Genomic DNA, 288,358 nt, shown 5'->3' with positions numbered 1-288,358 from the left:
GTGACCCAGTCTGCTTCTGGCTTCTGCCTCTATCAATTGTGTGTGATCCCATTCCTGACCTTGAGTCTTGAGCTTCTGGTCCATATCTTGATTCCCCTTCAAAGACTCTGGCTTGCATTTATACTAACAGTTCTATTCACTTGGGGTTTTCTCAGTGGTAAAATCCACACCATTTGGGCATTCATTCACTCAATAAATCTTTTTTAAACAGCTAATATGTGTCAAGCATCCTGACTTGAAATGTAGTTCTTCAATTTGTTCCTTATACTCTAAAAGAGAGACTTAGACAACACTTTTCCCACCCCCTTCCATATGTAGTTCATATGATGACTTCTAACTGTCATTCAGTCACATCTGGCTCTTGAGCCAATACTGATCAGTAGGACATGCAGCACTAATGGTGGACTGAATCTGCCATTGGTCTTTCTGTTGTGGACCCAATATCCAGTGTACCTGAAATTAACCCACCACATTGCAGCCCTCTCTTACTTCCTGCTGTATTGCCCAGTCCACAAAATAAGGTCTATGTTTTAGTTCTCCAACTAGCATCCTAGTCTCCCTCCCAGGACTGGGATGTGCCTTAAGTCAGACTACTTTTGGGGGCCCTGACACACACAGCTCCTGCCTGTATATGTCCGTCGTCACTACCACAACCAACTGTTCTGTGCATAGTCACTCATATTCAGTCTTATCCTAAGCAGAACTAGATCACATGGCTGGTTTTGAGAATTGCCTGTTGATGGTCCCATCCATCATATTAGATCTTATGTAACACCCTCTAGAACAAAAATGCACCACTTTGGGACTTTTTAGTGTGTTACAGTTCCATGAGATCTTTCCACTCTCCCATCCATTCCCCATTCTGTTGAGGTTTCCTTCTTGATCCCCACTTCAGCCATATTGCTCAGTTACAGCATGCCCCAGGCCTGAGCTTGTCTGAGTTATGACACATGCCAATACTAAGATAATGATATAGCTTGTCATCCAAATCAGGGCAATTTTGAAAGTAAAATAGGATTCTATTAATAACTGAACCGAGGCAAGAAGTATCAGCATGAACTGTCCCAGGCTAACCAGGTGACACTAACCGTAACAAACATGATGGTAAAAATCCATATTCTGCTTGTATGAGCCTTTCTTTCAGTGCTAGAAATGGTCTTATGAGAAGCTCAAGATGTTTTAAACATCTAAATATTAATTATACCAACCTCCAGACTGTTGTTTTTGTTAAACATGCATGCTAATGAATGCTATCAAACAATTGTATTGAATAGATCAGCTCATTTACCCAGGGTCTATTTTGTAGCTAATATTATCTGGCACAGATACTAGCATAGAGTGGTTTTGAAAAAAAAATACTTATTGAATCTGCCAGGGTTGTGAGGTTACCTTTCTGCACAAAATAAATATGCAAGGGGAGCTATGTAAAGATTTAATGATGGTAAGTCATATGAGGATAAATGTGAGTGAGGGTATTTTAAAACTTCCATCTTCAAAATGGTTCAGCTACTCAGGATGCTGAGATGGGAAGATTCCTTGACACAGAACCTTCAGTTTAAATGGGTACACATTTGTGCCCTTCAACAGACATGGGATTTGGAGGTGTGGCCTGTTAACGAGATGTAGGCCCCACCTTATTGAGCTTTTTACTAAAGAAGCAACTACATTCAAAGCAAAAGCATTTATCAGATAATATCATGGCTAACGTCTTCACTGGAGAAAAAGGAAAGAAAAAGCAATGAACTCAATAATCCCACAGCCTCCCCAAACTTCCAGACTTATACCTTTTAAAGATGCATATGTTGGAGATATGCCATTTCAAGTCCATTGCCATATGCCATTTACAGAAAAGAAGCAGAGTCCCCCTGAGCACTGAAGTCAGTTTTTCCTTTTAAGAAAAGGCATGGCAGATGGCAGAGGACTTGAGATCCTTCATAGTGTCATAAATTGTTGTTGTTGTTGTTGTTGATGTTGCTATCAGAGAGAAACAAGATTCTTCATGGTGAATATATCTGGATTAGTATGTATAGCGTCAGGTGCACAGGCCCTGGAAAATGATGGCTTGTGTTTAAATGGTAGACCAGCTACTGTATAGACATACAAATAGCCTTGAACAAATTACTTAACATCTCTGAACATCCATTTCCTCAACTGTAAAATAGTGATTTTTGTACATATCTCAAAGGATTATTGAAAGGATCAAATGAACTAATGGTTGTAAAGTGCTTTGTAGGAGTTCCTGTCACAGTAAGTATTTAATAAATATTAGACGTCATTATTATCAAACCCATCAAACACACCCAACAAAGAGGACAAACCCTTGGCATGTGTACTGCCACATCCTGAACCAAGAACACTTGCTTCTATTGAACATAGACATTGGCTCAAAAAACTTCTGATGGAATTCTTTTAAACATAGTGCCCCAACCACTTGACCCAAATGAAATCTGTATCACAAGGAATGGACAGCCAGAAATGGTGCTTACTCAAGAGCACACCCAAAAATGCATTTAAAAATAGCATGTGCAGGCATTTGTGGTGGTTTTCATGTGGGAGGTGAGTTGCCTGACAAAAATAGGGAAGGCAGGCTCAATTTGGCAGACGCTGACATGCGTAACTCCCATTTCAGTGGGAGCTTCACATGCATACGTTTAAACTTTGAAAGTGATCTTATAAAATACCTCCCCTGAGTAAGAACGCTGCTGATATTCCAGAGGTTTTGTCTGTAAAATAATCGCTTATACCTTATATTCTCCATCTCACTTCCTTACACCAAGATTATTTTAAATCAGATGTGAAAAGAACAGGCACGAGGCTTTGTACCTGGGGTCTTAACTAGACTTTATGAGAATTAAGCAATAAGATCTTAGATGCAAAAACTGTTAAATGTATTCATCATCTGAAGTTCTTTTAGCACTTACTTTGTATCAGGAACAGAGCTGTGCATGACTGATGGAGAAATGTGTGTAATGTGATTCTTATACTTAAGGAAAATGTAGTTTTGATAGGTGAGAAAGATACATAGGCAAATAATTATAACACAATAGGTTTGGTGGTAGACTAACTTATGCAGTGATACAAGCACAGCAGAAAAGAATAATTAAATGCTGTTCCCAGAGTCATGTAAGTGGTTAGTGGCAGGGTTGAGTCTAGTAATAAGTGCTCCTGCCTGCCATTCTATTATCCTGGCTTCCACAACTCCTAAAAATAATTTAATACCTTGGATTTACATTTTTACTATGTTATTTTGCAATCGCAAATCCCTCTCACATAAATCATCTCACTTTTTGTAAAACGATCATGCCCCTCCTTTCTGGTGTGCTTTGCTGGGTAATGAGAGTGTGCATACCATCTCAGAGTAACTGCTTTCGTAAGGCAACAGCACTCTCCTCATCAGTGCTGAAAGGCAGCAGTAGAATAAGGCAGGAGAGGCTGGAATGAGAAATTGTAAATGTTTTTTTTTTTTTTTTTTTTTTTTTTTTTTCTTTTATTATTATTATTATTATTATTATACTTTAGGTTTTATGGTACATGTGCATGTTAAGAATGGCCAATCAATATACAATTTCTGCCACCTAATGGTTTTTCAAAGTTATTTGCATGCTTGATGCAAATTCTTTATACCAAAGTGTAGAGATTTGCCTGATAGTTCAACAATATAAGGGACTGTGACAAGAAAAATGTTTTAGTGTTTCATCATGTGACAAAAGCAATGTTTACATTTACAGCTTGATTTTTGAGATCTGATAACACACTTCCTAAATGTCAATATTAACTTAAACAGAAATAAGGAATAGTTACATAAAAAAGGCATTACACTGCTTGCTTGTGTTTACACCATTGTGAGTGTTAGTTCTAAAATCAATTTTTTTTTCCTTTAGAGGAGTTGTCAAGGAAAAAGTTAAAATTAGAATAGCTTTTGGGGACTAGGTAAGGGAAAGAAATGTCATGCAGGGAGATTCAAAATATTTGAAAGAAGTTCAAGGTAGGGAGCCTTCAGCCTTGCTTTTGATGGAAATCTGAAAATATTTTAACAAAATTCTTGAATCCTCTGTTAAAAGATGGGGAGTAAATCAATGAATTGAGTGAAATGAAAGAAACACTCAAGTATCTTCTTTCTTTAACTGAAGGAAGAGTCATCTTAGTCATTTTAGGAAGAGTCATCAAAGAGACACAAGCTCAAATAAAGGGAATAAGTTATTATTTGCTTGTCTCTGGTGAAGATGCATTCTATCTGTGAAAACTGATTTATACCCTAATAAAAACATTGCTTCTCTTCTCTAGGACCATAAAAAACTGTAGTTTTGTTTTATTCCTTTTCTCATAGCATTAATGATTTTGACATGGCATAGATTACATACTAAATGGAACATAATGCACCAAATGTCATCATCACTCAAGAGAAACAAATATTGTCTTCACATCAAGGTTTAGGAGAAACCACAAAACAGTATATTATTAAATATTCAGCATATTTCCTCTCTTCTTTTCATCAGAAAATGAGTACTGCATTGGAGTATACTCAAAGTGAAAAGTTGGTATGTTTTTCCCAATAACACACCTGCTCTCTAAATAGAGCTAGCTTCTATTTTGAGAGACCTAACTGAGATCACATCCTACAATAAATTTCTTGTTTCCTTGGGTTGTGTTACAGTGTACTGCCATGACAAGTGAGTTATATCAAGTCCAAGAAAGTCTGAGTTAATAAATTAACTCCTTTAGGTCAAATTGATCATTAATATTGCTCAAAATTTTGATTGATAAAACCATTAAGTCTACAAATATTTTCCCATTTCTCTTTGATGTCAACACTTTGTATATTCTATGGACTTAACTCTTAATTTATGGAGTCAGAAAAATTGTGTTCTAATCTCAGGTTTGCTGCTAATGAACTATGACACCTTGGTCAGGTCACTAAATTCACTGTCACTCAATTCCCTAATCTGTAAAATAAAGTGTTTTATGAGATGATTCCTAAGACATTTTTCACTTCAAAAATTTTCATTCAATTTGTGAAATTAGAATGCATTCTCTCAGCATTTTTGTGACTACAAAATCAATAGTAAAATATTATACAACATATATGTCATTTATATTACATAATTACATATAAATCAACAAGTGAATCATGATTTAGGATTGGGACTGGATCAAGACCATTTAGAGATCTGTCAGTTTCAGGAGAAAATTAATTTTGACTAGATTCAAGGACCTCAAAAGTGCTAAACATTAAGTTACTATTTGGTTTGTTGAATAGTTGAATTCCATTCAGTCATGTTAGATACTTCCTAGTTGAGTCCTAAAGGATAACAGTTTCTTAACAATAAAATCAGCAGAACTATTGTGCATATTATTATATCATTGCATTTCTAAAATTGTTCATGTATTTTTACCAAGTTCCTTTTGTTAGATCTAGGGGAGGAATAGACAGTGATACAAGTTTTAGAAGTTGGGACCTTGAAAATGGAGTGTGTAGGAGGAACTAGTAGCCATGACCGAGTCCTACTTCTCCCTAAATTGGTTATAACATGTAATTAAAACAATGTATTATTTTCTGTGCTTATTAAATACAGTTTTCTAGTCAGTTTTTTGTCAGTAAACTTCATTTTTTTCAAGAAGTTTTAGATTAACAGTAAAACTGAGCAAAAAGTGCAGGGAGTTCCCACATATCTCTGTCTACACACACACACACACACACACACACACCCTCTTCCTCTTTCATTATCAACATCCTCACTAGAGTAGGACATTTGTTACAATTGATAAACCTACACTGACATACCATTAGCACCCAAAGTCCATAGTATACCTTAGGGTTTATTCTTTTTTTTTTTTTTTTGAGACAAGATCTTACTCTGTTGCCTAGGCTGGTGTGCAGTGGCACAGTCATGGCTCACAGCAGCCTCGACCTCTCAGGCTCAGGTGATCCTCCCACTTAGCCTCCCAAGTAGCTGGGACTACAGGCATGTGCCACCATGTCCAGCTAATTTTTTGTATTTTTGTAGAGACAGGGTTTCACCATGTTGCCCAACCTGGTCTTAAAGTTTTGGCCTCCAAAAGTGCTAGGATTACAGGCAGGAGCCACTGTATCCAGCCTCATAACGGTTTATTCTTGATGTTGGGGCTTGGACAAATGTGTAATGACAGGTATTCACCACTATTGCATTATACAGCATAATTTCACTGCCCTAAAAATCCTCTGTGCTTCACCTGTTCTCTGCTCCCTCCCTCAAAACCTCTGGCAACAACTGATCTTTTTACCATCTCCCCAGTTTTACCCTATCCAGAATGTCAAATAGTTAGAGTCATAAATATGTTGTATTTTCAAATTGGCTTCTTTCACTTAGTTATATGCGTTTAAATTTCCTCCATGGCTTTTCATGTCTTGTTAGCTCTTTTTTTTTAATGCTGAATAATATTCCATTTTCCATATAGTCCAAGTTTATTTATCCATTCACCTACTGAAGGACATCTTTCGTTGCTTCCAAATCTTGGCAATTATAAATAAAGCTGCTATAAACATCCATGTGTAGGCTTTTCTGTGGATATAAGTTTTCAGTTCATTTGGGTAAATACCAAGGAGCCCAATTGCTGGATTGTATGTAAAGAGTATACTTAGTTTTGTAAGAAATTGCCAAATTATCATCCAAAGTGACTGTACCATTTTGCATTCCCACCAGCAATGTATGAGAGTTCATGTTGTTCCACGCCCTTGCCAGCTTTTGCTGTTATCACTGTTTTGAATTTTGATCATTCTCATTAGTAGGTAGTGGTATCTCACTGTTGTTTAAATTTATAATTCCCTAAGGACATATGATGTTGAATATATTTCGTATGTTTTTCATAAGCATCCATATGTCTTCTTTGTTGAGGTGTCTGTTCAGGTCTTTTGCCCATTTTTTAACCCAGTTGTTCATTTTCTTATTTTGAGTTCTAAGAGTTTTTTGTATATTTTGGATAACAGTCCACATCAGATGTGTCTTGCAAATATTTTCTTTCAGTTTGTGGCTTGTCTCCTCATTCTCTTGACATTGTCTTTCACGAAGCAACAATTTTTAATTTTAATGAAGTCCAGCTTATCAACTATTTCTTTGATGGATTATACATTTGGTATTGTATCCAAAAAGTCATTTCTGTACCCAAGGTCATTTAGGCCTTCTCTTATGTTATCTTCTAGGAACTTTATAGTTTTGCATTTTTACATTTAGTTCTGTGATCCATTTTGAGTTAATTTTTGTGAAGGGTGCAAGAGCTGTGTCTAGATTCACTTTTTTGCAAATGGAAGTCCAGTTGTTTCAGACTATTTGTTGAAAAGACTACTTTTACTCCACTGTATTGTCTTTGCTTCTTTATCAAAGATGGTGTGATGATTAACATTGAGTGTCAACTTGATTGGATTGAAGGATGCAAGCTATTGTTCCTGGGTATGTCTGTGAGGGTGTTGCCAAAGGAGATTAACATTTGAGTCAGTGGGCTGGCAGAGGCAGACCTACCCTCAATCTGGGTGGACACCATCTAATCAACTGCCTGTGCAGCTAGAATAAAGCAGGCAGAAATTGGAAGAACTTGACTTGCTGAGTCTTTCGATCTTCATCTTTCTCCCATACTGGATGCTTCCTTCCTCAAACATCAGACTTCAAGTTCTTCAGCTTTTGGACTCCTGGACTTAGACCAGTGAGGATCTCGGGCCTTCGGCCACAGACTGAAGGCTGTACTGTTGGCTTCCCTACATTTCAGATTTTGGGACTTGGACTAGCTTCTTTGCTCCTCAGCTTGCAGATGGCCTATTGTGAGACTTCACCTTGTCACTGTGAGTCAGTACTCGTTAATAAACTCCCCTGCATATATACATCTATCTTATTAGTTCTGTCCCCCTAGAAAACCCTGGCTAATACAGATGGTTTGGCTATATATTTGTGGGTATATTTCTGGGCTCTCTATTCTGTTCCATTGCTCTATTTGCCTGTTCTTTTGCCAATGTCATACTGCCTTCATTAGTGTAGCTTTAAAGTATGTCTTGAAGCTGAGTAATGCCAGTCCTTCAAACTTTATTCTTATTCAATAGTTAGCGATTCTGGCCTTTTGCTTCACTGTATAAACCTTTTTTCTTTGTGGCGGGCAGCGGAAGGGGGAGACACAGTTTCACGCTGTGGCTCAAGTTGGAGTGCATGGAGCAATCTCGGCTTGCTGCAACCTCTGCCTCCTGAGTTCAAGTGATTCTCATGCCTCAGCCTCCTGAGTAGCTGGGATTACATGTGCACGCCACCACACCTGGCTAATTTTTGTATTTTTAGTAGAGACAGAGTTTCACCATGTTGGCCAGGTTGGTCTTGAACTCCTGACCTCAAGTGATCCACCCACCTCAGCCTCCCAAAGTGCTGGGATTACAGGCATGCACCATTGCACCCAGCCATATTTCACTGTACAAACTTTAGAACCAGTTTGTTGATATCCACAAAATAACTTGCTAGGATCTTGGTTGCACTTGCATTGAACCTATTGATCAAGTTGAGAAGAATTGACATCTTGATAATATTGTCTTATTTTCAATAGACTGGAATATCTTTCTATTCAATTCTTCTTTGATATCTTTCATCGGACTTTTTTCATCAGATTTTTGTAGTTTTCCGCATATAGAACCTCATATAAGGTTTACATTTGTAATCAACAAAAAGTTTATATGAGAAGATAAGTCATAAAAACATATTTTGTAAGATTTATTCTTAAGTATTTTACTTTGTGGAGGGGTGCTAAATGTGTTTTTAATTTCAAATTCCACTTGTTCATTGATGGTATATAGAAAAGCAATAGACTTTTATATATTAACCTTGTAACCTGCAACATTGCTTGTTAGTTCCAGAAGATTTCTTTGTCAATTCTTTCAGAATTTCTACATGAAGTTGGCCCTCTATATCTGCAGGTTCCACCTCCACAGATTCAAATGACAGTGTATAAAAAATATTAAGAAAAAAATAATAAAATTAACAGTACAACAACAAAGATAATATGAATTAAAAAGCAATACAGTATAACAACTACTTAGAAAGCATTTACATGGTATTAGGCATTACAAGTAACCTAGAGATGATAAAGTATACAGGAAGATATGTGTAGGTTATATGCAAATACTATGTCATTTTATATAAGGGATTTGAGCATCTGTCAATTTTGGTTTGTGAGAGAGGTCCAGTACCCCATGGATACCAAGGGATGACTGTAGATGATCATGTCATCTACAGAAAAAGATAGTTCAATTTCTTCCCAATCTTTTTGCCTTTAATTTCCTTTTCTCATCTTGTTGCATTAGCTAGGACTTCCAACACAATGTTGAGGAGCAGTGGTGAGAGAGGACATTATTGCCTTGTTTCTGATCTTAGCAGGAAAGTTTTGTTTCTCACCGTTAAGTATGCTATTCACTGTAGGATTTGTATAAATATTCCCTCTTAAGTTCAGGATATTCTCCTCTATTCCTAGTTTGCTGGCTCTTTTTTTCCATGAATGGATGTTGGATTTTGTCAAATGCTTTTTCTGCATCTCTTGGTATAATCATGTGATTTTTCTTCCTTAGCCTGTTCATGTGGTAGATTAATTAATTTTTGAATGTTAAGCCAATCTTGTAATCCTGAAATAAACTCCCTTGATCATGATGTTTTAGCTTTCTAGCTGTAATTGGATTTGATTGCTATAATTCTATAAGTATTTTTACATCTATATTCATAAGAGATATTGGTGTATAGTTTTCTTTTCTTCTAATGTCTTTGATATTGGCAATAGAGTAATGCTGGCCTCATAGAATTAGTGAGAAAATATTTATTCTGCTTATATCTTCTGGAAGAGATTGCAGACAATCGGTATAGTTTTTCCCTTAAATATTTGGTAGAATTCACCAGCGAACCCATCTGGACCTGATGCTTTTTGCTTTGGAATGTTATTAATTATTGATTAAATTTCCTTAATAGATATAGGTCTATTCAGATTGTCTATTTCTTCTTGTATGAGTTTTGGCAGATTGTGTCTTTCAAGGAATTGGTCCATTTTATCTAGGTTATTGAAGTTGTGGGCATAGAATTGCTTGTAATATTCATTTCTGTGTTATCCTTTTACTGTCCATAGGATCTGTAGTGATGTCACCTTTCAGTATTTGGGTTTTAAATGGATGAGTTGAACATTTCTTATTTTTCGGAAAAAAAAGTTATTTTTCTTTTTATATGACCACAGTGGATTAACATTTAGAAACTGGTGGCCCTTATCTAATCAAACTAAAGAGCTTCTGCACAGCAAAAGAAACTATCATCAGAGTGAATAGGCAACCTGCAGAATGGGAGAATATTTTTGCAAGCTACCCATCTGACAAAGGTCTAATATCCAGAATCTACAAGGAATTCAAACAAATTTACAAGAAAAAACAAACAACCCCATCAAGAAGTGGGTGAATGATATGAACAGACACTTCTCAAAAGAAGACATTTATGCTGCCAACAAACATATGAAAAAAAGCTCATTATCACTGGTCATTAGAGAAATGCAAATCAAAACGACAATGCGATACCATCTCATGCCAGTTGAATGGCAATTATCAAAAAGTCAGAAAACAACAGACGCTTGCAAGGCTGTGGAGAAATAGGAATGCTTTTACAGTCTTGGTGGGAGTGTAAATTAGTTCAACCATTGTGGAAGACAGTGTGGCAATTCTTCAAGAATCTAGAACCAGAAATACCATTTGACCCAGCAGTCTCATTACTGGGTATATGCCCAAAGGATTATAAGTCATTCTACTGGATAAAGAAAATGTGGCACATATACACCATGGAATACTATGCAGCCATAAAAAAGAATGAGTTCATGTCCTTTGCAGGTACATGGATGAAAATGGAAGCCATCATTCTCAGCAAACTAACATAGGAACAGAAAATCAAACACCGCATGTTCTCACTCATAAGTGGGAGTTGAACAGTGAGAACACATGGACACAGGGAGGGAAGCATCACACACTGGGGCCTCTCGGGGAGTTGGGGGCAGGGGCAAGGGGAGGGAGAGCATTAGGACAAATACCTACTGCATGTGGGGCTTAAAATCTAGATGACAGGTTGATAGGTACAGCAAACCACCATGGCACACGTATACCTGTGTAACAAACCTGCACGTTCTGCACATGTATCCCAGAACTTAAGGTAAAATAAAAAATGAATAAATAAATAAAACAATTTAAAAAAGAAATTAGTGGCCCTTCATGAAAAAAAGGTTATGTACTTAAGCTTTCTAATTTATTCATAATTTGATTTTGTTAACATTAGCTATAGTGTTCTTAATAAAGAACAATACGACTAAAATGCTCCTGTGATAGGGCTACAGTAACCAAAACAGCATGGTACTGGTATAAAAACAGACACGTAGACTAATGGAACAGAATAGAGAGCCCAGAAATAAGGCTGCACACCTGCAACCATCTGATCTTCAACAAACCTCATAAAAATAAGCAATGGGGAAAGGGCTCTATAGTCAATAAATGGTGCTGGGATAACTGGCATATGTGGAATATTAAAACCAGACCCTTTCCTAATACCATATACAAAAATCAACTCATGATGGATTAAAGACTTAAATGTAAAACCCAAAACTATAAAAACTCTGGAGGACAATGAGGCAATACTATCCTGAACATAGGAACAGGCAAAGATTTCATGACGGAGACACCAAAAGGAATCACAACAAAGGCAAAAATTGACAAGTAGAATCTAATTAAACTTAAAAGCTTCTGCACAGAAAAAAAAAAGTATCAACAGAGTAAACAGACAACCTATAGAATGGGAGAAATATTCACAAACTATGCATCTGACAAAGGTCTAACAGCCAGCATCTATAAGGAAGTTAAACAAATTAACAAGAAATAACAACCCCATTAAAAGCGGTCAAGGAACATGAACATTTTCAATAGAAGACATACATGCAGCCAACAAGCATATGAAAAAAAAGCTCAATATCACTGATCATTAGAGAAGTGCAAATCAAAACCACAATGAGGTACCATTTCACACCGTTCCAAATGGCTATTGTTAAAAACTAAAAAAATAACAGAGGCTGGCAAGGTCGAGGAGAGAAGGGAACACTTATACACGTTGGTGGGAGTGTTAATTAGCATAACCATTGTGGAAAATGATATGATGATTCCTTAAAGAGCTAAAAACAGAACTACCATTCAACCTAGCAATCCCATTACTGGGTGTGTATCCAGAGGAATATAAATCATTCTACCATAAAGACACATGGATGAGAATGTTCATTGCAGCACTATTCACAATAGCAAAGACACAGAATCAACCTAAATGCCCATCAATGACGGACTGAATAAAGAAAATGTGGTACATATACACCATGGAATACTATCAAGCCAGAAAAAGAATGACATTGTATCTTCTGCAGGAACATGAATGGAGCTGGAGGCCATTATCCTTAGCAAACTAACACAGGAACAGAAAACCAAATACCTCATGTTCTCCCTTATAAGTGGGAGCTAAATGATGAGAACATACAGATGTAAAGAAGGAAACAAAAGACACTGGGGTCTACTTGAAGGTGGAGGTTGGGAGGAGGGAGAAAATCAGAAAAAAGAACTATTGGGTACTGGGTTTAATACTTGGGTGACAAAACAACCTGTACAATAAACCCCTGTGACATGAGTTTACCTATACAGCAAACCTACCCATGTACCTCCGAACCTAAAATAAAAGTTAAAAAAATAAATAAATAAAATGCTCCTGTAGAAAAGAACCCATTCTGTTAATGTGTTTCTTTAAAAAAATAAATTGCTTTAAAATATACGGAATTCCCCAAAGAGTTCATTAAATTTTATACTGCACATCTATCATTCTAGTTGACAGTTTTCTAACTTCTGCTTTTTATCAAGAAAGAATTCAAGAATTAAGTATAAACTCCTCTCATTTAACAAGTAAAAAAACCACCCTTCTTGGAAATTTTGGTCATTTCCATAACAATATGCTTTGAATAATTTTTTTTTTCCAAGAAAGTCTTTCCATGACAGCTATCACATAGAATTAATGAATTTGTGCCAGCATCTAACACTTTATCATACATTTTTAAATTATGATAAATGTATTAAATATCTAACAGGCAATTATGATAAATGCCTATAAATGTATTAAAATATTAGCCATGCTTCCAACTACAAGAAAAAATATTACTTCATTTTTTTCAATTTTTTGGCATCTCATCTAAGTGTATAAATTTTTGTTTACTAATAAGTAGCTCAAAATATTTTGAACTTCCTTATAAGACATTCTTTCAAGGTATTCCTTTTGAGAAATCGAAAAAAGAGCAAAACAGAGTTCTATTTCTTGGCATTATAAATCCTCATGTCCATTTTGCATAATAAATTATTAAGTTTCAACCAAACAATCAACCAATAAAACAATTGTTCGGATACATAACTAGAAACAAAATAATTTTTGTCTTTCATTTATTTTGCAACTTTTTTTGATAGCATTTATATTTAATTCATGCATATTTTTAAAAACACTTATTAATCAATTTCCTAAGGTCAAAAATATTTCTTTGACCGAACTCTTTTTTGTTACTGAAGTTTTGTTTTTGTGAACTGTGTTTGGGGTTCAATAAGATATTTAACATTTTTAACTTTCTTAATTAATTTCTTTATGTTAGCACCAGGGATTTATGGTGTTTCTTCAGACCTCTGTTTATTTGTGCATAATTCACAATGACAATGCTATGGAGCAGTGGGTGACCAAGGTGGGCCCATAGGCATGGAGAAATTATGGATGTCAAACCCTGGGCAGACTTCCTCCCTGGTCAGGGCTAGTGGAGAGGGAGTGGGTTTCCTTGTTTCTTTCTGGCGTGGAGTAAATCCCAAGCAAACAGAGAAGCCTAGGGGAAAAGGGAGGTTGGTGGTCTAGAACAATCCTTATTTGCTCTTTTCTTTCCCTCTTCTCTTCCTCTCTCCCTTTCTCTCTTCTCTTGCTATTTCAGTTTAGACTCCTTTACATACTCAGAACAGAAATTTGCTCATATTAATTCCCATAATGATTCAATGTTAAAATCCGGAGATTTTAGCTCAGCATGGTGGCATATGCCTGTGGTCTCAGCTACTCAGAAGGCTGAGGCTGGAGAATTGCTTAAGCCATGGAGTTGGAGGTTTCAGTGAGCTGAGATCAGGCCACTGCACTCCAGCCTGGGTGACAGAGTGAGACCCTGACTCAAAAAGAAGAAGAAGGAAAAAAAAAAAAAAAAGGCAAGGTGCAGTGGCTCAAATCTGTAATAGAAGCACTTTGAGAGGCTGAGGCAGGCAGATCCCTTGAGTCCAGGAGACCAGCCTGGGCAACATGGCAAAACTCCACCTCTACAAAAAATTCAAAACTTAGCTGGGTGTGGTGGCGTGTGCCTGTAGTCCCAGCTAGTTGGCAGGCGGAAGCAGGAGGATCACTCCAGCCTGTGGGGTCAAGGCTGCAGTGAGCCAAGATGGCTCACTGTGCTCCAGCCTGCATGACAAACTGAGACACTGACAAAAAAAAAAAAAAAAAAAAAGCACCCCCCAAAACAAAACAGATTTTGCAGGAACCCACCCAAGAAAATGTGTTAGGAACAGAAGATTCTCTCTCTCTCTCTCTCATATGACCTTTCTCTCATGACATCTCTGTTTTTCTGTGTGCATTTGCTCAATTCGCATCTATTAACTAACTTCTTCTTCCTATAATTTCCATTTCCACCATGCCTCTATATCCTGACTCTACATCATACCTTCAACTCCAGTTGCCTTTTCTAATTCACTCAGTTTCTCATTCCCCAATTCCAAAATACCAATAAATAAATCTGATTGGCTCAGCTGGTCTTTTCAAGCCAGGCCATTGATGGTCCTAATCCACTCAGGCTGAGGGATAGGATCATATGGATACAGAAAGGGCTATGAGCAGGGCAGGCAATGATCAATATCTCTAGTATAGTCTTCTATTTTTCTCTCATTTCTTTTTTAAAATAGCTACCGAATACCCACCATGTACCCATTACTATTTTAGCCTCTGTCTCTACTTTCAAGAAGCTAATCATCCAGGAGAGCAAAGGAAGATGGAGATTCCAGAGAGACTCCTCAGGTAAGATGATGCCTGAACAATGTCTAAAAGATGGGACATTTTTTAGACACCTCAGTGATGGGAGTAAGAGGTTGGCAAAGATGAAGAGGAAGAACACAGAGGATTCCTGGCAGATGGAGCCATTTGTAGAAAGGAACAGAGGTTAGAAATTCACTGTAAATCCCTGGGACTGCAGGTGGTTCAGCAATGCTAGGGGCCTGGCAAGAAATAGGCTGAAGAGGTAGGTGGGGGAAGATCATAAAATGTCTTGCAGTCCTCAAGTTTGGAGGACAATGGGACCACTAAATGATTTTCAGTAAGGATTTGTGTTTTATAAAGATCTCTCTGGTAGCAATGTTGGCAGTGGATTGGACAGGTACTACTGAAGTCTAAGAAATGAATTAGAAGATCACTCTAGCCTTCAAGGTAAGAAGTGATGTGAGGGTTGGAATTAAGGCATGCCATTGGAATGGAGAAGAGATGGACTTGAGAACTCCTAAGGAAAGAGAATCAATGCATACAAACTCAAGATCTGAAAGGAAGAGTGACTAGAGGTCTGGTGGCTTTACCCCCTTGAATACTTTCTAAGCCCACCCCCAACACAAGTACTAGTCAAATATCTACTTCTTCTTCCCTATGTCTTACCATTGGTGTGCACAAGCAGATGAGAAGAAGCTGGGAGAGGTTATGGCTTCATTTTTAGCATCTAGGGAGCACCGTTTTACAAACTCTGTAACCCTCCTTACAGAACCTTATCCATTTGTATTCCTCAAATCTCTTTACCGTTGGACCTGTCCTCCAGTCCATTCTTCCAAGCCCTATTTTTCTTCCTTGGCTGCTGTGCTCTTTCACATTCCCTTGACTGATATTGTCCAGAAACCCCTGACATTCACTCACTCGCACATTCAGTCAACATTTGTTAATTTCCTACTATAGACAAAGAGAAGAGAGTGATCAAAGAGCAACCCCTCCATGACACCCAAGCACTTTTTATAGCTTTGAGGCAGAAGAGCAGGGTAGAAAAATATAACTACAGTGGGATTAGCAAAAAATGAGCCCATCAGCAAGGCTTTGATGAACTCAGTTTGTGCCCAAACTGCAAGAATCAGAGGAGGCTCCATATAGATTTATAGATTTCACTATCTACGGTCAACAGCAAAGGTGGGGACACATGTAACTTGGGCTATTTTCTTTTGGAGGTCCCACTGGCCCATCTCACCTGCATGATCTCCTAGATGTGCTTTCACTTACCAGCATGCAAGCAATAAAACAATAATTTTATTTTAAAATAATTATATTTTAAACAGTAAATATTTAATATTAAATAGTAAATATATATGAAACAGTAAATATCTAAAATAATTAGTGTCTAGGGCTAGAAAAGTGGACTTTTGGAGGGTCATTAGCAGTTATCCTCCTGCCTAGAAGTGTAGCTTAATCTCCAGCCTTAATGACTCCCTGCCAACTGATTTGTCTCTAGTATAACTAACCACAAAGGATGAGAAGAGGGAAAGAATGGGAAAGGGATCCTTATTCTGAGTTTTAGCGTATACTGGCCTCAAGAGCCACATTCAACACTGGAATTAAGCTACATTCCTCTTTCTCATCAGGCACTTCATTCACACAAATAAGCAAAATATTTCTGGTTCATTTCTGGAAAGGAAGTGAAACTGTGAATTCAGGTTACCCAACAGGGAAGGCACAGTAGGAAGAAAAATAGCCGAGCGCATCGGCATCAACTTCATAGAGACCAGCAAGCAAGATGGGGTGGACGGGGATCAGTACATCTAATGGTCTGATATAATGCTTCATGGTTTCACAGCAGCGCAGTTGGGAACAATTTAACATGGTTCGTGACAGCCGAGAAACACTTATCTGACTGAAAATCCTAGACTGCTGACATCAGGGCCCAGGGGATTCCTATTGGGCTGAAGCAATGCAAAGATTGCAAAAAAAGGCAAAGCTATAAATCATGCCCTAGAGGTCAAAACACTTACACAAGGTTACACATGGAATTCTTGCAGCCAACCAAATTGGACTTTCTTTGAAGCTAGGTAAACAGTCTTTGTCTTGGCTGCTATGTCACAGCCATATAAGATGGCCAAATACAGCTGCAAAAAGGCTTTCAGCAGTTTCACCTAGTTTACCTTCTATGTCTAACACCCAGTAGACCAGAAGATTCCCCTGACGAGACTGTTTCCCTTGAAGCATGATCCTTTGTGTTCTCACACGGTCCTTTCCCCATTTCTTCAGTCAGCTGTATGGGATGCACAAACATTTTACTACCTGTAAAGCACGTAAGTTATAGCCTCATGAGTTTGGAGTGATACATTATTTTTGGCATAAGTTGACAAATGTGATGGCATTTTATGGCAGTTTCACAGGCCCTTTCATAATTTCCGTGTACTTGCATCTTCCTTGAAAATCAGAGCCAATTCTCCCAGCCTCCTTATTAATAGGAAAGCGAAATTTCTTCTCTTTGAGCTACAGGTTCACCCCCATTTCCAGGTAATATTCATTTCATTGCTTAAATCTACTTCAACTGTAACTTAATTTGTTCATAAAAGTATCACCAATTACATATCCCTGGTTCAGAGGCTGAAAGTTATTTATGTTGTAACTACTTCGTCATGTTTTGAAACCTTCTCTAAAAACTCTCAAGTTTGCTTTCAATTTTTCCAATGATTTTTTTCTAACTCCTAGGATCTCCTCAGTCCCCAGAGAGCTTACACTCCAAGGCCCACATCTAGTCTGTACCCTCTAAACAACCCCAAATGAAACGTGATAGCACCTTGCATTAGTCTGTTCTTACGCTGCTAATAAAGACATACCCTAAACTGGGTAATTTATAAAGAAAAAGAGGTTTAATGGACTCATAGTGTCACATGGCTGGGGAGGCCTCACAATCATGGCAGAAGTCGAAAGAGGAGAAAGGCACATCTTACATGGCCACAGGCAGGATTGCGTGTGCAGGGGAATTCCCCTTTATAAAACCATCAGATCTCTTATTCACTAACAGGAGAAGAGCATGGGAAAGACCTGCCCCCATGATTAAATTGCCTCCCACAGAGACAATTCCCATGACATGTAGGAATTATGGGAACTACAATTCAAGCTGAGATTTGGGTGGGGACACAGCCAAACCATATCACACCGCTCAGACAGACTTTATTGGTCTTATTTTCTGCCCGTTTGAATTATTTTACCATCTAGTTTTCATTTGAGTTTTTGTGTGGATTTTGTTGGGAGATGGGTGTTCTTCTGCATGTAGTTAAGCTGTGTTGGCAGGACTGTGGGAGTCAGGGAGGCCAAAGGAGCCGGAATGTAAGTATGGAAGGTCAAAGCTGGGTGGAGGGGAAAAGTGAGGGAGAGAGAGATTGAGTCTCCATAAAATTCCAACTTGCTGCAGTAGCTAATCCTTTCAAAGTCACTTCATATACTGCTAAGTTAATGGAGGCAGTCATTTTTCCCAGATAATGGTAACATTTGTTACCTGGACAACCTACTCATTTATTCTCTACTCCTCCCCGAAATAGGACTGCAGTCATTTCTGTGTGAAACAAAAGTCACAGTTCAACGAGCCATACCATGTAGTTTGTTTAATTACAATGCTTATTTTTATAAATACCCAGCAGCACATTTTTATAAATCTAACAAATAAGCAAATACATCCTTAGATCACAGACACAGCTCTCCTATTTTGTTTGGTACAAAAAGGAAAGAACACTTATCACACCTACACACTATTTTTTCCCCGTTTCCATCCACTTAAATGCACTTAAATCCACTTAAATCGAGAAATGACATGATTCCTAGTTTTCTAAACCATAACTAGAATTTACTCTGGGGAATTAGTGTGAATACTCTTGGAAAATCTTTGGTAATGATATTTAATTCCTCTTTTGTACTTTAAAACAACTTCATAACTGATCAAATAAGCAAAAAAAATTGTGGGGGTGGGGTGGGGGGCATACACAGGCTAGAGAATAACTAGAAGGCTATTCCAGAAACCCACCAAGACTTTGATTTTGGAAACTGATCAGATGGCTTCACTGGTGAATTTTTCTGAATGTTTAAAGAAGGAATAACACTACTCTTATATAAACTGTGAGTATGGAGAAACAGGAAACATTCCCAAACTTGTTTATGAGGCCAGTATAATCCAGATTGAAAAAAACTGGCAAAGACATTATAAGAACAGTGAATTATAACCCCATATATCTCATGAACTTAAATGCAAAAAATATTTTAATAAATGATTAGATAAGCATATGGAAAAATGAAACTTGAACCTTAATTTATGCTAATTCCAAATAGATTGTAGTTAGATCTAAATATAAATGCTTTGAGAATACTAAATTTGTGAGAAGAAAATATAGAATATTTAATGGCCATGGGGCAGGCAAATATTTCTTAAATAAGACACAAAAAAACATTAATCATTAACCACAACAAATTACATTTTATTAAATTAGACTTTATTAAAATAATAAATACTATCAAGAGATAGCATCAACTACATGAAAAATCACAGAGAGGGAAAATAATTTTTCAATAGATATGTTTAACAAAAAACTTGTATCTAAAATATATAAAGAATGACTACAGCTCAATAAAGAAAAGCAAACCAATTTTTAGAGGGCAAAAACTCTAAATAGGCGCTTCATAAAAAAGGTTACCTAAAGGTTCAATAAGAACTTTTAGAAAGTGCTCAAGATTGATAGCCAGTAGGAAAGTGCAAACTAAAACCACAATGAAATATCGTGACACATCTGCCAGAATGGTTGAAATTTTTTTAAATGATGATACCAAGGGTCATAAAGGATATGAAGCAACCAGAACTCATATGCTGCTGTTTGGCACAACCTCTTTGGAAAATTGATTGGCAATAGCTATTAAAGATAAATATACAAAGCCCTGTGATCCAGCAATTCTACTTCTAAGTACCTACCCTGAAGAAATGAGTATATATTTACACTATAAGGCAAGATGAGATACCTACCCCGAAGAAATGAGTATGTATTTATACTATAAGGCACAGATGAGAATTGTTATAGCAGTATTCTATCCATAGCCCCTAACTAGAAACAACCCAAATGACTACCAACAGGAGAATGGAGAAATTATGACATATTTATACAGTGAATGTTTTACAGCAATAATAAAGAATAAACTACTAGTATATGCAACAAGGAAAATTTCACAGAAATGATGTTAAACTTAAAAAGCTAGCATAAAAAAGTACATTTTATATTATCTTGTTTTATTAAGTTCAAAGAAGGCAAAACTAACCTATAATGACAGAATTTTTTTTTAAAAGCTCCCAAATGATTCTAGTGTGCATCTAGGTTTGAGAACCACTTATATACAGAGGAGGTAACTGAGGGCCCAGAAGGTGAGGCAATTTGGCCAAGGTCTCTTGATTCCTAGCTGCTGCTGCTGCCGCCGTTAGGGAAAAAAGATTCAAACCAGCACTTCATTATATGTATTACATGATGGAATCCCAAATCTTAAACTGTGTATATTTTCCCTAATAAGCCCACTCTATGTAGATTCCATGGGCTGTCCGAGAGATCTCTTTCACCTAAGAGTGAGTGAACATTTCTGTCTCTTTTCCCATGAAAACTTTCTTTGATAATTTCTACTATTTAAAAATGACAATGCATGAATATCTATAAATAAATATGAAAGAAGTGATGTATATTTCTCTCAGGTGTCTTTTTATATCTCTACCTGACATTAGTTAAACCAATGTTCTGATATCCTCAGTGTTAATCTTCTGATTTTTGGTGGTTTTCACTTTGTGTTTATTTAAAAAAGCATTTAGAAAGATTCTGAAAAGATTTGGGAAAAGAAGAGTTTCTCTCTTCATCAGGAAATTGAGAAACAGTGGTCCATTGCAAAATGCTTATTATGTTCATTCAGTGCCTTAATTCTACTTGACAAGATAATGAAGGCAGAAAAATGCTCACATTTTCTGCATTTGGGGTGAGCAATGTGGAATGCATTCAGATCAACAAAATTCAAGAATATCTCTGATGTAAACAAAAAAGATGCATTAGCACTTTGCACATCTAGTTAATAGCAATCATGACAAATAGCCCAACAAAGAAAAATCAAATGACACATTTATATGTGAAAAGAATTTGAATATTCACAGTTGAAATTCACAAATGTGGGTATTGATAATCCCTCAAAAACCACAAGGAAAGGTAGAAAAGTTAAAAAAAAAAAAAAAGCTAGTAAGAAGAGTGACCAAAAATAATCAGCTTTATTTCAACAAGTTACATTGGTGGGGAGAACCTTCACATTTTTTTGCTTTACTAAAATCTTTAATCCCTTCTCAACTATTTGTTTTTCTTTTCACTATTCCACAGAGTTATCACCTATACAGAATGTCCTATGGCCTAGAAATGTGTTTCCTTATTGGTTTATATGAATCCCAACTCATTTTCTATTGGTAGAAGCACAGTTTCTTCACCTATAGCTTTCCTTTATCTTCAAATTTATCAGTGATGCTAAACAATAGCTATCCAATGCCATTTTCTTTATATTTACTATTTCCTCATACTTCTCAACAAGGCTGATAAATCACATATGCTAGTGAATTCCTTTCCACCAGTATACCCTCCTAATTCACAGTCAATGCCAGGTGCACTGTGCTCCATCCACCACCATTATTGGAGTCCTTATTGCCCACTGGACAGCAAGTGATACAGCTCCAAAGCTCCATCTTATCACCTGCACTCTGGCACCACTCCTGGTCATATCTCAGACTAGCTGCTCAGGATTCAGAAATCAACTCATGTATAAGGGAGAGGCAGGGCCAGAATTGGGCAAAGGGATATGCCAAATTGTGATATAGGATGACAGCCTCATCCAATCCCCAAGGGAGCTGGAGCACATACGTTCATCAGAGGTGTACCACATTGGTCCTCTATACTCCACCACCATCAGTCACTGTATCTGCCATCAGTCATTGGATGTGGGCTTCTGGGAAGGCCTTTGCCCTTGAAAAATGGGGCTGTGCAGCTGAGGCAAACTCAGAAGATGCTGACACCGGAGGCATTAAGTTCTTTCTGGAAAAGGGATTGATTGTTTCTACCACAGAGATCCATGAGGACAAATGCAGATTATGTCAGGTCTGAAAATAATTCTAATCCTCCAAAATAACCCTAGATTTCACTTGAAAGACTATAGGCTTCTTTCAGGCCTGATCTTAATTTGCAGCCCAGAGTATGGGCCAAAATTTTCCCATTTGCTTTGGAAAATACTCCAAAATCTCACTGACCTAAATACTTCGTGCACTGTAAGGTCACTAAGAGAGTTTTGTTTTTTTTTTTTCTTTTTATTATTATTATTATTATTATACTTTAGGCTCTATGGTACATGTGTGCAATGTGCAGGTAAGTTACATATGTATACATGTGCCATGCTGGTGCGCTGCACCCACCAACTCGTCATCTAGCATTAGGTATATCTCCCAATGCTATCCCTCCCCCCTCCCCCACCCCACAACAGTCCCCGAAGTGTGATGTTCCCCTTCCTGTGTCCATGTGTTCTCATTGTTCAATTCCCACCTATCAGTGAGAATATGCGGTGTTTGGTTTTTTGTTCTTGCGATAGTTTACTGAGAATGATGATTTCCAATTTCATCCATGTCCCTACAAAGGACGTGAACTCATCATTTTTTATGGCTGCATAGTATTCCATGGTGTATATGTGCCACATTTTCTTAATCCAGTCTATCATTGTTGGACATTTGGGTTGGTTCCAAGTCTTTGCTATTGTGAATAATGCCGCAATAAACATACATGTGCATGTGTCTTTATAGCAGCATGATTTATAGTCCTTTGGGTATATACCCAGTAATGGGATGGCTGGGTCAAATGGAATTTCTAGTTCTAGATCCCTGAGGAATCGTCACACTGACTTCCACAAGGGTTGAACTAGTTTACAGTCCCACCAACAGTGTAAAAGTGTTCCTATTTCTCCACATCCTCTCCAGCACCTGTTGTTTCCTGACTTTTTAATGATCGCCATTCTAACTGGTGTGAGATGGTATCTCATTGTGGTTTTGATTTGCATTTCTCTGATGGCCAGTGATGATGAGCATTTTTTCATGCGTTTTTTGGCTGCATAAATGTCTTCTTTTGAGAAGTGTCTGTTCATGTCCTTCGCCCACTTTTTGATGGGATTGTTTGTTTTTTTCTTGTAAATTTGTTGGAGTTCATTGTAGATTCTGGATATTAGCCCTTTGTCAGATGAGTAGGTTGCGAAAATTTTCTCCCATTTTGTAGGTTGCCTGTTCACTCTGATGGTAGTTTCCTTTGCTGTGCAGAAGCTCTTTAGTTTAATGAGATCCCATTTGTCAATTTTGGCTTTTGTTGCCATTGCTTTTGGTGTTTTAGACATGAAGTCCTTGCCCATGCCTATGTCCTGAATGGTAGTGCCTAGGTTTTCTTCTAGGGTTTTTATGGTTTTAGGTCTAACATTTAAGTCTTTAATCCATCTTGAATTGATTTTTGTATAAGGTGTAAGGAAGGGATCCAGTTTCAGCTTTCTACATATGGCTAGCCAGTTTTCCCAGCACCATTTATTAAATAGGGAATCCTTTCCCCATTTCTTGTTTTTGTCAGGTTTGTCAAAGATCAGATACTTGTAGATATGTGGCATTATTTCTGACGGCTCTGTTCTGTTCCATTGATCTATATCTCTGTTTTGGTACCAGTACTATGCTGTTTTGGTTACTGTAGCCTTGTAGTATAGTTTGAAGTCAGGTAGCATGATGCCTCCAGCTTTGTTCTTTTGGCTTAGGATTGACTTGGCGATGCGGGCTCTTTTTTGGTTCCATATGAACTTTAAAGTAGTTTTTTCCAATTCTGTGAAGAAAGTCATTGGTAACTTGATGGGGATGGCATTGAATCTGTAAATTACCTTGGGAAGGATGGCCATTTTCATGATATTGATTCTTCCTACCCATGAGCATGGAATGTTCTTCCATTTGTTTGTATCCTCTTTTATTTCCTTGAGCAGTGGTTTGTAGTTCTCCTTGAAGAGGTCCTTCACATCCCTTGTAAGTTGGATTCCTAGGTATTTTATTCTCTTTGAAGCAATTGTGAATGGGAGTTCACTCATGATTTGGCTCTCTGTTTGTCTGTTATTGATGTATAAGAATGCTTGTGATTTTTGTACATTGATTTTGTATCCTGAGACTTTGCTGAAGTTGCATATCAGCTTAAGGAGATTTTGGGCTGAGACAATGGGGTTTTCTAGATATACTATCATGTCATCTGCAAACAGGGACAATTTGACTTCCTCTTTTCCTAATTGAATACCCTTGATTTCCTTCTCTTGCCTAATTGCCCTGGCCAGAACTTCCAACACTATGTTGAATAGAAGTGGTGAGAGAGGGCATCCCTGTCTTGTGCCAGTTTTCAAAGGGAATGCTTCCAGTTTTTGCCCATTCAGTATGATATTGGCTGTGGGTTTGTCATAAATAGCTTTTATTATTTTGAGATACGTCCCATCAATACCTAATTTATTGAGAGTTTTTAGCATGAAGGGTTGTTGAATTTTGTCAAAGGCCTTTTCTGCATCTATTGAGATAATCATGTGGTTTTTGACTTTGGCTCTGTTTATATGCTGGATTACATTTATTGATTTGCGTATATTGAACCAGCCTTGCATCCCAGGGATGAAGCCCACTTGATCATGGTGGATAAGCTTTTTGATGTGCTGCTGGATTCTGTTTGCCAGTATTTTATTGAGGATTTTTGCATCAATGTTCATCAAGGATATTGGTCTAAAATTCTCTTTTTTTGTTGTGTCTCTGCCAGGCTTTGGTATCAGGATGATGCTGGCCTCATAAAATGAGTTAGGGAGGATTCCCTCTTTTTCTATTGATTGGAATAGTTTCAGAAGGAATGGTACCAGCTCCTCCTTGTACTTCTGGTAGAATTCGGCTGTGAACCCATCTGGTCCTGGACTTTTTTTGGTTGGTAAGCTATTGATTATTGCCACAATTTCAGCTCCTGTTATTGGTCTATTCAGAGATTCAACTTCTTCCTGGTTTAGTCTTGGGAGGGTGTATGTGTTGAGGAATTTATCCATTTCTTCTAGATTTTCTAGTTTATTTGCGTAGAGGTGTTTGTAATATTCTCTGATGGTAGTTTGTATTTCTGTGGGATCGGTGGTGATATCCCCTTTATCATTTTTTATTGCATCTATTTGATTCTTCTCTCTTTTTTTCTTTATTAATCTTGCTAGCGGTCTATCAATTTTGTTGATCCTTTCAAAAAACCAGCTCCTGGATTCATTTATTTTTTGAAGGGTTTTTTGTGTCTCTATTTCCTTCAGTTCTGCTCTGATTTTAGTTATTTCTTGCCTTCTGCTAGCTTTTGAATGTGTTTGCTCTTGCTTTTCTAGTTCTTTTAATTGTGATGTTAGGGTGTCAATTTTGGATCTTTCCTGCTTTCTCTTGTGGGCATTTAGTGCTATAAATTTCCCTCTACACACTGCTTTGAATGCATCCCAGAGATTCTGGTATGTTGTGTCTTGGTTCTCGTTGGTGTCAAAGAACATCTTTATTTCTGCCTTCGTTTCATTATGTACCCAGTAGTCATTCAGGAGCAGGTTGTTCAGTTTCCACGTAGTTGAGCGGTTTTGAGTGAGATTCTTAATCCTGAGTTCTAGCTTGATTGCACTGTGATCTGAGAGATAGTTTGTTATAATTTCTATTCTTCTACATTTATTGAGGAGAGCTTTACTTCCAAGTATATGGTCAATTTTGGAATAGGTGTGGTGTGGTGCTGAAAAGAATGTATATTCTCTTGATTTGGGGTGGAGAGTTCTGTAGATGTCTATTAGGTCTGCTTGGTGCAGAGCTGAGTTCAATTCCTGGGTATCCTTGTTGACTTTCTGTTTCGTTGATCTGTCTAATGTTGACAGTGGGGTGTTAAAGTCTCCCATTATTAATGTGTGGGAGTCTAAGTCTCTTTGTAGGTCACTCAGGACTTGCTTTATGAATCTGGGTGCTCCTGCATTGGGTGCATATATATTTAGGATAGTTAGCTCTTCTTGTTGAATTAATCCGTTTACCATTATGTAATGGCCTTCTTTGTCTCTTTTGATCTTTGCTGGTTTAAAGTCTGTTTTATCAGAGACTAGGATTGCAACCCCTGCCTTTTTTTGTTTTCCATTTGCTTGGTAGATCTTCCTCCATCCTTTTATTTTGAGCCTATATGTGTCTCTGCACATGAGATGGGTTTCCTGAATACAGCACACTGATGGGTCTTGAGTCTTTATCCAATTTGCCAGTCTGTGTCTTTAATTGGAGCATTTAGTCCATTTACATTTAAAGTTAATATTGTTATGTGTGAATCTGATCCTGTCATTATGATGTTAGCTGGTTATTTTGCTCGTTAGTTGATGCAGTCTCTTCCTAGTCTCAAAGTCTTTACATTTCGGTATGATTTTGCAGTGGCTGGTACCGGTTGTGCCTTTCCATGTTTAGCGCTTCCTTCAGGAGCTCTTTTAGGGCAGGCCTGGTGGTGACAAAATCTCTCAGCATTTGCTTGTCTGTAAAGTATTTTATTTCTCCTTCACTTATGAAGCTTAGTTTGGCAGGATATGAAATTCTGGGTTGAAAATTTTTTTCTTTAAGAATGTTGAATATTGGCCCCCACTCTCTTCTGGCTTGTAGAGTTTCTGCCACGAGATCCGCTGTTAGTCTGATGGGCTTCCCTTTGATGGTAACCCGACCTTTCTCTCTGGCTGCCCTTAACATTTTTTCCTTCATTTCAACTTTGGTGAATCTGACAATTATGTGTCTTGGAGTTGCTCTTCTCGAGGAGCATCTTTGTGGCATTCTCTGTATTTCCTGAATCTGAATGTTGGCCTGCCTTGCTAGGTTGGGGAAGTTCTCCTGGATAACATCCTGCAGAGTGTTTTCCAACTTGTTTCCATTCTCCCCGTCACTTTCAGGTACACCAATCAGATGTAGATTTGGTCTTTTCACATAGTCCCACATTTCTTGGAGGCTTTGCTCGTTTCTTTTTATTCTTTTTTCTCTAAACTTCCCTTCTCGCTTCATTTCATTCATTTCATCTTCCAGGGCTGATACCCTTTCTTCCATTTGATCACATCGGCTCCTGAGGCTTCTGCATTCTTCACGTAGTTCTCGAGCCTTGGTTTTCAGCTCCATCAGCTCCTTTAAGCACTTCTCTGTATTGGTTATTCTAGTTATACATTCTTCTAAATTTTTTTCAAAGTTTTCAACTTCTTTGCCTTTGGTTTGAATATCCTCCCGTAGCTCAGAGTAATTTGATCATCTGAAGCCTTCTTCTCTCAGCTCATCAAAGTCATTCTCCGTCCAGCTTTGTTCCGTTGCTGGTGAGGAACTGCGTTCCTTCGGAGGAGGAGAGGTACTCTGCTTTTTAGAGTTTCCAGTTTTTCTGCTCTGTTTTTTCCCCATCTTTGTGGTTTTAACTACTTTTGGTCTTTGATGATGGTGACGTACAGATGGGTTTTTGGTGTGGATGTCCTTTCTGTTAGTTTTCCTTCTAACAGACAGGACACTCAGCTGCAGGTCTGTTGGAGTACCTGGCCGGCCGTGTGAGGTGTCAGTCTGCCCCTGCTGGGGGGTGCCTCCCAGTTAGGCTGCTCGGGGGTCAGGGGTCAGGGACCCACTTGAGGAGGCAGTCAGCCCGTTCTCAGATCTCCAGCTGCGTGCTGGGAGAACCACTGCTCTCCTCAAAGCTGTCAGACAGGGACATTTAAGTCTGCAGAGGTTACTGCTGTCTTTTTGTTTGTCTGTGCCCTGCCCCCAGAGGTGGAGCCTACAGAGGCAGGCAGGCCTCCTTGAGCTGTGGTGGGCTCCACCCAGTTCAAGCTTCCCGGCTGCTTTGTTTACCTAAGCGAGCCTGGGCAATGGCGGGCGCCCCTCCCCCAGCCTTGCTGCCGACTTGCTGTTTGATCTCAGACTGCTGTGCTAGCAATCAGCGAGACTCCGTGGGCGTAGGACCCTCTGAGCCAGGTGCGGGCTATACTCTCCTGGGGCACCGTTTCCTAAGCCCATCGGAAAAGCACAGTATTCGGGTGGGAGTGGCCCGATTTTCCAGGTGCCGTCTGTCACCCCTGGAAAGGGAACTCCCTGACCCCTTGCGCTTCCCGAGTGAGGCAATGCCTCACCCCTGCTTCGGCTGGCACACGGTGCACTCACCCACTGACCTGCGCCCACTGTCTGGCACTCCCTAGTGAGATGAACACGGTACCTCAGATGGAAATGCAGAAATCACCCGTCTTCTGCGTCGCTTGCGCTGGGAGACCGGAGCTGTTCCTATTCGGCCATCTTGGCTCCTCCCCACTAAGAGAGTTTTTAAAAATGTATTTTGGAAAGGGATTTCTAGTTTAGTTTGCTAAAAAAGATTACATATAAAAAAGGTTATTGGGGGAAATGATATAACTCTAACTAAAATTGATTTAATAGCATCTTATAAAGGTGTGTTTGACCTTAGGCTCTGCTTTAGATATTACTTTCTGACCTTATGAGATTCAGGCCGATCCTAGGGGTCTGGGGACCATTTTCAAAAAATCTTCTTAGTCTTTGCCTATCTTGCTGGATCCAGACCAGAATTCCATAATTCTGTAGTTTAAATTCCATCCTGGGCACTGAAAACTTTAGCCACTATAATTAAATCTAGGAGACACTTAAAAATTTCTAATTTGGAAGCATTAATCTTTTTCCCTCTTGAGAGTTTTCTTTCCTATCCTTACCATAAAACTGAGCACCATGTTACTACTAAGCTTTCCCTGCTTGATACAGCTACCATTAACCAGCAGAGCACCCTAAAGAAGAAAAAGGTCCATTGAGCAGGCATGATGTTATCCAAAGATGCCAGAGCTTTGCTGTGAATGAATTTTAAATAAATTTTCTATGCATTAGATTTCACAAGGTCACACTATACATTTCTGCTATCAGGCCAATAAAAGTACTTTCAATAACAGTTTCAACAACAGGAATGTGAAACCATTGTTTTTAATTGCCTTACCAAATGTCAAACCAACTTTCTTTGTTTCTGTGGAAGCCAATAATTTTATCAAATATATTTCTTGAAATAAAAACAAAAAAGTTCATTATTATAAATTTGGAACATATTTATTAATATTCCCAATATATGGTTGGATCCTACTAATAATGTAAAAATGGAATATCAACTTTATTGTAAGTGTTTACATTTTATTTCAGAAAGATATGGCGGGTTCCTTAGGGTGTATACCTTGCAATGAAAATCAATGTTCTCATTTAGTATTAAAGGTATTCCTGGAATGCTTCCCTTTGTTCAATTAACTTGATTGGGATCAATTCAGATGCAATGTTTTCTCTTATTAAATTCACACTACCTCAAAATTTCTTCAAACAAAGCAAGGTTAACTTGATGTCCTCAGTTTTTCAAAGTAATTAACAGTACTCCAATTTTTCTCACTTTCTCATTGCTTCTCCCAATTTCTTGTCTCCTCAAGTGGGGTGTCAGCTCCTCCAGAGAAAAAAATATCAAGCATCATTGTTTTTTATTGCCTTGAGTGTCTTGCATGAGTCTGCTGGGTAAAACAGTCCCTACAGCCTGGAAGAATGGGACAACTGAAAGTAATTTTACAGTTTGGTGGGGTTGAAGCTGTGTCACATCTCAGCCTGATGGGCCTATTTAATTAGTTCCAGTGAGAAGGCAGGAGAAGGATGAAGTGTCATAAAAATGGAAGTCAGTCAGCCAATGCAATTCATATCAGCACGTAATTCTGCTTCCTCCTCCCTCCACTGTCACCATTCAACCACCTCTTTGACACTGACAGTCACAATCTGGCAGATGTCACTTCCCACCTCTGCCTTCCAGCCAAAGGACTTAAGTTGATAAAATTGTTGGTAAAGAGACAATGAAGAAAAGGCCGTTTACAGCATAACTAGTCGTAAGTCCCACAGCAATCATCTTAATAGTAAGAAATGATATCATAGCCTTGAAGTTGTTTGGGGCCTCAGAGTTCTCTAAAATCCTGGTATTAGAAGTAATGGTTGGATAGAAATGCAGACTCTCAGGCACCCTCTCTAACTACTGTCCCAGAATCTGTAGTTTAACAAGATCCTCAAGTCATTCACATACACAGAAAAATGTGAAAGCCACACCTTTCATTAAATGTACCAGAAAACTGAGCCAGAGATCTAAAGTAGGTATCTAATAAATAGATCTCAAGCTAGGTATCTAAATAAAATGTGTTAGTAAAAATTTGCTGATCCATTAATTCATTGGTCCTGAAGAAATAGTAACATCAAAATATATAACAAACATTATTAAGAACAGGGTTTTAGTTACTAACAAAATACCAATAATTGAATGATAAGTTAAATTACATGACAATACATCGGAGTATAACTCCACAGTTCATAAATATTTCTAAGCTCCATCATAAGAACTACTTAGTAAGTACTTGCATTAAGTGAAATAAAAATATTACTTTTGTTTATATACTAGTTGCTTTATTTTGTTTCTGGCCTGGGTTAGGTGAATACAACCTCTAAAAAGCACACCAAAGTCTTGGTCACTAAGCAAGATTTCTAGGATTTCTAAGATTTCTAAAGTTGTTACTTCTTTCATCCTTGAAGTTTCTGACTGGCCTGTTATTCCCTCTCCAGCCTATCTTTGATTTTGTTTTATTATTTGTTTAAAAAAGATAATATATGTAGAATACAGGAGAGTATTTAAAAGCATAGAAATTATCCACAATTAAAGGAGAGTGATGTCACCAAGATGGCAGAATAGAAGATAACCTAATAATATTCCCCCACAACAAGAATTCTCCACCTATCCACATTCTCTCAGCAAGAGCCTCAGGATTCAGGTAAGAGTTTGTGAAACCCCAGTGGAGTCCAAGATCTTGGAGGGTCACTTTGAGAGTGAAAACCAACACCCAGGTGGCTAATCTGCCAAGATTGCTCCTGGGTTCAAGCCTGGAAATGGCCCAGTCCTCCAAGGGGCTTGGCTACAGCCCCATTTGGCCTTGAGCCTGCAAATAAAACCATCTGCCAAGGGGTCCAGAAGGAATTGCACACACTAGTGCTTGGCAGAAAGGTTCATCTACTTACTGACAGCAGTCACAGCAGTGAACCTGAAAGTTGTCCTGTGGCTCTGCTCCAGCCCACTTCAGCTGAGATCCTAGCTCAGAGCCGCTCACACAAGGACCCAGAGGGAGATTCACCCATGTCTCACAGCCCAGGAATCTGAGCTTCCCAGATGGTCTCATCAATCTCCCTCCCACAGATCCTGAAGGTACTCAGTCTCAGCTCCAGCTCCTCCTACTGCAGTCAGAGAACTATCCCATATGTGCAGGGACTTGTTGGGAGGTGTGTGCCACTTTGATCCAATGAGACCCAACTCTCCAGCCTCTCTCTCTCTGTCGTTCTTTTTTTTGGAGACAGAGTCTCACTCTGTTACCCAGGCTGGAGTGCAGTGGCACAATCTCAGCTCACTGCAACCTCTGCCACCCAGGATCAAGCGATCCTCTTGCCTCAGCCTCCTGAGTAGCTGGTACTACAGGTGTGTGCCACCATGCCTGGCTAATTTTTTATTTAGTAGAGATGAGGTTTCATCATGTTTCCCAGGGTGATCTCAAACTCCTGAGCTCAGGTAATCCACCTGCCTTGGCCTCCCAAAGTGTTAGGATTACAGGCATGAGGCACCGCACTCAGCTTCTCCAGCCTCTTTTTTACAGCAAATCTCAGATTCCAGTCTCAGTTCCAGCTCCTTCTGCTACAGTTGGAGAACTAGCCTGTCCATGTATGGACATGCTGGGAGATGCATACCCATCTGAGATAACATGATAAACATGCCAACCTTCATTCCACAGCAGATCCTAAGAAGAGCCCATCTCATCTCTGGACCCTCCTGTTGCAGTTGAGGTACTACTTGGCTTTTGCAGGGTCCTGCTTGAGCCAATGAGATGGGCCTACCAGCCTTGTTCCTACCAGTAAATCCTGAGGGGGTCCAGTCGCAACTCTAGCCCCTCTCAGTGCAGTCGGGGACCTATCTTGTATGTGCAGAGACCTGCTGGGAGGCACACCCATCTGGGCCACTGGGACAGTCTTCTGAACTCAGGTCCCTACCCAGTGTTGCCATATAAACCTCAGAGCCCTCATGAGACTTGCAGCAAGCCTGGACTTAGAGCATTCTCTACTGCTGAGACAGCTGCAGTGGTCACAGGCTCAGCAAACACAACAGTCAGTCTGCTTAGAATCTCTGGAAGGCCCTCTGAAAAAGGACAAGCACAAACAAAGCCAGACTGTGAAGACTAAAAAAATACTTAATCTCTCAATGTGCAGACATTGTTGCATGTTCATAAGCATCAAGAAGATTCAGGGAAATATGGCCTTACCAAATGTACAAAATAAGGTGTTAGAGAATGAACCTAAAGTGATAAAGATGTATGATCTGTTACAGAAAGAATTCAAAACATCTGTTTTAAGAAAGCTCAATGAACTGCAATAAAACACAAAAAAATTAATTCATAAATTTATCAGAAAATATTTAAGAGATTGAAATAATTTTTTAAAATTAAGCAGAAATCCTGGAGCTGAACAGCATAGTAAATAAAATGACAAATGCAACAGAACAGACAGCATCAACAGCAGAATTGATCAAACAGAAGAAAGAATCAGTGAGCTTGAAGACAGTCTGTTTTAAAATAGAGAAGACAAAAAAAGAATAAGAAAGAAGGAAGCCTTATGAGTTCTATGAGAAAACATCAAAAGAGCAAATAATTAAGTTGTTGGAGTTAAAGAAGAAACTGAGAAAAACAAAAGGGTAGAATGCTTATTAGAAGAAATAATCACAGAAAACTTTCCAAACCTGAAAAAAGATAGAAATATCTAGATAGAGGAAGGTCAAAAATCACCAATAAGATTTAAACCAAATAAGAATACCATAACACATATTATGATCAGACTCTCAAAGGCCAAAGTCAAAGAGAAGATCCTGAAAGCAGAGAGGGAAAATAAACAAATAACATATAAGGGAGATCCTATACACCTTGCAGCAGACTTCATAGCAGTAACCTTACAGTCCAGAAGAGAGCGAGACAATATATTCAGAGTGCTGAAGGAAAAATAAAAAAGCTGTCAACAAAGTATGCTATACCAAGCAAAGCTGTCCATCAAAAACTAAGGATCAATAAAGACTTTCCCAGACAAATGAAAGGTGAGGGAATTAATTGCTATCAGACCTGTTTTACAAAATATGCTAAAGGGAATTCTTCAAACCAAAAGAAAAGAATGCTAACATGATTGTTACACTAATATTGTAATCTTGGTGTATAAAGCACTTATATCTTTACAACAATACTAAAAGGAAAGCTATTAAAAATAATAACTACAAAACTTTTTAAAGAGATAGACAACATAAAAGTGTAAATTTTAATATCAAAAATTTTAAATGTGGAAGGAGAAGAGAATTAATTTATACTGATTTTTTTGCTGGTGGTCTTTTTATTTGTGATAAAAGTTAAATTGGTGTCGGTTTTAAATAACTTGTTAGAACTATAGCAAGCTTATCCAATTCATGGCCCAGTGGCCCAGGACAGGTTTCAATGTGGCCCAACACAAATTTGTAAACTTTCTTAAAACATTATGAGATTTTTTGTGTGATGTTTTCTAGCTCATCAGCTATCATTAGTGTTAGTATATTTTATGGGTGGCACAAGACAATTCTCCTTTTTCCAATGTGGCCCAGGGAAACCAAAAGATTGGAACACCCTGGAACTATAGGATGTTTTTGGTAAGCCTTATTGTAATCACTAAGCCAAAGCATATAATAGATACATTAAAAATAAAAAGTAACAAATTAAAATATACTACCAAAGAAAATCACTTAATCACAAAGGAAAACAGTTCGAAAAGAAGAAAGGAAGACAGGAGTTACAAAATAGCCGGAAAAAAAGCAACAAAATAGCAGTAGTTATTCATTGTTACTACCTCTCAATAATAACATTGAATGGAAATGGACTAAATTTTCCAATTGAAAGACATAGAGAGGCTGAATGAAGTAAAAAAATAAGGACCAACTATATGCCGCCTACAAAAACTCACTTCACCTGTAAACACAAACATAAACTGAAAGTGAAGGAATGCAAAAAGATGTTTCATGCGAATAGAAACCAAAAGAGTATAAGTAGCTATACCTCTATAAGATGAAATAGACTTTAGGTCAAAAACCAGAAAAAGAGACAAAGAAGACATTATATGATAATAAAGGTGTCAATTCAGCAAGAGGATATAACAATAGTAAATATATGTGCACCCATATATTTACTATATATGGGTATATATATTTATATATATTATATATATATAAATATATATTTACTATATATTTAGAGCTATATATAATAGCTCTAAAGGAAGAGATAGACTGCATTACAGTAATATTAGCAGACTTCTACACCCCTACTTTTGGCAATGAAAAGATCATCCAGGCAGAAAATCAAGAAAGAAACATGGAAGTTAAACTATTATCTGGACCAAATGAACCAAATAGACATTTACATATTCATCCAACTGCTGCAAAATACACATTCTTCTCATCAGCACATGGAACATTCTCCAGAATTGGCCATATGTTAGACCATAAAATAAGTCCCAACACATTCAAAAAAGTCAAAATTATATCAAGTATCTTTTCTGGCCACAATAAAATAAAACTAGAAATTAATACCAAGAGGAACTCTAGAAACTGTACAAATATATGAAAATTAAACAACATGCTCCTGAATCACCAATGGGTCAAAGAAGTAATTTAAAATGATTTGAAATAAATGAAAATGGAAACACAACATATCAGAACCCATGGGGTACAACAACAGAAGTACTAAGGGGGCAGCTTATAGCAATAAACATCTACATCAGAAAAGTAGAAAGACTTCAAATAAACAACCTAACCATGCAACCCAAGGAACTAGAAAAGCAATAACAAATAAAACCTAAAATTAGTAGAAAGAAACAAGTAATAAAGGTCAGAGCAGAAATAAATAAAATTGAGATTAAAAACAAATACAAAAGATCAAAGAAATAAAAGGTTTGTTATTTGAAAACATAAACAAAATTGACAAACCTTTAGCTAGACCAAGTAAGAAAAAAGAGAGAAAATGAAAAATATAAAATGAGATTAAAAAGAAAATATTACAACTGATACAACAGAAATACAATAGATCATTAGAGACTACTGTAAATGACTATATGCCAACACATCTGACAACTTGTGAGATATGGATAAATTTCTGGAAACATACAACCTATCAAGATTGAACATGAAGAAATAGAAAAATTGAACAAAGTAATAATGAGTAAAAAGAATAAATCAGTAATAAAAAGTCCCTCATCAAAGGAATGCCCAGGACCTGATGGATTCACTGTTAAATCCTGCTGGACATTTAAAGTAGAACTGATACCAATTCTCCTCAATCTATTTCAAAAAAATTGAAGATAAGGGAATACTTTCAAACTCATTCTGTCAGGCCAGCATTACCCTGATACTGAACTCAGACAAGGGCATTTTAAAAAAAGAAAACTATAGGCCAAAAACAAACAAGAACATAACATAAAAGAGAGAAAACTATAGGCCAATGACTCAATAAACACAGATCAACAAATACTCATCAAAAATCCTCAGAAAATACTAGCAAACAGAATTCAACAATACATTGAAAGTATCATTCACCATAATCAAGTGGGATTCATCCCAGGGATGCAAGGATGGTTCAATGTACACAAGTCAATAAATATGATACATCACGTCAACAGAATCAAGGACAAAAACACACGATCATTTCAATAGATGCTGAAAAGCATTCAATAAAACTCAACATCTTTTCATGATAAAAAACTCTCACTAAATTGGGTATAGAAGAAACATACCTCAATACAATAAAAGCCATATATGACAAACCCACAGCTAATAACGTACTAAATGGGGAAAAATTGAAAGAGTTTGCGCTAAGATGTGGAACATGACAAGGATGCCCACGTTCACCACTTCTGTTCAACATACTACTAATCAGAGCAATTAGGCAAGGGAAAGAAACAGAGAGGATCCATACTGGAAAGGGAGAAGTCAAATTTGCCTTGTTTACAGATAACATAATCTTATATTTAGAAAAATGTCATAATTACACCAAAAAACTCTTAGAACAGATAAACAAATTCAGTAAAGCTGCAGGATACAAAATCAACATACAAAAATCAGTAGCATTTCTATATGCTAACAGTAATCAATCTGAAAAAGAAATAAAAAAGCAATCCCATCTACAATAGCTACCAAAAATAAAATAAAATATCTAGAAATAAATTTAACCATAGAAGTGAAAGATCTCTACAAAGAAAACTTTAAAGCATTGATAAAAGAAATTGAAGACAACACACACACACAAAAAGATTGGAAGAATTAATATTGTTAAATTGTTAAAATGTCTATGCTATCCAAAGTGATTTACAGATTCAATACAATTCCTATAAACTGTTATGAAATTATTTACAGAAATAGAAAAACAATCCTAAAATTCATACGAAACAACAAAGGACCCCAAGTAGCTAAAGCAATTCTGAGCAAAAAGAACAAAGCTGGAGGCATCACACTGCCTGACTTAAAAACATATTATGAGACTATAGTAACCAAAACAGCATGGTACTGGCTTAAAAACAGTCACGTAGACAAATGAAACAGAATAGAGAGCCTACAAATAAATCCACATATTTACACTCATCTTATTTTCAACAAAGGCACTAATAGGAAAGGATGGTCTCTTTAATAAATGGTGCTGAAAAATCTGTATCTCCATATGCAGATAAATGAAACTAAATCCCTATTGTTCACCATATACAACAATCAACACAAAATGGATTAAAAATTTGCATGTAAGAACAGAAAATATGAAACTACTGAAGGAAAACATTAGGAAAACACTACAGGACATTGGTCTGGGCAAAGATCTTTTGGGTAAGACCTCAAAAGCACAGGCAACAAAAGCAGAAATGGACAAATAGGATGGCAAGCCAAAAAGCATCTATATAGCAAAGACAGCAATTAACAAAGTGAAGAGACAAACTACAGAATGGGGTTAAATACATGCAAACTACCCATCTGACAAGGGATTCATTACCAGAATATAATCAACTCAAACAACTCAAAACCAAAAAACAAAAAATCCCATTGACCCAGCCATCCCATTACTCGGTATATACCCAAAGGATTATAAATCATGCTGCTCTAAAGACACATGCACACGTATGTTTATTGCAGCACTATTCACAATAGCAAAGACTTGGAACCAACCCAAATGTCCAACAATGATAGACTGGATTAAGAAAATGTGGCACATATGCACCATGGAATACTATGCAGCCATAAAAAAGGATGAGTTCATGTCCTTTGTGGGGACATGGATGAAGCTGGAAACTATCATTCTCAGCAAACTATCGCAAGGACAGAAAACCAAACACCGCATGTTCTCACTCATAGGTGGGAATTGAACAATGAGAACACATGGACACAGGAAGGGGAACATCACACACTGGTGCCTGTTGTGGGGTGGGGGGAGGGGGGAGGGATAGCATTAGGAGATATATCTAATGTTAAATGATGAGTTAATGGGTGCAGCACACCAGCAGGGCACATGTGTATATATGTAACAAACCTGCACATTGTGCACATGTACCTAAAACTTAAAGTATAATTTAAAAAATGGGCAAAAAGACCTGAATAAATATTTCTCAAAAGAAGACATATGAATGGCATAAATGTATATAAAAAACTCTTTACAAGTGTTGGTATTCAGACCATCTCAACAGAGATTCACAGACCCTTAAAGCATTTACTAATTTCAATAGAGAAAATAAAATCCTATTGTTTAAATAGAAAATTCAAATTTTATATTGTATATTTTCTTCTGTGAATAATTCATTTTTTCCAATGCTCATTTATCTAAAGTTCATGGTGTTTTTCTCATTAATTTGTATGTAATATTTATATTTATAGATAGTCTTTATTTGAATTATGTTGCGATTTTTTTTTAATTGTACACATTTTAATATACAAAGATTTTTTTAGCAAACTTTTATGTAAACAAACCTATCTTCTGCTTACTGAATATTTTCTTTGCTTCTAGGCTTAAAAAATACTCTCTCACTCAGAGATAAAATATTTATTTCTATTTTTGTGTACTTATTTTCTGTCTTGACTTTGAGTCTCAACTGTTTAGTCTATCTGGAATTGATTTTTGTGTATAATACAAGGATGTTAAGGAATTTTTCCAAGTTGTGATATAATTGCTTTAATGCAATTTAATAAATCTTTTTATTTTCTACTTAATCATTATGCCACACACATATCTATGCACACGCACGCGCACACACACACACGTACATATAATTTTACGTATTCCATGGCCTTGTTCTGAGCTACCTATTCTTGAGTGTAAAACACACTCTTACGATTATTGTAGCTCTGTGGTATGTTCACATATATGATTGGCAACTCTTATCTCACTTTTTTCAAACTTTTCCTATATATTTTCATCTGTATATGTTTTGACTTTTTAACTTTTGAATTCTAATATTCTCTTATAATGGAGAATTTTATCAATATTGTACTTTTTTTGGAATTTACTGAAGCTCCTCTGGCCTAGTACAAGGTCAATTTTTGTAAATGTTGAGAGTGGACTTGAAAAAAAAGGTGTATTCTTTGATTAGAAGGTGCAGGGTTCTATATATATTCATTAAATAGGATTGTTGTTTCATTGTTAAGATCTTTTATATCCTACTTAATTTTGTATTTGATTCATGAATTTTTGAAAGCTCTGTTAAATCACTCACTATAATTGTAAACTTGTCAAGTTTGCTTATCGCTTTCTTAGTTTTTGCTTTAATCTCATCTCACCGCAACCTCCACCTCCTAGGTTCATGCGATTCTCTTTTCTGTCTCTCAAGTAGCTGGGATTACAGGCATGTGCCACCATGCCTGGCTAATTTTTGTATTCTTTTTTTTTTTTTTTTAGTAGAGGCAAGGTTTTGCCATGTTGGCCAGGCTGGTCTCAAATTCCTGGTCTCAAGTGATCCTCCTGCCTCAGCCTCCCAACATGCTGGGATTACAGGCATGAGCCACTATGCCCAGCCTAGTGTCTTTTTTAAAAAAAAAGTTTTCACATCTCACACTTCCTTCTTCTGCTGATTGAGAAGCTGTATATTGTATTTCTACTGTTTCGTTGACTACTCTTAAATTTTTAAAATATATATGTAAATGTTTCTAATAGTCTACTTTTTTCAGTACTTCTCTTTTTCTCTCAAATTATTGCTATTTACCTATTCAGCTACCCTACTTACAATCTTAATGTTATCTAGCATTTTTATTTTTATTTTAATGCAAAAATTATTATTGTTAAAGTCAATTATATTTAATGACTTTTTTATTAATCATTTTCTGAGCTTACAATTGTTTCCTGGATTACACACCTCCACTCTTGATTTAGTGTTCTTAATGCTTTTATAATTTATTTATTTATTTATTTATTTTTTCCATCAAATATTTATTTATGAATTAACACCTTTTTATTATAAAATATAACACATACATGGAAAACTGCTTGAAACAAATGTATAGGTTAATCACGAATTTATAAGATGTAACCACTACTCAGGTACAGAAAATAACATTGTTAGACAATCCAAAAGTGCTGCCTGTGCTCTACTCCAATTGAAATCGTTTTTCCTCCAAATGTAACCACTATCCTAACATTTATGGTAATGATTTTTTTGCTTTTCTTATAGTTTTATCACCTGTGTGCATTTCTAAACACCACATTTAAGTTTTTTTCTCCTTTGTCATTTAAGTCACTTAATCTACAAATTCCTCCTCAATATCTCCTTTTTCTTTGCCATTAATTTGTTAAAGAAACCAGGTTTTGACCTATTGAATTTCCCGCAGTCTGGATTTTGCCAGTTGAATCCCTATGGTGAGGCTATGTTCATTTATCTTTTGTATTTCTCATAAATTAGTACTTGGATCTAGAGCTGTGCTGTTCAATATGGTAGCTGTTGAGCACTCGAAATGTGGCTAGTACAAATTGAGATGTGCTGTGTCAAAATGCACACTAATTTTGAAGATTTATTACAAAAAATAATATGAAATACCTCATTAATCATTTTTTTTTCTCCCTAGGAGACAGTCTTGCTTTGTCACCCAGACTGGAGTGTAGTTATATAGTCATATCTCACTGTAACCTCAAACTTCTGGGCTCAAGTAATTTTCCTGCCTCAGCCTCCCAAGTAGCTAGGAGTAAGGGCACATGCCACCAATGCCCAGCTAATTTTTTTATTTTTCACAGAGGTGGGGTCTTACTGTATTGCCCAAGCTGGTCTTGAACTTCTGGCCTCAATCCCAAAGTGCCTGAGGCCAAAAGGATTATAGGCATGAACCACTGCACCCTGCCCTTAATAGTTTTTTTACTGATTACATTGAAATAATATTTTGGATATATTGGGTTACATTTATTAAAAATAATTTCCACCTTGTTATTTTTACTATTGATCATGCAGCTACTAGAAGATTTAAATATATGTGTGGCTGGCATTGTATTTCTATTGGACAGCACTGATCTAGAGACTTAACTCTGGTTTTATTTATTATTGGTTTTTGCAAGACTACTTCATAAGTGGTTGTGTGTTCTCATTAGGAGGCATGTCGTCTGGTTATCCTCCTTATATAATTTAGTAAAGGTCTAGAGGGAGCAAATTCTCCTTTTCTGAGTTTTTCTGACTTTCTTCCTTTAGTTTTACCCCCAGTTTTGTACAATGGTTTAGCCACCTATTATGTTAATTTGGCAGATAAGTTCCTTTGGCATGTTAAAGATATTGCCCCATTATGTTCTGACATTCTTGTGTTGCTGAGGAAAAGTTTGTTGCCAGTTTCAAAGTGTTTCCTCCCTATTTAATTTGTGTTTTCCCCATTCTCATCGCCAATACTTTTATTTTTCCTTTGATGTTCAGCAGTTTCATCATAATGTAACTTGGTTTGAATTTATTTATTCTGTTTAATACTCATAATGTACTTATGTTATAAAAATCATATATTTCTTCAGCTCAGTTATTATTTCTTCCAATATTATTTTTCTTCAATTCCCTTCTTATGGCACTTCTAACAGACATATAATAGAGCAGCAATACCTATTCTCTTTGTCTCAACTGATTTTTCCATATATCTTATCGTTTTGCCACTCTGAGCAAACTCTTTGGTACTGTCTTTCAAATTGCCAGTTCTCTTTTTTACTAAGACCAATCCAGAGTATATTCTCTTTTTAGAGTTTTTAATTTCGATGGCTTGTTTTTATTCTCACAACTTTTTTTCCTTCTACATATTTCTTTATTAATTATTATGTCAATAGTTTCAGGGGAACAGGCGGTGTTTAGTTACATAGAGAAGTTCTTTAGTGGTGATTTCTGAGATTTTGCTGTACCCATCACCTGAGCAGTGTACACTCTACCCAGTGTGTAGTCTTTTATCCCTCACCCCTCTTCCACCTTTCCCTCTGAGTCCCCAGCATCCATTATAATCATTCTTACACTTTGTGTCCTCACAGCTTAGCTCACACTTATAAGAGAGAACATACAATGTTTGATTTTCCATTCCTGAATTACTTCACTTAGAATAACGGTCTCCAACTTCATCCAAGTTGCTACAAATGCCATTATTTCATTCCTTTTTATGGCTAAGTGGTATTCTATGGCACACATATACCACATTTTCTTTTCTTTTCTTTTTTTTTGAGATGGAGTCTTGCTATGTTACCCAGGCTAGAGTGCAGTGGTGCAATCTCGGCTCACTGCAACCTCCGCCTCCCAGGTTCAAGCGATTCTCCTGCCTCAGCCTCCCGAGTAGCTGGGATTACAGGTGCCCACCACCGTGCCCGGCTAATTTTTGTATTTTTAGTAGAGATGGGGTTTTACCATCTTGGCCAGGCTGGTCTCAAACTCCTGACCTCATGATCCACCATTGGCTGATGGGCATTTAGGCTGGTTCCATATTTTTGCAGTTTCGAATTGTGCTGCTATAAACGTGAGTGTGCAAGTGTCTTTTTCACATAATGACTTCTTTTCCTCTAGGTAGATACCCAGTAGTGGAATTGTTGAATAGAATGATAGTTCTACTTTTAGTTCCTTAAGGAGTCTCCATACTGTTTTCCATAGGGGTTGTACTAGTTTACATTTCCACCAGCAGTGTACAAGTGTTCCCTTTTCACCACATCATACTAACATGTATTTTTTTTTATTTTTAAATTATGGCCATCCTTGCAGGAAGAAGGTGGTATCACATTTTGGTTTTGATTTGCATTTCCCTGATCATTAGTGATGCTGAGAATTTTTTCGTATGTTTGTTAGCCATTTGTTATCTTCTTTTGAGAACTGTGTATTCACATCCTTAGCTCACTTTTTGATGAAATTATTATTATTTTTTCTTGCTGATTTGTTTAAATTCCTTGCAGATTCTGGATATTAGTCCTTTTTCAGAGGCATAGTTTGTGAAAATTTTCTACCCACTCTGTGGGTTGTCTGTTTACTCTGCTGATTATTTCTTTTGCTGTGTAGAAGCTTTTAAGTTTAATTAAGCCTCATTTATTTTTTCTTTTTTTAAATTTTATTATTGTTATACTTTAAGTTTTAGGGTACATGTGCACAATGTGCAGATTTGTTACATATGTATACATGTGCCTCATTTATTTATCTTTGTTTTTGTTGCATTTGCTTTTGGGTTCTTGGTCATGAACTCTTTGCCTAAGCCAATGTCTGGAAGTTTTTCCAATGTTATTTTCTAGAATTTTTATGTTTTCAGGTCTTAGTTAAGTCTTTGATCCATCTTGAGTTGATTTTTGTATACGGTGAGAGATGAGGATCCAGTTTCATTCTTCTACATGTGGTTTGCCAATTATCCCAGCACCATTTGTTGAATAGGGTGTCCTTTCCCCAGTTTATGTTTTTGTTTGCTTTGTCAAAGATCAGTTGGCTATACATATTTGGATTTATTTCTTGGTTCTCTATTCTCTTCCATTGGTCTACATGCCCATCTTTATACCAGTAGCACACTATTTTGGTGACTATGGCTTTAGAGTATATTAATCATTTGAAGCTGGGTAATGTGATGCCTCCAGATTTGTCCTTTTTTCTTAGTCTTGCTTTGGATATGTGGGCTCTTTTTTTTTTTATTCCGTATGAATTTTAGGATAGCTTTTTCTAGTTATGTGAAAAATGATGATAGTATTTTGATGAGAATTTCATTGAATTTATAGATTGCTTTTGGCAGTATGGTCATTTTCACAATATTGATTCTACCCATCCATGAGCATGGGATGTGTTTCCATTTGTTTATGTCACCTATGATTTCTTTCAGCAGTGTTTTGTAGCTTTCCTTGTAGAGTTCTTTCACCTCCTTTGTTAGGTATATTCCTAAGTATTTTATTTTTTTGGCAGCTATTGTAAAAGAGGTTGAGTTCTCGATTTGATTCTCAGCTTGGTTGCTGTTGGTATATAGCAGTGCTACTGGTTTGTGATCATTTATTTTGTATCCTGGAACTTTACTGAATTCATTTATCAAATCTGGGAGTTTTTCTGATGAGTTTTTAGAGGTTTCTAAGTATGCGATCATATAATCAGTGAACCGGGGCAATTTGACTTCCTCTTTACTGATTTAGATGTCTTTTATTTATCTCTTGTCTGATTGCTCTGGCTAGGACTTCCAGTATTACGTTGAATAGAAGTGGTGAAAGTGGGCATCCTTGTCTTGTTCCAGTTCTCAGGGTGAATGCTTTCAACTTTTCCCCATTTAGTATAATGTTGGCTGTGGGTTTGTCATAGATGGCCTTTATTACCTTGAGGTATATTCCTTCTATGCCAATTTTGCTGAGGGTTTTAATCATAAAGGGATGCTGGATTTTGTCAAATGCTTTTTATGCATCTTTTGAGATGATCATATAATTTTTGTTTTTAATTCTGCTTATGTGGTGCATCACATTTATTGACCCCTATATGTTTTTTTCTTTCTCTTTTATTATTATTATTATTATTATTATACTTTAGGTTTTATGGTACATGTGCGCAATGTGCAGGTAAGTTACATATGTATACATGTGCCATGCTGGTTAGACCGTCCCTGAATCCCGTATGAAACACACTTGATCATGATGTATTATCTTTTTCATATGCTGCTGGAGTCAGTTAGTTGGTATTTTGTTGAGGATTTTTGCATCTATGTTCATCAGGGATGTTGGTCTGTAGTTTTCTTTTTTGGTTATGTCCTTTCTCGGTTTTGGAATTAGGGTAATACTGGCTTTATAGAATGAATTAAGGAGGATTCCCTCTTTTTCTATCTTTTGGAATAGTTTCAGTGGGATTGGTACAAACTCTCTTTTGAATGTTTTTCTTTTCCTAGGATTTTGGACTATTTAGAAAATTTAGTCCTACATATTCTTGGACCTATTTCCTACAGTCATCTGTTTCCTTTTTTAAGGTCAATGTCAAGGCCCAAGGCCAGAAACAGATGGCCATCTGCCAAGAACAGAATTAGTCTATAAGGTAGAGCAGCAGTTGTTGATGGAGGGCATGTGTGGGTGTGTGTTTGTGTATGTTTTTGCCTGCTAGCGATACCTGCTTATAAGTCTTTAAAGAAAGGAATCTTTTCTAGTAATTGTTAAGCTCTACTTCCCCTGCCTTACACTTTGTTGATTATAAAGTGTTTGTCCTGAATTTTAATTATTTGAGAGGAGGGAACTATAGAAATCTAATATAAATATGCCATTATGTTCATATTTAATCCATTAAAAGTGTTTTTTCATATGTAAGCTTTAACACTTAATATGATAAACATAGGAAGTTGTAAAACCATAACTTGGTTTTATTTGGCTGTGTGTTTATTCAGCAGTGGGAACTTTAAAATGTTTATGGATACCAGGATGTTATATGCTTGAACCTAATTAACTCTGTTCATTTTAATTTATTTATATCTGCTATATTTGCAATAAATATCACTTGGCCTGCTATTCACCAAGAAAAAATATATTAAAATATAAATACTTTCTTCTGAGATTTGACAAAAGAAAATGTTGCAAAGCAGAATAGTTTCTGAACTATTTTTGAGATGACATGTAATATCTACCTATGATATATATACACACACGTCATACATACATACATATTTTCTTTCAAAATAAGACCATAAAATTTAAACCGAATCAAAGTTTCAAGTTCAACAAAATTTCTGGTGATACAATAACAACAAACACCAAACAAAACAAAACAAAATCTCATCAGACAAGAAGGACATAGCCAAACTGTCTTGAAATAAAATGTATGCTACATAGGTCATCTCTTTTGGAGCCGCAAATCAATTTTCCACAAGATAAAATAGTTTCAATCAATCATCTTTAATCAAACTAGTTTACTACAGCATCCCATTACCCATATTAAAGAACTACACATAGTATTTATAGTTTGTAAGAACTTTAAAAATAGATACCAAAAGTTATCCTTAAATTTCCACATTAAAACAAAAACTTCAAGATCTAGTAGACTAAAGTGAGTTATAATAAGAAGGAACTTCTGAAAGATTAGCCATTCTTCAGTGATTACACTGTGCAACACTTCAAGGGTAGTGAGAAGACACCAAAAGAGATTCAGAACAATCCTCGGACTGAAGTATGTCCTTGTAGTTTGTCACAAATCATTCAATTAAAACAAAAAATCTTAAATTATTATAATATAATCTGAACCTCTGACTTTGTTTATGCTATTAACCCAAAGAAAATAATGCTGTTCTATGAAAATCGTTGAAGCAGAAAGCAATAAATATACTATCATATTGGAAACTTTGAGTAGACAGGTCTTTAATAGTTAATCACAGAAAATTTTTAGTTCAGAAATTAGCTTTCCATGAATAAAATGAATCCACTTCAAAATACATTTTAAGTACATCTTTTATCCTCATAGACCAGAAACTATGTGTGGCCATAGCTGTTTCTCTAAGGTTCTGCAATGTTTTTTCAACATTCTTTCTGAGAATTTAAATGGATTTAATTTTTACTGGAATTAAATTTTAATGAAACTATCCTTCATTTCAAAATGTCAGTGATTGGAATATTTACCATAACACAAGCTTTCTGTTACTCATCGAACTTTTGATTACAACAGGATTTAATAGGAGCACCTTCTTCAAGTCATGTCTTTCATCTTTAAATATCAATTTTCTTCATTTCAGCTGTCGTTCTCATATCTTATTCAGTCCTTTGTCATTACTAATCCTAAACTCAATCCAGAAGAGAAATAACAAGTAGGTTCTGCAGGTTTGGAAGAGCTTGCCAGTTGTGAGTTTCTTCAGAGGACATTACTTTGCGTTATTGAGTTCAGGACTGGGATACATGTTAAATGACATTTATTACAAACTCTCACCGCCTCTGCAATATCTTCTACAGGTTGTAGACAGCATCTGGCTAAACCAGTCCAACTCCAAGGAGTTTATTATTTTTCATAACAGACTTTTTTTAATTTTTGGGGGGTGTGGGGGACAGAGTGAGACTCAGGGTGGAGTGCAGTGGCGTCATCTCGGCTCAATGCAACCTCTGCCTCCTGGGTTCAAGCAATTCTTGTGCCTCAGCCTTCCGAGGAGCTGGGATTAATGGACATGCACCACCAAGCCCGGCTAATTTTTGTATTTCTTAGTAGAGACAAGGTTTTGTCATGTTGGCCAGGCTGGTCTCAAACTCCTGGCCTCATGTGGTCCACCTGCTTTGACTTCCCAAAGTGCTGGGATTATAGTTGTGAGCCACCACGCCTGGCCCATTTTGTTTTAAATAGTACTAAAGTATACTATTAATGATCTTAATTCTATAAACCTAGATCTGCCTTCATGTAATATCCACTAATTAAGACTCCTGGATTTACATAAAGTTCATTCTGTCTTCTCCAAGACAGCTCTTAAATCTTCTTCTTGTGCTTTTGCTCCTTAATATAAAATTTACTTTCTGGGGAAGTGATGTCAAGTTGTTGTTTCATTTTGAATTTACAGTTGATTAAGCTCGTGGGCCTTTTTATCTGATGTGTTATCACACTAGTGTCCTTAATTTAGTATTTATCTTTTTGGACCTATATGACAAAATATTCTTTATTTTCTCTTGTAATAAATTTAATTATCAAAAATAAAATCCATAAATACTCAGAATTCTAGCAATCTAAGCATGTCAAATCAATTACTTAAATTTTTCCCTTAAGTCTTTCCCATATACTTAACAGTAATCATACCACAGATACTATTTTAAATTTTTTCATTTCACATTATGTCATAAATGTGTTTCCACATTTTTACAGGGATCCCCAAATTTTCATCTTTTTAAAATCTTCTGCAAAATTTTCCATCAAGTTGATGTGCCAGTTTCATTAAGCTTTTTTTTTTGGTTACTTTGTTATTATATTTTTTGTTATTTTAAATAACCTTACTTATTGCCTTAGAATAAACTCTCAGAAATATAAAGTTAGGGAAGCCCTTTATGAATCCACAGTACCATTGCCAAGTTGCTTCCAAAATGAAAGGAGATGCTATCCTCTAAGCATTTAAGAGCATCAAGGGCTATCCTCTAAACATTTAAGAGCATCGTTATTTCTCTCAGATCGAGGCATGGACATTAAACATGTTGGGTTTAACTTCCTAATGTTAGAAAATGAAGAACAGTTAGGATCCTTTCCTATTTTGTGCCATGTTTCCTAGGAATGCTATGTAAGCATCTGTTATAGTCTGGCCTGCAATTACCTTTCCCAGATGCTTTCCTGTTACTTTCCTCTCTTCCTCTAAACCAAGTTAATAACTTCCGCTTCTCTGTTCCAATAACCGCTTATACATGTGCATGTATAAGGTATACAACTCATCACATTGTTTCATAATTGTCTACGTATTTGTCTCTCACCTAGACTGTGGGGTTTTCAAGGGAAGGATGAGGTCTTCATTTTTCTACTACCGGTACCTACAAGTGTACCTAACATAAAGATTAAAGGTTTTATGAACATATCCATTCAAACTTGTCTGCAGTGGTATTATCATTATAATGGTAACTTGTTGTTGGTTTAAGATACATTCCATCAATTAGTATTAAGGTTGAAAATCATCTATTGTGTGCACGCCTCTAATCCCAGCACTTTGGGAGGCCGAGGCGTGTGGATCACAAGGTCAGGAGATTCAGACCATCTTGGCTAACATGGTGAAACCCCGTCTCTACTAAAAATATAAAAAATTAGCCGGGTGTAGCAGCTGGCGCCTGTAGTCCCAGCTACTCGGGAGGCTGAGGCAGGAGAATGGCGTGAACCCGGGAGGCGGAGCTTGCAGTGAGCCAAGATCGCGCCACTGCACTCCAGCCTGGGCAACACAGCGAGATTCTGTCTCCAAAAAAAAAAAAAAATCATCTACTGTGTGATTGTTTATGTTCTTTTTGCCCATTTATATGTTGGGATAAGCCTTTATATTACTCCCGTCAACCTGAATGTTCATCGAATTTCTTTTTATTTAACAAATGCTTAAATAGCAGTTATCTACCATGTATTATTCTAAGCACATTAAAAATATTAACTCAATCCTTGCAAAGTCGCTTTGAGATAGGTGCTGTCATTGGTACCGGGGTATATAGAAACTAAGTAGTTTTTCTGAAGTCGCATAGTTTGCAAATGGTAGAGCCAAGATAGAAATCTAGGGACTTCAGAGTCCATGCTCCTAATTCCTATTTTATGCATTCCTATTTTATATTTTAATTAGCTTTTCATAATCTCTGCTATAATCAATCAACTCATCTTTTGCGGTTTTTATAGCTCTTTTATTGTTTTAATTTTATAGTTTAATATTAGTTGTATTGAATTTTTTTTTTTTTTTTTTTTTTTTTTTTTTTTTTGAGACGGAGTCTTTGCTCTGTCGCCCAGGCTGGAGTGCAGTGGCACAATCTCGGCTGACTGCAGACTCCACCTCCCGGGTTCACACCATTCTCCTGCCTTAGTCTCCCAAGCAGCTGAGTCTACAGGCGCCTGCCACCACACCCAGCTAATTTTTTTTGTATTTTTTTTAGTAGAGACGGAGTTTCTTATTAGCCAGGATGGTCTCGATCTCCTGACCTTGTGATGATCCGCCTGCCTTGGCCTCCCAAAGTGCTGGGATTACAGGCGTGAGCCACTGTGCCTGGCCAGTTGTATTGAAATTTTAAAATAATTTCAGTGTATAATAGGATCCAGACCAAAGCTGGATTATGGTCCTTGGAACCCCACTCCATCAAATAGGTTGGTTATTTTTAATGTTGATTTGCCCAGCCTGTCATCTGACATCTCAAAGTAGGCTCCGAGCATCTTATTTATTGACTCCCCATCTACCCACACAATCCTGATTGTGAAAATTTTACCTTTGTTTCCAGAAAGTAATTCCCTTTCGCTGCTAATACTGAGATTCATTTATCTAATCAGACTGATTCTCCATCACTTTTGCCAGCTTCCACTGCTGGAGACTGTGCTGTTCCTCCATCAGATCAGCCTACTCATCTCAGGCAGGCCACCTGGACACTACTAGGTAGACTGTACCTTTTCCTGATAAACTCCCACTACTTTGCTCCAACTATGAGAATTCTGAGTGATAATAAAAATGTTTCCTTTGAGTCTGAACCCACCTCATCTTTTGGACATCATGATTTTAAACTTCTTTTTACTCCTACAGACTATGGCATCCCTTAGAGTATTAATGCAGTGCCCCCCACTCTCCTAACCACAGTCCAGATACAAACAAGTATATGCTCCCAGCTTTAGCATCCTCTGACACTTCTTAGTTTTACACTGGCCACTGCCCCCTATAGAGATTCTAGCCTACCTCATTGCGTTGACAGAACCTGTTGGTCTTTTCCTTTACCATTTGTCCCTTATTTCAAAGCTCAGAAAGTGGACAGATTTTGAAAAATATTGGGACTGGCAGGGAAGTGTCATACTCTTCATTTAAGTCTTAATCTTGGTCTGCCGTGGTTGCTCATGTCTGTAATCCAACACTTTGAGAGGCTGAGGCAGGAGGACCAATTGAGGCTAGGAGTTCAAGATCAGCCTGGGCAACATAGTGAGACACCGTTTCTACAAAAAAAATTAAAAACTTAACTGGGCATAGTGGTGCATGCCTGTAGTCCTACCTATGCCAGAGGCTGAGGCAGGAGGATCACTTGAGCCCAGGAGTTGATGCTTTGGCAAGCCAGGATCATACCACCGCATTCCAGCTTGGGCAACAGAATGAGATTTTGTCTCAAAAACACACACACACACAAACACACACTCAAAAAAAAATCTTCATCTTTTTAATTTTGACCCATTAATATACCTTTCAGGGTCCTTCTGAATATAAATTCTGTTCCTCAATATATTCACATGAGCAAATTTATCATATAAAACTTGATAAGAGCCAGGATCTTGCCTGCAATCCCAGTGCTTTTGGAAGGCTGAGGCAGGAAGATCACACGAGGCCATGAGTTCAAGATCAGCCTGAGCAACATGGCAAAACCCTGTTTCTACAAAAAAAAAAAAAAAAAATTAAAAACTAGCCAGGCACAGTGGCATGTACCTGTAGCCCTAGCTACTCAGGAGGCTGAGGTGGGAGGATCGCTTGAGCCCAGGAGTTTGAGGCTGCAGTGAGCCATAATTGCACCAATGCACTCCAGCCTGGGCAATAGAGCAAGACTGTGTCTCTAAAAACAGAGACAAATAAACAAACAAAAACTTGATAAGGCAAATGTTTCTTATATCTTCACATAATTTACTGACTCAAAATTTGTGTCAAATATAGGATTGCTAACACGTGCTTAAGTTCTTCTCTCTTCTTTAAACATTTAGGGGTCCATGCAGCTGCACTGTAATCTAGTCCACATCTCTCTCTCTTGTCCACTATGTCACCATAAAAAACCTCGAGAAATGCCTTTCTGAAATCCAGGTAGATAATTAATACAGATTTGCCTAATAAAATAATCTGTTTCTGTGTTATGAGAGGAAACGATGTCCCTAGGGATTTTTTTAATATATCTGTTTTATTTTTATCTTAGTTGTATTTCTCTTCCACATTCAGAAGTTGCAAAGTTGATGTTGAATATTCCTAAATGGCTATTGATCTTCATCTCTCCCAAAAGCCCCTGTAGATTTCATAAGTAAGACTACTACCAAGGTCCCATGTTTTATAGTTTCTCAAAGTTCCTCTGAGTTAGTAAGTTTTCTTGGAAGAGTCATTAATATTTCAGAAGGTAGAATTGACTGTTACTTTATATAACTCATCAGATGTTTATTGATCACTAGATTTGCATGAAAATAGATTTCCAGGAGAGGTGGAGCAAGATGGCCTAATGGAAGCCTACTCGGACCCCACTGCAGGAACACCAAATTAACTAACTACACACAAAAATCACTATCACAAGAACCAAAAACCAGGTGAGCAATTACAGTACCTGGTTTTAACTTCATATTACTGAAAGAGACATTGAAGAGGTCAGGAAAGATTATCTTGAAGTGCTGATGCTCCCTCCCCAACCCCCCAGCAGTGCTGCACAGAGAGGGAGAGTGCAGCAAATGTGGGGCTTTGTAGTGAACTCTGTGCTGCTCTGTCACAGCAGAAAGCAGAACCAGGTTGAACTCAGCCAATGCTTGCCCATGGAGGGAGCATTTGGACCAGCCCTAGACAAAAGGGAATTTCCTGCTCTAGTAATTGGAGCTTGAGTTCCAGCAAGCCTTGCCACTGGGAGGTGAAGTGCTCTGGAGCCCTAAACGAACTTGAGGGGCAGTCTAGGCCACAATGACTGTGATTCCTAGGCAATTCCTAGTGCTGAGCTGGGCTCAGAGCCAGTGGATTTGGGGGGAACATGACTTACTGAGACACCAGATGGGGTGGCTAAGTGAGTGCTTGTGCCACTTCTCCCCCACCTCCTGGCAATGGGTAGGTGGCATGGAGAAATCTATGTTTTTGGGAGAGGGAGAAGGCAGCAAAGGGGGGCTTTACATTGAACTCTGCTGCCTTGTCATAGCAGACACCTAGCAGGATTCATCACCTGATGACTAAAGAGCTCCTGGACCCTGAATGACCAAAGCAATACCCAGGTAATATGCCATGGGCCTTGGAGTCTGAGACTTGCTGGTTTCAGGTGTGATCCAGCACATTCACAGCTGTGGTGGCTATGGTGGAAAGACTCCTTCTGTTTGAGAAAAGCAAGGGAAAAATAAAGGGGATTCTATCTGGGACCTTAGGCACTAGCTTAGTTACAGTGGGGTAGAGCACCAAGCAAGCCCTTGTGGTTCCCAAGTCTAGACCTAAGTTCTTGGTTAGCATTTATAAACCTGCCCTGGGGCCAGACGGGGTGCCCACTGCCCTGAACAGTGAGTCTCGGGCCTGACAGCATTAATCACAAGCTGACTGAAGAGCCCCTGGGCTTTAAGTGAACACCGGTGGTGGCCTGGCAGAACCCCCTGTGGGTCGATGATGGTGGTGGCCATATGCAGAGGCTCCTCAGCCTGTGGAAAGAGGAGAGATGAGTGGGAAAGGTGTAGTCTTGTGTGGTTTGAGTGCCAGCTTAGCCACAGTGGACTAGAACACTGAATAAATTTCCAAGATTTTTGACATCAATCTCTGGCTCCCAGACAGCATCTCTAGACCCACCCAGGGCCAGGGGGAAGTCACTGCCCTGAGGGGAGGGACAAAAATCTGGCTAGCTTTGCCACCTGCTGATTGTATAACCCTAGGGACTTGAGTGAACTTAGGTGGCAGCCAGATAGTGGTTACAGCAGGCCTTAGGCGAGTGCCAGTGATGTGCTGGCTTCAGGTCTGACCCAGTACAGCCCCAGTGGCTGTGGCCCCTGGGGTGCTTTGTCTCGCCACCCCTAGTTGTAGGATGCCAGCATAGAGAAAGACTCTATTTGTTCTGGAGAAAGCAAGGGAAAAGAACAAGAGTCTGAGCCTGGTAATTCAGAGAATTCTTCCAGATCTTATTCAAGATCACCAAGCGGTCACTCTGTGAATCTTCAAGAACCACAGCATTATTGAATTCAGGGCCCCAATCTTTTCAAATACCTGGAAAGCCTTCCCAAGAAGGGCAGGTACAAACAAGCCCAGACTGCAAATACTACAATAAATGCCTAACTCTTCAATGCCCAGACACCAATGAACAAGCATCAGGACCATACAGGAAAACATGACCTCACCATATGAACTAAATAAGGCAACAGGGACCAATGCTGGAGAAACAAGGATATGCAGCCTTTTAGACAGAAAATTCAAAAAAGCTGTGTTGAGGAAACTCAAAGAAATCCAAGATAACACATAGAAAGCATTCAGAATTCTATCAGATAAATGTAACAAAGAGATTGAAATAATTATAAAGAATTAAGCAAAAATTCTGGAGCTGAAAAATGCAACTGGCATACTGAAGAACATGTCAGAGTCCTTTAATAGCAGAACTGGTCAAGCAGAAGAATGAATTCATGAGATTGAAGACAGGATCTTTGAAAATACACAGTCAGAGGAGACAAAAGAAAAAATAAAAAAGAATTAAGCACACCTACAAGATCTAGAAAATAACCTTAAAAGGGCAAATCTAAGAGTTATTGACCTTAAAGAGGAGGTAGAGAAAGAGATGGGGTAGAAAGTTTATTTAAAAGGATAATAGCAGAGAACTTTCTAAACCTACAGAAAGATGCCCATATGCAAGTAGAAGGAGGTTATAGAACATGAAGCATATTGAACTCAAAGAAGACTAACTGAAGGCATTTAATAATAAAAGTCCCAAAGGTAAAAGATAAAGAAAGTATCCTAAAAGCAGCAAGAGAAAAGAAACAAATAACATACAATGGAGCTCCAATATGTCTGGCAGCAGACTTTTCAGTGGAAGCCTTACAGGCCACGGGAGAGTTGCATGACATGTTTAAAGTGCTTAAGGAAACGAACCTTTATTCTAGAATAGTATACAGACAGCATATCCTTCAGACATGAAGGAGAAAAAAAGACCTTCTCAGACAAGCAAAAGCTGAGGGATTTCATCAATGCCAGACCTGTTCTACAAGCAATGCTAAATGGTGTACATCAATCTAAAAGAAAAAGATGTTAATGAGCAGTAAGAATTCATAAAGAGGTACAAAACTCACTGGTAATAGCACACAGAAAAACAAATAATATTATAACACTGTAACTGTAATGTGTAAAATATTCTTAAGTAGAAAGACTAAACTATGAACCAATAAAAAATAATAACTACAGCAACTTTTCAAGACATAGGCAGTACAGTAAGACATAAATAGAAATAACAAAAAGTTAAAAAGGAGGGGGACAAAGTTAAAGTGCAGACTTTTTATTAGTTTTCTATTTGTTTACTTATTTGTCTGTTTATACAACCAGTGTTAAGTTGTCCTTAGTTTAAAATAATGGGTTATAAAATAGTATTTGCAAGTCTCATGGCAACCTAAAAGTGAAAATCACACAACAGATACACAAAATGTAAAAAACAAAAAATTAGTTCATACCACCAGAGAAAGTCATCTTCACTAAAAGAAAGACAGGGAGGAAGGAAGGAAAGAAGGAAGAGAAGACCACAAAACAACCAGAAAACAAATAACAAAATGTCAGGAGTAAGTCCCTACTTATCAATAATAACATTGAATGTAAATGGACCAAACTCTCTAGTCAAAAGACATAGAGTGGCTGCATAGATTAAAAAGGTAAGACTCAATAATCTCTTGCTTACAAGAAATAAACTTCATTTATAAAGACACACATAAGCTGAAAATAAAAGGATGGAGAAAAATATTCCATGCCAATGGAAATCAAAAAATACCAGGAGTAGCTACACTCATTCAGACAAAATAGACTTGAAGATAAAAACTCTAAAAGGGATGAAGCAGGTCATTATATAATGATAAAGGGGTCAATTCAGCAAGAAGGTATAACAATTAAAATAAATATATCTGCACCTAACACTGGAGCACCCAGATATATAAAACAAATATTATTAGAGCTAAAGACAAAGATAGACCTCAATACAGTAAGATCTGGAGACTTCAACACTCCACTTTCAGCACTGGACAGATCTTCCAGACAGAAAATCAACAAGGAAACATTGGAATTAATCTGCACTATAGAACAAATGGACCTAATAGATATTTACCAAACATCTCATCCAAAGGCTGCAGTATACACATTCTTCCCCTCGGCACATGGATTATCCTCAAGGATAGACCATACTTTAGGTCACAAAACAAATCTTAGAACATTCAAAAAATTGAAATAATATCAAGCATCTTCTCTGACCACAGTGGAATAAACTAGAAATCAATAACAAGAGGAATTTTGGAAACTATGCAAACACATGGAAATTAAACAATATGCTCCTGAATGACCAGCGGGGCAATGAAGAAATTAAGAGGGAAACTGAAAAATTTCTTGAAACAAATTATAGTGAAAACATAACATATCAAAACCTATGGGATACACCAAAAGCAGTAATAAGAAAAAATTTTTAAGTGTCTACATCACTAAAGGAGAAAAAATTCAAATAAATAACCTAACAATGCATCTTAAAGAACTAGAAAAGCAAAAGCAAAAACAAACCAAACCAAAAAGTTAGCACAAGAAAAGATATAATGAAGACCAGAGAACTAGACAAGAAAGAGCAAACCAAACCAAATCAAAAGTTAGCAGGAAAGATCCAAAATTGACACCCTAACATCACAATTAAAAGAACTAGAAAAGCAAGAGCAAACACATTCAAAAGCTAGCACAAGGCAAGAAATAACTAAAATCAGAGCAGAACTGAAGGAAATAGAGACACAAAAAACCCTTCAAAAAATAAATGAATCCAGGAGCTGGTTTTTTGAAAGGATCAACAAAATTGATAGACCGCTAGCAAGATTAATAAAGAAAAAAAGAGAGAAGAATCAAATAGATGCAATAAAAAATGATAAAGGGGATATCACCACCGATCCCACAGAAATACAAACTACCATCAGAGAATATTACAAACACCTCTATGCAAATAAACTAGAAAATCTAGAAGAAATGGATAAATTCCTCAACACATACACCCTCCCAAGACTAAACCAGGAAGAAGTTGAATCTCTGAATAGACCAATAACAGGAGCTGAAATTGTGGCAATAATCAATAGCTTACCAACCAAAAAAAGTCCAGGACCAGATGGGTTCACAGCCGAATTCTACCAGAGGTACAAGGATGAGCTGGTACCATTCCTTCTGAAACTATTCCAATCAATAGAAAAAGAGGGAATCCTCCCTAACTCATTTTATGAGGCCAGCATCATCCTGATACCAAAGCCTGGCAGAGACACAACAAAAAAAGAGAATTTTAGACCAATATCCTTGATGAACATTGATGCAAAAATCCTCAATAAAATACTGGCAAACAGAATCCAGCAGCACATCAAAAAGCTTATCCACCATGATCAAGTGGGCTTCATCCCTGGGATGCAAGGCTGGTTCAATATACGCAAATCAATAAATGTAATCCAGCATATAAACAGAACCAAAGACAAAAACCACATGATTTTCTCAATAGATGCAGAAAAGGCCTTTGACAAAATTCAACAACCCTTCATGCTAAAAACTCTCAATAAATTAGGAATTGATGGGACGTATCTCAAAATAATAAGAGCTATTTATGACAAACCCACAGCCAATATCATACTGAATGGGCAAAAACTGGAAGCATTCCCTTTGAAAAATGGCACAAGACAGGGATGCCCTCTCTCACCACTTCTATTCAACATAGTGTTGGAAGTTCTGGCCAGGGCAATTAGGCAGGAGAAGGAAATCAAGGGTATTCAATTAGGAAAAGAGGAAGTCAAATTGTCCCTGTTTGCAGATGACATGATAGTATATCCAGAAAACCCCATTGTCTCAGCCCAAAATCTCCTTAAGCTGATAAGCAACTTCAGCAAAGTCTCAGGATACAAAATCAATGTGCAAAAATCACAAGCATTCTTATACATCAATAACAGACAGACAGAAGGCCAAATCATGAGTGAACTCCCATTCACAATTGCTTCAAAGAGAATAAAATACCTAGGAATCCAACTTACAAGGGATGTGAAAGACCTCTTCAAGGAGAACTACAAACCACTGCTCAAGGAAATAAAAGAGGATACAAACAAATGGAAGAACATTCCATGCTCATGGGTAGGAAGAATCAATATCATGAAAATGGCCATCCTTCCCAAGGTAATTTACAGATTCAATGCCATCCCCATCAAGCTACCAATGACTTTCTTCACAGAATTGGAAAAAACTACTTTAAAGTTCATATGGAACCAAAAAAGAGCCCGCATCGCCAAGTCAATCCTAAGCCAAAAGAACAAAGCTGGAGGCATCACACTACCTGACTTCAAACTATACTACAAGGCTACAGTAACCAAAACAGCATGGTACTGGTACCAAAACAGAGATATAGATCAATGGAACAGAACAGAGCCGTCAGAAATAATGCCACATATCTACAACTATCTGATCTTTGACAAACCTGAGAAAAACAAGAAATGGGGAAAGGATTCCCTATTTAATAAATGGTGCTGGGAAAACTGGCTAGCCATATGGAGAAAGCTGAAACTGGATCCCTTCCTTACACCTTATACAAAAATCAATTCAAGATGGATTAAAGACTTAAATGTTAGACCTGAAACCATAAAAACCCTAGAAGAAAACCTAGGCATTACCATTCAGGACATAGGCATGGGCAAGAACTTCATGTCTAAAACACCAAAAGCAATGGCAACAAAAGCCAAAATTGACAAATGGGATCTAATTAAACTCAAGAGCTTCTGCACAGCAAAAGAAACTACCATCAGAGTGAACAGGCAACCTACAAAATTGGAGAAAATTTTCGCAACCTACTCATCTGACAAAGGGCTAATATCCAGAATCTACAATGAACTCCAACAAATTTACAAGAAAAAAACAAACAACCCCATCAAAAAGTGGGCGAAGGACGTGAACAGACACTTCTCAAAAGAAGACATTTATGCAGCCAAAAAACACATGAAAAAATGCTCACCATCACTGGCCATCAGAGAAATGCAAATCAAAACCACAATGAGATACCATCTCACACCAGTTAGAATGGCAATCATTAAAAAGTCAGGAAACAACAGGTGCTGGAGAGGATGTGGAGAAATAGGAACACTTTTACACTGTTGGTGGGATTGTAAACTAGTTCAACCCTTGTGGAAGTCAGTGTGGCGATTCCTCAGGGATCTAGAACTAGAAATTCCATTCGACCCAGCCATCCCATTACTGGGTATATACCCAAAGGACTATAAATCATGCTGCTATAAAGACACATGCACACGTATGTTTATTGCAGCATTATTCACAATAGCAAAGACTTGGAACCAACCCAAATGTCCAACAATGATAGACTGGATTAAGAAAATGTGGCACATATACACCATGGAATACTATGCAGCCATAAAAAATGATGAGTTCATGTCCTTTGTAGGGACATGGATGAAATTGGAAATCATCATTCTCAGTAAACTATCGCAAGAACAAAAAACCAAACACTGCATATTCTCACTGATAGGTGGGAATTGAACAATGAGAACACATGGACACAGGAAGGGGAACATCACACTTCGGGGACTGTTGTGGGGTGGGGGGAGGGGGGAGGGATAGCATTGAGAGATATACCTAATGCTAGATGACGAGTTGGTGGGTGCAGCGCACTAGCATGGCACATGTATACATATGTAACTTACCTGCACATTGCGCACATGTACCATAAAACCTAAAGTATAATAATAATAATAATAATAATAATAATAATAATAAAAAAAGAAAAAAAAAAAACTGAAGTCAAATTTCAATTCTTTTGAGATTTAACTGCAAAACTAATATGATAATGTCATCTTCATTATAAAGCTTTTTAATCTCTCCCAATATACGATTTTCTGTAGAATTCATTATGTCAGTCACCTTACCTAACAAGTGCATTGGAAAATGAGCTTTATGATGCAATATAAAATTCTAACTTCCTTTAAAAAAAAAAAAAAAAAACAAAAAAAAAAAAAACAAAAACCAGAGAACTAGAAAAGCAAGAGGAAACCAAACCATAAATTTAGTACAAGAAAAGAAAGACCAGAGCAGAAATTAATGAATTTAAAAAATTTTTTAAATTAACAAAATTGAGAAACAGTTAGCCAGGCTAACTAAGAAAAAAAGAGAGAGAAGACCCAAATAAATAAAAATCAAAGATGAAAAAGAAGACATTACAACTGACACTGCAGAAATTCAAAGGATCATTAGTGGCTACTATGAACAACTATATGAAAAAATTGCTAATCTAGAGGAAATGTATAATTTCCTAAATTCATACAATCTAAAAAAATTGAAAATCTAGAGGAAATGTATAATTTCTTAAACTCACACCATCTACCAAGATTGAACCATGAGGAAATCCAAAACCTAAACAGACCAATAACAAATAGTGAGATTAAAACTGTAATGAAAAATCTCCCAGTACAGAAAATCCCAGGATCCAATACCTTCACTGTTGAATTATACCAAACATTTAAAGAATTAATACCAATCCTACTCAAAATATTCTGAAAAACAGAGGAGAAGAGAATACTGCCAAACTCATTCTCTGAGGCCAGTATTACCCTGATACCAAAACGAGACAAAGATACATCAAAAAAAGAAAACTACAGGCCAATACATGAGATGGATATTAATGCAAAAATCCTCAACAAAATGCTATCAAACTGAATTCAACAATACATTAAAAAGATTATTCATCATGACCAAGTGGGATTTATCTCAGAGATGCCAAGCATGGTTCAGTCTACACAAATCAATCATTGTGATACATCATATCAACAGAATGAAGGATAAAAACCATATGATCATTTCAATTGATATTGAAAAAGCATTTGATAAAGCTCAACATCCCTTCATGATAAAAACCCTAACAAACTAGGCATAGAAGGAACATACCTCAACACAATAAAATCCATTTACGACAGACCCACAGCTAGTATCTTACCGAATGGGGAAAAACTAAGCTTTTCCTCTTAGATCTGGAATGAGAGAAGAATGCCTACTTTCACCACTGTTATTTAATACGGCACTGGAAGTTCTAGCTAGAGCAATCAGACAAGGCAAAGAAATAAAGGGCATCCAAGTTGGAAAGGAAGAAGTCAAATTACCCTTGTTTTCAGATAATATGATCTTATACATGGAAAAACCTGAAGATTCCACCAGAAACATATTCGAACTGATAAACAAATTCAGTAAAGCTGCAGGATACAAAATGAACACACAAAAACTAGTGGCAATGCTATATGCCAAGAGTGAACAATCTGAAAAAGAAATAAAAAAAGTAATTCCATGTGCAATAGCCACAAAATAAAATTAAGTACCTAAGAATTACCCAAAGAAGTGAAAGATCTCTACAATAAAAACTATAAAACACTGATGAAAAAAATTGAAGAGGACACACAAAAAATCTAAAGACAGTCCATGTTCATGAATCGGAAGAATCAATATTGTTAAAATGTACATACTATCCAAACCAATCTACAGATTTAATGCAATACTTATCAAAATACCAATAACATCCTTCACAGAAATAGAAAAATCAATCCTAAAATTTATACAGAACCACAAAAGACCCCGAATAGCCAAAGCTATACTAATCAAAAAGAACAAAACAGGAGAAATCACATTACCTGACTTCAAATTATACTACACACCTATAGTAACCAAAACAGCATGGGACTGGTATAAAAACAGACACATAGACCAATGGAACAGAATAGAGAACCCAGAAATAATTCCCTGCATCTACAGTTCACTTATTTTCAACAAAGATGCCAAGAATATACATTGGGAAAAGACAGTCTCTTCTATAAATGGTACTGGGAAAACTGGATATCCATATGCAGAAGAATGAAACTAGACCCCTGCTTATCACCATATACAAAATCAAACTCAAAATGAATTAAAGACTTAAATCTAAGACATCAAACTATGAAACATTGGCTTGGGCAAAAAATTCTTGAATAGTACCCCACAACACAGGAAACCATAGCAAAAATGGACAAATGGGATCACATCAAGTTAAAAAGCTTCTACACAGTGAAGGAAAAAATAAAGCAAAGAAACAGCTCACAGAATGAGGGAAAATATTGGCAAACTGACCATCTGACAAGATAACCAGAATACATTAGGAGCTTAAACAACTCCATAGGAAAAAAAAAATCTAATAATCAGATTTTAAATGGGCAAAATATTTGAATAGACATTTTTGAAAAAAAGACATACAAATGGCAAGCAGGCATATGAAAAGGTGCTCAACATCATTGATCATCAGTGAAATGCAAATCAAAACTACAATAAGACATCATCTCATCCCCGTTAAAATGGCTTTTATCCAAAAGACAGGCAATAACAAATGGTGGTGAGAACATGGAGAAAAGGAAACCCTTGTACACTGTTGGTAAACATGTACATCAGTACAACTACTATGGAGAAGTTTGGCGGTTCCTCACAAAACTAAAATAGAGCTACAATATGATCCATCAATCCCACTGCTGAGTATATACTCAAAAGAAAGGAAATCAGTTTATTGAAGAGATATCTGCCATGCTGTTTGTTGCAGCACTGTTCACAATAGCCAAGATTTGGAAGCAACCTAAATGTCCATCAGCAGATGATTGGATAAAACATGTGGTACATATACACAACGAAGTACTATTCATTCATAAAAAAGAATGAGATCCTGTCATTTGCAACAACATGGAGGGAACTGGAGGTCATTAGGTTAAGTAAGATAAGTCAGACACAAAGACAAACTTCATATGTTCTCATTTATTTGTGGGTGCTAAAAATGAAAATAATTGGCCCAGCACAGTGGCTCATGCCTGTAATCCCAACTCTTTGGGAGGCCAAGACACGTGGATCACTGGAGGCTAGGAGTTCGAGATCAGCCTGGCGAACATGGTGAAACCCCGCCTCTACTAAAAATACAAAAATCAGCAGGGTGTGGTGATACAGGCCTGTAACCCCAGCTAACTGGGAGGCTGAGACACAAGAATCACTTGAACCTGCGAGGCAGAGGTTGCAGTGAGCCAGGATCATGCTACTGCACTCCAGCCTGAGCGACATAAGCGAAAATATAATTGAACTCTTAGAGAGTTGAAGGATGGTTACCAGAGGCTGGGAAGAGTAGTAGGCAGGTGGGGAACAAGTGGAGATGATTAATGAGTACTAGAGAGAGAAAGAGAGAGAGAGAATGAATAAAACCTAGTGTTTGATAGCACAACAGGGTGACTATAGACAAACATACATATATATATATTTTTTTGAGACGGAATCTCGCTCTGTCACCCAGGTTAATGTGCAGTAGTGTGATCTCAGCTCACTGCAACCTCTGTCTCCTGGGTTTAAGTGATTCTCCTGCCTCAGCCCCCAGAGTAGTTAGGATTACAGTTGCCCACCACCACGCCTGGCTAATTTTTGTATTTTTAGTAGAGACCGGGTTTCACCATGTTAGCCAGGCTGGTCTTGAACTCGTGACCTCAAGTGATCTATCTGCCCCCCTCAGCCTCTCAAAGTGCTGGGATTACAGGCATGAGCCACCGCATCTGGCCATTATTCATTTAAAAATAACTAAAAGAGTATGATTGGATTGTTTTGGGAGTTTGTTTGTATTTGTTTGTTTGTTTATTTGTTTTTGAGATGGATTTTCACTCTTGTTCCCCAGGCTGGAATGCAATGGCACGATCTCGGCTCACTGCAACCTCCACCTCCCAGGTTCAAGCCATTCTCCTGCCTCAGCCTCCCAAGTAGCTGGGATTACAGGCGTCTGCCACCACACTTGGCTAATTTTTGTATTTTTAGTAGAGACAGGGTTTCACCATGTTGGCCAGTCTGGTCTCAAACTCCTGACCTCAGGTGATCTGCCCACTTCAACCTCCCAAAGTGCTGAGATTACAGGCATGAGCCACCACACCCTGCCATTATTCATTTAAAAATAACTAAAATAGTATGATTGGATTGTTTGCAACACAAAGAATAAATGCTTGAGGGGATGGGTACCCCATTTTCCATGATGTGATTATTGCTTATTTCATGACTGTATCAAAGTTCTAATGTACCCTGTAAATATATACACCTATGTACCTACAAAATTAAAAATAATAAAAAGATTTCCAGTAAGTGTTGTAATATAAGTAGTTAGATTTTTTTAATAGTCATTAAGAAATACTAGGAATTATTTTGAGAAGAATGCAGTGGAGACTTTTCTTCTTCATAACAAATAATTTTGTTGCTTTCAAAATTAATCTATTTCAGTTGTTTATAGAGACAGGTCTCTTTCCACTTTACCCCAGGGGATTTCTGTCTTCATATGAAGGACTCCAGACACTTCTCTTCAATTGTTTTGTTGACCCGTTTAAAGTTGATTTCGGGTGAAACTGGAAGCACAAAATTGTAGGCACATTTAACTAACAATTCAGTGACCTAATTATTTACAGAATTCAACTTCTGCCTCAGACATTATTTTGTATTACAAAATAAATTTTCAATAGTTTAGATTTAAGAAAACAGTTTCACAGCCATAATCTTAAAACTTGGAATAAAAGTCCTAAAGTGACTGCATGTAAAAAATTCCATCCTGTTCAACATTAACCCTAACAACAGGGAAGCATAATAGAAATGAAAACCTTTTACCTCCTCTATGAAATTCTCGACATTTTCTCATTGCTATGGGGATTTTCTTCACTGAATGCATACACATGACTTTCAGTTAGTGCCTCCCTATGGCAAGCTCTCATGATATTTTTCTCTGGTGTTCCAAGGCTAAAACTGTTAGTTTAACTCCTCACCATTAAATACAAAATCTAATACAGATTTCTGTTTTTAAGTTTATATGTTTCTAGGGCAACGTGTAATTTATTAGTTCAGTAATCTCTCATTTCTGTAAGCAAGACTGAAAAGAATGAGCATTTTGTAATTAGGAAATTCAGTAACTACCCCCACTGAATACTAGAAAGCACAAAATGAGAAAGCTTGCACTGTTTTTGGCTCCTTAAATCCAGTGTTTTTTCAATGATTCATTGGCAACACCCAGTGAACAACTGTTTTCTGGTATGAAAGGCATCCTTTTACTTTAACATGTTGTCAGGAATAACGTGGTCAAATCCTAAACTCTCTGTTTTAATTATCAAATACTATTTTGTTCATGTATTGTGTAGGACAATTTCTGGGCCATTTTCCTTCAAAATCTAATCATAAAAATAAACTAGCAACATATATGACTACCTCTGCAGTTTCACACACATTTGAGTTCAGTTCTGTTATGCTTATAAATGGGCAATTAACACTTCTGCATACTCAATTTAAGAAAGCCAGTTTAGACCAAGCGCGGTGGCTTACGCCTGTAATCCCAGCACTTTGGGAGTCCGAGGCGGGCAGATCACAAGGTCAGGAGGTTGAGACCATCCTGGCTAACACAGTGAAACCCTGTCTCTACTAAAAATACAAAAATTAGCCGGGCGTGGCAGCGTGTGCCTGTAGTCCCAGCTGCTGGGGAGGCTGAGGCAGAAGAATAGCGTGAACCCGGGAGGCGGAGCTTGCAGTGAGCCGAGATCGCGCCACTGCACTCCAGCCTGGGTGACAGAGCGAGACTCTGTCTCAAAAAAAAAAAAAAAAAAAAAAAAAAGGCCAGTTTAATGTGATGTTAGCTATTAATCTTTTGTCACAATTCATTTTATTTTAATGCAGGCATCAAGCAAAGACATCGAATGACAACATCTACTGAAAAAGATACTTGTGGCCACTTTAGGAAAGATTAATGGTTACACACACACACACACTCACACACACACACATAACAGAGTGATGAGTGTAATGAAAAATGTTAAATCCTCACATTGTAGTGATAAGTAAATTTTGCTCTGTCACAGTACAAATAATGGAATAAAACAAATTTGCCCTTGTCTGTGTGCTAACAGAGTTTCACATTCATACACCATAAACACGATAATTAGTGACACTTTACACTCTCAAGAATCTTAGAGTGTAGAAAACAAGTGGAATAAAAGAGTATTATCTAATGCACCAACGATTTAAATGCACATGTGATAAAATGGTTGCTTTTAGTATAGTATGCACGGAATGAGATCTTCAACATTTCTCAGTAGCAGGTGCTAGATATATAAACATACATCTAGAACTTTATATTTGGCTTCTCCCGATTTGTTTCCCTTTCTCTGTTACACTTCTTTTTTTTTTTTTTAAGACATTGACCTTATTGCTATTCAATAATAGGTTACCCGAAGTGATTTTCATGTTCTTCAGATTCACATAACACAGGTATAGTTATTTTGTGCTTTCATAAAATTCATCTATCCACCTAGAATACTTCGTTATGAAGGGGGAATTGTTTATTCTGAAAATAGATAGTTGTTTTTTTTTTTGACAAAAACAAGCAGTGGAGAAAGGACTCCCTATTTAATAAGTGGCACTGGGATAACAAGTTGGCCATATGCAGAAGATTAAAACTGGGCCCCTTCCTTACACCACATACAAAAATCAACTCAAGATGGATTAAAGAGAAATGTAAAACCCAAAACTATAAGAACCCTGGAAGACAACCTAGGCAACATCATTTGGGAACTAGGAACCTGGCAAAGATTTTATGATGAAGAATCCAAAAGCAATTGCAACAAAAGCAAAAATTGACAAATGAGATCCAATTAAACTTAAGAGCCTCTGCATAGCAAAATAAAGTATCAACAATAAGGGAAATGGTGAATAAATTGAATGTGGTATCTTAAACAGAGTATTAGGTAACAACCAAGGAAACCTAAATAAGTACGGACTTTAGTTAATAATAATGTATATTAATAAACCACTAATCTGCTTTCTGTCTTTAAGGATTTATGTATTCCGGGTATTTCATGTAAATGCAATTATATAATATGTGGCTTTTCATGTATAGCTTCTTTAACATAATGTTTTCAAAGTTCATCCAAATTGTAGCATGTGAGAGTACTTCATTTCTTTTTATGGCTGAATAATATTCCTTTGTATGGGTATGCCACATTTTGTTTTTCTGTTAATCAGTTGATGAATATTTAGGTTGTTTTAATGTTTTGACTTTTGTGAATATTGTTTCTATAAACATTCATGTAAAAGTAAAAACAAGAAGAAACTATCAACAAAGTAAACAGACAAACTACAGAATGGGAGAAAATATTTGCAAACTATGCATCTAACAAAGGTCTAATAGCCAACATCTTTAAGGAACTTAAACAAATTTACAAGAAAAAAACAAACAACTCCATTAAAAAGTGGGTAAAGGACATGAACAATTTTCAAAAGAAGACATACATGTTGCCAACAAGCATATGAAGAAAAGCTCAATATCACTGATCATTAGAGAAATGCAAATCAAAACCACAATGAGATACAATCTCATACCAGTCAGAATGGTTATTATTAAAAAGTCAAAAAATAACAGATGTTGGTGAGGTTGCAGAGCAAATGGAACACTTATACACTGTTGGTGGGAGAGTAAATTAGTTCAAACCTTGTGGAATGCTGTGGGTGATTCCTCAAAGAGCTAAAAACAGAACTATCATTTAACTCAGCAATCCCATTACTGGGTATATACCCAAAGGAATGGAAATTGTTCTACCAAAAAGACACTTACACTTCTATATTTATTGCTGCACTACTCACAATAGCAAAAACATGGAATCAACATAAATGCTCATAAATGGTAGACTGGATAAAGAGAAGGTGTTACATATACACCATGGAATACTATGCAGCCATAAAAAGAATGAGATCATGTACTTTGCAGGAACATGGATGGAGCTGGAGGCCATCATCCTTAGCAAACTAATGCAGGAACAGAAAATCAAATATCACATGTTCTCAGTTATAAGTGAAAGCTGAATGATGAGAACACATGGACACAAAGAGGGGACAACAGACACTGGGACCTGCTTGAGGGTGGAGAGTGGGAGGAGGAAGAGGAGCAGAAAAATAACTATTGGTAATAGGATTAGTACCTGAGTGTACAACAAACCCCCATGACATGAGTTTACCTATATAACAAACCTGCACAAGTAGCCCCGAACCTAAAATAAAAGTTTAAAAATATAAAATGGATAGCTTTTTTTGCTATAAGAAATACATCTATTTGATTATTTTGGATATAAAATTCATTGCCTAGTACACAATCTTCTGATTATAAGCTCTATGAAGGATACATTTTGTGCAGTATACTTTTGACAAATTACTTATTGACTCCTGAGACTCATGATCTGCTCTTAATAGGACAACTGCATATTTTTTCTTTCCCTAGACTATCTATAAATGGCATTTTTTATTTTGCAAGGTTTGAGAAATGAAATATACCAGATAATCAGATAGATGTTTCTTCATTTGTTTTATTTTGAAGGATCATAATATTGCTTTCTAATCTTTACCACTATCTTACATGCTTAATGATTAAGAAGACTTACTCCAATGATTTAGCGCTGCACAGAAACTTTCAAATAAATTTTAGTTAACAAGCTCCAGCCAGCTTGCTAGTGCTCTCAGGGCTGAGAACATGATACCCCAAAGTATGGCACATTGGCATGTTGAGTATTTTGAACTGAAGGAGATTGAAAGGCCTCAGAAGAAAATTTTCTATGACCTTCTCCTGCCCTCTTGTCTCTTTCCCCTTGTTTTCCCCAGAAACAGGTCATAGAAGCCAAAATTCCTCTTTCAAATTCAGTAATAGACTTGATTAGGACTTGAGTCATAGAAACTAGAACCTCTCTCCCTCAAAGCAAGCCATAAAGTCCAGAAAGGTCTTTCCCCTCTCCCTTTTCCCTTGAAGATCTTCATTCCAGAGGGGTGTTGTCCATACCTCAGAGGAAGGAATGCTACACAGACAGACCAAGGAAATCTGTACAGAAAGGCCTTGCTATGTTTCTCCCACCAGTCTATTATCATTAGATCATATCCTTTATCCAATCACATTCGTACATGGCTCTCCATTCTTCATTGAACCTACAACAGTTTTCCCTGGGCCTTTAGGTCTTCATTTCTGAGGCTCCTGTGTCACATAAAACTTAGATTAAATAAATTTGCTATGCTTTTTTCTTGTTAACCTGTCTTTTGTTATAGGAGTGTTGACCATGACCCTTATGATGAATGAGGACAGGGAGCATATCTTTCACCCATGCCGTGCCACAAGGGCAGGGCCCACTCTAATTGTTTACTACTGTACAACATCTAGAAATAAGTCTGGTACATAATAGGAAATCAAAGAAGGCTTTTGGTATACATCCATTAGGGGAACTAGATAGCACAATCCAATGTAATTATGATTGACTCACTTAGCTCTCCCATCATTAGAGGCTGTTCTAGGACTAATGAGAATGTTCACTGGCCTATAAAAGCTTGAACCAAGGGTTCCACCTCAGTTTGGAGGCAAACCATGTGTTTTGCTCTGTGCTTTTAACTGGTTTCTGAAAAATCTAGTCTTCTGATAATGATATGATAAGTTAAATTGGAATGCAACAGAACTTCAATTCTGACAAAACTATTTGTTCTACATTGACCTGTACAAGCATGCCTTATAACTAATCTCAGGAATTAAAAAGGTCATCACAAGCCAAGGTTACTCTTTTCATCAAAATTATATTTGTAAATCATTTTTAATGCTATAGGAAAATTCTTTTATTTCAAATAACATGGGAAAATTAGGATAGCATATAATCACAACTATTTTTTAATTATTAGAAAAATACACCAAGGAAAGACAGCAAAGTAACAACTGATTATCTTTGGATGGTAGGATTATTGGTAAGTATTTTTCTTATTTATACCTTCCTATATCTCACAATTTTTGAAAACAATAAATAGGTACTATTTGTGTAAGTAAAAAACCTTCATACTTAAAATGTTATAAAATCACTATTAATTTTTCATATATTTCATTTCTAGCTAATTGCTGCAATCACTTCTGTAGTTGAAGATGTATATTTTCATAAATTATTTGAATTAGAACATAATTCTGTTTGAAGAAATGTGTGTCAATGCTGTTATGAAAATAGAAAGAGGGCCTACACTAGAACTTTTCTCCAGAAAAAAAAAAAGATAGACACTTGGAAATGCCAATGTATTTCTCTGAATTATATCTTTTAAAAATAAATGCATGTGAATATCTCATCTTTGTTCTATGTTTCCCCATATTAACCTGAATTCATTGTGAATATTAACTATAACTTCGTGTGGGTTTTTTGGGAAGAATTTAAGAATTACTTTTAAAAATTACTTTTAGAAAAGGAACTACCATTTGTGGTTGCTGAATGTTTCAGTTCCCAGAGTTGGAAATATCAATTAAGTTTTAGAACAAATTCCCTTTGTTTTGGGAAATTCACCAGGATGGAACTTTTAATTACATAAAAGTACCTATCATTTTTCCTGGAGAAAATTGTGAAGTCTCCACAAATTTGGATGTAGTAATATAAATGGCTGCATTTTTAGGCAGACTATGGACTTCTAGAGTTAGAGAACTGTTTTCCCAAAATATGGATACAAACAGAATGTCGGTGGCCTCCATATTAAGATTGAATTATCCAAAAACTTGGGAAGTACATTTTCACCCACTATGATTGCATTATCTAACCCTTGACAGTCAACCTATGCCTGTCTTCTTCTGCTAAAAGAACAGGTGTCTATTTTCAATATCAGTCTAGGTGGGGCAAGAATTAGTGGGCCTGGTCCTTGGGGCATTTCTGAAATATAGGACCAAAGAATAGGGGTCTTGAAGTGAAGGAACATGGAAATTTCTCCTTGGCTGGAGTAGTGTACTGGCGTCTAGACACCCAGGAATCTGCACAGAGCTAGGCCAAAACCCCAACACTAGATTCTAATGTCCATGGTAAATCACTGAGGTACCAGAGTTTATCTCCCAAACAGTAAAGCATCATTATCCCTCACTTTGCCGAGATTTGGAAAGTTTAAGAGAAAGGATATGTCTATACTGGGAACAAAGCAGTGTGTTGTGAACAGTGTCAGTTTTCACTTAGAAATGGCCAAAGGTGACTTGGAGAGTTCTGTAGGGCAGAGTGGCCACCAGGATGGGTTAGAAGGATGTGGTAGCATTCTCTAAGGATTCCCAGGAATACTTGAGGAGAGAAATCTTAGAAAGGAGATGTCAGATTTAAATAGTCTGGGCAAGTGGGAATTGCCAATCATTACAGCTTAAACAGTAAAAGTAATGTCACTCCAAGCTAGATAAGGGTCTGCTGTTTATGCATAGATAATCTAGTATTTATACTATATTAAAACATAGTTTTGAACTTTTAGTCAATCAGATGCCAATTTTGAGTTCTCAGTTTAAGTTGTTAAAATGTGTTTAGCAAACCCTTCACCAAAAATACCCTTCCACATTGTGTTTTCAACTCTACCTAATTTCTGATTTTTTTCTCTTGACCTAAGAAATTATCACTCAATTCTTATAAGTCTCATTGTTAATTCTTTTTAAAAATGTTTTTAAATTATTATACTTTAAGTTCTGGGGCACATGTGCAGAATGTGCATGTTTGTTACATAGGTATACATGTGCCGTGGTGGTTTGCTGCACCCATCAACCTGTCATCTACATTAGTTATTCCTCCTAATGCTATCCCTCCCCCAGCCCCCCACACCCTCAACAGGCTCTGGTGTGTGATATTCCCCTTCCTGTGTCCATGTGTTCTCATTGTTTCAACTCCCACTTATGAGTGAGAACATGTGGTGTTTTGTTTTCTCCTCTTGTGTTAGTTTGCTGAGAATGATGGTTTCCAGCTCCATCCATGTCCCTGCAAAGGACATGAACTCATCCTTTTTTATGGCTGCATAGTGTTCCATATTCCTCTCCTCCAAGCTAACATTCCTTTTTTATTTATAAGGAGAGAATTCAGAGAACACATCTGTTTCAAAGAACAGACCAAGTCACTCCAAATAATAAGACAGGATAAGTCAACTTTATATTCCTGTTGGGCTTCAAGAGGTGTGCATATGTTGTCAAAATCCTATGGACTCAGCACACTTCTGAGGAAAGTGGCCTGAATCACTGTCTCCTACATAAGCATCATCGCTCCCACCACATGGTTTCAGTGAAAACAACCCTGCAACCCTGGTCACCACCTCCAGGAGAGTCTAGCCCTCAGGTGGAGCCAGAGATAAATAGTGGCAAGTGTCCGAGAACCACTGAACCAGCAGAAGCATACAGATTCCCTGTTCATGTTGTTTGACCAGATTGGTTTCCCCTCTCAAAGAGTGAAGGAAGGGATCCTTCTTTATTCTCCCACCGACACCTGCAGTCCAGGTGGCATCACCAGTCAGGCAGGGGACCAGGAGCAGACTCCATTTCTCTGCCTTATTTCCAAACCAGGTAGTCTGGAAAGTCTGAAAAGTGCTGTTATTATTTTTATTTTGGAGGAAGAAGTGCATACAAGGGTTTTGTGGGTGGGGCAGGGGCAGTTCTGGGTCTGTAAGAACCCTGTATTTGCCTCTTTCCTTCTCTTCCCAGGGACTACAGCTGTCCTCTGTCCTTACCAGGGAATATCTAGTCCAGTCCCTTAAGGCTGAAAGCTGGGCTCCAAATTGTCAGAGTGCAGTTCACCGATGGGGGTTCCAGGGCTGTGCCCAGAGACACAGAGGTCAGGGGCCTCTTGGCAGTACTATATCAGGGGAAATCCAACTCCAATCTGAGCAACCGGGAATCAGAAGCCACGTTGAGTAGGATGGCCAGCTGGAAGGATGGAACAGGTGAGAGGGCAGAAGAGGATGGTGAGTGGCAAAAATGGACAGGCAGAGAGCAGCTCTTGGTGGGAGTGAATGTGGCAGTTAGTCCCCATGGCCTGGATCATTTCACTGGAGAATTTTTAATACTGCATGACTGCACCTGACATGAGTTATTCAAATGGTAGTGGTCCCTGGATCTGTGAGCTTTTCAGGTGGCAGCTTTTCAGCTTTCCCTTTCTCTCTCTCTCTTTCTTTCTCTCTTTCTTTCTTTCTTCTGAGATGCAGTTTCACTCTTGTTGCCCAGGCTGGAGTGCAGTGGTGCTATCTCAGCTCACTGCAACTTCTGCCTCTGGGCTCAAGTGATTCTCCTGCCTCCTCTCCCCTCCCCACCCCTCCCCCGCTCTCCCCTCCCCTCCTCTCCTGTCCTCTCCTCTCCTTCCTTTCTCTCTCTCTCTCTCTCTCTCTCTCTCTTTCTCTTTCTTTTTTTGGGAATCTCACTCTGTCGCCCAGGCTGGAGTGCAGTGGCGCGATCTCGGCACACTGCAACCTCCACCTCCTGGGTTCAAGCGATTCTCCTGCCTCAGCCTCCCAAGTAGCTGGGACTACAGGCATGCACCAGTGGCAGCTTTCTAAGGCTCCTCAGGCTCACCCTGCAGGAAGCTGGCACATTTCTCACAGAACACAAAGGTGGCTGCCGCACAAACATGTGGACCAAGCAGGTACCTCCTCCTGGGGTCAGTAACAAGCTGGCTTGCCTCACAGTTAGGGACTGTAACTGCTGCCCATCCTGTGAAGTGTGGAATTCCACTTCTTCAAATGTCAGGATCCTTCAGGTATGGAAAGAGCCTCGTATCTGTGTGTCACTCCAATACTGTCCAGTCTTGTCTTTTTGGGGGTCCCACTAAGTCACTTCACATTCATTTTCGTTTTCCTCCCGCCTCATTCTCACTTCCTAATAATTTTTTCTCTATCTTTATACTTTCCTTACTGATTTATTCATTTCTTCTGTCAAGACACACTTTATTCCTTCTAATGAACTGAAGGAGATCAGTCTGAATTTAGAGCACATAAAACACCAGGCCAAGAAACAAATCAGTGCACGCTTAGAATATCATTGCTACACTCACCTCAGTACCTCCATGCTTCCTGAATCCCAGGCTCTGTGGATGGGATCCAGGAATCTCCTATTGAAGCAAAACCACTAGGTGAGTCTTGTAAACACTACTGTTTGGACCTGCATCAACTCTGACTCCTTCCAGGGCAGGGTCTCTGTCCTTTTCACCTTTGTCATCCAGGGTTCGGGATAGTGTTTGGTTAAAAAGTAGGTGTTCATCAAATCAGTAGTGAATGAAAGACTAAACTAATGAAAAAATGACAAAATTGAATAAATATTGAAGCCCCAGCCTTAGGTAAAATTGTAGAAGAGCAGATGTAGTCAGCTTTTTAGCCTATCATGGCTACCAAATTTTGCCTGGCCTCCTAGTAGTTCCAATCCTTCCCTTATACTCTTGATGTCAGTAATCCTAATAGGAGGTTCTCTGAGTTCTCATCCCACAAACCAAACATTGTGTTTCTGTTCATTGCTTCTTTTTTTAAAAAAAAATTTACTAAAAGTTAATTACACATTACCTCATTCATTCACAGCCAGGGTCTCTGTGTCTTTTGTGTTGATAGCTCCTTAAAAAAATAAATATTTGGTAATAGGACAAGGGTAAATGAGTTTCTTCAGTGCATTCCCTCTCTTCTTCTGAGTTCTTGTGGATTCATCTGAATAGTGCCTTCAGAAGACAACACTATCCAATTTCTTTCCCCTAATTCCAAGGTGAAATTCAGATAATGAAAACTTCAGGCTCCCTGGCAAGTAACCTAAGCAAAAGAGCTTTGAAAAATTTATTGAATAAAATAAAATATTTTATTTGTTGCCCCTGATATAAATAGGAAAATGGCCTTTTCATCTTTTGTTGTTGTGGTGGTAGTTTTTAAAAGAAACTACAAGTATGTTATTCTCAACATTTTTCACATATTTAAAACTAAACATTCATTTAATATTAATATGTTTTAGTTTTTTTAATTAACAGGTTTTTTAATTGACAAAAATTTGCATACGTTTATCATGATGTTTTGAAATACGTATACATTATGGAATGGCTAAATTGAGCTAAATTAATATTATGTTTTCTAAAATAAATTTTAAGCTTAAAAGCTTAAAATAATCTTTTCCTTTTAAAAAATTACTATTAAACTCTTATTACTTACCAAGTAATTTTTTTTTTTTTTGAGACAGAGTCTTGCTCTGTTGCCCAGACGGGTGTGCAATGGTGCAATCTCAGCTCACTGCAACCTCCACCTCCTGGGTTCAAGCATTTCTCCTGCCTCAGCCTCCCAAATAGCTGGGATTACAGGCGCATGTCACTGTGCCCAGATAAATTTTGTATTTTTAGCAGAGACAGGGTTTCACCACGATGGCCAGGCTGGTCTTAAACTCCTGACCTTGTGATCTGCTTGCCTCAGCCTCCCAAAGTGCTAAGATTACAGGCGTGAGCCACCATGCCCAAAATCGTTTTTTTTTTTTAATCTTTAGTTTGAGCCACCAAATTTTTAAATGTGATTTGCAATTTTAAAATTAGGTAAACATATAACATTCTTATATATATGCCTAATTCTTACATCACTTTTTCCTGCAGAACAAAATATAAGCCCACCTAAATATATGTAAGCTAAAATTTACCCTTGACAAATGATAACTGTGATATAAAAATAATTGAGCCAAATTACCAAAATTAAATATTTTAAAGGCAGGCCAAATCAAAGATAATAAGGAAATTAAAAGGCAGTTAAAATGTTGAAACAGTTTGGGATCACCAAGGTATCCCAGTGGAATGAACAATCAAGAGAGCTTATGGAATTCATTTCTCACGTCTTCACAAAAAGAAGAGATTCTCCCTATTATAGGATGGCTTAAATGGATTGTTGCCAGAAGGCAAGAGGATGTACTGTACTAGATAAACACTCAACAGCCTTTGGCTTTACAGTCCTTTATTCTTACCCAATATTTCTATTCATGAGGTCCTGGTATTTCAAACTTGATCATTAACTTATTTCTCTATTTTTCTGTAGTGTAAAAATATGTAGTTTTAATGTAGTTTCTAAGCTTTGGTGATATTCAAGTACATTTAAGTCAATAATTTATTTTACTTGAATAGGACCACATGGAAATTTGGTCCCTCTGAGCATGGTTTGAGGGCCTTCAGTTTCTGACCCTATGACAGTGTTAGTTGACACTGGTTAATTTTCTCCTCCTGTTTTTTTTTTTTTTTTTTTTTTAAATAAACCCAATAGGACTTAAATGTAGTTAAGATACTTTGAATAGGATAGTCTATATTTAAATTTTTATTTTGTTTAGGCTCCCACAGTAATAAATCCTAAGCGGGAGACAACATCCAGTGATATAAAAAAATTAGGAAAAGGGACTTGTAATTAATATAGAGGACACATGCATATCAGAGATGAACACGTTTCAAGACTGAATATGTTCAATACAAATAAAAGATACAAATCTTTTATCTTAAGACAAAAAGGGGAAAAAGAAAATGAATCAGAGATCAGAAATGTATACCTGGTGATTTCAATAACAAGCATGTTTTATGGTCTCTTTTTACTTGCCTGGTTAGTTGTGAGTAAAAAAGATTTGCAGGGCTGAGGGGGTGCCACCATAGAGTGGCACTAAGATCCTTGCAGCCCAGTGTTCTGCTGCCACAGAGCTGACAGGGGTTGCTGTGAGATATTGTGAAAAGCACTAATATAGAAGTGTAAGATACGGGTTTATGGGGGATGGACATCCGACTAGCTTGTGATGGGACAGGGGCAGTGGCTGAGGGTCTCAAAAGTCCTGCTTGAATACATTCTGCTGAGGGTGTAGACTTATTCCAGAAGTTAATGAGAATTTCCTGGAGAGTTTTAAACAGAAGAAGAGTGTGATCAGAGCCTCTTTTAGAGAATCCACTTTGGCTACAATGCAGTAGATGTACCAGAGGGGAGTGAAAGTGAAAACAGGGACATAAGTTAAGAGGCTATCCAGGACAGAAATGGTAGAAGCCTGAGATAAGGCAGAGACAGGCGGAAAGCAAAACAGTGAAGAAGGGAACAGGGACCCACTAACAGACTAGCTACCACCTGAGGCATTGCCAGGTACTGTGGCAAAGAGAAAGGCACTAGTTGTGTAGTGACTCTTAAAGCTTCTTCCCAAAAGTGACATAACCTATATCCACTCACAGTTCATAATCCAAGGTCACATGACCATCCCCAACTTCAAGAGGGTAGGGAAGTGGATTTCTACCACATACCTTGTAGCAGAGAGAACCAAAATGTTTGGAGAAGCATCTAATAGCTACACTTCCTAGTCTATAATCATTACCTAAGGAGACTCATTGCCAGCTATATATGGATTCATGAAAAGAATACATCCTAAAAGAACTGCCTAAAGACCTCAAAGGTCTTTCAGTCTTGGCCATTTAATTTGTTGAAATATTAAGTTCAGTCAGGGAAAAAATAGTTTTCACTTTTATTTTCCCACCCTAACCTTGGGTACATTCTCTTTTCTTAGCCCAGCTACATGAATCTCACCCCTTTTGAAGCATGGTTTAGTCATTCAATAGATACTGAGCATCTACCATGTAGCAGGTATTGGAGACATAGTGATGAACAAGGCAGACATCTCACAATATCCCTATCATCAAGGAGCTTAAGATCAGAAAAACTGAAACTAAGCAAATGATTACATGTTATTTACTTATGATTGTAATAAGGGATGGGAAGGCAAACATATTGTGCAATGAGAATGTAAGAACAAGGCAAAGTAGAGTAGTCAGCTAGTTGGGAAGTTGGTCAGGTAAAAGTCTGGGGAATGATTACAAGCAGAGAGAAAGAAATGCTTGTGAGAAGGCCAAAAGGTAGGAAAGCCATTGGTACTCACGAGGTAACTGAAATAAATCCAGTATGGCTGAAGCAGAGTAATCAAGAGAAAAAGGCAAGGGACTAGAGACTGAGGCTGAGGTGACATCACGGAGGTAGTCATAGAACAAATTAAGGAGCTTACATATTATGCCAAATGCTGTAGGAGGTCATTGAAGAGTTTTTGGCAGGAGAATGACATCATCCATATAAAAAATGAGGGCTGTTGAGAAGGAAATTTACAAGAATAATTATTAATGTATTGTACACAAAAGTGACTTGTTCCTTCACCACCTTCTTTACTCAAATGTACCTCCTTCATGAGCACTCACTTTCAACCACCCCCTACCTAAGATCACATCTCCACTCCTCTCACACTAGCCCTCAGATCCTGCTTACTCTTTTATAAGAGCATTTGCCACTTTCTAATATTTTAGACAATTTTCTTATTTGTTTATTGTCTATATTCTCTTGCTAGAATTCTTTTTTCCCAGAAAGTGCCTGGCATATGGGTCTTCAACAAATATTTGTTAAATTTCTGTCTTATCACATTATGATTTAAAACTGGGTTGTAAGATGATTTATCTATCAGTGTTTATGGCTTAATATATTTAGTTTAAAATAACTACGTCCTAAATATATGGCTCTTAGGCAAAACATATACTGTGATTTAATTCTTATTCTTATTTATTATTATTATTTTTTTGAGATGGAGTTTCACTCTTGTGGCCCAGGCTGGAGTGCAATGGCATCATCTCGGTTCACTGCAACCTCCGCCTCCCGGGTTCAAGTGATTCTCCTGCCTCAGCCTCCGGAGTAGCTGGGATTATAGGTGCCTGCCACCATGCCTGGCTAATTTTTGTATTTTTAGTAGAGACAGGGTTTCACCACGTTGGCCAGGCTGGTCTCGAACTCCTTACCTCAGGTGATCCGCCTGCCTTGTCCTCCTAAAGTGCTGGGATTACAGGCATGAGCCACCGCACCTGGCCGATTTAATTCTTAAATACGAAAATTGCTCTTGCAGCAGAAATTCATCACAGGCTTATTAAGGCTTATGGAAGAGTGTTTTTAGTTGGTAGACTATCCAAGCTTTGAGCAAATTTTAGGAAGAAAGATTATGAAATGTGGTCAAGAATCATGAGTCACAGTGTGACAGATTAGCTATTTTACAATGTGGCTACATATACCTATCAAAATGTACTGCTGTGCTAACAAAATTATAGTATTTTCACAGCACAGCAGTGATTAACTCTATAAACCTACTTTTGAACAATTATTGTAGCCTCACTTGAAGGTATTTTAAGAACTTATATGTAGTTGGCAAATTACAGCTTGTGACAATGCCTAGAATTCCTTGGAGTAAAGCCATTTGATTTGCAAAAAAAAAAAAAAAAAAAATAAGTCAGGTAGTGTCCTTTTCATTTCTCTGTGTATCTGACCTCATATAATCAGAGGTTTCTGGTTTATTTCAGAAATTAAATTTTCCAAAAAATTAATTTCCATTGCCAATGTTGTTACTACCCATAATTTCACATTCATTCATTTATTAAATTCATTTATTAGGCATATACTAAGTTTTACAATTGTGCTAGATGTTGGTCCATTTATTCATTAGCTCACTCATCAAACATATCTGTACTGAGGAGAGGCACAAATTTTAAGAGGTAAAATGAGACAGTTGCATAGTCGGTAAATTCATTCATCTCTAAAAATTGAGAAGGCTTAGGTAAATAAAGGAAGACATTTGCTTTTTATAAAAAGAACACATCCAATTAGCACCAATTTCAAAAGTTATTTTTGCGGTAGTTAATGCTGAAAGATGAGATTATGATTTAAATTATTTGTGTTAAACATATATATATATATTAAACCAAATATAAACACCAAAAAGTAATTATATTATTTGAATTTTATGTTTACTATAAGGAAATATGTTTGCATATTATTAACACTCTACTTTCTAGACCACTTGAAGACAGCTTAAACATGAAACTATAGTGCAAGATAATAAGACTAAAATGGCAGAATTCTTGCTATCTTCATTTCCCGCCTCTGCACCCTTTCTTAGAAATGGGACTACCTTATTCATACTTGCAGGATCTATGCTATTCCAAGTCAAAACTAAGCCTGATACAAGCCAGGTAGTATTTAAGAATGACCTTTAAGTGTTGTTCTAGATTTTTTTTTACCAGCACTCCTCCCACTCAAGTTGGAGTCCTGCCCCTGCCCCTAGTTTGCTGACTGGGCTGTGCTTCCTCGTGGCAGATTTGCCTGGATAACCAACTACTGCCTTTTGGCTCTCTGCTTGCTATGGCTAACAAACACCAATTATTTTCTGGAATGTTGAATGTTATCTTCGTACATGCAATTTGGGCTTGGGCACCTGCACCTTGAACCCCGGAGGTAGGCTGAGGTCTGCATCTCATTTTTTTCATTTTTCCATAGCTGGGCCCCCCTAAATGAAGCATCAGAGTACATGCTTTCAGCAAGTTAAAGCAATCTATTCTACATATGCTTGTTCATAGTTATAAAAATTAGACATAGATTGTGTTCGAATATTTTTCCACACATGTAACAAGATTCATTACCCCAAGATATCATCCACATTATGATGGTAGCTAAAGTTATTTAATTTCTCAAATGATTCTGTGAATTGCTGTTCTTCCGGAAGTTTCCATGTAGGAAGAAACTTGCTAACTGTGGAATGAGTACTTATCTACAGACCAGATTTCAGACAAGCCTCTGTCAGTTAGCCCTACCCACAATCATGACATTTCATCTACTCTGTGGAGCTAAAATACATAGTGCATTATTTGATGATAGGTACTTTGGTTTCCTGAATCAAGGAGGCCAAGATTAAACTGACAAACTGATAAAGTTTAATCTTGAGTCAGTGAAGTATCAAGCTCCAGAGGTATGTGTTCAGCTTTCCAGATGATAGTGACACTTAAAGCTATCATAAATGTCATATCCAGCTTTTGAAATGGTCACTATGGGGAGCCAATGGCAAAAGACTATCTGGCAATGAGTTCTGTGACTGTTGCCAGTTCCCTGTCATGAAAACGATTCCCTGTACATACAGCTGTATGGGATGAAGCAAATGAGAATAAGGATATGGAAATACCTCCAGGATGGCCAGCTGAAGCTCAGACAACTGCTGCTAGAAAAAACATGAGATATAGGAGAACTTAACTGATGCCTAGTAAGTGGCAAGGCTGCTAGGGGATTATAAACCCTGAAAGATGAAGTACTTAAGCAGACATAATTACTTTAAGGGCTTATAAGCAAGAAATTGTGTATCTAAGGTGGGCTGCAGAGGCAGCCATATAATCCATTACTATAGTTGGAAATCAATCAACAATATTTATATACACAGTTCAGAATGGACTATGGCTTCCTAACAGAGATCATGTGATAATGGCAATCAATAACATTTCCAAATGCAACCAGCAATAAATCACGCAGCTGCTAAATAATGTCCCTCACTGGATAGCATCAGGCTAAGGGCTAAAACCCCCAACAAAACTTCAAAGAAACAAAAATCAGTATTTGTTACTTCAGCTATAGGTATGTCTTGAAAATTTTGTGGAGTATTAATAAGAAATACTTTGATATCCCTAATAAACATTGTTGCATAAATAATACATTTATCTACTTGTTTGGTCTGTATTTTACTACTTTTGCCCATGAAATGGAAATTTCAGAATTTTATTGTAATGCCAATGTCTGTTTTTTTTTTTTTTTGGTTTTGTTTTGTTTTGAGATGGAGTCTTGCTCTGTTGCCCACACAGGAGTGCAATGGCACGATCTCAGCTCACTGCAACCTCTGCCTCCTGGGTTCAAGTGATTCTCCTGCCTCAGCCTCAAGAGTAGCTGGGATTACAGGCACACACCACCATGCCTGGCTAATTTCTGTACTTTGGTAGAGATGGGATTTCACCATGTTGTCCAGGCTGGTCTCGAACTCCTGGCCTCAAGTGATCCACTCTCTTCAGCCTCCCAAATTGCTGGGATTACAGGCACAACGTCTGTTCTTTTTTATCAGCAAAATACTGAGCGAACTTGACAGGGGCTGTAGAATAAAGTGAGTAACAATGGAAACAAATTGTCTCTCTATATCTACCAGATATAAGAAATGCACCATTAACACTGACATGGGTGTCATAAACCAAATGTGCATCTGTGATAATGCTCACCTAAAAGCATCTGATACAGGGATAAAACAAGGATCCAAGCCCATGAGAGACGATGCCAGAGAATTTCCTGAGTTTTGTTTTTATGAATATGTTTAAAATCATTCACAATGAAAACAGAATTAACCCAGTTTTAGGCTGAATGAGACAAAATTTTAAGGTGAAGACATCTGTTAATCAAATCAATAACAGCCATAAATTCGGAGAAATACAACAATTAACTCACTCTTAAGTTTCTCCATGGGAAATCGTTGGCATTATTCTAGCATTATCCTAATTTATTTTCCAACTTAAAAGTGAAAAGTGATTCTCAGCTGAAAACTTTCTCCAAACTAACGTTTTACAAGAAAGAATATTATATATTTTGTTTTATTATGCTTTATTTGGGGGTTTATTTGGGAACTTTCTGATGTGTGGCTAGCATAATTCAAGTGCAGTATTTGAACAAACTGTAAATGTAGACTCTACTAATTATCTGAACCTCCCACAACAATGTTCTGTGCTATGTATGACTCCTGACTGTCTGAAGCATAAGTCCTTGGACAAAAGAAAGTACTTGAGGTAAATTAAAAAAGAAATTCAATATCGTTAAATGCATTATGCCCTAGAAAGAGTAAGGCTTTACTTGTTCTAGCCAAAATTAGTTTAAACAGTAACACAGCAGTTCATTCTCATCTGGTTATACTGAATATCAAATAGCCTAAACTTTCCATTTCTCTTTCATATTCTTGTAACTAGAGAAACAGAAATTGTTGACTATAAATACCTATATATATGTGTGTGTATATATGTGTATATATGTACACACACGTATATATGTGTATATATGTACATATATGTATATATGTGTGCATATATGTACATATATGTGTGTCTATATCTGTATATATGTACATACATGTATATATGTACATACGTATATATGTGTATATATGTACATACATGTATATATGTACACACATATTTACATACATGTGTATATGTACACACATATTTACATACATGTAAGCATATAGCTGGGCATGGTGGCTCACGTTTGTAACCCCAGCACTTTGGGAGGCTGAGGCGGGCATATCATGAGGTCAAGAGATTGAGACCATCCTGGCAAACATGGCAAAACCCCATCTCTACTAAAAATACAAAAATTAGCTGGGTGTGGTGGCACGTGCCTGAAATCCCAAATACTTGGGAGGCTGAGGCAGGAGAATCGCTTGAACCTGGGAGGCGGAGGTTGCAGTGAGCTGAGATCATGCCACTTTACTCCAGCCTGGCAACAGGGCAAGACTCTGTCTAAATCAAAAACAAAAACAAAAACAAACCACTATATATCTATATAGATCTCATTTATTTTTTGCATGAGAATTTTTGAAGTGATCAGTAACGTGTATGTTTTAGATACACAATTTGAAGGAGTATGAGAAATACCAGCTCTTCTTACAGTCCTCTGCTGTGTTCCTGGAGCTGCACAAAGACAAATACATGTGGCTTCTGTGATACTCGTGCAATGAAGTATCAAGTAAAGTCAGTGTCATTTTTCCTAAGCAACTTCAAATATAAATTGAGCTGTAGACAAACACAAACAGCAACCTAAAATACAGGAGCAAGTTAAAGAATGAGAGGAAAACCTGGAGATACACAGTTGAAGGTGAGGCACACTGCTTCGGCCCTCCTATGCCCTTGAGTTAGAAGTTTCCTCGGGAAACTTCCTTCTTCAGATAGACTTTCCTGATTAACATTCTCCTTTCTCACAGCAAAATCTTCTCACTCCAAAGAATTCTCTTGCAATCATCCTTCTCAATTAAAAAAAAGGAAATAACAAAATGCTGTTCATAACAGTATTGCTGTACAATGTCTATTTGCATATGTATATATGTTTTATTTTATTTTATTTTATTATTTTTGAGATGGAGTCTTGCTCTGTTGCCCAGGCTGGAGTGCAATGGCATGATCTTGGCTCACTGCAACTTCCATCTCCCGGGTTCAAGAGATTGTCCTGCCTCAGCCTCCCGAGTAGCTGGGATTACAGGCGCCCACCACCACACCCAGCTAATTTTTTTTTGTATTTTTAGTACAGATGGGGTTTTGCCATGTTGGCCAGCTTGGTGTCGAACTCCTGACCTCAGGTGATCTGCCCGCCTTGGCCTCCCAAAGTGCTAGAATTACAGACATGAGCCACCACGCCCAGCCATATATATGTTTTCTACTCTAGTTTCCTGAAAATAATAGAAGCTTGATCCTCCGCATGATAATATTGAAGTAACCTGATTTCACATCTCAGGAGCTACGTAAATTATTAATTTATTTTCTCACTTTAAAGATGATACTAGTAAAATAATATTTCAATCAGAGAACTATATACACTTGAGTTGTAGTTCCAAACAATAAAATAAAAATGAAAATATAGTAATATATTAATAAAATCAGTCTACCAACAATTACAGAGTATTATCAGTCACATTTATTGGGCTTTTATTGCATGCCAAACACTGTGCTATTGGCTTTATTTGCATTACCTCATTTGATAGTAACAGCAACCCTTTGAGGTGGATATTACGGATCAAGCACATTTTACAGATGAGGAAACTCATCCTTAAAGGCTACAAACCTTGCCCAAAGTCACACAGCTAGTAAGGACCAATGCTAGGGAATCAAACCAGGGCTTGTTTACTTCTATAACCTAAGATATTAGCCACCATCCTTCCAGCCCATAAATTTTAAAAAGAAGGATTTTTTTTTTACTGAAGAATTAATTAGTATGAAATAAGAGTCTAACATCATACTGTTATACCTTTATCAGAAGCAATGAATGCAGTGGAAAGAACACTGGATTGGATGTTCAACAACGAAGTTTAGGATTGGTTATGCTGTTATCTCACTGTGTGTGATGATGAGAAAGTCACTTAAACTCTCTAGTCTTAAATTTTCTCATATATAAAAAGAAGGGACTAAAATAGAGGCTTTGGGAAAGATTTGCAGATCATGTACAGCTTGACCACAATCTTGTAGGAATTCACTTGTGATATGGTTTGGCTGTGTCCCCACTTAAACCTCATCTTGAATTGTAGTTCCCATAATCCCCACGTATTGTGGGAGGGACCGGGTGGGAGGTAACTGAATCATGGAGATGGTTGTCCCCATGCTGTTCTCGTGATACTGAGTAAGTTCTCATGAGATCTGATGGTTTTATAAGGGGCTTCCCCCTTCGATCTGCTCTCATACTTCTTTTCCTGACGCTGTGTGGAGAATGACGTATTTGCTTCCCCTTCTGCCATGATTGTAAGTTTTCTGAGACCTCCCAGTCATGCTGAACTGTGAGTCAATTAGACCTCTTTCCTTTATAAATTACCCAGTCTTGGGTATGTCTTTATTAGTAGCGTGAGAACAGACTAATATGACTTGCTACATAATAAAGAATATTTCAACGGAGGAAATAATTCAATGTGTTATTTTAATTTATGTTAAAATAATTTTCCACTCCTACACACAAATGTGACATCTTCACCCAAACTCAAAAGCAATTCACAACAAAAAGCAAATTTTGATATCCTGAATGCACTTGAGCAGAGACAAAAAGCTTGCTTCTCTTTTGTAAGACAACAAATGAAAAAGACCATAAAACTGATGAACACCCTAGTGTAGCAAGAAAAATTATAGCTTGCACAAAATATCGGTAAGATTGAGATTCAAACAACTTGATTATCTTAGGGAAGTATAACATTCATCCATGAAACCATTCAAGTGTCTTAAGAATTACAGTTAATGAAGTATATTCTAAGCCAGAACAAACATATTTACTAAGTTTTGTTTTGCCTAAAATTCAGGTTAGAAATGAATTCATCATGACAACTGGCATGATAAAAGGAACATGTACATTTTACATGCCTAATGGCACAAAAACAATTTAAGTATGTTATTTTCATTTGCTTCCCAGTTTCAAATCTATTGTCTATTGTTGTATAACAAACTTTGTGGCATACAACAGCAAATTTTTATTCTTTCTCACAATTTTGTGGTGAATAGGACTCTGCTGGGTAGTTCTCCTTTGAAGTCTTTTATGTAGTTGCAGTCAGGTGACAGCTGGTCTGTAGTCACTGGAATTCTCCTCTGGGCTACCCGAGATGGCTTATGCACTTTGACATCTGGCAGATGAAACTGGCTGTTTAAATGAGAGCTGGGCTGGGGTTTTGACCAGAGCACCTACGCAGGGCATCTCTGTGTGTTTGGGCTACTCATGTAGAGTGGTTCAGGGGAAACACATTTCTTACACAGTGGCTGGCTTCCAAGAGGGAACATCCCAAGTTGGAATGTTCTAAGAAACACAGGTGGAGGCTATAAGGTTTCTTGTGACCTAACTGCCAAGCATCAGTCTGTTGTATTTTATTGATCAAAAGCAAGTTACAGAGACAGCTCAGATGCAAGGGGAGGAGATTTATTGGGGGACTAACTACCACAGTGACACACAAAAGTAAACCTTTGTGACAAATCCACAGAAACCTCTGAGAGGTATAAAGTTAAGTCTTTCATATAAGATTCATTGAATAAGAATCAGGGTGGTTATTCTTGTACCAATGTATTTTTTTCTACTTTGACAGAAAAGCATTCCTGGAATGAAATTCACCCTATAGTTTTACCTTGAGAATATTATAGATTTAGGAGAAAGGTATAAATTTTCTAATTTCACCTCAGGTTGTTATCTGAGCCAATCAAATTATCTTCAGCTTTATTTCTCTCTGTTTCTTGTACACGTGTTGTATCTTACAAATAAATTGAAATCAAGAACTTGAAGACACTTGCCCTCGTGCTGAAATAAATTGTTGGTCTACGTGTAATTATTGTTGGCTTGACTTTTCTGTATTAAATCTGATACTCAGAAGAAAACATGTGTAATACATCAGAGACTTAGCTGGGTATGGTGGCTCACACCTGTAATCCCAGTGCTTTGGGAGGTCAAGGCAGGAGTATCACTTAAGGCCAGGAGTTCAAGACCAGCCTGGGCAATAAAATGAGACCCTGTCTATACAAAAAGTAAATAAATAAATAAATCAGAGACTTAGAAAAAATCTGTTTAGTAGCATATATGCATTTATGTATATTGGCCCAGAAGAAAAATTCAATTTTTTTTTTTTTTTTGAGATGGAGTGTCAGGATGGTGTGCAGTGGCATGATCTCAGCTCACTGCAACTTCTTGAAGCGATTATTGGGCCTCAGCTTCCCCAGTAGCTGGGACTACAGGCACACACCACCATGCCCGGCTAATTTTTTGTATTTTTAGTAGAAACGGGGTTTCACCATGTTGGCCATGCTGGTCTCATACTCCTGACCTCAAGTGATCTGCTGGCCTCGGCCTCTTAAAGTGCTGGGATTACAGGAATGAGCTACTGCGCCAGCCTCAATATGTATTTTTAAAAAGCAGTTTGGGGTGTTTATTATAATTACCCTATTTTCTGACCACTGAGAGCAAAGATATTTCAACTTGTAAAATATTAAATGTCAATTCTTATTCTTGCCTAAGATTTATTGAATATCATTTATTACGTGCCTGTGCCTTCAAAGAGAACATGTCAACAAGTAATTTTTTATCTCAGTATATTTCTTTCTTTTAGTCTATTTTCTTTCTTTCACTTTAGTATATAACATTCATGGATGCAACTCTAGATTTTCACGGCTGTAAGAAGCCAGCATCTCCAAATCTTTGCCACTGAAAATATGCTACTATTTTCAATGCTCATTAAGATCTTCCAAAACAACCCACATTTCATATATTGGTTCCATCCTTGACATTATTTATTGATTATTTATTATAAGAATATGATACTTCTATAGTTGAGGGATTTTCAAACATTCTGCTAACACTATGTCAGGATGTTTATGTGTGGGATATTCTCCCATGTATAGTACCAGAGACATGGGTAGCATACCAAGAATAAGCTCTGGCTTCAAATACTTCCCAGTGTATTGTATGTAACTGCACACTATTATAGGATTGACTTTGAACCCATTCCAATCTATTTTAAAAAATAAATCATTCACAGATTGTATTATTTTAATTATTATTGGAAACATGTTATTTGCTCAAAACCTCTTAACTAATAGCAACATATGTGACATGACATCATTATTGGACTGTTGGAGAACCATTATTTTATACTACTTCCTCATTTTATGTAAATTGTCCAACTTATTGCACAATGTTGTTTATAACATTCTCTTATTTTTTAATGTCCATAGAATTGATTTCTCCTTTCACTCCTAAAATTGGAAATTTGTGCCATTTTATTTTTTCCTTGCTCAGTCTGGCTAGTGGGGTTATCCATTTTGTGATCTTTTCCAAAAAATGGCTTTTGGTTTAATTGATTTTATCTATTATTTGTCATTTTCTCTTTCATTGATTTGTACTCTTTATTACTTCTTTCTTTCTGCTCATGTTGAATTCAATTTGTTCTTTTTCTAGTGCCTTAAGGTTCAAACTTAAATAAATATTTTTAACTCTTTCTTCATTCCTAAGCATTTTAATGCTATAAAATTGCCTCTAATCACCGCTTTGCCTGCAACCCACAAATTTTGATATGTTGGATTTTCATTATTATTTAGTTCAAATAAATTTCCAAATTTTTCTTATGAGAAAATTAGACCCATCGGTTATTTGGAATGTGTTAATTACCAAATATTTAGAGATTTCCATATACCTATCTGTTACCGATTTTTAGTTAAATTCCACTGTGATAAGAGAACATAATGTGTATGATTATAATCCTTTTAAATTTATTGAGACTAGCTTCATGGCTTAGTATCAGTCAGCATGGTCAATCCTGGTGAATGTTCCATGCACACTTGAAGAAAGTATTCCACTACTGTTAGGTGGACTATTTTATAAATGTCAATTAGGTCAAGTTGGTCTGCAGGGCTATTTTTTTTTTTTTTTTTTGTGAGACAGAGTCTCGCTCTGTCGCCCAGGCTGAAGTGCAGTGGCGTGATGTCCGCTCACTGCAAGCTCCGCCTCCCGGGTTCATGCCATTCTCCTGCCTCAGCCTCCTGAGTAGCTGGGGCCACAGGCACCCACCACCACGCCCAGCTAATTTTTTTTTTTTGTATTTTTTGTAGAGACGGGGTTTCACCGTGTTAGCCAGGATGGTCTCAATCTCCTAACCTCATGATCTGCCCGGCTTGGCCTCCCAAAGTGCTGGGATTACAAGCATGAGCCACTGTGCCCGGCCTACAGGGCTATTTCAAGTCATCTATACCCTTACAGGTTTCCTGCCTACTTGTCCTATTTATTACATAGAGAAAAGTGCTGAAATCCTCAAGTATAATTGTGGATTTGCCTGTTTCTCCTTTTAATGCTATTAGGTTTTGCTTCGTCCTATTTTGAAGCTCTGTTCTTAGATATATAAACACGTAGAATTGTTCCATGCTCTTAATGAATTTTTCATTATGAAATGTGCCTGTTTATTGCTATTAATATTCCTTATTGTAAAACCTACTTTGATATTAATATTGCCACTCCCAACTGTTTCTATCAGATTATATTGAGGTATAATTAACAAACAACAAAATTCACCAATTTTAAGTGTACAAATTGATGAGTTTTGAGAAATACATGCAGTTGTATAATCATCATCACCGTCATGATATAAAACATTTCCATCTCTCCAAAAAGTTTCATTCTGCCCCTTTGCAGCCCCCTCCCCCAATGCCACTGTCACCTGACTCGGCACCTGATATGTTTTCTGTTTCTATAGTTTTGACTTTTCCAGAATGTTACATAAATGAAATCAAAATAATAAGTAGAATTTTTGATAGAGCTTCTTTCCCTTCGTCTAATGAATTTGAGATTCATGAATGGTATTAGTTTGTTTCTTGTTATTGCTAAGTAGTATTCCATTATATGGATATACCATATTTTGTTTATTCATTTACTAGTAGAATAACATTTGGCTTTCCTCCAGTTTGGGGCCATTATATTAAGCTGCTATAAAACTGGAGTACAAGTTTTTTTTAATAGAATCGAGTTTTTATTTCCCTTGTAAATATGGTAAGACTAGCATTTGAGACAATGGTGCTCTTCAGCTGTCTCTCTTTAGTCATTAAGCTTCCAATTAGTCCTAGAATCAGGCTCAATAGTTAGGAAATCATGACTGCATACTGAACACTGTACCAGGTGAAAGAGAGGAATATATAACAAAACCTTGAGATCGATAGGTATCGATATATGGCTTCAAGGCCGAGCAGAAGCCACCACAAGCAAGGGGAAAAAATGTCAAGAAAGTTCACAAATATAGTTTTGATCTTCATGCTACTGTGAGAATTAAAAAAAAAAGGTGAACATAAATAGCAACCTTTGAAAATGTCAACAAGTGAAGCTATTAACCAACTCCACATCCCTGTTTAGAAATTCCTGCTTACTATTCGAATATACACTTGACATACAATTGACGGACGTTCCAACACTATATTTAATTGGCAGAAATTACTTCTTAAGGGTACAAAGGGTTTTCTTTATGCACTCAAATGATTACTGTCGAAGATAATCTGGGACTCGATTAATGGCTGTGTTAATTACTCTCCCTTCAGCAGACCTCAGTATCCGTTTAAGACTAAAGTGGCTAGAATTACCTGCCCACCCGGGCTCCCGGTTGTAACTGAGACAAGCGGAGGAGCCTGAGGAGCTGAAGACGCACAGGTGACGGTCGCGGATGGCCGGCAGGATCTGACATTTAAAATCGCCCTGCTCATCTGGGCCTCAGAGCCTTTGACAGGCGGGCGTGTCAGCGACAGTGTGGGGGAGAAGGGGCTGAGCTCCGCCAGGCAGCGCGCGACGACGCCCTTGCCTTGGCCTTCACAGAGTAGAACCCGAGAAGCCCACTCGCCCGACTTGGCCAACGCCCCCACCGCCCAGGGCTCCCCCCGCAGTCGGCGGGCAGGTGTGCGTGGTGCGCGCGCCCAGTACGTGCCGGGTGCGGAGCCAGCAGCGGAGGGGCGGCCCGGTGCCCCGCGGAGAGCCGCTGGCTGGGTGGGTGTCGGCCTCCCCGCCTCCCTCGTCTCCCCGCCCGCTTGCCGGGGATGCTTGCGCGAGGCGCCCCCTCGCCTTTAAGCTCCCGGCCCCTGGGGGCGGTGTGTGTGAGTAGCTGGGAGGGGGCCGCGAGGCGCTCCGCCGAGGGCTCGTCCGGGTTTGTCCGCCGCCGTCACCTGACTCGTCGGAGGAGCCACAGCTGAGGTGGGGGCGGGGATGGGGACGCAGCTTGGAGCGCTAGAGAGACGCGGCGGCGCTGGCAGAAGAGGCGGCGGCGGGCGGGTACTGGCTTCTGGGGCCAGGGGCCAAGGGTGGTGGGCGCCGGGACCGCGGAGCTGAGGAGCGGGCCCCGGCCAGGGCTGGAGACTTTGCGCCCGGGGGCACCGGGTCTGCGCGCGGTCGCACACACCCACCGGCGCGGCTTCCCTCAGCGGCTCGGGCTCCGCTCATCCTGCGGCGGGCGGCGCCGCTCAGGGGCGGGGTGGGTACCCGCGGCCGTACTCTGCTCCCTCCTCGCGCCAGGGTCGCGCGGGGATCCGCAGAGGATAATCCCAGGCTGCGGAGAAGGGCAGCGGCTGGGTGACAGCTCCGCGGAGCGCTCCAGGGCGGGCGGGGGGCTGGGCTTCGCTGTCAGCCCGGCTCCGCTCCAAAGCCAGGAAGGGTGAGGCGCCCCAAGACTCCGGCGCCTCCGCAGAGCTCCCGGGCGGCCCCTGCGGCAGGGATTTGGAACCGGGGGGAAGGGGCCTGGGCGATGGGCCTCGGCGAGGCTTTGGGGCCGGCGGCGAGGAAGGAAGGGGAGGCGAGGGCATAACATGGCGCAACGCTAAGATAATCTCCTTCGCGACTGAGGGAGGACGAGCCCTTTGCTGCAGCAGCGCGAGGAGGAGGAGGGAGGCAGCCAGGGCTTGGGTATCCGATGCATTCCCCGAAGCCTGCGGGCTGCTAGGAGGAAAGTCTGCTGAGGTGGGAGGTGGGCACCGGCGGGTGCGGCGCCCAGGGAATAACCCCGACGCACGTCGTGGCTAGTCCAGCACCCGCGGGTCAGGTTGCGAGGAAAGTGCTGATGGACAGGGAGGTCCCCAGGGGGGTGAGTCTGGCCCTGTGTGGGGGCCGGGGGAGAATGGGGACGGTGTCACGATGCTGCGACTGGAGCCCACGCTGGGGTTCTGTGACGGCCCTACTCACGGCCAAGACTCCCTGGACCGCATCGCAGGAGCGGGGCTTGGCGCGTTGCTGGCTCGGAGAGGTGGTGCTAGGGTGGGGATGGAGGAGGAGAGAGCCGCCACGCGGCTGGAGGAGGCAAGGCCTGGGTGCTTGGAGAGTAGGGTCTGCGGATTAAAGCCGGACCGTCTCCCCTTGTTTCCTGCAGAAGAGGAGGCGGTAGACGCGACCAGAGAAGATGTCGGGCCAAACGCTCACGGATCGGATCGCCGCCGCTCAGTACAGCGTGACAGGCTCTGCTGTAGCGAGAGCGGTCTGCAAAGCCACTACTCATGAAGTGATGGGCCCCAAGAAAAAGCACCTGGACTGTAAGCATCTCTTTATATAAGAGGGACATGCGCACGGCAGAGGCGCCTGGGATGCTGGTGGTGCGGCCTGCGCTCTTGGTCGATAATGCTGCGGCCTCTAATACTCCCAGCCAGTTTGCCCCTGAGCTGAAATTCTCCAGCTGTGAAGGTGTTCCCTTGGGTTAGCCATGAAACCTTGTCTTGTGAGCCATTTTTTCCTCTTACTGACCTCCAAGGTCTTGGTGGAGGGGGAAAAATACACACACACACACGCATATATATATACACACACAGAGAGATTGTACACTCTGAATTAGATGTTTTTCACCTTTTTTTCTTTCTCCACCCACCCTCCCTTCTCCAAATTAGAGGAAATTAGAGGTTGCACAGTCAAAAAAAAAAAAAGATGAATTTATGGAAGGTCAAACTTGTCACCCTAGTTCTTTCCTAAATACCTTTCAGATAGTTCTAAGGTAGTACAATCTTCTTCAGTGTTGCTCCTGAGGATTGTTTTTGTGAGTATGGGTGTGTGTGTGTGTGTGTGTGTGTGTGTGTGTGTGATATGTTACCATACCAAACTGAAATAAATTCAAGGTACTGAATGAGGAAATTGGACTTCATAGCTATGGCAATTTCATTTTACACGTCCTAGCACACTTTGTCCCATTCTCAGAAAATGCTGGGTGAGATGACTATGCTATGGTCACAAAATGGATGTACTTCCCCAGCATCTGAGATGGTGCAATTTTAGATGAAACCATTTAATTCTTAATATTGTTTTTGTAACTCGTTATTTGATGGAAAAGGCTTTATTCTACTCTGGAATCTATATATTTCTGAAATACCTTAATTAACAGTAAATCTTTTGTCATTGAAGGATAAACAGAGGCACTTAGAAAATAAAAAGGCTTTCACCTGCTTTGGGTGGTGAGGCTTCTCATAAGTCAGGCTATATGAGTGTATGTTCAGCAGTTGCTATTTAGTTCTCTTGACCTGCTTAGGATCTTCTGTTCTATTGTGATGTTTTTGGTAAAGGTGAGTGTTGACATGAGAGACACAGGTATGGCCACAGCCATTCCTCAGCTGGCTTCCTTTGCCCATCTTCTGGGTTTTTTTGGTCTTGGGTCTTTTCCCTGCTATTTCCTTTGTGCAGCTAAGAAAATGGCACCAGTGTCAGAATTCACTCTAGCCCTATTATCTGCAAAAGCGAAGCTTGATGAAGCTTACAACTGGACATTGTAAGAGTTGTCCAGCCTTGTGAACCTGTTGTCTCATAGAATTGAATAATTTTGTTTCTAGAAGCTCATTGGAGGGGAAAGTACCATTATGCCTTTCCCAAGGGAATGTTTAATTAAATTTATTGATTACAGCATTGTATGTTATATATGCAGTACAAGATGAAAGAGGCCACCAGGGCCAGGGCACTTAAGAGAAGTGGAAATTGTAAATTTGTGACCAGCTCACTTTGCTGCAGCATGCTGAATCATTTAGCCATTTTCCCATCAGTTTTCCCAACTCTGGAAAGATGATTCATGTCTTAAAGGTATATATCAGTCTAGAAAATCCTCATAATAAGAAAGATATAGGTTATAAATTTGCTACATGCTGATCTATAATTAAAATGATAAATCAGTATACTGATATATTTCAGAGAACATTCACAGGTTTGAACATTTCATTAAAACATCATTCAGATAAAGACTGACTTCTCCAGATCTAAATATTTAGTCACATTAGTATTTTAGTGGAAAAGTCTTTTGAAAATTTGAAGGTAGGAGGTTTGCCAATATGATTTCTAAAATGTGGAAAATAGGGGGAAGATTCCATGTTATAAAAGAAAGCAGCTGAAATAGGAACTGGTGTTGAATTATTAATATGAATGGTCATAAGAGCTGAACATTTATTGAGCAGTTACTATATAGCACGAACTGAACTTTATATTATTAATCTTTCATCACTTAATGGGTTCAGGGAAGGTAATTAACTTTCATGGCTTTTTTTTTTTCTCTTTGTGAGATGGAGTCTCGCTCTGTCACCCAGGCTGGAGTGCAGTGGTGCATTGTCGGCCCACTGCAGCCTCCCGGGTTTGAGTGATTCTCCTGCCCCAGCCTCCTGAGTAGCTGGGACTTACAGGCATGCACCACCACGCCTGGCTCATTTTTGTGTATTTTTTTAGTAGAGATGGGGTTTCTTCATGTTGGCCAGGCTGGTCTTGAACTCCATCCCTCAGGTTATCTGCCCACCTTGGCCTCCCAAAGTGCTGGGATTACAGGAGTGAGCTGCCACTTCCCCTGGCCAAACGTTCATAGCTTTTAACCAGTGCACTTAACTGCCATCTGTAGTTTAGTAATATACTCTATTGAGAGAAGAGAGAAAATGAACCATATTAACCTAAATGGTCTAATCTCTAAAACTCCCACCTTGCTTGCATAGCTTTCTGTGGAATTGAGCATCAAAGTCCGCATACATATTGCAGTCTTTATAATATGCATGAAAAAATTTTAATTCTGTCATGAAAAAATTGAATGAAAATATTTTAATTCTGTTGCATAAAAAAATGACCAAAAACCAAGCACTAAGGAGTATTGGTTAGTGGTTTTTCTTTTTAATGTTTTACTTTTCTAGTAAGTCATAAAATAAAACATCTTCTACTTAAAACCAACTTTTGGATGGAATTTGGAGACATAGGTATCACATTACTAATATGTACTATTCTAAGAAAAGATGATATGGAAAACCTGAATGTATATGTTATATGCATTATTAAGAGGACATCTTTGCTCAGAATTCTTTATGAAGTTCCTTTAAAGAAACAGTAAACTACCTCAGTAATTTATTCACAGGTTTTCAGTAAACACCAGTTATAAAAGTGAATTGTTATTAAAACATGCAAACACATAATTAAGTTTCTTTATAAGCATTGAAGCATTCTCAAGTAGTTGGTGTTTTAGTTTTGAAAATATTAAATACTGGTTGGGAGAAAAAGCACAAAATGTAGAGTTTGGGGGTTTGAAACAAAAACAATTTCAATTTATTACTAGTTTGATTTGTGTATAACTTTTTAGTTTGGAGTTTAGATTGGAAGATTATAAAAACAGATTTATGGTCCTGTCATTTTTTTTTAAAGGTATTGGATTAATTGGGCTCAAAATCCTTATGAAATATGTATTTAATATTAAGGTACTGGTTTAAATGATAAATTCTTTTCTCTTTGGGTTGATAGGCCAAGAAAATTATTGTTGTTAGTCATGGTGACTTATAAAATGATTCTTAAAGATATATGATTTATACACTTGAAGAAATGATTTGTTAACATCTGGGGGCAGAATTATATCTGGTGAAAAGGTCGAGATGAAGAAACTATATACATTTATTCCCAGATTTTTTTCTTTTTTCAGTGACAGCACCTAATAATCTAAGTAAGGATTATATATTTTATGGCACTTTTGGATTATGTAAAACTTTCTTTCCATACTCGACTATAATAATGTTGCCCTTTGTATGTGAAAATTTAATACCTAACCAATATTGGTTTTACATTAACTTTCTGGGTCCACCTGTACATCCTCGCCTCCTTTCCCTTGTAACTTTTTGTACCTATTTGCTAGCATATAAAACATCCAGGACTTAATGAGTATTTACCTTCTTAGTTACAACTGTTTGACACTTCAATGTTGTTTGTTTTTTCTATTTTGTATGTGATGCCCTAAAGGATAGCCCAAGTCAAATAATAAAGTAAAAAGATCAGGTGGTAATAGGCACCCAGTACCTACCCAGTATTGGGTCAAGCTTGAACAATAAAATAGAGTTGGTCCAAAGTAACATCTGCAGGGGTAAATTTGGAAAGTTTTGCAGCCCTGCTATATGATTCATTTCAGTTAATAGTGCTTATGAATGATTTCTATATATGCTACATTGTTAAAGTATCCTATTTATGATAATCAGAATTCAAACCTAGACATTACTGTTAACATCAAAACAAACCTTATGAAAAGCCAATTTGGTTTTCAGTAATCCTATTTTTTCTGTATTAAACACTTGAAGCTATTTAGTAATGAGCTTATCCCACATGAAAAGCAAGTGCTTCAAGTTCTGAATCTGATGTTTGAGAGATACTAGAATTTTACTAATGATTCTGTTCCTCCAAAATTACGAAAAAGAAAAAGATTATGTTTCTCGTAAGACTATCTGGTAAAGGTAGTAGGAGACATGGACTGAGTTTTGATTCAACACAAATACTGGCACATCAACCCAAATTCCTGCTGCTTTAATTTTATTCATAAAATATCTGCAAAAAAAGTGAAAAATTTTGTGAGTAAAAATAGAATGAAAATTTAAGCCTAAAAGTGAGTTTGCTTTGCATCAATGTGCTTGGTAAATATGAAATATATTTTAATTCATAGAAGTTCTGTTAGCACACTAATTCAGTAGACACCATATATTTATATTTGTGATAATTCAGTAGGGCTTTCTATAAGTGCTGAAAGATCCAAAAAGTAAGCAAAGTTTACTGAATAAAATTAAGTAGAACAATGTGTAAAAGATTACTAAACCCTAGAGTAACTTTGAATTTGAGAAGTATACTAACTTGCTGTAAATATATTTTAATTTGATTTTTGTTCTCATTTAACTATTAGTTTTTTTAAAACAAAAACAAAAACAAAACAAAACACACCCTCTCACTTTTCTGTACCAGAACATAATCTGTTCCTTCCTCTTGATTTTACCAGAAGACCCAGCCCAAGGGTGAAGAGATGGGGGAGATGCACTTCTGAAAAGCATTTAATATGATTATAATTCATACCATATATGTGTAATGGGCCCAATGTGTGTGATTCTGTGACATTCTCGAAGATGCTCAGTGTCCTAGAAGGGGAGAGAAGAGACCATGTGATCAGGGTTGGCAGGAGCCGGGGAAGCAGAGTGATAAAGAGTCTTAGGTAATAAGAGGGACCATGCTTTAAAAATGACACAAAAATAATTAAACAGAATTTATAGCAGCTAGTGGAACAATAGGGTTTTTTTTTTTCCAGATATTTTTACTTTCTCATTTTCAAAAGAATCTTTTTTTAATGGTATAATGTTAAATATATTTGGGTCACTTTAGATTTTTTTTTTCACTTTTTGCAGTTGGTGTGGTTAGCAGATACTTTCTTAGAGTAAAATTGATAACTCAATTTGATTTTTAAAAAGTTGTTTTAGTGATTTAAAATGTTGATATGGAAAAGTATTAAAAATTATATAGATAGTAGGCAAATTCATATCCTAATTGCAATATTAGCTTGTAGCATTTTAAATTAAAATCTAAATTTCTTGATATATTGCCACATTAGTTGTAATGTTTAATAAATGGTGGCTAAAGATTTATTTGTAATTTAATCTGTGTACTTAGTTGCCATGGGCCTCTCTTTTAGCTTTTCATAAATAAATACCCTTTAAATACCTTACCTCCTCCCTTCAATTGACTGATGCTGGGATAGGGTGTTCTTCGGAGCTTATCTTGGTAAAGAAGGTCAGAAGTGACATATAAGCCTATTCCCTAGGGGCCGAGGGTGCTTTCCTTACAGAGTTGTATTTTAAGTGAGTCAACTCCTGAGCCAGCATCTACTAAGAGAACCTTCAAACATAATCATAGTGCATTTAAGTAATTTGAAAAATCAAATTCCTTGCCATTAAAAATATTTTTCCTTAGTTTCATTTCTTTTATAATGTTTTCTCTTTTTAGAAAAATGTATTGTTTATTTATGAAGGGGAATGTTGGCTGTGTTTTTTCTTAGGCATTTATGTAATGTGGGAGTTACCCTATTTTTTTCTTTCTCACCAAGGGAAGATTGGTTGAATGGCATACCCCTGTGTCAATTGCACAATGACTTGTGAGTAAGCAATTAGGACTCTTCCTTGAAACAATTGGGTAAAAGCACAAACCAGAGACAGTTGTACCCTGAAGCCCACAGTCTTTCTAGCTGTTTTCTGCCGTCTCTTCATTTGTCCCAGATGTGTGAGGATCCTCCTCTTCCTTGTGTACAGAAGCCTTCTTTATTATTCATTTTTAAGGAGTATCTAGCATTTTCTCAAGAATTTTCACCAGGCGCTGTGGCTCACACCTGTAATCCCAGCACTTTGGGAGGCCAAGGCGGTCAGATCACCTGAGGTCAGGAGTTCGAGACCAGCCTGGCCAACATGATGAACCCCATCTCTACTAAAAATACAAAAAAGTTAGCCAGGTATGGTGGCAGGCACCCGTAATCCCAGCTACTCAGGAGGCTGAGGCAGGAGAATTGCTTGAACCCGAGAGGCAAAGGTTGCAGTGAGCTGAGATCGTGCCATTGTACTCCAGCCTTGGGGGACAAGAGTGAGACTTTGTCTCAAAAAAAAAAAAAAAAAAAGAATTTTTGATGTGTCATTTCTGGCTACTCAGGAGAGAGAGAAGCTAGGTCTCTCCCTGCTTGGTGTCTCACCATTTGATTTTTCTCCTAGGCTTAGCATTTTTTATTTTAAATTACAACTGTCCTTTCTACATGAGTTATTCTCTCAGTCATCTCTATCTTTAACATCTTCTGTCTCTCTTATAAGTATTTTCAAGTATCTCCATTTAAAAGAAACAAACCACACACATGTCTCTTTGGCCTCTATTATCTTGATAATAGCTTTTCAACAACCAACCTGTCATTCTTTGCTTTTTCTTTTTTCCCACAACCAAGCTGCTTGAAACAGTGATTTACTCACCATTCCAAAGAAAACAGACACAACTGTACCCATCTTTAAATATTCTGTGTCTTTGAATAGCATAATTCATGCATGAAATCTTAGAATTGCTATTGGATGCCAGGCATTGCCTACTCAATTGCCCAGGCCACTAACTTGAGAGTTATCCCTCATCCCTCAAATCCAGTGAGTGATAATTATTTAAACACTCTCTGAGCTGGATGCAGTGGCTCTTGCTTGTAATACCAACACTCTGGGAGGCAAAGGCAGGAGGATCAGTTTAGCCCAGGAGTTTGAGACCAGCCTGGGCAACATAGGGAGACCCCATCCCTATAAAAAATAAAATAAATTAGGTGTGATCATGTGTACCCATGGTCCCAGCTACTTGGAAGGCTGCAGAGGATGTCAAGCCTGCAGTGAGCCATGATCATGCCACTGTACTCCAGCCTGAGTGACAGAGCAAGACCCTGTCCAAAACAAAGCAAAACAAAACAAAAAACTATCTGAAATCTCTTTCTTTAGTTGTCTTCTGCTTGATTTAGATCAGTAATAAGCCTCATCTGTAAAATGAAGATTAATTATAGTACCTACTTCACTTTTAGTGAGTAATGCATAAGATAATGCATGTAAAATACCCAGCTCAGAACTTGACACACAAATATGCAATAACAATCAGTTATTAATACCACTACTAATGATAAACATTACTAGTACTATTATTGCTGCTACCACCACTATAACAATTCCACATGTGTTGCCAGTGATTTGGCCCTTCTTCTCCATGCTTGTTTTTGCACCCTCATTTAATTGTATCAGTTTTTCCTTTAATTCCAACTTTCTCTTTCTGTAGTTTGGAACGTATATATACTATTTCTGTTCTTTTACTGATTAGTCTTAAAATTTTAATATGCATATGTAAAGTCTGAAGTTGATCAATATCTCTTTTTTCTTCCCATGAGAAGAAATTTAGGAACTTTTAACTTCAATCACCTACTTCTGTCTTATGTGCTATTATTATTTGGTGTTTTTAGTTCCACTGTAGTTTTAACCCCTAAAGCTGTACATTATTATTTGATGAAGGCAGTGTTTACTTAGATATGCCTACCTTGTAACTGACTTCTTTGCTCACCATTCCTTCATCATATATAAGATTTTCTTGAACTATATCCTTTTCTTGAACTATATTTTGAAGACAATGTATCTGTATATAAGATTCTAGAATGACAGTTATTTTCACTTTGATAATATTTCAGTCATTTGGCTTCTATTATTGCTCTTAGGAGAATTTATCTGTCTACCTGCCTTTAGGTAATTCCTTTGTTTGACGGGGGCTGCATTCAAATCTTCTGTTTGTCTTGTCCTTCTGTAGTGGATGTGTGTCTAGATGTGGCATTGTTTTTTGTTTATTCTATTTGGAATTTGTTGGTTTTTTTAAATCTGAGAATGTATGTCTCACATCAAGTCTGGAAAATTCTCAGCTTTTCAGTTGTCATTGATTATTGCTTATTCTCATTCTCTTTATGTCCTTCAAACATGATTAGAAATATGTTAGACTTTATTACATCCATATAAATCTAAATATACCTTTTGTATTTTCTAATGCTTTCTTTTCTGTTCAGCATGATTTGTTTTTCAGATACCTTCCAGTTCATTAATTCTCTGTTTAGCTGTGTCTTGTCTGCTTTTATGCATTCTTTGTTTTTTACTTTATTTGTTTATATTTTTTGTTTTTGAATTTTTTCAAATTTGCCCATTTTCTGGATAATGTATGTTTCTTGCTAACATTTTTGAGTTCCTCTTTTATTTCTTTACCATTTAAAACAAAACTAATTTTATATTCTGTATTTCATAGATCTATCACATGAAGTTCTGTTTCTATTGTTTTTGCCTGGTGTTCAATCATGATTCCTCATGTGTTTTGTAGTTTTAGACTCTGAGGTCATGTTGGCTAGTACTTCATTTGTGGGAACCCTAGGGAGACTGGGGTCACCTAGAAAGATTTTGCTTCAGAGAGGTCCCACAGGTGCTGCCATTCTGAGAGCACCTGAAGTTGAATTCTGCCCTTGGAGCTTCCCATCCAGTGCAGGTCCAGATCCATAATCCTTATCTGTAATTTGAAAATTCAGAATGCTCAGAAAACCAAAATTATTTTTGTAAATCATTTGGTAGGAAAAGTTGACCATATATAGTCTTTATATACTGCCTATCATGAAGAGTCATATGTTAAGCTATAAAAATATTGTCATATTATGGTATGCTGTTCAGATTATAGTGAGGTGTTACTTAATATATGATGTCTGTACCATAATACCTTTGTAGAATCTGCAAACTCATGAACTCTGAAACATATGTTGCCCTAAGGGTCTTAGATATTGGAGTGTGGATCTGTAGTATAAATTTGAATCACAAAGTTCATCAGGGGGAAAGCTATGGTTACAAATGCCCCAGATTTTTTTTTCCCTTATCTACCCAGAGCCTAGGAAGAGCGGAACACATTTTCCCTTGTCTCCTTTTGCTGAGAGGTATTCTTTTTTGTTTTTGTTTTTCTCTTAATTTTACTAAGGGAGTAACCGTTTGAGGATCCTAGCTTTATATGGTGGTCTTAGTTCCAACTAGTCACCTTGCTTAGTCTCAAAGGCCTTGTCCCCTGTTCCCCACAGGACTGCTAGAATCTAAGACTCTAAGCCACTTAGATTAACACATGACTTCAGGGCAGCCTCCTCTTCAGTATTACTTTACCATGTGGTTTTCTGCAATTTCTTTATTTTTTTTGGCCTTGGAGATTGCTTTTATTTTCTTGTGAGTTCAGCCAAATGAGTGGAAGGATGCCTGTAATATTTATCCAGGTTATCAGGTGTTTTTCCCTTGATAGTCCACCTGTATGCTGGATGTGGAACCAGCCTATTTTCCTATTCTTTGTTTTTGCCTACACACACACACACCCGCCACAGTTCATTGCTGAACTACTTTGAAGCATTCGATTCACTATATTCTGCATCACTTTTGGGTCTTTGCATGTGCTGTTTTTAAGTTTTAATATATTTTTAAAATCTAATTTCTAAAACTCCAGTTTTAGGCATTCTTTTCAGTGCCTACATGGCCCCCTGTGCATATATTTCTTTCATATCCCTCCCAGAGCTATAGTGGGATTCTCTTCAGTGGTTGTTTTCTTCCTCTAGTCTGTAGTTTCTTTGAGACTGTCTTGTTCCTCACACCAAACATAGCATGATAGCAGGTTTTGGTAAATATTTATTGAATGATTTTTATTATGCTTCATATTTCCCTAATTTTATACCTTTGTTTTCTCATAAACTTTCTACTTAAAAATTTTACTTTTACCCAATAAACTTCAGAAGAGCAAGGAGTTAAACTCAATTCTTTCTCTCAAAAGACTATAAAAGCAATAGAAGTGTAATATTGGAGGAATACAAACAAATAAACATTAAATTACTTAATGTATATAATTAATGTGTATTTCCTGACATCCTCTCAACACTTGCATGGCCATGATGTGACAACGATTTAATCTGGGGAAAATCAGAAAATTGATATTAAAAGTTAGAACAATGAGCAAATTGGTAAATTTGAAAAAAATGTTAGATTTTAAACAATTATATCCATAATTTTTGGGTTGTGGATTTAAAGCATGTGTGGACTTCTCTCAGTACATACCATTAACTGTTAGATATTAGATGGTTAAGTATTAGTATTAGAGAAAATCCTTTGCCAGCATTGTGTGTGTGTGTGTGTGTGTGTGTGTGTGTGTAGCTATTTTCTTTAGAGTTGGATACAGTTGGGGAGCATTGTTTTTCAATATTCATTTTATAATTCATAACTACATATATTATAGCTGGTTAAGATAATTACAAAAAAAACAATTTCAAAAGTGACTACACACTTTCAATATTCACTGAAATGATAGTATTCACTAAGTTATTGGTGATACTATTAATTAACGTGATAAAATTTCCATTAACAACTTGGGGGCTTTTGACAAGCAGTAAGGAAAGGGGGCAAGATTAACCTAAAGCTTAGGGTTTTTTTGCCTTTGTAAAGAAAGCAATAAATAACAACATATTTAATTTTATTTTTAATGACCTACTTGGAAAAATTAGAAATTGCTTTCAGTACTGAGTCTTTCACTAGCTTAGTTAGCACAATCCCATTATTTATTCATTTAACAAATATTTGGATAACTTCCAAATGCCAGGAATTGTTCCAGGAAATAGGGATACCATGGTGAGCAAGATATGCATGGCCTTTGGCATCAGAGAGCTTGTGACGTAGTAGGGGAGACAGAAAATTAAAGAAATAATTACAGGTGATTCAAAAAATTAAGTTTTAATAAGGAAGGTGAAGACTACAGTGGAGGCACTTTGCAGAGGAAGAGATGTTTAAGCCCAGACTTGAAGAATGAAGGGGACTTAAAGTAGGTGAGGTGTGAACAAGAACTGCTGCAGAATGCTATCTAGGAAGAGGCTCACAGAGAGCAAGGCACATTTTAGGAGTTTGAAAAAGTTGAAGGTTGCTGGACAAATCAATTTAGGAAGACAGAGAACGTTAAGAAATAACACCAAGGTTGTAGATGGCCTGAGATCTGCAGGGCTTTTTAGGCTCAGGAGAATCTTAGAAGTTGATCAGCCTTTTCATTTTTATAGATGAGTAAGCTGAGTCCCAAAGTGGCAAAAATTACACTTTCTGTATGTGTTAATACTGAATAATTCTTATCTACCTATCTTGAATAGGTGCCCTAATATGTAATTGCCTTATTCACCTAGTTCTGATTGTTACATCTAAACCAGTGGATTTCACTATAATATCGCTATGAGCCTGGTTAGTGTCAAAAGTGTAGAGCTTACAGCTGTTCCAACTTCTAGCTAAATAATTCAGTTAGACAGTGGCTTCATGTAGTTTTGTTGTTTTTTTCTCCCTGAAACATGTAGGTTGCAGTGTGTTCATGTTTTTCTGGCCTCTTCATTATGTATTTTAATGTAACATTCTGGTTTTGGCTACCCTTGAGTGAGCATGAGTGTACCCATGGAAGTTTCCATAGGAGGCTGATTGGAGACTGTGCTAATGAGTGGGCTGTGACCAACTGTTTAACATATGCATCTCCTCACTGCTTTGTGGTTCTTTCCCACCCCCCTCCCCACAATAATTCTCATTATTGTTCCAAAGGAGTTGCTTAATTTTTAGTTATATTTTATTGCATTTTGTGAAGGACTGTGTTCCTTGGTGACATAGCTGTGCCAGTGGTCTATTCTATATATATCTTAATGGAATAGAAATTTGACTTTGGCCCCTATTGTAGATTATACTAATCATTTCGTAGGATAGTGCTGTGGATTAAGAAACAAGTGTTTTTTCAGTTCAGCTCAGCATTACTTTCTCAGGTGGAAAAATAGTATGAATCGAGCACTCAATTGCTGCGAGTATAAATGGGTATAAATATTTGGGAGGGTGGGTTGGCAATATTAATCAAAACCCTTGAATATCCTTTGACAAGCAAGTTGAATTCTACAGCTTTATATCAGGTAAATAATTGGAAAAATGTTTTGTTTCCCCAAAATTTGTTGCATCAATGTATATAGGGGAATGCAAAATTGAATATACCCAAATACTTTTTTTAAAATGATAGTGTATTCAAACAATAAGATACTGGCCAACCTTGAAAAATGAGCTTGTTAAAGTATATTTGACATGGAAAGGAAAATTTATGAGGTATGATCATAAATCCATAAATCACAGTTTTCTTTCTTTCTTTTCTTTTTCTTTTCTCTTTTTTTTTTTTTTTGAGATGGAGCCTCACTCTGTCACCCAGGCTGGAGTGCAGAGTGCTCAATCTCGGTTCATTGCAACCTCTGCCTCCTGGGTTCAGGTGATTCTCCTGTCTCAGCCTCCCTAGTAGGTAGGATTAGAGGCTCATGCCAACACACCCAGCTAATTTTTTTATTTTATTTTTAGTAGAGATGGGGTTTCACCATGTTGGTCAGGCTGGTCTCAAACTCCTGGCCTCAAGTGATCCGCCCACCTCGGCCTCCCAAAGTATTGGGATTACAGGCATGAGCCGTTGCACCCGGCCCCACAGTTTTCATTTTTTTAAAGTATGTGTACGCCATAATTTTGTAAGAATGTGTGTCAAAATGTTGTCTGTCAGTTGAAAGATTTTTGTTTTCTAATTTATACCCGTATTAGTCATGACTGTCGTGTTGGCAGATTACAGGACTATAGATCAAAATAGTTTTGGCACAAAGAGAAGCATTTTGGCCCTTGTAACCAATATGAGGAAAAGGCAGGGGTGAAGCTTGACCTCTCTAGTGCTTGTTCAGGATTCTCCCTCCACCTCCTGTTTCTCTTGTTTCTGTTTCACACATTAGTAGTGAAGTACCTATTCCATTCTTGAAGACTTTTTCAATTATTCTGAACTGAATCTCCCAGGTTCACATTATCATAGCCTCACTGAGAGAAATGGGTTGTCTTCCTAGAGAGAGAGTTTTCCAAAATCATAGGGAAGAATTCTGATTTGCTTAGCACAGGTCATGGTTGACCCATGTATGTGGCATGATATTATGATTGTCAGCCTCAACCAGAACTACATTTTTGGGAATACCAAGAGCTAGTGGCATGCTACAAGTTTAATTTTTTGCTCGTATATAGTCTGCCATGGATGGCTCCTCCTTTCTAGAAATTCTGTCATCTAGAGCTTCAGAGTCCTCCACTGTCATCTATGCATCTGGCTGACAGAGGGAGACAGACAAAAAGGGGAGTATTGCAAGAGAAGATGTAGGTCCAGGCCTAAATATCATTTCTACCTGTATTCCATTGGCAAGAAATCTATTAATGGCCTCATCCAAATGCAGGAAACGCTGGAGATGAAGCCTAGTTGTGAGTCCAGAAGCAGAAGGAAATGGGGTGTGAATACACAGCATTCATTCTATCATGCCCATGGAAAAGGAAATTAAATTATAGTTTTTTCATCTGTAACTTAAAAATACTTCTTTTATGTCAGTGGACTCAGTGCATATTCCTCCATTCTTGGTTGACATTGCAGACTAATCCTGGCACTCTTTTCTGCAAAGCTTTGATTTTGCCTCAAAGTGCATCCATATACAGTGCTTTAGATTGTCACTGTCAATCACTGTTGACACTTAAGATGAAATAGACTTGCTATCCCTAGTCTAGGCAATTTATCCATGCTGGATACTAAAGCAAGCTGCTCACTAGATTTACATAGACCCAGAAATGGCATTCAGCATGGATGGTTCCAAGCTGGGATTCATCTGCCAGTGGCCCTGTCTTTATAAGCTAGTAATTCAGTGATTTGTATTGTTACGCCCTAGGGAGAAGTTCTTCCTCTCTTTGCTTGATAGCAAAAGGTAGTTGTTCTTGATTTTACATTTTGCATTAGTGGAGACAGTTATAGCTATTGTGAGACAGGGAAAAGACATTTTGAATTTTGCATTTAATATTTAAACTTTCTTCCAGCATCGAGTCTGGTATTAATCAGTTGCCTTAAAATATATCTAATGCAAAGCATATTAGTACCCAAGAAATTTTCTTTGAGTTGCTACTTAGGTACCTACATGATTATAGTTTCTTTTTCAATTTGAAATAATTTTTTATTCAATTGTTTGATGTATGATACATTAGCAGTCTCTCCTTCACTACAAGATTCAAGTGAAGAAAAAATAAAGGCGCTATTTAGAGTGAAGGAGAGGCCGATGTGTGGAGCACTTACTGTGCCTGGCCCATGTATGTGATTGATTGACTTCATCTTCACAAAGCCCATTAGTTAAATACTCTTATTCCCAGTTTACAGAGGAGGAAAATAATGCCCAAGGAGGTTAAGGAATTTATCCAAGGTCCCATGCCTAATGAGGGGAGGAGTCAGGATTTCTTCAGCAGTCCTAACTGCAAGACTTACGCTTTTTTCTTTTACATAGTGATATTTGTTTGTTCTCTGTCTCTAGTGTCACAAGTAGCAATAATAAAAAGCAAAAACAAAAACAGTTAAAACATCAGGCCCAATGTGGTGGTACACATTTGTAATCCCAGCTACAGGGAGCCTAGTAGTTTAAGACCCAGCATGGGCAACATAGTGAGACCCTGTCTCAAAAACAAAAAACAAAAACACACCACATGACCATATGATTGTTTTAGGAAGGAAAAATGGGGTGAGATCCAAAGATAGCTAATTAACTAGATAAGTAAAGCTCTGTGAAGGCCCATCTCTAGCTAATAGGGGAAAAAGTGGAAGGGGGTGGGTTCAAATGACTGTCGTTGAGCCAGTCTCACCCCTCATCGGTTATGTCTTTTGATGATTTGCCACTGAAGCATTTATTTTAACATGCTTGTTAGTTAAGCACCTTAGGGGTGGTGGAAGGTATAGCAGAAAGGGCACTGATTTGTGATCAGAGTGCTTAGTGTAATTCCAGGCTCTGCTGCTTTCTGCTTGTGATCTTAGCTACATTAATTTAATTTCTTTAGACCTCAGTCTTCTCTTTTGTAAGGCATCATGGGGTTATGGTAACATTTAAATAGGTAATTTTTTTTTTTTTGAGACAGAGTCTCGCCATCTTGCCCAGGCTGGAGTGCAAGGGTGCAAGGGTGAGATCTCGGCTCACTGTAACCTCTGCCTCCTAGATTCAAGGGATTCTTCTGCCTCAGCCTCCTGAGTACCTGGGATTACAGGTGCGCTCTACCACGCCCAGCTAATTTTTGTATTTTTAGTAGAGATGGGGTTTCGCCATGTTGGCCAGGCTGGTCTTGAACTCTTGACCTCAAGTGATCTACCCACCTTGGCCTCCCAAAGTCCTAGGATTACAGGCGAGTACATTTGTTAAAAATGGCAGTAACAGCAACAACAAACTTCAATCCTTAATTACTCTATAAATTATCGTTATTAGAGGAAAGAGCCTTTCAGAATCTAATAGTTCTTTTCGTAGGTATCTTTCAGGTACTGTAAGCAGAATAGATATGTACAAAGAGCTCAGCTTCAGCTGCTCTGGGCTTATCTCTGACATCTACTTGAGAGATGATAGTTTATTCTTGGAAGATAAGAGAATGGGGCAATTGTGCCTTCACTGTACTGTTTCATAATTTATTTGTTGATAAGTGTTGTAATTATCAAAATATAACTTATACTTTATTAAAGTCATCTCCTAAAATCAAATACAAATGACTTTGGAGTGTCTGTTATGGCTTTCCTTTATTAGTATAGGTTGTTGAGACTTGATAGGTTTGGACTTAGCATTTTTTAGATATTACTTTACACTTTTCAAATATTTAGGTTTTTGTTAAAGATTATTGCTTCTTTAAGAAAATAATGGTGGTTGTCCATTGAAGTGTTTCAGATACATGGAAAGCAATAAAGAAAAACATATATGGAGTGACTTTATTATTGGGCCTGGGTTCTTCGTGGTCAGCATCGTATACTATTCTTAGGTTGGAGCTGAAGACGTAAATGCCAACAGGGAGACACTAAATATATTTGCATTGAGCACTGATAAATTGCCATTGAGGAACAATTTGTAAAATATTTAGAAAAAGAGTTGATCTAGTAGGGAAGTTAATTAGAAAATGACGATCAGTAGTTGTGGTGAATCTCGATATACATTGTATATACTAATAGTGAAATATATTTGGACTTTGACCATTTTAGTACTAATGAAAAGGTAGACAAGACTGAGTAGAACCATATAACAAAATTTAGTTAGTAAATAAGGTTACTGATATTCATTGTTTGGATTGAAGATGTTTTGAAAAATTGTTAGTGGATAATTTAATCATTTTAAATTTTACATTTAAGAATTTAGTCCTTATAGCTAACAATAAGCTATGTAATTGTGGTTAAGAATTTATAACATTTAATAAACTAATTTACCAGGTACAATATAATTTTAGGGAGGTTATAATTCATAGAGCTTGTCAAAATCTTAAGTAGGTCATCATTAAGAGCTATCTTATTTTTAAACATTTCATATGTGTTGTTATGTATTTCCTAAAATTGCTACAATTAGCCAGGCTCTATTTAAGAGTGTGAAAAGGACAAATGTCTACCTTGACTTAGAGGCACCATTTTTGAGTTAAACTTCATCAGTAGCAGAGCATTAGACTTGAAATGCATAAGAAATTGAATATTAGCAATTTCTACATCACAGTGTGATTGATTATATATACCAAATTTTGCCTATCTTATCTAAAATGGTGTTATAGTGTAGTTTAAGTAATTTTCCTTATATTTTATGAAAGTCCTTAAAAATGTTTATGCCTTTCTTACACTAATTAAGTAATAATTTTTAGACTGCTAGTTAGTACAGGAACTAATCTAATACTGCCCATCTCATTTTTCTTATATGTGAAGAGTTAAAAATTGAAAGGTCCTAGACCATGAGATATACAAGCAGAAATTGCCCATTGTAAGACTTACCTGTCTCTTGTGAGCTAAAGATTCATTATTCCTGTTTCAAAATTTATTCCTATGGAAATGCATCCGATTTTAGTAGGCCTTCTCTTTCCTTAGAGGTACATTAGTCAAAATGGATATAACCAACCAAACAAAACACTTGTTCAATGTCTCTGTTGCTTTAGCAGATAATTGAGTATTTTCTTATTAATGTGTAACTGAGCTGCATTGTTTTCTTAGACCTACAAACCTTCTTTCAACGAATGCTTCCTAATTTTGAGATCTGAAAGTATGTTGCAGCATCTTTTGAGTCATACAACCAAAGTATGAGGAGATCACAAGTCTTTTAAAAAGTTGTGCTAAAGGAGAAATACTTCAGAAATGTGTTACATTTGTTTTGGATCACAGTATTATTATTTATTTCTCAAGAAGAGATTTGTTCATCATAGTAGTGTTAGTAAGTATTCCCTGAAAAAAATTCAAATATTCAAATTAAGTTATTGCTTTCGTAACCATAATCATTAGGAAAACTCTCAAATGTGATGCTCACTTTTATCCTGTGTTTATACAAATTTACTTGAGAGGATTTTTATATTCAACAAAAATGCAAACAAGATTTTAACTCATTGTTCAGCAAAAGGGTCGAATAGGAAAAAATCAAGATTAGTAAAAATGTTTTAATTTATAAAATGAGAAAAAGTAAATGATGAGAAATAGAAAGGAAATAAAAGGAAAAAATGAGACAATTATAGTAATATACTTAAGATGAAATTTTATATCTTGAGAAAAAGGTAAAGAGTTAAATGTCAAAATAGAATGTGTAAGATAGAAAAAAGAATGCAAGACTGCTAACATGAAGAAATAAAATCTTTGGAAACAAATTTTTGGCATGGATTAATAGAAAATTATAAGGATATTACCATATTCACAATCTTTGAAGAAGAGTGATGTCGAAAATTATTTAATGAATTGTTTTCTAAATGCATGTCCTCATTCTTTTCTTTACTGTCTTCTCTTTTGATTTTTGTACTTAGATTATGGAATGAAGGGAGCACCATCATACTGAATTTGAATTAATTTTTACTAGGTATTTTTATATTTATCTCAAAATTATTTGGAGGTTTTCATTTTTAGTGCTTATCTTGTGTTCATTTTTACTACTAGTCTACCACTTTTTACCATTTTTTGTATGAGTAAAATATATTAAAGTTCATTTGTCATAGCTATATTCAACGAATTTGTACTAGAGACCATAGTATATTCTCCTAGGTGTTAGTTTTCTTGATTTTATGATTTTATAATTTGTTGTGAAAGCAAAAACAGAATTTTTAATTTTGAGGGATTAATTGGATGACAGTTTGAAAACTGTGCTATGTAGTCTCATAGATATGTTATAAAGACCTCAGTATATTCAAGTATAAAGAGATAGCTGACAGTTCACGAATCATGATGGCTGCTCTGTTATCAAGCTGTTTTGGCCTGCCACCAGCCTCCCTTTCTTTGGGTGGTCCTAAATGTCTTTGTCCTTAATGTTGCAGATGGGATAGCAGAAGGTTTCCTAAGCCCCACTCTGAGTCATGATGGGTGGCACACCTGATGGTGAAAGATCTTAGAGCATAGACACCCTTGCTACTTCTAAGCAACACTTAATTTCATTGGGCGTTGGGGGTATAGGTAAACAGAGGGTCTTCCACGAACTTACCACTTAGTAAGATGCTGTAGGAAAACAGAAAAGACACAGCAGCCTCTACTGGGAGCCTTATAGCAGAGACAGGTAAGCAAACTAATAATAACATGCCATTATAAGTGCTATCGTGGTGGTATGACTGATATGTTTTAAAAGCACAGAGGTGGAAAGGGCAAATTTTGCCTGAAGATAGTCAGGAAAGGCTTTTTAGAAATGGTGATGTTCACTTTGGGAGGCCGAGGCGGGTGGATCACAAGGTCAAGAGATAAAGGCCATCCTGGCCAACATGGTGAAACCCCGTCTCTACCAAAAATAAAAAAACTTAGCTGGGTGTGGTAGCATGTGTCTGTAGTCCCAGCTCCTCAGGAGGCTGAGGCAGGAGAGTCGCTTGAACCTGGGATGTGGCGGCTGCAGTGAGCCGAGATTGTGCCACTGCACTCCAGCCTGGCGACAGAGCAAGACTCTGTCTCAAAAAAAAAAAAAAAAAAAAAAAAAAAAAAAGAAATGAAAGAAATGGTGATGTTTGGCTGAGTATTGAGGGACAAATAGGAGTTTTCCAGACAAAGAAGCATGACTAGACATGACTTATTTTGTATACAGTAAAAAGAGAGGAAGTTTGGGGCTTTGTAGAAAGAATCACTGATGTCAGCCCTAAGTTTTGTTTTATTAAGCAGTGAGAAGCCAATGCAGAGTTTCAAACAGGAGAGTTCCATTATTACTTTTATGTTTTACAAATACACATCTGGTTATGTAGAAGATGGCCTCATTAGAGCAAAAGGAGACTAGATAAAAAGGTATTAGGGTGAGTCAAGTGAGAATAAGAGTCTGAATAAGGAAATAACCAAGGGAATAAAATGGAGAGACTAGATTTGGAAGGAAATTCTGATGCAGAGGCTATGGGGTCATATATGAAATGTAAGGGGGAGAGATAAGAGACCAGAGAAACCTATATTTTAATCTTGGCCCATAACGGAGTCAGCCTCCATGGGTTTGAAAATATTTTTAGATATCTCACGCTCAACACATCCAGGATTGAACCCTTGTCTTCCACGTTCCTCAACCTATCTTATCTCAGACATCCACCTCTCAGTAGAAAACAACTGCATCTGTTCAGTTGCTCAAGCCAAAATTTTGAAGTTGCTTGACTCCTTTATTTCTCTCTTACCCCCATTTCCTTCAGTCAGTCAGGAAAATTAGTTGGCTCTACCTGTCTGCAAAATAAATATAAATCCTACAATCTCCACTGTCCCTGCTAGTCCCAGTTTTCATCGTCTCTTACCAGGACCACTGTGATGGCTGCCTGATTCTGCTTCTGTCCTTCTCCCGTTCCCAACAAAGTACTCTTAACACAGTAGTTGGAGTAATCCTTTCAAACATATTTCCAGCCATGGCACTGCTATGCTAGTAACCCCCATTTCACTCAGCCAAACTTTCAAAGGGTTTATAATGGCCTTTCCAAATATCTGGATAAGTGAATGAGTGAAGTGGCCTCTGCCCGAGATGAGCTTACACTGGAGAGGGAGAAAAAGGAATATATGTAAAAAGAAAATCATATTATTAATTATTTTTAAGTTCTTGGACACACCTTGATACAAGTATACTTTAGAAATTCTAAACCACTTATATTTTAGTTGAATTTCAGGTGAATTTCATCACAAACATATGGCCCATTTAGGATATTATTATTCTTATATCCTGAAGGACATGAAATAATTTGCTGCTGATTTTTTATTAAAACAATGTTTTCATTTTCGCCATATTAGGTAAGAATAACTAAAACCATACAGTAAGCATAAGTTCATTTGAAGTGACTGATATTTTACCACAAATCCTCCTGAACACCTCACTCTATCTACATTACAAGAACTCATCAAACCCAAGTATGAGATTATCAGCAGGCTAAAGGGTTAACAGCTAGGTTGCATGAAGCATAGGGTACCTGGCTAACTGTAATTAAATAATTCATGTTAAGTCCTGTATTATGTCCATTTCTCAGTACCAAAACTTAATAAACTTGAGCTTTATCAAGGCCTTACATTTTTATATAAAAATTATTATCCAAGAAAACCAAAACCTAAGTAGCATAACTTTCAGGCTCATCAACACAAAAAGGCATTATTGTTAATTAGCAAGAGTGTACAGTTAACACACTGGTAACATTGCCTCTCTTTTTTCCTAATAGGCTTTATAGAAGTTGGCATTCATCTTGTCCTTACTCTGTTGTACTCTCATGGGAAACAGCAGTAAAGAAAAGTTTGATTATGGTCTACTAATTGAAATTAGAATTGGTAAATTTAGTGTCATCCATTGAATCATTCTGTTAATCCAAATGGATATAATCATTGGCATAAAAGATGTTTAAGCTGCTGTGTATTACACTTGAAATTTAGCTGTGCCACCTAAAGCACTAGATAATATAAAAGTATGAAAGTGATTATTTTCCCATATAGTGGCCTGGGCCCAAATTGGGCCCTAAATTTCAGTAATTTATTAGCTGAATTAGTCACCAAAGACCTACTAGCCACAGTTTAAAGCACAAATCTTTATAAGTGCTTTGAACAAAAGAGACTCTTCCTTAATGTTTAAATTTGAATAAAACTCCTTACACTCTCCCCTTGATTTGTCGTTAAATACGTCTGTAGCCAGTAACTCTTAAAAAACTAAGTAGTGAATTTTATTGAGAGTTATATAAATATTATCAGCTTATTCAGATGAGCATTTCATGTCACCAAAATAGTGCTTAACTAAGTAACCAACTATTACCTGTGAGAGTTCATCTAATTTCATATGTTTTGCAGGCCTAGTGCAAGAAGAACTCAAGTAAAAGACAAGGAAAAAAAAAAAAACAGTGTTGACTGTGGGATATTAAGGAAGGCTAGAATTTAAGCAACTGAGGTAAGAGCAGAATATGTTCCAGGTTCACAACAAACATTTAGTCAGTGTCTACTCTACATCTACTGGTGTAGATGCTTGGGGTACCTTAATGAACCAAACAGCTGAAAATGCTTTCCTTGTAGAGCTTACATGTGAGGTTAGGACAAGAGAATCAAAAAGAAATAAACAAAAAGGTAAGTCAATTGGGTAATATGTTAAAGGCGAAAAAAAAAGACCTATTTTCTTAAAAAGATGGAAGCACAGATATGGGAATGCATTCGGTAGGGCCTTGAATGTGAGATAAAGATGACTGGATTTTCTTTGTAGGTGATTGGCTATTGAAATTATCTGGAGCAAAAGAATGATCAGCTCAAAGAGTTGTTTTGAGAACCTCAGTTTTGTTTAATGCAGGAAGGATTGGAGAGATGGGGAATCTACTTGATAGAACTGTCTTAGAAGTCCTGAAGCAGGTTCTGCAAGGTTGGTACGAGGTGATTATAGGGAAGAGGTTAGAGTTGAAGACATGAAGAAGTTCGTACCACTTAGTATGGTGTCAACATAGGAAAAGGCAAGGGTCAAAGATAAGAGGTTCATACCCTAGTTTTGCCCCATAGAATTATTAAAGAAGAAATTAAACAGTGTGTTATAGTCTTATAACCTGCTGAAATTAGCGATTATTCTTATGTTTTCCTAACTTTATTTTTAACGACAATGGGATGGATGTTTTGTGACAAGGAAAGCCAAAGTATTATTTCCTTATTTTTCTCTCTTAGTCTGTGCCAAACAACACAGCAGGCATTGTTCCTGCTACTTCTAGCTTTTTGCCAGAAGCAGGATTTTTTCCAATATGGAAGGAGGCCTGGACCCCTGAACTGTCAGGTGTTGCTATATTTATGGGTGGCACAGAGGGAGGGAGTTTTCCCCAGCCAGCAATTATGTTCTGAGGGTGTGACCTGGCAACTGTGTTAACGTGGGGTATATTCTGACCATTCCTTTAACTTTCTTAAAGCATAAATACTGGGACTGTGGTATACAATCATAATTCTTATCTTGTTTAGACACTGAGGGACAAGTTTTGCTTCTTTTTCTAACAGGAACTTAGATCAGTAAAGGAGTATGTTCTTTAAACTAAAGAGAATTTTAACAAGGTCTATGCCCATATTGAATATTCTCCTCCCTTTTTTGCTACTTGTTGGTTATCTTCTAGGAAAGAGGCACAGATCTTGGTATTGTAACTCATTTTAAGAATAATTGTCATGGCTTTCTCCCTCCATCTGTTCTTTTGAAAAAGTGGAGTCATTGCAGCATGGTTCTAGGGTTTCTTGTAACTGTGATTAATGTCAATGTGATATGAAATAGTTTCTGATTTTTTAAAAAATAACAGAGCTCCAAGACTTGGAGCAACTATTACAGGTTTTTAAGATAAGGAAAAAGGAGCATTTATTATGGTTCTCTCAAAGAAGACTTGTTACATATCCACTATATTTCAGGAATTTTGCTGGTGAAGCAAAGCTTGCATTCTAGTAAAGTGCACAGATATGTGAATAAATCTTCATGATATTGTGAGACGAGCTATAAAGATGTATACAGAGTATGACAAAAAGGACTTTGTTTGGTAAGGTCCAAGGAAGCTTGCAAAGGAGGTATTGTTTGAGCATCTAGGATGAATTGGAGCCCACTCATGGACAGGTGGAAGAAGAAAATGCCAGGCCAGGGGAATAGCATATGCAAACACATACAGTTGTGAAAGAGCATAGGGGCTTCTTGTTTGCAAGCAGGTTGTGTGTTGTGTGTGAAGAAGTAGCAGGAAGTAATGGAAGGTGGGTGGCAGGAGGTCTGTGTCAGCCTTCCCTACCCATGTTCCTCATCTGAACCATAGAATTCAGAGCATGATTTGAGTGAATATTTTCTTAATTTTTTCAATGATGGTATTTAATGCCAGTCCAGATGCATGAAAGAGAAGTTAACTTCTTACATATAATGACTGCTTTAGGGTATTGGGAAACCCAGGTTGAAGGGGACTAGATTTTATGAAAGTATTCATTTCATCAGACATAATCACATTTGTATTTAGAACTACACTTTTGAGAGCTGATTAAAAATAGAAGGAGAAAAATGGCAGGGAAACAAAGGTATGAGGCAATTGTGATAGTGATCCACACAGAAGATAGTTTGAAGATTATTAACACAGAGCAGGGAAACTGTTCCAGAGATTTGTAGGAGGTAGTATCTGTGTGATGTGGTGGTTGACTGAATGTGGAAAACAAGAAAGAAGACAAGAATGATGCTGAGCTAGAAAGCCGAGGGGCCTTTTTGGATGGTGGTACCGTTATCTGAGCTAGGCAAAGTCGGTTTGAAAGGAAGGTAATGATTTCCATTTTTGTCTTACTGATCCATCTTAGACTATCTACTAGAAGTATGGGCATGGAAGAGATTGATTGATGTGTTAGTCCATTTTGTGTTACTATCAAGGAATACCTGAGGCTGGATGATTTATAAAGAAAAGAAGTTTATTTGACTCATGGTTCTGCAGGTTGTACAAGAAGTGTGGCGCCAGCACCTGCTTCTGGTCAGGACCTCTGGAAGCATTTACTTGTGGTAGAAGGCAAAGGGGGAGCAGGCATGTCACATGGCAAGAGAGGGAGCAAGAGAGAGGAGGAGATGCCAGGCTCTTTTTAACAATCAGATCTCCTATGAACTAATAGAGAAAGAAGTCACTCATTACCGTGAAGACAGCACCAAGCCATTCACGAGTGATCCACCCCCAAGGCCCAAACACCTTCCATTAGGCCCGACCTCCAACATTGGAGATCAAATTTCAACATGATAGTTGGAGAGAAGAAATATCAAAACCATATCACTTACTAAGAGAGTCTTGACTAAGAACAGAAGAGGACTGAGGAAATCATCTTAGGCACACTCATTATTTAAGAGATTGGGGGAAGAAAGAAGGGCCAGTAATGGAGACTGAGAAGGAAAGACAGAGATAAGAAAAAGGCCAGAAAAGGGTGGTTTTCCCAAATCCCAGGAAATATGACTTTTAAAAACTAGGTCAGGATTGACACACAGAATAGGTGGAAACTGGAGAGTGCCCATTGGTTTTGGCATTTTAGAGGACACAGCTGACCATGGAGGAGATTAGGAAGCATGATGGGGATGATGGTCATGTGGTAGAGGCTTCCAGAGGCTAGCTGGTTATAATGAGGTCCCGAGTCTTGAGTGAAGAAATGGAGACAAAGAGAAGGTGTGAGATTAGGGAATCTAGAGTATAATACAGGCCTAAGAGAGGGATCTTATGTTTCCTTTTCCTCAAAAAAAAAAAAATGGCTAATTTAAAGATGTACTTAGAAGATACAGGGGAGAGGGTATAACAGAAAGAATAAAGAAATAAAGAAATAGGCCAGGTGCAGTGGCTCAAGCCTATAATCCCAGCACTTTGGGAGGCTGAGGTAGGCAGATTGCTTGAGCCCAGGAGTTCAAGACCAGCTTGGGCAAATGGCGAAACTCCATCTCTACAAACAAACAACAAACACACAAACGAAAACACAAAAATTAGCTGGGTGTGGTGGCATGTGTCTGTGGTCCCAGCTACTCAGTTGGAAGCTAAGGTCAGAGGATCTCTTGAGCCCAAGAGGTTGAGGCTTCAGTGAGCCATGATTGTACCACTGTACACCAGCCTGCACAATAGAGCGAGACCCTGTCTCAAGGAAAAAAAAAAAGAATTAAAGAATAATGACAGAGTAGACAGAAGAAAGCCTGCTGCAGGAATGAGAGCCCAGAATGTGGTGTGGCCTTAGGAAGGAGGAAGGACTCTTTTTTCTCCAGGATTGGGAAGAGGAAACAGTGGACCATCATGTCACCAAATGGAAGCGAGGTCCAGAGGGTATCAGGAGAATTCAAGGAAGCTTTCATTAACCTGTGACTTAAAGAAACATTGCTGTGTGCTTATTGCTTCCCATTCTGTTACTTGATAATGGGACCTCTGTGACCTATAGTTTCAAATTTAAACTCATATGGAGTTTAAACTGTTTTTCAGTCCAGGATTTTTGCTACCATTTGTCATTCTAGAACACTTGGGGGAATGGTAGACCAAGATTGGTCATCTTTTGTACAGCTTATTGTGTCCAGAGTTGATATTGATTGACAGATACCCCTCTCATCTCTCTTTCTCTCTCAACCCTTGCTCTCATAGAGCACTGCTGCTCAAAGTATACATCCCTTTAGTTACCTATATTTTATAGTATTCTGTGCTTCCAGTAAATACAGTTCTTTTCTTTTTCTTGCTTGTTTTTCCCTTGATGTTTTCTAACTTTTTTTTTCTGAACTGGCTAGTAATCTTTGTCATGTTGTAAACTATAGATGAATCTTCTGTGGATTTTTGTATATGTACCATTGGTCTTTATCTTGAGGATCTAAATAAATGAAGGAAAAGAGTTGAAGAGAAATGTAGGAAATAGACATCTCTCTCTTCGGACAGCAGGGCTTTAGAAAAGCTCTAAGGTTGTGTGTGTTGTTCCACAGGGCCTAGAGAGATAGAAAACCTCCTCAGAAGCAGTGACTGCTCCTGGTGAAAATCAAAGTTCAGGCCAATGCTAGCTGGGGACCTCGGGAGAAGAAGGAGGCAGCCAGGATGGGAAAGTTTGATAGGATTTTGTGGGAACCTACAATTGCTTCAGAAATTATTAGGTTGAGTTATATAAAATTGCTGATGGTGTTAACCATTTTTGACTGACAAAAATGGTAATTTCATATAATTCAACCTAGCGATTCTAAGATATAGTTTTGAATCATAACTCCTTCAAAAGCTAGGGACTGCTATGCTTGATTATGTGTGAGAGTCCCTTTTCTGTAAATCTTTTTTTGGTTATAATTGTAAGCACTATGCACACATACTAGGTTCTTACAGACTGTTACTCATGCAGCATGGTCATTTGGCCACAACCAAAACTAGGTAAGTATTGGTCACAAGCTGGGACAGCTTCCCCGGGGTAGCTGTCCTACTGCAGTCCAACTTCAATCCCTGAGATCTGCAAATTCTTACTCTAGGCAAACAGTTCTCAACAGTCTACAACAATGTCTGGACATGCTTTTGATTGTCTTGGAGGGAAGGAGGATTCTACTGGCATCTTGTGGGTGGAAGTTAGGGAAGCTGCTAAACATCCTCAATACACAAGACAGCCCCTCATAATGAAGAATTTTCTGGCCCAAAATATCAGTAGTGCCAAGGCTAAGAAACTTGTTCTAGACTGAGCACAAGAGAACTCAAGAAAATACCTGCAAACTTGTATATCATCCTTTTTAGTGGTATGCAAAATTTATAAAGAGAAGGGCAGAACTAAGAAGAATTAAGTTTGGAGAAGATATAATAGAATAAAACAGATGGCCTAAATATCCTACAGTTGTGAAGCTGCCTGTCTGGTGAACATGCTCAGAGCACTTAGACTTGGATAGTTTTAAAAAAGAGTTGGGTCATCAGAGAGTGAGTTTTCGATGGAATGTGACAGTGCCAAATTTTTTCTACTGCTTGAATGAAAGGAAATGAAAACAAGAACAGAAGTTATAGGATAGGATAAGAGGGACGTTGCCATACAGAAAGTAAAAATTTAAAACCTTACTTATTCCTTTTGAATGGAAGAGTTGATGTGTCTACTACTATGGTTACTAAGGTGGGTAACATTTTCGGGTACGAATAGTGGTGTAGGTATGAATGGGGGGGAAGTAATATGATAAACTCTTTAATCCTAAATTTTTAAACTTGATTGAGAGAGGTCTAGCCTTTTATTTGGCATAAATTACCTGGGTGACCCAGAAGGTTCTGTAAATATATTTGACCGAGTTTCTCTTAGCTCTGAGAGCTATAAAGAGATATTAAGAGGTGTCCTTATAAAGAGCTGTTAATAATTGAGTATATGAAGCATTATCTGTGCTATGGGAAAGATAGCTGTATTTTGATTTAGCTTAACTTTTTGAAAAAAAAATGTAAGTAGACATGAGTAGTATATAATTTTGTGTTGCTGATTGTGAACACTGAAGCTTTTTAAATCTTAGAAATCACTTTATTCTAGAACTATATTCTGATTAATATTTAAGTTCTCCAGGTAGCTCTCCAAGCCTGAAGTGCATTGAAGCCTAAGGCTGAACTACTTGAAGAAACTAATCGTTGTTACAGTGTTTTAAGGATTAAAAACATAAAGTTCTATTTGGGGGTGTCAGAAAGATGTTTCCTCCTGACTCCAAACTGTAGTGGAACTAGGAACTTCATTCATTTTTCTACCTGTTGGATAGAAGAGAATGGAACGGGTTGGCCTGGTCAACGATCTCAGCTGTGCAGGGCCTTGTAGAAAAAGAAGAGATAGGGATGGGGCCTGGGGCTTCAGGGGTTGACCTACTGAAAGATTTGCCTTTCTGCTGCTGTCGACTTTTATTTCTAAATTTCTGACCAGTCTTCATTTCTCCCCACAATTTACTTATCAGCAAATGTAGTCTTAGTAACTTCTCTTCAGTGTTTTTAAAGAAGTGTAAAAACCATTTTTTTAAAAACTAGTTTTCCCTTTTCTTTTTTTCCCCTAGGAATTAAGGATATTTGTGGAGGGGAAGCTTAAATTCAGGTGTACCTGAGTATCTATGGTGGATTGATTCCAGGACTCTCTGTGGATACCAAATTCCGTGGAAGCTCAAGTCCCTGATATAAAATGTAGTGTTTGCATATAACCTGTGAACATTCTCCTGTGTGCTTTAAGTCATCCCTGGATTACTTATAATACCTAACACAATGGAAATGCTATATAAATACTTGTTATCCTATATTGGTTTTCTATTTGTATTTAATTGTTGTATTTTGTGTGTGTGTGTGTGGTGGTTTTCTTTTCAAATATTTTCCATCCGAGTTTGGTTGAATCTGAGGATGTGGACCTTGTGGATACAGAAGGCCTGCTGTATTTTTTTTTTCATTTCACTTAGATATTCTTTCTTTTTACTTAAATCCTGCAGTAAAGTAAAACGATGTACTGAGAACTAAAGTTGTATTCCTTGGTACTTCCGAGAGAAAACAGACTTGGATTTTTATTGGATGATTCCTCCTAGAAAGTAAGATGAGGGCGATCAAGAATAATAACAGTAAGGCTTTGGTAAGGCCAAAGAGGTGGGATAATGCTGGGAGATGGTGCCAAGGATTCTCAATAGGGGAGGAGCAGGAGTGGAAGGTAGAAGGTTAGATCCAGTCCCGTGATAACCTTGGAATGAAAAATAGAAAAGAATTTGAGAGACATCTTAGAGATTAGGTTATAGATACAGCAAAGGAGAAAAGTCCCAAATGCCTGCAGCAGCAGTTGCCATTTCTGAACTATTTATTTTTAGGAAACATAAGTTTCACGTGTGTGGGTAGGCAGCTTGATTGGAACAGAAAACTGATGCCTTGTGTCTGCTTTTTGAGTCCCATTTATGAAACGCTGATTTTTTTTATGGCTCGAGAGCACTCTACCAGAAGTATTGAATATAAGGAGTTAAATAAGGATAAAATAGCTATTCTTTTCTGAGGATAGAGTAGGAAGTGATAGGTTGTGGTTAGAGCATGAGGGTTAGATATTTTTAAAAGATATTCAGGGCTGGTCAATCGGTGTTGGGAGATGGTAAATTAACCAATATGGTAAATTCTTCTCTAGAGACACCTAAAATACTGTTTTGGAGATAATTTGAATATAAACTCCTGAAGTTTATTTTTAGTTCAAGATTCTTTGAAAAAGAAAAAAACCTCCAGGCTGTCATGTAAATAGGACGTGTTAATTTACCTGACATACTTGAAGACTAGACATGGTAATTGATCATTGTGTGGCAGTAGCAGGAAATCAGTAACCCAAGCTGCTCATATCTTCTAAAATCTCCCTAGCAACAAAGTCAGCAAAGGCCATCCTTCCAGCAATTACTGCCAGCTTAGAGAACTGGCTTGAGATTCTTTGTGGATTGCCCAGAACACCAAGATCTTCTGTTTCAGTAGTCTGTTACAAATGGTCATCTTCCACCTCTATAGAATGATCTGTGTTTTTACTTATCCTTTTAAAGTTCTATTCCTATAAATTTCTGATTCTTAAAGCACAGAGTTCTTTTGAGAATCCCATGACAATTTAGAAGAAAACACTCAAAAGAGGATAAAATATAAAAGCAATATAGTATTACAGCTGGCATGCATGTGTTATTTCTACCTCACAGAAAACTGTAGGATAATGAAATTGAATTACTTGTTTAAGGTCACATTGTTAATGCCACAACAAGCTGTGCACAAACCCTAAAAGACAAAAATATAAATTTCCAATTTTTGTCTAAATAATTTTCTGCTACCCTAAGGATTGACAATATTTGGCACGTGGGAAGCTTCTCTCCACCATCCCCTTCTGAAGTAATAGTGGTGCATGGCCCTAGTTTCAGACTAATGCACATGGTTGGAAATTTTGCTGGCTCTTTGGAGCTCTGTGAGTTCATGGTGTTATATTCATGGTCATTATCTCCTGTACACTAACTGGTCAGAAGAATCATAATCAGTAATTTATAATGTTCATTTTGAAGTGTTGCTGATGCCTGTACCTCAGACTGGTCTACATTGAGAGCATTTTGGGGTATAGCTTGCCAGTGATTCTGAAATGACTGACATAATTCTGAGAGTACCCCCTTACCTGCTCTGTAGAAAGTAGACATCCCTTTGGATGTGTCTCAAACATTGCACAAGGCATGGGGTCTCCTGTGGTTGGGAATGAAGTCAAGGAAGAGAGTGACAACTAGGTGGGAGTGGGTGGAAAGAGAAACATGAACTAGATACAAGCACGGCTCACCTGTAGTGTTTTTCTTTCCTTTTTCCAGAGAGTGTACAAGAGGTATTTTGTCCAGTTGTTCAGGGGCTGCAAGCTTATCATTCTTTGTTCCTTTTGGTATCTTACATCCTCTTCCCCACATCAAATCTATCAGCTATTCCTCTTGGCTCTGCCTTTGGAATATCCAGAATCCTACCTTTTGTTTTCCCGCTTCTATCCTATTGCCACACTAATATAAGCTCATTAACACCACTCACCTGAACTATTAAAATAACCTCTTTTATTTGTCTCCCTGACTCCCCTTTCCTCACCCAGTCTTTGCTCTGTATAGCCACCATAGTAATTCTTCAAAATAAAACTTGACTCACAATACTCCCCTGACCAAAACCCTCTAGCAGCTTCCCATTACATTTTGAATGAAATATCAAGTCCCTTCTGTGACCTATAATGCACAGAGTTGTCTGGAACCTGGTCAGTTCTCTGTCCACCACTCTGTCCCTTGCTTGCTCTTCTCCAGTCACACTAGCTTTCTGATTCTTTCTTGAATCCATCAGGCATGCCCTTGCCTTAGGACCTTTGCTTTTGCTGCTTTCCTCTTCCTGGAATGTTCCTTCCCAAGATGACTGAATTGCTGGCTTTCTCACTACATTTAGACCACTTTAAATTTCATTTCCTTGGGGAGGCCTTTTCTGATCACCCTATCTGAATCAGTATCCTCTATCTATTTATCTTCTTACTTTTTATTTTTCATAACATTATCTGTGCTCGACATTGTATATCTAGTTGTCTGCGTGTTTCCTCCGTTAGAATGTGTGCTCCATGAAGGCAGACACTGTCTGTTTTGTTCACTGCTATTATACCTAGATAATAGAACAGTGCCTGGCACATAGTAGGCACTAAATAAAAATGTGTTAATGAATTAATATATTAATCAACAAAGTATGCCACATTCTTTTTTTTTTTTTGAGATAGGGTCTTGCTCTGTTGCCCAAGTTGGGTGCAGTGAGGCAATCATAGTTCATTGTAACCTTGAATTACTGGGCTCAAGTGATCTTCCCACCTTAGCCTCCCAGCAGCTAGGACTTTTTGTAGAGATGATGATGTCTAGCCATTTTGCCCAGTCTGGTCTCGAACTCCTGGCCTCAAGCAATCCTCCTGCCATGGCCAAATCTTTTTTGACATAGGCAGCCAAAGGGTGAATCTAATTATACGTGTGTGTATGTGTGTGTGTGTGTGCCTTCAAGTGTATCAGGCTCTGTGCTATATACTTTGCTTGCATTACCCAGTTTAGTAAAACAGCTGTCAGGTAGGTGCTATTATTATCTCCCTTACGGTAATAAAGAAATGGAGGTTAAGAGAGGCAACTTTGCTCAAGTTCACACAGTATTAAATAATATAAGGTAATTGAACTAGGTCTTCTCTGGCTCCGAAATCTTAACTCAATAACTGTGATATGCTGCATTTCCTAATTGTGAATCTGCCAAAATCCTATTGGGGAACAAATAGTGTAAGAGAATTTTTGTAGCATATATTTCCACAGAGGACTACAAAAAATTACAAAGTATATATATTTTCTTCAAAATGAAAGGAGTTACTGAAATGGTTTAGAAACTAGATTACATTAAAGTTCACATGTTAATGAAGAAATACAAGTATTTATTAAGCTATATCAACTAAAGTAAATAATGTTACATTAAAGTTCATATGTTGATATAAAAATACAAGTATTTATTCAGCTGTATCAACTAAAGTAAATAGTGTATTTTAAAGCTCACATTATCTTTCTATTTAAAGAAGAATTTATTTGAGGAAGGATATCTGTTGTTAAATTCTACAAATAAAATTTATCGTATTAGGCATATTTATAAGCTGCTCCCCTTTATCTCTATAAGCTTAGGGGGTGTCTATTCTTTTCTTACTTGCCCTATTCATCCATTATCTACAGTTAGCAATTAAAGGTTATCACTTCTTATTCTCGTTTTCCCCTCCTTTATTCTCATTTATGCAGTTCTCAGCACCTCCCCTTCAGGTATCCCTCCCACCTAAACCCTCAGTAGGTCGTTTCATTTGACAATGGAGAGCCCCTCTAGCTCAGTCTTGCCTAGACTTGCACAGTTCACCCAATACCTCTCCTTAGCCTCCCTTCTTCTAGGAAGTGCATGAAATGTCCAATATCCTCTTTAGATTCTTGTTCTGATGATTTCCCTGTCTTTCCCATGTTACCTCAGAACTTCTATATGCAGAATTTATATTTTATAAAATTGTTTCACATTGTTAGGTCTTCATTCCGCATGGGAAAAAGATAGCCCCTTTCTCCTTCCCAAAATATAACCCATTAAATATCTGTAACCAACTCACCTGAAACTGAACTTAGGCAAAGGGCTCTTATCCCACAGGAAGACACTACTAGAATTTTGAATATTCTTTGAAAGCATAGAAGCCTTGAGATTTTGAGGAGCAGTAAGATACTCAGAGAAACTTAGAGCTGGAAGATACTTGAGAGGCCATAGGTCTGGTTCCTTTTCTTTGGTGTTTTGTTGTAGCTTGTATTACTTAGCATGCATTTGGTTGCAAGTAACAGAATACCCCAACTAAGGACAAAACAATAAAATTATTCATTATCTTTTTTTTTTTTTTTTTTTTTTTTTGAGATGGAATCTCACTCTGTTCCCCGGGCTGGAGTGCAGTGGCACTATCTCCACTCACAGCAACCTCTGCCTCCCTAGTTCAAGCGATTCTGCTGCCTCAGCCTCCCAAGTAGCTGGGATTACAGGTGCCCACCACTATGCCTGGCTAACTTTTTTGTATTTTTAGTAGAGACAGGGTTTCACCAGGTTGGCCAGGCTGAGGTCAGGTTTCAAACTCCCGACCTCAAGTGATCCGCCCGCCTCAGCCTCCCAAAGTGCTGGGATTATAGGCGTGAGCCGCCACACCTGGCCTACTGTCTTTCTTAACAAGAAGTCCCCAGCAAGGGTACTTCCAGGGTTTGATTTTCAGTTAAAAAACAAAAACAAAAACAAAACAAACAAACAAAAACCATGATTCAGACCCAGGTGCTTTCTATAACTCCCATCTGTTATCTTCAACTTATAGTTGAAGTCTGTCCTCCTGTTGAGATGGCCATGACATCACATGCATACACAACTACATTCTTGAAGGAGAAGAGACATGTTTCCATTCTGTTTATTATGTTAATAACAACTCTGTTTATTGTGAAAGAAAAAGTTTTCCCAAGTGACTTCAGCAGACTGCTGTTTACATATCTAGCTACAAGGGAAGCCTGGATTGCACCTGTCTGGCATTTTGGCCTTTCTGATGGGCAGAGAAGGGATGGGGGCAGGATTCTGCTGGCAGAGAAGAAGAGGGAAGGAAATAGCTGTTGGTGAGGCAATGTTAATGTCTGTCATTTGTGCTGAACCCAAGAAGAAAAACGTCTGAATCATCTGTATCACTTTTTCGTATTGTCCAGATAGCAACAATTTATTTCTGTTTACAAATGTTTGCAAGTTTCAACTTTTGATTGTTGTTAACTATAAGGGAGGGATCAAGGAAGGGAGGGAGGTACAACAGATATTAGTTTGCAGGGTCTACCAAAACATCATAGACTAGATGCTTATAAACAACAGAAATTTGGTTCTCATAGTTCTGGAGATGGGAAGTCCAGCATAGTCAGGTTTTGGTGAGGGGTCTCTTCTGTACTGCACACTGCTGACTTCTCATTGTGCCCTTGCATGGTGGAAAGAACTAGTATGCTCTCTGGGGACTCTGTTATAAGATACTAATCCCATTCATGAGGCCTCTACTCTCATGACATAATCATCTCCCACAGTCTTCCTCTCCTAATACGATTACATTGGGGGTAGATTTCAACATATGAATTTGGCTGAGGGGACACAAATATTCAGTCCATAACAGAAAGGGAAGAAGGAAGGAATGAGATGTAAATTTAAAAGAATTACAATGAATAATCTTGCATATATATATATAAGCTTGTCCATGTGGCAGATATTCTGAGCTATTATTATGTGACAGGAATATTTTAAAACTGCATTTTAGTGTGACCTTGGACTTTGGTCTATAGTTTCTCATTTCTCTTTGTGGAAGCTCAAGTTTACATGATGGTTATAAAATAAAAGAATGACCAATTTTTGTTCCCCTTTCTGACATTTGTGCAAAGCAAAATTGCTGTACTAGTGGGGTTTTACAGAGTCATATAATTAAACTTAGGGAGAGATTTTAAAATGGAATAGAGGATACTTTCCTAAATTAGGCTGCTGGTAAAAGTATACATAACAATGAAATAGTAACTCTTTCTAATTTGTTGATTCACTTATGTCTAGTAAGAGTTATTGAAAGAATTGGCCTATAATATCTACTATTAATTTTAGTATGAAAGTATTTTAGATGCAGACATATGACAAGCCAGTTACAGCCATCTTTCATTTACTAAGTGTCTTTTATACATGAAGACCTGTGGTAGGTACTAGGGATTCATAAGTACAGATATGGCCCCCTTATTACCTGTTAGACCTTGAGCTCCAGTCGGGGAGAGACCTATGTAGACTAACAATGATAATTCTGTGTAATAAGGACTACAGTAGAGTCATATAGGGTGATAATTACCAGAAATGACAGTGTTCATCATGTAAAATAGTTAATATTATCCTTATTCCTAGGTGAAAAAAAATGGAGCTGCAGAGTGGTCAAATTAACTTGTCCATAAGTAGCAGAGTGAGATTGTGAACTAGGCCTCTTGCCCCCATTCCCATGTCCTTTGCCTTACTTGCATGGAAGAGAAAATCTTCTATTTGAAGATAATATCAGAAAAGACTTCATGGAGAATATTGTATTTGAGATTGATCTTGAGAGATGAGCTCTCTATAGGGTGAAAGCAGAGACATTCTAGGCAATAAGAATATCATGTAAAGGTATCATAATAATTTTGTTGGCACAATTTGTAGCAGAGAAAAGATTAGTAAGGTAGCTGAGTCTTCTGATGAGAGGCCGTATACTCAAAATATAAGGTATAAAGTACATACTTCAGACATTTATATTTTATTAAATGGACAGCAGGAGGCCCCAGGGGGTTTTGAGCAAGTGACAGCTATGATCAGAAGGACACACGTGGGTAATTAATTTTTCACAGAAGTATGTAGTTGTGCTGGAGATGACTCAGAGAAGAGTTCATAGAGCAGTCCAAGCAACAGATAACAAGGGCCCTGTCATACACAGCTGTCTTTTCCTAGGATTTAAGTGATTGACAATCTCATATAGTAGTGGGAAAAGAAGTAGGTGACCACAAATTTGAGAACTATTTAGATTTGTTGCTATTTTCTTGTTTTAGTGAACAATTACTTATAACTCCTGAAAGTTAAAGTTGTCTTTCTACTTATACCTATTTCCTTCATTCTCGTTTATGATATATCTCACCTTAGAGAGATTTTCTAAGATTAATTTTCAATTGCTTCAAACTACCAAAAAGAGAGACTGATACTTTGTGGCAAGATGGGGTAACAAGTAGCAGAGTGAGATTGTCTTTATTTTCACTCATGCCTGAGACAGCCAAAACACTGGACAAAAGCATATTAAATAAGTGTTGTCAGTATATTGAACACCAGGCAAAGTAAAACTGAATTTATCACAAGTAACATGATCATGCATGCAGAAAATGTGATGGACTCTACCAAAAAGAACTGATAAGCAAGTTTAGCAGAGTTTCAGAATACAAGATCAAGATACAGAAATCATTTATATTTCTCAATATTGGCAAGAACATTTGGATACTGAAATGAAAAATAAATATCCCCATATCTTGAAGAAGTATGAAACATTAGGAATGCATCTGGCAAAATATGTGTAAGACTAATATACTGAAAAGAACAAAACATTGCTGAGAGAAATTAAAGACCAAAATAAATAGACAGACCATGTACATGGATTGTAAAACTCAATATTGTGAAGATGCCAGTTTATCCCAAATTGATCTATAGAGTCAACATAATCCCATTCAAAATCCCAGAAGCCTTTTTTGTTGTTGTTAAAGTTGATAAGCTCAGTCTAAAACTCATACGGAAATACAAAGGACCTAAAAGAGCCAAAAACCATTTTGAAAAAAATAAACTTGGAGGGCTAACACTATCTGATTTTATGAATTATGATAAATTTATAGTAATCAAGATAGTGTGGTATTGGTATAAAGACAGACAAATAGGTCAACAGAACAGAGTAAAAGCGTCCTAAAATAGACTCAAAGATTTGTGGTCCATTTATTTTTGACAAAGATGCAAAGGTGATTCAGTGGAGAAAGAATAGTTTTTTTCAGCAAATGGTGTTGGAACAATTTGATATCCATATGCAGAAAAATGAAACATCCATACCTCATGCCATTTATAAAAACTAACAATGTATTATTGACCTAAGTGTGCGTACAACCCTAAAACTATAAAATGTGTAGAAGAAACATAGAAAATCTTTGTGACCTTGGATTAAGCAAAGATTTCTTAAAAGAAAACCTCCATAAATAGGACTTCATCATAATTAAAAATTTCTGTTCTTTCAAAGACACTGTTAAGAAAATGAAAAGGGAAGCCATAGACTTAGAGGAAATATTTGCAAGTCACATGTATGATAGAGGACTTGATCCAGAATAACTCAATAATAAAATAATCCAATAAAATAGGAAAAGAATGTATACCAATGGCAAATAAACAGATGAAAAGCTCATGACATAAATGTTTAACACCATTATAGTCATTAGGGAAATGCAAAGAAAAACCACCGAGAGATACCACAACATACCTGTCAGAATAGGAAAAAAAAAAAAAAAAAAAAGACCATATCAAGTCTTAGCAGAGATGTAGAGCAACTAGAATGCTCATACACTGCTTGTGGTAATGTAACATGGTAGAAATGCCATCAGGCAAGAAAGTAGTTTCCTAAAATTAAATATTTGAACTTGGGAAGATATATCTGGTATCTTTTTGGTAGTTTGAAAAACAGCTTTCTGAAAGCAGTTCCCTAAAATTAAATGTTTACTTAAAAATGACTCAACTATTCTACTTCTAGAAAATTACCCAAGAGAAATGAAGGCATATGTCCGTGTAAACAGATATATGTAAATGTTCATAGCAGCTTTATTTGTAATCGCCAAAATCTGGAATCACCCTTAATTGTTCATCAACAGGTGAATGAATAAATAATTTTTGTATGTTCATATAATGGAATACATCTCCACAATAAAAAGGAATGAATTATTGATACATTCAATAACATGGATAAATCTCAAAGTAATTAGCTAACTGAAAGAATCCAGACATTCCCTCTCAAGAAAAAAATTTTATTCCCTTCACATAAAATTTAGAATATGCAAACTAATTTATATTGACTGAAAGCAAATTGGTGGTTGCTAAGGGACAGCAGGAGAAGAGAAAGAGGAGTTTTTAAAGGATATGGGGAAACTGTTGGAGGTGATGGATATGTTCATTATCTTATTCTTGGTGATGGTTTTATGAGTGTATAGGTTTGTCAAAACTTATCAAATAGTACACTTTACATGTGTGCAATTCTAATGTCAACTATACTTCAATAAAGCTGTTTTATAAACTACCAAAAAGATACCAGATATATCTTCCCAAGTTCAAATAAAACTTAGAATTCTAAGAAACTGATACATGACCTATACATAGCATTTAGATCTCACAATTTTTAAGAATTTTTTTCTGTGTGTTTATACTTTATTTTTTAAATTCTTTAAATGAAAATTATCTTTTTGGTGAGAGAGTAGAGCAGTAGAAACTTATATAATAACTACTTATGAGAGCATTTGGAGCAATCACCATGGAAAAACACTTTAAAGTTAAATATGTGCATACCCTACAACCTGGCAATTCTCTTTCTAGGTATACAGATGGCCCTGACCTATGATGGTTCAACCTCAGAGTTTTCAGCTTTACAATGGTGTGAAACAATTCTGTTTTTCACGTTCAGTACAGTATTCAATAAATTACATGATATATTCAACACTTTATTATAAAATAGGCTTTGGGTTTGATGACTTTGCCCAACTATAGGCTAATGTCAGTGTTCTGAGCACATTTAAGGTAGGCTAAGCTAAGCTATGATGTCCAGTAGGATCGGTGTGTTAAGTGCATTTTCAACTTAATAATATTTTTAACTCACAATGGATGTATAAGATGTTATCCACAATAAGTCAAGGAGTGTCTGTAGATGAAGAATAGTTGCTCTCAAACTGGTCTCAAGACTCTTGTACTCTCAAATTGCTAAGGAACTGAAAAAGCTTGTGTATGTGGGATATTTACTATATTAAAAATTACTCGTCACTTACATTAGGTATATCTCCTAATGCTATCCCTCCCCCTTCCCCCCACCCCACAACAGGCTCCGGTGTGTGATGTTCCCCTTCCTGTGTCCAAGTGTTCTCATTGTTCAGTTCCCACCTATGAGTGAGAACATGTGGTGTTTGGTTTTTTGTTCTTGCGATAGTTTGCTGAGAATGATGGTTTCCAGCTTCATCCATGTCCCTACAAAGGACATGAACTCATCCTTTTTTATGGCTGCATAGTATTCCATGGTGTATATGTGCCACATTTTCTTAATCCAGTCTATCATTGATGGACATTTGGGTTGGTTCCAAGTCTTTGCTATTGTGAATAATGCTGCCATAAACATATGTGTGCATGTGTCTTTGTAGCAGCATGATTTATAATCCTTTGGGTATATACCCAGTAATGGGATGGCTGGGTCAAATGGTATTTCTAGTTCCAGATCCTTGAGAAATCGCCACACTGTCTTCCACAATGGTTGAACTAGTTTACAGTCCCACCAACAGTGTAAAAGTGTTCTTATTTCTCCACATCCTCTCCAGCACCTGTTGTTTCCTGAGTTTTTAAATGATTGCCATTCTAACTGGTGTGAGATGGTATCTCATTCGGTTTTGATTTGCACTTTTCTGATGGCCAGTGATGATGAGCATTTTTTCATGAGTCTGTTGGCTGCATAAATGTCTTCTTTTGAGAATTGTCTGTTCATATCCTTCGCCCACTTGTTGATGGGGTGGTTTGGTTTTTTCTTGTAAATTTGTTTGAGTTCTTTGTAGATTCTGGATATTACCCCTTTGTCAGATGTGTAGATTGCAAAAATTTTCTCCCATTCTGTAGGTTGCCTGTTTACTGTGATGGTAGTTTCTTTTGCTGTGCAGAAGCTCTTTAGTTTAATTAGATCCCATTTGTCAATTTTGACTTTTGTTGCCATTGCTTTTGGTGTTTTAGACATGAAGTCCTTGCCCATGCATATACCTAATGTAAATGACGAGTTAATGGGTGCAGCACACCAACATGGCACATGTATACATATGTAACAAACCTGCACGTTGTACACGTGTACCCTAGAACTTAAAGTATAATAAAAAAATATAAAAATAAAAATTACAACTGGGACAGTTTTTTAAAATTCACTTTTAAATAACAATAATAAATCTGTTAACATGTTACATATAAACATGTTAATACAAATAATACTTTTAGGGGAAATGATTGTTTTCAAAAAAAAGCAGTGAAAAGAGTATTATCATTTTACATTTTTATAAATCTTTTTAATTTCTTGCTGAATAAAAGACCAGCATTTATATCTGTTTCTGTAATCAACCTGTTTGCATATATTATTTTACTTAGAGTGTGTGAAGAAAATCTGGCCTTATAAAGATATTCAGTTAGAAAAATGAGAACTATTTTAATAACCTTCTCAGAAAATTGTGAATATTCTTTGATACTACACTACAATTCTCCAAGTTGTAGTTTCTTAAGTTTAAATTGCAACCTTGACTCTGAAACTGTATCATTGAACTTTTTATCTTCTGTTAGGTTTAAATGCATTGGTCTATATCGTACTTTGAATGCATTTTTTACCCACGCATTATTTTGTAATGTTATGCGCTAGTCATTTGGAAAATATTGGTTCACTGAGTTATTTACACCTTCCAAATGTTGACTCATTTGATTATTTTAGCTAAAGTATGTCTTTTATACATTTTGCTCAATAAATATTGTACACGGTGCTCTGCAAAGTGCTGCACGTGAAACAGACATTACTGCTTTTAAGGAGCTGTGATATGGTAGAAATTATAACAAATATACATCTATTCTGAACACCCAGCAGGAACAAAGTGCCTCACGTTTTAAAGCACAGGAAGGCCACATGGGACTGCATTTGAAAGGGACCAGGAAAGATTTCCTGAAGGATGAGTAAAAGTCCAATAAAGGAAAATATTGAGAGAAGGGTGCTGATGGGAAGGGGATGATGACAGAAATTTAAAATCAGTATAAATTAAGAAATAAGCCTGCCTTGATCCACTTATAATTCTGAACAGTTATTGATATCCTTTAGTCTAAGGAGTTTAGATATTTTTCAGTGATAGAATATCAATTTTTAAAAGCATTTATTGTGAAGAGAAATGCAATGCATAAAATATATAGTTTAATGATTACTGAGTGTGGATTTGGAGTAAGAAGAATACATGTGCATGTTTGTTGCAAGTGCATGTTTGTTGCATGGGATTGCCTAGGAACTGGGTATCACATGCAGGTCTCTGCAAGATAAGTGTGGACTGTAACAGAAGTCATGCAGTGTCTGCTGTCCTGAAGAGGTCATCCTGTACTGTTGGAAGTACTTAAGTCTGTACTGTCCCGCTGTGGCTTAGCTTCTGTTCCTTAGCACATGATCTTTGGTTGTCCTAGCTAACTCTTTGACATCATTAACTGCTTTTCTGAATGCTGGGCACTCCCTGTTGGCCAGTAGATAATTTTTTAAAAAAATACACGTGGACTCATACTAATAGATGTGAACAGTGAATGTATTATAAAGGTTTACTCTCTTACAAAGTCAGGTCAAATTATAGTAATTTAATGCATGCATGGTGTTCTACAAAAGCTTACATGTGTATAGAATTCTTTTCTCTTTTAATATTTGACCTCATCCTGCCACTCATGTGACAAGTGTGTTTACTAGCACCTTTCAAAGTTCAAATCCAAATGAGATATGCTTTTAGCTGTTAAGTTTGAAGAGTACATTTATGTTATTGCCTTCAAATGGCATATAGAATAAGTGCCCACATTTGAGACATTGTGCTTAGAGCAGTAACAAAAAAGATTAAATACATGAGGCTTAGCCTTCCTGGAGTTTATAATTTTAAAAATGGCATAAGTACCAGCAAACAGGTAAATTCAGAAGAGAGTACAGAAGAAAATTAAGTAGCAAAATATACTCAAGAATAAATAAATATATTGGGTAAATAATATATGTATGTGTCCATGGGTAAAATATTACAGTTTAATTTTTTAAATTTTGTTATCAGCTATTATCAAAGTACTTTTAAGGTCATATATTAGTAAACAGGTTTATATGTTCCAAGTTTGAAACGAATTTTTGTATGTAATTGTTAATATCATTGATTAATATCTTCTATTTTCATAGATTTGATCCAGGCTACCAACGAGACCAATGTTAATATTCCTCAGATGGCTGACACTCTCTTTGAGCGGGCAACAAACAGTAGCTGGGTGGTTGTGTTTAAGGCTTTAGTGACAACACATCATCTCATGGTGCATGGAAATGAGGTAAACTAAGTAAACTTTTCTTTTTTTGATGGAGGAAGGAGGCTTTTAGGAAGAGCATGATGATGATTTAAGGCTCTTTAAATTTTCACTAATTAGGAGAAAAAGAAAAGGAAATACACAGTTCCAGATAATCTAGAATACAAGTTTAATCTTCTTAGCTATTTAACAAAAAATAAACTTTAAGTTAGACATTGTCTTAGAGATATGAGGCACAGGTACACCTCAGAGATATTGCAGGTTTGATTCCAGACCACTGCAAAAAAAAGCTAATATTGCAATAAAGTGAGTCACACAAATGTTTTGGTTTCCCAATACATGTAAAAGTTACATTTACACTTATACTGTACTCTATTAAGTGTGCAATAGTATTATGTCTAAAAAAAGTACATATCTTAATTTTAAAATCCTTTATTGCTAAAAAATTATTATCAAATGATCATCTGAGTCTTCAGTGAGTTGTAATCTTTGCTGGTAGAAGGTCTTGCCCTGATATTGATGGCTGCTGACTGATTAGGATGGTGGTTGCTGAAGGTTGAAGTAACTGCAGAAGTCTCTTAAAATAAGACAACAGTGAAGTTTGCCACATCAATTGACTCTTCCTTTTACAAAAGATTTCTCTGTAGCATTCAATGCTCTTTGACAGCATTTTATCTACAGCAGAACTTCTTTCAAAATTGGAGTCAATCCTCTCAAACCTTGCTACTGCTTTATCAGCTGTTTATGTAATTTCTATATCCTTTGCTGTTATTTCAACAATGTTCACAGTATCTTTACCAGGAGTAGATTTTATCTCAAGAAACTACTTTCTTTCTCATCCATAAGAAGCAACTCCTCATCCATTCAAGTTTTATCATGAGATTATAGTAATTTAGTCCCATCTTCAGGCTCCATGTCCAATTCTAGTTCCCTTGCTATTTTCCCACACATCTGCAGTTACTTCCTCTACTGGTCTTGAATCCCTCAAAGTCATCCACAGGGGCTGAAATGCTCTTCTTCCAGATTCCTGCTAATGTTGGTATCTGTATGTCCTCCCATGAATCACAAATGTTTTTAATGGCATCTAGAATGGTCAATCTTTTCTAGAAGGTTTTCAATTTACTTTGCCCACATCCATCAGAGGAATCACTATCTATGGTAGCTATAGCCTTACAAAATGTATTTCTTAAATAACAAGACTTGAAAGTAAAAATCACTCCTTGATCCATGGGCTGCGCAATGAATGTTGTGTTAGCAGTCATGAAAACAATGTGCATCTCTTTGTGCATCTCCATCAGAGCTCTTATGGTGACAAGGTGCATGTCAATGAGCAGTAACATTTTGAAAGGAATCTTTTTTTCTGAGCAGTAAGTCTCAACAGTGGGCTTCAAATATTCAGTAAACCATACTATAAACAGATGTGCTGTCATCCAGGCTTTGTTGTTCCATTTATAGAGCACAGGCAGAGTAGGTTTAGTGTAATTCTTAAGGGCCCTAGATTTTCAGAATGGTAAATGAGCATTGACCTTCACTTCATGTCATCAGCTGCATTAGCCCCTAACAAGAGAGTCAGGCTGCCCTTTGAAGTTTTGAAGTCAGGTACTATATTCTCCTTTCTAGATAAGAAAGTTCTAGATGGCATCTTCTTCGAATTGAAGGCTGCTTTGTCTACATTGCAAATCTGTTTCGTGTAGCCACCTTCATGAATTATCCCAGCTAGATCTTCTGGATAACTTGCTGCAGCTTCTTCATCAGCACTTCCTGCTTCACCTTGTACTTTTATATTGTGGAGATGGCTTCTTTCCTTAAACCTCATGAACTAACCTCTGATAGCATCAAACTTTTATTCTGCAGTTTCCTCACCTCTCTCAGCCCTCCTAGAATTGAAAAAAAGTTGAGGCCTTGCTCTGAATTAGGCTTTGCCTTAAGGGAATGTTGTAGCTGGTTTGATCTTTTATCCAGACCACTCAAACATTCTCCATATCAGCAAGAAAGCTATTTCACTTTCTTGTCATTTGTGTGTTCACTAAAGTAGCACTTTCAATTTTCTTCAAGACTTTTCCTTTATATTTACAACTTGACTAACTGGTACAAGAGAGCTAGCTTTTGGCCTTTCTCAGCTTTCGACGTGCCACTCTCATTAAGCTTAATCACTTCTAGCTCTTGACTTAAAGTGAGAGATGTGTGACTTTTCCTTTCATTTGAATATCTAAAGGTCATTTTAGGATTATTAGTTGGCTTAATTGCAATATTTTTGTGTCTCGGAATAAGGAGGCCTGAGGAGAGGGAAAAAGTCAGGGGAACAACCAGTGGTGATGCAGTCAGAACATACGCAACATTTACTGATTAAGTTTGCCATCATTTATGGGCACAGTTCATGGCACCTCAAAACAATTACGTTAGTAACATCAAAGATCACTGATCACAGATCACCAAAACAGATATAATAATAATTAAAAAGTTTAAACTATTGTGAGAATTACCAAAATGTGACACAAAGTGAGCACTGATAGACTGGCTCATCCCTGAGTTGCCACAAATCTTCAATTTGCAAAAAGTGCAATAAAAAAGAAGCTCAATAAAATGAGATATGCCTGTGTTAAAATTATAGCTTCAAAAAATGGATATACCATGTAAACCTATTTTTAAGCAAAAATGTTAGGAGAAGGAACAATAAAATTATTTTTCCCATAGGAAAGATTCCTTTGAATCTTTGAGTGAAAATTGCATTCGTAAGATATTTATTTTGGAAAATACTGATAAAATTAAAGTTACCAATTTTATGTAGGATGCCTACTGAATCCTAATAAATTGTAGTATTTCCATTATGTGCAGAAATGAAAGATCATACAATTTAATTCTAATTCACAAAGCTTTTTTTCCCCTCAGAGAAATTCTAGGAAACTTTATAACTGACTAAAAGAGATCACAATGAGAATTTGTTAAAAAAAAAATCCCTTTAGTATCAAAAATTGTTTAAAAGTATGATTTAAGAATGTGTGTTTAATTCTAATTTTTGTTTTTCAGAGATTTATTCAATATTTGGCTTCTAGAAATACACTATTCAATCTCAGCAATTTTTTGGACAAAAGTGGATCCCATGGTGAGAATATTTGTATTTTATAATTTTTTGCCAATGCTTTGATTTTTGAAGTGAGGCTATTAATCCAAAATCATTGCAACTGATAGCTTCATTGAATATTTAAGAATGTAAAAATAATTATATTTAAATATAGCTTTAAAATATTTAATTATAGACAACTCAGCATACAAAATATATATTAAGTTTATTTTGGGCATTTTTACCACATGTTTACCTTAAAAAGTAACAGTGGGTGTGCTAGACCCACAGTTGTTTTTTATGAAGGTACAGGAGACAATGAAATAAAAGATGTCTTCTCAATTAAAAAAAATGATTCCAGTCTTAAAGAAATTTTTTGTGTGGATTAATAGGGTTTGAACTGCATTCATTTGTTCATTTATCATATTCACTGTTTATCTGTTGTGTGTAAAGCAAGCACATCAAGCAAATGGAACATTATCAGATGGCTGCATGAATTAAGTCTGAAACTGGCTGTTATTTGAAAAATGAACAAAAATTCAAGGAAAATTTAAAAACGTATTCTGTACTAGAATGGTGGAATAAATAATTGAAGAATCCTGGAATGCCTCATGTCAAAAGTATTTTTGCCTAGAAGCAGGATTTTAAATGAGATCTATCTGATACAGTTATTGACCCTATCCTAGGACTATCACCATTTAGAGAGTTAAAAAAAAATAGTACTATGCAAAGCACAGTTGAAGGTATTTTATTAATTAGTTTTATTTCTTCTTTCCACTCCCCCAGGTTATGATATGTCTACCTTCATAAGGCGCTATAGTAGATATTTGAATGAAAAGGCTTTTTCTTACAGACAGATGGCCTTTGATTTTGCCAGGGTGAAGAAAGGGTATGTTTTTGTCTTTCTTATATTTATTAGAGGAGAATAAGTCCTTGAGGCATACTTGCTTTATTTTAACTAAGCTTAAATGCCACCTAATTTGCTTGAAGGCCCAGTTTACAATAACCTAAAAAAAGAAACTCAATAGTATTGTAGAAGTTAGCCTTGAAGTTGCAATATGCATTATTTTGTTTATATCTTCATGCAGAAAAATCTGATTTGCTTCTCAGTTTATATGCTATAACATTTTTTTCTTCTCTGTAATCCCAGGACAAATTATATAACATTTTATTTGTTAAAAACTCAAAATTTTTAAACATGTATATACCTTTAAATAATTTAAGAAGGAGGGAATTAAGACAAGATTCACTTAAAAGTATAGTGGCTGTAGATGACAATAGCTATTTGGCCTGGCACAGTGATACCTGTAATCCCAGTACTTTGGGAGGCCAAACTGGGAGGATCATTTGAGTTCAGGAGTTAAAGAACAGCCTGGGCAATGTAGGAGTTAAAGACCAGCCTGGGCAATGTAGTGAGACTTTCTCTCTACTAAAAATCAAACAAATTAGTCAGGCGTGGTGGTGTGTGCCTGTAGTCCCAGCTGCTTGGGAGGCTAAGGCAGGAGGATTGCTTGATCCTGGGAGACTGAGGCTACAGTGAGCTATGTTCATGCCACTGCACTCCAGCCTGGGCAACCCTGTCTCTAAGACCCTGTGTCAAAAAAAAAAAAGATGGAAAATAGACAATAGCTATATAAATGTTTTTTTTTTGATTGAGGTGAATCTGAACTTTGATCTGTTTTTGAGAGATGTATCACCCTAGAAAACACGTACATAAACACACACCATAATCAAACTAATTGTTAGTACTACCAATTAAGAAAACCTCACTGAAACAGAAACACTTGAATTTTATCTGTAATTACCATTTATTTCCCTCTAAATAGATGTATAAATCTAGTCAGAGGCATTCAGCCACACATTTGTGCATATCTTATATCTGTTCCTCGTTTGAAATAATGGCAAGGTACTATAGCAGCTTTAATATTTTAGTCTCAAGAATCCACACAAAAAGATGCACCTTTATTTTTGCAATGGCTAACCTGACCTTAGTTTTGGGCTACTTTTTTACCATGGTGGTGAAAAACAACAACTTGCCTATTGAAAATAATTTATTGTAGATGGATACTTTATAAAAGTAGGTATTTTCCTTCACCCTCTTCTCACGAGAGATGATTCTAGTTCATATGCCTTCCTCTGACTTCTTACATGGCACCATGAAACCATTGCTGATGTTCCCAGCTGCATTGTGACCTCTGCAGTAGGTCCATGGCCTTCCTAGAAACTTCTGCAGCCCTGTATGAACACATATGGACACTTCAGATTGCTTTCTCCACTGTTGGTCTGGGAGAGACCCTGAAAGTTGCCATGATCAGCATGTATACATCATCTGGGTATTTTCTTCAGCTATTACAATACTGCTGTTCCTCAACCATCACCATCACTGGATACAAGGGCTTCCTAAGAGACCTGAAGGTGAAGACAGGGTGCAGTGCACCCTCCGACATCAGCATTAATCTTCAATCTCATCCTCTGTAGTTAAACTCTTACCTTTGTTTGGGAAAAGTGTTCTTATCAGCATGCATTTTTCTTCCCTTGATGATTAATAGCATAAACCCTGTACTCCAAGTCATACAGGTTTTATAAACTTCTAAGACATGTTTTCTCTTTCTCAAAAAAAAAAAAAGAAAAAAAACTGGCTTTTTTGAAAGCTTATATTTTGGTTGGGCGAAGTGGCTCGTGGCTATAGTCTCAGCACTTTGGTAGATCATGGAGGGAGGACTGTGTGAGGTCAGGAGTTTAAGACCAGCCTGGGCAACATAGTGAGACTCCCATCCCTACCAAAACAAATTTTTAAAAAATTAACCAGGTGTGGTGGCATGCACCTGTAGTTCCAGCTACTCATGAGGCTGAGGCAGGAGAATCACTTGTGCCCAGGAGTTCGAGATTACAGTGAGCTATGATCATGCCATTGCACTCCAGTTTGGGTGACAGAGTGAGACTGTCTGAAAAAAAAAAAAGAAGAAAACATACTTTTCAACACTATTACCTTTATTATAGATTTAGAAAAATCCATTCAGAAACTCAGCTTGCCTCTTTTATCCAGACTAGATTGCTTTCTTCCTAAGGGCAGCACACATAGAAAACAAACAAGCATTGCCTGTGCAGTGGAGGAATAAGAATAGATAATAGCTAGAGGGGGGAAATGACTACAACCTTGTAATACGTCAAATTGATCCCACAGGATTAATAAGGAAATGGGGTGGTGTGGGGGAACAGCTTAGAACAATGCATATGGTCTTGAATTGTCCATATCCAATGAAATTGTACCTTTTTTTTTTTTTTTTTTAAATTATAGGGCCGATGGTGTAATGAGGACAATGGCTCCCGAAAAGCTGCTAAAGAGTATGCCAATACTACAGGGACAAATTGATGCACTGCTTGAATTTGATGTATGTATCTCACTAGAAAATGTTTCTTACACAATCAATGTTGTCTTTCATTTGAAGATAGGCTACAGGTAAATCCAAAGATTTCCTCGGGAAGCAGCTGTAGATCTTCATTTAGATGAATACTTAGTTCAGGCTGTTAAGCTTGGTAAAGATTATTTAGGTTCCCCTGATTTTTCTAAGCAGTTTACCAGGTGTTTATATAAGTCATGGAAAAATATGAATGGTACGTTCTTGGAACTTCATGTTCTGAGTAGGATAGTGGCTTCCTATTGTACTTGACAGGATGAAGTATCTGCAAGATATGCCTTCAGGCAGCTAAATAACTTGACCTGCTGTTAGAAATCTTTTTTATTTTTTATTTTATGTTATTTATTTATTTTTTTGAGACGGAGTCTCGCTCTGTCACCCAGGCTGGAGTGCAGTGGCGCGATCTCCTTTCACTGCAAGCTCTGCCTCCCGGGTTCACGCCATTCTCCTGCCTCAGCCTCCTGAGCAGCTGGAACTGCCGGCGCCCGCCACCATGCCCAGCCAATTTTCTGCATTTTCAGTAGAGATCGCATCTCACCATGCTAGCCAGGATGGTCTTGATCTCCTTACCTCATGATCCGCCCACCTCAGCCTCCCGAAGTTCTGGGATTACAGGCGTGAGCCACCGCGCCTGGCCTAGAAACCATTTTATGCAGATTGCTTAAATGACACTATCCACCAAAGAACTGTGTTTCATCTTAGATAAATTAGTGAATTGTTTCATTGTCAATATCCTGGTTGTGATATTGTACTATACTTTTATAGGATGTTACCGTTAGGATAAACTGGGTAAATGGTATATGGGAGCTTTCTGTGTTCCTTCTTACACCTGCATGTAAATTTAGTTGTCTTAAAATAAAAAAATTAATTTTGAAGAATCTTGAGGCTGGGCATGGCTCACACCTGTAATCCCAAACTTTGGAGGCCAAAGCAGGCAGATCACTTGACAAGGTCAGGAGTTTGAGACCAGCATGGCCAACATGGTGAAACTCTGTCTCTACTAAAAATATATATAAAAAAAAAAGCAATGTGTGGTGGTACATGCCTGTAATCCTAGCTACGCGGGAGGCTGAGGTGGGAGGATCACTTGAACCTGGGAGGCAGAGGTAGCAGTGAGCTGAGATCATGCCACTTGCACTCTAGTCTAGATGACAGGGTGAGACTCTGTCTCAAAAAAAAAAAAAAATCTGAAATCTGATTCATGAAAGTAAAGTATTTTGACATGTAGAGACATTATTAACTCATATTGTTCAGCCTTTTTGTATTTTGGTAGTTGCCTACAACAAAGGTTTTCCTCAAATTTTAGTAACTTAGCATCTCTGTTAAGATTGTATGGTTTAGTCTATAATTGGGTGCTAATCACGGCACCTAACTCCTGTGAAATTTCATAAAAGCAGCAAACCATCTTATTTTTTAACAGATTTTACAATAAGGACTTCACTAAGTATCTGTCGAATTGCCTTTTAGCTTTTATTTTCTTTTTAATTCATTTACTTTTCTTTACTTTCCTTGCCCTTAGTAAGGGTTCTGTCTTAAAAGAGAAAGTCATAAAGGGAAAAAGAAAAGGATTGAGGAGTGGAGAGAAATTATGCACCTTTGTGTTGATGATTAGAGTAGTTTGGAATGGGTGAACAGTTATGAGTCTCTAGAGTTATTTTAGAGGTAGCTGACTAAGGTATTCCCCATGCTATTCTTCCACACTGAGTCATTGCAGGCCCCTGGAGCCTGAATCCTTTCACAGAAACTATTAGATAGGAGAAGTGGAAGAAATGTAACAACAGTAAAAGTAACAAAACACCAGATTTTCAAAAGTTAAATTTGAATAATCTATGGATTAATCTATATAAAGACATATATATATATATATAATGCACATATATCTGTCTTTTAATTGATAAGACTAACTTCATTGACTTAAATTGAAGCAAAAACATATGTAGTCCATCTTTTGATATTGATAGGGTTACTAAATGAATTACCAATGTTTGTAGAATATTCATGAATTTCTTAGTAGTCATTTGAGACATTTTAATGTGATTCAAGAAAAATTAAGACTTAATGATATGCAGTGCAGCTAATATTAAATTTTTCTGTTTTTCTAGGTGCATCCAAATGAACTAACAAATGGTGTCATAAATGCAGCATTTATGCTTCTTTTCAAAGATCTTATCAAACTTTTTGCTTGCTACAATGATGGTGTTATTAACTTACTCGGTAGGTGGAACAACTGAAACATGTCTGGGCTGATGGGATACACAGTAAGATTGATGAATTCTGTGGGGTGAGTCTGTTGTCTCACTTCTTGGTGGGCAATATTGTGTGGAATATCATGATAGTGAGTAAGTCCACAGATGGTGGTACTGGCAGAATGATATGGGCAGAGATGGTAAATCCATATCTAGGATAACTGGGTGCTAATCATACTGTAGACAGATTGCTGCTAACCACCCTAGTAAAAGGAATTAATCCTCAACCTGTTACTTGGTGGATGGCTGGTGTCCCTGGACTGTTGTGTTATGATGAAAGCTCAGTGTTGATCCAGGGTGTTGGCCAACTGAGGACTCAGCAGTGATGATAGGCATATAAGCCTTAGCGATGGGAAGCCTATGCTGTTTAGCCTATTCATAACATCCATTTCTGATATATGCCCACTTCCTATAGAGTTCTCTTAGCCCTCTGATTAGAAAGAGCCTTTTTGTGGGATATGCTCTTTGGTTTTTATTCAAATGGGATGAATATAGTCTCATGCTCTCTGTCCATTATGAGAGGTCCATCCATCACCTTTTCTCCAGACCTCCTTGTCACCAATCCTCCAGTTTTATTTTTTTCAAGTACCTTATCATCCAGGCCAACAGTTAGTTGCTACACATAATTTGGTGTCATTCAATGTGTCTTACCATTTTTCCTTTACCATAAAGTGGAAAATTAGATAGATATATTTCTGGAAATTTGACTCACTGTGAAGATTTCTTTCTTTGTCAAGGCCATCCCTTTGTGGGAATATTATTCAGCTTTTCACTTCCAGGTGGTGCCAACATGAGGAACCATCTCTAAACCAAATTTGAATGTTTTCTTCCTCAGTCAGCTGGTGATAGGGAACTCCCCCAGAGTCCGTGTGTATAATTTGAGGGAGAAATGGGAAAGAAAAAGAGTAGATGCACTGGGAATATGAACCATCTGTTCATACAATCTACCTGCTTATTCACAACCTGCTTGAGGCTTATCTCTTATAGACTGCTTCTTTTGATAATGGAGTATGATTGCACTTGTTCAACTTTATTGTTTGGTACATTAGATAACACCCACTTTAGGTCTGATGATCACTTGATGTTCTTTGGTCAAAATTTAAGTCTCTAAAAGTAAAAGGTAGGTAAAAATAAACCAAGGTAAACTGAGGTAAAAGTAAGCCAAGAGCATTTTTTCCAAAGGAGATTAGCTAATGTGTGAAGAAGACATAGCTCTACTCCAAAGCACTGGAGGCCTGTATTGGAGTGTACCAGAGGTACTCTACAGCATTTGAATCTGCTGTACACACTTTAAGTACCTTTAGATCTGCTGAAACAGAGCCCCACGTGACATCAGTTTGGAGAAGTTGCAGAGTCTTCCCTTAATCTGGGCCTGACTCATATGTGACACTATACCAGATGCTTTGCTTAGAGCAGCACATACACATGTCCTCTATGTTGCCACCAAAGCAGCTTAGCAGACTTCTGCCCCTTTTTAGTTACAAAGAGTGCAAGGTACAAAATTTCTCTTTTACATGGAAGGGATTTCTCTGAAAATGCACAGACTTTGGGGCCCTTAGAAACTTCATTGAGGTGACTGGTCTCTGAATTTTCATGGATTCTCCCATACTTTGACATGCATGTGACTTATCAAGGCAGCTAAGATACCATCAGTTCTTGCCCACTAAATACATTCAGCCTTATGTCATCAAAATGATATCCTATGGGAGTATGACAGCCAAAGAGGTTGATATCCCTGAAATAAGACAGTGAGGCTTTAATGGCATCTCTGCTAGATGACAGAAAACTACTTCTGATGATTTCTGTTTATTGAGGTAGAGATAAAAGCATTACCTAGTTCTGTAGCTGCCTATGAGGTACCAGGAGCTGCATTGACTTTCTTCTGGTAAATGAGATACATCTGGAAACCTGCATATTAGCAGTTATCATCTGATTAAGTTTGTAATCTACTGTTAACCTCTCAAATGCATACATCTTTTCATAAAACAAATATGCGAGTGTACTGAGGATGTGATGGAATTTCTACCCCCGTATCTTTGCAGAAATCAGAAAAACAGTGTGGATTCTGCTAGTTTTAAAGTATATCTACTCAAACTATGCATTCAGAAAACTGAGGATATAACCACAGATAGTCTTGTGCATTCACTGGATCTAATTTCCTTTTGTAACTTAATCCCCATAAAGCCTCCACTCAGATAGCTAAAACATATAGTGACATTTTGGGTCCCCAAGGAGTAGAATGAGCTTAGAGTCAGTGTCCTTGAAAAGTCTGGGTAGGTAAATCTGACTTCCGGTTTCCAGTTCCACGTGGAAGGAGCTTAGAAGTCACCAATCTGTCCTAAAAATAAGTACAAAGCTGAACAGACTGAAATATCAACAGCTCTTCTGGGATCCACAAGAGAGGGGAGGACATAGGGCAAACCTCTGCCCCCAAGATTGGAGAGACAGGCAAATACAAGGAGTCATGGATTACTGGAACAGAGACTCACAAGTGGAAACTGCCATAGGAACCAGTGTTGAAGTAGGAAGATCTGAACTGTTAATTGATGAATTGTTGGATGCTCAATGTGGCCAAGTCTGAGAATTAAAAACTCTGAGGGAACCCAGTCATAGGGAGCACCGCACTTTTGTTTTACCTCCAGGAGCTCAACTAGGCTCCCATAGTAAATATTAGGGAAAAATCTCCTTGTGCTTCCAGGACAGGGAGGAGAAAAGGAACCATTTTGAAATATGCCAGAGCACTCTTGTCCTTAAGAAGGAGCAACTACTTAACCAGAGCTTCACCTGATGTGTTGAGATTTTATCAGAGCCTAACTGGACTGGGGCAAGATAAATACCCAACTCTAGCCCACTACATCTATCTTGTCCAAGAGGAAAAACCAAGAAGCATTTGTGAAGTTTACAGTCCAGAGGCATAGACTCACTAAAAAGTGAGACGTAAGCACAGGACTATGGAACACTTCCCCTCTCCGCACCTTAACACTACATTAATAAAGACCTATTTACAGCATTTCCTTTTACCTGGTACATCATGTACAGCTATCAAGAAAAAATTACAAGTCATACTAAATGACAGAAAAACATTCAAAAAGACAGAGCAAGCATCAGAACCCGACGTGGCAGGGATGAAGGAATGATCAGACTGGGGATTTAAAGCAATTATGATTAATAGGCTAAGGGCTCCAATGGATAAAATAGGCAGCATGCAAGAACAGATAGGCAAAGTAAGTAGAGAGATGGAAATCCTAAAAAAGAACTAAAAAGAAGTACTAGAGGGCAAAACCACCGTGGGATTATTAGCAAACAGGATATGGCTGAGGAAACAATCTTTAAGCTTACAGATACATCAATAGAAACCTCTAAAACTACAAAGCAAAGAGAACAAAGACTAAAAACAAAACAAAAATGGCAGAACAGAATAAGACTGTGGGACAACACAAACAACTAAAAACAAAACAAACATCAGAACAGAATAAGACTGTGAGACAACAACAAAAGGTGTCATATATGTATAATGGAATACCAGAAGGAAAAGAGAGAAAGGAACGAAATATTTGAAATAATAACGACAGAGAATTTTCCCAAATTAATGTCAGACATCAAACCACATATCCAGGAAGCTCAGAGAACACCGAGTAGAATAAATGCCCCCGAAACTACCTTGAGGCATATAATTTTCAAACTATTGAAAATCAAAGATGAAGAAATAAATCATGAAAAAGCCAGAGGGAAAAAACACTTTGTCTATGGAGGAGCAAAAATAAGAATTATGTATGACTTCACCTCACAAACCATGCAAACAAGAAGGGAATTGAGTGAAATGTTTAGTGTTGAGACAACCCACTTAATCTAGAATTCTTTACCCTGTGAAATAGTCCTTTAAAAGTGAAAGAGAAGTAAAGAGTTTCTCAGTCAAACACAACTGGAAAGAATTTATTGCCAGTAGATCTGCATTTGCAAAAAATGCTAAAAGAAGTTCTGTAGGGAGAAGGAAAATTATATGGGTCAGAAACTTGGGTCTACATAAAGAAAGGAAGAATATCAAAAGAAGAGTGAGTGAAGGTAAAATAATAACTTTTATTTCCCTTATTCTTAGTTGATCTGACAGACAACAGTTTGTTCAAAATAATAATAGCAATAATATATGTTTATGTATTTATAAAGTATGTACATATATGCTTATATGTAGGTGAAATGAATGACAGCAATAATACAAGGGATAGTAGGGAGGAATTCAGATGTTTTGTTGTTATAAGATACTCACACTATCAATGAAGCATTATGGTGTTATTTGAAAGTGGCCTTGGATTAGTCGTAAATGTACATAGCAAACTCTATGGCAACCACTAAAAAAGTAAAAAAGAAGTGTAATTGATATGATAAGAAAGGAGAGAAAATGGAATCTTATAAAATGGTCATTTAAAACCACAAAGGGTAGAAAAAGAGTGGAAGACAAAAATAGGAACAAAGAACAAAGGCAATAAATAGAAAATAGTAACAAATATGGTAGATACTAATCCAGCTATACCAAAAATCACTTTAACCTCAATGGTCTAAATGCATCAATTAAGACAGAGATTACCAGAGTAGATCTAAAAACAAGACCCAACTATATGTTGTCTATAGGAAATCTACTTTAAATATAAAGACACACATAAATTAAGAGTAGAGAGATGGAGAAGAACACACCATGCTAACACTAATCAAAATAAAGCAAGAGTAGTTATATTAATTTCCAGACATGGCAGATGATAAAGGGGTCAATTTTTTCAAACAGATGCAACAGTCCTTAATGTATATGCACCTAACAGCAGATAATCAACAAATATGTGTGGCAAAAACTGCTAGAACTGCAAGGAGAAATAGATGAATCTACTGGTAGATTTGGATCTTCAACCCCCTCTATCAGTAATGGACAGAGTCAGCAGGCAGAAAATCAGTAGGGATGAAGTTGAACTCAACAACACCATCAACTAGATATAATGGACATATATCTATATAGACTACTTGATCTAAAAACAGCAGAATGCACATTCTTCTCAAGCTTGCATAGAACGTTCACCAGTAGAGACCACAATCTGAACCATAAAACACATCTTGACAAATTTAAAATAATAGGAATCATACAACCATCTGCTCTCAGACCACAATGGAATTAAACTAAAAATAATAACAAAAATAACTGGAAGATGTCAGAATAGATGGAGATTAAACACACTTCTAAATAACACATGGGTCAAAGAAGAAAGCTCAAGAGAAATGTAAGAATATTTTGAACTAAATGACACTGAAAATACACCTTATCAAAATGTGTAGGATGCATTGAAAGCAGTGCTTATAGGGAAATTTGTAGTATTGAGTGCATATACTAGAAAAGAAGAAAGATCTAAAATCAGTTACCTAAGCTTCCACCTTGGGAAACAAGAAAAAGAAAATTATTCAAAGTAAATGGAAGAATATAAATAATAAGAATTAGAGCGTAAATCAATGAAATTGAAAACAGGAACTCAATAGAAAAAAATGATGAAACCAGAAGCTTGTTCTTTGAAAAGATCAATAAAATCGATGTCTCTAGCCAGACTAAGAAAAAAAAGAGGACACAAATTACTGATAACAGAAATTAAAGAGGGGAGACCACTACAGATCTTATGGGTATTAAAAAGATAAGAGAATATTATGAACAGCTGTATGCCCACAAATTTGATAACCAAATGAAATGTACCAACTCCTTGAAAGATACAATCTATCTAAACTCACACGAGAAGACATAGACAACCTGGATAGGCCTCTATCTATTAAAGATACTTAGTCAATAATTAATAACCTTTGAAAACAAAAAACATCAGGCCCACATGGGTTTACTGGTGAATTCTACCAAGCATTTAAGTGAGAAATTGTACCAGTTCTTTACAATCTCTTCCAGAAGATAGAAATAGAGAAGATTCTTCTTAACTCCTTTTATGAGCCCAGCATTACCTTAACCTCAAAACCAAAGACATTACAAGAAAAGGAAAGTGGCCAGGCGCAATGGCTCATGCCTGTAATCCCAGCACTTTGGGATGCCAAGGGGGGGCGGATCACTTGAAGTCAGGGGTTCGAGACCAGCCTGGCCAAGATGGTGAAACCCCATCTCTACTAAAAATACAAAAATTAGCTGGGTGTGGTGGCGGGCACCTGTAATCCCAGCTACTCAGGAGGCTGAGGCAAGAGAATTGCTTGAACCAGGAGGTGGAGGTTGCAGTGAGCTGAGATTGTGCCACTGCACTCCAGCCTGGGCAACAGAGTGAGACTCCATCTCAAAAAAAATTAATTTGACTATTAGGTTACCAAGCCAGGCTATTAAATAGCTAATATTCTCAGATCTGCCTGTATCTTGTATTATGTCCTGAACCATTCATTTAGTCTCCTAACACTCTGCTTCAATATTCATAAAACAACTGAGGTAAATTAGCTAATGTCTTAGATGTCTTCCAACATTAATGTCCGAAGATTGTATTAACTATTGCAATTGCAAATTGAAAATGCAAGCTACAGAAAGTACATTATTAGAATTAATACCATGATTTGAATTTTTCATTTATGTATTTTTAATAACCTTTTGCTGTGGGCTTGACTTAAAAAATTCAGTTTGCTTTTGAAATATAACCATGAATAATATTCATCTGGAAAAGAAAGTAGAACTCATAATGCCAGCTATGGGGTAAAAAAAATCTTCAACAAATTATAGTAGAATAACTGGATATCCACATGGGAAAGAAATGAACTTTGAACTTTATCTCAATTAGTTGTTCAAAATATGCCTACAAATTCTTTGATACTCATCCCCTGAAAAGGTATGAATTGGCTGGGCGTGGTGGCTCATGCCTGTAATCCCAACACTTTGGGAGGCCAAGGTGGGCAGATCACTTGAGGTCAGGAATTCAAGACCAGCCTGGCCAACATGGTGAAACCCCATCTCTACTAAAAATACGAAAAAAAAAAAAAAAAAACCAGGCATGGTGGCGCATGCCTGTAGTCCCAGCTACTAGGGAGGCTAAGGCAAGAGAATCACTTGGGCTGGGAGGCAGAGGTTGCAGTGAACCAAGACTATACCGCTGCATATCCAGCCTGGGCAACAAAGGGAGATTTCACCTCAAAAACAAACAAACAAACAAAAAAAGGTATAAACTAACTCCTGTCACCTTCAATGTGAGATGGACTTAGAGACTCACTTCTAATGAATAGAATGAAGCTGAAGCAATGGTGTGAAGCTTTGACACTAAGTTATAAGAGACACCTTGATTTCTTCCTCACTAGTTCTTGCTTAGATCATTTGCTCTAGGGAAAGCCAGCAGTAAAGTTGTGAGGACACTCAGACAGCCTTGTAGAGAGTTCCATACAGCAAGAAACTGAGACCTTCTGTCAACAGGTATGTGAGTGAGCCACCCTGCAAGCTGAACCTTTGGCCCCAGACCACTGAGGGCTACAGGCATGGCCAGCAGTTTGACTATAACTTCATGAGGTCCTGAGCCAGAATCATCCAGCTAAGCCACTTCCAAATTCATGACTTATAAGCTGTGTGAGACCAGAAATTTATTTGTTGCTTTAACTGCTAAATTTTGGAGTAATTTGTTATTCAGTAGTAGATAATATGCCTCACAGCAGACCTAGAAGTGAAATCAAAAGAATTATTGGCCTAAATAAAAAGGTTAAAACTAAAAAGCTTCTAGAAGAAAACAAGGACTAGGCAAAGATTTCTTAATTAAAATACAGAAAACATAAACTATAAAAGAGAAAGTTAACAAGTTGGACTTCATCAAAATTACTCATGCTCCTCAAAAGACATGATTAAGAATGAAAATACAAGTCACAGAGGAGGAGAAAGTATATGTATTTGTGTTTTAGGAATGCCTATCAAGAACAAATAAAGAACTCAGTAATGAAGACAACTCAATTTTTATAATGTACAAAAAGATTTGAACAGACACTTTACAAAAGAAGATATAAAATGGCTAATAAGCATATAAAAATTATCAATGTCATCAGTTACTGAGGAAATGTAAACTAAAATCACAGTGAGATACCTCTTGGACCTACTAGACTCAACTAAAATTAAAACTACTTATGGTATCAAGTATTAGTGAAGATGTACAGTAACTGGAACTCCTATACACATCTGATAGAAATGTAAAATGGTAAAACGTCAAATGATTTTACCATTTTACATTTACTGTTTTACTTAAAAAGTTAAACATACACCTGACTTATGACCCACTAGGATCATATCCTGGATACTTACCCAAGAGAAATAAAAACCAGTATCCATACAAGGACTAGCATATGAATGTTCAAAAATGTTCATAATAGAAAAAAAACCATAAAGTAACTAAATATTCATTAATAGGTACATAGATAAACAAAATAAGATGTATACATATTATACAATGCTATTCAACAATAAAAAGGAATTAACTGTTACATTTGTAGTAACAGTATCATTATGTAGTAACATAAATGAATTTCAAAATCATTAGGTTCAAAGAAGCCAAAGAAAGGAGAGTGTATAATGTATGGCTATTTACATAAAATTTTAGAAAATGCAAACTAACTTACAGTGACAGAAAGGAGACTAGTGGTTACCCATGGTTCGGAGTGGAGGAAGGAATGAACTGCAAAGGGACACAAATTTTTTGAGAGTAATAAAAATGTTCTGTACTGCTGTGGGTTGAATGCTCCCTCCAAAACTCATATTGGAATTTAATTGGCATCGTGATGGTATTAAAAGGTGAAACTTCTAAGAGGTGACTTTTGTCAGGCATGCACTCTCTCACCACGTGATACCTTCTGACATGTTATGATGCAGCAAGAAGGCCCTTATTAGATACAGCCCCTTGATCTTGGACTTCCAGCCACAAGAACTGTGAGCCAAGTAAATCTTTCTTTACAAATTATCTAGTGTGTGGTATTCCATGATAGCAGCAGAAAATGGACTGACATGTACCTTGCTTGTGACAGTAATTGATGTTGCATATAACTGTCAAGACACATAAAATCTACACCTTAAATGAATGTAATATATTATATATAAATAACAACTCAGTAAATTTTATTTAAAATTAAAAAGAAAAGGAAATTACAGACCAATATCTCTCATGAACATGGTTGAAAAATCCTCGACAAAATATTAGCAAATTAAATCCAACAATGTGTAAAAAGAATTATAAACCATGACCAAGGGGATTTACTCAGGTGTGCAAAGCTGGTTCAACATTTGAAAATCAATTAATGTAATCTGCCACATCAATAAGCTAAAAGAGAAAAATCATATCATATCAGTAGATACAAGAAAAAAATTTGATGAAATCCAACACCCATTCATGATAAAAATTATCAGTGAACTAGGAATGGAGGGGGAACTTCATCAACTTGATAAAGAATATGTACAAAAAACTTAATAGCTAACATCATATTTAATGGTGAAAAAGCTAGAAGCTTTCCCAGTAAGATCAGGAGGAAGGCAAAGTGTCCCCTCTCACCACTGCTTTTCACCATCATACTGGAAGTTCTAGCTAATGCAGTAAGACAAGAAACGGAGATGAAAGGTATACAGATTTGGGATGGAGCAATAAGACTTCTTCGTTCCCAGATTATATGACCATCTATTGTAGAAAATCCAAAAGAATTGACAAAAAAAAAACTCCTGGAACTAATAAGCAATTTATAGCAAGGTTGCAAGAAAAAATGGTTAATGTACAAAAGTCAGTGGCTTTCTGATATACTAGCAATGAACAAGCAGAATTTGAAATTAAAAGCACAATGCCATTAACATCAGCACTCCCTAAAATGAAATACGTAGGTATAAACTTAACAAAATGTCTCTAAGATCTATATGAGGAAAACTATAAAACTCTTATGAAAGAAGTCAAACAACTAATAAATGGAGAGATGTTCCATGTTCATGGATAAGAAGGTTCAATATTGTGAATATGCCAGTTCTTTCCAACATGATCTATAGATTCATTGCAATAGTATTCAGTATTTCCAAGTAACTGTGGATATTGACAAACTGATTCTAATCAGGTAAAAGACTCAGAATAGCCAACACAATATTGTTGAAGAAGAACAAAGTTGAAGGACTGACCTATCCCACTTTAAAACCTACTATAATGCTACAGTAATCAAGATATTGTGATATTGGCAAAAGAATAGACAAATAGATCAGTGGAACAGAATAGAGAGCCCAGAAATCAACCTACATTAATATAACCTGATCTATAATAAAGGAGCAAAGACAATCTTTTGAACAAATGGTGCTGGAACAACTGGACATTCATACACCAAAAAAATTAATCTGGACACAGACCTTATACCCTTTACAAATATTAACTCAAAATGGATCACAGACCTAAATGTAAAATGCAAAACTATAAACATCCTAGAAGGTAACATAGGAGAAAACCTAAATGACCTTGGATGTGGTGGTGACTTTTTAGATACAACATCAGAGGCGTGATCCATGAAAGAAATAATTGAAGAGCTGGACTTTATTAAAATTAAAAACTTCTGCTCCATGAAAGACAGTGTCAAGAAAAGGGTAAGATGTGCCACACACTGGAAGACAATATTTGCAAAAACCACATCTGATAAAGGACTGTTGTCCAAAATATACAAAGAACTCTTAGAACTAAAAAATAATAAAACAAACAACCCAATTAAAAATAGGCTAAAAACTTTGATACCTCACCAACAAAGATATGCAGATATTATTCTGTGCTAAAAGGAAATGCACTGTCAATCCATGAAAAGGTGTGAAGGAATCTTAAATGCATATTACTAAGTGAAACCAGTCTGAAAAGGCATATTTTCAGCTCTCTGACATTCTACAAAAGGCAAAGCTATGAAGACAATAAAAAAGATCATTGATGTTTAGTGGAGGTCTCATTCTGTCTCCCAGACTGGAGTGCAGTGGCACGAACACAGCTCACTGCAGCCTTGACCTCCTGGGCTCAAGTGATCCTCCTGCCTCAGCCTCCCGAGTAGCTGGGATTACAGACATGCACCACCACTCCTGGCTAATTTTTGAATTTTTTTTTTTTTGTAGACATAGGGGCTCGCTATGTTGCCCAAGCTGGTCTCAAGCAATCTTCCCACCTCAGCCTCCCACAGTACTGGGATTATAGGCATGAGCCACCATACCTGGCCAGATTTTTAGGACAATGAAAATACTCTGTATGATACTAAAATGGTGGATTCATGTCATCATACATTTGTCCAAACCCATAGAATGTACAACACCAAGAGTGAACAGTAATGTATGCTATGGACTTGGGGTGATAATGACGTTCAATGTAGGTTCATCAGTTGTAACTAATATGGCACTCTTTTCGGAGGTGTTGATAATGGGGAGGCTGTGCATGTTTAGGATCAGGGATAATATGGGAAATCTCTGTAACTTCTGTTTAATTTTGTTGTGAACCCAAAACTACTCTTTAAAAAAGTATTTTTCTAAAAAAAAAAATGTCAGGATATATCCCTTTACCCTGTGCATAGTCACTATGGTAAAGGTCCATTTGCAGAAGACAAGGAAAAAGTACTTTAAGCAGTGTTCAAGGACTTTCCTCAAGAATATCTGGAGAACTTGTTAAAGCTCAGGTTGCTGAACCTGTTACCCAGAGTTTCTAATTAGTAAGTCTGAGGTGGGGCCTGAGAATTTGCATTCCTAATAAGGGCCAAAGTCATGCTGTTCCTGGTGGTTTGGGGACTTTAGTTTGGGAATCATTGTATTAGAACCACTCCCAGATGCTCAGACTAGCATTTTGAATTCACACATTTTGGCATATTCACCTAATTAGATAAATTTTGAGGCAGTTGTGTTTTTCATTAGTTGACCTGATAGTGCTAGAAGTTAACCTTATGAATATGTTGTGGGTTAATTTTAATCAAAGATTTCATGACCAATACTTTACACCTAATGTTGGAATCAATATTGGTGCTATAAATCTTCACAAATGCTTTATTGCTATAATGAAACTCTGACTTGTAAGTAAGCTGTCTCCTTGACTAATGGTCATTAGTAATAGCGTATGTAGAAACTCTCAGTTTGTCTCTCAGAGATAATTTTTTTCACTTGGTTTCTTTCCTAGGACAATTATCCTTCAAAAGTTAATACTAGTATGACAAGGGTAGTTTATCACAGCTTTACAAAGGTTCATGTTACAAACATGAAATTTGATCATTTCAAATATTGAAAGTTAACATATGTTACCTTTACTGTGAAAGAAAGGTAGAGGCTCATTTTTGGATGACCAATTCCCTCTGTAAAAGTGCCAGTTTCCCTAGGCCCTGCACTGATCTGGACAGGGGAGCCTCATTAGCTGTGCCTGTGTCAGTGAAATAGAACATGTTGCCTTTCTGTGTCAATGCTACTATTATAGAAACAATTATGAGATTATAACCTAAATCCACAATGATCGAGTGCTTTTTATTGCTGAGTCCTAAATTATCATGAAGGATACAAACAATTTTAAAAGTATCCAGAGGAGACAGAAAAAAAATGGTTAAAATTGTGGTCACTGGTTCTAAAAGGAAATTGAGATATTCTGCTTGATTTTTCTTTTTGTATTATTGCTGAAGATCAGATGCAAAGATATAAACTCAGATTATACTAAAGAGAAGTAATTTGGATATTTGAAAGAAATTATATATATATGAAGATTGTTGTAAAAAGAGAGAACAAAAAGTATGTTTTGCCAGAATAAATCCTTATTTTCAAATTTCTTAACAAGAAAAGACTTTCGTCTTATAGCACCGTGAGTTTATCCATTGCATTAGAAAACAGGACAGAGTGGATAAAGAAAGTATACTTAGATTTGGTCATTTTTAAAAAGACTTTCTTTTCTCTAAACTCCTAGCAAGTAGGAAACAGTATGTGTCTGTTTTCTTGATCTTTTTGCTTCCCTTAAATACCCTACAGGGGAGGTCCATGTAAAAAGTTAAAATTACCCAAAGACTGTCAACAGAAGGTAATGAGTAACTGCTCTTGATAATTAGTTCTTTGTGTAATTATATATTATTAAACTTCCCTTAAGAAAATTAAAAATACTTCTGAGGTAGTAAAATTACATGCTGAATGAAATATCTCTCAAGTATGAGACAATATTAAAATAGCATATGTAACCAAAACAGCATGGTACTGGTATCAAAACAGAGGTATAGACTAATGGAACAGAACAGAGCCCTCAGAAATAATACCACACATCTACAACTATCTGATCTTTGACAAACCTGACATAAACAAGAAATGGGAAAAGGATTCCCTATTTAACAAATGGTGCTAGGAAAACTGGCTAGCCATATGTAGAAAGCTGAAACTGGATCCTTTCCTTACACCTTATACAAAAATTAATTCAAGATAGATTAAAGACTTAAATGTTAGACCTAAAACCATTAAAACCCTAGAAGAAAACCTAGGTAATACCATTCAGGACATAGGCATGGGCAAGGACTTCATGTCTAAAACACCAAAAGCAATGGCAACAAAAGTCAAAATTGACAAATGGGATCTAATTAAACTAAAGAGCTTCTGCACAGCAAAAGAAACTACCATCAGAATGAACAGGCAACCTACAGAATGGGGGAAAATTTTTGCAATCTACTCATCTGACAAAGGGCTAATATCCAGAATCTACAAAGAACTCAAACAAATTTACAAGAAAAAAACAACCCCATCAAAAAGTGGGAAAAGGATATGAACAGACACTTCCCAAAAGAAGACATTTATGCAGCCAACAGACACATGAAAAAATGCTCATCATCACTGGCCATCAGAGAAATGCAAATCAAAACCACAATGAGATACCATCTTACACCAGTTAGAATGGTGATCATTAAAAAGTCAGGAAACAACAGGTGCTGGAGAGGATGTGGAGAAATAGGAGCACTTTTACACTGTTGGTGGGACTGTAAACTAGTTCAATCATTGTGGAAGACAGTGTGGCAATTCCTCAGGGATCTAGAACTAGAAATACCATTTGACCCAGCCATCCCATTACTGGGTATATACCCAAAGGATTATAAATCATGCTGCTATAAAGACACATGCACACGTATGTTTATTGAAGCACTATTCACAATAGCAAAGACTTGGAACCAACCCAAATGTCCAACAATGATAGACTGGATTAAGAAAATGTGTCACATATACACCATGGAATACTATGCAGCCATAAAAAAGGATGAGTTCATGTCCTTTGTAGGGACATGGATGAAGCTGGAAACCATCATTCTCAGCAAACTATCGCAGGGACAAAAAACCAAACACAGCATGTTCTCACTCATAGGTGGGAATTGAACAATGAGAACACATGGACACAGGAAGGGGAACATCACACACCGGGGCCTGTTGTGGAGTGGGGGGAGGGGAGAGGGATAGCATTAGGAGATATACCTAATGTAAATGATGAGTTAATGGATGCAGCACATCAGCGTGGCACATGTATACATATGTAACAAATCTGCACGTTGTGCACATGTACCCTAGAACTTATAATATATGTATATAAATTAAAAAAAGAATACTGAAAAAAATAGCATATGTTAATCCATGTGCAAATATAAAATAACGAACTTATAAAGAAGATGCTAGGCCATCAGGTATAATCCAGAGTTGCCTGGGAACTACTGTAGACAGACATGGCCTGCTGTGTCTCCATCTGCAGTGTCAATAATTATTGACTGAATGATCAATGAATAACTGATTAAAACACCGATGAAGTATTGGTTTTCTTCAAAGCATGTACGGAAAAATTGTACTCTCATATTGCAAGTGTAATGGAGCTGTAGTTCCCTAATGACTGAATTCTAGTCTTGAGAGTGTGAAAGCGAACAGCAAAATAAGCTTCCGTTTTTCTGTCTAGAAAGCTAAAGGTTGAGAAAGAGAACATAAATCGACTAGAAAGTCATGAAGGATATACTACAACAAATTTTTTCACAAAAGTCTACTGTTTTATAAATAAAAGCCACATCATGATGTTTGAAAGAATTTATGACCAATAAAACCAAGTATCAACTTAGTGTATAAAACTTAAAGAATTCTTTAATTCAGGAAGGTTTATTGATTATTGTCTTATAATTTATAGCTTATTAGTTTACTGCAAGCTAATAAGAAAATAAGGATTATGTAGAATGCAGTCATAAATTTTGAGATTATCCTCAGGAAGAATTTGCTGCTATTTTCCAAGACAGGATATTGGAATATATGGAACATGAATTTAGCCAGTTGTGGCAATTCATATATTCTTCTGCTTTAGTTCTGTTTTCATTATTTAAATTGTTTTATTTGAGACAGATGATTATCTTGGAACATAACACTAGGTGCCTTAATACCTCATATAAGTTTTACTGCCAAGTGTTTTGACTCAAACATTAATTAAATTTTAAGTAGTAATCTTAACATAAGCTTAGAAAAAAATAGAACATAATACTCTTTTCAAATTGCTTTTATCTCTTTATCTTTTCTAGAAAAGTTTTTTGAAATGAAGAAAGGACAATGTAAAGATGCTCTAGAAATTTACAAACGATTTCTAACTAGAATGACACGAGTGTCTGAATTTCTCAAGGTTGCAGAGGTAAGTAATATTCAGTTTTCTTGGGAATATAATTTTTTAAATATTTGCTCATGTATCTGGAGTATATAATAGAAGGTGTAAGAGAGTCACAGTATATTAGGGTTGGAAGTGCCTCAGAGTCACAGTATATTAAGGTTGGAAGTGACTTTGGAAGTCGTCTCATCCAACTTCTCACACAGAGCTGTACTCTGTACTCCTGCATCCTAATCAGATGATCATTCTGCATTCACATAAAAGTTTCATGGATAATAAGCTCATTTGCTGCTTTGCAAGGTGGTCCATTCCTCCATTCCACCTAATAGCTATCTTTAATTGTTAGAAAATCCTTTATTTTCATTGAACCTTAGGTTTGCCTTTAGAAAAGCCTGTTTATTATTCTTAGCATGTAAATGATAAATCATAAATTCTTACCTTTCTTACTTTGGCAGTGATTTATACATAATGAAAAATAAGACAAAAAGCATAATTTGTTTTATAAAGTTTATAAATTGTTTCTTCAGGATGTATCTTTATACTTGATTAGAATACCTATGTAACTATGCAGTTGGTGTTCCTGAAATTGTCTGTGAATTGGTATTTTCTCTTATAAAATCCAATTAATGATTCATGCTGATATTGGAAATTATAACATTGTTATTATAGTCCTTTGGAAGAATGACAAGTGTATTTTTATCTTACATGTCAATTAACTGATTACTAGGAACTGATTGGAATGTTGTTTGAAAGAGGTTCTAAGGCTCAGCAGCAAACCATACAATGCTGTGGATGTGGGACATTCATGCCATGTTTTTGCTGTTTTTGTCATTTTGAGAATATACTGCAAGAACAAGCATTTTATACACACAATTTAAGAAGTACTCTAGTCCATGCATTGTGTTTAAAATCTTTTATTCATAGAAGTAATAATTGTCACATGCAAATTCTGGGACCAAAATAATATCACAAAATGCTGATTCTTGAACTTTCACCCATACAACATGTAATTAGAATAAAAATCTTTTTTAAATATAAGGGAAACAAAAGGTAAAGATTAGCTTATGTAAATTGTATATACATTAAAGCACATTCACGTTTCTTTCCTCATGGGTTTATCAATGTTGGTAGTCTTTAAGAAATGATAGAATTGCTTAAAATTTTTTCTTTTGCTGCTATACAGGTGTTATTTTTTGTATTTGGTATGATTTTGCCATGGTTTAACCGTAATTAGGAGCCTAATCTAGTAAAATTTGCCTAATTTCTTTCTGTGAAAAGATAAATTATGCCTAAGTACCGAGAACAGATTATTTTATTGTTTCATGAAATCTTGGTGTACATTCATCCCAGTTTCTCATTTGTTATTGTATATAAGTAAGGAGCTGGCATGTGGCAATCTGGGGTATACATTTCTCTAATCAGCATTACAAGGCTGGGCTCATGATTCCCGTGAGAAAAGTTCTACTTATGTGTCAATTCCTTCTGTTTTAACATGTAAAATTATATTTTTTGTCTGTTGATACCTCATGTTAGCACAAGCCCAACTGAGGCCATTAAGAAAGAGATATAGAAAAATCAGATATCATTGTAAGAGTCTGTCTTTAAATAACTGGATAATAAATTTAAAAATTATTTTTATTTGAACATTATGATTAAGACTTTTTCATAGAATGAATACTAATTTACAAAATTATTTTTAATAGAGTAAACATTAAATCACAATGGGACAACCATAACCATTTGTGTTTTCTTTCACATTTAAATCACATTGTTCATAATTTGAACACACAATGTTTGAATACAAGTGTTGAGTGGTTTTGTTATGATTGGTTAATATAGAAATTTTTCAACCAATGTACAAATTGCTGTCTACTGTATAGTACTCATGTGGTCTATGTATGGATTCATACTCAATAGCTATCCCATAGTTAGTAACATTTACCTGAAGAGTCTCAAGAAGACTTCTAGAATATGATTTTCAAAATACAACTTTATATATTGGTTATTTGGGAAATAGTAACAGTAAGTTGCTCATTGTATTAAAGAAAAGGTAAAGTAGTTGAACAAGTTCTATGGAACTATTCAAATTTCTTAAATTGCTTGAAGTACAGAAAACTTACTATGCCTTATATTCTTATCTGAAGTCTCCTATGGCAGACAAGTAAAACTTTGTAAAATAATTTTTACAGGTAAGACATATTTCTGCTAAATACTCTTCTCTTTCATAGAACCAAGTTATTCTTAGTTTTCTATTCTAAGGTAGATATCGGAATCCTAGGAGTTACATCTCCCAGAATATTTGCAGACAGAAAGTGATGAGATTTCTGTAACACACTTTAATCCTTTAATGATATTGTGGTTCAGAAGTTCAGAGCAATAAAAATAGCAATGTTGAGGAAGAATTCCTAAATTGTCTCTTTGAACACAATTATCCATTTAATGGAAATACATCACCTTTTCCTGAACTGATTTCAGTATTAGGGATCCATAATATTTTTATTTTAAAAAATGCTTCTTTCAGTGCCTTCTTAGCACAGTAGGCAGCGAGTCAGTCTCATAAAAATGCCTCTTTTGTTCATATTAATATTTTTAAATGGATAATCTAAAGTGGTGTTAAAACGTACAAATAAACAGAATACGGTTGCTTTAATTGATAATTTCCCTAATTTGTAATAATATAAGTGGCTTTAGGGAAGCATCAGTGGCTAAACTGTTCCTAAAGCCAGAGTTCAGTCATTAGAAGGTGAATTCCAGAGAGGGAAGGAAGACGGCCAACTAGACAAAGCTAGCAAATGCCTCTCCCACCAAGAGGAACCAAAATATCGAGTGAATCATCATGCTGATGATCAACAGATCTTTTGAGAGAAAATACTGAAAATCAATAGAGAGGCAACACAGTTGCCTTCAACGTAGTTGAAGAGGGAGGAAGCTGGGAAGCCTGCTCGGAGCCACCACATGCCAGCTGCAGTAAAACATGACCATAGGTGCCCATCCCCCAAGGCTCTCCATCTTGCTCTGCAGTTCCTGTTCTCTACTGGCCAGGAGCTGCCATTGCTGCAGGACCAGGATGAATGCCCCCTCACCTGCTGGCCCCTCCCAAGATTGCCTGCCTGGCCACTCCCACAGGAGGATATCCAGAGCGCAGCCCCCGCGCTTCCCTACCTGAGTGTTTTGCTGGTGGCCTGGAAGCAGTCTGGCACCACCAGCACAGCCAGTGCTTAACCCCGAGGGGCCAGAAGACAAATCTGCAGGCCTGGTTTCAACTCCCTGGGACTCAAGCACACTGCCCACAAGTATCGTGCTGAGATCTATGGCCTGAGCTCAAGTGGAGGAAGAGCCCCCAGCGTCAGAACAAAAAGAAGATTGTGACTTAGGTTCTTATGCTGGTGCAGGTTCTTGTACAAATGTAGAAGCTGGGTGTCCTTCCCTTCACAAGACCCATCTGGGAAGGGTGCGGCCTGAAAGCCACAGCTTCTTTCCCAGGGAGCCCTGCAGCCCACATCATCTGGAACAGCTCAGTGATCTGGGAGCAGAAGGCTTGGAACAAGTCTAGCCAGTCAAAATGCTCCCGGGGCAGACACTGGAGGAAGACCTGTTGGGTCAGAGGAGCACAAGCTGAGTGGGCCCCACAGCTGTCTGCCAGGCTGGAAACCCTGGGCTACAGGCACTTTTCCACTTGCATATACATGATACCATTGCCCTGCCCAGGGATTCTTCACCCCAACCCACTGCAACACCAGACCGCTAGTAGTCATATCCCACAACCTGCTCTGACTCTCACAAGCACAGTGGGCCCCCCAAGAGTTAGAGATCTCCTGATGATCTCTCAGCTGGGACCATCCCTAAAGGGAGAGGGTAGCACAGCCTGCCAAAGCCCCCTTTTGGGCAAAGAAAACATGGGTGCAGCACCAGTACTTGAAGGGGACAGCACCAAGGCCCAAGGCCTGGAAACAAACTTGGACAGAGACTTATGTCTTGACCCCTGCCTCTGCTCCCCAGAGCACTGCCACATACACACTGAAAAATAAGAGGTGCCTGGCTGAGTAAGAGTGTATCAGCTGGCCCTGATGTCACTGTGAAGAGCCATCTACGAGACTGCAACCTGAATTGCACCACCAAACAAAAATACATTGTTTCACCGTGCAACACCTCTGAAACGCACCGCAGGAACCCATCTGTAACCTCAGAACCTAGAACAGAGCCTTGACCCTCTGAAAGCACTCAGAAACGAAACCAATCAACTATATACAACATTCACCACAGTCAACCCTTAAGGGAAAAAAGAATGTAAAAACAAAAAGCCCTATCCAAATGAAAGCAAATTGACAAAGAAAAAGAAAAGCCAGCTCCCTCAGATGAGAAGGAATCAGCTCAAGAACTTAGGCAATGCAAAAAGTTGGAGTGTTTTGTTTACCTCTAAAGGATGGCATTAGCTCCCTAGCAATGGATCCTAACCACATTGAAATGTCTGAAATTATAGACACAGAATTCAGAATCTGGATGGCAAGGAAGCTCAATAAGATCCAAGAGAAAGTTGAAATCCAATCCAAGAAAGCCAGGAAAATGATCCAAGATATGAAAGATAACATAGCTATATTTAAAAAGAACTAAACTGAACTTCTACAATTGAAAAGTTCACTACAGGAATTTCTAAATGTAGTTGGAAGCCTTAATGACAGACTAGATCACACAGAGGAGAGAATTTCAGAGCTTGAAGACGAGTCCTTTGAATCAACCCAGTCAGACAAAAAGAAAGAAAAAAGGAATTTTACAAAATGAACAAAACCTCCAAGAAATATGGTATTAAGTAAAGCAACCAAACCTACAATTCATTGGCATTCCTGAGAGAGAAGAGAGAGTGAGCAACTTGGAAAACATATTTGAGGATATAATCCACAAAAATTTACCCAGTCTTGCTGGAGAGATTGATATGTGAATACAAGAAATTCAGAGAACCCCTACAAGATACTATACAAGATGACCATCCCAAGGCACATAGTCATCAAGCTTTCCAAGATCAACACAAGAAAAAATCTTAATGGCAGCTAGAGAAAAGGATAAAATCACCTGTAAAAGGAACCTCATCAGGCTAATGGCAGACTTCTCAAAAGAAACTTTACAAGCTAGAGATTGGTAGCCTATTTTTACTATTCTTAAAGAGAAGAAATTCCAACTAAGAATTTCATAACCCACCAAACTAAGCTTTGTAAGTGAAAGTAAAATAAAATCTTTCCCAGACAAGCAATTGCTAAGGGAATGTGTTACCAATCAACTGGCCTTAAAAGACGTGCTAAAGGGAGTTCTAAACTTGGAAACAAAAGAAACCCGCTACCACAGAAACACATATAAGTACATAGTCCATAGTTCCTACAGAGCAACTTCACAATTGAGACTATAAAGCAACCAACTAACAATATGATGACAGGAGCGAAACCTCACATGTGAATACTAACGTTGAATGTAAATGGTACGAACACCTGATTGAAAAGACACAGAGTGGCAAGTTGGATTAAAAAAAAAAGATGTACTGTCTTCAGTACATCCATCTCATGTAATGACACCCATAGCCTCAAAGTAAAGGGATGAAAAAAGATCCACCGTACCAATAGAAAACAAAAAAGGACAGAGGTTGTTGCTCTTGTATCAGATAAAATAAACTTAAAACCAACAACAGTAAAGAAAAAGAAAAAGTACAAGGAAGGATATTACATAATGATAAAGGGTTCAGTTCAACAAGAAGACTTAATTTTCAGCCAGAGGTGAGAGATTAGGGGGGAAAAAGACTTAACTGTCCTAATATATACACACCCAACATTGGAGCACCTAGAGTTATAAAAGAAGTACTTCTTGACCTAATAAAAGACAGACAGCCACACAACAATAATGAGGGACTTCATCACCCCACTGAAAGCATTAGACAGATCATTGAGGCAGAAAACTAACAAAGAAATTATGAACTTAAATTTGACACTAGACCAATTGGACCTAATAGACATCTGCAGACTACTCCACTCAACAACCACAGAATATATGTTCTTGTCACCTGTACAGGGTACATACTCTAAGATCCACCACATGCTCAGCCATAAAGCAAATCTCAATAAATCAAAAAAATGAAATCATAACAGTATATTCTTAGACCACAGTAGAATAAAAATAGAAATCAATACCAAGAGGAACTCTCAAAACCACACAATTACATGGAAACTGAACAACTTGTTCCTCAATGACTATTGGGTAAACAACAAAATTAAGGCGGAAATCAAAACATTCTTTGAAACAAATGAAAACAGACACAACATACCAAAATATCTGGGAGGCAGCAAAGACAGTTTTAAGAGGAAAGTTTATAGCACTAAACGCCTACATCAAGAAGTTAGAAAGATCTCAAATTAATAACCTAACATCACTCATAAGGGAACTAGAAAAACAAGAACAACCTAATCCCAAAGCTAGCAGAAGAAAACAAATAGCCAAAATCAGAGCAGAACTAAATGTAATCAACGAGAAGAGGGGATCGTGGTGGCTGGGAGGCAGGACTAGATTGCAGCTCCAACTTGAACCAACAGAGCAGCATATGGAGGCTCACATTGTGAATTTTTGCTCCAGAATGACTGCAGGAATAAATCAGGAAACTTCAGATGACCCACAGACCCCCTGAAGAAAGCAGATTGCTCCTACAAGACCCAGAAGACACCCCAAATACTATGAGTGCCCAAACTGTGGAGGTGGGAAAGGGAGATCGTCTGCCCCTGAACACACACCCCCACTGGGGAAACTGTAGGCCTAGATAACAGGAGAAGATTTTGACCTTACCTGGAACGGAGTCAATTTAGAGAGCCAAGCAAAATACAGGGATAGAAGAAGCAGTGAAAAAAATCCCTGTGGGCTTACTGGGTCCCCTAGCAAGCCATTTTTGCCTGGCCTTACAGGGGTCCTTCAGGATGGTGGCCAGAGGCACTGGGAAAAGGCCACAGGGAGAAAGAAATCTCCAGCTGAACTCTGTAACAATTTTTTTTAAATTTTATTATTATTATACTTTAAGTTTTAGGGTACATGTGCACAACGTGCAAGTTTGTTACGTATGTATACATGTGCCATGTTGGTGTGCTGCACCCATTAACTCGTCATTTAGCGTTAGGTATATCTCCTAATGCTATCCCTCCCCCCTCCCCCCACCCCACAACAGTCCCCGGTGTGTGATGTTCCCCTTCCTGTGTCCATGCTGATTGAGAAGCCTCTTGGCCAGAACTCGGGGGAGGGTGTGAATCTGTGGTGTGTAGACACCACAGGCAGGGGAAGAAGAAAAGCCCTATTTGCCTTCGCAGCTGGGAGGTGGGTAGCCTGGGGCAAGTTCTCAGACATGCTTGCCCACTGCCTGGAAACACATTCAGTGCTGTTGCTGAGAGGGGCACAGTGGGAGTGAGACTGGTCCTTTGGATTGCATGGGAGCTGAGTGAGGCCTGTGACCGTCGGCTTTCCCCCACTTCCCTGACAACCTGCATGACACAGTAGAGACAGTCATAATCCTCCTAGGAACATAACTCCATTGACCTGGGAACCTCACTCCCAACCCCCACAGCAGCCGCAGCAAGACCCGCCCAAGGAAAGTTTGAACTCAAACATGCCTATCCCTGCCCTTGCCCAGTGGTCTTTCCCTACCTACCCTGGTAACTGAAGACAAGGGGCATATACTCTTGGGAGTTCTAGGGCCCTGCCTCCCACCTCTTCCTCCTCATACTACCACAGCTGACACTGTCTAGAAAGTGCCACCTCCTGGCAGGAGGCCAACCAGCACAAAAATAGTGCCTTAAACCACCAAAGCTAAAAACCCTCACAGAGTTCATTTCTGCCACCTCCACCAGAACAGCTGCTGGTATCCATGGCTGAGAGACCCACAGACAGTTCACATCACAGGACTCTGTGAGACAACCCCCAGTACCAGCTTGGAGCCTGATAGACTTGCTGGGTGGCTAGATCCAGAAGAGAGATAATAATCACTACAGCTTGGCTCACAGGAAGCCACATCCATAGGAAAAGGGGGAGAGTACTACATCAAGGGAAGACCCCATGGGACAAAAGAATCTGAACAACAGCCTTCAGCCCTAGACTTTCCGTCTTACAGAGCCTACTCAAATGAGAAAGAACCAGAAAACGAACTCTGATAATATGACAAAACAAGGTTCTTTAAATCCTCCAAAAAATCACACTAGCTCACCAGCAATGGACCCAAACTAACAAATCCCTGATTTACCTGATAAAGAATTCAGGAGGTTAGTTATTAAGCTAATTAGGGAGGCACCAGAGAAAGACGAAGCCCAGTGTAAGGAAATACAAAAAATGATACAACAGGTGAAGGGAGAAATATTCAAGGAACTAGACAGCATAAATAAAAACAATCAAAACTTCAGGAAACAATGGACACACTTATAGAAATGCAAAATGCTCTGGAAAGTCTCAGCAATAGAATTGAACAAGTAGAAGAAAGAAACCCATAGCTCAAAGACAAGGTCTTCAAATTAACCCAATCTAGCAAAGAAAAAACAATAAGAAAATACGAACAAAGCCTCCAGGAAGTCTAGGATTTTGTTAAACAACCAAACCTAAGAATAATTGGTGTTCCTGAGGAAGAAGAGAATTCTAAAACTTTGGAAAATATATTTGGGGGAATAATTGAGAAAAATTTCCCCAGCCTTGCTAGAGACCTAGACATACAAATACAAGAAGCACAAAGAACATCAGGGAAATTCATCACAAAAAGAACATTACCTAGACACATTGTCATCAGGTTGTCTAATGTTAGGATGAAGGAAAGAATCTTAAGAGCTGTGAGACAGAAGCACCAGGTAACCTATAAAGGAACACCTTTATAGTTATACCTTTAAATTATAGATTAACAGCAGATTTCTCAGCAGAAACCCTACAAGCTAGAAGGCATTGAGGCCCTATCTTCAGCCTCCTTAAATAAAACAATTATCAGCCAAGAATTTTGTATCCAGTGAAACTAAGCTTCATATATAAAGGAAAGATACAGTCTTTTTCAGACAAATGAATGCTGAGAGAATTCACCACTACCAAGCCACCACTACAAGAACTGCTAAAAGGAGCTCTAAATCTTGAAACAAATTCTGGAAACACATCAAAAGAGAACCTCTGTAAAGCATAAATCTCATAGGACCTATAAAACAAAAATATAATTTAAAAAACAAAAACAAAAAACCAAGGTATACAGGGAACAAATAGCACAATGAATGGAATGGTACCTCACATCTCAATACTAACATTGAATGTAAATGGCCTAAATGCTCCACTTAAAAGATACAGAATTGCAGAATGGATAAGAATTCACCAGCCAACTACCTGCTGCCTTCAAGAGACTCACCTAACACATAAAGACTCACACAAACTTAAGGTAAAGGGGTGGAAAAAGACATTTCAGAAAAATGGGCACAAAAAGTAAGCAGGAAGAGCTATTCTTATATCAGACAATACAAACTTTAAAGTAACAGCAGTTAAAAAAGACAAAAAAAAAAGGACATTATATAATGATAAAAGTCTCGTCCAACAGGAAAATATTACAATCCTAAACATATATGTACCTAACACTGGAGCTCCCAAATTTATAAAAACGATTACTAATAGACCTAAGAAATGAGATAGCAACACAATAATAGTGGGGGACTTCAATACTCCACTGACAGCACTAGACAGGTCATCAAGACAGAAAGTCAACAAAGAAACAATGAATTTAAACAGTACCCTGGAACAAATGGACTTAACAGATGTATATAGAACATTCCATCCATCAACCACAGAATATACATTCTTTTCAATAGCACATGGAACTTTCTTCAAGATAGACCATATGAGAGGCCACAAAATGACCCTCAATAAATTTAAGGAAATTGAAATTATATCAAGTGCTCTCTCAGACCACAGTGGAATAAAACTGGAAATAACTCCAAAAGGAACCTCCAAAACCATGCAAATACATGGAAATTAAATAACCTGCCCCTGAATGAGCATTGGGTCAAAAATGAAATCAAAATGAAAATCAAAAAATTCTTCGAACTGAATGACAGTAGTGACACAACCTATCAAAACCTCTGGGACACAGTAAAGGCGGTGCTAAGAGGAAAGGTCATAGTCCTAAATGCCTACATCAAAAAATTTGAAAGAACACAAACAGACAATCTAAAGTCACACCTCAAGGAACAAGAGAAACAAGAATGAACCAAACCCAAACCCAGCAGAAGAAAGGAAATAACCAAGATCCAGAGCAAAACTAAATGAAATTGAAACAAAAAACAATACAGAAGATAAATGAAACAAAAAGCTGTTTTTTTGAAAAGATAAATTAAATTGATAGACCATTAGCAAGATTAACCAAGAAAGGAAGAGAGAAAATCCAAATAAGCTCAATAAGAAATGAAATGGGAGATATTACAACTGACACCACAGAAATACAAAAAGTCATTCTAGGCTGCTATGAACACCTTTACACACATAAACTAGAAAACCTAGAAGAGTTGGATTAATTTCTGGAAAGATACAACCCCCTAGCTTAAATCAGGAAGAATTAGATACCCTGAACAGACAAGCAGTGAGATTGAAATGGTAATTTTTAAATTACCAACAAAAAAATGCCCAGGACCAGACAGATTCACAGCAGAATTCTACCAGACATTCAAAGAAGAGTTGGTATCAATCCTATTGACACTATTCCGCAAGATAGAGAAAAAGGAAACCCTCCCTAAATCATTCTGTTAGCCCAGTATCACCCTAATACCCAAACTAGAAAAGGACATAACCAAAAAAGAAAACTACAGACCAATATCTCTGATTAACATAGATGCTAAAGTCCTTAACAAAATACTGTCTAACTAATCCAACAACATATCAAAAAGATAATCCACCATGATCAAGGGTTTCATACCAGGGATGCAGGGAAGCTTTAACATACGCAAGTCAATAAATGTGATACACCACATAATCAGAATTAAAAACAAAAATCACATGATCATCTCAATAGATGCAGAAAAAGCACTTGACAAATTCCAGCATCCCTTTATGATTAAAACTCTTAGCAAAATTGGCATACAAGGGACATACATCAATATAATAAAAGCCATCTATGACAAACCCACAGCCAACATAATACTGAATGGGGAAAAGTTGATAGCATTTCCTCTGCGAACTGGAACAAGACAAGAATGCCCACTCTCACCACTCCTCTTCAACATAGTAGCGGAAGTCCTAGCCAGAGCCATCAAACAAGAGTAAGAAATGGCATCCAAATTGGTAAAGAGGAGGTCAAGCTGTTGCTGTTTGCTGATGATATGATTGCTTACCTAAAAAACCCTAAAGACTCCTCCAGAAAGCTCTTAGACCTGATAAAAGAATGCAACAAATTTTCTGGATACAAAATCAATGTGCACAAATCAGTAGCTCTTCTATACACCAACATTGACCAAGCAGAGAATCAAATCAAGATCTCAACCCCTTTTACAATAACTACAAAAAAATAAAATACTTAGGAATATACCGAACCGAGGAGGTAAAAGACCTCTACAAGGAAAACTACAAAACACTGCTGAAAGAAATCATAGACAACACAAATGAAAACACATCCTGTGTTCATGGATGGGTAGAATCCATATTGAGAAAATGACCATACTGCCAAAAGCAATCTACAAATTCAATGCAATTCCCATCAAAATTCATTATTCTTCACAGAATTAGGAAAAAAGAATTCTAAAATTCATGTGGAACCAAAAAAGAGCCCACATAGCCAAAGCAAGACTAAGCAAAAAGAACAAATCTGGAGGCATCACATTACCTGATTTCAAACTACACTATAAGGCCATAGTCACCAAAACAACATGGTACTTGTGTAAAAATAGGCACATAGACCAATGGAACAGAACAGATAACCCAGAAATAAACCCAAATACTTAGAGCTTACTGATCTTCAACAAAGCCAACAAAAACAAAGTGGGGGAAGGACAACCTTTTCAATAAATGGTGCTGGGATAATTGACTAGCTACATGTAGGAGAATAAAACTGGATCCTCATCTCTCATCTTATTCAAAAATCAACTCAAGATGGATTAAGGACTTAAATCTAAGCTCTGAAAGTATAAAAATTCTAGAAGACAACATTGGAAAAACCCTTCTAGACATTGGCGTAGGCAAGGATTTCATGACCAGGAACCCAAAAGCAAATGCAATAAAAACAAAGATAAATTTCTGGGACTTAATTAAACTAAAGAATTTTTGCAAGGCAAAAGGGATAGTCAGCAGAGTAAAGAGACAACCCACAGAATGGGAAAGAATCTTCATAATCTATACATCTGATAAAGGACTAATATCCAGAATCTATAATGAACTGAAATCAGCAAGAAAAAAAAAATCCCATCAAAAAGTGGGCTAAGGACATAAATAGACAATTCTCAAAAGAAGATACACAGATGGCCAACAGACATATGAAAAAATGCTTAACATCACTAATGATCAGGGAAATGCAAATCAAAACTGCAATGCGATACCACCTTACTCCTGCAAGAGTGGCCATAATCAAAAAATAAAAAAATAAAAACAAAACAGTAGATGTTGGCATGGATGTGGTGATCAGGGAACACTTCTACACTGCTGGTGGGAATGTAAACTAGTACAGCCGCTATGGAAAACAGTGTGGAGATTCCTTACAGAACTAAAAGTAGAACTACCATTTGATCCAGCAATCCCACTAGTGGGTATCTACCCAGAGGAGAAGTCATACTTGCACACACATGTTTATAGCAGCACAATTCACAATTGCAAAATCGTGGAACCAACCGAAATGCCTACCTATCAATGAATGGATAAATAAACTGTGATATATATATGTATATATATATATATATATATATAATGGAATATTACTTAGCTATAAAAAGGAATGAGTTAATGGCATTTGCAGTAACCTGGATTAGATTGGAGACTGTTATTCTAAGTGAAGTAACTCAGGAATGGAAAACCAAACATTATATGTTCTCACTCATAAGTGGGAGCTAAGCTATGAGGATGCAAAGGCATAAGAATGACACAATGGGCTTTGAGGAAATCAGGGGGAAAGGGTGGGAAGAGGGTGAGGGATAAAGACTACAAATACGGGTGCAGTGTACACTGCTCGGGTGATGGGTGCTCTAGAATCTCACAGATTACCACTAAAGGACTTACTCATGTGACCAAACGCCACCTCACCTTTTCCCCAATAACTTGTGGAAATTAATTAAATAAATAAATGGAATTGACACCCCCAAAACATACAAAGAATCAATGAAATAAAAATTGGTTCTTCGAAAGGATAAACAAGATTGATCGACCACTAGCTAGATTAACAATGAAAAAAAGAGAAGATCCAAATAAATACAATCAGACAAAGGTGACATTACAATTGATCCCACAAAAATAGAAAAAAATCCTCTAGACTACTATGAAAACCTCTATGCACACAAAGTAGACATCTAGAGGAAATGGATAAATTTCTGGAAACACACAACCTTTCAATATTGGACCAGGAAGAAGTTGAGACTCCGTTATTGGTCTGAAAGACCAATAACAAGTTCTGCAACTGACTTCAGTAGTAAAAAAACCCTACTAAGCAATAAAAGCCTTGGACCAAATGGATTCACAGCTAAATTCTATCAGATGTAAAAAGAAGAAGTGGATGCAATTCTACTGAAACTATTTCAATAAATTGAGAAGGAAAGATTCCTCCCTAACACATTCTATGAAACCAGTGTCATCCTGATACTAAAATCTGGCAAAGGCACAACAGAAAAAAGAAAACTACAAGCCAATATCCCTGACAAACATAGATGCAGAAATCCTCAACAAAATAATAGCAAATCAAATGTAGCAGCACATCAAAAAGTTAATTCACCACAATCAAGTGGGCTTTATTCCTAGGATGCAAGATTGGTTCAACATATGCAAAACAATAAATGTAATTCACCACATAAACGGAATTAAAAACAAAAACCATATAATTATCTCAATAGATGCTGCAAAAGCTTTCTGTAAAATCCAACCTCCCTTCATGATACAAACCCTCAACAAATTAGGCATTGAAGGAACATACTTCAAAATAATAAGAACCATCTATGACAAACCCACAGCCAGCTTCACATTGAATGAGCAAAAGGTGGAAGCATTCCCTTTAAGAACTAGAACAAGACAATGATGCCTACTTTCACCACTACTATTCAGCATAATACTGGAACTCCTACAGAGCAGTCAGGATAGAGAAAGAAAGAAAAGGAATCCAAATAGGAAAAGAGGAAGTCAAACCATCTCTCTTTGCTAAGGATATGATTCTACACCTAGAAAATCCTCAAGATTCCATCAAAAAACTTCTACACCTAGAAAATTCTCAAGATTCCATCAAAAAACTCCTAGACCTGATAAACAATTTCAGTAAAGTTTCAGGATACAAAATCTACCTACAAACATCAAAATCAGTAGCATTTCTATGCACTAATAACTTCCAATCTGAGAACCAAATGAAGAATGCAATACCATTTACAATAGCCACAAAAAATTGAAAACCTAGGAGTACCTCTAACCAAGGAGATAAAAGATCTCTACAAGGAGGACTACAAAACACCAATGGAAGAAGTCAGAGATGACACAAACAAATGGAAAAACATTTCATGCTCATGGATTGGAAGAATAAATATTGTTAAAATGGCTCTACTGCCTAAAGCAATCTGTAGATTCAATGCTATGTCTATCAAATTATCAACATCATTTTCCACAGAACTAGAAGAAATTATTCTAAATTTATATGAGCCAAAAAAGAGGTGGAATAGCTAAAGCAATCTTAAGCAAAAAGAACGAAGCCAGAAGCATCACATTACCAGACTTCAAACTATACTACAAGGGTGCAGTAACCAAAACAGCATGATACTGGTACAAAAACAGACACATAGAACAGTGGAACAGAATAGAGAACCCAGAAATAAAGCAGCATACCTACAAACAACTGATCTTTGATAAGTTGGCAAAAATAAGCATAAGAAGGGGAAAGGACTCCTTATTCAAAAATGGTGCTGGGAAAACTGGCTAGCCATATGCAAAAGAAAGAGACTGGATCCCCCACCTATCACCACATATAAAAATTAACTAAAGATGGATGAAAGACCTCAAACTATAAAAATGCTAGAAGGAAACTTAGAAAATACTCTTCTGGATGTTGGCTTTGGCAAAGAATTTATGACCAAGTCCTCAAAAGCAATTGCAGCAAAAATTAAAATTGACAACTGAGACCTGTTTAAACTAAAGAGCTGCACAGCAAAAGAAACTATTAACAGAGTAAACAGACAACCTGCAGAATGAGAAAAAATATTCATCACCTTTGTTTCTGACCAGTGACTCATGTCCAGAATCTATAAGGAATTTAAATAAATCACCAAGAAAAACAACCCCATTAAAAAGTGGGCCAAGGACATGAACAGACACTTCTCAAAAGAAGACATATAAATGGCCAACAAACATATGAAAAAATGCTCAACATCACTAATCATCAGAGAAATGCAAATCAAAACCACAGTGAGATACTATCTTGCACCCAGTCAGAATGGATATTATTAAAAAGCCAAAAAACAACATGTTGGCAAGGCTGCAGAGAAAAGGGAACTCATATACACTGTGGGTGGGAATGTAGTTCAGCCACTGTGGAAAGCAGTTTGGAAATTTCTCGAAGAACTAACAATAGAACTTCTGTTTGACTGAGTAATCCCATTACTGAGTATATACCCAAAGGGAAATAAATTGTTCTACCAAAAAGACACATGCACTCATATGTTCATTGCAACGCTATTCAAATAGCAAAGACATGGAATCAACCTAGGTGCCCATCAGTGGTGGACTGGTTAAAGAAAATGTGGTACATATGCACCATGGAATACTATGCAGCCATAAAAAAGAATGAAATCATGCCCTTAGCAGCAACATGAATGTAGCTGGGGGCCATTATCCTAAGTGAACTAATGAAGAAACAGAAAACCAAATACCACACGTTCTCACTTATTAGTGAGAGCTAAATCTTGGGTACACACATACAGATGAGAACAGTAGACACTGGGGCCTCCAAAAGCAGGTACAAAGGGAGGAAGTCAAGGTCTGAAAACCTTCCTGTTACGTACTGTGTTCACTATCTGGGTAACAGCATTAGTAGAAGCCCAAACCTCAGCATCATACAATGTACCCTTGTAACAAATCTTCACTTGTACCCCTGAATCTGAAATAAAAATGGAAAATTTTTTAAAAGAAATAATAATATTTGGTAGTTGCAAAAAAAGTAAAGTCTGGAATTCTGGATTCAAACATTATTTGATCCAGAGAGATTAGGGCAAGTGCTCTACGTCAGTGGTCTCAACAGCAAGTGACTTTGCTTCCCTCCGCTCCTCAAAGGATAGCATTTAGAGATGTTTTTTTGTTGTCACACTGGAGGGGGTGGCTACTAGCATCCTGTGAGTAGAGGCCAGGGATGCTGCTAAACATCCTACAATGCACAAGACACCCCCCAACAAGAATTATCTTCCCCAAATGCCAATAGTGCCAAGACTGAGAAACTCTGCTCTAGACACAGAGAAGAAAGAGGAAAGAAGGTAGTTCAGCATTTGACACACAAATGGATTTTCTGATCTCCAGTTTGCTTTATTGTCTTTGTAGCAGCCCAGCACTTTTGCTTCATGTGTTTACTTCTGCATTTCCATCAGTATAATCAAAGCTCTTCATTTCTCAAGGAGAGATACTTTGGTTTAACCCACTTTGTTTCTTTGAACCTCAATTTCATTATTTATATAAAATGATACGATTGAACTTGTGATTTGTGTTTTTCCCCAACTTTTCACTTTGAATAATTTTCAGACCTACAAAAGAATTGATGTGTAATGAATAAATATGTATGGTCTCTTCATTGATTTACCTTTATTAATATTTTTTCATATTTGCTTTTCCTCCCTTCTCTCTTTCTCTGCCCCTACCCCCATGCTAACAAAATTAACAATATGCATATACTTTTATCTGGTAATTCCACTTCTAGAAGTATATCATACAGATATATACACACACATGCAAAATGGTGTGTGCAGCACTGTTTGCAATGGCAAGAGATCAAAAGCAACTTTAGTGTCCATTAATAAGTTACTAATTAAATATAGGACAAGGAAGTTCTATGCAGCTGTTTATTAGATGAGGACATTCTGTGTGTTGATATGGATATATGTCTAAGATGTATTTTTAAGTGAAACATATAAGTTCATTATATATAATATGCTGTTATTTGTGTTGTAATGGGGAAATAAGTATATATTTGTATAATTTCATATTTCCTTGAATATACATAAAGAAACTCTGAAAGGATACATAAGAAACTAACAAAGTTAGGTCTGTGGGAGAAAGAGTGGAAATTATACCCTGAATGAGTTTTAGAACTAAATGAGCATTCCCTATCCAGAAGCTGGGCATAATTAACTACTAAATTTAGTCTAAGCAGTGTTTTACATTTTGAGCTTCTGTTAACTAAGGAGGATACCATTACATTTTATGCTTCAATTTATTGTCATTTGTTTTTGGATTCTAGTAGAATTCTATACATTTGTTATATCTAGCGATATTAATGAAGTTACTGCTCTATTATATTGAGTGAAAAACTGCATAAAAAGCATATGTTCCAAGTGAGACTGATATATAAAATAATTCATTTACACCAATATTGAGCTGTTTTAACTAATTGTGTAGGTGATCTTCCATTAAAAGAAGAAAATTAATTTTTTTTCATTTATTTATTTATTTTTTATTATTATTATACTTTAAGTTTTAGGGTACATGTGCACAATATGCAGGTTAGTTACATATGTGTACATGTTTTAAAAGTTCTACTAATTTCTAATTTTTTTAATCCACAGCAAGTTGGTATTGATAAAGGTGACATTCCTGACCTCACACAGGTAAGCAACTCTCCCAGTGGAAGATTCAGTATGCATGAGATTATTACAACATATATTGCCACAAATGGGCATAGTCTTGTAAGCATTTCATGCATTTTGAATTTAGGCCAACCAACTTTCTTGGAAATTATTCTACCTTATTTATTGTTTCTAGCCATTGAATATATTTCTGGAGGTAGTAGGAAGATTTTCTTGTTCTTATGATATAGATTCTTCTTTAAACACAACTGAATTTAGTAAATGAACTCATCTTTTCATTTTAAACTTGATCAAAAGGAAACCTTGAATAATGTTAATAGAAGTGCTTTGGCTATGAAAAGTCACTATTTCTAGGTCTGATAATCAGAATATTAGAACTTTTCCTCCTGCTTGTCTTCCTAGTTTCCAACATGTCCCAGATATGAAGGAGACCCATGAATAGGGAAAACTCTGATGTCGCAGTTGAACTACTTGTCTCCCCTATGAAATGGAGGAATGTCCATGTACAAAATAAGCTAATAAAATAGTAGTGGTAGATGAGCAATTTTTCTGGAGCCCATCTAGTAAATGACAACAATAGAGGGGCTTCTGTATCAATCATTTTATCTGTGAAGAGGGTACTGTGTATGGATCCTAATATATAGATAATATATAGATTCAAGGTCATTCATGGGTACAGTATAACCTTTCTCATAATTGGCAGGAACTGTTTTTACTTAAGTACTCTGTTATGGTACATTTATATCCCAAACAAACATGTTATTTAACTAGCAATGATGTTATTGTAGAGATGATAAGAGAAAACATAGAGCTGCTATCTTATATACCAGTAATGAATATATGAACTTTCTGTCCTTGTATAATCATTATAATAGAAAAAAATTGTCATAATGAAAGATATCTACTTGTTAATAATATGAAAGTGCATTTAGTAATTTGCTATCCTTATTATGCCTTGAAATATTTCCATCTTTAAAATAATATTAATCCTTAAGTTTTTATTAAAAATTAGGGAAACTCAAAGAAATCATCTTCTGTATTTGTATTATTAAAATACCAATTAAATATCAAGAATTCTTTATGAATAAAATTCACAGAGCAATCCAGAACATGATGGCATTGTATTTTTTAGTTAAAAGTTGAGAGGTAGTTCTTTTTCATAGACAGAATATTGGTATAAAATATTTCTGCTACTATGAGAAAACAGTGTTTTTTGATGAGGCACATACCTGAGTAAGATATTGGTATCATTTTGGATATGGCCAAAAAATTAAGTGTGCATAAAGTACCACTAAAAATCTCTTTATTAGATATAGATTTATCTTTGTAGCACTATAATTAAAAGCAAAGAAAATAAGTGTGTTTTCATTTAAACTAATTATTTTTAGTAAAATTTATAGTACATTTTAAAAAATAATCCACATAAGTAATACATGTTAACTTTTAAGACATTAAAATATTTAGCTCTGACATTTAGAAGCTAATGAATAGCTTCTAGAAGTGGCAAATCATCTTTATTTCAACTCTATGGACACCCTTACTGTAGAATAAGAGAAAGTAGGCTCTCAGTTAAGAATATAGGTCCTCATCTGTCATACTTAGTTGGGCAGTCTGAAAGGAAACAAGGAAATATTCAAATGACTACTTAAATCTGTTTCTGCTTTTAACATTAGACAATGAGAGCATATCATTGAAAGTACATCATTGAAATCATATATTTGGATTAAATTTTTAATGATACTATTATAGTCATTATAATATTTATAATCTCCCCCTCAAGAAGCCTGGAAACATTATATTTTACTGAATGATTTAAGATGTGTGTTTTCATAATTTAGGGAACAGAGACTCCTCCCTCAAAGAAAATAAAATCTTGCCCTGGGTCTGTTAGAAAGCTATTCTATGGTAGAAATTCATTAGAATCTGTTAGCACTCTATTCTCTTCTTTTGTTATGACCTTAACCGCCACATAAATTTCAGTATTAACATTTATTTTTATGTGATACATACACACCATGAATACTATACAACCATTAAAAAGAAAAGATCATGTACTTTGCAGAGACATGGATGGAGCTTGGGGCCAATATCCCAAGTAAACTAATGCAGAAACAAAACCAAATACTACATGTTCTCACTTGTAAGTGGGAGCTAAACATTGAGTATATATGACACACAGAAGTGAACAACAGACACCGAGGCCTACTGGAGGGTAGAAGGTGGTACCCCTGTGACATGCAATTTACCTATATGACAAACCTGTGCAAGTATCCCCAAACCTAAAAGATTTTTTAAATGTGGAAAAATATTTATTTTTAAATTAACTGTTCAGGCTGGGCGCGGTGGCTCATGCCTGTAATCCCAGCACTTTGGGAGGCTGAGGCAGGCGAATCACGGGTTCAGGAGATCGAGACCATGGCGAAACGCCCTCTCAACTGAAAAAAAATACAAAAAATTAGCCGGGCGTGGTGGTGGGTGCCTGTAGTCCCGGCTACTTGGGAGGCTGAGGCAGGAGAATGGCGTGAACCCGGGAGGCGGAGCTTACAGTGAGCCGAGATCGCGCCACTGTACTCCAGCCTGGGCGACAGAGCGAGACTCAGACTCAAAAACAAACAAACAAACAAACAAAAATTCCTGTCATAGAAAAATTCCTCTAGTTCAATATAAGAATATGATATGCTTCTGAAATTTCTTAATACTGTGGTTTCTTTTGGGGTTGTGAGTGACATAGAGCTAAACACCCTTCTTCATTCCTGTGTAGAGCCCCTCGGCAGGTCTAATGGAAGTCTCTAATTGACCTGAGGATTTAGACCTCTGACAGTTATGATCAGGTCTGAGCTAGCTATGTGAATTGTTCTGGGGTTAGTCCTTTAGAGAGTTGTTTCATCCTTAAAACCAGGATTAATCTGCAGATGGGTCCGAAGTACCAGGTTATATGGATTCGGTTCTACTCTTCTAAGATTAGATTCTGCTTTCTACCAGGCTTGTCTGCGGCCACCATGGCCATTCAATCTAGCCAGGTAATAAACAAAAATACCTGTCAGAAGAGAGTGTTAAAGAAGAGATGGAGATCAGAAGGGCTTCCTACTGGGAGTAGGAATAGAATGCTCATAACTTAAAAAATGATTAGAATTCCTCTTGCAGCAAAATGGAATGGAGGAATTTCATAGATATCTTTATGAATTTAATGGGTATCTTTTAGGTTAGAGACTGCACATTAAACATGAATGCAATCATCTGTAACCCTTTATAACTTGTACACATAATACCATAGTTATTACATTTAAATTATTCACCAATATCAATGAAATTTTTAAGGACATTCAAAAATAACTGTTTTGGGTAAGAACTGAATATATCAGAACTGAAATATTTCTCCTCAGCATTTTCAAATGATTTCTTAGATCTAATGATAAAAATTTGAATGATCTTGTGATTGCTTTTTTTAAATTTGGTTTTAATGATGCTTTATAAGCTATAGCATCTAAATCATAGATGGATGCTTTCTTTTGGAGCCTGGGCTCACAATCAGCTATGAATTTGTTCCAAGAAAAGAATTTTTTAATATTATTTCCTGTTTGTGGCATGTGTACATGCCAAATGTAAAATATCTTCGTTTATGAAAAAAATCTTAGGTTTTGATGTCAGGAATTCTGGTTGATACAAAAACTACTGGTAAAGAAAGGTCTCCTTTTAAAGACCATACAACTGATGAATCAGTAACCATATGTTGCTGTTATCTATTTTTCACAGGCTGACTCTTGTTCTTTGGATTGGTGTTGCCATCTGATTGGTCTGTTGACTTTGGCATTTTTAAAAACAAGTAACTAAAGAGCCTGCTCATTATATTTTGTTATATTAAATTCCTTTTACAACAGCAGAGGCATTCTCAAAGTTTTTGCTCCTTGGAAATTTAAGAGGTGGTTTTCATTTGTTGTCTACTGCATGCCAGGATGTCCTCACTGCCATAGATGCAGTTGAGAAAAGGTAGACATTCCTGCACACCTGGATATTACTATCAAAGTACTTTTTTTCCTCCAAAGACGTGAGGAATTTATTTATCTTTGATTTTACATGTCCTTATAAGAAATATAAATGATGAAGCACTTTCAAACTTCTAGGATGGAATGCTCCAAACTTAATTTCCCTTTAAGACAGAAATCAGTTTGATAGTCATGTATTCCTTGATCAAATTTCTCTTTCGGCTATTATGATTTTTTTTGTGACTTCTACTTATTTTTTCAATTTTCTCACTTAGAAAGAAACTTTACAAAATGAATAAAATGGGGACCTCTCTTCCTGGGTTTTTTGTTTTGTTTTAGGTAACTAAGAAACTTAATAGGAGAAAATATTACCTATTTTTGGTTATCCCATATTTGTTGCTATTTTGTGACTATAAATAGCATTTTTCTTAGACCATGTTTTAAACTTAGGTTTAGCCAAAAAAATCACACTTTCTTTACATTTAACATTCAAAGTATCTTAAGTTTTATAACTGGAAAGAAGTTCTATGGCTTATTTTTTTTCCTTACTGTGATCCCAATGAAAAAATATAAATATGAAAAGTTTATATGCCCAGACCTCCTAAATTCCATCATTGTCATCATCATTATCATCATCACTGGCAATTAGTATGACAATTTTGAAGTTATCAGATGTGAATTCATCTAAAAATTTTGAAGCCATTTTTTTTTCTTTTTAATGTTACTATGTACATTCTTTATTCAATGAGCATTTCTTTATAGTTTATAATCTGGTATCTATAACAAAATTTTCTGTATCTCTTTTAAAATTCATTTTTTAAACTTAGAAATATTGTCTTAGTTGTGATTTATTAGAATTTATTAAGTCCATTTTCATCTGAGTTGTATTTTAAAATCCTAATTTTTGTAATTTTCTAAACTTATTATATCCTCTGATAATCTTTTTTTTTTAACTCTATAGTTCAGAGCTTTTAAAATAATGCCAACAGGGCTGTTCCTTTCTATCTTACCTTCATCATTTTGATCAAATTAATATTTTGGTTCACTTAGTAATTTCTATATATCTAAATTTACATGTTTTAGTTCACTTGGTAATTTACACTTATAATAATCACATAATTACAAATATAATAATCACATGAATGTTAAGACAGTTTAAGAGTCTATTAGTGAAATGAAAAATGAATATTAAATAAATGTCCTGAATTTTCAAAATTAAAGATTTTTAATAAGAATTTTAATCTGTCATTAAAGGTACAGTGTAAAAGATAGTTATATGAATGTCTGTGTATTCTGTGAGTTCCTTTATCAGTTACCATAGTTACTTCAATGTCCTTCAAAATTAATTTCACATTAATTTAAAGAAGAATTGTCAGAATTAAATATACCTATAAGGGTAGTTATATATTTCATTTAAGAAATGCTATTCTTTGAATGCCTATGCTGCTGTTAAGGTCTAATTTGTGTTACAACTATTTGAGAAAGATGAAATTAAATCTCTAATGCTTAAGGAATAGATTAGGTGAAACACTTGCATGAACCTATTATTTCTCCTTAAGTATACAGTGAAATGTCTTCGCTTTATATTGCCTAAAATTTTATTTATAAAAAGAAACATTCAAGTATTTCTTAATAAGAGTTGAAACTTATTAAATTTGCCAATACACAGTGCTCTGATATTATATTTGCTAAAAGTTACTTTATTATACATATAAATATATTTTTATATATAAATAGGTCAATAATAAAATCTTAATTGTTATTATTAGAATTATATTCTTTTCCCCACAACTCTCACTCATCACCTTTTTAAAATATATTTAAATGGTTTTTCCTCATATTTCAGACAAACATAGATAAGTGAGATTTTACTGTATTTTCAAATTTCTGTAAATTTGTATTTGGGCACTCATATTTTTGACTTGAATACAAACATTTATTCATTTTTACTATGGTCTTATGAGAAGGAGGTGGTGAACTTGATTTGAGTTTACTGCATATAAGTAATATATTAGTAAAAGTCTATCCAATGTAATCTCTACACTGAAACCACACTGTAATGCTATTTGTTATGCAGTGGAGTTAAGTCTATTTAAGATGGGTCTGTCTGAAAGTCTATGGAATTTAAATATTTAAATACTGAAAGAACCTGCAATTAAATTATCTCACATGTATATCGGGGTCCATCCACAGACTTCCACCATACAGTTACAGTGACGTTACAGTGTGTTTACGTTGAAGGTAAACAATGCAGACATTTATTTTTACTTTCTTATTGTAGGCTCCCAGCAGTCTTATGGAGACGCTTGAACAGCATCTAAATACATTAGAAGGAAAGAAACCTGGAAACAAGTACGCATTAGTTGTATATTCTAAATAAGATGAAAAATACTGGAGTCGTTCTTCTAAGAATGAGATTTATCATGGTACAACTTACATTGCTCTAGTTTTAGGGCATGCTTTGTTGTAATTTTCTGGGCTCCCTCAGAACCCCTACCCTTCCTATTAACTTATGACAGTGGGTATAGACAATGTCTCTGCAGGCTAATGCAGCAAATTAGTAGATTGTACCTACATTAACTGAACCTAATGATTTGAACATTTGCCCTTAGAAGGAATTCACAATATATGGAAAAATAGTTACTCGTGTTTAAAAATCAAAGCTGTTATCACTGGACATGAGTGAAAACAAGCACAATTTCACAAGCAGCCTTGAGCACTCTATTATTGTTATCAACCCCACTGTGAAAAAAGAAAAGCCCTCAAGTATGGTTTTTTGGACTCCAGTCTCTCCCTACTTGAACCATTAGGCATGGCATACTACTGACATTTTATTCATAGATCATTTTATATAGAGAATAGCAATCAAGCAATGATAAGTACAATTTTACTAGATTTTCATACCTTTGTGTTTGGGTACTTATATTTTTGACTGTTTTTCCTCACTACATGCACGAAATGTCCAGGTTCCTTTTTTTTTCTTTTTCCATCTCTCCAGCAGGTCTGAAACTTGTGTGTTCACAAGGCCTGGTGTTTTCCAATCTTTGTGCCTTATTCAGACTATAATTCTGCAAGTCTTAGGATTCCCACCCTCCTTGTCCTGCTTTGTAAATCTTATGCATCCAGGGAAGGCCATCTCTAGTCCTACCTTCTCATGAAGCCTTTCTTTATCTTGAACTGCTCAGTATTGTGGCTATTTCTTTTTTTAAATGTATGATTTAAGTAGATTTTCTGAATCTAAAGGTTAGGGACTATTTTATACTTCATTATGTCCATTTAATGTCCTCTACAGGGAGAGCTTGGACTCTGTCTTTGTTGATGATACCAGCTTTCTGTTTATTCCATTTAAGTTGACAGCAGGAGTTAGTAGAGACAACCCGTAAAATGATCATTTCAGGGCTGTAGGCTGATCACAGATTTTACCTATGACAGAGCTATCAAAATGCAACTATTTTCTGACTTTGTTGCCTCTGGACATTCTCCCAGAATCTAGGCTTGTGTCTTGATGTTACTTTTTTTTTCTGGTTATTTCATTAGCTGTGTTATTTCTATAATATTTTTTCAAGTTAGTGTAGAAATTATTGCATGTTTTAAATTTGGAACGATAAGCAACAGTATGAGTATTCCAGACAATTATGGCAGAGCTATTTGGAATGATGGATAGTAGGAGCTCTCAGGAGCTCTTTCAAGGTTGTTTCCACAGTCCAGGCTCTGCCTCCAGTCTCAGCGTGGCCGGGGATGATCAGACTTGACATGAGACTACATTAGATCACAATAAGAGATGCCCTAGTCCAGTTATTTCTGGGCCAACCCTCTATTAGGGTATCTGGGAAGCCAAATGAGTTGCCTAGGATTTAAGCAAATGGAGACAGGAAGCTGAGAAATGTTTCTGTTCCTGTGACAGAAGGACCTCTTTAGCTAAGGAAATATGCACATCCGCTAAAGTTAAAATCTCTCTCTTGTGCAGTGCTGGATGCACACTGTAAGTCAGCTTCTCTGCACTCTTCCACTCAGGGTCCGTCAAACCCCATATAGGGCCACACCCTTCCCTTGTGTTTTTGTTAAATCTATCAGTGCTGCAGTCACAGAGAAGCCTCCTTGGGTAGCTAGAATGGGTCTCATCAGCCCTGACTTCAAATCTAAATTCGCCCCCTTGTGGTCACCACAAGCTATTTTTGGGAAAAAAAAATAGCTATGGACATTTAGTTACATTTCTAGAGAAGTGAAATTTAAAATTCAATAATCCTCCATTTCGAATTACTTTTTTCTTAGAATAATTTTTCTTTTTCCTTTAAAATCATTTTATGCTTGTCATATTTCTCTTCTGAATTGGCTAAAACCACATTTGAACTTGTCTTTTGCTTAGTCCCTATTTTTTAAAATAAATGAACTATAATAGTTAACTATTCTCTTCTTTGTATGTTTGTGCTTACCTTGGAACTTAAGTGAAGGGTGAGTACTGTATGGAGTGAGTTTTTTGCATTTGGTAATTACTAAAAATGCAAAAAAACACTCTTAAGATTCCACATTTGGTATTTAGAAGATTTAAAACTGATTTCTGTCCCTTTTACACATCTGTGTTTTTTCACTATGCTTTATTTTTGTCTCCCAAGTTGACTAGCATAAATGGTTTTACTTTCTTTTGGTCTTCTTGGATCTAGACTAACAGTCTCTCTTAGATGTATATATGTATGTATATTTATATATTCCTCTTAGATTTTAGAAATGAAATATTTTTTATTTGTTTAGTAAACAAAAGACTTCCCCATGGCTTATAGCATAAATGCCAAAAGACAAATTTATAAAGAAAGTTAATTACTTAAAATTGTTTTATTTGTCTTCTGGTCACAGTATAAAACTATTCTAACCTCTAAACCAAGTATATACATAAATTGAAGCATTTGCAAATGTCTGCTATGAAGAATATTTATGCCCTTTATATTTAGTACCTTGCGTCCACTGCTATTTATTTTTGTAATTGTATGCAATACTCTGTGATATACCTTTATATATTGTCTGTTTCTATAATTCCACAGGACAAAAGAGAGAAATTTATTTTATTATTTATGTGGGTTTACTAAGTGTTGAGGTTACAGGAAATTTAAGATAAGTCTTTTGTAATTCAAGTTATTTGAAGGATGTAGATAGATCTTTCACATCTGTATTTTTTTCTGGCTAGCACTTATACTCAAAACTATGTAGGGATTATTGTTATGACTCATATAAAACTTAACAAAATATTCTATTTGACAGCTTCCTATTAACATCTTGGAAGGAAATATGGACATTTGCTGTGTTCATAGTGAAACCCATGAGTTTGTAGTAATTTTACAGAATTTAGAGTAGATTACTTATATGGGTCATTCATTTTCTTCTAAAATTATCTTAATGCCTTGTTTTTCCAATATGGTTCATTATCTACTAGATTTTTCTAGGTGAAATTATTAATAGAAGTATTGATCTTTTTAATAAATATTGTCTATATATAAATGATGTAGCATCTTCTTTCCTAAAGGGCAATGACTAACATTAGGGTGGAAAATCAAGCAAGAAACACATAAGAGCAATTTATATGTTGTGTAAGAGAGAAGCAAATGTGCCAAGTTTATCTGTGTTTTGGGGGTTGGAATGTGGACTGAGCATAGGCTCTGAGGGGCAGATAGACTTGGACTAGAGTCTGGAATCCACCGTTAAAGCATGATGAGACATGGGAAAGTTATTAACCTCTCTGAGCCTGGGAACCTTCAGAGTTTAATCAGTGATTAATGGTGCTTTTGAAAGCTATGGCCCCATTGGAGCACCTCTGGTTCTCACCCTTTTAATTAAATCATGGCAGAAGCCAACTCTGGTTAGAAAACAGAGGTCATGCATCCTGACAGTTTTGTTTCACAGAAAATAACTTTTTAAAGACTTCTGGTTAATTTATTGATTATAGAATGAATACCTGAATATATTCTAATTTAAAAATTCAAATAGTACAGAAAATGTCAGATGATATGTAAAGTGCTAGGAATATAAAACAATGGGATGAGTTCCTTCCTTTCAAAAAACTTAGTATCTAGTGAAGAAGACAGAGAATTAAACAGGCAACTAAGATATAATGTGGTAAGTGGGATGATATCTCAACAGAGACAGTAGGAGAGTTTTGTTTGTTTGCATAATTCATGGGATAACTACAAGTATCATTTAGTAATATTGTTTATGTGGAAGCTGGGCAAAATGATTCTTGTACCAATTATGATTTTTCATACTTAAGTATGATATTCTTTTTATAGCAGGTAGAAAAATTCTATCATTTTTATTATATCTTCATTCTTGCTATGAGGTAGAAGATGTTCTAGAAGAAGTTATAATATTTTAGGTATTAGTTTGGAAATGTATTTTTCTAAAGCTGTTGATTTTTTTTTTTTTTTTTTTTGAGACTGAGTCTCGCTCTGTCTCCTAGACTGGAGGGAGTGCAGTGGTGCAATCTCAGCTCACTGCAACCTCCACCCACCAGGTTCAAGCGATTCTCCTGCCTCAGCCTCCTGAGTAACTGGGATTACAGGCACGTGCCACCACACCCAGCTAATTTTTGTTATTTATTTATTTTTTTTGTATTTTTAGTAGAGACAGAGTTTTGCCATATTGGCCAGGCTGGTGTTGAACTCCTGACCTCAAGTGATCTGCCTGCCTTTACCTCCCAAAGTGCTGGAATTACAGGCGTGAGCCACCGCACCTGGCCTATTCTCTTTTCTTTGTTAGTATTTATAATTGTATCAATACCACTAAGAATTGGTTTATGAAAATTGCTTGAGAGAGAAACAAATCAATTTAAATTAATTCATTCTTAGAAAGTGACCATACCAAAGGCTTCTATGTTTTCTTTGTAGAATTCAGGCTATTATTTTCTTGAATTTTTATTTAGATTTAACTCCCTTTTCCATATGTAAAGGGAAAAAATAGTGGGAGTGGAGAAATTATTAGCCAAAACTCACTAGGACATTTTCCACCTTATGCTGTACTAGATTTTTAGGTTCTTAAGTAATTTGCTATAGACATTTCAGTAGACCCTTTGACACGGATAGTATAGATAAAGGTATATCCTTTCCCTCATAGACTATATTACTCTTAAGATAACATTTAGCCAAACTACATGTAACCAAGTTGTTACCCTTATGCTTGTTGTATAGCAGAAATCTCTGTGCCCTTGCTACCTGTTGTTTATATTCATTTTGAGTAGAAATTAAATTCAAACAGGAAATGGGAGGCATGTATTTGCAAATGAAGTTGAACTTAAAAGATATTAACTTGGGCCTGGCGCGGTGGCTCACGCCTGTAATCCCAGCACTTTGGGAGGCTCAGGTGGGAGGATCACGAGGTCAGGAGATCGAGACCATCCTGGCTAACATGGTAAAACCCCATCTCTACTAAAAATACACACACAAAAAAAATTAGCCGGGCGTGGTGGCGGGCGCCTGTAGTCCCAGCTACTCGGGAGACTGAGGCAGGAGAATGGCATGAACCCGGGAGGCGGAGCTTACAGTGAGCCAAGATCGCGCCACTGCACTCCAGCCTGGGTGACAGAGTGAGACTCCGTCTCAAAAAAAAAAAAAGAAAGATATTAACTTGGCATATAATACTGTTAAATTTGCTATATCCAATAAGACAAAAATTCATAATATTGTACAAAATTCCACTTACTAAATTTCTGCTGTAATTTTTTTCTGCTGCTGCTATGTGTGTGGTATTTTCTCTGTAGATGAGTAAAAAGTCATGCCTGCCACCCAGTAAGGCGGTGAATATAGGCTGCTTATTGAAATGTATTTAGTCTTCATCTTGTTTTGTTATTCATTTTTCACTAACTGAAGTTAGTAAAATGTGAGCTGTTCTGGCAGTTATTTCCGAAGCACTTTGCTAGAAGTGATCTGCAATAGTCAATGCTAACAGTAATATAACTTAAAATTCACGCCTTCCTAATTTTCCCTCATTTTCTTAGAAAAAAGCATCGAAGTTGCTGTTTTTTTCCTAGCTCCCACTAATTATAACAGGATGATGGGAATATTTTTCCTAGAATATTCTTGCTAGAGTTTTTATTACAGCCATAGGGGGGAAAAACAGACTTCAAGAGTATGAATATGGAAGCCAAGACATATTTCAGGCACAGGGCCCATAGGGATCTTCACAATGTACTTTAACCTAAGTGATTTAAACCACTGGGTGTTGGGGTTTGTCATAATTCTGCAAAGCATGGTTTTTTCCAAGCCTTCTGAAAATGGTTTTAAATTCCCATTTGGACAGTTTGTTTTTTATGGACATAGGCAATAATTTTTGACTCAAAGAATTTGAGTTGCGAGAGATATAGAAAATAATGTTGAATTTAAGTATTTCTAGTACTGGAAATTAAGTAGATGGAAAACAATGGAAGGGGATGTCATTATTAAGTAAAAGATTAAAAGTTTTTTAAAAATAGCCTGTCCATTATTTTAAAAGTCTGTATATAAAACATGTTAGTGCTTGACCAAGTGAAATCCAACTTAAATGCTTCTACAAATATATTCACATATATTCAGTTTTAATTTTTTTTATGTTGCCTTTTAGATCTGGTGCTCCCTCTCCATTAAGTAAGGTAAGTTTGGTTTTTTGTTTTGGGGTTTTTGTTTTTTGTTTTTTACCATTTTACCATCATAAACTGTACAGTTCAGTGGCATTATATACCTTAACATTGTTGTACAACCATCCTGTCTATCCATTTCCAGAACTTTTTTTTTGTCTTTCAAAACTGTAACTATACCATTAAACAATAACTCCCCACCTCCCTCTCTCCCCGAGCCCCTGGCAACCACCATTCTTTCTGTTTTTATGAATTTTATTACTCTGGGAACCTCATATATGTGAACTCATATAGTATCTGTCCTTTGGTGACTGGTTTATTTCACTTAGCATATCTTCAAGGTTCAGCCATGTTGTACCATGTGCCTGAATTTCCTCCCTTTTGAAGGCCGAATTATGTTCCATTATATGTATATACCACACTTTATTCATGCATTCATCCGTCAGTAGATATTTGGTTGCTTGTATCATTTGGGTTTATGAATAATGCTTCTGTGAACGTGGGTGTACAAATATCTATTTAAGTCCCTGGTTTTGATTCTTTGGGGGTATATACCCAGAAGTGGAATTGCTGGGTCATATGGTAATTCTAATTTAAATTGTTTGAGGAAAGCTAAGTTACGTTTTTATGTATCCTCCTTTATATTTGTTTCTAAGTCCAATGTAGTATAGTATATGTAATTTAGTCCTTTGTTTGGACTAAATATTTTTAAAGTTGGAGAGATTTTCATGTATTTATATTACAACAGAAAACAAATGTTATCAGTAGAATGTTTTAATAGTTGTAAAACATTTTTACATATTCTAAATCAGAGTCGTATGAGGTAGGTAATGTGATATTGTGCATGTTTCAATGGTAGAAAAATCCATTGTAATTGGATGTCTTTCCACAAATATGCCTTTTAGACAGTCTACTATAATAACTTTAATAACTCATTTACCTCCTCGTCTCTTTTTTTTTACCATGTGAAAGGACAGGATTAGGGTTATTAGTGACAAGAGTATTTACTTCTATAGGTCTTTAGTTCACATTTACCACTGTATTCTTCAGACAAAAATGTAATAGATGTGTTTTTTCCTCTTTGACAAATTTCCATTATATAATTGCTGTCATTACAGATATTCAAGTATATCATTATGGCTGCACTGGTGATTTCCAGACACCATGTACTATGCCACTGATGGGTTGGCTGGCTGCCTAAGATCCCCTCAGGGACCTTGAACAATCAGTCAGATAAAACAAACAAGTGAAAAGCTCCATTTATTCTGATATAAGGCCAGGTTTAAAACCATTATGTCTATGTGAAAAACTCCAATATATGACTGCTGAGTAGAGTGTCGTAAAATTGTGGCATCCTTTGGGTTGGTCTGTTTCTACATTTTGGCCAAATTGAATTTTACTGACTTTTTCTTTTTGTAATAACAGATTATTTGGGTTCTGTTTTCCTAGCTCTTACATCTCCTCAGAGCTTGTTGTTACAAGGCATTTTTTAATGGGCTTCTGTAGAGTTTCATTTTTTGCATTTATGTTGATAATATTTATTGCTGTCAATAAGTTCTCAGTGTTTCATCAGTATCATTTTTTCTAAACTTATTTACATGCATTGGCTTTTAAAAACCTTTTCTTAGAGGATTTCTCAGTGTTCCCGGTGGATGACATACAATTAGCTTTAACTAGTCCTTTCTCTTCCATTGATCATGTTTTGTATTCCATTTGGAAGATTTGGATTTTTGTTGAAAAGAGAGGTCTGAGTTGATATTTTCTGATCAACAACATCCACACTGCTCATGTGTCTACCTTTCTTGAAGTGCTAAATGCCTGGCACTTGTGTATCTATTGAATTTTGACTTTTGGATTAGTATATTCTTGGACAAACATATAAGTCTGTAAATTTCTGTAAATTTCTGATCTCCTCAGTTTTTTTTTTCTTCAAATTGTTCTTTTTAAAACTTCCTTTATGTTTGGTCTGTTTGAAGTCAGATGCCCAGTTAGGGGAGTATCTGATAGCCCTGGCTTGGTCTTGGTCTTCATGAATCTTCCTGCTGTTATATCTCATCTCCACTTACAGAACTAAGTATCAATAGATTGTTTTGAAATGTTCCATTAATCTTTCTCTTGTGAATGCATGGAGAATTAAATATACCAGACAAAATTGTTTAGTTACAGTAACTAAATAAAAATCTTGTAATATATTAATTGACTATTAATACCTCTTCTTAAAAAACCAGTCCAGAAAAATAAATACTAGATTTTATTTTTACCTTTTTAGTTTTATCTATGTCATATTAGTGATGGGCTATAGTCATATCTTCAAAACATCAGTGACTTGAATCTTGCTTGTGAATCATTCTCTTCCAACTGTGAACTATTTTGCAAGCTAGATTTCTGGATTTGAAGGTCATCTGAGAGGACCTCACAAGAAATCTTTTTAGGATGACAAGAAAAAATAATGACATTGGTTTTTTTAGCAGTTACTACAATTGATAATTTTTGAAATTTTTTGCAGCTAGTAAGATCTTTCCTAATAATTTTATGTTCAAGAAATATATTTAGCTTTTATTTTAATTAATGAATGGAAGTCATTGCAATGTTAAGCCAAATATTTTATCATTTTATATAAATTACATTTAAAATTTGTAACATGTTTTAGCCAATATTGATTATTTATTACAATCCTTGATTTCAAATTTTATTGAGTTTTTTTTTCCTCTACAAAGAATTACAAAAAAAAATTGCTGGGCATGTCATGGGTATACAAAGAAAAATCCTGCTGCCCTGTGTCCTGTAGATTCATATTTGACTCGAGTGTGTTGTGCATCTTCACTTTCAGTCTTCTCCAGTCACAACTGTTACGTCTCCTAATTCTACACCAGCTAAAACTATTGACACATCCCCACCGGTTGATTTATTTGCAACTGCATCTGCGGCTGTCCCAGTCAGGTTGGTTAATAAATATGCAGTTAACTGTTTATTAATATTTTATTAGAATTTGGTTGTATTTTTATGTGCTGTACCCAAATGATTTCACCAAAGGAAATCTAATCCTAGTAATGTGATATGTTGAAGTTTTTACTACACAAAGTACATTGTTTTACTCCTGTGCCTCTTAAATCATTAGAAGGACCTAAACTATAGAAATCACCTTGTTGTCACAAACTGGGAAAGGGAATGGAAGAATGATACACACAGTTTATTCTGAAATTGGCTGATATGGAAAGTGTTTTCTAAAATTAGTTTCTTCTTGTGGGAGATTCAAAAGGTATTTTAAAATGCTTTAAAACACACACACACACACACACACACACACACACATACACACACACACACACACACACATACACACACACACACACACACACACACACACACACACACACACACACACACACACACACACCCCAACTTGGAATTGTTTGACCAATTAGCTAGTGCATATGAGGAACTCACACTCTGGTGGTAGGAGGAGGCCTTTGGGGTATTCCTAATCAGTTTTTATAGAACCTACAGATCAGAACAGTAGTGAGAAATCTGGGGATGACTGTGCGTTCTTTGAAATCTCTAGCCTCCTAAAATCAATCCCTAGCTCATAGGTGTGTCCTCAAATAATAAGTTTAGGTCAATTCCTTAGTTCATTTGCCTTAAGAGGATTCTAATATCATTTTGTAGTGTCTTTGACTCTGATTATGAATGCCCTATGTTTGGAGACTTGAACTTTGAACTGAGCAAGAAATCCAAGTATTGTACCCATGTTAACTGTGTGCTTTACTCTCTACTTGCTTAGTTCTGCATTTTATAATAGCAAATTTGGTATAACCAAGTCCTTTCTGTTACTGTTCTAATTAAATTGCTTCTTACAAAAGCTTTAAGATATTAATAATAAATATGTATTCCTTTCCTGGTATTTAGTCCAGTTGTATTTACGAAATGGACATCAAAACTAAGCAATGGTTTCAGTGGTTTTGAAACTTTTTTTTAAAAGCAGCAGAATCCTTTCTTCAAAAGAATATTACTTGGAAATCCAATATGTAAAAAAAGATAACGATGAAACTGCTGTTTATGAAGACAGGTGGGGAACCTGGGACCCTGATGGCTTGGCAGCTGGCCTTGTAACCTTTAAGCTAGTGCTCCTCAAATCTGAATGTACATGTGAATTTTTTTGGCATCTTATTAAAATGAAGATTCTGAGGTGGTAGATACAGGGTATGCCTGAGATTTTGCATTTATAAAAACGTCCCAGGATGCTGCTAGTTTGAGGCCTATACTTTGAATAGTAAGGCTGCTCCTTGGAGCTTCTACAGACAGAGAAGCTTTGAAAAGCACAGCCTCAACTGAGTAAAAATAAAAAATGCAGTAGTCGTTTTAGGTGAGTCCTCTTACAGGCAAACTTGATATATTATAGTCTAACGTAGGAAAAAGATAAATTAGTGGTTAATAATTCCCTTTAGTGTTCTTTGGTTTATAAATAAGTTCTTCTCAAGACATGAATTTTTTTTCTATACAAAAGATTTTAGGAAATAGAAAAAAGATAACCTCAAGGTTATGATTTTGATTTCCCTGTAGAATGCTTCACATAGATCAACTCCAGCCCACTCTCTGTTTTTGTAAATAAAGTTTTATTTGAACAAAGACATGTTGATTTGTTTATGTATTGTCTATGTCTTAATTTCATTCTACATTAGCAGAGTCAAGTAATGATAGAGACCAACTGTCCCTCAAAGTCTAAAATACTTACCATCTTGCCCTTGACAAAAGTAGTTTGCCAACTCTTGGTATATGCTATATCTCTATACTTTCCAAAGTATTATTCTTTTATTGGATTTAAAATACCTAAAATCTTTGATGATTTCTGCATGTCTTTATTCAAAAACACCTTTATGTTATAAAATTTCAAAATCTGATTTTAATGTTTTATTTTCCTTTCAGCACTTCTAAACCATCTAGTGATCTCCTGGACCTCCAGCCAGACTTTTCCTCTGGAGGGGCAGCAGCAGCCGCAGCACCAGCACCACCACCACCTGCTGGAGGAGCCACTGCATGGGGAGGTGAGTGAAACCAGACAGCCTTGCCGTTTCTCTATTCATTTTATTTCATTGTTTTTACTTAGGCTATAATTGTTAATATTTACCTTTTGATTATCCAAAATGGTATTAGAAACTTGGAGGGAAAATGTTAAGAATGGCATTTATTGATTGAAATATATATTGAGAGAGAGAGACAGAGAAAGTGCCTGTAATACAGTGAGAATGTTCAACTAGTCATATAGTTTTTATTTTAACAGTTGGAATAAGGAAGTTTTGTGGGGTTTTTTTTTGTTCTTTATTACTACTCTAAAATTTTGATTAATTTTAGTAATTGTTCTCTAGAGACTCAGGCCTTAGAGGATTGAGTAGTCCCCTTAATTTATGGTTACTCAAAGGTAGCATATCTAATTTGGTTTGGTCAGGTGTAGCCTCCTTGCTGGATTCTTTTAGGCCTGAATTGATTTTATTCACATTGTATTTGACTTCATACAGTTGAAATCTTTTTACAGATTCTTATTTGTACCAGAAAAATCCATACTTAAACTGATTGACCGAGAGGAATCACATCTAAGCACTTGATTCCCACTTTATTTATGGATCTCAGGAAAAAAAATCAGCCTTTTATAAATATTTGATTTAAAACATTTAATATTGATATAAAAATTAAAGTAATTGCTTCATAATGCTCAAAGTTGCAAAGAGTTGGTTTTAAATACCATGCCCTCCTGCACCAAACTATCAGAATAAAATTTTCAAAAAGTTTAAGACATGCCTTGTACAACTATAGGAGCAACAGAAATAAAAGACTTAATAACTCACTAATGAGGAAACCAGTAAGATGATAAAGCTGTCTCAAAGAACATTTTGAGGAACTGAGTATTTATAGGTATTTTAAAAGGAATGTTAGAATAAGATGGCTAGGTTAGATAGAAAGCTGTTAATGTCCTATAGGGTAATAAAAATCATAGCCTTGAGGTTATCTTTTCTCCCATACAGAGATTATTTGCATCGTTAGCAGACAAGATCTGTAACAACATAACATTGCAGAATCAGAGCCTTTAGTGCACAATAATAACTAAGTCAAATGAAGTTATATTTCTCTAAATAATTAGATATCCTTTGGTGGTCTTGTTAAACAGTGTGTCAGTATAACATCAAAAGTCCTATCTGTAATCTCTTGATCTCATTTCCAAGTTATTTTGGTAACAAAAATAAGAGAAAGATAATCAGTTCTGAAATAATGTTGCTAACTATAAATAAGAACATTTAAAATGTTGGCATGTTTCCATTTTAAATATGTAAACCTTATCCTATATTGAAATGTTCAACTCCTAAGGCTACAGCTATCAATTTTTAAAATAAAATTGTTCTCTCAGCTTTATTTAACTTTATTAAATTTCGATTGGTAACAGAAAATATTGCTGAAGAGATTTTATAAGGGCATTCTTTTTTACTCATGTTTTTATTCTGAGCTTCATCATTGATTATTTTAATTTGCTAATAATTTATTTTCATTACCATATTGTCTTTGTTAGAACTTTAATGAATAAACAGTGAAACTGTAAACTAGTCCCTTTTCCATATTCCCTGGCATGAAACTGAAGATAAATTTTATCTTTTTTAAAAAAATTTTGGCACTAAAAGAAGAATGCCAAATAAATAAAAGGAAAAAATAAAAGGTGAAATTTTGTTGAAATGCAATATAACATTTTTATTCATTTTCATCTCTAAATACTTTTTGCTAAGACACATAATATCATAAGGAATTGATTCTAATAACCAATTTCATTAGAATACATTTTAGCCTTTAAAGTTAGAAATATGTAACTATTGATGATTGAAACATTAAAATATCATTGGACATAAAAAGAGAAAGCAGAGCAGTATGGTTTTAGCCAGGACTGTACTATATGGACAGTGTAGATCATGCATTGCTCAAAGGCAGGGCAAGGGGGCTGAAATCCAGCTGGAACTCTATAGCCACGCTGTGAGCCTTTCTCATTATCCTTGAGAAAGAGATGCTTTACTTTTTCTAATCTGTCTCACTACAGGGAGTACCTTTTTTTTTCTTCTTTTTAAGATATTATAGCTTTTATTTTAGAATATAGCTTTTATTTTATTTTCAAATTTTCACCATAAGACAGTAAAACGAACTCACTGGTTTACCAAAGACAATTGGATTTAAAAAAACTGAGTACAGTGGCTCATGCATGTAGCTTCTGAGGAGGCTGAGATGAGAATCTCACTTAAGCCCAGTAGTTAAGAGTCCAATCCAGCCTGAGCAACATAGTGAGATCCTTTCTCAAAAAAAAAAGAAAAAAAAATCACAAAAGGGCAGTTGGATCCAAATTATATTTCTGACAAAATGGGGCTTGTTCATATGGCTAAACATCAGTTGTCCCAATAGGTAAGCTAATGGGCCAAAATTTGGGGTAAATCAGTTTCCATAGTAGTTTGATTTTAAAAGCATATTTTTATGCTTTTTTCAGTCATTTTAAATGACTATAAGGTTAAAGTTTTTTTGATAAACACATAAGATTAATTTTAAAATAAAAACTAAGATAGTTCTCAAGTTACAATGAAAGCTAATATTGATTGAGTGCTCCTTCTGTGACAAGTACTATGCTGGTCATCACTACATTTACACAAGAAAGGTACTATCTTTAACCTGTTTAAAATGATAAATATGTGAAAACCATGTAAACTTTCTTATTTCTTTCTTTTTTAACTTTAGGTTCTGGGATACATGTGCAGAATGTTTGTTACATAGGTATACATGTGCCATGGTGGTTTGCTGCACCTATCAACCAGTTATCTAGGTTTTAAGCCCCGCATGCATTAGATATTTGTCCTAATGCTGTCCCTCTCCTTGCCCCAGGGAGTACATTTTTATAATTAGTACAAAGGTACCTTATAGGGCCTGATGTTCATCTTTTGATGATTAGACAGCACTTTTGCCTCAACAAAACATCTACAACTGCAACATTTCATAGCAATAGAAAAGTCAGCTTTGGGGGGAAATGCTAATAAAGAAATTCTCTAATTTCTAAGCAAAATAGTAAAAATTATAAGACTTTTAGAAATTGAAATAAACTTCTATAATTTGCCCGGTGGATACCCAGTCATGGTTGAAGGCGATGCTAAATTGTAACAGATATGTGTTTGTTCATTGGACTAAGCAAAAAAATAAAATTGTTTTGTCAATCTTGTTTGATAAGATCAAGCCACTTCTATTATTGAAGCATATTTGAATTCTGTATAACTAGGCAGTAAATTATAAACTGTAAAACTCTGTAAGCCTAATTGGATGGTCTCATTTCCAAGGACCGTAGCCACTCAAATGTCTCTAAATTTTTCTTGGGGATTATAGGTACTAACACACATTTTTATTTCAGGGGACATATTGTAATGATAACATTTTTTTCCTGTTGGTGTAAAGCAACCAAATTTTAGCAACTTTATTTTAGTAAATTTAATTTAAATTGTGCATGTAAGATTTGGCATTTCTACAGGCTGGTGATGAACGCAATCGGCTGAAAGAATACAGAGGATTTTTTAAATCCTCATCTTTGGCTCCCTAATAGAGAGAGTGATTTTTATTTTCTTCATAGTAAATTCATGTTGCAGAAGCACAAATAAGTGTGTGTTGTGTGTCTGTATATTTTAGACCTGGGAAAACAGTTTCTTTTTATACATGCTTAAAGTGAAATTTCTACTTTTTTTGAGAAATATGGGATTACTGCCAGAATTTATTAGAATTAAAATTATTTACCAACATGTATTTGAAAGCTAATCAATATTATGTGATCATATGACTCTGATATCTTCATGTGTAAGGTTAGCTACAGCACAAGTAGTTTTGTGACCCATTTGCTTGTTAATAAAACCTGGAGTACATGTCTATAGGTGACACTTGGTCTAGAGGATCTCTAGGTCCCTTCTAGCTTGAAAGTTCCATGATAATAGGTAGTACATTTATTTTTTAATTACAAATGGTGTAGAAGACACATAAAGCTAAGGTTTTTTTAGTTAGTGCCTTATCTGGCTTGGACATTGGTATGGTTGCATGTTTCAACTTTAGCTTTTATTTATTCATATGCTGCCATGTAATGGACATCGGTAGACCTTTTGGGAGAGGGTGAGTAAAGCTTTGTTTTTAAACTTCCATTTTGACAGACTTCTGTGTGTAACAACTGTCCTTATTTTGATCATTTGGAGTCTGGTATATCTTTTGTCCTTTGCTTTTCTTCTCTCCGTTTGCTCTCTGTCTCTGGTGAAATATAGATTCTTTGGCTGCACTTTCCTCTGTTCCCTCTGAAGCACAGATTTCAGATCCATTTGCACCAGAACCTACCCTTCCTACTACAACTGCTGAAATTGCAACTGCCTCAGCTTCTGCCTCCACTACTACAACTGTTACTGCTGTCACTGCTGAAGTGGATCTCTTTGGAGGTTAGTTAGTCTTGCTGCTACTTTCATTTTCCTTTCAGGATTGCTAAAATTACTTGGGAGTTAAGGTCTTTAAAATTTTTTCCGTTATGTAACAGCACGTCAGAGTGTTTAAGTACTTTTTCAATGTTGATTCATGTATATTTTATCTTCACTAAATTCATCAACTTTCTCTTCACTTAATTTTAGTAATTTTATAGCAGAGATTGCAATGCATCAGGCCCATTTGATTTTCAGGTTTTTTAACATTAGAATTCATGTTGCTGCCTTCAGAACTCCTGCCTTTATGTTCCTGCTCTCCAGTGTCTGTATAAAAGTGGTACCAGAGCTCTCTGTCACCTTTAGGTTTATTTAGGTTTTTTGGCCAGATTAGAACTAGCCCAGAAAATATTTGGGGAATGTAGGAGGAGCAACACTGGCCTAAGTTATTTCTTAATATTTAGGGCAAAAAATAATCTAAGAGTAATTCAGGTTGGGAGGCCTCCAAAGAGAGTTTAGGGATGTGTCTGTTTTTACAGCTTTAAGTTTGTTCTGTCCAAATAAAAACTTGGATCATCTTTGGTTTTGGAACTCTGAGAAAACATCTGAAGCAGCACTTGAAAGGCTGATTGAAAACAGATTTAAGTCAGTCTTTGAAATGATTGTCTAAAAATATGCTTTCCATGGAAATGTAAATTCTGACCCACTAAAACATCTTGGACTCTGCCCGTATAATATACCTGGACCTGATGAGCCATGTAAAGCCTGTTCATTCATATATGTATCCCCATCTGTGTGGTACCAATGTCCACACCTAAAGAAGTTCTCATATCAAACACATACGTCAAGTGATGTTATAGTCATTATAGTTTTGTGTATCTTCATTACCATATAGCATCTTTCCCAGGACATTTTGAGAATATGGTAAAGAAATTGGAGGAAGAAAATGGTGAAAGCAAGAGAGATTTGGCAGGCTTTGGTGTAATCAATATATACCCCTGGAAACATACATTTAACACACTGTCACCTACGACTCTGCTACATGCCATGCTCCAGTCTCTAAGGTTGGCCAACGTCATCCAAGACAAGGAGCACTCTGCTAGACACAGCATTGTTGCCACTGCTACAAAAAAGACATTTCCTGCTGCCTTGCTGTCCATTCCTATGGAACAGGAGAAACCTGTGTGTAAAAGAGTAGGAGAGAAAGGATTGCAGACCCTTGAATAAAGAGTCACCCATGGTCTGGCGCAGTGGCTCACATCTGTAATACTAGTACTTTGGGAGGCCAAGATGGGAGAATTGCTTGAGCTCAGGAGTTTGAGACCAGCTTGGGCAATACAGTGAGACCCTGTCTCTACAAAATAATTAAAAGCTAGCCAGTTGTGGTGGCAAGCACCTGTAGTCCAAGCTACTTGGGAGACTGAGGCAGGAGGATTGCTTGAGCCCAGGAGGTGGAGGTTACAGTGAGCCTGATCATGCCACTGCATTTTATCCTGGGTGACAGAGCAAGGCCCTGTCTCAAAAATAAAATTAAATTAAAACGAGTCACCCACTATAGAGGGTTAGGTTTTCATTTATGCCCCTGTATCCTTTGAAACAAAAAATTTAAATTTTAGCTTACATTTGTAAAATCAACTTCCTCTTCCTTCCACAAATCTAAATCAGGTGGTAAATAGAGTTTGTCAAAGTTGTTTAGGCCTGACTAAAGGTAAGCCTCTTGACCTCCTTTGGCCTCAGTTCTCCCATCTATACAATTGGAAACTTGGTCTAGAAGATCTCTAAGGTCCTTCTAGCTTGAAAGTTCCATAATAATAATAGGTAATACACTTAATAAATGTTTTAATGTATAATCTATCTTTCCCCCACCCTCTGTTATTGATGTAGTTATGGGTAGTTTCTCATAGGCTTGTATTAACAGAAAAAAAGTAAGGAAAATATGGACAGGATGTATAATAATTTTGTGCTGAAACATTTCTACACCTTAGCTGTTTAGATTTTTTGTTTTCAGTCCACTTATAAGGAGTTGATTACCTCAAAGAAATCAATCAACTCTATCTTACTTCCTGCACAGCCCTCTAGAATAATAAACACTAAGATATTTATTTGAAATATTCTTTGTGCCATTATGCTGTTTTTGTTTGTCATTTATTTCTGTTTTGACTATATTCATCAAGTAGAAAAATCTGTACGTTTAGAAAATTTTCATGATGGCATTCTTTGTAGCTTTAAGTATAAGCTTAAAGGATGAGTACTGCAGAGAATCATGTAACTTAATGTCAAAGAATGAGACTGTTCTTGTGATTTTGTCAATATCCTTTCCAGTCATCTGGCTGAGAAATGAGTATACAATGACAATTACATCTGAAAATCACATCATAATTATTTTATTGATCTGTATAGTTCTATAAATTGTCTCCTGGCTTCTGATAGCTATAAAATTTGCATCCTTTATGTTCAGGAGTCTGTATATGTCATTATCTGTTTTGTGATTTTCAGTGATTTTCTGTAATTTCTTTCATGCCTTCATTGGTTTTTAAGAAATTATTCAGAGATTTAATTTTTAATAAAAACCTAAGCTAAAATCTCTTTGGCCATTTCGTGTGGCCATTTTTTTAATATTTTGTCTCTCTACAATGGGCAGAAAACCAGTTATGTTTTGTTTAACACAGCATAACTTTACAACTTTAAAACATGCCTTTTTGAGGTCCTATGTAATATGTACAGCAACTAAGTAGATTTCTTTAGAAATAAAGCTTAATGGATTTTAATTTCAGAAGGATGGCTATTTAATTTCATCCCTATCAAATATTAAAACTTAATGTATTTTAGTACTATATTTAAATTACAAATTTTAAAAATAATAAATTTTTGTGATTTTCAACAGAAGTATTCTGATTGACACACAAGTAATGTTTTAGTCCTTTCAATGTAGGTAGTTTATGTAAGTCATTAAAAAATTTTTGTCAGATACATTTATTAAATGCTTCATTTTTTAAAGTGAACTTTTAAGAAATGAGATCTTTTTATGATCATGCAGAGCAGGATTGCAAGGCGGTGTTATGCCTTTAAAATTTAGTAAAATTTATAAATATTGACAAAAATAAAAGACAAAATCCTTAAAAATAACCTATTTTTATATTGATGCAAATTTTACTGACAATAGAACATTGATTTGAACAACACAGGGTTTTTCTAAATACTAGAATGCTAAATTGATGCTAATTCCTCGGCACACCAACAAGGATACCCTTTCAATCAAATGTGTCAATTTGTGAGTAAACCTTCATGAGGTTAGTAGTCTGCAAACATTAAACCAAGTGGCTGGAAAACCAAAGAACTTACCTCACAAGCCTGATCACATTGGGTACATGTTGGTCAAAAAACTAAGTTAACCAACCTTCCTTAAAACCAATAATTAAACACTTTCAACTAGATTTCATGTAAGAGCCTTATAACCTGGGACCTTTGGGGACAAAGAGGAACCAGAATGTGACATTTGGGCTGTTGAGAACAATTGGAACCTTTGTGCTGAATGTGTGATTTAAGATGGCTTATGTGGCCAAAGTAGATGGGGAGAATAGGTCAGGCTGGGGGAAACAACAGCTCTTAGATTTGAGAGAGGTAGTCATATGATAAAAAGTTTGAGAGGAAAATTCTTAGACTGCTAGAAGGGGAAAAAAGACTAGTCTGCAGCAGTCAGCTCAGTTTATGGGTTAAGGCCTAGACTGAGTCCATAATTGAAGAACAGCAGGAGCATGCATTTCTAGGAAATAGAGCTGGTTGAAAAACTGACAGAATGTAGAAATTAACTGCAAATGGGTAACATGAAAAGGAGAACTGAACTGGAAATAGCTTTAGTTTGCAATACTGGAAAGATAATGCTGCTATTTATAATGAAAAAAACTAGATATTTTAAAAAGTTTTGTTTATTTTTTAACAAATTCAAATTTTATCTCTCACAGTTCTGGTGGCTGACTGAGCTCAGCTGGGCAGTTCTCACTCAAGGTCTCTTTTGTGGCTGCAGTCAGACAGTGATTGGGCCTGGTACCATCTGGACACTCATTCATGTCTCCTTCGGGGCTAGGAAGATTCAAACAGCTGGGGGTGGGAGCAGCTGCAGCTCCTACCTTTAAGAAAATTTCTGACAGGTGTAGATGAGTTAAGTTGATAATATTTAGTTTCCAGTAACAAGAGAAGCATTAAAAGGAGATATCTTGCTGACAAAGGGATTTTTTGAAACCCTCTTCTAAGGATGTAGCTATAACAATATGGGCTTTATTTCCTTACACATAAGTGATAACCTAAAGGGGTCAGCCCATAAATATCTATTTGATCCCTGGAACTAATGTAACTGATGTTTATTCAATAATAAAGAAGGGAGTAATATAATAGAATGAGGCATATTTCATAAAAAATGCAGTACAGTGGCTAAACACATAAAGCTCAGACAGCTCTGAGCCAAATCCTAACTCTGCCATTTTCTTGCTGTGTAACTTTAGTCAAGTCATCAGACCTTTTTATAAAAATAATTTTTAATTGAAAAAGTATATATATATATATATATATCTCATGTACAACATGATGTTTTGAAGTATGTATACATTGTGGAATGGCTAAGTTGAGCTAATCAACATATATGCATTACCTCACTTATTGTTTGTGATGAGAACACACACACTTTAAGCTTTGGTTGTGTTATCTACAGAATGGAGACAGTAGAACCTAAATCACAAGACTGTTACAGATAAATTTAATAATGGCAATATATATGACTGCTATGTGTTTCTACTCTTTGCAATATTGTTGGCCTCAGTTCCAAATTTTTTAGGAACGAAAAAAAAGAAAACAACTGACCTGACTCATGGCAAAATATTTACAGCCCTCCCAACATCTTTTCATACTTCTCTTATATTCTTCTGCCCTGCTTGTAGAGGGTGTGTTGCTCTAAGTCCTCAAGTATAGTATCCTTAACATGGCATTTAGAAAGTAGGCCTACTCTATCCCTTGATGTATTCTTCATTCTTTGGTTTTATTTATTTGGCCTCTCAGCTGACCTGACACTCAAAACATATATTCCTGGCCGGGCATAGTGCTGTAGGCCTGTAATCCCAGTACCTGAGGAGGCTGAGGCCAGAGGATCACTTGAGACCAGTAGTTCAAAGCTATAGTGAGCTATGATATTGCCACTGCACTCCAGCCTGGGCAACAGAGTAAGACTCTGTCTCTAATAGTGAATAAATTGAACATATATTTCCTCAGTATAACCAAGAGGAACAATCAGATCAGATTAATCCATAAGATATGAATAACTGATGTCCTGTTGTCCCTTCTAGGGATATTTTTGATTTGGTAAAGGGCCTTTTAACCCAAGTAAGTATCTAGTTTAATGTTTGTTATTCCGCGTAAAACTAGAACTCCACATTACCAAAGAGTGTTTCATACTCAGTTTGGGACATGCCAGGTCAAACTGAGAAACAAGTATCTTGACAGTAGCACGTCCTAGAGCCTAATATACTAAGTAAATCACCAAGGAAGAGCATGTACTGTGTAGCACTTCCCAAGTATATATGACAAGTTATTTTCATGACTGAAGGAACAGTGTTCCAGGAAACATGAGTAGATATTGCAGAAGACAGTATTTGGGGATGGGAAGTCTAGCAGGTAAGTGACAGGTTCTAGGTGGGTGCTGGTCTCCACTCTCCAGGGTTTTCTTCTCCTAAGCCTGTCATGCTTATCATGGCTTGATTCCTTCTGTACTTTTGAAACTATAGCATCTCTATGCAAGCTCAAAGACTTCTTACCTTAACTAACATTGTTTGTTGGTAGAAACACACTGGGAGGCATTTGTACACATCAGCCATTTGTAAAATGGGCATTTATAAACTGTGGCTGCTCATATGTTAATGATATTCTATAAATAATAATACAATTTTAGTCTTAAAATGTGAAACTATAGTTTTAATCTGTTGAAAATAGATTATTTTCCAAATAACTAGAAAAATATAATTGCATTATGGTATCATACCCTATTTTTATCTCTTTATGTCTTTAAAATAAGTTATTGGTTATGTTTGAAAATGCTTTTCAAGGATAGTGAAGACTTAACACTTAGGAATGCTTAGTAAACCTTTCATGTTAACACTGTAATTTTGCCTGTACTAGATTATAAAAAATCTTAAAACTAGAATTATTTACATTGCCATTGTATATTTAATTTTATTGGCATTAAAGAAGATATTATGTTTGCTAGAAGCTATGAGACAGGGACATTTTAATAACACAGTGAGTCAGTGTTACCTGGACATGAAAGTTTAATGTCTTAAATTACATAATAAAAATATTTTTTGTTTTAATTTTTACATCCATTAATTTCTAATGATACATAAAACATGCTTCTCAGAGCCCTTATACAATGAGAATCTCATTACCTTTTGGATCCTATTAGGCCTCAGCAGTATCAACACTATATCACTTGCATGTTAACTAACATGAAGGTGTGCAAAGAATAATTGTTTTGTGACCACCAACAGTGCATGGGCCATAAAAATGCATTTTTAAAAATTCATGTTGTATAAGGGAGCCTTCTTCACAATTTAACTTGGTTCTTTTACTATATTTTCTTCTCTTTTTATTCTTTTAATTTCTACTGTTTTAAAAACCGCACCCAAGATGCCTTTGCAGCTTCTCCTGGGGAGGCCCCTGCAGCATCCGAAGGGGCCGCCGCACCAGCTACCCCAACCCCTGTAGCAGCAGCACTTGATGCATGTTCAGGAAATGGTGGGTTTAAAGTCATTAGCCAGTCTGTTATTTTTCTGTCCTAATGTAAAACCCCCGTAGTTAGAAGAGGCCATATGTTTTTCTAATTTTACTTTCTTCTGAGTATAAAGTATCATTCATCGTAACTGAATAAATAATGCCAGCATTTAAAACATTAAGACAATGAAGTACATACTTATCAAAATTGACAATTTCTTAAGATTGACAATTTTTGTCAGTACAAGTATGCTGTCTTAATGTTTTTTTTCTAATGCTATATTGTACTCTTTTGTAACACTGAGTTCAAATATATTGGCATGTTTTAATGAATTTTCAAAGCTACCAGATTGACCAAATTAAGTGAAGATTTGAAGGATAGCAATCTCTGATCCTAGACTTAGGTTAATCTTAGGCACTTTGCAAAGTGCTTTAGTTTGCTAACTTGTGGTACCTACTAAGTTTTCCTTTTTCTTTAGAAAAACATCCTAATCACTAATCCCTGCCAGTAGGATAGTAGTTAAATCCAAGGAGCCTCACACCTAGCTAGTGTGTAAATATCTGTGTAAGGTATCTCTTGCCATAGTTATGATGCTGTCTCTTGTCTCTTTCCTTACTGATACTGTGTGTGTCTCCACTTTCCTTTCCAAAAGACCCCTTTGCCCCGTCTGAAGGTAGTGCAGAGGCTGCACCTGAGCTGGACCTCTTTGCAATGAAGCCACCTGAGACCAGTGTTCCTGTAGTTACCCCTACAGCTAGCACAGCCCCTCCGGTTCCCGCAACTGCTCCTTCTCCTGCTCCTGCCGTTGCAGCTGCTGCTGCTGCTGCCACTACCGCTGCCACCGCCGCTGCCACCACCACTACCACCACCTCTGCTGCCACCGCCACCACTGCTCCTCCTGCTCTAGATATCTTTGGTGGTAATTTTTTGTTATTGTTGTCAACCTCTTTCCGTCTAGTGGATTGAATTCTGGTCCTTGAGATGTACTGCATGAAGACTGTCTAATTAAATGGTTCTCTAGAAACCATTTGCTGCTTAATTCAGAGTTCTTCAAAGTGCTAATTCAGGACTGGGAAGTGATGCTGTGTCAGGCTTATTGTTCAAGTTGAGTAAAGGCATGTGTGTTCTTGGTCTTAGATTTATTTGAGTCCGCTCCTGAAGTTGCTGCAGCGCCTAAGCCAGATACTGCTCCTAGCATAGACCTGTTTGGTACAGGTAAAACCAAAGCAACCCTTTTTTTTCACTTTAGTTTCTTAGATGTTTTCCTGATTAAACTCTTTGTACTCACCTGTGATAATGCATTTGTTAGATTTTTGACTTTGATTTCAGCTTTCTACTACTTACCTCTGCTTGGTTTTGGTTTGTTTCACTTTTGGAAGATGCTTTCTCCTCTCCACCGCAAGGGGCCTCTCCTGTGCCTGAGAGTTCTCTCACTGCTGACCTCTTATCCGGTGAGTTCTTTGCCAAGGTCAGGACTTCAGAGATGTCTCGTGGGAGTAATGCATGGAGAGAAGGATATAACATGTGGGTTTTTCTTTAGTTCTTTTAAATTTAAAATGTACTTGAAAAGAAAAACTCACTCTTGGGACCATCATCAACCGTTGAGGGTTAATATTTCAAATTTAAGGCTCATGAAAATTTTTTTCACACTGAAACCTCTGACCTCAAGGAGCCAATTTTATTTTGTTCTGGAGAGCATGTATTTTAAAATCCGTTTGCTTTTCCTTAACTGTTAAGATTGTCTACAGTCTTTCTGCCTGGAGTGAACCATGAAATCCCAAGATAGCATTTGTCAAGGCTCATAGTTTTCTTTTCCCTTGAGTGACATGCACTTTTTCCTGTCTGTGCTTCACTGCAGTGGATGCATTTGCAGCACCATCTCCTGCAACCACTGCCTCGCCAGCAAAGGTGGATTCTTCAGGTGTCATAGACCTTTTTGGGGGTGCGTATTTCTCCTCCATCAACACTTAAGGAATCTTTTTTTCTTCAGAATAATTTTTAGATCTATTTTATTATATTTCATCATTTTTTCTTTAGGCTATATAAAATTCTGTCTCTTAAAAGTAAACTTAAGTTTTTAAGATCATTTTCATTTCTTCATCATCATCATCTTCATCCTCATCATTTCATCATAACTTTCAGTGCATGACCTAACAAAACAGATAATGTTTCACTTGGTGTTTTCAACTTTTTGTTCTTCATCCTAATGTAGAATTACCTGACTGGAAATTCCTTCAACTGTTCTTCCTTGGTGATCCTGATCTGTTGGCTAAATCAACATCTCTAAGTTCTTAAAAGCCAAATAAACATGACCTATTAATAGATAATTTAGAAATGAAAACAAGCCAGTTAAAACTGAAAGCATAAGTCTAGATGTTGTACATTATTCTGTAGGTTTATTTATAATGTTTTGCTATCCTTACAAAGAGTTAGAAGGATTGGAAAATGTGTTGCTGATTTAAATATATTTCCCTCTTCCTGTATGTGTTATCTGAGGGCAGGAAGATGTACTGAATTAGCTCTTGAGCTTAAATACTATCCTTAGAAAGCTTAACCCACATTGAGTACCTCCTGTACATTGAAGCATCGTGGACATTCCATGATGGGTACATGAGGAATACAAAGATGTTGCAGTGTCTGACATTTAGGGGCTCAAGACTTGTGTCAAATAAACACTAAACCTTGACATGTAGGTACAAATCATATTGCTGCTCCTTGAATTAAGTTTATTAATTTTTTAAACATTTAATAGAATTCTAAATGGAAAAATTCTGTTTTATTACCTTTAGGTAAAAAGTTTAAAACCTTGCTTCCGTTTTGACAGATGACAAGGTTTAGTCCAAAAATTTTATTCTTAGAAAAAAAAAAGAATTCCCTCAATCTTACAAAGAGGTATTACTTGTTAATATTTTAGAACTCTTTTTGAGAGAATAAACCGGTCAGAGCATAATTCAATTCATGTGATCATTTCACACACCCACAAAAGACAAGCTCACTGTACACTGTCATGTCTCTGCATTTCTCTACATAATACTTAAATTACTTACTGTACTTACTTTTTACACTTTCTTACTTTTCCGCTGCACAATGGATAACGGATAGATGCATTTGGAAGTAGTGCTTCTGAACCCCAACCTGCATCTCAGGCTGCTTCTAGTTCATCAGCATCGGCAGACCTACTAGCTGGTAATTAAATTAAAATGGTATTTTGTAGAAGTTAAATTTGGATATATTTTTATAAGTAACAATGATAAAAATTACATAAATTGCAGGGTGCATATTTTCTTTTTCTTTCAAGACATGAAATTGAGGGAGGGGACAAGTATTGAAAAACTGTTGGGTACTATGCTTATTACTTGGGTGACAGGATCAATCATACCCCAAACTTCAGCATCTCATAGTACACCCATGTAACAAATCTGTACTTGCCCCCACAAATCTAAAACAAAATTGAAATTATTTTTAAAAAATGATATTAAAAGACATGAAATTGAAAATTCAGTCATTGTATGATAGAAGTTTGATTATTTCTCAGAGTCTTAAAGTTGCAGCTGTATACAAGCCACCTTTGTGGCTTCTTGGATGCTCCAAATCTGCCTTATTTTCAGCCAACATGTTTCCTTTAGATTATTTAAAAGGTAATGTGCTTATGTAACAATTTTTGTCTTGTAATGTCTATGCCCATCTTTTTTTAAAGGAATTTGTGGGGAAATGTACCATGATGTTGGAAAACAGATTTCGTAATATATGAATCACTCCAGGAGAAACTGTTACAGACTCCTACCATTGGGTCAAAACTGCTATTACATAGACCACTGTTTTTTTTGTTTGTTTGTTTTTGTTTTTTAACAAGCTGATCATCTTTCTGTGTGAAAACTCATGGGGTGATCTCAGTTCAACAGGGTCATAGTGTGAAATAGATTGGTACAGTTTGCCTTGGATTACTGCTTGTGGCCCAAGTAGTATATATAGAATAAAAGGAAACAGTTCAAGGACTCAAAAATAGTAAAAGCCAAGTATTGGTCTTCCTTGGGATCAAGACAAAGTGTGTGCTTAGTGATAGCCTTGACCTAGAAATTATTATTTTCATAAGCAAAGCATTATGAAAGACCAGTTGCAAGACCACAGTAGTAAGTTTAAGTTCAGATTATTAGTCAAACTCACAAGACATTGTTGGCTTACCTTACTCTGATTTTACTTAGATGGGTACATAACAGGAAGCACAACAGTAGTATCACAGAGGACTCAGTCACTCAGATGCAGCTTCTGAGGCCCCTCCACAGTCACCACAAGGGATGAATTTTGGTCCTAAGGTTGACAAGGGGCTGACGAGAGCATGGGTCACATCACCACTGGGAAGCTGCCATCATCTTAAATACCGTGCTAGTGCTAGCCATGTAGACCTTGATAGAGCATGTGAATGGTTCCTTTTTTTAGTGTGGATATAGCCCATAAAATTACAAGTTATACGATAAACAATCCTGGCACCAGGTACAGCAAGCTAAGGAACATTTATTCTTGGATTAGTAGTGAGTAATGGCAGATGCTAAAGGACCCTCATCAGCCTTCAGAGTTGTAGGAAGTTTGAGTTGAGGTCAAATCTTTCCTCAGGAAGCTAAAGCAGGTAGTCGTAGCCCAGCTGTTAACCTTTCCTTCCATCAGTAATTCAGACTGGCTATTTAAGAGTCTTTCCCAGGGGTGATAGTTCTCTAGTGTCTTTCCCATCCTTTCCAGACTACCTTGATCAAACATAACAGTCTTGCATGCTGAAACCACTCATACCAGTGACTACCACTAGGTATTTTCCTCAACACTGAAGAACCAGGGCCCTACCATGATATTGCTGAGAACTTTGGAAGTTGCAGAGATGATAAGAGGCAGTACACTTAACACAAACCACAGCTGGTTACTTGGGGAAATAAACTGCTAGTTTGCCTGGCTTTTATCCAGGCCTAGATATTCTTATATCAGCTTCCAATTGGCTACAGAAACTTTCAAACTCTTACTAAACCAATAAACTTCATACACATTTTGGGGGTTCAGCAATAAGATTTTAACATGCCACAGAAATAGCATAGTTTTAATGGCTATTTGGGGGATCATGACCTTGTTAACTTTAAAATGAGATTAGTGATTACAAACATTTTGCTTTGAAGTTATAATTAAGATTAAAACGGCCCATAAAATCGAATGTTCTGGCCTTTCACAGAAGCCTGTGAATTCTTTCTTTCTCTCCTGGGTATCCCATCCCCTGCCACAGATCTCAAATGGGAATTTGAAGCCTACCAGACAGGAGCCTGGCAGAGCGGTCAGCCACTGTTGACCACCTCCAGTGCTGCACAGCCACATTGTCTACTCCAGGATCCTCCTCCATTGTGGCCTCTCTATGTCCTCCAAGGCTAGAACCTGAGATACTGTGTTTCTCAAAGAGCCCAGGACACTAGAAACTGGAGCTGAAAGGCCAGTCAAAGCCTGTGGGAAAAGGGAGTGTTCCCATCCAATTCCAAGTTAGAGGTCAGTAACAGAGCCAAGAGATTTGACCCTGGGGGATGCAATAAGAATCTAAAAACACATCTAGAACAAGCCTGAAGGGGTTTGTCACCTGCTGCCAGGTGTAACTGCACATACCTGTGCCACAGCTGCACAGCTTGGTATATGGACAGGTCCAGCAGGGGAAGTCTACAAAAAAAGTATGTTAGTTCACTTTACAAAAAATAAAATTATTCAATTGTGTTGTCTATTCTGAAATCTTATTAAAGTGGGGTAGAAAAGAGGAGAAAATCATCAATGAAAGTACCCAATGTCATCTACATAGGTCTCATTTACTGTACACTTTCCATTTCTTCTACTGCATCTTCTTGTGACTCTTTCAGTGATAGGCAAAGTTATATATTGTGTACACTTTCTTATTTCTCTCTTTTCTATTTAAATAAATTAATATTCAATGTAAATCAGTAAAGATGAGTTTAATGTCTCACTTGCTTTCAAAACAATTCTTGTAATTTAATGTATGCATATGTCAGTGCCTGATTTATTTGGCACAGTGTGAACTATTATTTCACCTTATATCCTGATATAAGGGGTTGGACGCCGTGTCTCACAATCATAATCCCATGACTTTGGGAGGCCCAGATGGGCAGATCACTTGAAGTCAGGAGTTCGAGCCAGCCTGGGCAACATGGTGAAACCCTAGTCTCTACTGAAAACAAAAAACAAAAATAAGCTAGCATAAGAAATTTTAACTTACTTTTAATTTCCGTAGGGCTTAATTTTGGGGGCTAATTTTTCATACTTCCCTGTTTTCTTATAGAAAAATATTTCTCACCCTTGTTCAAGTATCAAAGCATAAGGAAGTCATATTCTCACTAAAGAACATCATGGAATATTAATACAATTCTATCCTGTGAACTAGGAGCAACTTTCCTAGCCAAAAACAAAAAAATGAAAAATGAAAAAAATTCTGCTAATAAACACAATATAAAACCACAGTCACATTTATATATGTAACCTAGCTGACAATTGGCTGTTTCTGAGTTTTTGCAATTCTCGTACATATTTATTTAATGTATATTAAGTAGGACAAATATTTGGGGCACTGTGTATAGTAATTTGCAGTGAAGCTTAGCATTTGTATTATAGTTGTTTCTGTGTTTATTTAGGGGAGGGATCAGCTAAGTCCACAGTCTGTTGAAACTAAGAAGATTTTTTAAAAAAATAAATAAATGAGCCTAATCATAGATAACAAGCCCACAAATATGATCAGAAGCAAAGAGAGAGAAGAGAGAAAAAGATTCTCTCAAATTCTGTGATTGCCTTTAGTAATAAAACTGTTTTGAGAAAGAATGAAAAAGAAAAATAATATGCAGACACTGTCATGGGAGGTTTAGACTGTTCAAAGGGAACCTTGGTCACTGGACTAAGGACTCTTATCCCATGCCTAAGATTAGATTTTTTTGAGTGAATACATTTACATGTGAATCATAAAGATAAGGCAATAAATATATGATATAATTAAATATTAAAATGATTTTAGATATTTTAAACTAAACATTAAGAACCATTTTAAAATTGAGGCGAAAGCTTTGTTAAAAATTGGTATCATTTTGAAACTTGAAAACAAAGACTAACTAGATAGTCTCTTGAAAATGAACCTATCTATCATAAAAACTATTCTTCTTCTTTATTCAAATTCAGTTTTAGAACTGTCAGGTAATACCAATTCCAGAATTAAACAGCACTTGAAATATTGCCTTAGTGTCTTCTTCTACCCCTTGAGTAAAAATTTTAAGGTGTTTGGTGCATGCAGTATAGTGAAATGATAAAAAAATTCTGGAGAGGACAACTTCCAAAGAGGCCAGACTAGAAAAATCATTATCAAAATAATGAAGAAAGGAAGGAATAGTGGGGCGGGGGGAAGCAGAGGGGAGAATCCATAACAACAATGAGTAATTCTCTCCAAGCCATTGAGATTACTGGTAGGATACAGATATTATCCATATCTCAGGTAGCATCTGAATGAAAACTTGAAGGTTAAGTTTTTAAATAATAAAAGTAAATATTTCATACAGTGAAGAGTAAAGCTGTCAAACTCTGCTCAAAATATACCAACTGAAAATACAGATGTTTGAAAGCTAGAGGCAGACTACTGGATGACAAAGGTAACAATGGACTTTTAAGGAAGTTAGGTGTGTTGAGGAATATGCCTGACATCTGAGGTTGGCATCTAGCAGGACAACCATGTTTTTCCATCATAGACACAATTTTAGGGTGACTGCACCATAAATCTGTACTAGTATAAGAGAATTTCACATCCTATCTTTAATTGCAAAGACAGGGGACTATATGGTCCAGCCTATGAGGCCCTTTGTAGTTTTGCATTTGTTCTCTTAACCACATTAATTGCTTAAAATGAGCCACGGAAGTCCTTGAACTGAATTTAAAATACAAACATGCCCAGTGTGGCATTAAAAAGTAACAATTTCCTATAAAAGGTAAAAGTCTACAGAGGATCAATTCTATCATCCTGTGTGGGAGTGTCTTTAGCAGTAGTTTTAAAATTGCACTCTTGTGGCCGGGCAGGGTGGCTCATGCCTATATTATCCCAGCACTTTGTGAAGCCGAGGCAGGCAGATCACAAGGTCAGGAGATCGAGACCATCCTGGCCAACATGGTGAAACCCCAACTCTACTAAAAATACAAAAATTAGCTGGGTGTAGTGGCACACACCTGTAATCCCAGCTACTTGGGAGGCTGAGGCAGGAAAATGGCTTGAACCCCGGAGGCAGAGATTGCAGTGAGCCAAGATGGTGCCATTGCACTCCAGCCTGGTGACAGAGCGAGACTCCATCTCAAAAAAAAAAAAAAAAAAAGAAAAGAAAAAAAATTGTACTCCTGCAACTGAAACAATATGATGTGTTAGATAGACTATGTAGACTATGACAGTCAGACTTGATATATCTGAATCAATAGAACTTCATTAAGAGTGTAGGCTACTCCCCTTTAGAACAACACATTCATAAGACTAATCATCTGTGATTAAAAAGCAGTAAGTACATCAACAGATGGTTGAGTACCTGAAAACAGTTGGCTCTTCAATTATAGTGTAGGACAGTTCAAATATGATTACAGGACGCACAAAAGCCTTACTCTGTTTCGAATTCCATTCCATAGAGCACCTTTCTTTTTGTTTTTATTTTTATTTTTTTAAGCAACAAGGTCACCCTTTGTTGCATGGGCTGGAGGGCATTGGTGTGAACGTAGCTCACTGCAGCCTTGAACTGATGAGCTAAAGCAATCCTCCCACTTCAGCCTCCTGAGCAGCTGGGACTGCAGGCACATGCCGTCATGCCCCCTGGCTAATTTATATATATTGATATATATAGATAGATATATAAAAATTAGGTCTCGCTATATTGACCAAGCTGGTCTCAAACTCTTGGCTTCAAGTGATCCTTCTGCCACAGCCTCCCCAAATGCTGAGATTACTGGTATGAACCACCATACCCACCTAAATGTCTTTCTTAATGTAAATTAGAACCACATAGAAAGATTAGTTGTTTAGGTTTTCCTATTAACTCTATTCCAGGGCCCTAAAACTTTTCAGTTAGTTACCAGGAGGAATTCCTCAAACTCTTCATGAATGACTGTAATGTTCCTGTGTAGTTCTTCATTATAGCAATCTTTTTTTGAGATAATCAGTTGGTCATTCTATATCACTTAATAGCTGTTTAATTATTCTAGGCTTGTGAGGGCACTTACTTCATAAGAACTGAGTATAATGGGAAAAAGTCATCCTGCCAGATCTCGACAATTTTATAAGTGTATAGGAAGGTTACCACTGCAGCATTTTTTCTGGATGTGAGAAAGAGGCTGTGTCGTACAGTGGCAAAGAATGCAGACTCTGGAGAATTCCTGTTTGGAATCCTGGATCTGCCATTTGCTTTCATGTGACCTTAGACAAATTATCTAACATCTCTGACCTCAGCTTTCTCATCTTTGAACCTCATGGGGGTTATTATAAGGATTAGATAAGCTAATGTGTGTTTTAGATTGAACCATTTAAAACCGCTGATTTTCTAGGATCAAAACAGTCACATATCAGCCGTTCGTGTCGTTCATAGGGTTCACCCTAAAAAAGGAAACCTAGAACAGTGCCTGGCACTTGGTGAGCCCTGGGCCAATGTTGGCTTACCTTTAATTTTCTTAGAGAAAGCACTATTTTTTTTTTCAGTGAACAGCTTTATTTATTCACCTATAGATGTGATCTTAGCATAAAGTGGAAATAGCACTAAGCAGAGTGTCCTAGGTAAATGCACTCTTTTTCCTCTTTTTACTGAATCTTACCAGTGTGTTAACTTCTCTTTGAGTCATTTCTTCTAGCCATGAAATGACAGGATGGAATCAGATGATCCTGAGGCCCTTTCCAACACTAATATGCTGTGATTCTAAAATAAATTGTCCTTTCCATGGCCAAGTTTTAAGAAGTCAAGAGTCAAGTTTTCTCCACATTCACCTATAGAAAGAGAATCACAACATAGAACAGTTGCCTAAATTTACCAGACAAAATCCTGTAACTTGAGGTACAGGATAATGTTTTTAAAAAATCAACATTAATACAGCCACCAATCTTCCTAAAATCAAAATGGTCACATTCACAAAAATAATTACTTTCAACCTACCTTGGCTGGGCTAAGCTCTTACTGATTTAGAGAACGTCTTCTTCAGTAAAGAAAGTTACGGCCGGGCGCGGTGGCTCAAGCCTGTAATCCCAGCACTTTGGGAGGCCGAGGCGGGCGGATCACGAGGTCAGGAGATCGAGACCACGGTGAAACCCCGTCTCTACTAAAAATACAAAAAATTAGCCGGGTGCGGTGGCGGGCGCCTGTAGTCCCAGCTACTCAGGAGGCTGAGGCAGGAGAATGGCGTGAACCCGGGAGGCGGAGCTTGCAGTGAGCCGAGATTGAGCCACTGCACTCCAGCCTGGGCGACAGAGCGAGACTCCGTCTCAAAAAAAAAAAAAAAAAAAAGAAAGTTACATGATACTTATGCCATTCAAATACTAAAATCACTTAAAGTAGCCATCATGAACTGTAAAGATCATCTAATAAAAAACTTTTTTTCCAAATTAAAATTTTTTCATACACATATGAGGAAAGCCTAAACCCACATCACTGTCAATTTCTAGGAATAACATAACTCAAACAGCATTGCCACGTGCTTTAGAAAATAGTAGATAATTTTAGTGGAAATCATTTTCAAAATTATAAATCAATTCTATGGAACGTAAACTTAAGGATGTTTTTTGAAACATTGTTTTTGCAAGCAGTTTGTGAAGAAGAGACAATGTGGCTGGATTTTAAAGGAATATATACTTAAACTTTATATAGGAATGACTTGTGGTAGTAATAAATTCTTTTATAATAGAACATCATCCAGTGTCTTATTAAGAAATCACTTCCTTCACAGGTTGTATATTTTTGTTCAGCAGCAATGCAGAGTGATCTCTGCTTCTGTTTCTGTTAATTGAGAGAAATGTTTTGCTTCCAGCCGTCAAAGGATAAATACTTAATCTGAGGTTGGATTACTTTACAGTAGTCTTTGATTTGTCCTCACCTTTTATATTCAAAAGTGTCCTTCATTTAATAAACATTAATTCAGTGTTTTAGGCACTGTGCAGGATATTAGTGGAAAAAACATGAAAAGAAGACACAGTTCCTGGCCTCAAAAAGCCATCTGGGGTTGGAGTCGGGGCAGTGGGGATAAATACATGTAATGAGAGTAGCAGGGGGCCATGTACCAGGTGCTGAGGATACTCGGCATGTATATGGGGATGTGGGTGGGGTGCAGCTGGTAGTGGGTAGCAGTGTGAAGGCAAGGAAGTCCTCCCAGAGTAGGCATCTGACACTGCGAGTGGCGGATCACAGCTGCAGCCTGCTTTGCTGCAGGGGCCAGTGAGTAGAGGCAGAAAGACCTGATCACTATACGAAGGAATTCAAATTATATGAATTGAAAAATTATGGGAAGCTGACAGAAGATTTTGGAGAAGTAACTTTGTCAACATTTTCCACTTGGAAAGATCACTCTGGCTGCACTGTGAAGACTAGATTGGAGGAGATATAGACTAGAGACAGGATGCCATCCCACTCCATGACTGTTCGTGAATCCAGAGTGCAGGGTTGTGGGGGCCTGCACTGGTGGTAACAGCAGTGGGGCTAGAACATGTATGATAGATGTTAAAGATTTGATGTGTATTTTTATGATTTGTTTTGCATTTTATTATAATTTGCAGTAAACATGTTCTAGAAACCAGATATTATGATTTGAAGAAACATAAAATTTCAATGTAATGAGACTGTCTGAATTTTAACCCTAGTGATACCTTATTTGTTTATATACTCCATTGTAATAATAGATTTGCTTGCTATAGTTTCTCTTAATAAGGGTATACTTGTGTGCTATCTTATTTCTAATTAAATTAAATCTCTCATTAATGCATGTCAGATTTCAAAATATTATGCTTGAACAACTTTTCAGAAACAAGCTTCTCTGTTTCACTCACTGCTAATCAACATGCAATCAATTCCTTTTCAGTTTTCTATAACTTTTTAAATTCTGTTTTTATGGCCTTTACCCACATTTATGTTATTTCTGCTTATGTTTTTTTGGAACTTTTTTTTTAGGATTTGGGGGTTCTTTCATGGCCCCTTCCCCATCTCCAGTGACTCCAGCTCAGAATAACCTGCTACAGCCCAATTTTGAGGCAGCTTTTGGGACAACACCTTCAACTTCCAGCAGCAGCTCCTTTGATCCATCAGGTGAGGCAGTGACTTTCAAACATTCTTTTCATGTGTCCTGGTAATAAAAAAAAGTACTACCTAAGGTTAGTATGCTATCAGGAAATTTACAACAAGCAAATATTGAGTGATAATTTGGTTTATAAAACGTTAATAAATCTCTCATTCAGTAACTTAAATTAAAATTTATAGTACATATTGGTATCCATAAGAATAACCTGCAATCCTTTCTCTGTTTCTGTTTATTTTTAGCAGAAATCTAACTTAAACTGCACACCATCTATTTGCATGAGCTTACATGCACATGGTTTAGAGATGGTTAAAGAAAAACAAATACTTTGTACTAAATCTTTGTACAGTGTTTGAATATGTGAACACTCCCACTGCTGTTGCTTACATCCTCTGAAGCCTGCATGGCCCTCAGTTTTATGAAGTTGAGACACAAATAGTATTCTTTGCCTGCCTTTAACCTTTCATCACTGCTGTCATTTTGTTTGTATTCTCTTCCATTCTACTCTTCCCATGCTGGGTCCTTACTACAAATTTTCACTTGGTGAGTTTTTGGCAATTAAATGTGTTTCAGAAACACCCTAAATAAATCCTCTGCCTGACAATTTGGTTGCTTCTATTGCCAGTGCCTAGTTGAATGCTGTCCTTTTTCACTTTAAAATTATTGTATAGTAGTTGTTATGGTAGATATGCATAGTTTTTTGATAAAATTTTACAACTACAAAGTTTTTTACATAGATAACATATTAGTAACATCTTATGCAAATGCTATGTGTCTGCATTTTGAATGGACTTTCTGTATTCTAGGAACTGAACAATTAGCAACTTATTTGGTGATCAGGAGCCATCAATGGTGCATTTGATCCCTAATACTTAAAATAGTATTTAATTTACTTATGCCCTTAGAGTTACAACTAGAAATGATTGCTCTAATGAGAGAGAAAAAAATCAAAATTATTACTTTTAAAATGTGATCAACTTTTTCAGGTACCTATTACTAGATGCTGACTGTTATATCAGATGTTATTTTGTTTCCTAATTTCGTAGGAAACCAAGAGATGCATTGATTTCTCATTTAAGAATTATTTTTAAGGTAAACATTTTAGGTTTTCAGAGTAAATTATTTAGATTTCACCATAAAGCACATTAGAAGTATTTTCGCGAATAAGAGCAACAATGGCAATATTGAATGCCTATATAAAGCAAGCATTATAATAAACCCATGACATATATCACCTAATTTAATATTTACAACAAAGCCATGTATTGGTCATACTCTTCCCATTTACAGATGAGAAAACTAAAAATCTCAGAGAGTAACTTTCTTAAAGTCATATAGCCAGTGAGTCATGCAGCTGAATTGAAGCCCAGTTCTGGCTGCGAAGTCTGTGTTCATTCCTGTACATTATACAGATTTTTTTCCATCCTTGTTCATGTTCATTAATATTTTCATACTTTATGAGTAGACATATGTCGACATGTTCTTCTTGGTGTTACAGTCATGAAAAGTGTGAATTACTTGCCTTCTTTTATAAGATTTTATATTCACTTGTTTCCATAGTATCAAAAGACAGTTTTACTTTAATTTCGCATATCATCTTTTTTTGTTTTCAATTATTCTGAACCTAGTCTATTTGATTTCCAGTGTTTGATGGTCTAGGTGATCTTTTGATGCCAACCATGGCACCAGCTGGGCAGCCTGCACCTGTCTCAATGGTACCACCCAGTCCTGCGATGGCAGCTAGCAAAGCCCTTGGAAGTGATCTTGATTCATCTCTTGCCAGCTTAGTAGGCAGTGAGTAATCTAGTTTGTTTTTTTTTTAACTGAAGCGTATGTGAATTGTTTTTTGTTTCTCTCTCTCTCTCTCTCTCTCATCTCATATGTTTTGTTTCTGGACTCTCTTATGGGTGAGTATGGCAGGGAGGGAATAGAAATACTTAGTGCTTTACCCAGTGCAGGTCCTTGGAAGGCAAACTGTTCCTATGCCATTGGCTCACGAGCAATACCCATGTCATTTTAGTCTAAATTATTAAAGGTATAATCAGGGAGCATATACAAGTACGAAACCAAGTGTATTATGTGTAAAAAGCACTTACCTTTCCATTTCATTTGGAAATAAGAACATAGGGTAACTTACATGAAGTATAGTATCTTTATAAATTGAGTATCCAACTGAGTTTCAGTCATTTGTTCAACAAATATTTATTGAATACCAAGCATTCTTCCAGGCTCTAGAGATAAACCAGTGAGCAAAACAGATAAAAATATCTGTACTTATGGCACTTAGGAAGGGCAGACACAAACTTTAAAATAAATAAATTCTATAGTGTGATAGATCATAAGTGCCATGGAGAAAAAACAGAACAGACAAAGGAGAGCTGAGAGTGCTACAGGGTAGGAGTTAGAGTAAGCCTCAATAAGAAGGTAAAATTTGAGCAAAGATTTTGAAGGTAAAGGGGTAAACTATGTGATGATCTAAAGAAGGACATCTGCAGGAAAATGAAATAGTCAGTGCAAAGGCTTTGAGGCAGAAGTTTGCCTGGAAGATTCAAGGGACATCCAGGAGATGAGTGGCTAGAGCTGAGTGGGTAAAGGAGAGAGTCCTAGCGAGGAGGGAAGCTATTATAAAGATCTACCTTTGCTCTTAATTCTGAATTTTGTATTCATGTGAATGAGTTTACCACTGTAGATATGTAATATTATTCAAGGTAGTATCAAAAGTTTAGCAGATCACAGATACAGACTTCTTTACCTGTGAATTTGCCTGTGGACATACATTTTGTTTTCCATTGCTTCCCTGTGATTTGAGCAACCATGAAAATGCTTTTATGATACCCGGGGAGAGGTTATTTGAATATTTCCTCCTACACTAAAATTTCATCTCATGAAGTGACTTCTTTCTCTGCATACTATAATGTATCCCCTTTCAGAAATAAAGGACTTATGCCTCCAGCTGCTGAGAGTGCCACCAACACACAGCCCTCAGCTGTCAACCACCTTTGAGAATGATCCCAGCTGAAAGAAGCTAACCCGCTAGAGCAATAGCCAGACAATCTTGAAAAAGAAAAAATTTGAAGCAATCATGTTTCCAATTTCAAAACTTCTACAAAGCTACAATAATCAGGACAAATGGTACTGGAATAAGGATAGACATAGAGACCAAAGGTATAGAATAAAGATCTCAGAAATAAACCCACATATATAGTCAAATGATTTTTGACAAGGATACCAAGACCATTCAGTGAGGGAAAAGACATTCTTTTCAGGAGAAAAAAATTGGGGAAAGACTAAATAACTCATGAAAAAGAATGAAATTTTACCCTTTACTTATACAGAAAAAATTAATTCAAAATAAGTCATACAACCAATTGTAAGAGCTAAATCTATGCAACTTTTAGAAGAAAACATAGGAGTAAATCTTTATGACCTGAGATTAAGTTATGTTTGGTTTCTTAGATATGACACCAAAAGTACAAGAGACAAAAGAAAAAATAGATAAATAGGAATATATCAAAATTTAATACTTTTGTGCAGTAGACAATAACATTAAGAAAGTGAAAGGACAAACCATAGAATGGGAGAAAATATTTGCAAATCATTTATCAGATAAGAGACCTGTACTCAGAATAAAGAACTCTCACAATTCAATAACGAAAACACAAATAATGCAATTTTTAAAATGGTAAAGAATTTATTTGAATAGACCTTTTGACCCAAGCACCCTATATTCTCCAAAGAATATATACAGATGGCCAATATGCACATGAAAAGGTGCTCACCATTATTCATCAGTGAAATGCAAATCAAAACCAAATAAGATATCACTTTATACCCAATAGGATGGAGATAATTAAAAAGCCATATAACCAGTATTGATGAGGATATGGAAAACTTGAAACCCACAGACATTGCTGGTAAAAATGTAACATGGTTTAGCTGCTATAGAAAGAAGTCTGATAGTTACTCAAAATGTTAAACATAGATTATCGTATGACTCAGCATTTCCACTCCTAGGTGTATGGAGTGGAAATGAAAATGTGTATGCACACAAAAACTTGTACATGAATGTTTATAGTATCGTTATTCATAATAGCCAAAAAGTAGACAGCCCTAATGTTCATCACTTGATGAATGGATTAAAAAAATGATATATCTACATAATGAAATATTATTTGGCAATAAAAAGAAATGAAGTACTGATACATGCTGCAACTGGATTTGCTGTGAAAACGTGCCAAGTGAAAGAAGTCGGTCACAAAAGACTACATATTTTCATATATGATTCCATTTATATGAAATGTTCAGAATAGACAAATGCATACAGACAGGAAGTAGATTGGGGCTTCAAGGGGCTGAGGGAAGTGGAGAGGAAGAGGAGTGACTGCTAGTTGGTATAGGGTTTCTTTTTGTGGTGACAAAAAAGTTCTATATTAACACTGTGAATAAACTAAAACCATTGAATTACGTACTTTAAAAGGGTGAATTTTATGGTATGTGAACTATATCTCAAGAAAAATGTTTTTATAAAACATTTTTCAGTGTTAGCTGACGCTTCTATTGAGACTGCATTGCAGTCTTGCCCAATCACAGTTTCCTCACTTCCCTTTCAAAATAAATCTCCTGCATGCTAATCTCCATCCCAGAGCCTTCTTCCCAGGAGACCTAGCTTGCAACAGAGGCCCAGGCCCTCAAGTAACTCATTCCTATCTGCTACGAAATTTGACAAGGGATTCATGTATACATGTGTAAGATACACTTGTGCTTTCTTTTGCTTTTTCACATGAACAGGCATCAATACTTGGTTTAGCTTTTTAATCATTTAATACACATATATTTAGTTTTATAGTCTAATTGAAAAATAAATTTTAAAGTAAATTTTGTCTTTTAAAAAAAATTAAAATTATGGGTAATCATTTTTATATTTGGTGTTCAGTTAATATATGCCTTATTCTGTTTTGTAATGCCAATATTTGGTAAGAAATAAATATTAACTTCATCCTCTAATACATTGATTGTGCACCTGATTAGGGCTGTTGTCCTGGCTGTTCCCTCTGCCTAGAAAGCTCTCACCCAGACTCTGTTCAGCTTTGCCCAAGTCTCACTTCTATGAATCCTTCCCCAAGCACCCTGTATAGTATTCTCTGGCCCCATGCTTATCCTACCCCTTCAACCCCACTTACTTTGCCCTTCCTTTTCATTTTTCCATAAGCTTTCCATATCGCCTTCTAGCAGCCTATATAATTTACTTTTTAATTATTTTGTCATCTGTCTGACACCATCGGAGTGCAAGTTCCTCCAGGATAGGACTCTCTGACTGTTTTCTTTACTAATATGTTCCGGGTGCCTAAAACAGTGCCTGGCATATGTAGATGCTCACAAAATATTTTCTGAAGTAATAAATGAATTGATATTAGAGCAGATTGATTAAGCCGACTATGTCAGGGGATTCACAGAGCCACTAGAAGGACACATGGGACTCAGCACATCGTTGTACCCACAGCTGAGATTTATTACGGAAGCAGAGGAAGGATATACGGCTGATGATAAGGGGAAAAGACAAGCAGAGTCTAGAAGAGTCCACATGCAGACTTCCTTATGCTATGTCTCTCCCTTGAGGAGAAGAACATACTCTTCACCCAGCAACAAAAATGCAGCAGCATATATGAGGTGTTTATGCCTAAAGAAAACCATTAGAAACTCCACACCCGGAGTATTTATTGGGCAGTGATCATGTAGGCATTTCTGCTTGGCATGTGCCAAAATTTCAGACTTGCAGAATGAAAGTGGATATTCAGCATAAACTATATCATGTGTACGAATAGTAGTGTAGGCACAGTGATCCACCTTTATCATTTAGGGCAAGTTTTATCCCAGTATAGAAAACAATTTACTAACCAAGTTCCCGGATAGCAGCCTTTCTAAAATAGCAGCATCCAACCTGCTGTGTTTGCTCTTTTCTGGACACCAGTTGACATTAAAATGCATCCTTAAGTCTAACATAAAGTAAAAGAAAATCTTTAATTTATGAAAATATTTCCTAATATAGTTTCTTTTCTGTATAACTGAATGCAGTCATTCCTAGGCAAAATAAGGACTTTTTTATAGACTTCTGATTATTTGATCTTTTAAATGTCATATCATATAAGCTGAGTGTAGAGATTTACATTCTTTTTTCTTCTATCCATTTATAGATCTTGGAATTTCTGGTACCACATCAAAAAAGTAAGTGTTTGGAAATTTTGTGATTTCCTTTTGACAGTATATTTGTATTCATTTGAGACTATCAACCATTTTACTCATTGGAGTAATTATTCATTCTCATGCTAGATAATTTCATATAATTTCACAATTGGTTTTTATTTCATCCCAGATTTTTGTTGTTATTCTACTGGAAGCTCCAAACTGTTGCTTTGCAATGAAAAGGAATAATCTATTTCAATCTCCGAGATTGTCACTAAGTTATATCTAGAAATATTTGGGAATTGTGGCTTGAATATTTTAATACCATTAAATTCTAGATTCATTACCATAGTTCTAGCTAACATGAATTTTAAAAAGTCTTTCATGGAGTATTAATTGTAAGGAAAGATAGTAAAAATGGTAAACAATATATTATTTTTTAGACGTATGTTTTGTCATTGAAATTGAGACATATTTTTCAGTGGATGGTGTCTTACGATCACTGTAAGGCAGGTTGCAGTCATGATACAGTTGTGTGAAACATTCTGCTGAACCCTCTAAGATCCAGAAAGTGCCATCATCAGTGCATCTTAAATTCAACAAAATCTAAGTGTACAGTATATATGATATATTTATTTGCATTTTTAATAACAAATGAATCCAGTTGGATTTTTCTGACATACTTTTCTTTATAGAGGATAGGAAATTCCTATACTTATTGAGGTCCAAACTCTAAATGGTTTTTTTTCAAATGCTTTTAAGCTTTCTTAGATACAGCATGACAAGATTCCTCTGTAAGTTTTAACTGCTGTTCTTATTACTATACCACTTGACTCAAAGAAACTGCTTTTAAACCCAAATAAAATAATCTAAGGAGCTACACACCATTTTTTTCTGATTTGTGTTTTTTTGTTTGTTTGCTTGTTTTGCATGGCTGATTTTAGGGGAGATCTTCAGTGGAATGCTGGAGAGAAAAAGTTGACTGGTGGAGCCAACTGGCAGCCGAAAGTAGCTCCGGCAACCTGGTCAGCAGGCGTTCCACCAAGTGCACCTTTGGTATGTAGCAGTCAGAGCCCAGGGCAGCGCAGGCAGTTTGCCAGTTTCCAAGTGTGTAGAGTAGGGTGCATTTTGCTAACTTTGCTGCCGACGGTGTACTTATTCCTCTGCATTGAAGAAATATAAGCAAGTAGCACTCCAGCCCAGGGGGCTGCCCTCCATTCTTAGGTATGAAAACATTTGATAGCCTCTATTTTGCTGTGGGAAGGGGGAGAGAGAGTAAATAAGCAAGACGCAAAACTAAGCAAGATGCAAAAGTTACCAAAATGCAGATTCCAATGACTTTATATTTAATAATGATTAAGACCTTTTCAAAATTTTAAATATTTTAATTAATATTTATACTTCCATGTTTGTAAAATTATGAAAATCATTTATCAAAAGCACTTAATATCATTGATCATTTTATCTATCTTATCGTATTTCTTGCCCAAATTTTCTGATTGTCTTAGTAAGCAAAAACTTTTTCTTACCAGAAAGATTGGGCAGTTTTGTATTGTGTAAGTTCGTTTTAAAATCCTATTACTTTTGCTCACCATTTTAAAAATTGGAACTACTCACACCATCTTCTCTATAAGGTTTAAATAGATTTCATGTCTGTATTTTAAATTTCTATTAATATATTAATACTGCCATTCACTCTGGGAAAGAACACATGACTGGAAATTAAGACCAACTATTGCTTTGTGAAATTTGCTGACACAAAAAGAACGTGTTTTCAGAGTAGCAAACTGTATAATTTTTCTATATACACTCTGTGTTTAGCAAAACTAAGCTAATCACTGTTTCCCAAACTTACTGGCAGTTTTCCACCTTTGCTTACCACCTCCACCTATCTAAATCAAACCCATCTCTAAGGCTTTCTTGATGTCATCCATTCCTTGTTAGCTGAATTAATTCTTAATCATCATTCACCACCGCCAGCCAAACAAACATGCAAGAAGTAAATTAATATAAATTCCAATTTAAAATTTTCTCCCATTCTGTAGGTTGCCCATTCACTCTGATGGTAGTTTCTTTTGCTGTGCAGAAGCTCTTTAGTTTAATTAGATCCCATTTGTCAATTTTGGCTTTTGTTGCCATTGCTTTTGGTGTTTTAGACATGAAGTCCTTGCCCATGCCTATGACCTGAATGGTATTGCCTAGGTGTTCTTCTAGGGTTTTTATGGTTTTAGGTCTAACATTTAAGTCTTTAATCCATCTTGAATTAATTTTTGTATAAGGTGTAAGGAAGGGATCCAGTTTCAGCTTTCTACATATGGCTAGCCAGTTTTCCTAGCACCATTTGTTAAGTAGAGAATCCTTTCCCCATTTCTTGTTTTTGTCAGATTTGTCAAAGATCAGATGGTTGTAGATATGCAGCATTATTTCTGAGGGCTCTGTTCTGTTCCATTGGTCTATATCTCTGTTTTGGTAACAGTACCATGCTGTTTTGGTTACTCTAGCTTTGTAGTATAGTTTGAAGTCAGGTAGCATGATGCCTCCAGCTTTGTTCTTTTGTCTTAGGATTGACTTGGCAATGTGGGCTCTTTTTTGGTTCCATATGAACTTTAAAGTAGTTTTTTCCAATTCTGTGAAGAAAGTCATTGGTAGCTTGATGGGGATGGCATTGAATCTATAAATTACCTTGGGCAGTATGGCCATTTTCACGATATTGATTCTTCCTACCCATGAGTATGGAATGTTCTTCCATTTGTTTGTATCCTCTTTTATTTCATTGAGCAGTGGTTTGTAGTTCTCCTTGAAGGGGTCCTTCACATCTCTTGAAGTTGGATTCCTAGGTATTTTATTCTCTTTGATGCAATTGTGAATGGGAGTTCACTCATGATTTGGCTCTCTGTTTGTTATTGGTGTATACGAATGCATGTGATTTTTGCACATGGATTTTGTATCCTGAGACTTTGTTGAAGTTGCCTATCTGCTTAAGGGATTTTGGGCTGAGATGATGGGGTTTTCTAGATATACAGTCATGTCATCTGCAAACAGGGACAATTTGACTTCCTCTTTTCCTAATTAAATACCCTTTATTTCCTTCTCCTGCCTGATTGCCCTGGCCAGAACTTCCAACACTATGTTGAATAGAAGTGGTGAGAGAGGGCATCCCTGTCTTGTACCAGTTTTCAAAGGGAATGCTTCCAGTTTTTGCCCATTCAGTATGATATTGGCTGTGGGTTTGTCATAGATAGCTCTTATTATTTTGAGATACATCCCATCAATACCTAATTTATTGAGATTTTTTAGCATGACGGGTTGTTGAATTTTGTCAAAGGCCTTTTCTGCATGTATTGAGATAATCATGTGGTTTTTGTCTTTGGTTCTGTTTATATGCTGGATTACGTTTATTGATTTGCATATGTTGAACCAGCCTTGACAAAGGGCTAATATCCAGAATCTACAATGAACTCAAACAAATATACAAGAAAAAAACAACCCCATCAAAAAGTGGGCGAAGGATATGAACAGACACTTCTCAAAAGAAGACATTTATGCAGCCAAAAACACATGAAAAAATGCTCATCATCACTGGCCATCAGAGAAATGCAAATCAAAACCACAATGAGATACCATCTCACACCAGTTAGAATGGCAATCATTAAAAAGTCAGGAAACAACAGGTACTGGAGAGGATGTAGGGAAATAGGAACACTTTTACACTATTGGTGGGATTGTAAACTAGTTCAACCATTGTGGAAGTCAGTGTGGTGATTCCTTAGGGATCTAGAACTAGAAATACCATTTGACCCAGCCATCCCATTACTGGGTATATACCCAAAGGATTATAAATCATGCTGCTATAAAGACACATGCACACGTATGTTTATTGTGGCACTATTCACAATAGCAAAGACTTGGAACCAACCCAAATGTCCAACAATGATAGACTGGATTAAGAAAATGTGTCACATATGCACCATGGAATACTATGCAGCCATAAAAAATGATGAGTTCATGTCTTTTGTAGGGACATAGATGAAGCTGGAAACCATCATTCTCAGCAAACTATCACAAGGAAAAAAAACCAAACACCACATGTTCTCACTCATAGGTAGGAATTGAACAATGAGAACACATGGACCCAGGAAGGGGAACATCACACACTGGGGCCTGTAGTGGGATGGGAGGAGGGGAGAGGAATAGCATTAGGAGATATACCTAATGTAAATGATGAGTTAATGGGTGCAGCACACCAATACGGCACATGTATACATATGTAACAAACCTGCACATTGTGCACATGTACCCTAAAACTTAAAGTATAATAAAAAAAAAATCTAATTAAAATGTTTTAGAAATACACCATTAGAATATTGTGTTCTAGAAATTAATTTAAATATCTGAGTTTTGGGATATAGAACACATTTTCTTTTCTTTTCTTTCTTTTTTTCTTTGAGACAGAGTGCAATGGCACATTCTTGGCTCACTGCAACCTCTGCCTCCTGGGTTCAAGCGATTCTCCTGCCTCAGCCTCCCAAGTAGCTAGGACTACAGGTGCCTGCCACCATGCCCGGCTAATTTTTGTAGTTTTTAGTAGAGATGGGGTTTCACCATGTTGGGCCAGGCTGGTCTCAAACTCCTGACCTCAGGTGATCCTCCCGCCTCGGCCTCCCAAAGTGCTGGGATTACAGGCATGAGCCACCACACCGGCCTAGAACACATTTTCTTTTAAATAGCTGTTTTGCTATTTGTATATATAAAAAGTTTTAAAAATAGTTTAATAAGTTCGAATCAATTTGAAAAAGGCCTTTTGAATGAAGAATTTACTACTAAGCAGTACTAGTAGTATTAATTAAATTACATAGTTTCTAAGGAAAATACCTTTTGTGCTCAGACTTGGGTTCTCTAAATTCATTTCCTCTGGTCTTTCCACCTCATCTTGTGGTGTTTGTGAGAGAACAGGAAATTTAGGCACTTAACTTTCTCCGACTTTGGTGAGTTCACAGTATGAAATAACTTAGTTTTAAGAAATGGTTTCTAACAGATAACAATGATAAAAATGCCTATTAAATCTAGATATTTTTCCCTTTATATCTTTCTATGCATTATTTTAAAACAGTACTTAAGAGGACAGTTTTCATATTTAGCTATAAAATAAAGGGTTTCAATTTAATTCTTACGAAGGATATTCAGTAGAAAACTACAGATCTCTTTTAAACCAACTTATGCCTAGGATGACTACATGATTTATTTCCAAACCAGGAATAAAGGTTTGAGGGTGAAAAGGACTATCATCATTATTACCCTGGGACCCTAAACATGGCTTGTGCCTGTTGGCCCAGGTGCTGAGACCATAAGCAAGTAGCACTCCATCCCAGGGGGCTGCCCTCCATTCTTAGGTATGAAACATTTGATAGCCTCTATTTTGCTGTGGGAAGGAGGAGAGAGAGTAAATAAATCTGAATAAAATTCCCAAAGGAAGAAAAAAGCTTTTTTAGAACTGATTTGGTAAGTCTATTAATACTACATAATGACATTAAATCTCACAATGTAATCTATATTATCATTATCAAATTAAAGGAATTAATTTTCCTATTCTCTTCTGTGCAGAATTAGAAAGGCCTTATTTGTTGTTCTAAGGAATTTATACTTTGGTGATGTTGCCCTTATCACCAGGATAAAACTTTTGTTTTTTAACAAGTTAGTTTCAGAACAATCACTGGTAGTAGCACAGTCTAAAGTGAGTTAAAGGTATTGGAAGGTAAGGTGATGAGAACATTAGTATCTGGCAGACAGGCTGTAGGGTAAAAAAAGGAAAAAAAAGTTGGCTGGGCACTGTGGCTCATGCCTGTAATCCCAGCACTTTGTGAGGCCAAGGCAGGCGGATCACTTAAGGTCAGGAGTTCAAGACCAGCCATGGCCAACATGGTGAAACCCCATCTCTACCAAAAAAAAAAATGCAAAACTTAGCAAGCCATGGTGGCATGTGCCTGTATTCTCAGCTACTCAGGAGGCTGAGGTGGGAGAATCACTTGAACCCAGGAGGAGGAGGTTGCAGTGAGCCAAGATTGCACTACTACACTCCAGCCCTGGGCGACAGTGAGTCCCTGTCTCAAAAAAAACAAAAGGAAAAAAAGTTTAGAGCCTGAGTTAGGGTACAAAGGAAGAGAAGAAGACAAATTTTCAGTTAGAATCCACACAAGTGGGGATTTTTATGGATGAGGCAACTAAGACAGTGGTTGCCCAGTGTTTTATTCTGTTTTCACACTGCTGATAAAGACATACCCGAGACTGGGCAATTTACGAGAAAAAGAGGTTTAATGGACTCGTGGCTGAGGAGGCCTCACAATCATGGCGGAAGACAAGGAGGAGCAAGTCATATCTTACATGGATGGCAGCAGGCAAAGGAAGAGCTTATGCAGGGAAACTCCCCCTTATTAAACCATCAGATCTTGTGAGACTTACTATCACAAGAACAGCACAGGAAAGACCTGCCCCTATGATTCAGTTACCTCCCATTGCATCCCTCCCACAACACATGGGAATTCAAGATAAGATTTGGGTGGGGACACAGCCAAACAATATCATTCTGCTCCTGGCCCCTCCCAAATCTCATATCTTCACATTTCAAAACCAATCATGCCTTCCCAACAGTCCCCCAAAGTCTTAACTCATTTCAGCATTAACTCAAAAATCCACAGTCCAGAGTCTCGTCTGAGACAAGGCAAGTCTCTTTCACCTATGAGCCTGTAAAATCAAAAGCAAGTTAGTTACTTCCTAGATACAATGGGGGTACAGGCTTTGGGTAAATACCACCATTCCAAATGGGAGAAATTGGCCAAAACAAAGGGGCTGTAGGCCCCATGCAAGTCCAAAATCCAGTGGGAGAGTCAAATTTTAAAGCTCCAAAATGATCTCCTTTGACACCATGTCTTATATCCAGGTCACACATGATGCAAGAGGTGGGCTACTGGGCCAGGCATGGTGGCTAACACCTGTAATCCCAGCATTTTGGGAGGCCGAGGCAGGCAGATCACAAGGTCAAAAGATCGAGACCATCCTGGCCAACATGGTGAAACCCCATCTCTACTAAAAATACAAAAATTAGCTGATCATGGTGGCACATGCCTGTAGTCCCAGCTGCTTGGGAGGCTAAGGCAGGAAAATTGCTTGAACCTGGGAGGCGGAGGTTGCAGGGAGCTGAGATCGTGCCACTGCACTCCAGCCTTATGACAGAGCGAGACTCCACCTGAAGAAAAAAAAAAGAGGTGGGCTCCCATGGTCCTTGGGCAGCTCCATCCCTGTAGCTTTGCAGGGTATAGCCCTCCTCCTGGGTGCTTTCACAGGCTGCTGTTGAGTGTCTGTGGCTTTTCCAGGACCATGGTGCAAGCTGTCAGTGGATCTACCATTCTGGGGTCTGGTGGACAGTGGCCCTCTTCTCATAGCTCCGCTTGGTGGTGCCCCAGTAGGGACTCTGTGTGGGGGCCCCCATCCCACATTTCCCTCTGCACTGCCCTAACAGAGATTCTCCATGAGAGCCCTGCCCCTGCAGCAAACTTCTGCCTGAGCATCCAGGTATTTCCATACATCTTCTGAAATCTATGTGGAGGTTCCCAAACCTCAATTCTTGGCTTCTGTGGCTCAACACCACATGTAAGCTGCCAAGGTTTGGGACTTCCACCCTCTGAAGCAACAGGCCGAGCTGTACCTTGGCCCCTTTGAATCACAACTGGAGCAGCTGAAACACTGGGCACCAGGTCCCTAGACTGCACACAGCAGAGGGACCCTGGGCCCGGCCCATGAAACCACTTTGTGCCACCCCGTAAACCTCCGGGTCTGTGATGAGAGGGGCTGCTACAAAGGTCTCTGACATGTCCTGGAGACATTTTCCCCATTGTGTTGGTGACTAACATTCGGCTCCTTTTTACTTATGCAAATTTATGCAGCTGGCTTGAATTTCTCCTCAGAAAATGGGATTTTCTTTTCTATCACATTGTCAGGCTGCAAATTTTCCAAACTTTTATGCTCTGTTTCTGTTTTAAAACTGATTGGCTTTAACAGCATCCATGTCACCTCTTGAATGTTTAGTGGCTTAGAAATTTATTCCACCAGATACCTTAAATCATCTTTCTGAAGTTCAAAGTTCCACGAATCTCTGGGGCAGGGGCAAAATGCTACCAGTCTGTTTGCTAAAACATAACAAGAATCACCTTTGCTGCAATTCCCAACAAGTTCCTCATCTCCATCTGAGACCACCGCAGCCCACATTTTCCTATCTTCTTCTGAGCCCTCCAAACTGTTCCAACCTCTGCCTGTTACCCAGTACCAAAGTTGATTCGTCATTTTTGGGTGTCTTTTCTGCAGCGCTCCACTCTACTGGTACTGTTTTTACCATATTAGTTTGTTTTCACACTGCTGATCAAGACATACCCGAGACTGGGCAATTTATAAAAGAAAGAGGTTTCATGAACTTACAGTTCCACATGGCTGGGGAGGCCTCACAATCATGGTGGAAGATGAGGAGCAAGTCACGTCTTACATGGATGGCAGCAGGCTAAGAGAGAGCTTGTTAGGGGAAACTGACTTATTCACTACCACAAGAACAGAATGGGAAAGACCTGCCCCCATGATTCAATTACCTCCCACCAGGCCCTCCCACAACACGTGGGAATTCAAGATGAGACTTGGGTAGGAAGACAGCCAAACCATATCATCCAGGTTTCTGTGTGAGGCAGTTTGCTAAATAATGAGGCCACTAACCCGGAAGAGAACAAGGAAAAAGCACTTTAAAAGTAATATTAAGTTGAAGAACTTCCTTGGCCATTACCCACCCTGAGATCAAGAATTAACTGTGCAAAGTTAAGAATTCATCAAGTACTTAATTAACAACTGTTTTGCATCTTTAGGATAACAAAGCTGCTGACTGATTGGTAGGCACTTTCACAGAGACTGAGATTAATGTCTCATTTTTTTAACCCCAAAACTCCTTATTTTTGTTTATGAAGCAGAAAAATTTTAATTATTGGTAATTAAACCCCAGAAAGGGAAATATGGAAAGTTTTAGCATAAAGTATCCACAGCAGCTACGGAAAGAGAAATTAGAACAACAGAAACTATTTGTTACCATAAAGAGTTACATAAAGTTTTATTTCTTTTATTTTACTTAGCATTTTACACCACAATATAAAGGCTTTCTTATGCATAGTTATTTTATCTTTATTAATTCTAAGTTTTATCTATATTCTTTTATAAATTTACTACCATTTACTCCATTTATTTTTTACAAAGCTGTTCTTTCCTAACAAAGCTGTGGCTTTGCTTTTACTTAAGAAATTATTCTGAGGGAACTATTCTAGCTTTCTCCGACATGCCTTTATACCCTGCCTCCCCAGTTGATCTCTTCCAACCTTCTATTCCTTTATAGTCTCTTTCTAGGAATACTCAAGGAAAAGAAGCTAGAGACACCAGAAACAAGTGCTTCAGAAGCAGCAAAGCAGTGTTTCCAAATTTTCCTTGTAATCTACAGGTCTTTGCTATTGAGACGGAGATGAAGGATGCAGATTTGGGAAGGGGGATCCTTTTGCTGCCTTTTTAAAGTTTTTATTGATAGATAAGAAGTAAGATTACTTTTCCCCACTTATTCCAGATTTCCCTTAATTGCTTCTTAGAGGTGTAGCTATAACATTTTTCAGATCACAGAACCCAAGTTAGATCTAAAAACCTTAGCAGGACTTGAATATTGAACTGTGTCTGCTGGCAGAGCTCTGTCATCGTGGCCATCAGGAGCCCTGTGCTTCCTGGGTTACTTATTCCTGTTTTATAGTGCACAGCAGACCTATTAAGTTTTTATTATTATTATACTTTAATGTGCACAACGTGCAGGTTTGTTACATATGTATACATGTGCCATGTTGGTGTGCTGCACCCATTAACTCATCATTTACATTAGGTATATCTCCTAATGCTATCTATCCCTCTCCCCTCCCCCCATCCCACAACAGGCCTCAGTGTGTGAAGTTCCCCTTCCTGTGTCCAAGTGTTCTTATTGTTCAATTCCCACCTATGAGTGAGAACATGCAGTGTTTGGTTTTTTGTCCCTGCGATAGTTTGCTGAGAATAATCGTTTCCAGCTTCATCCATGTCCCTACAAAAGACATGAACTCATCCTTTTTTATGGCTGCATAGTATTCCATGGTGTATATGTGACACATTTTCTTAATCCAGTCTATCATTGTTGGACATTTGGGTTGGTTCCAAGTCTTTCCTATTGTGAATAGTGCTGCCATAAACATACGTGTGCATGTGTCTTTATAGCAGCATGATTTATAATCCTTTGGGTATATACCCAGTAACGGGATGGCTGGGTCAAATGGTATTTCTAGTTCTAGATCCCTGAGGAATCGCCACACTGACTTCCACAATGGTTGAACTAGTTTACAGTCCCACCAACAGTGTAAAAGTGTTCCTATTTCTCCACATCCTCTCCAGCACCTGTTGTTTCTTGACCTTTTAATGATCGCCATCCTAACTGGTGTGAGATGGTATCTCATTGTGGTTTTGATTTGCATTTCTCTGATGGCCAGTGATCATGAGCATTTTTTCATGTGTCTTTTGGCTGCATAAATGTCTTGTTTTGAGAAGTCTCTATTCATATCCTTTGCCCACTTTTTGATGGGGTTGTTTGTTGTTTTCTTGTAAATTTGTTTGAGTTCTTTTTAGATTCTGGATATTGGCCCTTTGTCAGATGAGTAGATTGCAAAAATTTTCTCCCATTCTGTAGGTTGCCTGTTCACTCTGATGGTAGTTTCTTTTGCTGTGCATTAGCTCTTTAGTTTAATTAGATCCCATTTGTCAATTTTGGCTTTTGTTGCCATTGCTTTTGGTGTTTTAGACATGAAGTCCTTGCCCATGCCTATGTCCTGAATGGTATTGCCTAGGTGTTCTTCTAGGGTTTTTATGGTTTTAGGTCTAACATTTAAGTCTTTAATCCATCTTGAATTAAGACCTGTTAAGTTTTTATCGAACAAGTGGGAAGATATTTGCAATTCAGAAATGTGTGCATTTTGCAGGAAGATTACTGTTAAAAGAAAAGCTTTAGACAAAATAAATTTAACAAAGTTGAGCTGGGTGCGATAACTCACCCATATACTCCCAGCAACTGAGGCGGGGGGATCACTTGAGGCCAGGAATTTGAGACTAGCCTGGGCAGCATAGTGAGGCCCCATCTCTAGAAAAATTAAAAAGTTAGCTGGGTGTGGTGACACATGCCTGTACTAAGAGCTATATGAGAGGCTGAGGCAGGAGGATTGCTTGAGCCCAAGAGTTTGAGCTTACAGTGAGCTATGATTATGCAAGTTTAACAGAGTTTATTTAAGCAAAGAATGATCCATGAATCAGGTACCTCTCAGAAACAGAAGAGGTTCAGAGAGGTCCAGCACAGCAGTGTGGACCATGAACTTTTATTGGCTGATAGAGAAGTACAACAAAATATATTTGGTTGATCAGAATAGAAGGACCATAATTAGAGGTTAGTTGTTGATCTCTGCTTGATAAAGTCTCTAGTTAGAATCTGTTAGTTGGCAATTTCTGATTGGTAAAGTCTCTAGTTTCATTTTATTATTTATGTTGGGCTTCATTTTGCTTACATGAGAACTCAAGGTGCTAGAGCTGCACCAGTCAAGTGGCATCCCAATTAAAATCTTATCACCACTGAATCTAAGAGTTAATCTACCATTTTAGCAAAATGACTAACTCAATTTCTTCAAATTATTTGACCATTTATTTGATCAGGAATTTCTGCAGGTTCATTTTGCTTTGATAACTAATAAGGCCCTTTTCTCTTTCATAGCCTGAAGTCCTAATGATGCAATTCAGGTCTGGTAAATAGCCTACCGCCTACCCTGTTTAAATGATGGGTAAAGCATTAATATGAAATACAATTTTATAGGTATTTTCTTTCTTTTGAAAAAATTTTTATTGAGACAAAATTCACATAACATTTAAATTCACTATTTTAACAACTTAAAGTATACAATTCAATGATTCTTAGTATATTTACAGCATTGTGAAACCATCACCATTATCTTATTTCAGAATATTTCCATCACCCCAAAAAGAAACACAGTCCCTTTCAGTTTCCCCTTACCCTTAGAGCCTTTTATGCCTGGCTTCTTTTACTTAGCATAACATTTTCTAGGTTTATCCATGTTGAAGCATGTATCAGTACTCCATTTTTATGGCTGAATATATTTCATTTTATGAATATACCACATTTTGTTTATCCACTCATCAGTTGATGAACACTTATGTTGTTTCTATTACACATAATAGATTTTTATTATCATATATGAGTTTTCATATGAGCATATATCCTCAATTCTATTTGGAATATACCCAGGAATAGAACTCTGGGTCATGTGTAAGTCGATGTTTAACTTTTGAGGAACTGCCAAGCTTTTCCATAGCAGCTACATTATTTTACATTGCCACCAGTAATACATAGGGTTTCAAGTTCTCTATATCCTCCCAACACTTGTTATTTTTCATTTCATTATTTATTATATCATTCTAATGAGCATGAAGTGGTATTTCATTGTGGCATTGATATGCATTTCCCTAATGACTAACAATGTTTAACATCTTTTCATGTGTGTATTGATCATTTGTATTGGTCATTTCTTTAGAGAAAGGTCTATTTATGTTGTAGGGGAGGAAAAATTCATTTTTCCTACTACCCTCCTAGACTCTTTGGGGCTGTGAACATTGGACTGATCAAAGACAAATTAAAAAGAATAAAACAAACAGAAGTTATTAGCACGTGCATCATGCTTACACATGGGAGCACTCAGGATGAGTAACTCAGAGGCTTGATTAGAACATGGCCTTAGATGGCATCTTAGCAAAGGAACAATATATTTTTAGAGAAGTCACAAGACAAAGGAAAAGGACTTTGACTCTCTAAGGTGGCAAATATATGGGAAACTAATGGCAGTTCTAGGCTAATTAGTCAAGTTTGTTTTGCATTTTATTCTGATGCCCTCTCAGGCTGATTAGGGTCTCAAGTTGTCTCTGGTGATGAACTTTTGTCCCTGATAGAGAGGGGAGGAGAAATATCTCTGTAAATTTATGTTCCAAATAGTGAAAATGATGTACTGAAGCCTGAAAAGGCTTCTTTTCAGTTGCCTTCAGCTCAAAGTAATTATTATGCCAAAGTGTCATATTCTGGGGTGGCATATTCTGCTACCCTATAACATCCTTAGCCCATTTTATAATTGGGTTGTTTGTCTTTTTATTATGGAGTTGAAAGAGATCTTTAAATATTCGGGATACTAGATGCTTATCAGATAAATGATTTGCCAATATTTTTATCTCATTCTGTGAGTTAGCTCTTCATTTTCTTGATAGTGTCCTTTGATGCACAAAAGTTCTTAATTTTGATAAACTCCAATTTATCTATTTTTTTCTTTTATTACTTGTGTTTTTGGTGTCATATTTTAAAAAACTATTGCCTTAATCATAGGTCTTGAAATTTTTTACCTGTTTCTTCCCAGGAGTTTTATAGTTTTACCTCTTACATTAAATTTTGGACCTATTTTGAGCTCACTTTTTATATGATAGGAGTCCAAATTTATCGTTTTGCTTGTGGAAGTTCAGTTGTCTCAGAATCATTTGTTTAAAGGACTATTCTGGCTGGGTACAACAGCTCATGCCTCTAATCCCAGTACTTTGGAAAGCTAAGATGTATGGATTACTTGAGCTCAGGAGTCTGAGACTAGCCTGGGCAACATAATGAGACCCTATCTCTACAAAAAATAAAATAAAATTAGCTGGGTGCAGTGGCATGTACCTGTGGTTCCACCTACTCAGGAGGCTGAAATAAGAGGATTGCTTAATCCAGGGAAGTAGAGAATCACTTGAGCCAGGGAACTAGAGGCCGCAGTGAGCCATGATCATGCCACTGCACTCCAGCCTCGGTGACAGAGCAAGATCCTGTATAAAAAAAAAAAAAAAAAAAGAAAGAAAAGAGAAAGGAAGGAAGAGCCTATTCTTTCTTGATTAATTGGTTTTGATAACCTTGTCAAAAATTAATTGACCATCTGACATATTGGGCTGGATAATTTAAGAAAGAGAAAAAATAATTAACCATAGAGGTATGAGTTTATTTCCAGACTCTTTATTTGCTTGTGTTGATCTATATGTCTGTCCTTATGCTAGTACCACACTGTTTTGATTAATGTACCTTTGTATTAAGTTTTGAAACCAGGAAGTGTGATTCCCCCAAATTTGTTCTTTTTCAAAACTGTTTTGGCTATCCTGGTTCTCTTGCATTTTTATATAAATTTTAAGTTCAGATTATCCATTTCTCCAAAAAAAATTGGTTGAAATTTTGATAGGGATTTCATTGAATCTGTGTAGCAATTTGCAGATTATTGCCATCTTAATATTAAGTCTTCCAACCCATGAACAAAGGGTGTCTTTCCATTTATTTAGTTCTTCTTTAATTTCTTTCAACAGTGTTCTATAGTTGCAGTGTTCAAGTCTCATACTTCTGTTAAATTTATTTTTTGATATTTTATTGTTGATGCTATTATAAATGGAACTGTTTTCATAATTAAATTTTTCGATTGTTCATTGCTAGTTCCACAGGAACACTGCACAGAGTTTTGTATATTGGTCTTGTATCCTGCAACTTTGAAGAACATGTTTATTAGCTTTGACAGTTTTGTTGTATATGGATTCTTTAGGGATTTCTATATATAAGAAAGATTGTGTCATCGATGAATAGAGATAGTTTCATTCTTTCTTTCCCACCTGGATGCCATTTCTTGCTTTTTCCTGCTAACTGCCCTGACTTAGAACTTTCATAACCTCCTTGTCTTGCTCTTAGGTAGAAAGTTTTCAGTTTTTTTTTTTCAGTCACTAAGTATAATGTTAGCTGTGGGCTTTTGTAGATACCCTTTATTGGGTTGAGGAATTTCCCTGCTATTTCTAGTTTGTTGAGTATTTTTTGTCATGTAAAGCTGTTGGACTTTGTCAAATGCTTTTCTGCATCTATTGAGATGATCATTGTTGTGATTTTCCCTTATTCATTTTTGAGATCTCTCTTAGGAAAGTGGCTGCAAACTCTAACCCTGCCCTGACAGGCCTCAAAAGCGGGTTGCTGTTTACAATGTGCTTTTCATGGGATACTTCTTTATTGTGGTGGGAAGCCTCATGTCTAAGATGTCTCTCTCACAGGAAGCTTGTTAATACTGGCAAATGCCCCTGTGGCTCTTGTCTAACCTGTGTTGTTTATTTCTACCAAGATAGCCACTCTCTAAGAGAACTTGACCTGCAAAGAAGTTAGGTGTCAGTCAAGTGAGACACAGAGGAGGCATACAATAAAACACATGAAATTACGGAATCTATAAGTAATGAAAGTTACAGATCCCAGGGAGAAGAGGGCAGCATGCCAAAGGGAAGTGGGGAGCCATCCAGGACACATGTGTTCAACCAGTGGGTAGGAGCAAAAGAGAGTGAGAGTGAGGGATCTGTGGGCCAAGGCCTTTATTGGGGTCCAGGATATCACCTAAGCAGGTTTCCCACAGGAATTTAATTGGTAGGTTTACAGCAAGCAGGCACAAGTTCCATGGAATGATGCCGTGACTGAGAGTTGGTTGTTGTGGCATATATGCACAGTTAGCTCTGCAGAGTGTGGGGGACAGTAGGGTAAATCAAGTAGGTTGTATCTAGCTATCCCATAGGGAAGGTGATGGTATGAAGCAGATATCTAGATGACCACCTTAAGGAACTGGGAGGAGGCAGAGAACTAGAAATTGTGTCAAAAGTGACTAAGCCCTGCTTCTGATATGAGAAAATTAAAGGTGTATCCAAAATAGATGCTGAGATAACATAAATTATAAGAGTTAACTATAATCATGTAATTTTTTTCTTTTATTCTATTAATATGGTGTATTACATTGGTTAATTTTCATATATTAAGCCAACCTTGCATTGCTGGGTAAAACCTGGTCATGGCGTATCATCTTTTAATATGCTGCTGGATCCAGTATGCTAGTATTTTGTTGAGAATTTTTTCATCAACATTCATAAGGAATATCGTGCTGTAGTTTTCTTTTGTTTGTGATATCTTTGTCTGCCTTTGGTGTCAGGGTAATACCAGCATCAAAGAATGATTAGAAAGTGTTACCTTTTCTTTGTTTTAAAAAGCTTGAGAAGAATTGATATTAATTCTTTATACATTTGGTAGAATTCACCAATGAAGATATCTAGTTCTGGGTTTTTCTTTGATGGAAGTTTTTTGTTGTTGTTATTGATGTTTTTTTAGAGACAGGGTTTCACTTTGTCACACAGGCTGAAGTACAGTGGTGCTGTTACAACTCACTGCATTCTCAAGCTCTGAACTGAGGCTGTCCTCCCGCCTCAGCCTCCCGAGTAGCTAAGACTACAGGCACACACCACCAAAAATTAGGCCTAGCTAACTTTTAAAAATTTTTTTGTGGAGATGGGTTCTTGCTATGTTGCCCATACCTCTATGTTGCTGGTCCTAAACTCCTGGCCTCAAGTGATTTTCCTGCCTCAGCCTCCTAATATGCTGGGATTACAGGCATGAGCCACCACATCCACCTAAAAACCTTGCTTAATATAAATTAGAGCCATATAGAAAGATTAGAACAATCCTCAAATGTCTAACCCAATACCGTTAGAGGATATAATGATAGGAAAAGACAAGCTTAGGGAAGTTTGACTCATTTCCAGGGAGGATGGGTCTAAAAAGATAGAGAGGAAGCCCAATGTTATGAGCAAAGTGCAAGCCAGCAAGTCCAAATGATGCTATAACAGAGAACATCAAGTCAGTAATCTTGTTTATATCATTGGTGTGGTGCTAGAACCATTTTCCTTTTTAAATTTAAAACTGAAATTTGAGATTTTCTTTACATATCCACTCATACATATTTGGCATGCATTCACTTTAAAATCCTGTCATTTTAAAACCAAAGTATGTTCGGCTTGGTACAGTGGCTCATGCCTGTAATCCCAGCATTTTGGGAGGCCAAGGCAGGAGGATTGCTTGAGGCCAGGAGCTTGAGACCAGCCTAGGCAGCATAGCATGACCCATCTCTACAAAAAAATTTTAAAAAATTGGTCAGCCATGGCAGCATGTGCCCGTGGTCCCAGCTATTCAGTAGGCTGAAGTGGGAGAATTGCTTGAGCCCAGGAGTTCGAGGCTGCAGTGAGCTATGATCATGCCATCGTACTCCAGCTTGGGCAACCAGTGAGACCCCATCTTTAAAATAAATAAATAAAAACTAAATTATATTGTTCTTTTTGTTTGTTTATTGTTGTGCGCATGTTTGTTTGGTGTGTTTTTGTGTTATTTGTATGTGTATATCTGTCTGTCTATCTGTGTAGCAAGGAGCTGTACCTCCAACCAGTTCAGTTCCTCCTGTTGCCGGGGCTCCATCGGTTGGACAACCTGGAGCAGGATTTGGAATGGTGAGTGATGACCTGTGCTAGAAATTGTAATCAACATTTCTAAATAATTTGCCAAATCCCAAATTACTAAGTATTCCTGCAGAATATAATTTTTCCCAAAACACAGTAAGTAAAACTTAAAAAGTTGTCATCTGCTTTAAACCTTAGGTAGTCTACACATGAAGTGATAAAATGAGTTATAAAATACTTATGTTCTACCATCAAATTAATTTCTATAGTATATTGTTATATCATTTTTGCTATAAAATTTACAAAATATAGTATTAGCCCAATCATCAAAATCAACCCTTAATTATTATACTAGGACTTTTTACTCACCAATTTTACCAGCCAATTTTAGGACCATCTTTCATAAAGCAACAAATTTTTCTCTCTCCAAGAATTATGCTTGCAGAAGATGAATAAACAACAACAAAGCTTGGTTGGGATGGGCATACCGTGTGGCCAACCAGGCTTATGCTACCCACCCACCTTAGCAACTCTCTCCCTCACAGTATAGCCTCACATTATCCCTAATTAAAATTGCAAATTATACTTCCTCATAGTCCTGGATTCCTCAAATATTGTCAGAAGTACATAAAAGCAATAAATGTCAGGATAGTGCCCAGTAGGTTCCACTCATGCTCTGAACCACTCTCCATTCTTCCTCCTCAGCCTCCTGCTGGGACAGGCATGCCCATGATGCCTCAGCAGCCGGTCATGTTTGCACAGCCCATGATGAGGCCGCCCTTTGGAGCTGCCGCTGTACCTGGCACGCAGGTCAGTTTCTTCAATGTCCACAAATCAGTGACATTAACTAATAAGTGTAAAACATTGGTGTAGCAAACTGTTTAAAAAGTGTTTTTACCTAATGTAATCCTCATACCTGTTGCTTCAGAAGTAAAGGGAGCATGGAAGACAGATCTGCAAAAGTGTGAGATTTAGGGGGAAAAATGATGGAAATAACTCACTGTCTAAAGATCCCTCCCTTCTCTTCCTACTTAATTCAGATTGGTTCCTGAGAACATCCAGATATTCAGGGCATCCAAGGCATGTGTCCCAGAGAAATGGGTGCTTCTGGTCTGTAGTTTTAGTATGTGTTCCCAGCGTTAGCCAGAAAGTTTGGCAGCACAGTCCTCCAGACTGCCATGTCCACCCAAGACTCATGACACTAACTGCAATAAGTTTGTCAAACTGCAAAGTCTGTGAGAATAGTCCCTTTTAGAATCTCCTCACTCCAGACGCAAGACACACATTTGTGAGTCCCCAGGGCCACCCCCACTTCGAACTAGCTGGCTACAAATTCGAGGTTTTTCCATGGCCACCCTCAGGTTAGATAGTTTCCTAGAATGATTCACAGAACTCAGGAAAGTACTAAACTTATAAGAGTTTTATTGTAGTAAAAGGATACAAATTAGATTCAGTTATAGGAAGAGATGCATAAACATCATCTGGGAAAGTTCTAAACATGAAGCTTCTTTGTCCTCAGAGGTGGGTTCTCCTGTGGGCATCATCATGTGACAGTACACATGCAGTATCGCAAGCTCACCTGAGCTTCAGCATCCAGCATTTATTGATGCTTCGTTATGTAGGATTGGTTGGTTGAATTGTTACCCATTTTGTGGAACTCAGTCTTCAACCCCTGTTCCTCCCTGAAGATCAGGCTGGTTTCATGTGGCCCAAAGACCCAGCCCTAAAATCACTCTGCCTCCACTCTGAGTCACCTTGTTAGCATAAACTGTCAGGTGTTGTTCCCAGAGCCCACCTTGAATAACAAAGACATGCCTATCATTCGAGAAATTAGAAGGATTTAGAGGTTCCCTTTCTGGGCAAAGGAAAAAACCTCAGTTTAGGTAAAGCTAAATTCCTTACTACACACTGTGCTACTTCCCCTTCAAAAATGCCAAAATATATTACACTTTGTTGAACCGTTTTGCTGCTAGTGGTGCTAGTCTTAGTGATGAATCATGCTTTCCTGATTCCTCTTTTAAATTGTCTGGCCAAGGTGATGTTACATGTAGAACCAAAGAAGTTTTCATCATGAGAAATTGACTTGGATGGGGTCAGGACACCAAATTACTACTTTGGTAGCAGCATGCTTTACAAACTAGACCAAATAGCTCAAATATATTTTAATGATATGAGTAAATGTTTTCAGTCCTATAATATTTTTAACTTATCAAATCAGTATTTATACTGTCTTATCCATGGAATACCTGCTGTGAACTTTCTGAGTATACTTTAATCCCTTTTGCTTCCTTGATGCATCTCTAAATCCATTGACCTGTTCCCAAAATTTCCTTCCAGCTTCTTCACTTTGCCCCTCAAAAGCAACAGGGACCATGAGAAAGAATGGTGGATGTTGAAAGACAGAAATTTAGAATGTGAGAAGCCCTAGCCTTCATGGCTATTACTGGCCATAACTGGCTTCAGGAGAAATTTTCTAGTCTACCTGAAGACTGGTGAACCCTGTGTAGTGTTGTTTTTGGGGACAGTCAGGAAGGTTTTGGGTATAATGGTTGGGGTTAAGTATAACTTAGATATACTTAAATTCTAAGGGATCTCATCTATCATAAATGTTTCCTTGATGTTTGAATAGATCCATGACTATCATCTTTTTGAAAAAAAGAAATATTTCTGTTATTATGCACTTGGAACAATGTTACTGAGATTTCTTTTAACCTTATTGTGTTTGATACACTGAAAGCTTCAGAAATAAATGAATGTAATTTTATTACTTAAGGCAGTTGTTTTTATTGTGTAATACCAATGTTAGCAACAATTTGTTTACTTAATTAGAAGAATGAAAATGAAAAATAGATAGTATGATGGAAATACATTGTTTTAATCAGTAATTGAATTCACAATAAGCCAGGTAGTGATACACCATATTTATGTAATTTTTAGATTATATTTCCTATATCAGAGAAGAAGCATAATTATACTAGATAATAAAATAAATGTGAGTTTGTAGCTCCAGAAAACAAAGTAGTTTTTTTGTTACTGATGTCTGGACTATCCCAGCATTCTTTCATTGGCTGGTATCATGATATTGTCATCTCACCTAATTATCAATTATGGACCAATCTTTGAACTGATTTAAGGAACTTCAAGCCTTACTTTATATATATATATATATTTCTATGAAACAGATCCCAGGTTTTTTGTTGTTATTTTTTTGTTTGCTTATTTGTTTATTTAAGATAGATTCTTACTCTGTTGTCCAGGCTGAAGTGCAGTGGTGCAATCATAGCTCACTGCAGCCTTGAACTCCTAGGCAACAGGGATCCTCTCACCTCAGCCTCTCGAGTAGCTGGGACCACAGATGCAAGCCACTGTGCCCAGCTAATTTTTTTTTTTTTTTTTTTTTTTTTTTTTTGTAGAGATGAGGCCTCACCTTGTTGCCCAGGGTGGTCTCGAACTCCTGGCCTCAAGTGATCCTCCTGCCTTGGCCTCCCAAAGTGCTGGGATTTTACAGATGTGAGCTCTCACACCCAGCCCATATCCCAGTTTTAAACATGGAAATTTGACAGATAGATAATATAATTAGTCAGTAGTTTCTGGACATAGGACCAAATCCCAAAATCCATACTTCTGTAACTCTGTTCACTGAACTAATAAAAATATACATCACTGCCCCACAGTCCCAGCATGTTATTACAAGAATAGGAGATTAATTAGACTCAAAGCCTAGATGTCAACTATTACTCTATAAACTACATGAGATTTTTCAAGACCTTGTATCCTGAAAAAGTCGGTTTCCAGAAGTTATATCTGTGACACAATGAAAAAATAATTTAGATTCTGGTTAAACAGAAACAAGGCAAGTTAATTATTTGTTACTTTTGCTACAAGTCCAATATGATTCTTTCCTATAGTATTTAATAATTAATTTTGGCCTTCTCTGAGAGCTGAATAGATTGCATTAGAATTTAGTGGCATTCACTACCAGGAAACTATTTGGTCATGTGAAACAAACAGTGCCCTCAAACTTGACTGATTTTCACTTAAAATAATGTATATGAAATTCTAGTATATTTAGCTAATAAGTGTAAGTAATTTCTTAAATAGCTTTCTGCAAACCGTTTCCTATTTTTCCTTCAAATTCACTCTCACTATAGGAAAAGCCATTTAAATAGATTTATTAGTTTAGAGGTACTAATGACTCAAAGTAAAAATGCTTTTGTATAGAGAAAATGGTTGTTTGTTTGTTTGTTTTACTGTTTGTTCATAATATCTTTATGTTACTAGTGTTTCACATCTTCCCTAAGTCATATCCGTATTGTTCTGCTGGAGTCCCCAAATTTTACTTTGGCTAAATCCGATGTCAGAGAAGTTCAAGAAAGCCAAATATCAGTTGAAGTACATTTTACCAGTCCAGGATTAAACACAACTCTGTGACTATGTAGAACAAGTAGATTTTATAAGCCTTTAACCATCTAATCTTCTGCATGTTTGTTTTCTTTGATATGTGTTCTGCCTAATGCTTCTCTCTCTCTCTCTCTCTCTCTCTCTCTCTCTCTCCCTCCCCCTCTCCCCCCACCTCCCTCCCTCCCTCCCTCCCTCCCTCCCCCTCTTCCCCCCTCTCTCATTCTCTCTCTGCTTTCTATTCCTGCTCTTTGGGGCTGGCTTTTTCCCATTAGCTTTCTCCAAGCCCTACACCTGCCACTCAGAGTCCCAAGAAACCTCCAGCAAAGGACCCATTAGCGGATCTTAACATCAAGGATTTCTTGTAAACAATTTAAGGTATCTAATATTGAGCTTTTCCTGTAGGCTTGTAATAATGAGCTATACAATGCTTAGCTATTTCAGAGGTATTCATTATTTCTGCGTTTTGAATAGCTGTGTATAATAGTAATAATTTGAGTGTTTATACTTTTAAATTTGATATTAAAACTATCTTTAAGAGTTTTTTAAATCTTAATCTATATAACTAGGAGGGAAAGTAACCTCCAAATTGTCCTTATCCTGGAAAGCACAACGATTAGCTTTAATAAAGCAAAAAGGTGCCCAAGCTACTTGGTAAATTAGAAAATTACCACTTTATTACATGATGACTTGAATTTATAGAAAGCTAACATTTATACTATTGCATTTAGAAATCATCTAAGAATATGTTTGACTGCATAATTGTATTTTTATTTTGTTTATCCTTCTTTTGCCTCATAAAGCTTAGATTATTACCCTTTACATTTCTGCATTCAAGCAGAGTTTTAAATTTCTAATGTTCTAGTTTTAAATTTCACAAATTTCATATAATTTATGAAATGACTCATGCTGAAGTTATGGAAGGAAAGGAATGAAGGAAAAATGTTTACCATTGACCCCAGCACCTAACAGAGTGGGTAGCTTCTCAACAAATCCTTGCTGAATGAACGAACATAATTTACACGGTATTTTTCACATCCACTTCTCAGTAGGAGAACAGTCATGTGAGATAAACTAGCCAGATATTTTTTGTCTCCATTTCACAGCTAAAAGAACTGATCTTTGGGCATTAAGGAATTTGCCCAGGGTCCCACAGGGAAGAATTGTAAGAGGCTCAGTGTTTTTGGACTCTTGTCCAATGTTGTTTTCAGTATGCACCTGCTGTGCTACATATGTTTCTTAAAAACCTTCCCTAATGTCTACTAAGATTTTTGTGGATTCTTATTTGTTTTTCTTCTTATACAAGATTAATGATGTATTATTTTAAGGTATTAACATCTCAGTCAAGTAAACTCTCCTTATGCCCAACTTTCTATTCACTTTGGATTGGCTAATGTAGACGTAAGTGAGACAATGAACACTTAATACGTTTCAGGAGTGACCAAGGAAACTGCATAGAGCAGCCTGTATTCACCTCTTACTTAGTAAATGTTGCCCTAATCATATGCCAGGAACTTTGATAAGTACAGGAAACAGATGTGCTTGAGACAGTCCCTGCCTGAGAGAGACAGAGAGAGACAAAGATAAAGAGAGACAGAGACAGAGACAGACAAAGACAGAGACACAGAGAGAATTACTATTTTATGAAGAGTTATCTATGCAGCTAAGCCTTAAGACCCCACAAATGTTTCCAGCAGAAATGAATGATGCATGAATTAGCCAGGGAGATGAGTGGAAAGTGGCTGAGGAAAGGCATCGGGTTGCCAGGGATCTCTCCGTTCTCTTCTATTGTGTCACTGGTTCAGCTGTTTAGTAAGTGACTCATTGAACACCATAACTAAATACATGAAAAAATAATGTAAGGTCATTGCCATGCCCCCTTTTCCTTTAGCTGCCCTTTTTAAAGCTTAGCTGCTCTTAGATACTGAACGCTATACCGAATGTCCTGCTACTAAAATTTCTAATATGTATCTAAATTTCAAATTTTTGTTGACATAATTATTATCTAAAATGAAACTATACATCAAAAGTTTTTTTTAATTTCTGGCTAAACTTTAAAATTTTTAAGCTTGTTTTAAAGAGCTATGAAAAGTATGTAAATTTGAATTTGTCCATGCAGAGACCTTTTTATGTAAAAGTTGTTTGCAGAAACCATGAAGCAAAATTGCAAGGGAGGTAAAATGTTTGAGGACTATGTAATATTCTTGTTTTCTAATTCTAATTTTTGTTTTCTTTACAGCTGCAATTTTTGTGACTGAATAAGAAAATAAATGAGTTTGGAGACTTCAAATAAGATTGATGCTGAGTTTCAAAGGGAGCCACCAGTACCAAACCCAATACTTACTCATAACTTCTCTTCCAAAATGTGTAGCACAGCCGTGAAAGTGAACATTAGGAATGTGTACTACCTTAGCTGTTATCCCTACTCTTGAAATTGTAGTGTATTTGGATTATTTGTGTATTGTACGATGTAAACAATGAATGGATGTTACTGATGCCATTAGTGCTTTTCTGGACTTCGCCTGAGGACAGATGATGCAGCTGTTGTGTGGTGAGCTATTTGGAAAGACGTGTCGGTGTTTTTGAAGGTTTCAATGTACATATAACTTTTGAACAAACCCCAAACTCTTCCCATAAATTATCTTTTCTTCTGTATCTCTGTTACAAGTGTAGTGTGATAATACCAGATAATAAGGAAAACACTCATAAATATACAAAACTTTTTCAGTGTGGAGTACATTTTTCCAATCACAGGAATTTCAACTGTTGTGAGAAATGTTTATTTTTGTGGCACTGTATATGTTAAGAAATTTTATTTTAAAAAATATAAAGTTTAACATCCATAATAAATACTTCTCTTTGAAGCTACCTTATCAAGAACGAAAAAGCGTATGGGAAGAATCCCCTATTTATCACTGCTATATTAAAATATATATATTTTAATTATATTTGACAGGTTTTGCATCTAAATTGACCTATTTATTCATTCTTGATTAAATGCACTGAAAAGTAAAGGGTCTGTTTGTATCATGTTCATGAAAATGCAGTTAGAGAGGTGCTATTCAAGTGATTCTGAAGGCACCCCAAGGTATATCTGTAATTTAAAGATTACTGCAAATATCTTTACTTTACTGTGGGTTTTTAGTACATCTGTTACTTTAGTATTTCTTTGTGTGTTTTGTAGACTAGTGTTCTTCCATCCTTCAACTGAGCTCAAAGTAGGTTTTGTTGTAACATTGTGATTAGGATTTAAACTAATTCAGAGAATTGTATCTTTTACTGTACATACTGTATTCTTTAAGTTTTAATTTGTTGTCATACTGTCTGTGCTGATGGCTTGGCTTAAGATTTTGATGCATAAATGAGGTCACTGTTGATCAGTGTTGCTAGTGGCTTGGCAGCTCTTCATAAAAGCATATTGGGTTGGAAAGGTGTTTGCCTATTTTTCAAATTATTTAATAGATGTATGGTACCATTTAAAAGTGGTTGTATCTGAATTTACTGTGGGGATAACATACACTGTAATGGGGAAAAATTACCTAAAACCAATTTCAAAATGGCTTTCTTTGTATTTCAGTTTAAAAACCCAGTGCATGTACGCCCTCTGAGATGCAATAAACACCTTGAACAAAGAAATGCAAACGTAACTTTTCTCTCTTTGATTATGTTTTGGGAAAAAGGTCTGTTTCAAATGACACACACAGCAGACAAAATATTGAAGATTTTAAAATGCTGTTTATGCCAATAGAGTTTTGATTATTTTATAAAAAATTTAAAACAAGGAAAAAGAGCAATTTTAACAAGCCTTCATTAAACTTGGTTGTCTGTAACTGCTGCCAAATGAGTTGAAATTCCATATTTCAAAATGTATATGTATTTTTATGGTGAACTTTCTTTTTTTTTTTTAATTGTACTTTAAGTTCTAGGGTACATGTGCACAACGTGCAGGTTTGTTGTTACATATGTATACATGTGCCATGTTGGTGTGCTGCACCCATTAACTCATCATTTACATTAGGTATATTTCCTAATGCTATCCCTGCCCCCTCCCCCAACCCCACAACAGGCCCCAGTGTGTGATGTTCCCCTTCCTGTGTCCAGGTGTTCTCATTGTTCAATTCCCACCTATGAGTGAGAACATGCGGTGTTTGGTTTTTTGTCCTTGCGATAGCTTGCTGAGAATGATGGTTTCCAGCTTCATCCATGTCCCTACAAAGGACATGAACTCATCCTTTTTTATGGCTGCATAGTATTCCATGGTATAGATGTGCCACATTTTCTTAATCCAGTCTATCATTGTTGTACATTTGGGTTGGTTCCAAGTCTTTGCTATTGTGAATAGTGCCACAATAAACATACGTGTGCATGTGTCTTTATAGCAGCATGATTTATAATCCTTTGGGTATATACCCAGTAATGGAATGGCTGGGTCAAATGGCATTTCTAGTTCTAGATCCTTGAGGAATCGCCACACTGCCTTCCACAATGGTTGAACTAATTTACACTCCCACCAACAGTGTAAAACTGTTCTTATTTCTCCACATCCTCTCCAGCACCTGGTGTTTCCTGACTTTTTAATGATTGCCATTCTAACTGGCATGAGATGGTATCTCATTGTGGTTTTGATTCACATTTCTCCAATGACCAGTGACGTTGAGCATTTTTTCATGTTTGTTGACTGCATAAATGTTTTCTTTTGAGAAGTGTCTGTTCATAGCCTTCCCCCACTTTTTGATGGGGTTGTTTGGTTTTTTCTTGTAAATTTAAGTTCTTTGTAGATTCTGGATATTAGCCCTTTGTCGGATAGATGGCAAAAATTTTCTCCCATTCTCTAGGTTGTCTGTTCACTCTGCTGATAGTTTCTTTTGCTGTGCAGAAGCTCTTTAATTAGATCCCATTTGTCTATTTTGGCTTTTGTTGTCATTGCTTTTGATGTTTTAGTCATGAAGTCTTTGCCCATGCCTATATCCTGAATGGTATTGCCTAGGTTTTCTTCTAGGGTTTTTAGGGTTTTAGGTCTTACGTTTAAGTATTTAATCCATCTTGAGTTAATTTTTGTATAAGGCTTAAGGAAGAGATCCAGTTTCAGCTTTCTGCATATGGCTAGCCAGTTTTCTCAACACCATTTATTAAATAAGGAATCCTTTCCCCATTGCTTGTTTTTGTCAGGTTTGTAAAGGATCAGATGGTTGTAGATGTGTGGTGTTATTTCTGAAGCCTCTGTTCTGTTCCATGGGTCTATATATCTGTTTTGTTACCAGTACCATGCTGTTTTGGTTACTATAGCCTTGTAGTATAGTTTGAAGTCAGATAGTGTGATGCCTCCAGCTTTGTTCTTTTTGCTTAGGATTGTCTTGGCTATGTGGGCTCCTTTTTGGTTCCATATGAAATTTAAAGCAGTTTTTTCCAAATTCTGTGAAGAAAGTCCATGGTAGCTTGATGGGGATAGCATTGAATCTATAAATTACTTTGGGCAGTATGGCTATGTTCATGATATTGATTCTTTGTATCCATGAGTATGGAATGTTTTTCCATTTGTTTCTGTCCTCTCTTATTTCCTTGAGCAGTGGTTTGTAGTTCTCCTTGAAGAGGTTCTTCACATCCCTTGTAAGTTGTATTCCTAGGTATTTTGTTCTCTTTGTAGCAATTGTGAATGGGAGTTTGCTCATGATATGGCTCTCTGTCTGTTATTAGTGTATAGGAATGCTTGTGATTTTTGCACATTGATTTTGTATCCTGAGAGTTCGCTGAAGTTGCTTATCAGCTTAAGGAGATTTGGGCTGAGAAGATGGGGTTTTCTAGATATACATTCATGTCATCTGCAAACAGAGACAATTTCACTTCCTCTTTTCCTAACTGAATACCCATTATTTCTTTCTCTTGCCTGATTGCCCTGGCCAGAACTTCCAATACTATGTTTAATAGGAGTGGTGAGAGAGGGCATCCTTGTCTTGTGCCGGTTTTCAAAGGGAATGCTTCCAGTTTTTGCCCATTCAGTATGATATTGGCTGTGCGTTTGTCATAAATAGCTCTTATTATTTTGAGATCCATTCCATCAATGCCTACTTTATTGAGAGTTTTTAGCATGAAGGGCTGTTGAATTTTGTCAAAGGCCTTTTCTGCATCTATTGAGATAATCATGTGATTTTTTGTCATTAGTTCTGTTTATGTGATGAATTATGTTTATTGATTTGTGTATGTTGAACCAGCCTCGCATCTCAGGGGTGAAGCCCCCTCGATCGTGGTGGATAAGCTGTTTGATGTGCTGCTGGATTCCTTTTTGCCAGTATATTATTGAGGATTTTCGCATCAATGTTCAGCAGGGATATTGGCCTAAAATTTTCTTTTTTTGTTGTGTCTCTGCCAGGTTTTGGTATCAGGATGATGCTAGCCTCATAAAATAAGTTAAAGAGAATTCCCTCTTCTTCTATTGTTTGCAATAGTTTCCAAAGGAATGGTACCAGCTCCTCTTTGTACCTCTGTAGAATTTGGCTGTGAATCCATCTGGTCCTGGATTTTTTTTGGCTTGATAGGCTATTAATTACTGCCTCAATTTTAGAACTTGTTATTGGTCTATTCAGGGATTTGACTTCTTCCTGGTTTAGTCTTGAGAGGGTATATTTGTCTAAGAATTTATCCATTTCTTCTAGATTTTCTAGTTTATTTGCATAGAGATGTTTATAATATTCTATGATGGTAGTTTGTATTTCTGTGAGATTGGTGGTGATATCCCCTTTATCATTTTTTATTGTGCCTATTGGATTCTTCTCTCTTTTAATTCTTTATTAGACTGGCTAGCAGTCTATCAATTTTGTTGATCCTTTCAAAAAACAAGCTCCTAGATTCATTGATTTTTGAATGGTTTTTTGTGTCTCTATCTCCTTCAGTTCTGCTCTGATCTTAGTTATTTCTTGTCTTCTGCTAGCATTTGAATTTGTTTGCTCTTGCTTCTCTAGTTCTTTTAATTGTGATGTTAGGGTGTCGATTTTAGATCTCTCCTGCTTTCTCTTGTGGGCATTTAGTGCTATAAATTTCCCTCTACACACTGCATTAAATGTGTCCCAGAGATTCTGGTACATTGTGTCTTTGTTCTCATTGGTTTCAAAGAACATCTTTATTTCTGCCTTAATTTTATTATTTACCCAGTAGTCATTCAGGAGCAGGTTGTTCAGTTTCCATGTAGTTGTGTGGTTTTGAGTGAGTTTCTGAATCCTGAGTTCTAATTTGACTGCACTGTGGTCTGAGAGACTGTTACAATTTCCATTCTTTTGCATTTGCTGAGGAGTGTTTTACCTCCAATTATGTGTTCAATTTTAGAATAAGTGCTATGTGATGCTGAGAAGAATGTATATTCTGTTGATTTGGGGTGGAGAGTTCTGTAGATGTCTATTAGGTCTGCTTGGTCCACAGCTGAGTTCAATTCCTGGATATCCTTGTTAATTTTCTGTCTTGTCGATCTGTCTCATATTGACAGTGGGGTGTTAAAGTCTCCCACCATTATTGTGTGGGAGTCTAAGTCTCTTTGTACGTGTCTAAGAACTTGCTTTATGAATCTGAGTGCTCCTGTATTGGGTGCATATATATTTAGTATAGTTAGCTCTTCTTGTTGAATTGATCCCTTTACCATTATGTAATGGCCTTCTTTGTCTCTTTTGATCTTTGTTGGTTTAAAGTCTGTTTTATCAGAGACTAGGATTGCAACCCCTGCTTTTTTTTTTTTGCTTTCCATTGGCTTGGTAAATCTTCCTCCATCCCTTTATTTTGAGCCTATGTGTCTTTGCAAGTGAGATGGGTCTCCTGAATACAGCACACTGATGGGTCGTGACTCTATCCAATTTGCCATGCTTATGTCTTTTAATTGGAACATTTAGCCCATTTACACTTAAGGTTAATATTGTTATGTGTGAATTTGATCCTGTCATTATGATGCTACCTGGTTAGTTGATGCAGTTTCTTCATAGCATCTATGGTCTTTATAATTTGGTATTTTTTTTTTTGCAGTGGCTGGTACTGGTTTTTCCTTTCCATGTTTAGTGCTTCCTTCAGGATCTCTCGTAAGGCAGGCCTGGTGGTGACAGAATCTCTCAGCATTTGCTTGTCTGTAAAGGATTTTATTTCTCCTTCACTTAGGAAGCTTAGTTTGGCTGGATATGAAATTCTGGATTGAAAATTCTTTTCTTTAAGAATGTTGAATATTGGCTCCCACTGTCTTCTGGCTTGCAGGATTTCTGTAGAGAAATCTACTCTTAGTCTGATGGGCTTCCCTTTGTGGGTAACCCAACCTTTCTCTCTGGCTGCCCTTAACATTTTTTCCTTCATTTCAACCTTAGTGAATCTCACAATTATGTGTCTTAGGGTTGTTCTTCTCGAGGAGTATCTTTGTGGTGTTCTCTGTATTTCCTGAATTTGAATGTTGGCCTGCCTTGCTAGGTTGGGGAAGTTCTCCTGGATAATATCCTGAAGAGTGGTTTCCAACTTGGTCCCATTCTCCCCATCACTTTCAAGTACACCAATCAAACATAGATTTGGTCTTTTCACATAGTCCCATATTTCTTGGAGGCTTTGCTCATTTCTTTTCACTCTTTCTTCTCTAATCTTGTCTTCTCACTTTATTTCATTCAATTGGTTTTCAATCTCTGATATCCTTTCTTCCGCTTGATCAATTTGACTATTGATACTTGTTTATCCTTCACAAAGTTCTTGTGCTGTGTTTTTCAGCTCCATCAGATCATTTATGTTCTTCTCTAAACTGGTTATTCTAGTTAGCCATTCATCTAACCTTTTTTTCAACATTCTTAGCTTCCTTGCATTGGGTTAGAACATGCTCCTTTAGCTCGGAGAAGTTTGTTATTACCCACCTTCTGAAGCCTACTTCTGTCAATTTGTCAAACTCATTCTCCATCCAGTTTTGTTCCCTTGCTGGCGAGGAGTTGTAATCCTTTGGAGGAGAAGAGGCATTCTGGTTTTTGGAATTTTCAGCCTTTTTGCCCTGGTTTCTCCCCATCTTCATGGATTTATTTACCTTTGGTCTTTGATGTTGGTGACCTTCAGATGAGGTCTCTGAGTGGATATCCTTTTTGTTGATGTTGATGCTATTCCTTTCTGTTTGTTAGTTTTCCTTCTAACAGGCCTCTCTTCTGCAGGTCTGCTGGAGTTTGCTGGAGGTCCACTCCAGACACTGTTTGCCTGGGTATCACCAGTGGAAGCTGCAGAACAGCAAAGATTGTTGTCTGTTCCTGCCTCTGGAAGCTTCGTCCCAGAGGGGCACCCGCCAGATGCCAGCCAGAGCTCTCCTGTGTGAGTTGTCTGTCAGCCCCTACTGGGAGGTGTCTCCCACTCAGGAGGCACGGGGGTCAGGAACCCACTTGAAGAGGCGGTCTGTCCTTCATCAGAGCTCAAGCACTGTGCTGGGAGAACCACTGCTCTCTTCAGAGCTGTCAGGCAGGGATGTTTAAGTCTGCTGAAGCCATGCCCACAGCTGCCCCTTCCCCTAGGTGCTCTTTCCCAGGGAGATGGGGGTTTTATATATAAGTCCCTGACTGGGGCTGCTGCCTTTTTTTCCAGAGATGCCCTGCCCAGAGAGGAGGAAGCTAGAGAGGGAGTCGGTCTTGCTGAGCTATGGTGGGCTCCGCCCAGTTCGAACTTCCTGGCAGCTTTGTTTACACTGTGAGGGTAAAACCACCTACTCAAGCCTCAGTAATGTCAGACTCCACTTCCCCCACCAAGCTCCAGTGTCTCAGGTCAACCTCAGACTGCTGTGCTAGCAGCAAGAATTTCAAGCCAGTGGATCTGAGCTTGCTGGGCTCCATGCAGGTGGGACCTGCTGAGCTAGGCACCTGAGGGAATCTCCTGGTCTGCTGGTTGCGAAGACCATTGGAAAAGCGCAGTATCTGGGCGGGAGTGTACTGTTTCTCCCAGTACAGTCTCTCACGGCTTCCCCTGGCTAGGAAAGGGAAATCCCCTGACCCCTAGAGCTTCCCTGGTGAGGCAACACCCCACCCTGCTTCAGGTCGCCCTCTGTGGGCTGCACCCACTGTCCAGCCAGTCCCAATGAGACGAACTGGGTACCTCAGCTGGAAATGCAGAAATCACACACCTTCCGTGTCGATCTTGCTGGGAGCTGCAGACCGGAAATGTTCTTATTCGGCCATCTTGCCAGCCAACCTGATATCTAAAATTATTGTCAATTTAAAAAATTAATTAAAAACAAAGAAACACAGCAACTTAGAATTTTGCAATAAATTGTTATTAACTATAGTTACCATGCTGTGCAATTGACCTCAAAAACTTATTTTTCATTGGTTTCAAAGAACGTCTTTATTTCTGCCTTCATTTCATTATGTACCCACTAGTCATTCAGGAGCAGGTTGTTCAGTTTCCATGTAGTTGAGCAGTTTTGAGTGAGTTTCTTAATCCTGAGTTCTAGTTTGATTGCACTGTGGTCTGAGAGACAGTTTGTTATAATTTCTGTTCTTTTACATTTTCTGAGGAGTACTTTACTTCTAACTTCCAACTATGTGGTCAATTTTGGAATAAGTGTGATATGGTGCTGAGAAGAATGTATATTCTGTTGATTTGGGGTGGAGAGTTCTGTAGATGTCTATTAGGTCCACTTGGTGCAGAGCTGAGTTCAACTCCTGGATATCCTTGTTAACTTTCTGTCTCATTGATCTCTCTAATGTTGACAGTGGGGTGTTAAAGTCTCCCATTATTATTGTGTGGGAGTCTAAGTCTCTTTGTAGATCTCTAAGGACTTGCTTTATGAATCTGGGTGCTCCTGTATTGGGTGCATATATATTTAGGATAGTTAGCTCTTCTTGTTGAATTGATCCCTTTACCATTATGTAATGGCCTTCTTTGTCTCTTTTGATCTTTGTTGGTTTAAAGTCTGTTTTATCAGAGACTAGGATTGCAACCCCTGCCTTTTTTTGTTTTCCTTTTGCTTGGTAGATCTTGCTCCATCCGTTTATTTTGAGCCTATGTGTGTCTCTGCAAATGAGATGGGTCTCCTGAATAGAGCACACTGATGGATCTTGACTCTTTATCCAATTTGCCAGTTCTGTGTCTTTTAATTGGAACATTTAGCCCATTTACATTTAAGGTTAATATTGTTATGTGTAAATTTGATCCTGTCATTATGATGTCAGCTGGTTATTTTGCTCATTAGTTGATGCAGTTTCTTCCTAGCCTCGATGGTCTTTACAATTTGGCATGTTTTTGCAGTGGCTGGTACTGGTTTTTCCTTTCCATGTTTAGTGCTTCCTTCGGGATCTCTCGTAAGGCAGGCCTGGTGGTGACAGAATCTCTCAGCATTTGCTTGTCTGTAAAAGATTTTATTTCTCCTTCACTTATGAAGCTTAGTTCGGCTGGATATGAAATTCTAGATTGAAAATTCTTATCTTTAAGAATGTTGAATATTGGCCCCCACTCTCTTCTGGCTTGTAGAGTTTCTGCTGAGAGATCCACTGTTAGTCTGATGAGCTTGCCTTTGTGGGTAACCCGACCTTTCTCTCTGGCTGCCCTTAACATTTTTTCCTTCATTTCAACTTTGGTGAATCTGACAATTATGTGTCTTGGAGTTGCTCTTCTCGAGGAGTATCTTTGTGGCATTCTCTGTATTTCCTGAATTTGAATGTTGGCCTGCCTTCCTAGGTTGGGGAAGTTCTCCTGGATAATATCCTGAAGAGTGTTTTCCAACTTGGATCCATTCTCCCCGTCATTTTCATGTACACCAATCAGACGTAGATTTGGTCTTTTCACATAGTCCCCTATGTCTTGGAGGCTTTGTTCGTTTCTTTTTATTCTTTCTTCTCTAAACTTCTCTTCTCCCTTCATTTCATTCATTTGATATTCAATCACTGATTCCCTTTCTTCCAGCTGATCAAATCAGCTACTGAAGCTTGTGCATTTACCAGAATCTCTGGGACACATTTAAAGCAGTGTGTAGATAGAAATTTGTAGCACTAAATGCCCACAAGAGAAAGCAGGAAAGATCTAAAATTAACACCCTGACATCACAATGAAAAGAACTAGAGAAGCAAGAGCAAACAAATTCAAAAGCTAGCAGAAGGCAACTAAGATCAGAGCAGAACTGAAGGACATAGAGACACAAAAAAAACCCTTCAAAAAATCAATGAATCCAGGAGCTGGTTTTTTGAAAAGATCAACAAAATTGATAGACCACTAGCAAGACTAATAAAGAAGAAAAGAGAGAAGAATCAAATAGATGCAATAAAAAATGATAAAGGGGATATCACCCCGATCCCACAGAAATACAAACTACCATCAGAGAATACTATAAACACCTCTACGCAAATAAACTAGAGAATGTAGAAGAAATGGACAAATTCCTGGACACATACACCCTTCCAGGACTAAACCAGGAAGAAGTTGAATCTCTGAATAGAACAATAACAGGCTCTGAAATTCAGGCAATAATTAATAGCTTAATAACCAAAAAAAGTCCAGGAGCAGATGGATTCACAGCTGAATTCTACCAGAGGTACAAGGAGGAGCTGGCACTGTTCCTTCTGAAACTATTCCAATCACTAGAAAAAGAGGGAATCCTCCCTAACTCATTTTATGAGGCCAGCAACATCCTGATACCAAAGCCTGGCAGAGACACAACAAAAAAAAGAGAATTTTTAGACAACTATCCCTGATGAACATCGATGCAAAAATCCTCAATAAAATACTGGCAAACTGAATCCAGCAGCACATCAAACAGCTTATCCACCATGATCAAGTGGGATTCATCCCTGGGATGCAAGGCTGGTTCAACATACACAAATCAATAAACATAATCCAGCATATAAACAGAACCAAAGACAAAAACCACATGATTATCTCAATAGATGCAGAAAAGGCCTTTGACAAAATTCAACAGCCTTCATGCTAAAAACTCTCAGTCAATTAGGTATTGATGGGACGTATCTCAAAGTAATAAGAGCTATTTATGACAAACCCACAGCCAATATCAAACCGAATGGGCAAAAACTGGAAGCATTCCTTTTGAAAACTGACACAAGAAAGGGATGCCCTCTCTCACCACTCCTATTCGACATAGTGTTGGAAGTTCTGGCCAGGGCAATCAGGCAGGAGAAAGAAATCAAGGGTATTCAATTAGGAAAAGAGGAAGTCAAAGTGTCCCTGTTTGCAGATGACATGATTGTGTATCTAGAAAACCCCATCATCTCAGCCCAAAATCTCCTTAAGCTGATAGGCAACTTCAGCAAAGTCTCAGGGTACAAAATCAATATGAAAAATCACAAGCATTCTTATACACCAATAACAGACAAACAGTCAAATCATGAGTGAACTCCCATTCACAATTGCTTGAAAGAGAATAAAATACCTAGGAATCCAACTTACAAGGGATATGAAGGATCTCTTCAAGGAGAACTACAAACCACTGCTCAATGAAATAAAAGAGGATACAAACAAATGGAAGAACATTCCATGCTTATGGGTAGGAAGAATCAATATCGTCAAAATGGCCATACTGCCCAAGGTAATTTAGAGTTTCAATGCCATCCCCATCAAGCTACCAATGACTTTCTTCACAGAATTGGAAAAAACTACTTTAAAGTTCATATGGAACCAAAAAAGAGCCTGCATTGCCAAGTCAATCCTAAGCCAAAAGAACAAAGCTGGAGGCATCATGCTACCTGACTTCAAACTATACCACCAGCCTACAGTAACCAAAACAGCATGGTACTGGTACCAAAACAGAATTACAGACAAATGGAACAGAACAGAACCCTCAGAAATAATACCACACATCTACAACTATCTGATCTTTGACAAACCTGAGAAAAACAAGCAATGGGGAAAGGAATTCCTGTTTAACAAATGGTGCTGGGAAAACTGGCTAGCCATATGTAGAAAGCTGAAACTGGACCCCTTCCTTACACCTTATACAAAAATTAATTCAAGGTAGATTAAAGACTTAAACGTTAGACCTAAAACCATAAAAACCCTAGAAGAAAACCTAGGCAATACCATTGAGAGCATAGGCATGGGCAAGGACTTCATGTCTAAAACACCAAAAGCAATGGCAACAAAAGCCAAAATTGACCAATGGGATCTAATTAAACTAAAGAGCTTCTGCACAGCAAAAGAAAGTACCATCAGAGTGAACAGGCAATCTACAGAATGGGAGAAAATTTTTGCAATCTACTCATCTGACAAAGGGCTAATATCCAGAATCTACAAAGAACTCAAACAAATTTACAAGAAAAAAGCAACCCCATCAGCAAGTGGGCGAAGGGTATGAACAGACACTTCTCAAAAGAAGACATTTATGCAGCCAAAAGACACATGAAAAAATGCTCATCATTACTGGCCATCAGAGAAATGCGAATCAAAACCACAATGAGATACCATCTCACACCAATTAGAATGGTGATCATTAAAAAGTCAGGAAACAACAGGTGCTGGAGAGGATGTGGAGAAATAAGAACACTTTTACACTGTTGGTGGGACTGTAAACTAGTTCAACCATTGTAGAAGTCAGCATGGTGATTCCTCAAGGATCTAGAACTAGAAATACCATTTGACTCAGCCATCCCGTTACTGGGTATATACCCAAAGGATTATAAATCATGCTGCTATAAAGACACATGCACACGTATGTTTATGGCGGCACTATTGACAATAGCAAAGACTTGGAACCAACCCAAATGTCCAACAATGATAGACTGGATTAAGAAAATGTGTCACATATACACCATGGAATACTATGCAGTGATAAAAAAGGATGAGTTCATGTCCTTTGTAGGGACATGGATGAAGCTGGAAACCATCATTCTCAGCAAACTATCGCAGGGACAAAAAACCAAACACCGCATGTTCTCACTCATAGGTGAGAATTGAACAATAAGAACACTTGGACACAGGAAGGGGAACATCACACACCGGGGCCTGTTGTGGGCTAGGGGGAGAGGAGCGGGATAGCATTAGGAGATATACCTAATGTAAATGACGAGTTAATGGGTGCAGCACACCAACATGGCACATGTATACATATGTAACAAACCTGCACGTTGTGCACATGTACCCTAGAACTTAAAGTATGATATATTTTTAAAAAAGACTTATTTTTCCCCTGTAATTGAGACTTTGTACCCTTTTACCAACATCTCCCCATCCTTACCTCCCGCCCCACCCAGCCCCGGTAGTCACCATTCTACTCTCTGCTTCTATGAGTTTGACTTTTTTAGATTTCACATATAGGTGAGATGATTCAGAATTTTTATTTCTGTGCCTAGTGTATTTCAGTTAACATATTGTCTTCCAGGTTCAACCATGTTGTCTCAAATGACAGAATATCCTTCTTTTTAAGACTAAATAGTATTCCATTGTGTATATATACACACCACATTTCCTGTGTCTGTTTATCTACTGATGGACAGTTAGTTTGATTCCATGTCTTGGCTATTGTGAATAGTGCTCCAGTGAACATAGGAGTACTGATATCTCTTCGACACTGATTTCAAATCCTTTGCATATATATCCAGAAGCAAGACAACTAGATCATTTGGTAGTTCTCCTTTATTAGAGTTTTGATAGCTGTGTATATTATAGTAGAAGAACTTACACTAATTGACACCCCATCCTGAAGATTTGAATCATTTCATATATGTTGTAATTATTGTAAAGGTGGTTCTCTCAGTATTTGTCTCCCTTCTCCAGCCTCGGTGACAGAGCAAGACTCCCTCTCAAAAAAAAAATAATAATAATAATAATAATTGTCTCTCCCTTGTTCTCTTTTATGTTATTTACTGCACTTTTTAAAAAAAGGATAGACTCGAGACTTTGGAAGGAGTCCTGAGGTTCAGAAAAAGAGAAAAGGTGTGGTCATGTACAAAGAAATGAGAACTCGATGCACAGAAAGATAAATTTGTGCAAAGGCTTCTTTCTGACCCTTGAATAGACATCTTTAACAAAAGATGCCCACAATTTTGTTGATGGAAAAAGGCATGGTCTTACAGCAGTGATTACATGTGGTTTGTGTAGAAGCACTTGTTGGAAATCAAAATAAGTGTGTATATTAGTTGAAGAGTCACATTGACCTATATTTTTGAAGCAAAATGTCTTGTTTGTTCTATTTAAAATATTTTGTTTTTTGTTAATCTTCTTGGGTTTTTTTTTTCTGGTTAGAAAAATCATTTAGTTTTATTTTTATTTTTTGAGGGGAAATAAATTTGTTGGTTTATGTTAAAAGATAAAGAAATTATTTTAAAAGATATTAATATATGTCTTTAAGTTTATAAATCAATTTGAATTTTTTCCTAGGCACAAATTCTTACAGATCAAATAATCACATAATAAAAAAATTGAGCTCTTGATGAGAAGACAAGCTACTAAGACATTGTCATAACTTTGGACAAAACAGATAATAGTCTTATCTACATACAAACTAACCCATAAGATGATATGTGTTGTTTTCTTAAGATATTTCTCTTTTTTTTAATTATACTTTAAGTTTTAGGGTACATGTGCACAACATGCAGGTTTGTTACATATGTATACATGTGCCTTGTTGGTCTGCTGCACCTTGAGTTTTAAGGAAATTTGTTTCTCACAGCCTGGTTGACAGCAGATTTCATCTCTGGATACATCATTCAGGTGTCGTCTGTAATGAGACCTATGAGGGAGTGATGTTTTGTGATTTAGTGATATAGTAGTTAACCTTAGCTAAACTCTCATGTTAATTTAATTCTGTGAATTAATTTCCACTCATCGCATACACATTCCATTTTGAAACATAAAAGTTTTCTATAACTGATTCACAGAGCAGAGTTTTCAAACTCTTTAGTGCAGGACCCCTTTACACTCTTAAAATGTATTGAGGCTCCTCCAAAAGCTTTTATGTAGGTGGGTTATGTCTGTCAATATTTACTGTGTTAGAAATTAAAACTGAAATTCTTTTACATTTGTTTGATTTTTATTTATGTATTAGATTGGTGCAAAAGTAATTGCTGGTTTTGCCATTAAAAGTAATGTAGTAAAAGTGGCCGAACGCAGTGGCTCATGCCTGTATTCAATCCCAGCACTTTGGGAGACTGAGGTGGGCAGATCACTTGAGGTAAGGAGTTCAAGACCAACCTGGGCAACATAGTGAAATCCCATCTCTACTAAAAATACAAAAATTAGCCTGGCATGGCGGCATGTTTATCATGCTATAATGTCAGCTACTTGGGGCTGGGGCAGGAGAATCACTTGAACCTGGCAGGCGGAGGATGCAGTGAGCCGAATCATGTGACTGCACTCCAGCCTGGGCAACAAAGTGAGACTCTGTCTCAAAAAAAATGTAGTAAAAGTAAAAATATAAATATTAAAACCACTATATATTAACATAAATAAAATATTTTATGAAAAATACTACTCTCTGCTCCTATGAGTGTGACTTTTTTAGATTTCACATATAGGTGAAATCTTAGAAACTTAGAAAAGTGGTACTGTTTTGCCATTTTTGCAAATCTCTTTAATATTAGACTTAACAGAAGACAGCTGCATTCTCATATCTGCTTCTGCATTCAACATGTTACAATAGCCCATGTCAGGTAGTTATTGGAAAATTCTGTTGTGAGCATACTTGTGGGAAAATGAGTGTCTTAGTATTACTGTGAAGACAGTTTTGACATGGACCTTCTGAAAGGTCCTCTGGCATCCTTAGGAGTCCCCTGACCGCACTGGAGGATGGGTGCTGCAGCTGGGAAATGGGCTGGCATGGCATGGGCAGCATCCATCGCAGAGATTAAACTCCATTTCTTGGAGACTCCTTACACAGTTTCCAATATCCAGTGACACTTTCTAAGAACATAAAGATGCTAATGGATGCTTTTGGCCAATTATAAAATTTAAAGTGTTTCTACTTGGAGATCAAAAATATTAACAAACATACTTTGTGAATTGACGACTTTTTTAAAGAAAAAAATATTTAGTGATGGATTAGACTGAGATGGAAGATGATATTGAACATAAGAATATCGAGAGTGAACATAGTAGTGTGGTGCAGGTTGCAACCATCAGGGCTGGAGGAGGGTGAAAATTTTGAGCAAAAGCCTATGACTACAAGAGACTGTAGCCTAGAACAGCACCCAGGCCTGCAAACAGTAGCCACACAAAGCGGCAGGGCCTGGAGCGGTCCCCTTGCAAGAAAGATAAAGGGAGACAGTCACCTCTTAGTGATCATTTTCTCTGGTGTTAAACCACCCTTTGATACTAATACTAAATTCATCTCCAGACACCCAACATCCTTGTGGTTCATCTTTTTCAGTGTATGAAACATCTTTGGGGTAAGTTAACTACTTTTATAATTTGTAACGGTATCTGTAAACCAGAACACAGAATGGTCTGAAAAGTCTTATAAATGTGTCCCAAGGAAAGTCGGAGTTATTTTTTAAATCATCCGTATTTTGGATCACGTGGATTTTGGCACTGTATTGAAAAACAGAAAATGCAGTTGTGACCATGCATGTAATATTTCAGATGTAAATTTAGGACCAGATTTTTAGAAAACCTGTCTCTTAGGGAAAAAATTTAAGATTTAGAGATAAATTAAAAGGAGCATTTTGTCTAGAACAGAAAAAGAAAGGTAGCTAGGTGTGGCAGCTCATGCCTACATGTAATCCCAGCACTTTGGGAGGCCAAGACAGGCAAATCGCTTGAGCCCAGGAGTTCAGCACCATCCTGGGCAACTTGGCAAAACCCTGTCTCTAAAGAAAATGCAAAAATTATCCAGGCATAGTGGCATGGGTCTGTGGTACCAGCTACTCGGGAGGCTGAGGTGGCAGCATTGCTTGAGCCTGGCAGATTGAGGTTGCAGTGAGCCATAATTTTATCACTGCACTACAGCCTGGGTGACAGTGGGGACTCTTTCAGAAAGAAAGAACAAGGAAAGGAAGGAAGGAAGGAAGGAGAAAGAAATGAAAGAGAGAAAGGAAAAGGAAGGAAGGAAAGAAAGAGAAACAGAAAAGAAAAGAAAAAGAAAGAAAAGAAAGAAAAAGAAAGAAAGAAAGGGAGGGAGGGGAAGGAAGGAGAGAGAGAAAGAACCAAAGAAAGAAAAAAGAAAGAAAAGGAAGGAAGGAAAAGAAAGAAAAGGGAGGGAGGGAGGGGAAGGAAGGAGAGAGAGAAAGAAAACAGAAGAAAGGAAAAAGAAAAAGAAAAAGAGGGAGGGAGGAAGGAGAGAAAGAAAAGAGAAAGAAGGAAAGAAAGAAAGAAACAAGAGAAAGAAAAAGAAAGAAGAAAGAAAGAAAAAGAAAAAAGAGAAGGAAGGAAAGGAAGGAAGGAAAGAGAAAGAGGAAAGTTAGAAAGAAAGAAAAGAAAAAGGAAGGAATGAAGGAGAAAGGAAAGAAAGTCGGAAAGTCAAAAATCAGAAAGAAAAAGAAAAAGAACGAATGAAAGAGAAAGAAAAAGAAGGAAGGAGGGAGGAAGGAAGGAAAAAAAGAAAGAAAAAGAAGAAGGAAAGAGAAAAAGAAAGAAGAAAGGAAAGAAAAAACAGAAAAAAGGTGTAGATGCTATTTGAGTTCAGAACAAAATATAGTTATATGACTTACTGGTTATGTTGTTAATTAATAGGTTAGTTCACTATAGAACCACGTTTTTTATTTAACTTTCTTGTCATTATTAAGGGTATTGTCAATGTTATTGATAAGTATCCTACAACACTTTTTAACATACGTGTCTAAGAATGAACTCATTATCTTTTTCCTCAAGCCTAATCTTTCTGTCTTGGTCAGTGTTCTCACCATCTACCCAGTCTCCCAAACCAGAAGTTCAGGGAACAGAACACCCTCAACTCTTCTCTCCTGTATTCAAAGGCCACTAAGTATAGTAAACATTCAGCTCTCTAAATATCTCACAACGTGTCCTCTCTTGCCTTTCTCTCTGCCTTTTCCTTACCACGGCTGCTCCAGCAGTCTCTGTATTGGTCTCTTTTGCTTCTAGTCTAATCCCCACTCAAACCACCCCAGTACAGCCTAAATAGTGCTTCCAGAAGGTTTCCTCCTCAAAATTCCCACTTGGTCACATTTACCTGACATAAAACCTGCATCAATTCCTAGTAATCTAAAGATTAAAGTCCAAGCACTCCAGCATACCATTCGAAGTCCTTCCAAAAGCTGGTCCAAGTCTAGCTTGGAAGCTTTGTTTCTTACCAGTCCTGACCACTAGGAGGCGCCAACCTCCTACAGCAGTAATTTTTAAATACTGTATCCTAAACACAGTGGCATTATGATACACTAGTTTCCACCAAAAACCAAACTTTAATTTGGGGGTATGTGCATGAGAGAGATGCTACTGTATGTGAGCCAATGACTACCCACACATAGCCATGATGTGGCCTCAGGACATCTGTTCATGGAGCCACATCAGTCACGTACCAGTATACATAAAGTGACACAACTGCACATTTGTTGGGTACAGTGTCACTTATTTCCCCAGGCCATGAAGAATGCCTCTTAAAGTAAATGGTCCAAGTACAGTGGCAGAGTACTAAACTCAGTTCTGTCTCAAAAATAACACACTTTTATTTTTAGGTAATTGCTTGATAAAGTGGTACTTTTGTTTGGCAGCAGATCGTTGGCATTAAGTCAGTCCTGATTTTTGAAACAAAAAAGTAAAAAAAACTGCATTTTTGCAGATATTGCAGAAGAAAAAAAATTTTTTTACTTTTTTTAAAGTTCTTTTTTTTATTATTATACTTCAAGTTCTAGGGTACATGTGCACATCGTGCGGGTTTGTTACATATATACACATATGCCATGTTGGTGTGCTGCACCCATTAACTCATCATTTACATTACATATATTTCCTAATGCTATACCTCTCCACCTCCCCCCACTCCACAACAGGCCCTGGTGTGTGATGTTCCCCTTCCTGTGTCCATGTGTTCTCATTGTTCAATTCCCACCTATGAGTGAGAACATGCTGTGTTTGGTTTTTTGTCCCTGCAATAGTTTGCTGAGAATGATGGTTTCCAGCTTCATCCATGTCCCTACAAAGGACACGAACTCATCCTTTTTTATGGCTGCATAGTATTCCATGGTGTATATGTGACACATTTTCTTAATCCAGTCTATCATTGTTGGACATTTGGGTTGGTTCCAAGTCTTTGCTATTGTCAATAGTGCCGCCATAAACATACGTGTGCATGTGTCTTTATAGCAGCATGATTTATAATCCTTTGGGTATATACCCAGTAATGGGATGGCTGGGTCAAATGGTATTTCTAGTTCTAGATCCTTGAGGAATCGTCACACTGTCTTCCACAATGGTTGAACTAGCATGTGTCTTTATAGCAGCATGATTTATAATCCTTTGGGTATATACCCAGCAATGGGATGGCTGAGTCAAATGGTATTTCTAGTTCTAGATCCTTGAGGAATCGTCACACTGTCTTCCACAATGGTTGAACTAGTTTCCAGTCCCAACAACAGTGTAAAACTGTTCCTATTTCTCCACATCCTCTCCAGCACCTGTTGTTATCCTGACTTTTTAATGATTGCCATTCTAACTGGTGTGAGATGGTATCTCATTGCGGTTTTGATTTGCATTTCTCTGATGGCCAGTAATGATGAGCATTTTTTCATGTGTCTTTTGGCTGCATAAATGTCTTCTTTTGAGAAGTGTCTGTTCATATCCTTCACCCACTTTTTGAAGGGGTTGTTTGTTTCTTGTAAATTTGTTTGAGTTCTTTGTAGATTCTGGATATTAGCCCTTTGTCAGACGAGTAGATTGCAAAAATTTTCTCCCATTCTGTAGGTTGCCTGTTCACTCTGATGGTAGTTTCTTTTGCTGTGCAGAAGCTCTTTAGTTTAATTAGATCCCATTGGTCAATTTTGGCTTTTGTTGCCATTGCTTTTGGTGTTTTAGACATGAAGTCCTTGCCCATGCCTATGTCCTGAATGATATTGCCTAGGTTTTCTTCTAGGGTTTTTATGGTTTTAGGTCTAACGTTTAAGTCTTTAATCCATCTTGAATTAATTTTTGTATAAGGTGTAAGGAAGGGGTCCAGTTTCAGCTTTCTGCATATGGCTAGCCAGTTTTCCCAACACCATTTATCAAATAAGGATTCCTTTCCCCATTTCTTGTTTTTGTTAGGCTTGCCAAAGATCAGATGGTTGTAGATGTGTGGTACTATTTCTGAGGGCTCTGTTCTGTTCCATTAGTCTATATATCTGTTTTGGTACCAGTACCATGCTGTTTTGGTTACCATAGCCTTGTAGTATAGTTTGAAGTCAGGTAGCATGATGCCTCCAGCTTTGTTCTTTTGGCTTAGGATTGACTTGGCAATGTGGGCTCTTTTTTGGTTCCATATGAACTTTAAAGTGGTTTTTTCCAATTCTGTGAAGAAAGTCATTGGTAGCTTGATGGGGATAGCATTGAAACCATAAATTACCTTGGGCAGTATGGCCATTTTTACGATATTGATTCTTCTTATCCATGAGCATGGAATATTCTTCCATTTGTTTGTGTCCTCTTTTATTTCATTGAGCAGTGGTTTGTAGTTCTCCTTGAAGAGGTCCTTCACATCCCTTATAAGTTGGATTCCTAGGAATTTTATTCTCTTTCAAGCAATTGTGAATGGGAGTTCACTCATGATTTGGCTCTCTGTTTGTCTGTTATTGATGTATTAGAGTGCTTGTGATTTTTGCACATTGATTTGATATCCTGAGACTTTGCTGAAGTTGCTTATCAGCTTAAGGAGATTTGGGCTGAGACGATGGGGTTTTCTAGATACACAATCATGTCATCTGCAAACAGGGACAATTTGACTTCCTCTTTTCCTAACTGAATACCCTTTATTTCTTTCTCCTGCCTGATTGCCCTGGCCAGAACTTCCAACACTATGTTGAATAGGAGTGGTGAGAGAGGGCATCCCTTTCTTGTGTCAGTTTTCAAAAGGAATGCTTCCAGTTTTTGCCCATTCAGTTTGATATTGGCTGTGGGTTTGTTATAAATAGATCTTAGTATTTTGAGATACATCCCATCAATACCTAATTTATTGAGAGTTTTTAGCATGAAGCATTGTTGAATTTTGTCAAAGGCCTTTTCTGCATCTATTGAGATAATCATGTGGTTTTTGTCTTTGGTTCTGTTTATATGCTGGATTATGTTTATTGATTTGTGTATGTTGAACCAGCCTTGCATCCCAGGGATGAAGCCCACTTGATCATGGTGGATAAGCTGTTTGATGTGCTGCTGGATTCGGTTTGCCAGTATTTTATTGAAGATTTTTGCATCGATCTTCATTGGGGATATTGGTCTAAAATTCTCTTTTTTTGTTGTGTCTCTACCAGGCTTTGGTATCAGGATGATGCTGGCCTCATAAAATGAGTTAGGGAGGATTCTCTCTTTTTCTATTGATTGGAATAGTTTCAGAAGGAATGGTGCCAGCTCCTCCTTGTAAAAATAAAGATGTTCTTTGAAACCAGTGAGAACAAAGACACAACATACCAGAATCTCTGGGACACACTGAAAGCAGTGTGTAGAGAGAAATTTATAGCACTAAATGCCCACAAGAGAAAGCAGGAAAGATCTAGAATTGACACCCTAACATCACAATTGAAATAACTAGAGAAGCAAGATCAAACACATTCAAAAGCTGGCAGAAAGCAAGAAATAACTAAGATCAGAGCAGAACTGAAGGAGACAGAGACAAAAAAACCATTCAAAAAAATCAATGAATCCAGAAGCTGGTTTTTTGAAATGATCAACAAAATTGATAGACCGCTAGCAAGAGTAATAAAGGAGAAAAGAGAGAAGAATGAAATAGACACAGTAAAAAATGATAAAGGGGATATCACCACCAATCTCGCAGAAATACAAACTACCATCAGAGAATACTATCAACACCTCTATGCAAATAAACTAGAAAATCTAGAAGAAATGGACAAATTCCTGGACACATACACCCTCCCAAGACTAAACCAGGAAGAAGTTGAATCCCTGAATAGACCAATAACAGGCTCTGAAATTGAGGCAATAATTAGTAGCCTACCAACCAAAAAAGTCCAGGACTAGACAGAGTCACAACCAAATTCTAGCAGAGGTACAAGGAAAAAAATTTTTAATTTAAAAGTTCTGTCTTTTAAGATTGTTAGCTGCAAATTTTTCTAACAATTCATACATTTAAAGTAGGCTTAAGGAGAAAAAAAGTCCTATGTCCTCCTAGATCTCTCTCTAGGGTACACTAGTAAATTATTTTCTTCTATTTCCTGAAATTTATATTGTTTTGTGATCTGGAGTCTAGGTTAATAGCAGTAGTTTAAATTCTAAGTAAAGCAAAAATTGCAGAGTTTTGACTCCTATCAATTAATAGGAGAGGAAGGGCTGGTCAAGGAAACACACATGTAACAGAAAGAGGTCTCTCTTCCTTACCTTCCAGAAGCCCCTAGTACTCTCGGTATTAGATTACTCTGGAGATCCCCGGATTGCTTAGCTAGCTGAGAAGAGGTAGGCTCCATAATGGACAGTTCTTAGAAAAATGTTGTGTTGTGAGCTATATCACAAACTCTGGTAAGCTGAAGTTTAGGAGTAACATAATATTGGGGAGGGGAGGATGTCTAGTTTCAGAGAACAAAATTTGCACCAGCACACACACTCACCTTAGTTCTACAGGGCCACATGATTGCTGATCTCTCCTCTTAGGAATTCCAGTTTGTCTTTCACAAACATAAAGTAAAACAGAATGCAACTAATTTATTATATGCAACTATTGATTGTCTTAGGTAACTTTTGCAATGAACAATACCAATTACAATGATCAGCACATTACATTTGGTCAACATTTGCTCTCTACAGGGCAGTCCACTATGATTAGACAACTAAGGTATTTTATTTTGCATCCTGAACTTTTTTCATTATGCCAGAGTTGCTGCGCCTATCTCCTAGCACTGTATGTATGCATAAATTGGGTGCAGCTGTTCGACAACTTTCAAACTTTCAATAACACACATTAGTCTTCAAAATACTCAGATATTTTTACCCTGAAGAATGACCAAAATATTGGGGTAACGTTTTTTCCTCAATTTTTGAGGCTAGAATTTCATTTGAGCCTAAAAACAAGTCAATTCCATTGACCACTGATGTTTCTCTTATTTTAAACAAGACTTTAATAAAATGTCAAGCCATTTTCATGAAAACTTTTCTATCATGTAATGCCTTTCAAAACTCATACTGATCATGATTTTATATTGATTGCTCAGTCATCATTATAAACATAACATATATTGCTATGATTTCACAGGCTAATATGGCTCACAGAGCTACTTGCCCAAACTCAATAGCTCCAAATTACTAAAATTTTATAGTGCCTATATACCTGGGTTTTTTTATAGTTTACTGTTTTGTCTACATCCTCCTTCTCTGTCAGCTGTCACTTCTTGGGACTGTTGGACTTGCCTCAGTAGCAGCCTTCTCATTATAGTTCCAGAAATCAGATAACCAAACTTGTTAAGATTATTTCTAGAGTAAAAGTAATTTTGTGGCATCTATGTCGGTTATTCAGAAGACACTGTTTAACTTAATTTTTTTTTACATTTTAGATACTTGAAATCATCAGAAAAGGAAGTTCTAGATAAGTGAGATGTTGTATGGTATATTACAAATTACTAATGATATTAAATGTAAAATATAATATAGAAGAGTAAGGAAAATGAGTGTTAATTAGGCTGAGCAAAAGCCCAGAGGAACTTTCCAGACTCATCTGTGTTTGGCTGTGTGAACAGTTTTCAAAGTATTCCTCTTATCTATGCTGCGTGTGGAAGTGTACACACACTTAAGTATAATATGAGCATGCACAGAGGATTTCAATAACATAAACACAAGTTCATATTAGTTGAATATTAGTAAACATTTACAAATATAAAGTGAAATATGATCATGCGGTCTCAGTTTGGTAAACTGTGTAAACCCAGTTGGTAAAATCATACAGGGAGGCAGTAATGGATCCCATGATTGATTGCAATGTGGATCAAAGTAGATATTCTAAGTAAGTGGGCAACTTGTCCTCTGTGCTTGAGAAAAGTGAATGGATGTTAAGGTGTTACTGGAAATTTTTAAATACTACTAAGGCAAAAAGATTTTGGTGACAGGTTTTGAGGCAGACGTTGTCTGATTAAATATTTACATGGCAGAGGAGAGGATAAGGTGTAGCTACAGAAGCTTGGCACTTTGTCTGTTTGAAGGCAGTTTTTATCGTAAACGTACATGAGTTAACAGAGAATGTGTCAAATATCTAATTCCTTAAGTCGCACGCTATAGTGTATTCCAATACTAAAATTCTCATTACAAGAAAATATTCCCATTATTTAAATATTTTCCTATGTTTTTAATATGATACACAATTAAGACAATACCTATAGCATTTTGGAGCTTCAGCATATAGCATAGAGTAAGTAATGCCCTGAAAGAGTAAGCCTCAATGAATACTTGGTGATAAGTTTAAGCATGTGTCAATCGTTGCCTCTGTGCCAGGTACGAGTACTTGAAATAATGATGATGAAAGTTAGGAAAAAGAGATTGGCTGTCCTGAGCTGCCATTCATACCCCTTTGCCTAGTTTCTCTAGTGACACATGCTGTGAATTCCCTGGGTCTGGCCCAAGGTGCAACTTGTAGGTTTAGAAGTTTAGTGCAACTTGTAGGTTTACAGACGTGTTATGGACTGTGTGTTTGTGTCCCACACCCACCCCTAAAAATGTCACATGCTGAATCTCTAACCTCCAGTTGTGATGGTATTTGGAAATGGGGCCTTTGGGAGGTAATTGAGGTTAAATGGGGTAATAAGGATGGGGCCCTCATGATAGGATTAGTGTCTTTATAAGATGAAAAATATAGAGTCTGCTCTCTCTTTCTCTGTCATCCTGCTTGTGCACAAAGAAGAGGTCACAGGAGCATACAATGAGATGGCAGCCACTTCAAGACAAGAGAAGAGGTCTCAAAATGAAACCTACCTTGATTTTGGACTTCCCAGCCTCCAGCATTGTGAGAATTAAATGTCTTTTGTTTCAGCCACCCAGTGTGTGGGGTTTTGTTATGGCAACACCACCACCTTACCTGTGGGTAAGCAAACTAGCCCATATTGGGATCATAAGTCATTTTGCCCAACATGTTCTAGACAGTTAGCTAACTGGATCAAAACATCAGCTTTTAAATACAGAGAGGAAGAAGCAGGGAATTTCCCTTCCTAGATTTTATAAGTAGAAAAACCATCTGAGGATGGTTTTTCAGTTTAGTTGAATAGTGATCAATAAAAACATGTGAGCGGGCACAGTGATTCTCACCTGTCATCCCAGCACTTCGGGAGACTGAAGCAGAAGGATCACTTGAGCCCAGGAGTTAGAGACCAACTTGGGCAACAAAGCAAGACCACATCTCTACCAAAAAAAACTTTAAAAATTAGCCTGGCATGATGGCACATGTCTGTAGTCCCAGCTACTTGGGAGGCTGAGGCAGGAGGATCTCTTGAGTCCAGGAGGAAGGCTTCAGGGAGCCACGATCACTCCACTGTGCTCTAGCCTGGTCAACACAGCAAGATTTCATTGAAATTTTATTTTAATAAAAATTAAAACTAGTGAATCTGCTTATAGGTCAATGCTATTTGACAAGGACATGATTTCACCACCGATTAGACCACATCTCCTAAATATCTCTGAACCTAATGATTTGGCCATTGAAGAAAGAGCAATGACCTAGTTGCAAAAATCAGTTTATTAAAAAGGCTCTTCTGTTAATTAAGTAAAGATGTTTTTGCTGGTCATTTTTAGTAAAAGTAGTTTTATTAAAGTACTTTTAAAGCCTGGCAGGTACTTTTAAAAATCAGTAGCCAAAAAAGTATTTGTTACTGGGAAACCACACTAAATAATAATGATGCTAATTCTAGGTTATTTATAGCTATAGAGCCACATTCTTGTACTATCCAGTGCTTGGTCAAATTGCCTTATCCCAATATTCTTAATTAATAATCACAGTTTATGTTTGATGAGAATAAATACCTGAGTTACTAACATAAGGACAAAAACTTATGAGTAATTAAAATGGTCAACATTGGAATAAAATGCAAGACATACACAATATAATTTTTACACTATGTAGCAAACTGAATAACTTATGGTAAGTTATATTTCTGAATTAATTTTAATAACTAAACAATAAGGGGTGAAAAATTTTCTTATCACTGGACAACCATTTGCAGAGAATGTGATGGAAGGGGATTAAAATTTAAAGTATAGGGTTAAACTAGATGATCTTTTACAGTCTCTTCTTATCCTGAGATTCTTTCTATGAAATAAGAATTTAAAAGAATTATTCTATCTACAAGTAAGAAGGGTAAGAATGTGTCCAGAACTCTGATCTTGGTTATTGCTATTGTCTGAATGTTTACATCCCCCCAAAGTTTGTATGTTGAAACCTAACCCCGAAGGTGACAGTATTAAGAGGCAAGGCATGTGGGAGGTGATTAGGTTGTGAGGGCTCCTGCCTCATAACTGGGATTAATTCTCTTATAAAAGGGGCTTGCATAAGCTTGGGTGCCCGTCCACTACATGAGGACACAACAAGAAGGTGCCATCTATGAGGAATGGACCTTCATCAGACACTAAATCTACTGATGCCTCCATTTTGGACTATCCAGCCTTCAGAACTGTGAACAATAAATTTCTATCATTTAAGAGTTCCCAGTCTAAGATATTTTGTTATAGCAGCCTAAATGGACTAAGACAATCAAACATTATCTAAATCTTTTTCAAAATAAACATTGGATTAATTAAGAAGCATATCAAAAAGGAATAAATTGTTAAGTTGCTTCTACCCACATGCATTTCGTTTGAACAAGAAAAAAAAATATATGTTATTTAGATAAAGAGGGAATGCCACCATTTTAAATTTCAGTTGTTTTGAAAATGGTTATTTGAAATCCACCATTGGTAAGATTCCCGACAATAAGTCAGTACAGTCCTTTGCACACAGTAGACACGTATGCATGTAAGTATGTTTGTTTAGCTAAGTGAGTTCAATCTAGTTCTCAATTTCAAATCTGATAAACATAAGAGAAAAAGTATATGAAGCAAAACTTTCTGGTTAATGCAATACATTTTAGTGTTCCTAAATAGGTCATGTAAGATTCAGGATTCACTTGGAAAAGAAAAGTGCATGACAGAATTAAAAAAAAAAACCTCTAGCCAGGCATGCTAATGCATGCCTGTTATCCCAGCTACTTGCAAGGTTGAGGTGGGAGGATCTATTGAGCTCAGGAGTTCAAGGCTGCAGTGAGCTGTAATTGTGCCACTGCACTCCAACCTGGGCAACAGAGCAAGACTGTTTCTAAAAAGAAAAAAAGAAAAAGTCTCTGCAAATTAAACAAGCTCAATTTTATATTTTTGAAAAGTGTATTGGACAATGATTTTAAGAATTATATATATAATGAATATATACTCAGAATTTAACCTTAAGTACCAAACTATTTTACTCAGCACCCAAAGGTATTCTAAACTTACTCAAATCCTAGGAGTTATATTCAAAGACTCAAAGATGAAGATTCTGTGTAAGTGTCTGTGTGTTTGCAAGTGTGTAAGTATGCAAAATTGACCTTGGAACATTTTTGTTTCTGTGATCACATAGATGTTTTCCCCCCCAAAAATTGAGCAAAACGTTTGAGTCAATAGCCCTATACCACTGGAAACAATAATAAAATACTACTCAGTGAAATGTGCTTGGAATTAAATCAAATCATTAAAAAAATAAAATGGTAGTTAATACTTGCTGAAATCCTGTATACAAAACACATATGGCTGGGCATGGTGGCTCAAATTTGTAATCCCAACACTTTAATGCGAAAGCGGGAGGATCATTTGAGGCCAGGAGTTTGAGACCAGCCTGGTCAATGTAGCAAGACCCTATCTCTACTTCAATTAAATAAAAAATACAAAAGCATACATACAGATACAGTAAGAGTTATAGCTAATTTATTTTTTAATTTTTATGGAATTATTTTTAAGAGGTTTACATTATAAAAGAATCTGCACGGCCAGGTGCGGTGGCTCACGCCTGTAATCCCAGCACTTGCGAGGTCGAGGCAGGTGGATCAACCAAGGTCAGGAGTTCGAGACCAGCCTGACCAATATGGTGAAACCCCTCTACTAAAAATACAAAAATTAGCCAGGCGTGGTGGCACGTACCTGTAGTCCCAGCTTCTCTGGAGGCTGAGACAGGAGAATTGCTTGAACACAGGAGACAGAGATTTCAGTGAGCTGAGATCACGCCACTGCACTCCAGCCTGGGTGAGAGAGCCAGACATCTCAAAAAAAAAAAAAAAAGAATCTGCACTTGTACTGAATTTCTGCTGTTTTGAACACCATTCACAAAATCATTTATCATAATCTAATCAATTATTTCTTGGTATACAAGTCCAAAGTATAACTCCCCATTATTAAAAAATAATAAGATAAATTTGAACCCTGGCAGAGTCAATGACTTGAGTGTGTCAAGAGAGAAGAGAATATGGCCTTAGAAACTACCAGAAAGAACAGACCAGACCAGAAATAAGGCCTGCAATTGCCGAATTTTACAGGGTATTTGATTATAGATCACTAAAATTCTTTAAACATAATGCCCTGAACTATTCCCTTTTTACAGCCTTTTAGCAAGTAGTTATTTATTCAAGAAATACACATTGAGTGCCTACTCTGTGTTTTGCCCCAGGGCAGTCACTGGACTCTGCTTACACTACATGATGGCCAGAATGTGTTGCAGCCTTGGTTCCTAAGGAAAATAACCAGACCCTTCTTTTAAAAGTCATATTCATAAATTTTATTCATTTTTAGGAAAGGACATATCTAAAATTACTAATCAGAGAATTCACCCTATGGTCCTCATACAAAAGCTGGATTTTGTCAAGGAGAAAAAGACTCTTTCTTGAAAAAGATGACAGAATTCTTTGTCCTAAAAATGTAGCACCTCATACATAGAATGTATAGCATAAAATAATGTGGCTTTCAACACATGATCATTCATAATTTGTGAAGTGTCTTCCCTATGCATACATGAAAAGTCCATATTTTGAGTATTAGTTAAATAAAAACTTGAGATCTTAAAATGTCTCAGCTTCCCTATTTCTAAACTAGGTTTATTTCATAGAACAAACTATTTCTCCCATTTTTAAATAATACACATTGTAATTGTTATTTCTTAAAGCAGTAAAACAGTTAATAGTTTTGTTTATAATGCTTGCTTTTTCTTCTGATTTGTAATTCTTCAAAAAAACTAAACTAAATGTCCCAGACCCAACAGATAACACAATATAAACACTGAGGGCATGAGCTGAATAGATCCATCTCAGAGTAGTACAAATTGTGTTGTAACTTTCTGTCTCTATTCTGATACTAATTGCGTTACCATCTACCTTTATCTATGCAATTTCACATTTAATACACAACCAGCATCCTATTAGATTCTTCTTAGAGTAGGACCCTGAGAATAAGTCCATTAAGAAGTCACATGTTATTTATAATACCTATTTGAAGGTTTAAAGTGTGTCTAATTTTAAAGAAGGCAACAAAATTTTCCTACAAATGAAACTCATCACCATGTAAAGAAGAGTATATACTTGGCATTGAAGTGCCCATCTAGTTTCAATATCTGTACCTATACATTTTTTAAATGGATGAAAATCTCCTGATTTTGAAAAATGTTGAAATGCTATTGATACGGTTCAAGTCCAGGCATAACCTATGAAGTGATCTCACTACCGTAAGCAGAGCTGGTTTTCTCTGTGATTTAGATGATACACCGCCCTGTTTCAGGTCTCTGTTAGCCGTAGGCACAATTGGCATCGTTCCCGTGAATCCAGAGGCAAATCTGGGCGTATTTGAGGGGAGTGATGCGAACAGCAACGTTGTAGTCCTTCTGAACCCCGTGAACATCCACCCACTGGTGGCCTGAGTAGACTGCAATGATTTTGCGCTTCCAATTCTTTTTGTCTGGATCTTTCAGACGCAGATAGACCCCAGAACCGGTGGAGCCCGACTCAGCATCGCAGTATTGGTAAAGGAGATCATTGGATTCGTCGGACACACTGCAAAACCGATAGACCAACTGATCAGCCCTATCGTTATCAAATCCTGAGAAGTGGATCATTCCACCAGGCATTTTCCTGATCGTTGGGCTGATTCCAAGTTCCATGTATTTCTTTTTGTGAGCACGCTTCAGCTCCAGAAGAGCATAGTCATAGTCCAAGGCAGCGTCCCCCATGCCTCCTCGTGCCCAGCCCTTCGGAATGTGGGTATTCTTGACCCGGGTCCACTGGAAGGAAGGCCTCCCTTCGGCAACCCTCTGACCCCGGCCAGATTGTTTTCTTCTTCTGCCACCCTTGGCTCTCTCCTGCAGATGCTCTCTGGTACCCTCTCTTTGGTCACCACCACTAGCTTCTCTCCTGCTCCTCTTAGAACCTCGACGTTTCTTGCCTCCACTTTTATTCCTCATCTTCAACAACCCTACCCTTAGCTTTTTACTCCCTTTGACATAGTCCTTTCCATCATGAACACAGTGGGCAGCAGTTAGAACGTGCTGAGGGGAAATGAGAATGCCACTACAGCCCGTGGAAAGCTTTACAGCTGTGCTGAAAGGGAAATTAGTTAAGAACTTTTTGTCCAAGATGCTGAACCTGCTGTCGGTGCCATACACCTGTCTCTTTCTCCTAACAGATACTCCCTTTGTGGTGATATTTTGAGTCGGCTCAAGAACCAAATCTTGAACTTTCACCCTGGTTAAGGTTCGGGTGCCATTCTCAAAGACAGTCTCATAGGAAAGATAATCCTCCAATTCAGAAAGGCTGGGAGTTGGGAGTTCTTTCTGGCATTCGATGCCACACACTGTATTTACCATCATCTTAGCATCTGCCTCAAATGTGGGGCTGGTGAGATGGAAAGTCCTTTCACTGACAATCCGGGGTACCTTTCTCAAGTGCCACATAAAATCCTGTTCCATTTCAGATCCATCAATGAGGGCCCACCCAGGGGTGAAAAATATCAACCAAAGCAGCATATTTTCCATTTTGATCTTCTAATTTTGTCCTTAAAAATAGAAAAAGAGAGAGGTTTACAATGTTTTCTTTTTAAATCTTACTTATCCATTTCATTTAGCCCTTGGATCCTAAATGTACCTTCACCACAAAGAGGTGTCCTTATTTTCACCTTACCTAGATTTTAACGAGATTAGATACACACTGGTAAACGGGCTCACACAGACTTCCAAAATCAGTAAGTTGTTTTCCACCCAAACTTCCCTCCACCAGCCCTAATCCACCTCGCTCCCACCCCAACCTGTCATCTCCACCTCTATCTCCCCTAACAGCCTCGTGCCTGAGACAGTAGAATACGGTAGTAGGTTGGGATCCTCTGTCGGCTAAGCCACACTCTCCTTCTTAGATATCCTACAACTTTTTATCCAGATGATTTAGAAATAAAGATAAAAGCAAATGTGCTGCAGTCTTTTCCCACACTTAGCTACTTAAAAACAGGGATCATAACTTCTCCATTTCTAGACTATAACTGCCTAGCACAGAGCTCAAAAAACTGCTCATTGGATACAGTGAATGTCCATGAACGAGGATTCATAGCCCAAGCTGATGTGAAGGTGCAATGCAAATTCTTGGATAATGTTTTAAAGCAGTAAGAGTATTAGCAATAAATTGCTAATTAATCTTCTATTGATCTGCTTTGATTTTTATAGAATGCCTGGTCATAAAAAGAAAATATATAGCACAGGCCATTTTATGCTAAAGTAAGAAAAATGTACCATGCATTTTTAAAAAACAAAGTTGTGCTTGAAACCACCCTCTAAGCAAAGCTCCATACAAAATGCCTTATGGTGGGACTTTACTGCATATTAAAATTATTTGTAAGAATTTATGAAGTACAGGCTATTTGGGGGGGACATGATAATGGTTAGATATAGTCCCTTTTCACCATAGGTCTCACCATCTAAGACCAGTGTTCTTGTGTTATTTAAATATTGTTAAAGGTGCCAGTACATAATAAATTATTTAATACCTCTGCTACTGTTCACATCTTCTTGCCCTCCTTTTCTTGAGGCTCACTGGCATGTACATGTATCTATTTAGTGGAACTGATATGTATCAGCCATCTTTGCTTGGAGGTGAGTATAGTAGGAGCACGCTGGAGCAGCAATTTTGAACCTCTGTGTTGCTATTATTTGCCAACTATGCTCCAAGTCATTTTTAACTAATAGTTAAAATATCAAGACTTAAGCAAATGATTTGTACTTTGTATAAAGCAGAGGCAATTCAGCATTCACTTATTCCTACAATACCTTCATCCTCAATGCCTTCTGATAAGCTTTATTTTATTTATTTATTTTTTGCATGGAAAAGAAAGCACATTAGCAATGGCCCACAGCCATTGTACCACAGGGTACACCCACAGGATGTGTGCACTGGCACAAAAGGCAAAAGTCAACCCTGATGCAGAGTTCAATATCGGTATCCCTTGATACAACAGGATTTATGTTGCCATATACAAGTACAATAATTTTATTAACAAACTAAAACATTCTTTTGATCAAACAAAAATGTATGCTACATTAACCTATTTATTGTTTAAATGTGATATATTAATGAAAACATAAGATAATTAATTTGAACCATTATACATTTGGAAATATTAAGCAGGCCGGGTGTGGTAGCTCACACCTGTAATCCCAGCACTTTGGGAGGCTAAGATGGGAGGATTGTTTGAATCCAGGAGTTCAAGACCAGATTGGGCAATATACTGAGACCTCATCTCTACAAAAAAAACTTTTAAAAAATTAGTCAGGCATGGTGGCACACGCCTGTAGTCCCAGCTACTCGGCAGAATCGCTTGAACCCAGGAGGTCAAGGCTGCAGTAAACCATGATCATGGCACTGAACTCCAGCCTGGGTAACAAAGTGAGACCCTGTCGAAGAGGAGAGGAGGAGGGGAGGTGAGGGGAGGGGAGGAAATCTGCACTTATGTCACAATATTTTCTAATAGTCACCACTGCAAAACAGTAATTATATCATCAAGGATTTTGTAGAGTAGAGCCACTTAGTATTTTATTTTGTCTTCTATGCAATTTTTCTCAGTAGTATTTCATCAAGTTCATTTAATTAGAATGAAAAAGGCTCACGACTCAGTAACTATACTGAGCGCTTGAAATTGTAGTTCCCAGGATGAAAATTTATGTCCTTGGCTGAAAAAAAAAGTGAAAATCAAAGAGTTATTTGCTGCTACTTAGCTTATCAACAAACCAAAATAGATAAAAATGATATATATCATTATATATATTTTTAAATCTACTTGATTCTCAGCAAAATTTCAATCAAGGGAGTTGTTTTGGTGTGGGAAACTTTTTCTTAATTGCTTTTTCATTTAGCTCTTTATGACAACAGCTGTCCACTGTGTACTTAATATATGATTACATCAAAGCTTGAAAGTCAGCCAAATATCCACGTCAAGAGACACAAAGTATCTCATTTGGTATATCTTAACGCTTGATACTAATGATCTGAGGAGCAATACACTTGTGAAAGGCATTCCTGGGCAAAATAAAGGATGTCTAAATAGTGTTACTGTGATATTTTTTCCCCAGTTAGGCTTATCCTGTGCCATAATTCTGTAGCCAGACTTTTAAGAAAGCCTCATCAGAGTTGAATTGTATTTAAGTATAATTTTATTTCTGCCTATGAAGATGACACTGGTTTATAAAGCTATTGTTCTAGTCAAAGGCCTTGGACAATACTTTGGAAATTTTCAATGCTATTTGAAACCATCCTTGGTACAAAGCAATGATTTGACTTATCAAATGATAATACCAATGATATAGGTATGGTTTTCCTGCTCTGTGTTCACGTTCACATTCTCACAGCAGTTATGAATGGTGGTTGAGAGCCCATATCTTGGTTGCTCGCCAAAAGGAAACACCAGACCAGGGGTTCTCAAAGGACAGTCCCTATACTGGTAACTTCAGCATTACCTGGGAACTTGTTAAAAATGCTAATTCTCAGGGCCTGCCCCAGACCTACTGTTAGAAACTCTCCTGAAAGGGTGGTGGAGAGTGACTTCCAGCTAGGTTTAACCAGCCCTCCAGATGACTTTGACACTCAATAAAGTTTAAGAACCACTACAGTAGCCAAGGCTCTGGTGTAGCAACATGAGCCATACCCCAGAAGGTGGTCTTTCCAAGGATGATGGCTTACCTGGGTTTTAAATGACATCTGCTTCATCTCTGTGTACAAAATTAATTTATTCTGACTTTATGCTTTTACTATGTTAGCAACTGACAATATCAAATCACTCAGCCAATTAATAAAAAACAAACATAACTTACTTTTATTTTTATTTTTATTTTTAATTATTTTTTGAGAGTCAGTCTGGCTCTGTCACCAAGCTAGAGTGCAGTGGTGTGAATTAGGATCACATAGTGATCCTATGTGCATCACATGTCTCAAAAAAGTGAAATTCATAAGGTTTCTATGTAATGCCTCCAATATCTCATACTACAGATCATTCAATGGCATTGGTTCACCAGCCCTGCCTGGTGCCCTTTGAGAGAGCTCTGTGCAGTGCACCACAGGAATAAAAACCATGCCCACGTCTACCCTTGGGTATGGGAAGGGCAGAGCTTTGTAATGTGACCTCAGAATCACAGTAATAAGAGGACATGGATTTAGTTAGCCTAATTTGGCCTGTAATTTAAAATTGGGCAAATGTTTAAGGACACTTTCTTTTGGAAAATCTAAGTTTGTCTTGTGGTAAAATGTCAATGTGGCATAAATGATAGCTCTTACTGATAGAGCAATCCACAGTTTGTTCAGTGGATACGTCTACATATGCCCATTATCCAAAAAGGACTAACTCATTGATCTAAAAAGACACAGTCCCAATTGAAGGGGCAGCTATAATATTTTGAAAGTCTAACGTCCCTTGGCTTCCCCACCCCCCTCATTTTTCCTGTCTTCCAATATAATTGTGACCTTCACTGTCCTTTTCCAGATGGCTTGGATTTGGGGCTTCAAATTCCAACTTTGGTTAATGAAAGCAAAGTTGCAGTGATTGCTGTCCACCGCTGTGAGTCAGCATACACACAGCTGATTATGGGCTGGATCCTGAAGACAGATTGAGTAGAAGGGAATTAAGGAGGAAGTAAGAATGTCTGTGTATGTAGACGAACTCTTACTGATGGAAGAGATGTAATTACACATTTGTACCCAATCTATTAATAGAAGTGACCACACTTAACTACGAGATCACTTACTATTACCCTTTTGTTATTTGTTTATAGTTTCTTAGAAATGTGATTGCTGACAGCGTTGAGAATATTTGTGTATCTGTACCAGCATAGTGGTTATGAGTGCAGACCAAGGAGTGGGAAGGCTTGGGTTCAATTCCCTTTTCACCACTTATGAGGCATGTGCATGTGGGCAGTTCATTAACTCTTGAAGTTTCACTTTCCTCATCTGCAAAGTGGGCATAATATTACAGTAATTTCGACTTCATAACATTGTTATGGAGATTAAATGAGATGATACATGCAAAGAATTACTACTGAGCCCAGAGGATAGTAAGCAGTTAACACGTTATTTTATAATTATTATCCTACCTTAATTGGTGAATTTGTATCACTTCAAAACAGGTTGTTATATAAGCCAAAATTAGAGATCTTGTAGTTTTCTAAAAAGTCAGTTTTACAGTCAAATATTTTTATTTCAAGATAGTTTCCAACTCACTCTAAAATTCGCTTTTTCTTTGTTTTGTTTTTTGTTCAAGGACAGCTTCACTTTAGAGACTTCCCAAATGAATGCTTTCCTAATTACTTATTTCTATGAATATCCATGGCTCTGTAATATATTTCTCTCATTGCTATTAAACTTCAGTGTGATTAAACACTATGCAGCCACAAAACACTTAAATTGCATTTTCTGTGTCTTATTTATAGCCTGGATCTACACTGGGAATTTTGGAACTGCATCAGACCCTCAGCCTAAAAAGAAACAGAGTCTATGTCAACATAATTACTCTAAGGGAGTGATCTACAATGAAAGAAAAACAACTTTTGAGTGAGTCTATCTAGAGTATATAGAATCCTATGATGAAATGACATTATACCTTAAGGCTCAGTTTCTCTTTTGTGTTTTGTTTTTTACCCTAAGTTTATAGTCTAGCTTAGATAGAGGAGGCAAACTAATGAAAGATTAGATGGCTGCCCACTATATTAATATTTCAAATCAATTATTTTTTCTGTCTATGAGAAAGCAAAGATGCTGACTTACCATTGAAGGACCTGCATTGAATTGCTTTCCCTCACCAGGTGACAGACTCACAATTACTTATGCCTTTCTTTTCACCTGGTTCCTTGTAATGTCTAGTGAGGTACTTGTCCATATTTATGTACATAGCATGTTGCCATGGGACACAACTTTGCATTGATCCGTCAAACAGTTCCTGGGAGGCTGCTGTGGGTCAGGAACTACTCAGTCATATCAATGACCCTGTAGGGCCAACACCACCCTCTACCTTAGTGTGTATCTTAGTACACACCAATGATTGCATGACCCCCTTTTAAAACTTGGCTGTCCTCTATTTAGCCATTTGCAATCCCAACCACCTGTCCTTCCTAACACCACTGGCTCTGTTTACATGCATACCTAAATGTGAAGACATGCCCTCATCTTCTCCTCTACTTTCATCCTCCACCTACTCAGGATTGACACACAACAGGGAAACACTGGGGCCTGGCCAGATGATTCTGAATAACTGCAGAGAGAAATGGCTTAGGCAAAAGGCCACAGCAGGAGATGGGGAGAGTTACAAGTGACATAAACAGAAATAAAGCAAGCACTAAAGAAAGCGGTGATGTTTTGGATGACAATTGTAAAAACTTTCATAATCAGTTTTATTTGGGGGAACAGATGCTGAGGAGAAGTGGTAGCTTATGAAATCTAATTCCTGACCCACTGAGGCACTCCCTGACAGCAGCACTGCATGGAGGTAACATTTAATTTAGAAAGTGTATGAGAAAATAACAGTGTCTGTAACGTAATAAAAAAAGGGGAGTAAGAACTAGGGTGTTTCAATGATTATGGGGGCAGTGGGCTTTGAAGCCAAATCCACTGTAAGTACACTTGCCACTTGTTACACTGTGATCTTGTGAAGGTTACCTAATCTCTCTAGACATTATTTCCCACATTTATTAGATAGAGATAATATTTTAGAATATTTCTGTGAGAAACTAATATGATAAGCACAATGCCAAGAGCACAGTATGCACTCCACAAAGATTAATGCCAATGTTTTTCATATCAAACAGGGGGAGCCAACACTCAGGTAGATATTTACAAGGTATTTCATACATCTCTAACTGCCTCATTGTGGTATGCCAAATATCCTCATCCCCAGGACCTGTGAATATCTCCCACACACAAGAAAAGAGACTTTACAAATATGATTACATTAAGGATTTTAAGGTGAAGTGGTTATTCTGGATTATCCAGGTGGATCCAATGCAATCACAGGGGCTCATATAAGAAGAAGGCAGACGGGTTAAGAGTGGGAAGGGCTGCTAGATGGAAGCAGAGGCCAGAGTAATGCAGGATCACGAGCTGAGGAATATGAGTTACCTCTAGATGCTGAAAAAGGTAAGGAAAAAAGTATTTCCTAGAACTTCCAGAAGGAGGAACATAAATGAAAATGTGTTGTTTTAAGAAAAATATGCAGAAATGCAATTTAAAAACTAAAAACAGAAGATCACGATACAACTTTAGATTTCTTTTTGTTTTTTTTTTTTGAGAGGCAGTCTCGCTCAGTCGCCCAGGCTAGAGTGCAATGGTGTGATCTCGGCTCACTGCAAGCTTCGCCTCCCAGGTTCACGCCATTCTCCAGCCTCAGCCTCCCCAGTAGCTGGGACTACAGGCGCCCACCACCATGCCCAGCTAATTTTTTTTGTATTTTTAGTAGAGATGGGGTTTCACCGTGTTGGCCAGGATGGTCTCGATCTCCCGACCTCGTGATCCGCCCATCTCGGCCTCCCAAAGTGCTGGGATTACAGGCGTGAGCCACCGCGCCGGCCAAAACTTTAGATTTCTGATCTCCAGAGGCATAAGATAATAAATTTGTGTTGTTTTAAACCACTAAGTTTTTGGTAATTTGTTATAGCAGCAGTAGGAAACGACTACACTTACAAAGGTGAGAATTGAGTTTTTACAACAGACTGCCTGTTTAGAAAGAAAGTAGTAGTAGGGAGTGGTGGAGGCTGTGGCTCACACCTGTAATCCCAGCAGTTTGGGAGGCCGAGGTGGATGGATCACTTGAGGTGAGGAGTTCCAGACCAGCCTGGCCAACGTGGTGAAACCCCATCTCTGCTAAAAATACAAAAATTAGCCGGGCGTGCTGTTGCGCACCTGTAATCCCAGCTACTGGGGAGGCTGAGGCAGGAGAATCCCCTGAACCAGGAGGCAGAGGTTGCAGTGAGCCGAGATCACGCCATTGCACTCCAGCCTGGGCAACAGAGCGAGACTCCATCAAAAAAAGAAAAAAGAAGTAGTAGTAGTAGGGAGTGATTAAAAAGTAGAAAACGGCCGGGCGCGGTGCCTCACACCTGTAATCCTAACACTTTGGGAGGCTGAGATGGGAGGATCACTTGAGTCCAGGAGTTTGAGAGTAGCCTGGGCAACATAGGGAGACCCTGTCTCTACAAGTGTGGTGGCACATGCCTGTGGTCCCAGCTACTCTGGGCTGAGTTGGGAGGATCACCTAAGCTGGGAGGTGGAGGCTGCAATGAGCTGTGGTTGTGTCACTACACTCCAGCCTGGGCAAGTAGAATGAGACAGGGCAACCCTGTCTCAAAACAAACAAACCAACAAAAACAGTGGAAAAGAATGTTTCCTTCTGGGACTTAAAATATAAATGAAAATGTGATATTTTAAGAAATAATATACAGAAATGCAATTTAAAAACTAAAAACAGAAGATCACGATAAAACTTCATAGTGGTAGGATGCAATATTGCTAGAAGAAAAACAAGAATTAGAACAGGATAGATAAATTTGTCTATTCAACAAATGCATACCAACTAACTCTGCCATGCATTTCGAAACCTTTTTTAAAGAATATCTCTGATAATCCTTAACTGTTGAGGTGGACTACAACATTTCTAAGATTTCTTCCAGCTTTAAAGTTCTAGAGTAAACCACAAGTGAGAAAACACAAGTAATTTACTCATCAATGCTTCTCAGGAAGGTTCAATTCCTAGTCATCCAGGGAAGAACGTGCCTGTTATCCACGTTGCTACCACTAGATGGCAAAGTTAGCCTGGTGATGGCAAATCTAACGCAGGTATTTAAAATGTTTACACTTAACTCAGCTGTGAAATAGATTTTATTTTAAAAGCATGTAAGATTCAGCAGGGGCAAAACTTTTAACTGGCTAATAATATACTAAATGGCTGTGACATAGGGAGACATATGGAATTTATTACATTTAGAAAACCCACCTACAGGCCACAGAGCCCACCCTGATGAACTGAGGACTGATAATGCTGTCTACAGCCAGACAATTTTCTGGCAGATAGTTTTTCAAAAACAGTTGTAGTGCCAGCACACTTCCAGCATGACCTACAGCACTGTGAATTAGTCCCCCAAACGTGCCACAATTTATTTCAATGCTAAGGAAAATCTTGAACCTGCCAAATATTTCACGTTTATCAAATACTTTATAATCCATTGCTAAAGGATAAGCTCTCCACTGATTCTAGGCTGAGAATAAATGGCAAGAAAGTTCATTGACAGTGGGACAATTTCTATTCAAAATATCATACCATAGCACTATTTTCAAGTTTAGTTTCATAAATGGAGACCAAAAAAATGTCTGCTTAAAAAGTTTGGCAGTACTTGGGGGAAAGGAAGATGGTAAAGTTACACAGTTGATTATTTTACAGTAACCCACAACTTCTGTTTCTCATCACAATAAAAAACAAAACCTCCCTTTGTTTGGGGGCTATTTTTCCATGACCTGTACATCTCAATTTCTGCAATCCTATGGATAAATCAAATTTTGGGTGAATGACATTAAAGGAACCCCAAGAGGACTCTTTCGTATGCTGCCTTATGAAGTGCACAGCATATAGCTCTAGACTTATCTGTATTTTTCAAGTTGGCCTTTGAGAGCAAAGAATATCTATAAATAGGTATGCTACTTTTCAGGTTTTAAAGCATCTATGGTCACAATGTTTTTGGCTAACCCACATCAGTTTTACCTATACGAAGCTTAACGTTTTTTAATTATAAAATAATAGCTTGCATACTACTACCTTAACTTTACTGTTTCCTAACTTCTCCATCTCAGATTTCTCATCTGCAAAGTTAACTCAGTGCTAAGGTAAAGTAGCTCCATCCTCCCAAATTCTGAGTCTGATCCTACTGTTCAAATGCAATATGCTTGTTGGATATTTGAGCATTGGACGGAAGAAAATCATTTACCCAATGGAGAAAATTAACTCTCACTAGCAATTGTTTATTTTAACATCTAATGAACATATACTGTATGCCAAGAATATGCTAAACAATCTCACATTTTAAAACGTGAAAAAGCTTCTTAAGAGCATGCAGTTTTCCCAGCTATCTGGAAGAAAAAATGGGGGACAGTATCCACATCCACCACTTTCCCCACTAAAAGAACTCCTCTAATATTTCCTAATAAAAATAAAATTCCATATGATACTTGGCCTCTACCTTCAAGCCTACACGTCTTATTTGGCAGGGATTTTAACATTCTCTCTTCTAAATTATAAACCAGATTCTAAGTATAATTCTCCAGCCAGCAAAATATGACTTTTATAATCTTCTGTGAAGACAAATGTACTTCGGATAAAATAAGAATGAATTTCAGAAGTCAGAAGGGTTAATAAGGGGCGAAAGCCCCCTAGACACAGCATGCAGCTTCTTTTCAAATCAAGGACAGCGTAAAAATGTCAGAGCAATCAAGGGGGAGTGTTTCTACAACTTTTTAAAAAACCTTTTATTATAGAAAATTTCAAGACTACACAAAAGCACAGAGAAAAGTATTAAAAGTTGAGAGAAAAGTACAACCCCCATGTGCACATCACCAGCTTCAACTATTGTCAATATTTTGCCAATGTTTCATCCACCATCACCACCCCACACACTTTTTTTTTTTTTAGCTAGAGTATTTCAAAGCAAGTCAAAAGC

General features: G+C 37.1%; 2 protein-coding genes and 1 long non-coding RNA gene across 18 annotated transcripts in view; 1 reads left to right on the top strand and 2 right to left on the bottom strand.

Moving 5' to 3' along the window:
• Positions 1-73,696: 73,696 nt before the first annotated feature.
• Positions 73,697-90,035, bottom strand: LOC129038671 (uncharacterized). Its single transcript, XR_008503200.1, has 3 exons — positions 89,755-90,035; positions 77,094-77,171; positions 73,697-73,864 (listed from the first exon to the last, which is right to left on the bottom strand). It is a non-coding gene; the product is annotated as an uncharacterized LOC129038671 (long non-coding RNA).
• SNAP91 (synaptosome associated protein 91) lies at positions 89,936-248,751 on the top strand. Of its 16 annotated transcripts, none has more exons than XM_054491957.2 (29): positions 89,936-90,151; positions 91,521-91,680; positions 133,619-133,761; positions 136,765-136,840; positions 137,585-137,687; positions 140,097-140,190; positions 142,320-142,431; positions 157,962-158,068; positions 175,999-176,040; positions 182,284-182,354; positions 188,583-188,610; positions 191,426-191,535; positions 193,519-193,637; positions 197,740-197,754; positions 197,901-198,068; positions 204,714-204,821; positions 205,451-205,717; positions 205,936-206,013; positions 206,178-206,249; positions 206,657-206,740; positions 207,901-207,984; positions 216,978-217,112; positions 218,746-218,895; positions 223,293-223,323; positions 224,226-224,337; positions 240,685-240,768; positions 241,423-241,527; positions 245,391-245,493; positions 247,355-248,751. In XM_054491957.2, exons 2-28 carry the CDS (start codon positions 91,551-91,553, stop codon positions 245,481-245,483), a joined length of 2,721 nt encoding a protein of 906 aa, XP_054347932.1. In that variant the 5' UTR covers positions 89,936-90,151; positions 91,521-91,550; the 3' UTR covers positions 245,484-245,493; positions 247,355-248,751. The 16 variants fall into 16 exon arrangements, with proteins under 16 accessions (XP_054347932.1, XP_054347942.1, XP_054347941.1 ...); XM_054491967.2 differs by having other exon boundaries at positions 90,084-90,151; positions 218,761-218,895; XM_054491966.2 differs by having other exon boundaries at positions 90,084-90,355; positions 218,761-218,895.
• A 27,151-nt stretch (positions 248,752-275,902) lies between these two features.
• PRSS35 (serine protease 35) overlaps positions 275,903-288,358 on the bottom strand; it is a 13,218-nt gene continuing 762 nt past the window's right edge. The window contains exon 2 of the mRNA XM_054491645.2: positions 275,903-278,190. Coding sequence (XP_054347620.1) covers positions 276,929-278,170 — 1,242 coding nt within the window. The 5' untranslated portion in view covers positions 278,171-278,190 and the 3' untranslated portion in view covers positions 275,903-276,928. The remainder of the gene's footprint in view (positions 278,191-288,358) is intronic.

Source organism: Pongo pygmaeus, chromosome 5, assembly GCF_028885625.2.
Source record: "Pongo pygmaeus isolate AG05252 chromosome 5, NHGRI_mPonPyg2-v2.0_pri, whole genome shotgun sequence".
Lineage (NCBI taxonomy): Eukaryota > Metazoa > Chordata > Mammalia > Primates > Hominidae > Pongo > Pongo pygmaeus.
Note: the sequence above shows the minus strand (reverse complement) of the source record. Positions and strands in the feature narration are given on the sequence as shown.

Excerpts from the sequence above, each read along its gene's own strand:
- SNAP91 (XM_054491957.2), top strand. The coding sequence starts at position 91,551 with ATGTCGGGCCAAACGCTCACGGATCGGATCGCCGCCGCTCAGTACAGC. Across the intron at positions 205,718-205,935 it reads TGCTCTAGATATCTTTGGTG|ATTTATTTGAGTCCGCTCCT; the intron begins GTAATTTTTTGT and ends TCTTGGTCTTAG. Across the intron at positions 206,250-206,656 it reads CACTGCTGACCTCTTATCCG|TGGATGCATTTGCAGCACCA; the intron begins GTGAGTTCTTTG and ends GCTTCACTGCAG.